Source organism: Mauremys mutica, chromosome 8 (assembly GCF_020497125.1).
Source record: "Mauremys mutica isolate MM-2020 ecotype Southern chromosome 8, ASM2049712v1, whole genome shotgun sequence".
NCBI lineage: Eukaryota > Metazoa > Chordata > Testudines > Geoemydidae > Mauremys > Mauremys mutica.
Window position 1 is genome coordinate 41,098,344 of NC_059079.1, and position 288,358 is coordinate 41,386,701.

Consider the following 288,358-nt stretch of genomic DNA (forward strand, 5'->3'; position numbering starts at 1 on the left):
TTTGTAGTGCTGTGTACTCCTCAGAGAGTAGGGAAGGAACAGACTTTGGCTTCTCATAACCATGGGGTATGCAGTTCTCTCTGGCTTGTCTACAGGATGTACAAGTTAGGATCTAGCGGGGCTCCTTACACCTTCCCCTGCATTGGGCACCCATGTAAGGCCTGGCATCAGACTGATTAGTGCCTTTTAGAGAAGCAAGCCTAGCCCACTCCCCAGCTGCTCAGATATCTAATAGTAATAACAATACTCAGCTTTTGTGCCTGTACTGTCCATTACATACTGCAGAAGTAAAGTATTAGAAAAGCATTTGGTGAAAAAAGGGGAAAAATAATAATTTTAAAAACCAGTTTGTCTGATCCGTATATTCCCACTGACTTCCAGACCTCTCAGGGTATGTCTACATGGCAAAAAACAAACAAACAAAAACCAGTGTGGTAGAAAGACTTGGGCTCTCATAATGGCGCTACTACACCATGGCACACAGTATAAGCCTACTGCTGGGCAGGTGCTGGACACCTTCGTGTTCTATGGCCATCATTTAACAAGAAGATACTTTTTGTTTGTAGAGTAGTTGAATTAAATATGCATGCCAGTCATTAACTAATCAATAAACTTACTGCAATGAAAACTAGCTAGCCTACCCATATGGGATCCAATCCTGCAGTCTCAATTCCATCAGCAGCATCTCCGCACTTTACAGGAATGGGCCCTTGTAGGTAGTCAGTCATTTTTTGTGAGAAGAATTGTAATGCTCAATAACATTCTTGTTTGCTTTGCCTTTTTAAAATAATATGAAATGAATCTTTCTAGGCAATAATAACGGAATTGCTGTCAGTAGAACACTCTGTTCTAAGAGATACTAGCACAATATGATGGTATGTCTGTCTGTACAGAAATTCAGTCTTCATTAGAACTATTTATTAAAACTCAATGTTGTTCTGCTGAAGATCACCAACTCATTTGAGCAGGCTTAAGGATATCCAAAATATACACATGCCATTTATTCGTTACAAAACATCTACAAACAAAAATCATCTTTTGTTTATACCTTTCATGAATCTGACCTTACAACACTAACAGAGGAGTTACATTCCCCTCATTCGTCTTAATGGGCTGTTAACTACTATGTTTCATTATGATGACCATCATAAATACTACCACTGTTAGAAAAAGAAAAGCAGCCAAAAACAAATATACAGCTAGAGTCATTAAAACTAAATTACTGCATTGTGGGTTGCTGGGTCTAGTGTCTCTCTTGATCATTGTTTAGGATCAAACCAAAAAATGCACACATCAAACTGTGTCCTTGTTAGGTGTGTGAATGCCTGTGAAGTGGGAGAGGTGGCATGTCTAGCCAGGAGGACAAGGCACTACACATCAGCTCTAATCCACAGTACCTAACACAATGGGGCTCTGACTCTGAATGGGCGGTTTCATACTACAGATAAAGAGCCATTAGAGCAGATGAAAACACAGGATGAACTAATCACAAAAAAAGTTAAACTTTGGCCCCCTTTTTTTGTTCTGGTTTCCTATTTTTGAACCAGGTCTAAGAATATTTTCTGGCCAGGAGAGTTGTTGTGCATACTGCAAATATGCCAAGTGCATGGACTGAACCCACTACTCTCCATTTCATGTCATGATGTCATCAGTCACCTAACACATGCTTCCACTTCAACTGCTTAAATATTCCTCTTATGATGCCTTTGTCTTCCTCACTTGTGCTTATCAATTAGGGACAGACTTCAGACCTCTTGCTTCTATCAGTGAGCAGATAGAGGAGTCTCACTTATGTGAGGAGTCCCATTGAAATCTAAGACCCTTATTTTGTTAGCAAAAACACTTTACTAGTATTATTGTTGACATCCTTCTCCCTGTCTCTTCTCACTCCCAAACACACAAAGCCTGTATTGTATATCCCAAAGTACTTTGCCAAGCAGTGCTAGCATGAATAATTGTATTCAACCAGCATGTGTACAATCCTTTGCAGAAAAGTGAATGTAATGGGCTACAAATAATGGCGAAAAGGAAAAGCAATTCAGAATTAGGTGGGGAATGGGGGAAGAAGTTTGCAAGTAAATATTCACCCAGCTGTACTCTTACCTTAATAAACCTATTCTTTGTACTATCGTTTCTAATATGTAGAAATAGCCAACAGTTTTTCTTGAAAGTCAAGCTGAGGTCGACCAGCGAAAAATATTAAAAACCTTTCTTTCCAAATGTCTGAAAATAAAGCAAGTCAATGAGGTTTAGTCATAATCAGAAACAGCCATTCTAAAAATAGCATAAAGTTCTGAAGAAGAAAAAAGTTAGGAAAATAGTGTATTGTGATCCTTTAATTAATATTGGGTTAAATCTGGGATGTAAGAAATCGCAATTTCCATTCATTATATCAAGCCTGGGTTTTAGGTCACAGATTGGTACAGTCCAGCAAAAAGACTTCAAAGGCAAAAATAAAATGTCTAGGGCAAGTTTCCATTAAAAAAAATCAATGTTAGCGCTGAGAGATCTACTGCCCTTCAGGACTGGAGAACACATTCTTTGAGGTATGATTTTAAATTTTTCATCACCGTGTAAAGTACTCGACATATGCTGTATAGTCCTTTATTATAGGTAAAGTTGGAAGAATCATTTATAGTTGAGGTTGCCTGACATGTTCTATAAGATCCTGTTTTCAGTTGCTTGTGATTTGTGCAACTTTAATTGTCTGGAAAGAATATTTTCATGGTTGGCATTTATCTCAGGCTAAATTATTTTGGAAAGTTTCAGCAAAACTGCCAAGATCCATTTCTCAGAACAAGATTTTGGAAAAAAATATTTTATTTTGTCCATGTTAAAGCCTTATAACTATTTTGCTGAGAAGCTTTGGCCCTGAAAGTTGGCAAGGTGGCCACCCTGTTGACAGAGTTATGCTGTGCCTGTAAAAAAAAACTATACAAATTTGGCCAAATTATAAGTCTTTGAAAAATCTCAGTTCATACACATGCAGAAGAAACTTCTTAGAGTTTGGCAACTATACTCTTCAAAGATTCCATCTGCACTGAGCATGCTCCATCCCAGGGCTGCAAGGTCTATGTAGACCTTTCCCTGAAATTGCTGGTCCCTGCCAATGTGGTGCCAGTCACCAGAATGGAGAGCAAAGATGACTGTCTCTGCTGTGCTTTCAGCAATCCCTTTGCTTGTGCCTAGGGAGAAAAGAGAAGAAAGCACCCTGGGCTTGGCTACACTTACGGTTTGCAGCGCTGGTAGTTTGCAGCGCTGGTCATCCAGCTGTGTAGGAGCAGCGCTGGTGTGTGGCCACATTTGCAACATTTGCAGCGCTGTTGGGAGTGCTGCATTATGGGCAGCTATCCCAGCATTCAAGTGGCAACAACGTGCTTTTCAAAAGAGGGGGGTGGAGGGTGGTGTACTGTGACAGGGAGCAGGGAAGAGAGAGAGAGTGGATTTTTGGAGCCAACACTGTGTGTTAGTTTCCTGGATTGAAAAATCACAAAATGTTCGCGAGCCCTTAGTCTTAACTCTTAATTGCAAACAGCCTGTCTCCAACATGGACTCCCCGCTGTTTCACTCACTCCCTGTGGTGTACTGTGACAGGGAGCGGGGAAGAGAGAGAGAGTGGATTTTTGGAGCCAACAGTTTAGCTTCCTGGATTGAAAAATCACAAAATGTTCGCGAACCCTTAGTCTTAATTGCAAACAGCCTGCCTCCAACGCTGTTTCTCTGTCAAGCAAACATTCACTCCCTGCCTCTCATTTGATCGTTCACAGCCAGGTACAGATAGCTCCTGTTTGCTTTGATCAGTGTTTGTTTTTTAGATAAGCAGTTCAACGGAGCTCCGATCGGAGTTCACAACAAAACAAAGAGCGGCTGCATAACAAAACAAAGAGAGTAATTTAGTTAAAAGCTTTCTGGGATATCTCCTTATTCCCTGGAGGCCAATAAAAGCGCTGGTGTGTGTCCACACTTGATGAACAGCACTGGATCACCAGCGCTGCAATCACTACACCCCTGGCCAGGTGTACAGCCAGCGCTGCAGCCAGGGAGTTGCAGCGCTGGATGTGCCTTGCAGGTGTGAACGGTTACTAATTGCAGCGCTGGAAAGCCTCTACCAGCGCTGCAACTTGCAAGTGTAGCCAAGCCCCCTGACACAAATGAAGAGAGGACAAGAGCCCTATCTCCAGGAGGCAGAGGGGGTAGACTAAGACAAAAGATCCAGAGGCTGGTGGCTGAATGTGGGGCAGTAACTGGAGGGGCACTGGGAGCCAGTGGGAGGAGTGGGACTGAGATTGGACAAGGAACCAGAGTGAGATTGGGAGGAGAAGACTGGGACCGGCTAGGCAAGAAGGCTGGAACTGGGAGCCAGTGGGGATGCAGGAGGTTGGAAGGGGAAGTGATTGGCTGGTCAACTGAATGTGGAAAATATGATGTGTGACCATGCATTTAAAGACTATATAATAATGCATACGGAGAAGCAGGCCAAGTTAAGGTTCCATAAGAAACCTTAATTTTGGCATTCCATAACATCTGAGAACTGAACTTTACACAACCGTGATGTTCTTTCAACATACTTCTGTGTGTAATTCTATACAGCTACACAGACACATTCTTTCCCCTCTGATCTCTTTCTAAGATGATTTCTAAAGGTCAGATTTTCAAGTGCGTGGCACACACATTTGGGACCAGATTTTCCAGAAAGCTCACCTCTCCTTTAGGCATCTAAATGAAGTGGCCAGATTTTCAGACGGGCTCAGCACCCTGAAGCTCCCATTGTTTTCATGAAGAATTGGTTGGCCTAAATGGACACTTCAATACGGGTGTCAAGCAGCTTCTGAATATGCTCACTAATCTACCAACCCCCCTTCTAATGGATTTTACTGGGCATTTGTAGTTGAGCTTCATGATCTGCTCAGGTACAGTAACACAGATAATCTCAAAACATTTCCTTCTTCCTATTCCTGCTTTGCTTTTCACCCGTCTTGGAAAATAAAATGCAACTAAAAGCAAGTGGGTTACCAATATTCTTGTGAAATAGTTATCTGTACAAGTATTTATGGCACACTTGCTTTCCACAACTATTCTTGTGAATAAAAACTATCACCCATATATCTTGCAAATATGGTGGGGAAAACGAGATCTATGAATACCAGTGAAATAAATTGATGCATTTTATTCACAAGAATATCCACAATATTGTCCCCCTAGCTCTATCAGATTCCATGATTCTTTAGTGCTGCCAGTTGTTGGATGGATACAGTTGTATGGTGTCTCAAAAGACCTTAAATTTTCCCATCACACTTCTTCATACAGGTTTCAGCCACTTCCTTTAGTTTCCCATCTCTAGGGATATTTCTAAACTCTACCCACAACCTTGAAAATGAAGCAGAAACTGCCCTCATTAAAAGAGCTTTTTTACAGTGGGTTTTGATAATATTTCTGTTAGTCTAAAGAAAATTACATCAAATGATGAACTGATATCCAATTTGAATCCAAAATTGCACATCTCTCCTCATTTGGCTTGGTACATAAACTAAACAAACACTGACAGTTTCTAGTAGGAGAGAAAATTCAAACGTACTATTTGTTTATGCATGGAAAAGGCAACATGTAAAGTCTTTACCCTGTTCGTGCCCTTGTCGTCAAGGTATCACTATCTCACAATTAAGCATGCCATATATACAGCATATCCAACATGATCATCACCCTTCAGCTTAAGCCACTTTGCTGTCGCATTAAGAATGGAAATTATTCTCTGGGCTGATATACAGCCCTAGATCCTTCAAATTCCACTTGTCCTGTTAGATGAGAACAAAAATTCAATGTTTTTGATGGAATTTACCCCGCAGGGCAAGCAGTTCAGGGGCCCAGTTCATCAAGGTACTTAAGCATTTGTCTAACAATGAAGCCAATGGGAGCACTCTCATGTGTTTAAATATCTGGCTGAATTTGGGTCCTGAAGCGCTGCCACTTAAAAGCCCTGGAACACAATTCAGAGCTACCATTTGTATTTGCTCTGGGCAAACACTTGTTTTCAAAAGATTATTTTGCCACTTTAAAAGGCCTCTGTGAGCACTGTCCCTATCAGACCGGCTTTAAAATGGGAGAACATTTTCAATGTTTCAAAAACAGCTGCAGACTTATAGATATACAGTCCCTCAGACAAGCCCATTTCAGCTTCACAGAGAAATAAACCATTTGTTTGAAAATGGGGTGATAAAGAGGGAAAAAAAGATGCTTCTGCTGATCCACAGCAATCACACATGGCCCTGATCCTGTAATTCATTGTTCCTGGGCAGAACCCCAATATTGTGAGCTTGCCCATACACAGTGAATTGCAGAATTGAGGCCTTAGACTGGAAGCTTGTTCTGGCAGGGACCATCTTTTCATTAAGTGTATGCATCATGGCTTGCATAAAGGGTTCCGAACCCTGACGTTGAGCCAATTTTTGGAAAATACATTTAGTCTTTAATGTTGTCCTATGTGCTAAAGTGACACTAACTAAGAATGAGTTTGTTATTTTGAATATATTTTGAAACCTAAGAACTCAAGTGCCAGATTGTGCTCTATTATCAGCTTATACCAAAACAAAACCTGTTAAAAATAATTCAGAGGATTTTGTGCTACAAGGAGTTTCAATAAAACAACCATCCAAATAACTATCCTGGAAGGAAATGGCAAAAAGAAAAAAACCCCAAGGAATAAACAATACACTTACATAAAAGAAGGCACAGAGTCAGATCCTTTAAGCCCAAACGTTTAATTGAATTACACGCTGGTCACAATAAAGATCAGAGCTCTCTCAGAGTGAAGTTCTAGCCGTCATGCACTTTAAATAAAGGCAGTGGGAAATGCCTGTGTCTCAGTGTATCCAGAGCTAGATGGCTTTCACAGAGCTTTGGGAAACTTTTCAACAGTGATTTTTATAATTGTTTTTCCATTAAAACTCAGTCTCTCATCTCAGTTACTGTATCGTTCCCTTCAGGTGTTTCTCTAGACACAATATGTGAGAGATGACTGCAGATCACAGGGAGTAGCTTTCTTAGCAAAAGTCATGCTCATTTCAAGACACACGAATGACACTTTGGGGTATTGAATTTTCTAAGCAAATTTATTTTTTAAATTGTCCAATAATATATTTCTGCTAATAACATGCCCTCCTTTAAGTCTTTGACTGGCATCAAAAGAAAAAAATATGGATTTTGCATTATTTGTTCCTTTGCAAATTGAGGATCGTATAAATTTTTTATATTTAAAGCACAAGATTTAGTTTTCCCTCACTGTAGCAAAGTAAAATAATCCGCTGGAATTAAACATTGATCCTTTATCATTCTGCACATGTGATACACTGTCAACTATCATGTTTATATAATAGGGTGAAGAACACCAAATGATTTTGAAATCAGTTTAAAAAAAGAAATATTCTGCAAACAAAATATATTTATTTAGTGAAAAAAGGAAGAAAAAAGAAAGAAATGGATTTCCACAATGAGGCAAATTAAACAAGCAGCACTTAGAAAAAATACAGAAATCCTACTAACAACTAAAGGTTGTGTGCTTACTTCTGGACCCTACTTTTCTCTTTGAAAGGGTACCCCAGTGAGTTGCAATAGCTGAAAGGCAGCAGTAACCTTTGCAGGAAGCTTTATGTGCCTATTTATTCTGCTATTCAATAAAAAAAAAACACCCATTAGTTACTAGCATTTGCCACTTCACATGGTGTATGCGCTAGTGATGAGATACAGAAGAACCTGTAAAAGGAGCCTGTGCAGCTATGCTACATGTAGAATGTTTGATCTTACTGATATTTAACGTTGTTTTTGTGTGCTATTTTGCTATGGGCAAATTAATTGCTCCATAAATTATCCAACCCAAGTCAAAGGTGAGGGTGCATTACAGCAAGTTAGGACGTGACTGTGCTAATCACTACCCCACATGAGCAGCCCTTTCTCTTGTGTCTAATCTCACTGAAGTCACTGGGAGTAGCCAAGTGAGTAAGGATTACTCCTGTGAATAGCAGCTTTCCTAATGCAGATCTTTCACTTTCTCCAGTTAAAGGGGCAACAAAGGTAACATTTTTGAAGATCAGCATTAGGGTCTTTATCTTGCAACCACTGAAGACAATAGCAAAACTCCCAGGGTAAAATCCTGGCCCCACTGAAGTCAATGGAAGTTTTCCATTGAACTTCAATGGAGCCAGGATTTCACCCTCGTTGTTTTTAATACGAAGGAGATAAGACCCCTGTCTTTTACTGTATGGCAGCCTTTTCGATTTCACAACTGCTATCCCTCAACCCAGACATGTTTCACTCTGGGAAATAGCTAATGCCAGAAGATTTAATACAATCCAGATTAGGGCCGTATCCAGCCAATCTTCATCCTGAGAAATATTTAATTCTAGAAGCTTTAATACATCATCTCTAACATGTTCTATCCAGAAAAAAAATCATGCAGGCAGACTATGTAGTCTGTTGAACAAATGACCTATTCCTGGATAACAGCAGCCTGTGTTGTGGGAGCAGGAAATTCTGGGCTCTACATCTGCTGTCACCATGAAGGCAGTGGCCATGTTGTTCAACATAATGACACCCATGAAGTTCTGCATGGTTATGGATTCATTACAATATCACAAAAGACAAGAGAAGGACAAGAAGTTTTATCAATGCAAAGTTGCTCTTTACAATATATTCTGTCCAATATGTGTGTTGGTAAGACTCAACTTACGTGTGTGTGTGGGGGGGGAGGGTACGGTTAAATACTTTTAAAGGTATTTAAGGTACATATTGTATTCATTACTGTACATATAGTAGAGGAGATATTTACAAAGGGCTATGAGATGGAGCAACTAATTTGGTGAGGTGCACTCCATAGGACTAGAAGTGTTCTTACAACATTTTACATTGAGAAACATACAATGATTTCCAATTACAGTAGTTTCCAATCCAGACACGGTCTCACTTTCCCAGTACGATTTCATTCAGAATTGTGGCCATTAAGCTAAAAATCAGTCTGAGTGCTGAGCTGTTGACATGCTAGATGTTAGGCAGGGGGTCTCTCTGCCCATAGTCACTCAAAGCAGTTTGAATTCTCTGGAAAGGCCAAATACAGTAAAGGAAGTGTGATGTACAGCAGAAATTCATACTAAGTGATTCACACTCCAGCCAATAAACCCTCTAAACTTGCTTGAAGTTGCTCACACACTATTGGAATATCATCTGCTGAGTTCACAATGAAGAGCAATTCAAAATTCCATTTTTGAACATCAGAATATTTACACTGCAGCAAAAGGAGCTGTAGAAACCCTAAGGGAATGACAGGAATTAGATAACGGCACCATAATCTCATTCTGAGCAGCTTCCCAAAGCCTGTGCAGTTTAGCTGAGTTGTACTTCTGATGAGGAGAGGGTCCATATGTAGATAATATAACTTCTGAATATGTAGCTTTCAAGAAACCTCTCTCTGAAATGTCATTTCTGGAATATATGTTATAACCTGAAGACTGTGTGTTTCAAAAGAACTGTTCTGTGTGCTTTAAGAATAGCTCAGTTTAGAATAGATAGGCAGAAAGTCAAGTAAAAAGTAACTTTGACAAATACTAAAGAAAACACACAGTTTATTGGAAGAGAGTGAGAAAAGAGGAGGACAAATCCTGGAACGCCAGGTGATATTTTTAATCTCAGTTTTGACAAAGAAATGTAGTTCTTTGCTTTAAATGTGCTACAACATATGTGTTTTACTCATTAGCATAAGTGAAGGTTACATATGTAACTATTTGCCCACTGGGGGAATTCTGTATTATGGTAATGCAAGAAAACCTTATTTTGTATAGCATTTTCCATACAAGCATATTTCTTTTCCACTTTCCCTATTTAAGGGTCCAATGATGCTGCTGTTGAAATCCAGTGGACTTTTCCAATGACTTTAATGAGATCAGGCCCTTAGATACTAAGTAAAAACAGAGGGTGAAAGAAATAAAGAAGTATAAACTATGGATAAGACCTGTATAAGATTTTCAAAGGGATGGTTAGTTGACGAGGCAGAAAAATACAAGGAGAATACAGGAAGAAAAAGTTCTTCCAAAGGCAGGATACTGTGCAGACATGCAGAAGACGACACTACAGAGAGGAGGACCCCAATTAGAAAGAAAACTACATCCTCTTAATTTACAGAGAAATCACACACTGAGAGCCTGATTCACCAAAGATAGACAGACAGATCAATCTGGCCAGCTTTCATGCTATAAATGAACCCTGACCTCACAAATACATTTACATGGGGTTAGAAGAATCTGCATAGCAAGGGTTGCCTTTTTAATTGCACAAAACCAAACACCTTGCCCCTCCCCCTGCCTCGCTCTTTCCCTGAGGCTCCACACCCACTCACTCCTGCCCCCCTCCCTTCATCGCTCACTCTCCCCCACCCTCACTTATTTTCACTGGGCTGAGGCAGGGGGTTGGGAGGAGATGAGGGCTCTGGCTGGGGGTGCAGGCTTTGGGGTGGGGCCCGAAATGAGGGGTTCAGGGTGCGGGAAGGGGTTCTGGACTGGGGCAGGGGGTTGGGGTGCGGGAGGGTGTGACGGCTCCAGCTGGGGGTATGGGTTCTGGGGTGGGGCTGGGGCTGAGGGGTTTGGAATGCAGGAGAGGGTTCTGACCTGCGGCAGGGGTTGGGGTGCAGGGTCTTGGAGGGAGTTAGGGTGTGGGAGGGTGTTCTGACATGGGGCAGGAAGTTTGGGGTCTGGAAGGCAAGAGGGGGTTCCGACCTGAGGCAGGGGGTTCAGAGTGCGGGCTCCGGCCAGGTGGCACTTATCCAGGGGCGGCTCTAGGCATTTTGCTGCCCCAAGCATGGCAGGCAGGCTGCCTTCAGCGGCTTGCCTGCGGGAGGTCCCCGGTCCCGCGGATTTAGCGGCAGCCTGCAGGAGGTCCGCCGAAGCTATGGGACCAGCGGACCCTCCGCAGGCATGCCGCCGAAGGCAACCTGCCTGCCACCCTCGTGGCAACCGGCACAGCGCCCCCCGTGGCTTGCCGTCCCAGGCACGCGCTTAGCGTGCTGGTGCCTGGAGCCGCTCCTACGTTTATCTCAGGTGGCTCCCAGTTGGCAGCGCAGCAGGGCTAGGGCAGGCTCTCTGCCTGCCCTGGCTCTGCGTTGCTCCCAGAAGCGGCCACCATGCTAGGCGGAGGTGCGGCCAGGCCTCTCTGCACACTGCATGCATCTGCAGGCACCACCCCTGCAGCTCCCATTGTCCGGAGTTTCTGACCAATGGGAGCTCTGGAGATTATGCTGAGGACGGGGAAAGTACACAGAGCCCCTCTGATCAACCCTGTGCCTAGGGGCTGGATATGCCAGCCGTTTCCTGGGAGCCACACAGAGCCAGGGCAAGCAGGGAGCCTCCCTTAGCTCTGTTGCACCGCTGACTAGACTTTTAATGACCGATGCTGACTGGAGCCGCCAGGGTCCCTTTGAAAACCGGATACCTGGCAACCCTATGCATAGCTTGGACATCAGAAGCAATGTGGTATTACTGAACATAGTACCAAATGCTTAATATTTTTAGGTGACCATTTGTTTCCTATCCAAAGAGAAAAAGGAAATTTTATTAGCCTAAAACAAATAATGACAGAACAGCTTCAGTGCATATTGGTTCATAATGATTTCAGTTATTTAAATTTTTCTTTTCAAGACAGAGTCATTGTAAGCCTTGGACAATAAATAGAGCACATCTAAGTATAATTTTTTCTACATACCGTAACGGTAATTTGAGTTTTAGTACCCAGTATTTGATTATGTTCTATTACCCTCATTATTTCTCATTTTAAAATTTCTTTATTGAATTTTCTTCTGTTTTCTAAAGGCTCCAAAGCCTGAAGAACTTCTCTTTCAGGGAAGAAAAAGAAAGAAAATCTTACTAACTGGGTGGGTTTCCCCCCCAGCTCTTGCTTTCATGAACTTTTAATCCTCAGAAAAGTATGTGTGTGTTCCTTTAACATGGTAGCAGATTCAATGCTTTACTTTATATTGTCTTAGGAAGATGCCACGTCCTTCTCAATTATATAGTCCCAGTATGAAACATTTGCTTTAACGATCCCCAAGAGCAAGATTTCTCATTTGGCTAATTTTTGTCTCTGAAATCACTTTCTTTTATTATCTGAGGCTTTTCTTTTAATATCTTGTAGTATATATCTGCATTTAGAGTTGAAAGGACTAGATGAGTCTCTTTACTTTTCATCTAGCCCATTCCCTCAACAAGAAAAGCTTGCTGGTTCTTTCCTCTCTTTCCTCCCCCCCCCCCACTCACCTTCCCCACTCCTTTACCACTCCTTTCCCCACTTCCCCACTCCTTTACCATTTCTCATTTCTTGTTCTTTGAAATACATGCGTTTAAGACTTTTTAAGAGTCCACTAGCAGTATGAAAATCAGGCTATAACTTAAATGTTAAGTAAGCATAATAAGACCACTCTGAGGTTTCTAATAAAAAGAAAAGACAAGAGAAACTTATTTTTTAATATTTGAGTCAGAAAAACTTACCAGTTACTTTAATACAGTACTAAAATGGATTCATTCAAAAACAGATTATTCAGTTCTTTAATTACTATGAAAATTTGGAAACAAGGACTCTTTAAAAATGTTTAGATGAAATTGTACTGTGTGAAATAATAGAATAACTCCCTTGCCAAATCAAAGGACTTTTGAAATGAGTTTAAAGTACTATCTGCATCTTTAGGCATTTAAACCCCTTTAAAAATTGGCCTCTGGCATCTAAGTCATTTTTGAAAATGAGACTTCAGAAAACACACCATTCAAGATCCATGAGTTCTACACATAACTATCACAACATGTGGTGTATCTCATCCATTGCAATAAACACCCCCAATAACAACTGTGTGAGTGAGAAACAAGACATTCACTGTGCTCTCAAATGAACTCACATAGAAAAATGATAAAAGACAAAAACACCATATGATCCATGGGTGAACACATCTCACAAAACAATCAATCTGTATCTTTGTCCGTCTTAGTCCTCATCCTCAAGGGAAACTTGCACATCACCTTCAAAAGACAAGCTTGGGAGTTTAAATTCATAACTTTGTTAGACACTAAAAATCATGGACGTAATAAAGTCACTGGATTTACGGTTCATTAAAACAATCTATAACCCACTAGCCCTCCTCCTTTGTCCTATGACTGCCAAGATATTAACTGTCCACTTTGCCTTGAATGGTCTCTTACAGCATCTTAACACCTTATGCTAAACAATCTGTTCCACTTTGTATTTAACTGTGACACTCCTGACTACCTTTCCCAGCCATGAAGAAGAGCTCTCTTTAAACTCGAAAACTTGTCTTTTTCAGCGACATAGCTGGTCCAATAAAAGATATTACCTCACCCACCTTGTCTCCCTTATACTGTCACATAATGCACTGAGAGTAAGATATTCCATTTGAAGAGGGAATGCCAAGGTTATTTCTCTTGTAGTGTCAGAGACTGAAACAGAGGATTAAAGCCACAGATTACCTCATCATCTTAACGTACCTTAGCTAAAGTAATTTAGAAGGTGAATTTTTGAAGGCATTTGCTAAATATTTCATGTGTTTATTTTGATTTATATAAAAATAAAAGAACCTATCCCAAACACTAGGCTCCATGTTAATTAAAAGAAAATCAGTCAATTCATGTCACAAAAGTAACTCCAGAAGATAACACAGTCCCCACAAAGCGCTCCTTGAATAAATCAGTACTTGGAAAAAATATTCCAACATATGCTCTCAAAACCTACCACCCCAATAAAAAGTTGTCCACCAACTCTCCCCAAAGACCCTGAACAAATGGGTAGGATTTGCAATGTACCCTGAAGAACAACAATTACAGGCATGCCACATGGTAGCAAGATCAACCTTGGAGAGGTGGATGAGCCCCACCCCCCGAACATTGAAATCAATGGAGCTGCCCATGCAGATGACCTTGCTGGATTGGTTTCCTATACTGCAAAGCAGAGTAACAAATTGTGGACAAACATCTTCAGATGAGTTGACCCAGTTCCTCTGATTACTTCCCCAAAACTACCATCATAACCTTAGTCTTACTTGGATTGAGCCAAAGTCAGCTCACTTTCATCCCCATTTGCGAGATGATATAGAGAAGCTTGCTCTGCTGTCACTTACGCTGTACCTGTTCTTTACACAACTAGACATATCAATATGTCTTGTCAGTTACCTTTTGTGAACATTCCATTCCTTGAACTATAGTTTCAGCAAGGTCCACAAGACCAGAGATCTTTTCAAACATTTTTTGATGTGGCAATTTTTTTTACTCAATTCTCCCAGCTTTGCCTTTTAGTTTTCTCATAGCTTGGAACATTAAGTTTTGTAAAAAAGCACAAAGTCCCAGGTTAGTTAATTACTCTTGGAAAGATTTTTTGTATGCATCGTCATATTTACACATCAAAAATACAATCTACTTTGCTAAAAGAACTCTCATAAATTGCATTTTGCAACATTGCAGCCAGTAGAATTAATTAACTCATTTTAAATTCCTCAGAGCCTTTTCTTTCACACCTTTTTGAAGAAAGTTATGCTTTTTAGTTTCTTGTCTTCCACAGGGATGAGGATAATGCCTCAGCGTCTAAGAATAATTTTATTAAGTATAAATTAGCAATAGGTGTTGAACAATTAATTGAATATTTATGATGATGTAGAAAGAGCATTTTAGGGCATTTACATTGCAAATATTTGAAAAAAGAAGTTAAAATATAAATGATGCCATCTAATTAGACAGGTTGTGTTAATTCAGCCAAGCAGTCTGGGAATCCTCTTTCAAGGTACCTTGATCAGGTTAATTGGGCACTGAAGAACTTGCCAGAACTTGTTGGTAAAAACAGGTTTTTTAACTTTAAAAAAAGGCTTATCACTGTTACAGAAGTTAAACAGCAATTATTACAATTTAAAAGACGCTGCTGGGGACTGAAAACTTTGAAAGCACTTTGCTTCACCAAACCACTAGTTTCTCTCATAAATATGAATGTGTTTTTTGTCTGTTTGTTAATTAGTTAATGGATAGCCTATCTATTTTGTGTTTACGACAAGCATTTGAAATTCATATTCCAAACAACAAATATATTGTTACCAGTCTGGCTTTTGTTGTTATGTAATATTAAGGTGCACCAAAAAGGGATATCTCAAGGCTTGTCTACATTAGAAATAGTAGTATTAATTTAACTAACTCAGTCTAGCTAAACTGATGCAAACTCTTAGTGTAGAGGTACGTACAGTGGTTTAAATCGTTGCTTAAATTATTTGAGCCTCCATGGGTATGTTACAGTATTAAGTGACATCCACTTAAGAGAAGGTTAAATGAGTTTAAATGAATCTACAGTGTGGGTCTGTACCAATTTAACAAGACTGATTTAATTAAATGGTGTAACTTTTTATTGTAGACCAGGCATCAGCGAGTAAAAGGCAGGAATGCACTACAATAAACGAAGCATAACCAGACATGGTACATAGCTCCCTAAACATAATTGGTTCCAAATGTCTGAACTGCATAATCACAAACAGTTATTTCTCAACTTGGATCTTGATCCTGAAATGTGCACCTCTCCACACTTTTGTTGCTTTTTACAGTACGTAAATTCCTGTATTGTGACTGGTTGGTATTGCTGGTCATAGTACTGGAATTTGCATAATCACTGTGTGGTTATTTCTCAGTAATCATATATTGTTAATATGCAAATCTCTCTACTGCATGCAGCTCAACTCAGAGTAGATCATGTACTTGAAATTTTCAAGTAACACGGGTGCTGCCTCAGTTCTTCACTAACAGCTGAAGTAAAAACTTCAAAATGTATATATAAAACGCTTGAGAACAGACACTGCAACTTCCTGTGTTTAAGAGCAATGCTTAGCACAATGTGTGCATTGCTGACAGAGAAATCATATAATTAATCACGATAAAATGGGGTGGTGCGACTGTCAATGCGGAATTATAAAAATAACGTTTAATAGCCCTCATGACTAATTTTCCTTTTTTTCAGGCCCAATCGTTCTTTCATTTCAATCAATGAGATATTTGCCAAAACTTCACTGGGAGCCATTCCTTCACATTCCCACAGGCTATCAGAATGTTGTCCCCACAGTAACTGACATATATTTGTGTATATATTGGGAGGATCCTGGCCTCTCCCTCTGGCTAGCTGCTCCTGTATTATAGGTGGAGCTGGTAGCACTGTCTACTTCTAATGTGCCTGACAATTCTCATTAGAAGAAGTTTTCAATGGCATAAAACTTTGCCAAACTAATGGTTTGGGTGAAATTTTCCGTGCTGGGTGTCTGCCTCAAACTGAGGGGTATTTTGGAAAATGTCAGGCAAAGTGGTTCAGACATTTTTAAGAACAAGGCTAGGGAAAATATAGATGTTTTTAATGTTAAAAAAATGCTGGTGACCTATCTTTGGAAATCAACCCAATGCTCTGGAACAGCAACTTTAAATTTGGCAAGGGGGTAGCCTTTCTGTCTGGGATGTGCTTTTTGACATCCTCGTGAAAATTCACCCAAATTAGGTCAAATTATAGCAGTTCACACATGCTCAGTAGAGACTTGCTAGAGGTTAACAGCTAAAATCTCCAAAAATTCTACCCTCACTGAGCTTGCCCCATGACCTCACAGCTCCTGCCTGTGACCCGATTGCAAATGCACCATCCCCACAGAGCAACTGAGCATGCTCCAAGCCTTCACATCTCCTACTTGTGACTGAATAGCACATGTACCATCCTCAGAGTTGGATTAAGCATGTTCTCTCTAGTCCTGGGCTGCAGGGGCAAAGTCAGATTTTCACTGCAATGACCGCTCCCATGTACTCCGGGCTCAGCTGGTGGTGGGCACAGGTATTGGGCACACATGCTCTCAATAACCCACCTGCTGGCACCCAGTCAGGGTAGAGAAGGAAGACATCTGATTCAAATGCAGAGGGGACAGGAGCTGGACCAAAAGCATGGTGGAAGAGGGCTAGCAGGGCCGGATTTCCAATTAGGCACAGTAGGCATGTGCCTACGGGCGTCTTACCTCTCTAAAACTGTGTGCAACACAAAGGTCAGCTGTAGGTGGGGGGCAGGGGTGGGGAGGGCACTGAAGATGCTGTGCCTCTGCTTCAGTCAGTGCACAGGATGGACAGTGCTCACTGAATGAGCAACTAACCAGCAGTTTTCTTATCCTTGATTGATGTGTGGCCCTGTGCTTTTCAAACCATGCTTTGGAGAAAGAATTATTAATTTCCTCACATAGTGCTCATCACTAGAGTATCTGAATGTTTCACAAACATTAATATGTTCATGACACACTTGTGAGATAAATGTGTATTATCATGCCCATTTTACAGATGGAGAACTGAGGCTGAGAAAGATTAAGGTCAGAAGTGTCCACTAATTTTGAGTGCCCAATTTGAGATATGTAGGACCTGATTTTTCAGAGTACTTACCATTTCATAGGTTCAAAGCAGAGCGCCTACGGAGTTCATTTCCAGCTGTTGAGTGCTCTGCACTTGAAATCAAACCCTGGGTCTCCAGTTATGCATCCAGAAAGCGAGGAACACACAATTAGTGACCACTTGCAAAACATCTGGTTTAAGTGACTTGACTGGCATCACAGAGGCGACTGGGATAGAATCCAATTCTGAGATGCACCTGCCTTAGCCGCAAAACTATCTTTTCTCGTCCTGAAATTCCCCCTGCCTCGTTCACTACATACTGTCCAACTTCTTCAACAAATAAGGCAGGGGTCCCAGACAGAAAGCAGATTTTTTCATTGCACAACCGTGATTCATTCCCAGAGGAAGTCCAGCCTGGGCACTGAAAGAAGTAGGGATCCTGTAGAAAAAAACTCTATGATCATGAAACTAAAGACTGTATGATAATGCGTGCACACAAGGAAGCAAAATTAAGATTGAACAGGAAATCTTAGTTCTGGCATTTCCTAACTTCTGAGTGCTTGACTTTGCAACCTTTATAATGTAGTTTTAATATAGATTTGTGTGTGTAAAAGGGCAGATTTAGTATTGTTGAACCTGGAGTTTGCTTTTTATATTTCATTTTTTCAACTCTAAGTTGGAAGAAGCTGAATAATTATATGCAAGGGAAAATGAGTTTATTTTAGCTGACTAGTGCCACAAACTACCTATATTCTTTCTTTTGTTACTGGAAAGGAAAAACATAACATTTGCCAAAACCTAAAGACAGTCACCTAAATCCATCTCTATAACTATGCTCTTCTGCACAGAAAGTCAGATACACACTTATAAACTTTTTAAAATAATTCAAATGTTTTATTCTTTTCACAGTGTTAGCCACAGTTAAATACTGCATTAAATAATTACATGGTTTGGGCAAAAAGGAATTTGACATAATCACCAATGAATATATTAATATTCTAATTTTACAGTTTTGTTTAGGGTATATGTGGTATTACATTTGTAAATTAATTATGCAACAGTTCATTTGTTGAGTGTTAACTACCTTCACAAGCAATCAGCAAAGAAAACAGAAAAAAAAATTCACATTATCCGAAAAATTCATTTCACCACACTGTTCTTTGATCCATTTAATATGTGTTGCACATTCATTAACTCTTCATTATATTTTCATGATTATATTGTGTGTGTAGATGAAAACAAATCTGACTTCCTTCAGGCAAACATTTGCAATCTAAGAAAGTCAATTTCTATAAACACAATCAATCTTATGTATGAAATTTTAATAGCAAAAAAAAAATTCTAGAGCAACATAAATTTTAGGCTGCTTCATTGCCAATAGCCACACCATGCTAATTCAGAACACAACATAATTAAAGGCTACTGATGGACAGCATGATACCTGAAATTTCATTTTATATCATGTCACACCATGGATTATGGATAGTTTGGGCTAAATTCTTCTCCAGTGCAACATCAGGGATAAATGTCTCTCTTTCAGTCTATGAAGATATCAAAGCAGATTCTCTATGGGTGTAATTCAAGTGAATCCAACAATTATGCCAGCAGTAAATTTTGGCATAATAATTTGTAGTTTGTGGAATTTTCCCATATGATGTTGGAGTAAAATAATTGGACATGCTTGGTTTAAGTATCTTTATATTTCCAGAGATAATCAATAGTCAGAAATCACTTTAGAAAGATTTTTTTCAATGCATCTATGTATTTTTTTTTAAAAGAGGCGAAGCCAACTTGCTCTGGACTACTGAGTGATTGTTTATACAGTAACATATTTTGCAGGTTGTTTCTTCCGTTTAAAGCAGTATACTCCCATATTACAAAAATCCTCTTACTCTGAAATTTGTATCATAATATTGGCATGTGAATGCATCTGCAAATTAAGTTAAGGATATTTTTAATCTAGAGAGAGAAACCAGGATAGAGATTTTGTGTAGAGAAAGCACAGTAGCTCCAACACAAGTACAAAGCCTGTTCTTGGAGGCCAGCATAATGGAGGTATGGAAGTTGTTCCAGAGATTGTAGCTAGCTTTCCATGATAAACTTGTCTGTTGGCCACTCTCTAACTCCCTCATAAAAGGAAATTTCCTCTGAAGCTTTTCATACATATTCTCAAGCCCCAGGGAGAAATTTGTGGAAAGATGTGTACAAAGCTGGAGGTTTTTCAGAAAAGGGGATAAACTGGAGTTTGAAATAGGAGATATTTTTGTCTTTGGAAGTCATAACATCTTTTGGGGGAACATATGAGTAAAGTTTTTACTTCAATGAGACAACTCATGGAGTAAGTTTACAGATACTTTTCTGGGGCGTGGGGCTGGGCAGACAGTCTTGAAAATGAAAATCTATTGGTGGGACAGAAGGGGCCACAGATATTTCACAGATTCGCCTTTCTTTGAAAAATGAGTGGGATAAATTCTCATGCTACAAGGTAAAAACCAACCATTAAATGATAAGGGCAAACAATGTCCACCATGGGGTTTCTAGTACCTGCATCTGAAGCATCTGATAATAGCTATTGTCAGAGACATAAAACTGAAGTAACGGACCTCTGGTCGGATCTAACATACCAATTCTTATGATCCCTTTTCCTTCTCAGGGAATGTGTTTATTATCCAGAAGGAGATTGCTAACAGCACCATAGTCAGTAACCAATGCTTGCTATTCAAGGACCCTATTTAGGTCAACCTGAAATTGGCAAGGAACTCTTCATCCGTTCTCACATTTGCCAGCTCCGGGGCTCATGCTCTGGGTCGCTTACTAGAAATGAAAATAAAAGGAAAATGCAGAGTTGTTGCATGGACTATAAATGCCCCCACAATACAACAACTATTAACAGAAGCACTGTGTAAATTGCCTCAGACAGCACTGATTATGCAATCTTACTGTATTTCAATAAGTTAAAATATCATTTTCTTAAAGTATTGAGTCAAAATTATGTTTAGCAGGTGATTGACAATTAATAGCCATTATCTACCCTGAACATTGTTTTATCTAAATATAAGGATTTTGAAAATAATTGGACAAAATGCAGATTCCATAATCCGTACTATTCACCTCATTAGTGTTTAATCCTTTCCCAATCCTCTGATTTAATTGCAAATATTTGGTTCAGTGAAGCTAATATCTTTTTCATCATTATTGTTGAGTTAAAATCAACACGATGCTGCAAAAGATATAGATTACCAATAAAGGTTTATCCTTTTATAATTACTCTAAAGCTCAGAGCAGGCAAACAAAAGTCATTATTATGCAGACTAAATAAGATAACAAAGGATTTTGTAAAGCAGAACTACATGATAAATCAATTCCGATGACTTATCTTCATAAACACATTACTGCAGTTCCCAATTTTAAAGTATCTTTGGAGCAACATTTAGATCTTCCTGATGTTAATAATATTGCAATGGTGTAAATTTAACTGATTTTGAAAACCTTACAGTACAGTACATTTTTTCTACCTTCTCCAAAGCCATTGTTTTCATAGACACTAAGCCAAAATTAAAATTTTAACTTCTGAACCCATGACACATTTTGATTGCTATTTATGACCTTAATAAAACCTGTAATAGTCTTAGACATACATTATTTAATACTTTCACTTTTTAATCTGATTTGTGCTAGTCTGAACAAGTCAAATCACAGAATTAACTCAGCTGGTCAACTAATCCATTAGAAAAGCTACTATGATTAGGTGAACTACACTGGGAATAAGAGATTGCTCTAGTAGTAAAATTAATCACCTACAGATAATAATCTTTTCAAAATGTTATAACTATTTAACTAGATAACTCCATTCTAATAAGATTTTAAATGAATACAAAGTAAAGAAGATTTTATTCAATGTTATGTCATGCCGTTGTATCTATCCCATGCACTTCAGGCACGAAAATGAAGACACATTAATACGTGGGATAGAATAACATTAATTTCCACATGATGCTTAAAGGTGTTACAATATCACCTCATGGCCCCCAATTTCATCTGAAGCTAGAGATGTTTTTCTACATTCAGCACCCTCTGTGATGTAGGTGATCAAAAACAAAACATAACTTCTGACCAGAAATACTTTTGAAACATGGTCCCAAAACCTCAGTGCTTTATCATTAAAACCTGCAGGTTCCAAAACTCTACAGGCAGGTGGTAATATGACCTTTGCTAATTTTTACCAATTTTTTGAAGGAAAAGTTCTTGATTTGCGTGTTTTGCAAGTTTGTTTCTGTCATTGCTTTCCTACTGCTTTTTCAAATATTGAGACAGCAGCCAACATTAAAGCAGCCAACATTAAAGCAACAGCAGTTTGTCCCACTAACTTAGTTTTAGATAAACTTGTCAAGTGCATATGGCCCACTAACACTTCTTTCATGCTAGTATTTCTGTGGCTGTGTTTACTTTACTCTGTGTTAAGACCTGGCTGCACAGTAGTAATATGACGCAAGCAACTGCATCTTTATTCTCATGTGAAGCTCAACATCCAGAATACTCTTTCAACCTCTTGCCAACCCATAGCACAATAAAAGTCTGAGCTCTGAGAACTAACTGGAAATCTGAGTGTGTTCCCTGATTTATTTTAATCTTGCCTGAACATCCGTACTAAATTAAGGAATTTCCACTTAATCACTGGTGAAGTTAGCAAGTTCTACTAATATTTTCATAGCACAGAAGGAAGTGAAAAGTAACATCCAAAATAAAACACATTTTATCTAGAGATGAAGAAAATAATAATTCTATTTTTAACATCAACATTATTATTGTACATTTTAACACTTAGAGAAAACGACATGACAGAAAAAGTGAAAAGAAACCACAGTGATGTCTTCAGAATTGTGTGTCAAGGTATATATTCTTTAAGAGGATAGTTACCATCTTTTGGAACATATTAAGTTATGATCCAGCACAGTGGAAACATAGGCCTTAATTCTCTTGATGTGCTTGGACAGAATGGCAATGTGTGGGTGTAGGGAGCCAGTTACAGCACCCATATTCAAGGTTACCCAGCCTCAGGGCAAGCTAGGAAAACAGAGGAGGAACACTAATTTAGGCCACTGGCATCAGTCTCCTCAGAACCGAAGCCAGATGGAGATTGGTGCAACAGAGCTCTAGTCTGTTATGCAACTTTCCTCTCCCTATCCCACCCACATCCCCAGATGGGTGCTCTCCTTCCCTTTACCCTGAGGTTTGTGGGATCAGCTGGCACAGGAGGCAGTGGAACCACTTCTCCCAGCTTCCACACAAGGCCAATTCCCTACCAGCAATCTCTGGCCACTTTTGTATAGCTTACTTAGTGAACATTGGCCATAGCATACTGGAGAATCTGGCCCATTGTTTTCTGAGTCATGCAAGGTCTTCTAGAAGACTGTGCATGCTGGCTTCTTGGTAGGTATCCTCTCCCTGGTAAAGAATGGCCTGCTGCAAAAGTCCCAACATTAAGAAATTCCAAAACTATTCCTGATTCCAATAACATCCATGAAATTCCTGTGACCTGTGGAGCATCTAGGGGAAAATATTGCATGAAAGTTTACTCTATACTGCCAGTTACCGAACCTTTGGGGCTTTGGACTTTGCTTTAACTTGGCCTGTAAACTATATCTTTGGGAGTGAAAATGGTGAGATATAACAGCTACCAATCACTGCTTCCCAGGGATCCACTCCCTTCAAATTTACCGGATCCCTGGTGCATGGTACAGGAGTAAGCTCATGGGTGTACACAGAGCCAACAGATTGCCTTTTGTGGTCTGGCAATCAGGAAAAAGGTTATCAATCAATTTAGAATAATATAGCAGCTAAATAGTCACTTCAGGCCTTACAAGGTAAGAGAGGGGGGAAGTGGTATATTCCAGCAATCGTCCTTATAACTATCAGGTGTGACTCATATCATGGCAGAAAGTGGTTTGGGAAGGAGGACCGGCAGCACAGAGCTTTTTGCCCTTTCTTTGGGACAGAGATGGTGGTAATAACCAGGAGAGAGTTGCCTCAGGCAAATATTTTGCCGATAACACTGAAAAGCTAGCTGCTTAGTTGGGAAAGCTAATTTTGGGATTTGACTGTATTTTCATCATGATTATAATGATAATAGTAACACCTAGCTATTGTTAGGTTTAATAAATACATTCATAGGCACTTTAAAAACAAACTGCAAACATATGTCCAGAACCAATTATTATGAATGCACCTGGTCTCCTATATGTTGCACCTGGAGCTTCCCCCCCCACACCCTTCCCAAACTTCAAGCTGGTCAGGAATTTTTCAAAACATTTTTTTTCCTGAAAATGCCTGTTCATCCAAATACAATTTTTTGCAGGAATGTATCAGTTTCAAAGAACTTATCATCAAGAAATTTTCTCAGGTCCAGAATGGATGGAGTGCAAGTTATGCAAGTGTCCAAAAGAACCTACCAGTTAGGACACTCATCTCGGGATATGGGAGACCCAAGTTCAAGTCCCTGATCTGCCTAATTTAGAGCAGTGACTTGAAGCCAACTCTCCTACTCTGTATCCTAACCACCAGGCTACTAGTTATTCTGAGGTGGGCCTTGCTCAGTCTGCCAGTTGGAGCTTGTTCCACTTTGTATAAATGCGTAAACAGAGCAGGCACTTGAATCTGGGTCTCCCATGTCCTAGGTGAGTGCCATAATCACTAGCCTACAAAGTCACTTGCTCTTATGCCCAATGAGTATTTAATTATTTATAAAGCATGAAACAACGCAACAGGAAAGACTGAAAAAAGCAACCAACTGACTTTATAGCCAAGTATTTAGGGCAAGGATTTGTGATGTGAGGCACATGGGTTCAAGTCAGGCAGAGGAAGGACATTTAAATCTAGTAAAAGCAGCAAAGAGTTCCGTGGCACCTTATAGACTAACAGATGTATTGGAGCATGAGCTTTCGTGGGTGAATACACACTTTGTCGGATGCATGTAGTAGAAAAGTTTAAATCTAGGTCTCCCATATACCAAATGAGTACGCTAACCACTGGACCATTGGTTATTCCAGGGTACTCTTCAAGTATTTGAGAGGTTTGTTTTGTCCCAAGGCAGAACAGAAATTTATTTTGAAATCTCAAAAATGTGTGTGATGGGAAATTATTTTCTGTCCAGCTGTTTCCAAAATCCAGAATGAAAAAAGGTACTCCCCTCTCATTTGATGATTGATGTGTTCAGGTGGTTTCCCGCTCCCTGCACACACACTTTGTTCATGAAAGGAAAGGATTCCTTTGCTTCTTCCAGTCCTGTATATTTAAGCTACAGTAGAGTAGATTTCCAAAAGAGCTCAGGCTAAATGAATTTGCCAGATTATTGGAAGTGTGCTGCACCCAGCATTTTACATTGTTCATAGGGAAGTAAAGTAACACAGAGAATAAGAGAAACCGTATAGCAAGAAATGAGAAAAGCATTTGTTTTGATTTTCATTGTCATTAGGAGCTGTTCGGTGCTCAGCACCCATTTTGTTTAAGTGCCTAAATGGGAGTTCTTTTGAAATCCATCCTGTGATCTCCTTGCTACTTCTACCTGACTGTCCTCTAGAATAAAACTACTTGCAGCAGAAAGTCTACCACTTTCAGACTTTTCCCTCCAACTAAAAGATATCTATTCAAGAGGGGGAGAATCTGATCCATAAAAAATCTAGATTCCAGCCCTCAAAGTGTTCTCTTTTCCTTTTCATCCCAGTGATACCACATTTTTTTGATACTGAAGTCTGGACTATATTTTATGTAGAAGAGATTTTATATTGGTTGGAGAAAGTTTCTAATATAGATTAATCAAACCATTAATGCTTCTTTTGAAACAGACTTTTGATTACTTTTTATGTGACAGCGGATGGCCAATAATTTGTTTAATTAAAATAGGAAAGAGCCTTGAGTTTATGTTACAATATCTAATTATTGCTGATTAAAGTGACATCTTGATACCTTGCATCTGTTTGTTTGACAAGACAACATGAATTATGAAGTACTGGGCTTTTGGGCATGATGCAGACATCAATATTTGTAACTTTCAAATAAGTCTCAAGAGCTTTAATACTCTTCTGCTAAGGTCAAAGTAACTGGCACTGTTTTGTAAGTACAATGTAAATACATGGCTGTGTTTTCATTAGAAGTCCTTTAGTAAGTGTTATTTTCTAGAGATGGTTAGAAAGCCTATTTTTCCTGGTGAATAATTTCATAGGAAAAAAACCTGTTTTGAAATGTTTAATTGAAAATGTTCAGGTTTTAAAAAAAAATGAAAAAAAAAATCATTTCATTTTGTTTTGAAATGAATTTTTAAAATGAAAAAAAGTTTTGTTTCAAATTATTGAAATGAATATTTTTATTTCATTTAGACTTGTGACAACATAGGATATGTTTATCAAATTATTTCCATTTTTGTATCCGTTTTCATTTTCTGTGCTGATTACCTATGTAATCAATTCTGCATTGAAAAATAATGTCAATCTATTATGCTGCATTGCAGACAGGTGCTTGTCCCAGGAAAGCGCTTGACACCTAGCTGAATGACCATGACTGAGAAGCCATCATCTTTGATAGTCTCTTGACCAATGGCCCAACCCCATGGATCAATGAAATCTCTTCACAGAAGCCTGATTGGAGGACAGGGCTGTAATTTTTCAAACTGAAGAGGACACATGGCAAAGACTGTATTTTAAAAGACTGTATTTTAAAAGGCGTGCTTCTTTGTAGAGCCGTGGGCAGGTACCCACTGCCACATACAAGAAGAACTGGTTGGAGAACTAGCCTGAAATGCTGGCAAGACCTTTAGACACAGAGAAGAAGCCAAACAGACTAGAGGGAGGTGAACTTATGTGACACTTCTCATAACTGGACACTCACATAACTTTCATTATTTGCAAAGATCTGTAACTCTCTTTTTAAGAGTAAAGTGTCTGTGGTTAAGAAATTCCTTTGCTAAACCTGTATTCCTTGCCTGCTTGTCATGATGTTCCCAGGGAGATTTAAACTAGAAGGCCAGATTCACCACAGCCTAGGTGGAACTCTGAGGGAGGATATGTAAGCAACTAGGAGGCTCAGAAGGTTGGAGATACTGATTCCAGGGACCAGGGGCAGTAGGACAGTAGAGTCCCATGCCCCTAAGAAGGGCTGAGACAAGGGGTCTGATCCTGGGAGTATCCATTAGAGTGTGCAGCTGGTTTAGAATCATGTAGGATACAGCAGTTGGGTCCACTCACAATAGACTGGCATCCACCCAGAAGAGGACTGGGCCAAGTTGTGACAGGACTTAATGTAATTTTGTTTTTGGTTTCTGGAGCAGGGCACCCGGCCCTGAATATGCCTGGTGCTTGAGCACTGCAAATGTATATAATCTGCCGCCTATGGCACTGCTGCCCCTTGGCAGTACCCCGACAGATCTGGGTCTCCCCTCCCCGGGGAACCTCCAACCCCCTATCTCCACCTTGCCTCAGTGGCTACTGCCAGTCACCATCTAGCCCCAGTTCACTGGGGCAGACTGCAGTCTGTAAAGGCCACTCATCATTGGCAAGGAGGGTTTGGATCTGCTGCCTCTGCCTACCCTGGGTTGCACCTCTGCAACCCCAGTACCCTTCTCAGCTTTTAACAAGGCCTGCAGCCCAGGGAGTTTCCAGGCTGGAACTCCCCAGCTCCTTTGGCCTTCCCCCAGCCCTGCTCCACTCTAGGTATCCTATTCTAAGCTCCCCATCAGCCAGGCCCATCTCCTTCCACAGCTAGAGAGAGACTTCTTGAGCTCCTGGTTCACAGCCTCTTATAGGGGCCAGCTGGCCCTGACTGGGGCATGGCCCCAGTTGTTACTGCCTTCCCCAATCAGCCTAGGAATTGGTTCCCCAGGGCTGCTTTAAGCCCTTTCAGGGCTGGAGCGGGTGACCACCCCACTACAGGTGTCATGACTGGATCCATGACTAAAGAACCATGCTGCTGAAATGGGATTCAGGACTTCAGAGACTGGAACACCATATTGAGCACTGATCCTGAAGGCCTGACTACTTTGAATTCCAAATGGCACGCAGTATAAATGCAAGCACAGTCAAGCATGGCCTAGCTTTTTATCTTAATTTGAAAATTACCAAACGTGGTATTTCCCCCCTGACATTTAATACAATGAATAAAAAGACCTATATTCTGTTCCAAATGCAAATCAAATATGCAGAACAAAGCATGAATCTATTGTTTCTTCCTTGTAGGTTTTGCAGTCCTGAATGCCCCTAAAATCAAACACTCTTCCTTCCTCCACATCCTACCCCATCCTTTTGGGGGGAAAAAAAACTCCTGGGGGGAATAGTTAGTTTTCATACCACCCTTTGCATCATCTGCCAGCCAGAGCTCTCCAGAGCCTCTAGAAGTTCCTTGACAGTGATAAATGATGGGGAAAATACCAATAAAAACACCAAACAAAACTCCGTGCAACCTTTTCCCTCCCCAACTAGCTCCACAACTGCCTTTACCCAGCGAGTAGATGCTCTCCCTACCTTATACAGTGCTCTTGAATGACAGGCTAAATGCCCTACCCCCATGGGTTCCTACAAGGGATTGCTGAAAGAGCCTCTCTACACCATTCCTTTCTTAGCTGGAGGCCCCTCACTGCTTTGGGTTAATCTAGGGGTAGTTGGGAAGACAATTTTGGTCCTTTCCAAAGCTGTATGTTAGCTTTAGAAAGACAGCAGGTTGGGTACACTCACCAACTGTGTTATCACATGAAGGTCAGATAGGCAACCTTTCCTCTTCAGTCAACTCTTTTTCCATTGTGGGGCAACAGGACCCAGAAATGCCTCAATGGGCCCAGTCACTCCTGGCCCTGTCAAACGTGGCATGCAAAAACTTTCCAACATAGTGTCAAGAGTACTGGACAACTAATATTCATATTGTTAGTCTCTGAATAGAACTTAGACTCCTAAGTCATTTGGAGGAGTTGGAAAATGTTACTCTGTATATTATTTTTCACTCTCAGTTGAAGCAAAACATTATTTTGTATTTACATTGGTGTAGTTGGAAACAGAATTTCCCCAACTTATTGATAAAACTATATCACAGAGGCCAGCTGGGGAAAAATACTATAGCCAAGTATTTATTAAGTACTGACAAAGACCATGGATCTGTATAAACAAATAAGAATAGAAAATTTCTTGTTCATTGGTAGATGAAAAGGTCTCTCTGTGATTCCTTACAAATGTCCAATCAGAGATAAACTGATTCAGACACACATTATGCACTGGGTACTCTTACAAGTTAGAGATGGTTCAGAAATCTGAGAGATTATTGAAGAGAGGCTACGCTTTCAGCCCTCATGCTATTTTGACAGGATACAGAGAAGTGAATGTAATAACTTTTCCCCTACCTCAGCAAGAGTAGCCCAGGCTTAGCAAAGGAGATTCTTACAAATCAATTTCCATTTGTGTAACTGATGGAAAGGGTCCGTGAATGTCAGCTAACTGTATAAAGAACAGGAGTACTTGTGGCACTTTAGAGACTAACACATTTATTTGAGCATAAGCTTTCGTGGGCTACAGCCCACTTCATCGGATGCATGCAGTGGAAAACACAGTAGAAAGATATATATATACACACACACAGAGAACATGAAACAGCAGGAGAGAAAAAAATGTTTTGTAGTGGTAATCAAAATGGTCCATTTGCAGCAGTTGACAAGAGGTGTGAGGAAGGGGGGGGAAATAAACATGGGGAAATAGTTTTACTTTGTGTAATGACCCATCCACTCCCAGTCTTTATTCAAGCCTAATTTAATGGTGTCCATTTTGCAAATTAATTCCAATTCAGCAGTCTCTCGTTGGAGTCTGTTTTTGAAGTTTTTTTGTTGTAATATTGCGACTTTTAGGTCTGTAATCAAGTGACCACGGAGACTGAAGTGTTCTCCAACTGGTTTTTGAATGTTATAATTCTTGACATGTGATTTGTGTCCATTTATTCTTTTACGTAGAGACTGTCCGGTTTGTACAACGTGCCAGTAGAGGATTGGGTACAGTAGGTGGGAGGCTTCCAACTGTGACCATACTTAGTATAATTATAAAAACAATATTGGCTTCTAAAAAGAGAGGAGTGGGTTGTTTTGGGGAGGGGAAAAGATAGCAGTCATAAACATGGATAGTCACTTGATTTTTCCCTTGGTAGCCAGACAGAAGATAATCATACTAGGGGAAGTAGAAGATGTGAGCAGAAATATTCTTTACTGAAGGAGCTGTTTTTGTAATATTTATTCTACATGATTTGTTCTCCGCGTATTTAACTATTAAATAGAGGAAGGCCTCTTTCCCTACTGCAGAGATAGCTGCCATGTTGTTTTTATATGCAGTCTGCTATAAAAGGGAAACTGTTCACCTGATTCTTCACTGCGTTGTACCTTGTGCAGTCATTTACATCTGTGCAAAAGTGGGTGCAAAACACTACCAGATCAGGGCCCTGATGTTAATGGCACAGCGTGAGTGCTCAGCGTGGAGGAGCACCAGCTAGAGAGTCCAGTATAAACTTAAAACAAGAGGGAGAGCTTTAAAATAGATAATGGTGATACTAAGGTCATAAAAGGCCACTCTGGTCACCCAGACTGATCCACCTGTTTTTCAGTCTATTTTGCTGTTTGTTCTTACTGTAAAGAACTTAACAAGACCCAACCTAAAAACTTTCATTTCATTCGCTTCAAACTACAATCTACAGAGACGGTGAATAATTTCTTTCCTTCATATATGTTTTACCTTGAAGGTATTTAGTGATTTTTTTTTCCTGGTAAAACGTATCCTGTTCTCAATCTTCTTGTCTATACAACTGTAGCTCCCTCAGTCTCATTTCACCCATGTTATCCTCTAATTCTGAATGATTATTGTTAACAGTCTTTGTATTTTCACAGGTTTTCCTACATCTTTCCTAAAGCATGAAGACTAGAACTGCACCCACTTTTAGAGGAAAAGTCATAACAAAAATATTTTGCAGACTAGAAGAATTTTCACCATAATTGTACCTGTATATAGTATACCCCCAAATGTATTTGCTCTTTCTGCAATAAGCATCACATTGGAAGATGAGAGGAGTTCTTCCACTAATAGCAAATTCTTACATTTACTATTTCCCAGGTAGTTGTCTCCCAATTTGTGTCTATGCTGTTCATTTGGTTTCCTCAGGTATGTGACTTTACATTTAGTCTGATGCAATATGTATGCTCTGGGATGCCATAATTTCTCTAAGTCATTTTGTAGTTTGAATCCATTGTTCTGTGTCTTTGTCACCCAGCCCAGATTTGTTATTCAGAAATCTGAAAATAGTTGAATTTATGCCTTGATCTATATTTCCAGTAGAAACAGTAAGTACTACAGGACTTCATTCATTGGGTACAGTCATTAAGATCACTGTGATACCTCCCTTGAAATTGCTCACTATTAAGTCCTATAATTAATACCATGTTTTCTATTAATCATCTTCTAGTCTCTAATGTAGTTGGTACTTATCCTGCTTCAAGCTAATGGATATTACATAAAAAAATACCTCACTGAAATCAATGTACACCATAACCAGTGTATTCCTTCTTTCTACTAAACCAGTAATTACACTGAAGTAGGCTATTAGATTTGTTTGGCCTCACCTATTTTTAAATAAAACTTCCTTGACTGTCCGTTAATAAATTGGTTCCGACAAGGAGTTTGGTGAGGTAATCCTACCTTAAGCGTCAAAATTCCAAAACATTAAAGCAACTGTCATGAGTTCCACAAGGAATAAGGAGAGTCCAAAATAAACCTTAGCTTAAAATAACTAATAATAAAGTTTATTCATATTGTATGACTGGAAGCTGTAGTCATTCCAACTCAAAAGAGGAAAAGAGACAGTGAATTTTCACTTTTTAAGGACCAGCACAATAATCATGCCTACTAATGGAGGAAATTAGACATAGCCAGGAAATTTACATGTGCAGCTAGACTCATAGATGAATGTCTAAGAATAGTATGAAAAAGTTCTAAGATTACACGTTAGCCATCTTCCTGGACTATGTCTCTAAATTATATGGGTAAAATGATAGAAATGAAAGGCTGGTTGCAGCAAATCATGACTGATGAGCAAAATGATTTTTACAGTTCATAAAGAGGACTCAAAGGAAGACTAGATGCTTTTTAATATACTGTACAAATAAATAGTCTAAGAGTAAGAAATACAGTAGATATGGATACAACAATCATTCAAAAGACACCTGGGTTTGAAACAAGCCATCAAACTATATTTTTAGTTTAAATAAATCTTTGATTTTCACAAAACCTTAACAGAAAAATAAGTTACACTTTATATGACAATTACATTCACAAAGAGTTTATAAATTATAATAAATAAGGAATACACGTAAGTATGTTAAAGGCAGAAGTAGCACATACAGATGGTTAGAATAAAATCAGTAGAAGGTGTATTAGACAATTATTAGCTACCTGTTTGCCTGATGGAATCTGTAACAGTTGGATAATCATTTACTGAAACATCTATTAATCATTTATAAATGTACACAATATAAAAGTGTGACCAAAAAAGATAACTTATAGCTTCAACATTGGACTCAAAGGCCTCTGGAGATTAGGATCCATAAAAGGCCATGGCTAAATGTAGATTCTCAGTTGTTTGTTATTTTTAAAGATGTTTGTAGGCATTTTCATAATGAAGATAGTCTTTAAAATGCAAATGCATCACTCCAGCTGAATGTTTGTCACAGTTATCTTTCTTGAAAAGAAGAACTAAAACCCACAGGTCATACTCTCCCCAAGCATAGCCAATCACTTTTAGAAACCCCTCAATACTTCTCCACCCCCAGAACATCTGGCTGAAAAATGGAGGATAACAATCCACATTGTTATTATCCTAGCTTGCTGAGCAGAAGTTCTACTTTATTCATGAAATGGAACCTTTAGGATCCATCAACATGATAGTATACAGTGTTCAGATATATAGCACTGTAGCAGTAGCACAATGAAATATTCCAGAGCACCAGGATGAAAATGAAGTGTCACTGAAAAGAGTAACCTCCACACAGCACTGAGGGTGCCATTTGACTGTTTGTTTTAGAAAGACAGTAACATGGTATTGATTTCTGGGCTACTTTAAACATTTATCGGATAAGGCAGAGTGAGTTTTCATTCCTAAAAGAAAGTTGAATACATGTGGTTCTTGGGTTAGACTGACAAATCAGTAGATCTGACACAAACACATTGGGAGAGTTATGTTGTTTTTCTTAAGTGAAAATAATACCTTTTCCTATTTTCTTTCTATTCTGATTTTTTTTAAAAACTAGCTATAGCTTTAAAAGTTAATATGATAGAATCTAATAAAACACAGATCCAAGAAGTGAAGAAACCAAATCTAAGTTCCTGTCATTTGCTGTTCATGTTGAAGACTGTACAAAATTGCTTCCTTAGGATTTCTATTCATGTGACAAACAACTGTACTGTCACTTCTGGTGCCATAGTACATAATACTGAATACATTCCAAAGCAGACAGTAGCTGATCATATATTCTGCAACAGCATCTGACATGGAAAGAAGACACAATAAGAAGATTCTTATTCTCAAGTCACCAACAGTCTCTGATAGAGTGTCTACCATATTCTGATTTATTTTCTAAAGCATAATGTGACTATAATCTAACATTAAAAGAATATGTGACTGAGACTGGAGGGGCAGTTTCCCCTTTAAATTCAGATGTCCCAAACATCAAATATAAGACGACATTAGAACATTGTGTCAAAACCTTTTCACCAGATGAATGCACCTATCTACTAAGGCTGAAACCAGTGCTAAGTGTGTGGCTGACATGTTGAGTGAGGACAATCAGGGAATAACAGATTGGGGATATAGTGTTTTAGCAGGTTGTTCATGATTAACAACTTTTCAATGGAACATCATTCATGAAGAGGTGAAAATATGTCAGTGTAAAATGTTAATGGAATAAAAATCATGGATCTTCTCCCTCCCCCCCACCAAGCATTTTAAAGCACTTCACAAATCCTAATTAAGGCTCATAAACCCCTATTGAGAAAATAATCAGCATTTCTCCCTTTTAAAAATAGGGGAACAAGCACAGAGAGCTCAAGTGACTTGCTCAAGATTACATACTGAGTTTGGTATAGCCAGGAATAGAATCCAGACCTCCTGACTTTCAGTCCCTGGGTTTTATAACCATAGTAAGCAATGGTTCTTTTTAGATGGAACCACCTCTACAATAAGATTCCCTAAGTGTGCTTTTAAAGGTCAAATAGTTCGCTACCTGTTTAGTGAGATTATGGAATCCAAACACATTGTCAACACTTAATAAATACATTATTATTATGGGACAGATTTTGATATCACTATTAACACTGAGTGGTATTTTAATCTCCAAATCTCCTTAATCTGCACCATATCGCAACATTTAGCAAATCATTCCCCAAGGATTCTAGTCCAACACTATGATCATGCTTGCCAAATGCTAAGAGGCTAGAAATGTGAACCTCTTTCAGTTATAGTGCTGATTGAAAACTTACAAAAAGATTGGCAAAGTAACAGGCACTAAAAGACTGTCCTTCCACAGAAGAACAATAAAGAACAATATGAATCGCTGGCCCAAAGCAGCTGCTTTTAGATTGAGATAAAAATGTCTACTCTATATGGGATAAATTCTAGGCTTGTGCAATACTACATCCACAGAGTGGAACAGCTATCTAATTGCTGCTGAATGACTGCCAAGAGTCATTTATTATCTCGGACAATGCTGGGACACCTAGTCTGAACAGTTACCTGTCTAAAGCAGGGAAGCAAAACAATATATTTGGATGGCTGCAATTCAGAGGAATGTTAGAAATTCAGTGGGCGGCGGAAGCGGTGTGGAGGTGTGTGTGGGTGAGCATGCACACAGTTGCCTGGTTATTTTTTAAGCCCTGGCTCCTAGAGACAAGTAATTAGGTCAGAAGGCAAAGAAAAATAACCATTTTTTCTAATCCCCTGAAGTTTTAAACACTTTAGACTGGCAGTACTGGAAGCGTACATTTGTACATGGCAATATCTTGGGACACACAAAAAGGAAGACTAGAAAGGATGGTGGTTTTAAACTTTCTATGCTGCATCCATTTTAACAGAACTATGGATTTAGATTTGTAGAACCTTAACAATTTGCTCTGAATTATTGCAGTGAACAAGATTGCATGGATAGTGCACCTGCCCCTACAAAGTGATGCAACAAGCAGAGCAGAGTGGTAAGAAACAATTCTTTAACACTGTGTCACCTGTATTAGTGCTCAGACTCTGCTGGTTATTTCCATGCCTCACCAAGGAGCCATCTCAGGCTTACAGCCCAAGTCTCTAATTGTGCACCCATATATTTCCCTTCTGAAACCCAAACTTGTTTCCCTTGTCCTGCCCATTACACTACACCATCTCTCCTCCCTTCCTGGAGCATGCCCTTGGCAAGAGCAAGCAGAGAGACAACCAATGGTGAGTTTGGTATTTGACAGGAGTACAGGATTGAAGTATCCGCTAAGAGTAGCCATAATGCAAAACCATCCCTTAATTTACTGGTACACTGTAAGTCAGTGGGCTAACTCATCAGCCTGTGCAGCTTAGACTCCAGGCTCATTTTCTTCAGGGCTTCAGTTTTATTCCTTCAAAATAACACACATTCAATATATCAGACACATCCTTTCCCCTTGACCCAGGGTCTTTTGCAGGAGCTATCTACTCTCTATAGCAGTGGCTTTCAAACTTTTTAGGCTATGTATCACTTTCCAAATAATGCAATCTACCACATATCCCCCATCTGAGATAGGCAGAGGTGATTCATGGTGGGGGTGGGGGGAAGCACACAGAGTAGCCTCGCCTCAGATTTCTGCCTTCCATTTAGCAACAGCTTCTAGAGGTTTTCAAACTGTGCGGTGCGCTCCCCCTAGGAAGGTGTGAAGGAACATTCTGGAGGAGTGAATGGCGACTCCAGGTGGCTCGGGCCAGCCCCATACCTTGGGTCTCGGGGAGGGAGTGCCACCTCCATCCCTTGAGTCACCTCAGTGGGCCACCCAGTCTGTCTGAGTTGCGGGGGGAGGCACAACCAAAAATTGTAACTCAAAGGAGGCTCAACTCATTTGAGTTACAATTTTTGTTTCCTCCCCCTTCCTCCCCAAACCCAGACAAGCTGGGTGGCCTGAGCCATCCGGTGTCACCAGTCACCACCCCCACCCCGAAAAGTTCCTCCATACTAAATAAAACCTCTGTACTAATTAAGATGTGTTGTTCACAGTTACAGGATTTTTCCTCACATACCCTTTGGGGTATGTGTACCCCAGTTTGAAAACCTATAGGTATTGCTCTATAGGGTTATGTTCCACTGGCTATCTCCCTGGAATGCCTCTCTGCACACTTCTTTTTGGTAGCCTACTTCCTACCAGATTACACTAAGCAGGCCATCTGCCTGAGTCGTATATAAAGAGAGCGTGAGAGGCTATAAACTGGTAGTTAGGCTACTGGCCTGGGTTGCTAGAGATCCTTGGGCTTGCACACCTCATGTGAGTACCTAACCATGGGGCTATACAGTCACACTCTTTCTGGCCCAATTAATATTTAATTATTTGAACAAATAAGTAGAACAGCTCCAACAGCAGAGACTGAGAGAAATCTACCTCTGAATATCCAATAGCCTGGTGACTAGGGCACTCACCTGGGATATAGGAGATGCAGGTTCCATCCCTGTTCTGCATCAGGCAGAGGAAGGACATGAAGCCTCCCCCATCACAGGTGAATGCCCTAACCATCAAGCTCTTCTAGGGTCAGGGGTGGCTCTAGCCATTTCGCTGCCCCAAGCATGGTGGCACGCCGGGGGGGGGGGCGCTCTGCCGGTCTGCGGTCCCGCGGCTCCGGTGGACCTCCTGCAGATGTGCCTGCGGATGCTCCACCGAAGCCGCGGGACCAGCGGACCCTCCTGTGGGAGGTCCACCTGAGCCGCCTGCCGCCCTCCCGGCGACCGGCAGAGCGCCCCCCGCGTCATGCCGCTCCAAGCACGCGCTTGGCGTGCTGGGGCCTGGAGCCGCCCCTGTCTAGGGTGTCTCTCTTTTTTGTGAAAAATTTCAAAAGCTCTAAGTTTTGTCCTAGCGTGGAACAGGAGACATTTTGAAATTGAATGTTTGGAGAACAGGAAGACTGTTTCCTTCCTAGATCCAGTAGACAGTCCATACAATCTCTTGTAACAAAGAATCATTTAACACCTGTTCCTACTGTAGAGTACATGCCTTCAGTTGCTATGCTTGCTTTCTTTTTCACTGTACCTGCGCCCTGGCCAGAATGGAGATAATAATATAACAGACTATTTGCCAGTTAGTCTATTTACAAGTCTGTTTTAAAGTACTGTAACTTTGGCAGCATCTTGCTCAGTAGATCTGCTCCCTGGGACAAATTAAAAGGCCCAGTTCCCAGCCCAAGTAAGAAGGCTGAGCATCTCCCCAGAAGAAGAAAGAGACCTTCTCCAAGAGCCTGTGGGGTGATTGAGCTGAAATAGCGTCTATGAGCTACAATCAAGTAGCACATCACAGAACCAGTGCATCTCCATTGTGGGGAAAAGGACACTGCAGAAATGCAAAAGGCATTTAAAGCTCCCTCAAGCAGTTAGCTGATGATTCTCACAGTACATGGGAATCTTTTACAATGTCTTTATGGCACTTGCTCTGCACACCCCAGACTACGGAGGGTTTTGTGCCAGAGGCAGAAGGGAGCAGGAATTCAGCACATAGAGTCTAGCAGCAGCCAATCCTCTGCCAGTGAAGCAGTCCCTATGGAACTGTTCCAGCCAGCACAACTTATGCTACACTAAATTACACTCAGGGTTGTTTCATGTCACAGTGGCCTAAGAATCGGTGAAATGGTAAGGTGTCTAAAAGCCTTTTCTCCACCTGACCCCTCAGCTGTGCCAAGCATGTTCTCAGCCTTATGTCTTGTATTACATAGCAATATCATTGAACACATCTCTCTCTTCAACACACTTGAGAAATGAATACAATAATGTCATCTTGCAAAAAATTCAGATCCACATCAGATTTTGAGAACTCTCAAATTTTCCTTTACTCAGATCCAGTGCTTCAGTTGGGCCCATTCCCATTTATAGGTGGTGTCAGCATCGTGACTCAGGGGTCAAAAATCAAGAAGATGCTTGAAGACCTACTGCTTTATCATCCAAAGAAAGAAACTATTTTTCACTAAATACTTTACTAATTCCTGTGAAGATACGCAGTCTGTAGAGTCCATTTTCTTTTTTAAAGTAGCAATTCATCTCCCCAAAACTTAAGAAGACAGAAGAAATATATGCTTTGCCCCACAGCAGGTTTAATTCTATATATTTAAGCATAGTTTGCTGATTCACAATACTAGTTGAGCTAGAACAAATATTGCATTTTAAAACTTTATGGAACTAATTTATAGTGTAGGGCAGGCACAGACGATCTCATGGCAGCAAAATTTTATGTTTCCATTTCAGCAATACTGCCTAACACAATAATATCAGGCCAGCAAATCTTAAATATAAGTTAAGCTAACATGATCCATTGCCTTATAAAGCAAGAGCACCCTGTGGAGTCATACTGAATATGCCAAGTGATTTTTCAAAATTTAATCATCCTAAATGTCAGATAAAGGTGCTTTTGCTGTCATTCTTTAAAGCCAAGGAAAATCCTGAGTGTGCCTGCAAGTTACACAGCAAGACTGTTCCCAGATAGCTATATTAAAATATCAGTCTGCTGTTTGCTAAATATAAAGAAGGAAATACTGAAATGTTTTATTGCAAAACAAACTATTGCATATTTTTTTCTATAAAGATCACCAGTGCTCATATCAAGATAAATTTTGCTGTTACCTTTTAAGATCAACTTAACTTCTGATGCAGCTTCTACTATAAATATTGTGCATTGACAGCATTGACATTACAAGTACATTTCTGTGCTTCAAATCAAACTTTTGTTCATTTTAACTGCTGATTTGGTCAAAAAAAGATGGGCAGATCTTGCATCCACCTGCACTCTCGAGTAACCTTACTCATGTGAGTAGTATCTATTCCATTAATAAGACTACTCACATAAGTCAGGCAGCTTAAGTGTGTAAGAGCTTGCAGGATCGAGCGCAAGGTGACTGGGTAGGAAAACATGCCTTTAATTAGATTTGGGAAGGTGAAATGAATCATTTGGAAAAGCAAATTATCTGCAGACAATTTAAAATATTTGCCTCTTATAAATACCAGATTTGTTTTACTTATTTCAGACTGAGAGTGAATGTCATTATCTGAAACTGAATTAAATAAATAAGTAAGTAACCACCAGCTCCATAACTACTAGGTCTAAAGACGTGGCAAAAATCACAATGGATGAGAACAGGTTTTAAATACATCTGAGAAAATGGAAAGTACCAAGAAAGAAATGCTACTGACAGTAACGGGACTAGATGAAGAGCTTGTTTGGAATGTGTGGCACTATGTATGTGAGCTATGGATAAATGGTTAAAATCTAGATCCTATTTAGGACCATTCTTTCATATGTACACAAGTATGTGGTTCTAGAGAGACAAGGCTAGGAAGATAAATAGCAAACATGCTCCACTAATGTTACATATAAAACACTTTCACATTTCCTCTTCACACCCAACTATTCAACCAAAATTTTTGAAGAGGACACATGTTCTAGGAAAAAGAAACCTGTAAGACCAAAGTTAGTTTGCATCATAACAAAAACATTGTGTAGCAAAATTACTATTAAAATTTGCAGTCTGACATGGAAACATACCAGTTCAAAGAAGAAATGCTCATATTCAGACTATAAAACTATACATAAAAGACCCTTAAGGTTAGAATGGAAAATAAATTCATAGTTAAGATTGACGTATACTGTGTAGCATGTGTTATCTGACACTCAGGAACAGTGGAATGCAATAAAAAACCCAGTTACGGTGGCCTCCAACTGTGTCTATGGAATGGAGGGCCCTTGGAATGCTTAGCATCCAGCACTGTCAAAATGTGATTCTAAGAGGTACTGTGTCACCACAGGAAAGAGGTACTCCTAGAAATTGTTATAACTAGCACATCAGCATTTCCTTGAAGAACATTTCTGTATTCTGGGAATAACAAGAAATCAAGGGCCCAATTCTAATCTCACTTACCAGCAGTAATTCCATTGAAATTGATGGTCCTATACCAGTGTAGAACTGGTATAAATTGAGAATCAGTCCCATTGAGTCTGATCCAAAGCCCACTTAAGTCAGGGGAAAGACTCCCACTGACTTCAATGGACACTGAATCAGGAAAGAAGATATCATTTGCCCTCTAAATCTTGTCACATCTGTTTAATTTTATCCTATCCTTTGTGAACTCTGCAGCTCAGCCCACATAAACAGAAGCAAAATGGGTTAATAACTCGGAGTACTGCCTCATTCTTCAGTGTCTCCTGACAATACACACTATTTTCTATAAGCATAATGCAGTCCAACTTTCTGGGAATAAGGTTTTATAGCAAATGGCTGGCTAGTTAAATCTTGTATTAATTATTATTATTTTCCTTAAATGACATAAATGGTGCTCATGACAAGGTCTAAAGCAGGGTTATAAATGTAAGAAGAATAACATTTTCTGTCAATGAAACTCAACCACAAGACAAGAGGCCTCCAGTGAGCAACTAATGGAACCACTGCCATAATTCACAATCACTATAGTGATGCCTTCAATAGCTACAAATAAGACATAAAAAGCAGCTTTGGAAACTTTATGTTCTATACTGTAGACAATAATCTTTTACTTGTCATAAAAAGATTCCCAGCTGTCAAATGAAGAGCAACAGGTTTGACCATTTATTCATATTTACTATTTCACACCACTTCAGCGAAGTAATGAGTGGAGTTTTTTAAGCACTCCAGCCAATACATTACCATGTCAACGGCCCTAGGTTTTCACTTAACCAACAGATGAGAGGAACAACTTTCCCCAGAGCAAAGAGAACATAGTCATTGAAATGCACAGTATCTGCTACTGAATATATTTTAGATACTTAATCTGTTTAATCAAATAGCTTGAATAATGTGGTAGGCACGTAACAGAGAGCATCTACAAATGGCTATCCTCTTTGTTAACTGCTGTGCTGCATGTACTCTTTAAGATGCTGATTCAACATTTCTTTGGTTGGAAAATTATATGTACCAAGATGGAAAGTGAAACTCTACAGAATTCCTTAGCACCTAAGCATGTTACTTGTCTTTAGGGGATACCCAACAGGCAAGGGAAATTATACTGAGCTCCTGCCAAAAGAACACACTGTCCCTATAGGACTTTCCTTGCTTTCTAAAAGCATTAATGTACCTATGAGGCCAAATCTTGGTTCCTCATTCTTCCTCTTTTACACTACCCTAGCTGGCTTCATTGGAGTGGGGAGAGTGGGGGTCACCAAGTTGTTATGCTGGCACAGTGTCATCCTTCTACATCCCAGTCTTGGCATAGGGCACTTATTGGCATAAAGAAGAGTGGCCAGAGCACAGCAATGCTCCAGTGATCTCAATTGGTGGAATAGTGCCCTGAAGGCCATTACCAGCCACAGTACCCGAGAGCAGCCCAAGGCTGATGGATGTTGTACCAGAGGCCAAACTAGGCCTTGGGGAGACACAGAATTTGAGTGGGGGCATACGGTTAATTAGCTTTTGGGCACAAGGAGTGTCTCTACTTAAGTCTGTGGGACAGTGTCTAGCACACAATGGCTGCTACCAGAATACAAATGAAGAAAAATATTGAAAAAGTTTTCTACCTTCATGATCCTGAAGGATTTGATTAAAATGGGAAAGTTCCTGGCAAGGATAACTTGAATGCAGAATTGTTCAAGGTAAATCCTAAATTAGCAGCATCTATCCTGGCCCCTCTATTTACATCAGTCTGGAAAGGGAAAAAAGTGCCAGATGACTGGACCAATGGGGTTATAGTGAAGATACCAAAGAAAGGAACTCTCAGTGATTGTAATAACTACTGTGGTATCACTTTTATCTGTGCCAAGCAAAGGATTGTGTAAGATCATAGTCCAGTGTATATCAGAGGCAGTTGATAGTGTTCTCAGAAAAGAGCAAGCTGGTTTTGGAAAGGACATGGATGCATGCACAAACCAGATCTTCACTCAGTGCTAGACACTGTCCCCCAGTGCTAGACACCATCTGTTGTACGCTGCATTACCCAGCCTATGGTGCATTCTGTGGGCATATGGAATTCCTTTCCATAGAATCAACGTAATCAAAAACTTCTATTTCATCTTTACATGCAGTGTTGATCACAGTGAGCTCAGGTTTGAAGGCAAAACAGGAGTATGTCAGTGGTGTGTCATGTCTGCAATCCTCTTCAACATTGCCATTGACTGGGTAAAGCAGCGTACAACAGAAAACATACCAAGAGGCATTAAATGGACACTCTTCTCATCTCTTGAAGACCTGGACTTTCCAGATGCTGCTGCTCTCCTATCACATACCCAACACCATATACCAGAAAAAACAACTTGACTCAATGCATTCAACAGCAAATTGGACTGAAAATCAACCGCAATGACATAGATATCATGACCTTTAATATTGCCTCACCATCACAGTATGGCTAGAAGATTATGTTCTCATCAATGTAGAAATATTCACATATTTGGGCAGCACAATCAGCTGGGATGGTGGAACAAGCCAGGACATCTGGAACAAACTCAACAAAGCCGTGATCACCTTCAGGAGATTAAATACAGTCTGGAAATCATCAAAATACAACACCAAAATCAAACTCAAGATTTATCAGAGCTGCATACTTTCAACACTACTTTATAGTACAGAATGCTGGGGAATGAGAGAGTATGACATATCCAAACTGTCTTCATTCCATACAACCTGCTTCAGAAAAACCTTCTGTATTTTTTGGCCCTTGAACAATCTCAAACCAAAGTCTATTGACACTGCAGCCAAGAGGATCTGAGCACCATCATTGCCAGGAGGTGCTGGAGATGGATCGGTCATGGAATGTTTCAGATGGAAACTGATTCTATCAACAGAGTAGCAATAAGATGGACACCTGAAGGCAAGTGAAAATGAGGCTGCCCGCAAGCAACATGGCGAAGAGCTGTGGAAGTCAAGCTGAAAAACCTGGGGCACAGCTGGGGAACCACTGAAAGACTTGCCAGAAACAGACAGGAGTGGAGGAGCTTTGTCACTGCCCTAAATACCAGAGGCATAATAGGAACATGATGATGATGATGATCCTGAAGAACAGCTAATTCAGGAAAGTAATAAAGAACAACAGTAGCAAAAGGATTTTTTCTTATCAGTTTTCTTGTATAATCACTAGAATGTTCCAAAACATGCAGCAAACTCACTTTGGGCAATACCCACCTCTCACACATACACTGTCCCCTGTATACCACAATCTACATATACACTGTCACTACAGCAACATTTGGAAAATTATTTGTTTCTTTGAAATCCTACTAGTAAAAGTTGATGGCTTGCTGATGTTAACAATAGCAAATTAGAAATGGAGCTTGGGACTATTCTTTGCTGCATTTTGTTTAGCTAATATATAAAAGACTATTCCTGGTTCTAAATTTTGAAGATCAGCAAGGTTTTTCTGGTGATTCAGAGACTGGTTCATCTGAGTGGGAATATAAAAGTCCATAGAACAACTTCAAACAATCGACACTCAGAGGCTGTCAGTTGTAAGAATAAGCATTATATTCTGTAAAGGGAAAGAAAATGGTTTATGGTTGACTGATTTTTCTACTAAATCTGCAAATTACTTGTCACATTATCCTTTTTAGAATTATATCCTTAATTTTCATTACTGCAATTGCAATTCACGTGAGCACTCTTTAGGATTGGATCTAATGTGGATGTAGTTGTCCTTGTCAGTTTTGTTAATATTTCTTCTTATAGCCATCAATTATATTTTCTTTCCACCTAAGTTCTTCCCACAATATCTCATGTAGATAGGAGAGACCAGAAACTTAAAATCAGTGTAATACATTTATATTGCACAATCATGTATGAAAACATCTCAGTTCTTGTGACTTATTTAAATATCAAGTATCACAATTATAATCAGTGGTAAGGAACACTGTCTTTCTTGTGTTGCCAGCCAAACATGGTGCCCATTTTACTTAGATAAGGGCAAAGCCACTGTGATTCATGCATTTGTGACCTCCAAGTCTGACTATTGCAACATACTGTATTTAGGGATGAAAACACTAGTCTTGAAAAAATGCCATTTACTTCATAATGCAGCAGCCTGTCTACTTGTCTCATCCCTGAAGTCCACACACTACCTCGGCTCCCAACTGAACACAGATACAAATTCAAGTGTTTGTTCCTAATGTGGGCCCCAGAGCAGCCATAACCAATATGAGTTTACATATAAACATAACAATAAAAAAGCAAGAGCAAAGAACAAATGGTGATACAGCAGGATGTCGGTACATTTGAATTGAGGCATTGGAGATTAAAAGAATGCAAGTTATATCAAAACAAATACTTCAACTATAAGCTCCTCTGGGGAGGGGCTGTCTTTTAGTTTGTACAGTACATAGCATGATCTTATCCTGATCTATGGTTGGATCCCGCAATACAAATAAATAAATAGATAATACAATATAATTCAAAGAGTCAAAAGTACATGTAAGTGGGAGCAATGTCATGTGGCCAGCAAGTGCTAAGGTGGACACTCAATGCACAAAAGGCTGAAGAGGTGAAAGAAGAATGTATCTGAGGAAATAGGAGAGTCAGGTGGTCCATCCATTGTTTTGGGCATTACGGTATATCTGGGAAATCGGGGGCACAGTGAGATGCTCATAAACCATTTTTTGTGACTGTGGCATGGAAGGTACTATTGCAGACAATGACCCTTTTTCTTGAAGCAAGTAGGTTCACTGCTAGCCAACAGGAGAAGATACATTACCAGCACTGATACCTCCTCTGCTTCTTGAGTTCGGAGATCTGCTGTAAAGGAAGTGAATTTACTGCAGTTCTGAGATGGCTTTTTAAAAATATTTAGTTGTGACACATTGTTTCCCACTGCAAGTATGGGAAAGGTTGTGTGCAGCCACCAACAGTTAGTTTCAATGCATTTTTGTGCCCATTGTTTCCCTCTGTATGCTTTTTTGCACTAAAGGACCTTTCTTGTTCTATGACCTATCAATTCTTTAACAGAAATATTCCTACCAAAGGAGGATATAAAAAAAGTGGATGATTTGATAGGACCCTCTGTTTCTTAGTTTGTTTTGGTTTTAAAGCATTTTATACTCAACATTTGCATCTGCACAAATGATTATTTTTAATTATTATATTTATAACCCAAATAGGAGACTGCATCAGAGGAGAAGAGTCTGCAACATGCACCTTACGCATTTTAATTAAAAACTTTACTTTTAAAAATGTTTTAAATACAGCACACAGATTAGACTAATACTAGCAGCACCAGTATTCATTTAGAAATGGTTTCTTTTTACTTTCATTATATTGAAATAGTTGCTTATCTGTTCAGTACAGAGACATGCTTACCAAGGCAATTTCCTTTCATCATGTTATGTACCAAAATTCATCCATCCCGGACTGGAATACTAAGTTATTCAAAAGGGCTGAGCACCCCCAGCTCTCCTTAACTTCATTAGTTGTTTTGGATGTTCATTACCTCTGTAAACAAAATCACTTACTTAGGTACCCAACTATGGATTTAGGTGCCTAAACTTTAAGTTGCCAGGTTTTTAAGAAGACTGGCTAGAACAACATCCAACATTTCAGAACACAGAAACACAACCATTCACTGGGTTCTTGCACATAATTCATTTATGTGTACAAACACCAATACAAATCACTTTTTCATAAATATAAAAAAAAGATTTGACATGATTGATGTCTTGTAGAATATAACTGGCTCATTAGCCTGAATTATAGCAGCCTGGTTACATTATAAAGAACAAATAAAAGAACAGATAAACTTTGGGCACACATTATTTTAACAGATATTAAGCAGAATACTACAATTATTAAGCAGAAGGCAATTATTCCTTTGGCAGAACTGACATACACTGAATAGCACAATAAGGGCATTAAAACAGAAATAATAATGAAAAACATACAATCTGATGGAGAGACATAGAACACAAGAGCGGGTCAGAGGAATCTGTCTGAGAAATGAGCATCTAAAAATGATTAAATGGAAGAGAAAAATAATAGACACAGTATTACTAGTGAAATGGATGCACAATAAAGACCAGCTCTGATAGACCATAGGTTGTTATTTTATCACTTATCATAGGACCATCCTGAACAGATGGCTTTGCAGTTAAATTTGCACTGAAGATCACAGGCAATAAGAGATGAGATAGCCTTTCCATAATTAAGGTTGCAACAGAGTTTCCACTATAAGCCCAATTTTGGATCTTCCGCTAAAAATCCACAAACAAATATTTGGAATTGATTAAATAGGTCCAGAGTGGAGGTAGAATGTAGAAAAGATAACCAACTTAAACATGTCTGAGCTACCACTTATGAAATGGAAGAATGCCAGCAGGCATGATTTTATATATAACAAAACAAAAGTAGGAAGCAACTAATGTAATATCAACCCATGAAATATTTTCATTACAGTGGTTGACTGCAATAAAAAAATACATGAGTCAGGCAAATGTCTGGCTCATGTTACTAGATCAGATCATTTACAAAACAAGGTGGGGTAATTGTCAGCAAAGATGTCTTCATTAAAAAAATATGCAGAAATGTTGTTTTTCTCCCTTCAGTATTTCAATGTAAATGTAGCCAATTTTGTTCACTTTTGTCATAAAGCGCAGTGTGGGTTGTTGGAAATCATGCACGACAGAGCATTTCAGTAAGAAGCTCCATGAACCAAAAATTCTGAAATTCGCCCATCTCTGCAGTCCCTCTCCTCAAAAAATATAGCTGATCCTAGCAAAACAGAAATCATGCAGTCACACGTAGCACCTCCTGGACAAGCTGAAAAGCAGTAAGAAACTTACTGGAAAAAGAGCTCCCATCCACCTCCAAAAGATGTGGCTACTTTTTGTAATGCACCTCCCCTAGCAGTCAAGCTGTAATAGCAATGGCTGCCTTTTGCTCTTTTTCCCCTCCCCAACATGCCTTGGTAGTTGCCTCTTAGCTGTGCAGGGAAAGGAAGTTGGTACTGAGCAGGTGCCTGGCTGGCTTCTCCAAAGGAACCTTTGGGCCTTCTCAGGCTCTGCTTCATGAATCTTCTGGTCAGTTGTGCCCCAAATTGTAGCAGGAAGGCACAGACAACCCAAAGAAGGGAAAGCAAGGACTTGAAGAGGAGGAAAGAAAGGAGACGGTGGGGGGGGGGGGGGGTGGAAGAGAGTAGAGAGATCTGCAATGGGAGTTGAAGAAGAAAGACATGTGCACTGACATTTATATCTTCTGATTCTCTCTGTGGGAATGGAAGACTCAAAATGCAGTTGCAATGACATCTTTACTTTTTGGACTTACAGGAAGCACTGAGTGTGCTTAACGCACACGTCTGCTACAGTGCCAAGGTCTGTTCTATGCAGAAACACAGATAATAAGTAGTGGGCAGCCAGAAGAGTGGCAGGTGTATACCCTGTGGGTTTGTACATAAAGCAGTAGGGGCTGCATGAAATGGATCCAGGCCAGCCGTAGCAGTTTAGGGCTAGAAATTCTGTTTCTTATGCCTGTGTGCATTTATTTGAGCACAAAGCCCATTTTCTCAGGCTCTGACCTCTGCTCAATGAATTGGCCCTAAGATTCCAAATGTAAGCAGGGTATGAATGAATAGTTAGCTGGGAGTGGGGGAGATTTCAGGAGCAAACTGTATTTACATTAACATACCTACTCTGGCTAGGTATCCAGCAGATAGAGCAGTGTTACTCAAAGTGATCAACTTTGGCTGGTGTTGGGTTATAAAATCACTTTAGTACTGAATGCAGGGGTAGTGAAATGTTGTTAACAATATTGTTGTCTTTACTGTATGAATAAAAGTGAGAACTACTGTGCTTAACTTGTCCCAAAGGAGGGGGTCACCCTCAGCTGAAAGGACCTCGTTAAGCCAGGGGCTTGAATGCCAGACCCCTGTGAAAGTAAGAGGGGTGGGGACAGGTGTCCCAGCCAGAAGGACTGGACTCCCCCTAAGTGTCCCCAGTCTGGTTTAACCTGTTCCTTCCCACTGTTCAAACATAGAGCTAAATAGGCTCCATTAGGAGCCATTTGTTATTTTAAGTGCTCAAAACAAGTGACAATCACTTGTGGTGGGACAGCATTTCTTCCCAGTCTAAGAGCTGAAAATCACTGAGAGCAGGGTGAAACCTCAAAAGACTGACCTGCAGAGGTCACAGCAGAGAGGCAGAAGGTGACTGACAAATGGAATGAGCGGTTGGCAGGGTGGCCAGAGGAGAGGAACCGTGGATGGTGGGGTGGCCAGCAGAGAGGAACCTCAGCTACCGGGGTGGCCAGGTAGAGTAAGTGCTCAGATGATGGAGCAAGCAAGGTGCCTTCTTCCCCAAGTGGGAGGTGAACTCACAGAGATTGACTTCTGAATCCTGGGTCCTCACTCACCAGGGACAACCACTGTGAATGAGGTATGGTGAGGAAGCAGAGAGGGGCACAGAAAAGGAACATTTGGTTGTAGAACTCAAGGACATGAGGCAGAAAGCACTGCCCCATGCACTCTGGGGTGGCTGTCCTACTCACAGTTTTATGGTTATGAATCCTACTTGTGGCATTTTCCCTAATTAATGTCTGGTGACTTCCCTCCTTTCATTAAAAGCTTCTTTTCTACACTCAGACTCTGTGCTTGTGAGTGGGGAAGTATTGCCTCTCAGAGGCACCCAGGGTGGTGTGTAATTTTCCCAGGTTACTGGATGGGGGCTTGAGCAGGGTCAGTGTTATATTGTTGGAAAGGAACCCTTAGATATTGAACCCGGCCCTGGTTGCTGCTGGCTCCATGTAGCAGAAGGGTTACACACACACACAAAAAAAAAAAAACAAAAGCAGGCAGCATTCAAATAATGGCAAAAGCAGCAGCCGCCAGCAAGCGATATAGAAACAACAATGGCAGCAAATTCAAAACAGCTACCATAGGTATTGCATCTTATCTATTTCTCCCTATAACATCTGAAGCGAGAACATTTGACCCTTAAGGCTTCTGAACAGAAATTTTCCAGCTGACGCATCATCTCTTTCACCTATTAGTTTGTGACTTATGCAGCTGCATTGCAAGAATCACACATCACTCACATAAAGGTTAACGATATAGTTGCTACATATTTAGAATGAGTGCATCAATGATCAGCTTTGCTGATTCTGAGTCAGCTTCAATCTCTCTGCCACTGCAGGTTCAATGAAGTTAAGCCAAACATGAGCAGTGATGCACCAGGTGCTGCTGTCACTGCTTCAAAAGAAAGGGGTTTTTAATAGAGAAATTTAAGGTGGCTTAAATTCAGTAATGTTGGTTAAGTCCTATTTTTATTTATTTATTTACATACACACATACATACACACACACAAACATATTGTTTATGTGTTATATATAGAGCTTAACCTAACGTTACCGATTTTAGACTTATTATTAATATACATCAGTGATAATAAAATACATAAAAAAGTGACAAGAAATGTTCACAACAGAACCTAGGAACCGTGCACACAGCTTACCAGGTTTGGGGTTCTATTATAAACTCAGAGCTCAGCCCAGACTGATGAAAGTTCTTTAAGCCTTTCAGAGAAGCAGGGGCCCAACTCATGTTCAAACCATAAGGAATGGTAGTTTACTAGCAATTCCTAGTAGTTTAGAGCAATTTCAACCTTGGAAGAAATTTGGTTTCAACTCAGATGAAATTCAACAGAGTTTCATTGTGAGATTTTTGGTTTGCTCAAATCCAAATCTCAAAGCAAAAACTTAGGGGCTCCAGATCCATACAAATCAGAACTGAATATTGTATTTGCAAAGACTCCTTTGGAGCAAAATCCATGGAATTTCGCACAGCTCTGCTCAAAAGGTAAGCCACAGTTATTGCTCTGTAACAATACATCAATAATGAAACAATGTTCCACCATACAGTGACACTGAGACAAAACCACAGACTTTCATCTACTTAAAAAACTAAACAGATGGCTCTGAGCCAGAGTAACAAGAGTCATAAGGGTAAGTTGAAAACTGCTGTACTAAAGTCTTTTAGTCCTTATTCCTCGTGTTAAAGTAATGATTTAACTCTGATAAAGCAGCCACTGATTTGGATATGACCATCAGTTTGTTTTATGATATTTTCATAGTCAAAGGTTTAAAATAGAAGGTTTGTAATCAAGTCCAAAACCCAGCCCAGGGACTGCCAGGAGAGGGTTAATACTGTCTCTCTCTCCATAACAAAGACCACAGCTTCATTCATTCCCTTAATGACTGTCTAGGTGGTAGGGCTGGAGAAGGTGGGCTACTAGGGTTGACACTGATGGCCTAAAGTAAAAATTCCATTATACACTATAGGAGTTATGGACTCCAGTGAGCTGGAGCTACAAGCGAGGAGGACAATGCAAATTGGAAAAGCTTTGGGAAATGATAAACTCAAACTTTGACTCAAAGATGTTATTTTCTAGTTACATTCATTTAGAAGGACGCTTTTTTTGGACCTCTTAATTTAAAATCCTGAATGGAAAAACCATCCGTTTTCCCATTGTAGAAATAAGAAAAATGAAAACTCCCTCTCAAGCACACCAAATGTGATAGTTAACTAATACGCTGGTATCAATTACCCCACTGCAAAATCAAAATCTAGCATTTGTAGCCCATTCTTAATTTCACTGGAATTCAGGCCTGGAACTGAGAATGAAGAATATGGGTCAGAATTAGGAGGCAGGAAACCTTTTTCCCCACACTGAATATATATTTGGCAAAAGATACAGATTTAGCAACACCACAACATTTTGTGAATTCGTGTTGATTTTGCCAAATTATTTGTTTTGAAAAAGAAATCTGCAAAAAAACCATTTTGTTTTGACATTTTCAAAATGAAATGTTTTGGGTTTTTTGTTTTGAATCAACTTGTCATTTCAAAATTTCCTTTGATTTTCTTAAAAAACATAAAAATGATCAAAATCTAAATGAAAACTTTTGATTTTTGTCAAAAACAATGTTTCAATCAACCCACAACTTGTTTTCCTTTTTGATTCACTGAAAATTTTGAAAATTTTAGTTTTTGGTCCAAACTATAACAATTTTTTTCTTCAACTTTTCAAAGTTGCCAATGAACGAAAACATGGGTTATTCACCCAAGTCTAACCAGGATGATCCATGTGTTCCCTCCACCACAGGTGCATCATTAAATATTAGGAATATCCTTAATAAGATTGTTGAAAACTAACAGTTAGTTTGTAAAGCAAGACTATCATGTTTGGAAACACTTACTATAACCTGTCTCAGTCATAAATGATTTGCAGTGAAAATCTCAATTCTTGTGCACACTTCACACCAATCTGAAAGAAATATGTGATCTACTTTCTATTTAAAAATATCTATCAGCATACTCCTTCTGGAGAAAGTCTTATTGGCTGTTCTAGTTCCTGAAAAATGTACTATTACCCTTACATATTGTATATAGCTTTTAATACCAAAATCAAATTATTTCCATGCATTAGCCATAAAAGTATTATTTTTTAGGAATAATAAATAATAAGTGAACAGACTAAATCTGATAAGCTATTTTAAGATTTTTAAAGGTCTGTTAAATACCCCTCCAGCTCTCTGACCTCCAAACATCACCTTTCCTGATAATTGTCTGGGGTGGTGTTGCAGGTCTTGAAATTTCTTCTGGTCTCAGACATCAAACCTTTCAAGCTCTGAAGCTTTGCTGCAGATAGAAATGTTGGGGGGATAGATGAGGAGAAGGATATTGGATGCCACACATTTTTCAGCACCCCTAATTTGAGGAAGCTTTGAAGTTTGAAACAGAGCAGACAGAAACAGGCCAGAAAACAGGGTCTGATAAATAACCAAAGGTTGAGGTTTTGCTGATCGCTAAAACAAACAGATTTGCTTAAACAAGGGATAAAAACTTAATTGCTAGAAGTCTCATTTTTCCCTAGCTCATCAAAGGATCTACTCCTATAACAAGTCAATCAGCTTCTTTGATTGATGCAATTCATAGCCTAAACCCAGAGAGAATTAGAGCAAGTAGAATCACTCCATCAAGGCAAGGTGATAACATTTTCAACTATTTCATCAAGAAACTTCACATGTCCAAAGGCACTCCAGCTTACGAACCATTTAGGATTTGTAGCTACTTTAACCTTCTGCGTGTTTTCACTTACAGCTTAATCAGAGCAATGAAGTCCATGATGCCAGGATCTAGATTCACCTGGGAAAATTTCCTACAATATTTTGACAAGTGCTTTATATAACTAACATACTACCGTAGCATAAAGGAAGTTAAAAAGTCTGTACTATGGTAACCTCTGCAAGTGCAAGATAAAAAAGTTTCTTAAACTAAGCAAAAAATCCTCCTGTCTTTTTTCCCCGCTACAGACAGTGAAAGAACCCAGTCAAACAATTATCTTAATATAAAATATATTTTCCCTAAGAAATAGTACAAAGTTCACTTCATGGAAAATTTACAAAAATATTATTTTATGTAGAATATATTCTATAAGCACTAGACATTGTTTTCTAGTATTAGTGTTTATGCTGTACATCTTATAATAAAAACAAAAGAAAGTACATTTTTTCTTTATAGTTCATTGTGGATTCTTTCTATTTATTCTCCTACTGAATTTATAATCTGTAATCCCCAAAACTAAAAATAATATTCCAGAAGTAGTCTCACCAAAGCTGTTTACAGACCATGTTTCTTCCTTGCCTAATGAGTTGAAGGTTAGGCGAATTCAGTAAAAAAGTCACACTGACCTTTTTCATTACCACATTGCACTGCGAACTCTTTCAGCATTACTGCTGTACAGGCTCATCCGTTCTATTAAATGTCTGTTTCAGATTTTTTCCCCCACAGGATATTTTGTTTGCAATTCAAGTGTGATTTTATTATGGTTTCTATACATCCCAGATCATCTCCTACATGATAAAAAACTTTCTGTCTTGGGGAATTGGAAACTCCACAAGGTCCACCTTACTGAAGACCTGATCCAAAGCTACTGAAGTTAATGAGATTCCTTCCATTGACTTTGGATCAAGCCTTGAATTTCCTTTATGTTCTCTGAGTGAGGTTTTGCCCAGTTCAGGATGGATAGTTTTGGGGTGTACTTACATGGGGATAAAAGGCCTACAGTATGGCTGCAGCTGGCCCAGGTCAGCTGACTTGAGCTCCCAGGGCTTGGACTCGGGGGCTAAAAAATTTTTGTAGACATTTGGGTTTATACTGGAGCCCAAGCTCTGGGACCATCCACCCTCAGAGTCCCAGAGCTCAGGCTCCAGTCCGAGCCCAAACATCTACACAGCAATTCTCAGCCCTGCAGCTCCAGCCCCATAAGCCTGAGTCAACTGACCCTGGCCAGCTGTGGGGTTCTTATCCCTCTGTAGACATACCCTTTGGCGCCCAGGCTCTGCAAAATCCCCTGGGATGTAATAGAGACCTGGGCCATTTGTGTAGACCCTTAGCAGCTACACTCCCTCTAGGTTCCACTAAACCTTTATTGTGCTCCTCAGGGATGGAGGGGATAATTTGGGTTTATATTTCTACCCTCTCTAGGTCTAATTATTTCTTTTTGCTCATGTGTTCCTAACTCCTCCCAATTTATTATCTTAAGTTCAATTCCATGCTATTTAATACAGCTGGTGGAAATTTTTCAAATTTTGTGTCATCAAAAAGTGACCATTTTTCAAAATTTCAGACATTTTTGTATTTTCTGTAATTTGTCATTTATCAAAAAACAGTTCTTTTTCAGAAAACAATTTACCAAAAATATCTATAAAAAAGTCTTAAAAATGTATTTTCAATTTGTGATCAGTTCTGTTGTTTACTCCTTCTTCCAGATCATTAACAGAGATATTAGATAATATGGGCAGAGATTAAAGAGCAATCAAAGACTGGATGGGCATAGCCTCTCAGTTCTAGAGAAGGAGCCTTAAGCCCAGAGTTGCAAGATGTTTTGGCAGGACTGGGGGGAGAGAGAGAGCCCACTGTATTGTGCTTGTCCACACTGCACTTTTTCTAAGGATAAGTAAAGGAACTCAGCCTCCAGGACTGTGTCCAACAGTTTTTGCTACTGTAAGCTGAATGATTTTTTTTTAGATGTTGTTTACAGGCAGTAATTTTTCTGAGAAATTAAAATACATAAAATATCCCTAATGAGCAGAATTTGTTCTAAATTAGATGCTTTTTGAAGTTTTCCATACTGAGTCACTGGATCTTTATGGTGAGATGGAAATTATTATTTTAGGGTCAATTCAAAATATAAATTGTGGATTTAAACCAAAATAGTCAAACACTGTGCATACTATCCCAAGTACAATAGCAGATGTAGTGTCTTCACTACCTTCTTCAAATTGGATAACAAATCATTAGCAAAGACATTTTAAAAGCCTACACCTATTATTATTAGCATGACCACATTCCTAATTGCCTACACCCAGTGTTTAATTTTTCTTTCTTGACATCATAATTTATCAATTAGGAATTGGCACAGTTGAAATCTACAAAAGCAACAGGCATTGATGGGTTCGACGCCAAACTACTGAACACAGAGCAGAACCAACTGTGTCAACCTTTAGCACACATAATAAATCTTTCTAAGGACAAGCTGATTTTCTTCTCCATGGAAAATTGCCAAGGTGATTCCCCTCTATAATGAAAGTGATGAATCAGACACAAGTAACTATTTACCTGTGTATGTCATGTTTCTTCTATCCAAAATTATTGAAAAGGCAGTACACAAGCAGATGTACAACTATATTATGATTTGAAATTTAATAGATGTTTAACAGTCTGGATTTCACCCAAGAGAGTGTACCTTCATAACATTATTGCAATTTACCATCCAAGTATGTATTAATATAGATAAGTGACATCTGTGTGGGATTGTGTTTCTAGGATCTTAAGAGTGCCTTAAATACTTTCAATCACTCCATCCTCTGCATTTAATTACATGCATTCAGAATATATAATAATACTATTCAGTGCTTCTGCTGTTTCCTGGAATCAGACTCCAAAGAACTTTTTGAAAATATACTACAGGAGATGTGTTCATATGAAATTATATGATTCTATGATACATAGAAAAGAGGCCTTTAACCATGTCTTTGTTGTGCCTTATGAATGATCGGCCAAAATGTGCTCAACTCAAAGGATACAGTACTCAAGCAAGTCAACTGTGTCTTAAACAAAATGAATCTTCAAAGAAAATGGCTAGCTTTACCAAAAAAGAATTAGTTGCATTGCAATGCAGTAAATCAATAATGTTTAATTCCCATCTTACCAAAAACTCAACAGTCACATTTCTATTACTGTCCTGATTTAGGAAATGTGCTTTAAATAATATTTCATCTAGAGATGACCAAGACCAAGTCATCATTTCAAGGCCGGAAGGAAACACTGTGATCATTAGCCTAACTGCCTATATAACACAGGTCATACAACTTCCCCAAAATAATTCCCCCTAGAGCATATCTTTTATAAAAACATCCAATCTTGATTTAAAAATCCTTTAGTGGTGGAGAATCCATTTGACCCATATCTTCTTGGGTACACTGAACTGAGAGAGCAACTGAAAAATCATTTGACCTAAAGCAATAACACCTTGTACTGTGATTCTGTCAAATCTCAGAACCTAAGCAGGGTTTCACCTCATCACCACTTGAACGTGTGACCTGTAAGGCATACGTACTGCCCTGGTGATTCAGATTGTGGCTCTCTTCACGCTCAATCAATGCTAAATATGTGCCCCATTATGATGAAAAGCCCTTTGCGGCTGACATGTTGATTTCTGAAGAGACATAAATCCAAATGTGCTGACCGCTTGTGATAAATAATAAAGCTATTTTTTTAAGAGTGTGAATGCTTACCACAGATTCTTGGCCGAGTTCCAATTTAGCCAATTCTACATAGCTATGTACCCTTTGAGTTTCAAATAGACAGCCTCCTTTAGTTCCTGTCAAACTGTTGTGTAGTGTTGTACACTAATAAAGAGCCCACATCCAGGGCTGCTCTCTAAGTTTCAGAAAAGTATATACTGTAGGAAAATGATCAAACCTTATTCACATTAATGAAGATTGTACATTTACATTACCCTAAAATCTACCCAAGGGATGTCTGTTATTCACATAGCTAGGAATTATTATTTAGCATTACATAGATTCATATGGAGCCCATCATAGTTGTATCTGCAAGTGGGAAGGATGTTATGGATCTAGTCATTAAGAAATGTAATATCCTTCTTGAATGTACACCAACATTCAGTAACATATTCATTTCCACAGCCACTCACTATGTTTAAGCAAATGATCTGGGCATAGTTTGCAGTAATATTATCTGGCCTGTTAAGCAGATGTAATATTAAGCACTGCATGAGGCTGCCAAATTGGCAATTTAGAGGAGTAAATCTCGTCATGGAAATTAATTCTCTGGAAGTCTATTAATTTGTGTTAAATGCCAGTGTGAATTTATTATGTCATAGTACAAAAATACAAATAATGCAGAATTGTCTGGGTACATGTAACATTTTCTTCACTGACATCCCTACCAACTCCCTCTGTGGAATAGATACATAAATGTACACAATTTTTATATCATCCTTGTACCCTCTTGCTAGTTTTGCCATAGCAACTAAGCTAACTCTTCCTTACTTGGCATCATTAGCTTGATGATTTGGCTGTTGTGGAAAAAAACAACAAGTATTTTAAAGAGTCTCTGATTCATCTCCAAATGGAAATCTGCAGAGAATACTTTTTTGGCCTGGGGTTAGGGTAAGCAACGCTGTCATGGATCTGCATATATCCCCTATTACTTATTACAATACAGGACTGGCCTCACTCCAAATGTTCTACACTTGAGACCTCTGGAGGGCTTTTTGCATTTCCGCTAGCAGCAGTATTTGATCTGCCCAGGCAAGAGATAAGGGAGAGAGTTTGCACTATCATCAGGATGAATCTCTTGGGCACACATTGGAGCAAATACTGCCCCTGACAGAATTTGTTGTAGAAACATTGTGGTTTCACTGAACAAGAGGGAGGCCAGATGCAGGGGATTGGGAATGGGATCTGTGCACAGCTAGTGGACCTGATTCTTTTTTCACCCTTCTAGGAAGTCATGTGCTTTGAACATGGCATCTATTATAGCCTCAGGACTGCAGAACCAGAGCTGCTATACAGCTGCTCTGCAGGGTGGGTGGAGAATTTCTTCACAGCAAAGCAATGCATATTATCCTGACACTGGGGATGCCCACTGCTGCTCAGGATTTGGCCTTAGAGACTTACAGTGAATCCAGTCTCTTAAATGGACACGGATTGAGCCCCATTTACCAGATTTACCAGATCTAGCTCGGAACAGGATACCAAGTCATCTGACCTTACTGAGGACTTGGAATCCTTTCCAAAAACAACAGGGACTTGGCTTGTAAAATTCATTTAAGAATACTAAATAAATAAATCCTTTGTAAGTATCTGTTTTATTTTTATGTGGGTAGCAAATAAGAAACCTCAGCATGTGGAAGGCAATTTTGGAATGCCTCCTTGCTCTGAGAAAAAGTAGAAAAGAGATTGTTATAAAAAAAATATAAGAAATGGAAAGAGTTAATGAGGGCTAATAAATTGCCACACAATATTAATATTCTATGGGAATGTTTGCTGTAGATCATACCAGTCCAGTTGAAGCCAGATGAAGAAGAGAATCCATTCATGCCTTTCAACAAATGTTAATGAGAAACTATAGAGACAAGATGTGTGAGGTAATATCTTTTATTGGACCAACTTCTGCTGGTGAGAGAAACAAGCTTTTGAGCTTACACAGGACTGAAGAAGAGCTCTGTGTAAGCTCAAAATTGTCTCGCTCTCACCAGTAGGGTGACCAGATGTCCTGATTTTATAGGGACAGTCCTGATTTTGGGATCTTTTTCTTATATAGGCTCCTATTACCCCCCACCCCCATCCCGATTTTTCACACTTGCTGTCTGGTCACCCTACTCACCAGCAGAAACTGGTCCAATAAAAGATATTCCCTCATCACCTTGTCTCTCTAATATCCTGGGGCAGACACAGCTACAACACTACAGCATACAGTGAGAAACCATAGCCTGTAGAGCGAGTTGAATAGTAAAACAGCAGAGTCACAAATACGTTTGTAAATAAAAGTCATGATGCACAGGATCATATTAGTTATTTTCAACTATTTTAATGACCATTGGTACTCATGGACATTTCTGCAAAAGCTAAGTTTTTTAGACTTTATCAGAACTATTTATGCATTCCAAAAACTGTACCAGAAGCTTGTTCTTCATTATTTTTCTGTTTAAAAAAATATCAGTCAGGGAGAAGAAGCAATAGATTATTATTTAGGTGACCAGATACAAAACAGGAACAAAGAATAGTCAAAATAAACAATTTGAAAACAATCCATAAGCTAAAAAATATGAGTTGAGAGTAATACTTGCAGCTCTGCAATACATTTGCAGATAAGAGGAATTATTTGCTAATCAAAAAAAGGCTAAATTTGTAATAAATATTATTTGAAATGAATGGCTCAACCAGTTCTGTAAAAGTGACAAGATCACACCACTTTAAAGAACAATACACTTTAGCATGAAGTCACTGTGGAATATACAGACACACTCTAAGTGCCTCATGGTAAAACAAGAGGTTAATTCAAAACAAATGTCAGAAGAACATCACTCTCAGTCTCTAGGAAAGCCCCTTCTAATGCACACAGATATCCATAGGACTGGGAGCCAAACCTCTTCTCTCACACTAACTAGGAATAGCCAGCTGTGTTACCTGAGAGATAATCTTGAGGCAGCCCTCTCCTGGTTCTCAGAAGTTGTCAGGTGCGCAGCTTGTCTGGCTAGTCCTATTCCTTCAAGGACGACCCCATCTCAGGTCCACTTCCGGACTCCTGTTGCTGCAGTTGACCTATGAGAACATTAAAGAACAATGAACTACACCAGTCTCCCTTGGATCAGTCTTCCTTATTGTTTTTCCACGTGGAAGACTCCAACCTCTACTAGTCCTTCCAAAGGTACGGTGGCTAATATGATCAACACCCCATTCTCCCTGTGTTTGGATAACACCCCAAATATTTAGCCCAGGTCAATACATATGAAAATGGTCTTTTTTTTTTTAAAGCAAACATTTTTTATTCAAAACCAACACTGTTGCTACTGAAAAATAGCAGCCTATTGAGTGTCCTCCACATGCAAATTAACTAACAGTTGATAGAAGAAAGCAGCAGCTTTTATAACTTGGTCCCATTGCTAAATGGTATGACATCACATAGTAACATCTAAAAGAACGGTCTGCAGGTAAGAGATTATTGGAAGTCCCCATTTTTTTTTTAGAAAGACACTTGGATCCAGGGGCAGCTCCAGCACCAGTGCAGCAAGCGCGGGCCTGGGGCGGCAAGCTGCGGGGAGCGGACCTATGGCAGAAACACCGCCGAAACACCGCCAAAGGCCACCTGACTGCTGTGCTTGGGGAGGCAAAAAACATAGAGCCGCCCCTGCCTGGATCATACTTGGTTGTGGCCTTATTAAAGCAAGATTTCTCTGACCTCAATGGACAGATTCCCATCTCCTTCACAAAGCAGGCAGTCCTCACAGCAATTAGATATAATCCTCTATTTAGCCTCTTGAGTGACAGAGAGAAGTTTAAAGTATTTGCATTCATATAAGATTGTCTCAGTACCTCTGACACCCAGCCACAAAAAAAAAAAAAAAAAAAGAGTTTGGGTGACCCAAGCGTAAAGAAGACTGACCCTAACCCTAACCCTAAGCATAATTAAAAACAAGTATATAATGACCCATTTTAGAGGGAACTGTCATAGATACACACGAGGCCGAGCATTAAGCAAGCCATGAATCTGGACTATCACTGTCACACAGACTACTTAGTTCTACTGATTTTGAGGAGATTTGGAGTGAAATCCAGGCTCCATCAAATTCACTGGCAAAATTTCCCATCAACTTCAGTGGAGCCAGGATTTTACCTTTGGGTTTTAGGATCTCTTGTAGCATGAAGTGATAGGCTTGAGGGTGAGAATCAGTAAAGCTTTCCTGATAGGATTACATGACAATTTGGTACATTCAGCTACAATAGCTAGTGCTAAAGCTAAATTAAGTTAGCTATGAGATAAGTGAGGGGTGCAAATTCATGGGGAAAACATATTAGGAAGTAAGATGGGGGTTAGAATCCAGAGTGATTAACTATTCAGCAAATTATTTTAATTAGAAAGCTGGTCTCTTGCATAAGTGAGCAAATAATATAGACACCAGAATTATTATGGTTAAAGCATCATAAGAGCAGATTATTGGTACTGACACCCACATCTGAGCCCTATTGTTAGAAAAACCTGCCTACTTTAGAGATTCCCAGACTACCTTACAATTGTTTTAATGATAAAAAGAGAAGTTTCCAGGGTAAACCCTGATTATTTGAATTATTGATTATCTGGAATTCTGAGATATCTCCTGTATCTAAAATTTGGAGAGAAACTAATTGAGTTTCTCTCTCAATTTTAGGAGTGGCAGCACCAGCAGAAGAAAGAGAAGAAGGTAATGCTGCTTTTTCCTTGCCTTTAGCTCACTCTCCTGGGTTTACCAACCGATAGGTTTTGGTGATTCTGGCTGTCATTCCCCCCATTCCCCAATATGATAAACTTGCACTAGATAGCACTCCCTAAAGAACTCCATTCCAGTACTTTCAACAACCTATGTCCACATGCAGCCATTTTAAACATCTAATATGACAGGAATTGTATGTGGATCAAAGCTATTTCCCCGAGAACAGTTATTCTTTGTGGACTCAGTAGAGGAGGAGACTGACGGGTTATAAAAGGATGATTAAAGAGAAACATCAGATTAATTAAATAGTGAAACTTTGTATTTTACTGAAAGAGGTTGTGAACTCTGATAACATCAATAACATTAAGTGCAGATTTAAAACTACTCAATAATAGTTATTCTGGGTTTAGAGAACAGTATTTGGGGAGAGAAGCTGCATAACAAACAATAAGATTATACAATGTAAACAAATAGCTTTTCCATTTCTGCCATCACTGAAATAATGCCACCCAATACCAGTATTTAAGCTATAAAAGGGAAAAAAGAAAAAGCAGCACTGGTAGCACAAAAGCCCATAAACTGTGAGTTAATTCTCCATGGATACTCAAATATGGATCTTGGTCTAAGTTAAGGATCACCTCTCCTTTTCCATCCCCATTTCATATTGGTTGGTCTTTCTCTTTCTGCCTCATCTTTGCATGGTAGTTTACAGTCAACTTCTACGGTTAGCTCCTGAAAGGCATGTGTCTTGTCCGAGAGAGAGAGTGAACATGAGTGAACATGATTCAAACAATGAATTTTACCTCGCCACACTCTGCAAAAAGTCAGACTCAACAGCCATACTTGCACTCAGAGCCCAGAATGGTGCAAATCAGTTCACAGGGATGATACAGTGTGTGCATTCCCCTTGTATGCTGGGGAGCTTCCTGAGGTACAGTCTTACACTACCCCAAGCTTTGTGTTGGGAAACTCCCTACCAGCTCCAATACAGGTAAGTGCCTACAAGGCACAATCTGTTTAGTAACGACAGGCTCCAATGTAGTTAGCATTGACTTACAGTGTTCCTGGATGGTTTATACACAAGTGATGTATTATCATCTCTGAGGGCTATATAGAATGGGCAGGATAGCTTACACACAGCATTTACTGTTGGCTCACAGATTGCTGTAGTTGGGCAGTCTTGGTAGTAATGCCTTCTGACAAGTTTGTTTTATCTTGGTACTTAAAGCAGAGGCACTACAGAGTCATAAATGTCTTATTCCCTGTACTTGAGAAAAATATTGATTTTTATTTTAATCCCTAGATCATGCCCAGATACTACTACTATGATGGGCACATTATAAATTATTAATAATTAATATTAAATAATAAAAATAATAGATTATCCCCTTCCAGTCCAGCTCCAATTGCCATCATATTCACATGGTAACATTATACTTCATTACTTGATTTTCCAAAAACGTGGTTAAAATTAAATACTTTTTTTTTTTACCTTGATAGTTTTCAATAGAAGTAAGCTGGGAGGCATTAATTTCCTTCCTTGTCCTTTCATATCAATGATCAATCAGTAACATCCATACTATCCTCCAGGGTAACAGGTAAATCTAGGATTAACTTTTTAAGATTGGTAACTATTCACACTATGCTGACCGGATAGAATCAATCTTCAAACCTGCTGCCACCACGTTGCAACCTCGCTCTCCTAGATGCAGGATTTTCTGCTAGAACACACATATCCTTTGTTAGTAAAGATAAAAGTCTACAAAGAACAATGTCCCTTAAATCTGAATATTTGGAAAAGAATGACAAAACAAGACTAATCAGCTAAGTGTAGAGTGTTCCAGATCAACATATTTTACCTTTGAGTGCTCCAGGTCTTGTAGTTAACACAGATATTGGAATTCCAGTGAAAATCTCAACTCTGACTTTTCTATAAGCAAATCAGGATCCAACAAACCCATGTTCTTCTAATTCCTACCACCTTAAGAATTTCCTCAATCCCCTTTATTCTCACTGTGTGTGTCTAGAATTATCCAATTCCTTAATATTAGCTTTAAAATCTGGATGCTTTATACCTTCTCTATATAAATAAGGGCAAACCCAGCTGCCTATTCTAACTGGCTGTTGAACGCTCTTCTTTCAAGTCCTTACCCAGTTCATGCTATTTTTATGTTGCTTTCAGCCTCAAATTGCACAGAAAGTGCTCTCACATTAAGTTATGCCTAAACTTCCCTATATACAAAATTTTAAGCAGAGAAAACCTGCAACAGCGTGTGTGGAAGTTCTAACATATCAGTTAGCTTTATATCACCAATATAGAAAATATTTAGCATCCATTCATCATTACAAAAGTTACATTTCCTCTATCTCAAAGCAAAATGATTCTGCAGCACCATCTAGTGAGATGACATCACTATCTGCCATGTTATTTTCATTCTCCAGTTACCACTGATTACTATTTCTAGATGTGGCAAGACCTGGAGAAATGTTGAGATCTCAAGATTTTGATTTAGAGTTTAAAAAAGAGCAATTTAATGAGAAGTTGTGTTTGCCAGGGAGGCATAAAGGAAATGCCTCAGATTACACCACACTTTAGGTCATTGTAGCTTGCGCTGCCCTGAAGTAGCTCAAGGGTCTGGTATGCAGGTGGAATAAGGCTATGGTTCTACTTCTTTCACTTAAGCCTGGTGTGTTCCTGGGGGGCAACTTGAAGAAACAGTCCCAGTACTCTATTGAGTGAGGGGACCTCCAACTGTGACATTCTCCTGCAAGATGCCCATCTTAGTACCAATGGTGATCTGAAGGCGATCTCTGGCACATATCCCATGATGTAGGAGAGGACAACTCTGGATCTTGAGGAGTTCCAAAGGTTCTCTGGTGACAACTGAGGAGTCAACCCCAAAGGGGCAAACAGTCAAACTCACCTGAAGCCCAGTATGGGGGCAGCATCAGTGCAGAAGAGGAATGGAGGATCAGCACTGGCAGTACCAAATGGAAGAGACTCCCATCTTGTACCAGGAGAGACCCTGGTACCAAGGCTAAGGGCAGTACTGAGCTCGATGAACGGTTCTGCCACCAAGACAATCACAGTGCCAAAGGACACACCAGTGTCAAACAGGCCGTCGGTGCTGTGCCCAGTGTCTGCCTCAACTCCACAGTCTGAGGTTTGGGTGTTGTGAACTGTGGTGCTGATAAGTCCAGTAGCTCTGCAACGCACCAGAAAGCACCAAGGGAACAATGGAGGATGAGATGGTAGAAGTTTGCGGCACCAGCAAACTCTTGAACCAGTGGAGAGTATGGGACTGAGAGGCAAGACCGGTCTGATGTCACCTGGAATACCCCCAGTATGTGGACACAGTCAGTGCTAGTGCCAACATCATTGCTACGAGACTCGACGTACACCCCATGACCAGAACCAAAGTCGAAGGTACAGTCTCTTGCTGCTCCCAGAACAGTACCAGGGAGCGTTTAAACAGATCTGCTCCACCGCATGTGCTCCTTCAGCCATAAGTCGCTCTCCACCGGAGTCCAATTTGTGAATGACTTGCAGATAGAGCACTGCTCTTTAGCATGTTCTTCACTGAGGCACAAGCACCTCATGTGGGAATCACTGTTGGGGGTGTCCCCCCCGCAATGACGGACAATGCTTGAACCCTGATGAGGGCATCACACAAGGCATCCAACTACTCTAATACTGAACTAACACTAAAAACTTAATCTAAGTTACCACTAACTACTATATACATGAAAATTTTCTCAGAAACTGAGATCAAAAGACCAAGAAACCACCCAGAGCTCCAACTCTAGCCACTGGTGGTGAGAAGGAAATGAAGGGGTTCGGGCAGCACTGCCCTACTATGGCCAGGGGAAGGGCTAAATTGCAGGGCACAAGCACCTCCTGCATGGGTACTGCTAGGCAAAGTTCTCTGGCTCCAGAATATTGGCCACACATGCACCTAAGGAGAGTACATGGCTGGACCTACTCGAAGAACAAAAATTCTTTTATAAATTTGTCTTTCATCAAAACATGAATATTTTGTTTGTTTTATTACTGAAAACTAAGAAACATTTGGGTGTTCTGTTTTCTGATGAAAACTGAAAAAATTATGAAGAAACATTGACAATGAAAAAAATGCTTTTGTCCAATTTTTTTTTGCCGGGGAGGGGGGGAATGCCCTACTCAACTCCAGTAACAAGTTTACACCCATCTTGTCATCACAGATAGTCTGGACAAAGACTTTATTTTAACTGGAAATAAAATTATCACTCAGGCAAAACTCCCATTTTAGTTCACAGCAGATTTACATGTGTACAGATGGCAGAAACAAGCCCCAAAATATTCCATTAATTTAGATGAGCAGAGGATTTTATTGAAGTAAAGTAGATACTGCACAACCAAGGAAAATAATGTGAAATATTTTACTATTCCTAATACACTGACAGTTATTCCAATAGAAATAACACAAGCATATTTTATACCCCACTCTAAATAGAGAGAGTTAGTTTTGTGTTTATGTCCCAAAAAGAAAGAAATATAGGATTATAAAAAGAAAATTATAAAGACGTGTTGCTAGTTGACAAAAAATGTTTGCATATATTCTTTAAATTCTATATGTCAGCACACTGGTAGCAAGCTGTTATAGTTTGTGGGGGGGAATCAACTTTTCCTTGCTATGTAAACTAATTTTAGATAGATAACCATATATCATACTCCTCTGTCTCTGAAAGAAACCTGATTATCAAATCACCAGCTGAACCAAAGCTCATAATGGTTTGCTTTCCTTCAAATACTGCTAAAGATCTGAAAATGTATGGAAGCTACTTGACAAACTGGCTCCTTGTAATTCAGATAGTGGGAAATGTGGTGTTTGGAAGTGACCCTTTGATGATGCAGGTATTTTATTATCTGCTCTGACATATCTGCTTCTAAAATGAAATTGGCATTTCTTTAATAGCTTTGTAATTTTTTTTCTAAAGGGGACATTAAATACTTGTGAAAGAGCTGGGCTAGTAGCTGTTGATATTCCTTGAGCCATGCACATTGCAATCTAGAACTGTGCAGATTAGCTTCCCCGCATATTTCCAACATAACTTGTTCCTAGCCTGCCATACAACTACATTTCCAGTGTTCTGCCCTTTTCTTTCTGTCTTTTTTTTTGACTCATAAACAGAGTTTGATGAAATAATAGTAAGAGAAAAGATTTCAGTGAAAATTGCCTCTTTTTCTGAGTTCATCAGATGGCTACAAAAAGCAAGCAATTTCAGCAAAGATTTTGAATGAAATTTTATTTTAAAACTGATAATAATTGAAATGTGACACCTGTTTGTGTTACTTTTCTTCAAATTTTAAGCTTGTTTGGAGGGTTATGATTAGACACAAAGATGTAACAATTTTGACCAGTTCTATCCTTGAATTCCAGATGATCTGAGTTGTGCCAGGTTATGTGCTGGTTGTTGTCTCTTTAAATGGTTGTTGAGCCAGAATGTTCTACATGAACAGAAAGTGGAAAAATATGCAAGTATGCCAATTTTCATCCTCTTTCCATCACAGGAAAGGAATGACACAAAGCAAAACTACATGTTCAATGAGGACAAAAAAAAATATAGCTTCCTGAAAATTTGCCCTGGGGAAAAATGCCTTCTTGTCCCCTAACTTTTGGTGAGAAATTCAACCTTTTGCATTTGAGCAATAATCACCATAATGTTAAAGATCTCTCTGATCCTCCACTAACTATTCATATGCAAGTAACTGCAATTAAAGATAGTAAAGTGGATTCTCTAGGTACCTCCAGGGCATAGAATACCAAACTCTGCCACTTGAGATGAAATTCCTTTGTGAAGCATACTTTGGTCTGACAAGTCAAATAATCTTCCTCTGCTAGGCTGTGGCTACACTTAGCACTTCAAAGCGCTGCCTGGGCAGCGCTGCCGCGGCAGCGCTTTGAAGCACTAAGTGTAGTCAAAGCGCCAGCGCTGGGAGAGAGCTCTTCCAGTGCTGTCCGTACTCCACCTCCCTGTGGGGAATAACGGACAGCGCTGGGAGCGCGCCAGCACTGTGGCTTTGACCACACTGGTGCTTTGCAGCGCCGCAATTTGCAGCGCTGGAGAAGGTGTGTTTTCACACCCTGCTGCAGCGCTGCAAATTTGTAAGTGTAGCCAAGCCCCTAGTGACCTTTGAGTGAGCTTCAGGAGAGGGCTAATTCAGTCCTCTTTCTCCACAACACATCATAAAGAGAGCAATTAATCTAATTTAAATGGAGTCATTTCCTATGGAACATACTAACACAAATATTACTATGAGTTGTCATTTTTAGAAACACTTCTTTTGGGGTTTGATCTTAGTCCCATTGACTACAATGGGAGCAGGACCTAGACCTTCAATTGCAATATTTCCACATGTACTGGAAAAAACAATTTGTTAGCATCCCTGTAAATAGTAGCAGCACCCAGAAAGACTAGAATCTTCCGCATCTACCCGTAAACAAACAAACACAATGTTAGAAAGCATTCTACAACTTGTGCATTGAAGGAAAAGGCTTGCCACTGCAATGCTGATGTTTGGTATGTTACCTACATTTTTCTCCCCTTAACAAATGAGGATAGATATGATTCATAGCGTAGTAGAAAAATCCATGCCCCAATATGCCTCAAAGGTTGCCAAACAGAGTAGCAAGTGCTTGATCTACAAGCGCACTCTCAGGGTATGCCTACACTGGCAGAGTTACAGCTCCGACAGTTACAGTGCTGCTCAGAGAGCACTGAAGGGAAACCACTGTTGTGTGTTCACACTGTCAGCTGCCTGCACAATAGCATGTTCACACTTGCGGCGGTATTCGGAGAGGTGCACTCTGGGCAGCTATCCCACAGAGCATCTCTTCCTCTTCTGCCGCTAAGAGTGGGAAGACAGAGGGGGTCGCGGGGCATCCTGAGTCTTATCCCAATGTCCCATGATGCATTGCTCTGCATCCCAGCAATCCCTGTGCTTCTGTTCACATTTGGCACCAGCATTCAACGATTTGTGTACTGTGCGCTCTGCCTCTTCGGTCTGCAGGAATCCCAAACTGGATCCCAAACTGTTGACCAGTATGCTGCTCACTTTGACCAACACGTCATGAGTGGCAGTGGAGTTATTCCTTAAACTGCAAAGGCAAGAGGTGTGTGACAATGATCTTACCGCGCATACTAGCTATGACACGAGATTGCTTGTGCATTCACAGAGGTGCTGACCACAGTGGAACACTGCTTTTGGGCTCAGGAAACAAGCACTGAGTGGTGGAATCACATCATCATGCACTTCTGGGGTGATGTGCAGTGGCTGCAGAACTTTCACATGAGCCACTGAAGTATCCACAGTGGCCTTCACAGTGGAGGTGGGATCACCAACGAGTATCACCTCCAGCTCTTTGTAGAACTGGCAGCTCGTGAGCACAGTACCAGAGCAGCGGTTTGCCAAATGCTGATGAGCTCCAGCAGCTTGGCATTGCTCCAAGCTGGGGATCGCCTGGTGCATGGAGCAGGCATGGCCACCTGGAAAGATGTGCTGAGACCACTACACGCATCACAGAGAAAACAGGAAGGGTACTTTCAAAATTCCAAAGGCATTTACGGGGTGAGGATCACAGTTGGTCACCAGAGGGCAGGGTAGTAGAGTTCAAACCGATGACCAGAGAGGCAAGAACAGGCATTGTGGGACACCTTGCAGAGGCCAATTGCAGTGCTGTAATCAACCAGGGTGTCTACAATGGCACCGCAGTATTGTACCTTCGGCACAGAAAACTGTATGCTTCTCATTGGAGTGTTGTTGTTTTTACAGCACTGCAACTGTGCAGTTTCTGCACACTAAGTGGCTTGGCAGTGTGTACACCTCAGGAGTTACACTGCAGAAAGCTGCTTTACCGCACAGAAATTTGCCAATATAGACAGGTCCTGAGACAGCACAAGGGTCATTGCTATATACAAGTCACAAAGGAAGAAGGTCCTGGCTACGTCTCAAGCTACATTGAGGACTCTTAAAACTCTCAGACTTGAGTACATGAAGAAAAGTGCTTTCTGCGTCTTTCATTACAGTAAACAGGGGGTATCGCCCACTGTAGATAAAGTTTAGTTCTAGGTACCGTACCACCACCCTTCTTCAGTTTCTTCTAACTTTATCAGTCAAAATTCTCTTTAAGCTGAAACATTCCACTGTTGCCCTAAGCATAAAAGGCAACATTTTTGTGGGGAAACTTTGAGAAAATTGGTTCAGACATTTTTTAGCTAAATGCTTCTTCAAGTTGCATTTGGAAATGTGTTTGGATGGCCGCAAAAATGATTAATGCTATTATAGATAGCTTCACTTATCTCATCACTAAGATTTAAAAATCTGGCTTACCGTCAAGAAAATCTTGATATGTAGTTTTAATGAACACATGACAGCAGCTTTGCATGTGTATATTTGAATTTTTTTCTCAAATTTTTAAAATGTATTTTAAGGCTGCCTTTGTTGAGGATGGATGAGCTGAGAAGTCCCCCGTTAAGGAGGCTCAAAACTTTGGTCCAAGAAATTTATAATATGATCAAGTTGATGCATGCATGTTCTCTGAGGCCACGGGCAGGGCTGTCCCTACCCATATGCAAAGTATGCAGCTGCATAGGGCACCAGAAAATTTGGGGCACCAAATTTCCTGGTGCCCTGCACAACTGCGTGCTGCTCCAGCCCCAGCTCCTCCTCTTCCCACCCCTGCTCCGCCCCAGCCCTGCCCCCACTCCCCTGAGGAGTGCAGCAGGGCCAGGCCTGCACTCACCAGAGGCGGGAAGTGCAGCAACCCGGCCCCAGCCATGCCACCGGTAAGTGCTGGGGAGAGGTTCCTACCTGCCCCCAAGCCAAACCTGCCCCCCCCCCATGGAGACCTGGGGCAAGCCCCCCCCCCTACGGGCAGGCTAGGGATGCCCTGGGCATGGGTGGCAATATTTGATCATAAATAGTATCAGTCCAATCAGAAAAAGCTCAGTTGTGTGTGTGCAAAAAACAGTAAAAAAAAAAAAACCAACCCAACCTTCACTACATCCAAGCAGCATGAATTTTTTTAAATCTATAGATATAAGCAGTAAGATTCCTGAGTAAGGCTCACTGAGCAAACATAGTCAAATCTCTGCAGGTTCACCACCATTTTATGGTACTCCGAATCTTTACTCATGTTGAGTAGCTTCACTGACTTCACTTAAATTGACTTCCACTAAATGCTTAAAATCTGCCTAACTAATAGGTCTCAAATGTAATTGTAAACAGGGAAATATCATTGGGTGGGTGTGTTTCTAGTGTGGTCCGACAATGATCAATTCTTGGCCCTACACAATTTATCAGTAGTGATTTTGTTTTCTTTCAACTCATTGATAAAAATGTTAAAGTTTGCAGATGATACAAAGTGATCTCAGTTGCTGGATGCAAGCATAGTATGTGTTTCAATGTGGCCAACTGTAAAGTCATGCATCTAAGAACACAGCACGTAAGCCATAGTTACAGGATGGGAGACTATCCTGGTACACAAGAACTCTGATAAGGACTTGTGTGGCAAATCAACTGAACTACCAGTGCAATACTGTGGCTAAAACGGTTAATGTGATCATTGGATGTATAAACAGGGGACTATTGAGTAACTGGAGCAACCACTACTGGAATACAGTGTCCAGGCCTGGCGTCCACCATTCAAAAATGGTATTGATACAACTGGAGAGGGTTCAGGGAAGAGCAACGGGAGTGATTAAATGATTGGAAAACATTTCTTATGGTGAGGAACTCAAGTAGTTCAATCTATTTAGCTTATCAAAGAGAAAGCTAATCAGTGACTTGATCACAGCTACATGGGCAACAGAAATTTTATAATAGAAGGCTCTCCAATGTGGCAGAGAAAGGAGTAAAATCCACTGACAAGAAGTTGAAACTAGACAAATCCAGACTAGAAATAAGACACCAGCTTTTTATACAGTGAGGGTGATTAAACAATGGAACAATTTACCGAGGGGTGTGGTGGATTCCCCTTCACTGGAAATCTTTAAATCAGGATCGGATGGTTTTTCCCCTAAATATTTGTAGTCCAAATAGGTATTAAATTGGGAAAGTCCTATGGTTATACAAGTCAGAACACATGATCACAATGGTCCCTTCTGGCCTTAAAATACAAAAATCTGACCTATCTTAAATAAAACATGATTTCTAGGATTGCCATCCAACACCTGCCTGTCGGTATGACTGACACTGCACTAAATTCACAATCCTAGTGACTAAGTTTAAGGTTTTCAAAGCAGTCTGAAGCACTGAAGCAGTTTTTCAAGCACTAGATAAACTCCTTACTTTTCTGCACAACTATAGCCTTAGAGATATCATAAATGCAAAACTGATTCCCACTGAGCAGCTTATATGTAAAGAAACCATTCTGATAAATAAATATAAACATAATATATTTGTGTAGCATACTTTCTTCCCTGTAATTGTATTATGTAGTCCTTTTTATGACTTATCTTTAGGGCACACACATGTTAAAGATGATTAGTTTTTGCAAACATTACCATATCTATTGTACTCAAACGTGTAGATCTTTTTTTTCCATTCTCCTTTTTAAAACATCTAAATCTACTGGTCTGTATACTCCAGACTGATATGGAAGCACCTCATGAGAAAATCTGACCAGTATTATAAATCTGTGCTGCCTCCAGTCCATAAAAACTCCCAAGAATAAATCCACCTTAGAGCAGTACCTTGAGATATTGCCTGTTCTTAAAGTCTTTCCTGTGTTCATTCGTAACAGTAATTTGTTGCCTTTTTTAAACATCACCTAATTATATAGGATTAAATCTGGCCACGTGCCACGCTAGCACATCGAGTAGAAGGGGTTGGTGAAGGAGGGAAGGATGGAGAGGTGAGGGTGGGGAGCTGTAAATGCAGGATCTGGAATATTGCATAGGAATACAGGGCTTCTCTTTTGAGTTAGAGGAAAGTAGGTGTTAGAATCTTACATAAAAATGCAGACGAATCACTTCTGATTTATTCTGGCAGATGGATTTTGTTAGTTCCAACCAGGATATAAAGAGAGTTAAGAGTCCCCCTGAGGCAGACAAAAGAGGTCCTCTAGGAAGTCCTAGCAACAGGCAAACTTAGGGAGAAAGAATAAGTGAAGTTTTTGTTTTAATATTGTTCCTTGAGTTACCAATAGGGCACTACTCTAAGAAGATGGCACCTTTGCGCTATATACTGCATGTATTATTCCAGCTTTCCATTTGTACAAGCACAAGGACAGTTATCTCCATAGCATTCTATGTCATTTGAAAGATTCCTGGCTAATATGCTGACCCATACACCACAGAGCCAAATAGCATGATCTTTGGGGTGGGGGGTGAAACTTTATTGTTTGCTAGGTAGCATTGCTTCTTACAGAGGTGCATAGCACTGACTTTAGAAGCAATGTGCTTGTTCTCCAAGGAAGTACAAACTCCAGCCATCAAGCACCCTTTAGTAGAGGATGCCTCTACCAATGTCCCTTCACTGTAGTAACTGTGACAGGCTGTAGTCCTTAGGAACAAATACTGTCTGATAGAGAGGGAATTATCATCAGAAACTGTTCACAGGAAGTCCAATTGTATCAGCCATTTAGCAGACTTTTCCTTTTGTAGGCATTAAAACCCAAAACATCAGTCATAAAAACAGTACCTACTTTAAGAGTATGAATTTAAATACAGACTCACATCTCAAATACGGGCCCACGGGGGGTTGCCCTTAAAAATTCACACACAGCCAAGAAGCCCAAACAAAACCCACATTTGCCTATACGATTATCTGATTTGCACACACAATTTGACAGTTTGGATGTACAAATGCAAGTCTCTGTAAGTGCAATAGGTGCACTTGCTTTTTCCCGGATGCATCCGTTACATTTAACATTTGGTTTAACATCTGTGCAATTGAACTATTTCTTTTAATTCCAGGACATTCCATCTACTGGTGTCTTTCGTGATTACATTTCTGCTAAGGCAAAGAAAATTCACCATGGCAAAAATCAATCCCTTCATATTTCTTCCCCTTGCCATTGCCTTTGGCTAATCCAGTGTCTCCCTATCCCCACAGGTTCACGGTCTGGATATAAACTTCAATTGCTCTCTTTCCTATTCTCCCCACATTGCTGCTGTCACTGAATAAAATAATAATTATAACATGTTCTTTAGCACCCTGATTCACCTCCATAAACTGACTTTTTTCTCCCTTTATGAAATGAGAACTTAACTAGGGAAAAGTTGAGTCATAGGAAAGAACAATGCATTGCCGCTAACACAGTGGGATATGCTCTTTGTGATTACTTGGTTCTGTTACTTTAATCCTATTTTCCAAAAGTCAACACCCTCTGACAGCTGTTTGCTGGCCCATGTGAAATGTGTTGCTAGTCTCAGTTGAGTTTCTAGTGGACACACATCCACATCACAAAACATCATTACGACTGGCATCCTTGTTAACAGTTTCAGCAGAGATGGAAGGGATAAAATGGGTCTGATGTTTCCTTTAGGTGAAGGCTGAAGCATATTGGCACAGCAGTGTGGGGACCATTGTACTGCAAATTTCCATGCCATACATGCTTTTTGAATAAACAGGGGGCTTCTGTCTCTATGGCAGTCTATCAGAGGACTTTCAGCAGCATTTACATGTACTTCAAATGATAAACCATAGCTCATTGTGTTGCCGTGTGCTATTCACATTTTACAAACAAACATTCCATTCCTGATCAGCACCCTCTCTTACAAATGAACTCATCTTAATGCAGGCTGCACTGCAGACCTACTTGGAAATATACAGGATTGGGAAAATAATTGCTGTTTAAATGACATTCTATTCCTGCAATTGAAATAAATGACAACAATAAAATGTCAATTAAACACTGATTACATGGAGATTATAGGAGGTGTTGTATAATTGACTTATGGAATGATCAGAAATTGAGAGTCATGGTGGCAACATGAAACAAGTTTTAAAAAAGAGCGATCTACCACCATAATATGTGTGATCTAAAACATTTCACAAGGAAAAAATAGGGGTGATTGGAAAAAGAACAGGTTAGTCGTATAAAAATTCAGCCACTAAAAGTCAGCTAGAGAATCAGGTTCCTCCACAAGTATAAGTACCACTGGGTACATCCAAGCCTCCAAGTTGAGATGCTTCTCTTTTCTCTTCATTAAACCCCTTTATTTGCAGTAACCACTCATGCTCAGAGGCCTAAACGGGAATTTGGTGGCAATGGGGGGACTTACTCTCTGTTTCTTCATGGACTATTTTTTTAAAGTGGAATTAGAATTATTCAACTGCTGATTGTGCTTTATTATTATTAATTTAAACATACTATTTATTTAGTCTGTAAAACCTCCAAGAAGAAGCCAGGTCAGAGGAGAAAGTGGAACAGTCAGCAAAGAAAGGTGTTAAACAATAGGAGGAGGTATAAGGGAAAATGGAGTAAGGTGGAGGTATAATGGAGGATATGACAGAGAAAGGTTGTGTAAGAAAACAGATTTAGGGGTGGGACTCGGGTTAGAGACCCCCTCTGGGTTTTGGCTCCCTCACACGGGGCAATGGGGCTCAGGCAGGCTTACGCTTTGGTCCCTCCTCCTAGGGTCGTGTAGTAATTTTTGTTGTCAGAAGGGGCCATAGGGTCTCAGTGCAATGAAGTTTGAGAACATCTGTTCCAGACTGCTGCTAGCTTAAAGACTGCCTTGCTTTCATTTGACTGGACCACGTTGCTGGGTTCAAGGCAAATGTCTGACCTGATTCATCTAAAACCCAGGAAGACAATACTACAAGGTAGACTGAGCAAAGGTTAGACACTTGGAAAAGAGAAGGGAAGGTCAAGAAGCCTTTGTCCTTCAGACTAACATGTTAAACTATTAAATCAGTTCCAAGTTATAGATTTGATTGACTTGGCTGAATTTTTTTAGTTGGGGTGTGTAACCAAGTGAAGAGTCACCTACTTAGATTCCCTCTCAGGATTTATACGGATTGATTATGTGTCTGATTATATTATATTACTGCTATTTGTTTTGATTTTCTTTGTATTGTTTTATGTTAGTTTAGGTTTAATGATATATTTTCTTGATTTTATAGTTTTAATAAAATTTATAATAATTGATGCCAAGTAACACTTCTTTTAATTAGTAATAGATTCTCAGTGGTTCTTGCTTATAAGTGAATCAGTTGGTTGATCTAGGAGCCTACTGGGCTCCTATAGAAATTAAATCTTTGGTTTTCACAAGGTAATAGACAGACGCAAGCTGCCATGCAGTGATCCCTGAGGAAGAGAGTTACAGTTGGGTAGAAAAACCCAGCTGAAAGTTTTCCTTTCTTTTCGGGGAATGTCAGAGAAAGCAGGCCAGGCCAGGCCTTGTGTCTTCTCCAGTGGCTCAAAGAATAAAGAAAAAGGAAGTACCTCAGGGAGAAGGGGCTGTGAACAGATTAAGGCTGGGTGGAAGACTCTGTTTATTTCAAAATGTTATGTTAAGAAATCCAGACCACAAGGAGGATTGTTATTAGGTTTTCACAACTCTTTTTGAGTTTATTGAGAAACCAGGAGGGGAAACTGAGACAGGGCACTGGAGAGCCACACCTGGCCACAAAAGGGCACATGGGAGGCAGCCAACCCTGTTACAATTACTCTAGGATTTCCCTACAATGGGCATATCCTTATGAAGCTGGTTAAACCAACTTTAAGACTGCTTTGCATCAGTGGATCTAGCCCTATATGACAAAGAACAAAAGTACTAGCATCCCAAAGTGTCTGAAACAAATTTTTTTTCTGTATTTCTATATTAGACAAACAGTATAGAGCAGTGGTTCTCAAATTAGGGCCGCCTCTTGTTCAGAGAAAGCCACTGGTGGCCTGGACCGGTTTGTTTACCGGCTGCGTCCACAGGTTCGGCCGATCGTGGCTCCCACTGGCCATGGTTCACCGCTCCAGGCCAATGGGGGCTGCAGGAAGCGGCGTGGGCCAACGTGCTGGCTGCCCTTCTTGCAGCCCCCGTTGGCCTGGAGTGGTGAACTGTGGTCAGTGGGAGCCCCAATTGGCCAAACCTGCGGACGCAGCAGGTAAACAAACCGGCCCAGCCCGCCAGGGGCTTTTCCTGAACAAGCGGCAGCCCTAGTTTGAGAACCACTGGTATAGAGAACATATGTTCTCCAAGTAGCATATAGCATTCATAAGCCAGAGAATATATTGTTGGGGTGAACTATTTTATGATCAACTTCTTTCTTTTTTGTTATAGGCAGTTGACTTTTTGGTACATAAAATTTGGTTCTACTGTACAATTAAAATATTCTTTGATAACTGAGCCATAGTCTGCCTTGGATGTATTCATGAAATTCCCATGACCCGAAAGAGTGTCTCATGTGAACTAAGTGCAGTATGGTCTTATGGTTAAAAACCAAACTCAGGGGATCTGAATCCTGTTCCTGCCTCTGCCACATGCTTCCTGTGTGACTTTGGGCAACTTATGGGTAATCACTCTGTGCTCCATTTCTCCATCTGTAAAATGAATATAATATGGTCCTGCCTCACAAGACTAGTTCACAGGAGTCTTGTGATAAAGTCATTAATAAAACAAGGTGTTAAGATGCTGCAGTAATGACTGCCATAAAAAGAATATAAACAAAAATTGAAGTCAGTGGGCATTTTGCCAGTGAATTAAGTGATGCAGGAGAGGGCTCTAAATGGCTTTAAAAATGTAAAATATTCTCTTTCCTTTACTGAGGCTGAACTTTACGAATGCTGTAGTTAGCAGGATAACAGCAGATACATCGACTGTAAATTATTTTCTAAGTTAGGAATGTTAGTTTATAAGAATGAGGAACCACTTATTGTGAAACAGAAGGACAGAAATCCTTTTCATAGCATAATTAAATTCTTATTGAAATTCACAGCCTATGAAATCCAGCATTGCTATGGGGGAAACCCTTCCAAATTAGATATTTTATTGCAGAGGCTTCTCTCTCCCCCACCTCCCCTTGTCCTGGTGAAATACTGAAAATAAAATTAATTGAATACTGTAAATCTAGTGTCAGTCTGTGAGGGAAAAATAGGATGGTGTTGGGAATGCTCATCTGAAATTAACAAGTATAAACAGGTCTAGCATATTAAAAATTGCTCTAAGCTCTTGTGACCATTAAAATTCAGGAGATGTTAAGTTACAACTTTTCAGAATAGTCTTTCCACAAGTTTATTTATCCTTATTCCTAAAGATGAGGTTTTCTCATACAGACAGCATATGGGTAAACTCATAACCCCCCCCACCCCCCGCCATTAGGTCCATCATCTTTGTAGTTCATTATCATCTTATTGACTCAAGAGACACTGTAGTCCTTGGTATCCTGCTGTTAATTGATTTTTCTCGTTAAACTGACCTAACACTTGGTAAAGCACCCCTACCCTTTCATGTATTTATACCTGCTCCTGTATTTTTTACTTCATACATTTGATGAAGTGGGTTCTAGCCCACGAAAGCTTATGCCCAAATAAATCTGTTAGTCTCTAAGGTGCCACAAGGACGCCTCAGTTTTTTTGCTGATACAGACTAACATGGCTACCACTGAAATCTGTACTGTCTTGCACATTTTTCATTCTAACACTTATTTAAAAGCTATTAATCTGATTATTAATTTACTTGGTGACTCCTAACTAGGACAGAAACAATATTTTTTTTAACAAAATCAGTCTCTTCAAGAAGAGCCTTGATAAGAAGGAAGTGATCCAGCAGAGAGGAAGGATGATCTTGTGGTTACGGCACTAGTCTGGGACTTCAGATCACTGGACTCAATTCCCAGCTCTGCAATAGACCTCCTGTGTGAGTTGGGGCAAACTATTTAATCTGTCTAGCTCCAGTTCTGGAAAGCTCTAAAGCACATGTTCAAATTTAGGCATGTATTTAAGTGCTGCTCCTGAATAGGGACCTTTTCTTGAATCAGGGCTTCTATCCTTCAATTTTCCATCTATAAAATGAAAACAGTAATACATTCGTTCTTCAACCCTTTGACTATTTTGTTAATTTAGGGCAGATTATCTCATTGGAGCCAGTGAAACTATTCATGAAGCAAGCTATAGTCGAATGTGAATAAGGGTGGCACAATCTTACCCAGACATTGTAAGCATCTCATGGCAAGAATTGTCTTTTACTAGATGCATATTCAGAGCCAAACACAGTGGGGCTTTGCTCTCAGCTGGGCCGTGAGGCATTACATGAATGTCAACAATTGTGAATACTATTTTAAACACTTTTTTGAGAAGTACTGGACACAGCTTTTCAGATACAGACTCAAATAGTTAGTGAGAGCTGCTGTCAATAGTACAAAATACTTTTCATACTCTACTGTGCTATAGACTTCAGATACATGGCCCTGACCACAGCTTTGTCTGCTTCCCTTCTGAAGGTATCTTCATTCTGACCTTTATTCTCTTGTGGTCAAATTCTTAATCTTATGCAACCTGATATAGCAAGGGCTCAGTTCAGCACAGCTCTTAAGTATGTACTTACATCCATTCCTATTCAGCAAACTACTTAAGTATGAGCTTAAATGCTATTGAAGTCTATGCAACAAAAGCATATGCTTATATGCTTAAATGCTTTGCTGAATTGCGGCCTAACCAGAACATTGGATGGGAAATTAACATGAGTGAAGGAGGGGCAGAATTCTTCAGCACAGAGAGAGGGTGTGGAGCACCTATACAGACAGTTTGTGACCACTACAGCCTATACACCAGTTTGTGGTTAATTGAGCCATTCGATTCAATGGCAATGTCCCTACACTCCAGCACCTTATGTGCTTAAATGGGATATGAATGATCACCTGTGGATCCCCTGGGTAGGCCCAGACACCAACCCCTCCCCCATGTAGAGGGCATATGGTGGCTTGCTGCATTTTGGGTCTTCCAAAGCCCCTTCACAGCCAGAAGGATTTCCCTTTCTAATATACCCATTTGTCTTCATTACTTCATTACTAGTACCACTACTAGTCAGAACCTAAATCAAACAAAAACAGGTAGTCCTTGTTTGCAAGAATAAAGAGATCATCTGTTGTCTGTTAGTCTATAAGGTGCCACAGGATTCTTTGCTGCTTCTACAGAACCAGACTAACACGGCTACCCCTCTGATACTTGAGATCATCTTGCCATTACAAATGAAAACAGGGATTAAAAAGGACTGGTACTGGCAAAGGTTTACCATTGTTGTCTTAAGAGTGAATCATGTGGCAACATGGAGGGAGTATCTTGGCTACCAAATGGCAGGAGTATTCTAGTAGCTATGTAGACTGTGTCAACATAGGCTGATTGGACTCCAGTGGCTTCACAATGTATTTTCCTGGCATGGTGGCGGCCATCATGCTTACACAAATTGCACATTTTCATTTGAGAAAAAATGACACTTCATGTATGTCCAATACACATTTTCCCAGAAGTGGAAGGAAAAGTTGCAACGGTGATTACTAGGGATTGTGACAAGGACAAAAAGAAAGAGGTAAACTCAAGGACAAAGAGAAAGAAACAGAGTGAATGATCTGTTTTGTAGAAATATCCTTGAACTGCATTTTAGAAAACCGAAAAACTAGATAGACAGAATTTGTTGTTTACAGATTGCTTTACAAATTCTAAATGGCAATGGGTAAATGAGCTATCAACTCATTTGACATTGCTGAGGTTAAACCAAATGCCATTTCTCAGAACATTGTAAACAATAGTGTCTCTTATGTTTTACTGTTGATCTTTAGCTTAATGTTGCTGTCTTAGAGAAAAATACTTTTAACCTGCAGTAAAACAAGATGGGGGAGAAGAGTAGCTAAGGGAGGGGGGAAATCAATAAATTATTAATACACTGATTTCCATATTTTCCAGGTGGGATATAAAATGTAGATATTTGTTTTTTATTATCAATGTTTAATTTAAGCATTAACTATAATTTTAAGATCTTAGAAAATCTAGGTTAATTGGAAACAAATACCCAGTGTGAAATGTCATTATTCACTTTTTTATGTTCAACTTGCTAAAAATTTTGTTAAAAATGTAATTTTTTCTACTATAATCTTACACATTTCTTAAATTATTTCCCTGTGGAGCCTTGAAATTAAGATACTGATAGATTAGATTGAATAACTCCACAAGCTTCCAACTCCTGTCTTTTGGTATATATATATTTCTTGTTGACATAGCTTCCTAATGTTTTTAATATTTATAGGAAGCTCCACAATAGCAACCTTTCCACATAAATATTTTGATCACTATGGAAAAAAAAGAAGACTGTACTTGTTTTTCATGTTCATAATTATTATATCAGTTGACTTACTTTTCAAGTACCTACTTATCAAGGCCAGATTTTTAATTAAAGTGCTCATTAGGAGACAGCTGAAGTGCAAAACCATGGATTTTATCCTTGCATATCATCATACAATTCCTTTAGCACATTACATCTCTGAGCCTTACCTGTATCTACAAGACTGCATGACAACAGTCTAAGAGTGTCCAGCTACTAAAGTGGAGAGGAATTTTTTAATGAACCATTTTTCCATCAGAAAATGCAGATTCGTTGAAACAAACAAAAAAACACTGTTCATAAGAATGCACTGGGTTTGATGAAAAACATTTCTCAAATGAGTTTCTGTTCAAAACCAGCGAGACAGACGCTGGAATATCCTGGTGGTGAGGGAACCCACCTGGATTCAAGTCTCTGCTTTGCTTGATTTAGAGCCACCTACCCATTGGGTTATTGGCTATTCTGGAGTGGGCTATGGAAGATTGGTCTCTTCCCCTGCATCTAATTTTAATCTGGAAGGTCTCTATTTCATCCCAATGCAAAACAGGAAAAAATTATAAACTTTCAGAAATATTCATGGGATGGGAAAACCATTTCCAACCCAGGTCTACCAGTTACTTTCAATCACAATCAGAGATTAAGATTTTCTCAAGTGACTGGTGATTTGTAAGTCTCTCAATTTTTAAGTCTCTCAAACTGGAGATGATACATGGCCTGATTTTCAGAAAGTGCTGAATGCCCATCTTCTGGAAATAAGGCCCCTTTATGGTGTCTCAATTTGGGGGTTTATGATACTAACCCAGGGCAGGTGGCTAAGACTTATTACAAATATCCCCTATTCATCTCTAATTAAAGAAGAAAATAGGTAGCTAAATGAAAACCAACAATCCAGGATCTGATCTCATTTACACTGAAGTAAATGCAAAGTAACTTCTCTGATGTCTTTGTAACTTACCTCAGAATCTGGCCTATTGTGATATACAAATAACCTTTTTTGCCAGTCTGCCTGAATGTAAGCATATCTACCAGAGTGTTGAATATAATTACTCACAACAGGGATCCTTTTATCAGATGATTTTACCTTTGCTTATTCAGTATACTGAGGTGTATTTCTTTGTAACCTAAACCTTAAATATACAGATAATGGACATAAATGATATGTTCCTGCCTCCCCTCTGAAGTTGGAGGCTAAAATCCCATTGGATTCAGATGGATCATAAGCAAAATGCATTCCCTCTATTTCCAGCATGCATTAACTAACCTATTAATGAACCGTTCCTATGGCAGCATTCCTTGGCTATAATATTTAACTTTTGTTATTATTAAAAAGCACTTGATTGACTGTCCTGGAGACTGAAGTCCTCTGTTTATCTACACAGCAGCTATAGCACACGTGGGAGCACTGTTTGCCCACAATTCCCCATCAACCTTTAAAGGAGGACTGGGTAACTAGTGGCCCAGAGGCCACATCCAGTCTACCAGATAATTTTATTTGGCCCACCTCAGGGCAAGCAGTCCAGCAACGCTGGGGCCAGGAAAGCATTAGGCCATTATGGGAGGAGAGTCCCACCCATGTGCAAACACACATTTCACATAACATTGTGGTGACAGCCAATGGACTGGAGCAGGGAGCTAGGCACAGCCTCATGGAACAGGAGCAGCCACTGTAGGGTGAGCATGGGACAGACCCACCCAACAACCTGCCCCCACATCAGAATCCTAGCCGAACAAAGGGTATTAGTGGATTTCATGGATCTCTACTTGCTTAAAGTTGCCCATTCCTGCCTTAAAGAATTCCCGTGGCCCCTATATGCTAATAAATTCAGGGCCAGGTTACAGAATGACAGCCTTGGCTGAATGACTGAATAACTTTCAAACTATTCCTAAGTCATTTGATGACAGATGGTTCTAGAACTGCTACAAAGAAGATGACAAGAGCCTGGGTTTGTGAGAGAAAAAAACCTTCTAGAAGAGACAGAGAAATATTTCATAAAAATGGAACAAAGCGAACAGAGGCCACATGAGCAGGGAACTCTGAACTGCAGAGTAAACCTAAGTTTGTAAGTGAGACCTTTTACTAGAAAATCCCCTCTCATCCTGAATAACTTTCAAACTATTTTCCTTAAAACCACTGCAGTGAACAGGCGATGTCACAGCTGAAGATTATATTCAGGAAACTGCTGGTTTCTACATCCCTTAATTATGATCTACTATGTTTGACTGTTTGCTTTCCTCTGAGGAGGAATAAGGAAAAGGAAGTTTACCGGAGGTGGTGCTACAGGCAGTCATCAGGGAGAAAAGTCTTTGTTTTATCTTTTCTGATTTTTTAAAAGGGAAATTAAATTTACAACTGACACTTGTTAAACAGGTCCTGCCAGGTGTCCCAGTAGCTAAGAACAGAACTATACACAAAAGGACGGAAGGGATAGAACTCACTACATGATTGAAGCAGTTTCCCTTGACGATATTGTGGATGTAGTTTTGGAGGGCAGAGAAAAAGGAAATCAGGGGACTAGATGAGACCATAATCACAGGAGCAAAAAGATGGTTATAATGCAGAGTTCAGGAGCCCAGTAGCAAGCTAAATCCTGCTCTTTTCAAGTCTGTGAGAGCTTTTATTTTTCCTTTAAGAAACATTTTAATTCTTCAGTATCATTTAAAGAACCTTCACTCTAAACAATGCTATGTTTTCTTTTGAGACATTTCTGTATCTCCAGGGTGGGGAGAAGAAATATTCTCCCTTCTCTCCAAGTCCACAGGACTCCTCCACAAAACCTCTTTGCATCATCAGTACGTGTAGGGAGAAGGGGAGGGAACATGAATGAATGAGGAGCAGAGATAGCGAACAGTCACTGGACACAGCATGATTCCCTCATTTCCAAGCAGGAACCTGCAAAGGAATTATTGCAGGTCCATTTGTGTTAACTACCCTCCAGGTCTCAACCGCTTTGCAGGATCCATTGCTAGGAAGAAAAAGCATGATGCCATCAGAGAATGTGGACCTGGGGAGATCTTCATAGTGGTCAGCCCTTATCAAAGACAGAAACATATCCATAGGGATGGGGCCTGGTCTCCTCCTCTGTCGTGTAGGGCTTCCAGATCTACCCCTGTATATCCACCAGGCTTTTCCAATGGAGGAAAGTAAACTGAGGAAACTAGTTTCATGGAGGGATGGATTAAAGCATAGACACCATAGCTCTGTTCCTAGGGTCCCAGACCCTGATACCATGCAATCAGCATTTCAGCTTTCATTGTAACAAAAATAGCTTCTAGCCTTCATCAAAAACTTGAAAATGTGACCCAAGTGTAATCAATCCAGGGACTTCTGCCTCAGCCTGCAGATAGCCAGAGACAATAGTGGGAGATTCCCCATGCGCCAGTGTGTTGGGATTCCCTGAGTTCCTCTTCCAATTGATTTCCCAAAACTCAGTTCAATTCCAGAATTTGTCATTCAGGTACCTTCATTTGGCACTCAGCAACATGCTGAAAAGGCTCATATGCGGGGGGTGGAAGCAGGGTAATCACAAATCCAAAATTACACAGCAAAAAACTTTTCCTCATATACATCTTTCCTAACATCCGCATTCCTAATTATGCACTGCATCACATGCTTCATGACTGGCTTGGTTACATTTCAATCCCTATACAGCATGCTCTGTCCATGTACTATTAATGTAAAATCTGATCTTTATATTCCAGGTTTATCTTGTCCATTGTCCCTAGTACCAGGGTGTTTCTGCTTATCCTAGTTGACTACTCCCTGCCCTTATTTACAACTTTCATTCACCTTGCCAATCACACCCACTGAGAAATGAGGTCTTACTTATGTCAAGATACTCGTGTCATGTTAGACCTAAATAGTAGTGCCAATTTCCATAGGCTAATGGAGCCAGAGGGGGTAGCTATGGCCTGACCACTTTCAAGCAATGGTCCTGTATTAATTCAGTATGGCTGCTGCCAAAGCGGTCTGGAACATCACTCCGGACCCATGGTCACAATGCTACTGACATCTGACCGAGTCACTCCTCTCCCTGATGGAGGGACAGCCAGGCCAAATTTCAGTGAGGGGTATAGCAACCTGATGCATAGGGTGATAATGCCACTGAAATTTGGTCCAGCTGCCCCTCTATCCAGAGAGAAGAGCAGCCTGGCCAAATGGCATTGTGACCTGGCGCATGTGGAATCTGTTCCACTATGGCAGCGCACAGGAGAGTATGCCAAGAGGTGGACTCCTGGGGGCACCAGCTCACGTACTACGTGGGTATGAGAGAGGGGAGACTTAGGGTTCCTAAGGGAGGAATGGTAATCAGGGACCAGAACAGATTCTCTGTTGGGGTGGGGGACAGGGACTGGAATTCCCCCCACACCAAATATCTGAATTGGCACCTAAAAGGAGTGAGACCTCCAAGGCCCCAAACCCACTCCAGAAGAGGATTATCTGTGGCAGGAAGAAAATGCAGTTTGCCTAGCCCACCCAGTTACCAAGGTAAGATACTCAGATACTTCAGTAGCTGGGGGTGTAAGTGTGAAGAGGGAGCTCCCACTGCCATGCATGGGGAAAAGACTGCCTCATGCTGTTGCCTCATGACTGCCACTTCAAGCGGGGCTACCATGTGAGGGTGTAGCCTGAGACAGCCCCTGATGTGTTGTGCCTAAGGCCCTAGACTGTGTGTTTATCTCTTACCCTCCTATAAGATTTTCCTTAGTAGGGAGCATTTAATCTTATATTGTTTAATTATAGTAAGAGTTATTTTAATGTATTGTTGCATAGTATATTTTATAATTGCTGTGCAATGAAATTTTATTTTGATGCAAAATGCTTAGGGAAACTGAAAATGTTTAATTGAGTGTGAAACCGATCATATGCACTAATGTGTTTTAGGGCAAGTTTAGTATGATGATTATTCTGATTTGAAATGAACTGAAGTAGAAAAGAGCAGTGGAAGTCTCTCAAGATTAAGGTGACCAAATTGCAAGTATGAAAAATCAGGACGGGGTTGGGGGGGTAAGAAAAAGCCCCAAATATTGGGACCGTCCCTATAAAATTGGGACATCCAGTCACCCTACTCAAGATTCATCCAGAAACTTGTGCTGACCACTAAATCATAGAATCATAGAATCTCAGGGTTGGAAGGGACCTCAGGAGGTCATCTAGTCCAACCCCCTGCTCAAAGCAGGACCAAACCCAACTAAATCATCCCAGCCAGGGCTTTGTCAAGCCTGACCTTAAAAACCTCTAAGGAAGGAGATTCCACCACCTCCCTAGGTAACCCATTCCAGTGCTTCACCACCCTAATAGTGACAAAGTTTTTCCTAATATCCAACCTAAAGTTAAAGACACATTTGCTTATATTGAAGGGAACCATTTGTTAAAAGACTTTGTGGGGGCAAGAGGAAATATTTGACTAGATTATTAGTTAAGACTGTAGATGGGCAGAAACTGCATCAGATGCAAACCCCTCTGAACATGAATGTAAATACTGGGGTTAATCTTTATAAATGGATAAACTGGAACCCCACATAATCTGATCTGAATCTGGATCCAAATTCAGAATGACCCTGCTTGTAATCTCATACTAGTGTGAAGAATAAATTCCATTGTAATTAATAACATTATACCAATATAAACCAGAGTGAGCAAGCAGAGAATCAGGCTCTCTGTATGTACACAGCAGAGGAACAGGGAATCAGGAAACAAAATATGGTAAAAAATAAGAATTCGGATCCTATTTCCATTAAAGTTAATAGAAAGACTCCAATTCATTTTAATGGAAATTGTATCATTGCCTACAAAGCATTATTTGGAGAGAGCTTTCTTTTAAGCGTCTTGTATCTTCTGTTTATAGTTTTCTGAGAACCAAATTGTCCAGGTCCAACCATACATCTGGGGCGGGGGAAGAGTGATATCAGACATTGGACCATATGAATCATTGGGGCAGCTTTTTGACCACATGGTAGATCACCCTGATAGTAAATGACTTAGTTTGCTACCTAAATTTAAGCATAAAAAACTATCTGGCACTTAAAAAAGTTTCAGTCAATTAAATTATATGTCTTAACCATAACCAAGAGTGCTCACTTAATCACCAATGGCCTATTCAACCGTTAGTATGTTAAGACTGCCAAAAAGAATGTCTACTTCAGCAGTGTATTTTATGAGAACTACATTTGTTCTCTAGGAGCCATTAACATAACGGAGCCAGAACATGAATGCTACTCCAGCAGCTATACATAAATGAAATGGCATCTTCCATGCAGCTGCATGGAGGTCACCAGTCTGTAGAGCAAAACAGCATCCCCCACAAAGCTTGACCTCGCATGCACATTGTGTGTGAAGTCATGCTGGTGGGGGTGGGATACCAGTACTTCAACAAATCAGGGCTACATGACTGCTAGGAACTGGACTGACACAAAAGTTATCTTCCCCAGGTCACAACACCACCTTTCTTTGCTTTCAAATGTTGTAAAGTCCCGTTAATATTCGCTCAGTCAATTCTCCAATTGGATATCGCTCACCATCAAATTCTTGCAAGAAGCTTTATACCTTCTTTTAGGTGCCAAGTTTTCACAACTCCAACTGACTTGCAAACTTTTCTCTCAGGTTATTTACAAAGCAGCTTTCTTCTGAGTTGAGGAAGACCATTTTAGGCTGGCATACCTGATTTCTTTTACAGTTCTGCTAAAATCCTTAATTCTTTTTACACACTATTTGTCATTCAAAAAGCAACATAAGCAAATCTGAGATTACAGATGAATTTAGCAGATTTACTGGAATCTGCTATGCTTAGCAGATAAAACAGTATATAACAGATGACATTCAGTCACAACATCAGGCCAATTGAGATTCATTTACTTATATTAATATATGTGTGTGTGTGTAGTACACAGTACTAACCATATTAATATAAGTAAATGAATCTCAATTGACCAGATGTTGTGACTGAATGTCATCTGAAAAACTCCAAAGTTGAACTGGTCAGTTGTATATCTAATAGTCTAAAAATCAGGACAAGATACAGTCTAGCACAAAAATCCACCTCTTTCTGAAAATTTTAGTTCTGCTCTGAGGTGTCTCATATGGGGTACCACAGATTACTCTTTCATCCCTCTTATTCCATGGACACATGAAGCTGGTAGGAGAGTTACTGAGGCAACATATTGCTTTCAGTATGCTGATGATATTCGGCATTACATCTTCATTTTGTCTAGCCTGAAGAATATGGTTTAGTATCTTCCCCCACTTTCTGTGCAAGATAGGAGCATGCATGGGAATGAGTTGGTTGAGACTCTATCCAAATAAAAGACTGGTTATCATGTTGTTTTGTCTGTATCCACCTATTGTCAATTGTCCTGTACTTAGATTATATGATCCTTTGGCCAAAAATGGTATTTTTGTGTTGTGTTTGTACAGCATCTAGCACAACGGGGTCCTGGTCCATGACTAGGGCTCCTTGACACTATGATAATACAAATAATAAAAGATAATATAGCTTTGAAGATATAGAAATATTTGATAATTTCCCCCGTGTGTGATTTAGTGTGGGAGAAGATGTAGTATTTTTGGCATTTGTTGTTAACATGATCTGGATGCTGAAATATCCTCATCAGATAGTGATTTAGTTTCTAAGCAGTCCCTTGCAAGAACAGGAGAGATTTCTATGTTGTGATTTTCCAGCCCCCTGCTGTTGATGTTCACATCTGTCATGCAAACAGTAAGAAAACCTCTGCTGTTTTCTGATCATTTTGATTAGTGAGTACTTGAAGAAATTTGAGCAGCAGATTGAACAGTCATTGCTAAACTTGATAACAATGGACCTAAAAACATTTTTTGATACATCATATTGCATCCTATGAGATAACATGGTCACAAAACTATGCCAAATACGTCATCTCCTAAACATTAGGACCTACTGCCCTTTGATATAGTTGACCCTTCCTACTGTGTGTAAAAAAAGGCATGTGGTAATGTTTCGATTCTTTGGGGGCAGTCAATTATTGCCCTATAATTATAGGCATATAGAGTTTATTTTGTGATTTTTGTAAATGTGTGCAGTACATGCCATGTAGTAATTTGAATACATCAGCAAATATAAACATATTAATTTGAGTACATCAGTAAATACAAACATATTTTCCTGGACTATGTTGTCCATCTACAGAAACCCAAAGAAGTGAAAGGAAAACAGAATAAAATTGCAAAAAAAGGGGAGCATTTGATGTGTTTCTTCAGCACAAGTTAGTAAAGATTTTACTAAAAGACTTGCACAGAAATTTCAAATTGACCTAAAATTGTAATATTTGGGAAATAATTAAAAAGTAAAATACAGACATTTTAGTTATGCTTTAGGGACCTGACTGTTAGGCCAGTTAAGTCAATGGGAATCTTTTCACTGACTTCCAGGGGCCTTGAAACAGCCGCAAACTCCAAATCCTACAGATATATACACATGCTTATCTCTACTGATGTGAGTAGCCCTGTGTATTTTGGTGGGACTACTCATATAATTAAAGTATAGGCACATTTGTAAGTATTTGCAGAATCAAGGCCTTAGTGTAATTCTCAAAACAGCCTTACCTAGGAGTCATTGCCAACACCTCTGTAAGTTTTCATCATAGTGATTAGTGCACACCAATTTCCAAAGATAAGGCCTTCCAAACTACGGAGTAACATGTGATCACTTATTATATGAAGTTTAATTGCTTGCCACCCATCACATACAAGCCTGACTCTCCTCTTACACTAGTGTAAATCAGGAATAAATCCATTGAAGTCAATAGTTTTAAATCACTGTAAAACAAGATGTAACTGGGATCAGGATCAAACTCGTAGACTGTAAGGTTTAGCATAGAAAACAAATTTATTTTGGATCTCTCTTTCACTTTCCTCTATGATACTACAATGAAAAAAGTCTCAGATCAATTCAGCATCTAGCTGTTATTGTACAAAAAAAGGAGAAATGCATCAATGCATCAAAAAAAGGAGAAATGCATCAATTTTTAAAGCTTAATTAAAAGATGCTGCACCAAAGAAGTATTCAGTAAAAAAAATCTCATCTCTCATAAATTCCATTGATTTTCATATAGATCTGATGACTTCTGTGGAATTGAAAATATTTGCATTATATTTCAGGTTTTTGGGTTTCCTAGAATGAATATGTTAAAACATTTTATGCCAGTCTAGGATTGAACTATAGAGTACAATGAAATAGAAAAATATCAGGTTGTGTATTCATGGTAACACCGTGCAGTACCTACAACCAATATCCTGGAACTTCCACACATGCACAGCCAGAGCACCCATTATCTTCCAAGTACAGTACTGCCATATTGGCAGGAAGCAGCATTTGTATCACCACTCTGTATTAACCTGAATATAGCAATTTTCAAATGTTAAAATTCAAGTTATAAATAATGCTAAACAACAGCTTGCTTTGGAATGAGTTTGGATTTAAAAGATATATATCTTTTCAAATTATGGATTGATTAAAAAGGTTTCATCTTGGGTGATGCTGATTTATTCGCCTTGATTATTAAAACATTGATAATGATATCTTCATTGGAAAAAAATGTATTATAATAGTTTAGTCTCCTCTGGACTTCAATATTTTGGTCTAGTTTCAGTAGTTAGGTTTAGTCTGCGGTTCCTGGGTGGTGGTGGTGGTCTAGAGGTAAGACTAGATGATCTGGTGGTCCCTTCTGGCCTTAAACTCCATGACCTTAAAATATTAGCAGTACAAATGTTTGTGTATGTGTAGAAACAGTAATCGAAGAGAGTGGAATTGTTTACACATTGAGTAAGGGAGAATTTTACAGCACTGTGTGAACATCATTAGTTTGTAATTTTGGCCTGCTCTCGACTGTTGCCCTCAAACATGGTGCTGAAATACGTTGAACAATAAAAAAGGCATGCTAATATACTGCTGAGTTTTAACAGCAAAGGAGGAAGCCTGCACATTAAAACTACACTTCAGAATCTACAGTTTAATTTTGAGATCCATCAGTCAAGCTAAATACTGTAGAATGACAAGCAGTAAGTTTCCAGAGGTTGACTTTCCAAGGATGATCGCCACTTGTTACGGAAGAGGAGGGAAACAACTAGAAAAAAGGAAATTAAAATGATCTCTCAGAATTCCAGATCAATGGCTGTTAAAGGCAGAGAGCCAGTTACATTTTGGGAGAGTAGTTCCTAAACACCAAATTGCTTACTAGCTTCAAATAGAAAAGAAACACACAAAGGAGAATATGAGGACTTAGAAGAAAAAATAACACTGAATTACAGTGTGTTGCTTTAGTTAATGCATGCATGGAGGGGGAGTTTGTATAGTTAGGTAATTGTCTTAAATTGGTTTTCCATTCATATATGGCATTACTCACATTATGGCATTAACAGATTTACTGTGGTTACAGTACACATACACTTTAACTCTAGATTAAACTCAACTACCTTCAGTTCACAGCAGCATATTGAATTGTTATTCATTTGCCCTCTCTCGATGTATTATTAAAAGAAATAGAGCCACAAAGCAGTACTTTATTTTCAGCATTAGAGTGTTAGAACATCACTCAAGAGGTTAAACATAAAGCTCTACAGGTCTGGTTTTTGGGTCCGGAAAGACCACACTCATGGGACAAATTCCTGCGGATACTGAAGGAAAAATTCAGCTTTCATTTTTAATGAATCAGTAAAGCCAGATTCTCAGTCAGTATGCATCAGTGAAGCTCCATTAAAGCCAAGAGAGTTATTTTGATTTACATCAGTTGAGATTAGGACCTCATGTTTCTAGCCCATCTCTTTTTAAAAGATATGAATAGACTCCAGAAGGAACCATCATGATCATCTAATCTGAAGTCCTGCACACAGCCACAGAATCTCACCCACCTACTCCTTTAATAGACCCCTAACCTCTGGCTGCTACTGAAGTTCTCAAATCATGATTTAAAGACTCCAGGTTATAGAGAATCCACCATTTACACTGGTTTAAACCTGAAAGTGACTTGTGCACCATGCTGCAGAGGAAGACTATAAAACCCCAGGGTCTCTGCTAATCTGACCCACGAAAAACCAATTCCAAATATGGTAATTAATTAGACCCTGAGCATGTGGGCAAGACCTAGCAGCTAGACAGCTGGACAAGAATTCTCTGAAGTAACTCTGAGCCTTCCCCATCTAGTGTCCCATTAATGACTGTTGGAGATATTTGCTGGTAGCAGCTGCAGACTGGCTACACTGTAGGCAGTCGAATCATCCTAGGCCCTCCGTTAACTTATCAAGCTCAGTCCTGAAGCCAGTTAGTTTTTTTGCCACTACTGCTCCCCATGGAAGACTATACAAGAAATTCACTCTTCTGATCATTAGAAACCTTAGTCTAATTTCAAGCCTAAACTTGTTGTTGGCCAGTTTATGTCCATTTTTCTTGCGTCCACATTGACGCTTAACGTAAATAACTCCTCTCCCTCCCTGGTATTTATCCTTCTGATGTATTTATAGAGAGCAATCATATATAGCTCGTTGAGTATCCTCTCATAAGGTAGGTTTTCCACTCCACAGAGATAAAAGGGACAAAAAGCTGGACTCGGCTTCTGTAGCAGGAAGACACATGTGTTTGTAGGACTTAAAAATCTCTCCAGTGGGTAAACCTTTAGCTAAAATGGGCCAAATGACTTTGGGCTACACTCCAAAGAACTACCACAGAAACCCTCCCCAAAATTCTTAGGCCAGCACTGGGCTAGTGGCATGATAACGATGGACAGGGGCTGATTACTTTAGGAGCGGGAGGAGAACAAAACTCTCTTTGCAGGTCCATTGAAAATGGTAAGACCAGCTCAGATACTGTTCCATGAACTCAGAACTAAGAGTCAATGATCCTGGAGTCCTCCCTGTAGATATTGTTCATTATGGACACAGTCCTACAGTCAAATCAAGCAAAACTACCATGAAAGTTTTGCTTGAGCAAGCACTGCAGGATCAGGCCCATAATGTAAGAATTTCTTTTACCTCAATTCAGATGCTGGATACATATTATTACATGCTGTAAAGCATATTCTGAGTATGAATGTTTTGGGATGTTACAGTTGACACTAAAACTAGACATATCGGTAAACCCCCCTTTTTTCTAATGTTACAAATTGAAATGTTCAAAGAAAAAAATCCCTAATTAGATCATTTTGAAAAAGCTAGATTTATTAGGATGTTCTATGAAATTATGACATGACTATTTATTATAACTAGGGGAGCAGCAAAGAATCCTGTGGCACCTTATAGACTAACAGACGTTTTGGAGCATGAGCTTTTGTGGGTGAATACCCACTTCGTCGGATGCATGTAGTGGAAATTTCCAGGGGCAGGTATATATATGCAAGCAAGAAGCAAGCTAGAGATAACGAGGTTAGTTCAATCAGGGAGGATGAGGCCCTGTTCTAGCAGTTGAGGTGTGAAAACCAAGGGAGGAGAAACTGGTTTTGTAGTTGGCAAGCCATTCACAGTCTTTGTTTAATCCTGAGCTGATGGTGTCAAATTTGCAGATGAACTGAAGCTCAGCAGTTTCTCTTTGAAACTGGGGAGATTTACTTTAATTACCTGGGTGGAATGCCAGTATCTCCAGTCATGGTGAGACTGAATGTGCCACCACCAAAATAGGTATTATGTAGCCAGTGACTGTTTACTAATAGGAAAACTCAGTGCACAAACAGGAATTATGTGCACTTGTTAAAATGCTTTATTTTGAGATGACTTGCTCCACTATGTAATCACTCCTCATCTGATCAGCAGCACTGATACATACACATTGTGGGGAATACAAAGAAAAAAGATCTTTGTACGTTTAAAGGAAGAAAAGCAAAGAGAAGTGCTCAGTAATCTACAGGAAAAATGTAAGATCTTTTTCTCTTTTATTCTTAGATATAAAAATCTGCAGTTGAAGAAGGCTCGGAGAAGGAAGTTGGGAGGAAGCATAATTGTGCCAAGGAGGAAAAGGAACAGCAGATGGTACAAAATATAGTAAGAAGAGTAGCACTAACAAAGCCCCCTGTCACCCATCATAGAGAACCAATTCCTTCCTTTCTCAAAGGATGAACATAAGCAGGAATAGACGCTGCTGCTAAAATGCCTGAATAATAACTGTAATTGGCACTTCTATAGCGACTTCCATCAGAGAATCTCAAAACACTTTACAAGCACTCTTCATTTCCACTTTGGTATAATCAGGCCAGGTGCTGAGTGTCTCCTGCAATGGAATTTGAGGGTGTTCAGCACAATGAAAGAAGCACTTAACAACTTGCATAATCAAGTCCTTTGGACTTATAACACCACTGTGAGATAAACAGACACATTTTAGAGCAATAAATGCAGATTAAAAGCCTAGGTGGACAGTCAGATGTAAGTAAAAGTTGGGGGCATATGCTGAAATAACACATATATGATATGGTTTTCTTTGAATACTCTCATTTTATATTGCCACTGCTTCTTGATCTACACTAGGTGAAGTCCATTGCCTTGAGTCTCATTTTAGGAGTGCAAAGTATTGGCTGACGGGGACCTTTCACAGCTTGTCATGTGGTTTAATGTGAGCTCACAGCTAGAACTGGTCAACATTTTTCCATCAAGAAGATTTTGATGGAAAACAGCTAGGTTGAAAACTAAAACTTCAAAGGAAAATGTCCATTTTGACTTTATTTTTCATAGAAAAAAACAAAAACATTGCAGTTTTGGATTTTTGATACCACATCTGGAAAAAAAAGAAATATTTAGATAAAATATTTTTGGAAGGGGGAAGGAGTTGAGAAAAATTCTCAAGCAGTTCTAGATGAGGCATCTGGATTTTCATGTATAATCTAGACCCGTCTGGATTCAGTCTGAAGTTGTACATCAGCAATGTGGCTATTTTAATGAGCTCTAATTTCTGTTGTGTGGCTGGCAAGTCACTTAAAACTGCACCCATCTGTGTTTCTGTATTTTCTTACATGAGTTCTCTGTACAGTAAATGCATAATTTGCTATATATCTCTGTGCTTTCTTTATGGATTACCTAAGTAATACTGCAAATACTGAGCTCCCTAAGGGTATGTCTACACTACAAGAGTAGTTTGATTTAACTTAGGTTGAATTTGTGGATTCGACCTTATGAAGTCGAATTTGTGTATCCACACTAAGGACACTAATTTGACTTTGTGAGTCCACACTAATGGGGCAAGCGTCGACATTGGAAGCGATGCATTCTGGGCAGCTATCCCACAGTTCCCGCAGTCCCCGCTTCCCATTGGAATGCTGGGTAGAGCCCCCAATGCCTGCTGGGGGAAAAATGTGTCGAGGGTGGTTTTGGGTAACTGTCGTCATTCAACCGTCACTCCCGCCCTCCCTCCCTGAAAGCGCCGGCGGGAAATCTGTTTGCGCACCTTTCTGGTCAGTGACAGCGCGGACGCCACAGCACTGCGAGCATGGAGCCCGCTGCGATCATCGCTGCACTTATGGCCGTTGTCAACTCCTCGCACCTTATCGTCCACCTCTTCCACAGTCAGCTGCTGAGAAATCGGGCGAGGAGCTCCGGCAGCGCGGTGAGGACATGAAGTGTCAGAGTGGCACAGACCTCTCGCAAAGCACGGGACCCCGCGCCGCGGACATCATGGTGGCAATGGGTCACGTTCATGCTATGGGACGGCGATTCTGGGCCCGGGAAACAAGCACGGACTGGTGGGACCGCATAGTGCTGCAGGTCTGGGATGAATATCAGTGGCTGCGAAACTTCAGGATGCGTAAGGGCACTTTCCTTGAACTGTGTGACTTGCTGTCCCCTGCCCTGAAGCGCCAGGACACCCGGATGCGAGCAGCCCTGAGTGTGCAGAAGCGAGTGGCCATAGCCCTCTGGAAACTTGCAACGCCAGACAGCTACCGGTCAGTAGCGAACCACTTTGGCGTGGGAAAATCTACCGTGGAGGTTGCTGTGATGCAAGTAGCCCACGCAATCGTTGACCTACTGCTGTCAAAAGTAGTGACCCTGGGAAACGTCCAGGTCGTCATAGATGGCTTCGCCGCGATGGGATTCCCAAACTGCGGTGGGGCTATAGATGGGACTCACATCCCTATCCTGGGACCGGACCACCAGGCCAGCCAGTATATTAACAGAAAGGGCTACTTTTCAATGGTGCTGCAAGCACTGGTGGACCATAGGGGACGTTTTACCAACATCTACGTCGGGTGGCCGGGCAAGGTTCATGACGCGCGTGTTTTCAGGAACTCTTGTCTGTTTAGACGCCTGCAGGAAAGTAGTTTCTTCCCGGACCACAAAATAGCTGTTGGGGATGTGGAGATGCCTACAGTGATCCTCGGGGACCCAGCCTACCTGCTAATGCCCTGGCTCATGAAGCCCTATACAGGCGCCCTGGACAGTGACAAAGAACTCTTCAACTACCGGCTGAGCAAGTGCAGAATGGTGGTGGAGTGTGCTTTCGGACGTCTCAAGGGGAGATGGAGGAGCTTACTGACTCACTCGGATCTCAGCGAAACCAATATCCCCATTGTTATTGCAGCTTGCTGTGTGCTCCACAATCTCTGTGAGAGCAAGGGGGAGACCTTTATGGCGGGATGGGAGGTTGAGGCAAATCGCCTGGCTGCTGATTACGCTCAGCCAGACAGCCGTGCGATTAGAAGAGCCCAGCGGGAAGCGCTGTGCATCCGGGAGGCTTTGAAAGCTAGGTTCCTCAGAGAGCAGGGTAACCTATGACTGTCCAGTCTCTTTACAGAGAAGCTGAACCTGCCCCTGTTTCAGTTACTATTGACTTTTTTCAGCGGGTTACATACCCCGTTCACCAGGTTTCCCCCTTTCCAACAGACGTTTAAAAATAAAGTTATTGGAACATTTTTAATTAACAAAGTTTTCTTTATTAACGAATTCGCGTTAAAGGGTTCAAACAGGGGCGCAGACTGTGGTGGGTACGGTGTGCAGTGATGTACAGACCGCTTCTACACTCGAGGAATGACAGGCTCCTGCTCCTACAGCGGTCTCTGGGGGGAGGACGGTTACAGGAGGGTGTGCAGGAAGGGGTGGGTTTGCAGGAAGGGGTGAGGGGTGTGTGGGAAGGGTGAGTAGGTGTGGGGGGATGATGGCTCTGGCTGGGGCTCAGGGCATCGGAGAGGTTCATGGCTAGGGTGGAAGGGCATGGTAAGGGCAGCCTGCCTTGCCATTTGTGGATGCCAGGCGCTCGGACCCTGGGGCAGCATACACCTCCCAGACTGACCTGGGGCAGCAGACACCTCCCAGAGTGACCCGGGTGCCTAGTGACTGCACTCTGTGTGTGACCTGCTGTTGATCCTGCCCCCATGTCTATACCCTGGTAATGGTGGCTGTCCTATGCAATTAACAAACCCCTATCTCCCCTTCACAAAAAATCTTCTGCAAAGAAACATGACGGAAACAGTAATGAACAGCAAACTATTTTTAATACTCAACTACACAGTTGGGGGATGAAACTGGGATTTTGGATTGGGTGAGCCAGGAAGGGAAGCCATTCTCATACTTTAGGGAATGAGAGCTCTGCTGGGGTGGAGTGACAGTTTTCACGGCCCCTAGCGCCCCTCCTTCTTGTGATTTTGGGTGAGGGGGGGACAGGACTTTGTGGCGGGGGAGGGCGGTTGCAGATACAGTTCAGGGGGGCTCTCTGCTCCTGCCTGCGGTCCTGCAGAACATCCACAAGGCGCCGGAGCGTATCTGTTTGCTCCCTCATTAGTCCAAGCAGCGTTTGAGTCGCCTGCTGGTCTTCCTGCCGCCACCTGTCCTCCCGTTCGCTGTGTGAGCGCTGCTGCTGAGAGAGGGTCTCCCTCCACTGGCTCTGCTGGGCCGCCTCGGCTCTGGAGCAGGCCATCAGTTCAGCGAACATCTCGTCCCAAGTCTTTTTCTTTCGCCGCCTAATCTGCGCCAGCCTCTGTGAGGGGGATGCCGGGGCAGTTCGGGAAACAGCCGCAGCTGTGTGATGGGAAAAAGGAAGTGATTTCCTTGCAAAGATACATGTTTGCGAACACTGAACACAGTCTAGTCTGTTTCTGTGAACAAGACCATACACGGCACCTATCTCATGTGCTCTCAGGACAAGTTCGAATTTTCGGCATTCGCTTTCATTGCCTGGGGTCTTGCACTGGAGATCAGACAAGCGGGGCAGGACAGCAGAATCCGTGTAGCAGCCAGGCCTGGTAAGCCGTAAACTTTAGGCTGCTTAACAGTTAATGGATAGCAGTGCCCTCCTGCTGCAGGCAATCTGGAAAGCATAAAGTCTGACCCTGTTCCAGCCCCTCGCGGCTGTCCCCGGGAAAGATCCCTGTATGCTTTCCCTCTGCAGCCTCCACCACGTGGCTGTTAAACGATGGTCATTGTTATGCAAAGGAAAAGTCAAGCATTCCCAATAGTAACATTACACTAATTCCCCTAATTAGATGCAGCAGTCGCTGAGCGAGATCACCCTGAGGCGGGTCACTAAGAGAGACAGAGAGCGCATGCTGCGTGAATCCCTGCACAGACCAGGGCCCTATGCTGCCATGCTCGTCGAGGCAATGCTCCCACTGTACCTGAGGATAGCCTGGCGCGGAAGAGTGTGCTTCCACGGAGCACCCAATAAGGCACCTCTCCCCAGGAACCTCCTGCGGAGGCTTTTCCAGTACCTCTACGAGAGCTTCGTGGAACTCTCCCAAGAGGATTTCTGTTCTATCCCTATATGTATTGACCTTCTTTTCATATAGTTTTTATTCCTGTTTTTAAAAAAATAAATGTTTACATGTTTATAGCACTTACCGACTGATCCTTCCTCTGATTCAGAGTCTGGGTTAACGGCCGGGGAGGGTTGGCAGGGGATCTCTGTGAGGCTGATGAAAGGAGGCATCAGCTGTCGGGGAAAGCAGTATTGTAAGCGCTGTCGCCTGCCTCATCCTCCACAAACCCTTCCTCATCTTCCCCATCCGCGAACATCGCCGAGAAACTGCCCCTCGACACTATCCCATCCTCAGAGTCCATGGTCACTGGTGGGGCAGTGGTGGCAGACCCACTGAGATTGGCATGCAGTGCCTCGTAGAAGTGGTATGTCTGGGGCTGGGCTCCGGAGCGTCCGTTTGCCGCTTTGATTTTTTGGTAGCCTTGTCTCAGGTCCTTGATTTTCACGCGGCACTGCGTTGCATCCCGGCTGTATCCTCTGAGTGCCATGGCTTTGGAGACCTTCTCGTAGGTCTTTGCATTCCGTTTTTTGGAGCGCAGCTCCGAAAGCACAGACTCATCGCCCCACACAGCGATCAGATCCAAGACTTCCCGGTCAGTCCATGCTGGGGCCCTCTTTCTACTCTGAGATTGCATGGACCCCTCTGCTGGAGAGCTCTGCATCGTTGCCGGTGCTGCTGAGCTCGCCCCAATGTCCAACCAGGAATTGAGATTCAAAATGGCCAGACAGGAAAAGGAATTCAAATTTTCCCGGGGCTTTTCCTGTATGGCTGATCAGAACATCTGAGCTCGGACTGCTGTCCAGAGCGTCAACACAGTGGTGCACTGTGGGATAGCTCCCGGAGCTACTAAGGTCGATTTCCGTCCACACATAGGCTAACTCGACATAGCCATGTCGAATTTAGCGCTACTCCCCTCGTCGGGGTGGAGTACCGAATTCGAATTAAAGAGACCTGTATGTCGAACTAAATAGCTTCGTTGTGTGGATGGGTGCAGGGTTAATTCGATTTAACGCTGCTAAATTCGACATAACCTCCTAGTGTAGACCAGGCCTAAGGCAACTGACAAACCACTGCATGAACAGGATCATCTAGTTCACGTTCCTGTCTCTGTCAAAGTCCATGTAGGATGCCAAACTGTGGCTGACTCAGGCAGCGATGCACATACAAAAAGGTAGAAGGGCACAAGAAGCAAGCTCTCCCTCCTAGAGACAGGCACAACCATAGTCTGCCCATGCACTCTCTTACTAGTGTCCCTATGGGACACAGTCAACCCAGGAAGGGTAGAAATGATCCCGTGCTCCCTTAGCCCCCTCTGCACTGGCCAGAAGAGCAATTCAAGCCCATTGCTTCTTGTCCTTTCTTCAGAGGTTCCTCCTCCTTGTAATAACCTTTTATGTTCTCCAAAACTGTTATGTCCCCTCTCAGTCTTTTCTTCTCCAGACTAAACAAACCCAATTTTTTCAATCTTCTCTCACAGGTCTTTCTAGACCTTTAATCCTTTTCGTGGCTCTTCTCTGGACTTTCTCCAATTTGTCCACATATTTCGTGGCTCCCAGAACTGGACACAATGCTCCAACTGAGGACTAATCAGCACCTAGAAGTCCTATGCAGTGAACTGTTGGTAAGGCATTTGGCTTTACAGATAAAGGGAGACAAAAATAGTTAATTTAAAAAAAAAATCTTATAAACATTCCTAGTTCTTCTGTAATGTAGCTGGCATATGCAGGAAACATGATGGTATGTATAGGCTACTCATGAGTAATGTAAGTATGCCAAACCCATGCTGATTAAAACCTTCATTGAATTCCATTTTACATAAATATAAAAGCATAAGATAGGCAGCAGCCAAGAGCCACAGAAAATCAACCATTGGTGGAAACAAAATTACCATGGTCCTCAGGCGGTGGGGAGGAATAAGTGTGATTACACCTCACTAATGGCAAGAGAGAGAGGATGTCATGTGGCATTAACATTTTAAGTGCTGTGAACATGTGTGCTCTTTCTTATTCCTCACCCCTGTTTGAAGGCTACATGTTTGTGTTTCCACTGATGTCCTCTCCTGATCTTTGACTGCCACCTGTCATTTGCTTCTGTATTTAAAAGTGTTATATAATATAAACATATGATGAAGAGGAGGTGAATGCCTGTCTTGTCTCACCCTCATAGAAGTTATTTCTGGTTTGGGGCACACTGCTGTCTCTCTTCCTCCCAAAATCCTGGCAAATGATTCATCAACAAGTTCTGACATTTTCCATTGCAATTCTGGATATGAAAATGTTAGTTTCACAACCAGAAAATGGAAAAGAATAAATGAAAAATGTTGCCCAGATATAGGATTTGATTTGGCTCTCACTCACAGGAAAATCATGAGTAAATCCACTGCGATCAGTAGTTACACTGTTGTAAAACTGGTGTAGTAAATTAAATCAGGTCCATCCCTGAGACTCATTGCCTAGTAAAAGGGAGATGGGAGCAATGGTGGCCAGGCCAGCCCCAGGTCCTTTACTGCAGTGTAGACATACCCTAAGTGTCCCTACTCCTCCTTGCCCAGATTGCTCAATTATGAATAGAAAGGACAGATCACCTTTAGATCTGTTTGACATGTCTGCTAAAACAGCCATCAAGGGTTAGTGCCAAGTGGAACATGGACATTTTCTCACTACGGAGCAGACTGAAGCCATTAGGCCGCTGAAAAGTCATCTCATACAAATGTCTTTTGTTCTCTGCCAGCCTGGGCAACATTCAAAGTAGTCACCTAGAGGTCAAAGTTCTATCCCATTACCAATTCCAAGAACAAAAACGTCCCATTTGTGATGAGCTAATTTAATTAGTTGTCCATTGAGCTGAGGTGCATCATTTGCATTTAGCAACATTAATTCAAGACTTCTCAAAGTGAATTTGTAATACACTTATTTGATAAGTAAAATATTTGCCTATAGATGCACCTATGTTTGAGAAACAAAGAGAACACAAGAGCCTCTCAGAAGGGGGGAGGAGAAGACACAAAAATATTGTCTTCTGAGAAGGGAATAAAGAAATCAGGCTTATTTTCGCATCATAAGCATGACAGAAATTGCCAGTGCAAAGTGAGCCCTTGGCCTCGTGTTCAGGAGTGCTGCGTATCTGCAGCACATATTTACTTCAGTGGGAGCTGAGGATAGTCAGCACTTCTAAACATCAACCTAGGATCTGTGTCCATAGGGTATGTAATGCCATGACCACAGAGCCCAATTCTCTTTCCACATACACTGATGTTAATCAGAGTTAACTCCATTGCATTAAATGTGGTTACACACTGTAAAATTAGTGTGACAAGCAAACAGACCCAATGAATTATCTAGGAAGTTATATGCAATTGTACTTATAATTGTGAAGGTTTTTTTTTTGTTTGTTTGTTTGTTTTTTATAAAGGAAATCCACCTGAAGGGACCGTTTAAAAAGGCCTCTTGATTCAACAGATATGGTATGCGCATTTTGACCGAATTTACCCCTGTATTCACACCCTACACACTATTGTAATAATATCTAAACAGAATATGCTTCTGTGGTCTCATTTGAAAATGTATAGCTTGATGGTCAATATTATCTTGGTGAAATGTATGTAGCAATACTATATGTAAAGTCATGAATTCCCCCTGTATGATGTTGGTAGCATATCTTCTAACCCACAGAGCCCTGGTTAGGAAGGAATGGTTAAACAGGTCTATCTTTAACAAAGGATTGCATGTTTGCCTCAATTTACATATAAGTAGTAAACAGGGTCCTTGAGACAGCAAGCTAGAGACAAGGCAAATCTGAATTTCAGCATATACTGGGAAGAGGAAAGAACATGGGCCCACCTTCACTACTGTTTGAATAAACCTTGCTTTGAGGGGTAGTCCTCAGAAGAATCCACTTCAAAGCGGGACTGGGCTATAAAAGTGAGGGGCAAAAACAGCCCAGGAGTTCTCTACCTCTTGTTCTTTCACCTAAGACAACAAAGGTGCAGAACCTGACTTGAGAATTTGGTCAATTATGTTGCTGGGGACATGTGGTAAGGATTTTACCTTGAACCAACTCTTGTCACCATTTCTGACTTTAATTCCTTTTGTACTCACTTAAAATCTTTTTGTAGTTACATAAACTTGTTTTAATCTTTAATCAAAACTAATCCAGTGTTGTATTTAAACTGAATTGTTTGGTCATTAAAATTAAGGTAGCAAATTATTGTATATTGACACCTTACAGGGGTGATGGACCTCTAATATCGAAACTGTCCAGGAGAGGACTGGACAGTGCAGAGCACGTAATTGGGGGGAAAATCTGGGACTGGGAGTTTGTTGGGGTCACCCTGCAAATAGGGAACAAGGTTGGTGGAAGCCAAATTGTTGACTGGAGTGTTGCTGCCACCGACACTCAGGCTGTGAACTGCATACTGTTTGGCTGTTTCTGAGGGACCTAGGTTGGGAACTACAGCAGCAAATCATTGTGAGGCACCCAAGGTTGCAGGGCAGGTAGTGACACAACCCTTCACTAGTCTGGATTGCACTTCAGAATGTGATATGCACCTTTCATGAAACGTGTGCCTACACATGATGACCATTTTAAATGGAGCAGAAATAATTCATAACTAGAGCTACCTGAAAAACAAAAAAAAAATTGAACATAAAATAAACTTTATTTCATATCATGTCTATCAGCATGGCATCCAGTCACCAGGGTTTTCCTGATTTTGTGTTTCAATACAAACTTGCAACTCTGATTTGTTCACTAAAATTTGTGAGCCTTTTGGTAAGCCAGGCCCAGCGCCTCACAAACTTGAGCCTATGAATGGTTTTGCAGCAAAATCATGGGATTTTCAGTTTTGCGTGGTTTTAACATGAAGCCAGGTAAAACGCAGCTGAAAACTGAGTTTTGCTTTACGGCTGTTTGTTCAAAGTGAAACAGAGAGGAGGAGGATGTGAACCGAGATGGGTTTAAATCAGAGACCATGTCTGCACAAACCCTTGAAGTGTTAACGTTCCAAGTTTTCCTCAGCTCAATTAAGCTCCTCTTTTAAAAAGTTCTTTTTCCTTTTGTTCCAGCCATTGTAATTCAAGCCACAAACTTTAGTGAAACTTCAACTCAGTTTAAGTTAAAATAAAACAAATCCCCTCAGTTCTTAACTTTCAAATTCCAGTGTCTGCATTCAGACTCCGCCAGCAATAAGATCAAGAACTTGCTTTCTCCTGGCAGACTTACACAGAAAAGGGGAGGAGGTGGCGAGGCATTTGGAATGTGGGAAGGGGCTGTGGGTTGAGGCAGGGGGTTGGGGTGTAGGAGGGGTTGAGGGCTCCAGACAGGAGTGCAGGATCTGGGGTGGGGCCAGGGATGAGGGGTTTGAGGTCCTGAATGGGGCTTCAGGTTGGAGGGGAGGGGGCTCAGGGCTGGGGCAGGGGTTGAGGCACGGGCCTACCTCAGGCAGCTCCTGGTCAGCAGCGCAGTGGGGCTAAAGCAGGCTCCCTGCCCATCCTGACACCACGCTGCGCCCCAGAAACAGCCAACACGTCCAGCTCCCTGTGCGGAGGGGAGGGGCAGGAGGCTCCATGTGCTGCTCTCGCCTGCAGGCATCACCCGCCCAGCTCCCATTGGCTGTGGTTGCTGGCCAATGGGAGTGTGGAGCCAGTGCTCAGAGCGGGGGCAGCTCGTTGAGCTATGTGCCTCCTCCCCCACACCTAGGAGCCGGACCTGTTGGCCACTTCCAGGGTGCAGCTTGGTGCCAGGACAGGTAGGGACTAGCCTGCCTTAGCCCCGCTGCACTGCCGACTGGACTTTTAGTCAGATGGATGCACAAGAGGGGAGAAGAAAGATCACATGGGCAATCATAAAAGTGACATTCCCTAACATTTTGTGTGTGCGTGTGCACACACACACTTAAAAACAGTCTTATACATTGGATGTATCCTGCAAGGTTTCTGTTTTCAGAAGCTGAAGTCAGAAAAACAGACTTTGGCAAGAATTATTCCATGTTTAAAGTAACGGGCTCATTTTTAATCAAGCTGACTTCTCAAGAATTCATGAAATGCTTATCAAAATTTGATTATGTGCTTCATGAATCTCTGAGTTTAATCCTTTTTTTAAAAAATGGGAGGCAATAAATACTGACTCTCTTTGATGAAGCTGGTGCAGTGTAAATGGATTATACGGATGTTATAGAATAGTGGCCTACAGGCAGTACGTGAATGCTGAACTGAAGGCTGAGCATTGTCTTTCCAAACAGGACACATTTATCCTCTGACAGCCTGTTGTGTGAATTTAGGGGCCTGCAGGTGTGCTGCTGTAGTGCTACAGTGAAGACACTACCTACACCAATGGGAGAGCTTCTCCTATAAGTGTAGGTACTCCAACTCCCTGGGAGGTGGTAGCTATGTTGATGGGAGAAACTAGGCCTCCGACAGAAAAAGAACTAGATAATTTCATGGAGGACAGATCCATCCATGGCAGTTGGCCAGAATGGGCAGAGATGGTGTCCCTAGCCTCTGTTTGCCAGAAGCTGGGAATTGGCAACAGGAGATGGATCACTGGATGATTACCTGTTCTGTTCATTCCCTCTGGGGCACCTGGAATTTGCCACTGTCGGAAGACAAGATAGTGGGCTAGATTGACCTTTGGTCTGACCCAGTATGGCCACTCTTATGTTCTTATGACATAGCACTGTCTACACTGGGAGTTAGGTCAGTATAATTGCGTTGAACAGTGGTGTGGATTTTCCACACTCCAGAGCAACATAATTATACCAACATATGTTGCTAGTGTAGACAAAGCATAGGTCTGGTAAGAGATGCCACATTTGCCAGTCCTAAAGACTGAAATGCCAGAAAAGCTTATTCATGCTAAAGCAGGCGAATCAGTCTGGAGGAAATAAGTACAGAATATTTAAAGCCATGATTTGGCAAAGAAAAAGCCTCCAGGGATGAAAGGTGGGGCAGCCACAATGCCTAATTAATTCTTGGCTTCTCTGCTAAAGGGAATGGTGGAAGACCAGCTTTGAGAATACTATGTTGAAGGGACATTATCAGAATTTTTAAAATGTGGGGAAAACAGCTATTCTATTCTATTCAAGTTCACAGTAGTATCCGAGCACCTTCCAGGACTGCATTAAATATAGTGACTAACATCTGTCATACATCCTTTCTACCACCCTTAACCCTCCCATCCCTTCAAAAAATATTCTATTGATGGAGTTGGGCTGAATTCAGTGAGAGTTTTGCCTGAGTTAAGGGGTTAGGATTTGATTCACCATGGGCTGGCTCCCTTAAAATTCAGCCATAATCACCATGCTCTGTCATTATAATCAATATCAATAGAATAAACTTTTAATAATTATCAAAATATTTGGTTCCGAGTGGTCACATAAAAGAGCTTCAAGGAGTTATCACCATAAGGTTTGCTCGTCTGTTGCAAGAAAATATCAACTCCTATTTCCTGTTGTGGAGGAATTTAGCAATGCAATAAACTAACTTGTGTTTAGCATATCCTGTGGCAACAGGCAAGGTCACATCCATATGTGCAGTGGTCACTTCCAAATCCACAGTATAACTTGCTCATGTGTAAGAATAAACATTGGAAATATTTCCATGTTGCTACTGAAAACAGATTGTCTACTAAACCCGGGTTCTCAGACTTCTGCACAGCATGGACCATATCTCAAAAGAGAGATTGTATCACACGCAACATCTCCTTCCATTCACAACTGCACGAAACACCTCCCCATCCCATTCACACCCAATAAAATCCCTGTGGCAACTAAAACAGTTGCTTACATGGAAAAGCATTTCATGCATTTATCCTACAATGTAGTTTAGCAGCGAAAAATGAGGAGTCTGTCACTATGTGATCTATCCACTCTCTATAGACCAGTGCCTCTCAACTTCTCCAGACTATAGTATCCCTTTCAGGAGTCTGATGTGTTTTGCGTACCCCCGAGTTACAACTCACTTAAAAACTACTTGCTTACACAATCAGATATAAACATACAAAAGTATCACAGCACATTACAGAAAAATTGCTTACTTTCTCAATTTTACCATATAATTATAAAATAAATCAATTTAAATATAAATACTGTACTTACATTTCAGTGTATAGTATCTAGAGCAGTATAAACAAATAATTGTTTGTATGAAATTTTAGTTTGTACTGACTTCACTAGTGCTTTTTATGTAGCCTGTTGTAAAAGACTAGGCAAATACCTAGATGAGCTGATGTACACCCAGAAGGTATACGTACCCCTGGTTGAAAACGACTGCTATAGACTACCAACTAGAGTTTCAAGGAAAGCCAATGGCCCACAAAAAAACCAACAGAGAACATCTGTACTGAAGTATTCATTTAGGCTCTAAAGTCTAACACAATTACACTTAACAGAGCATTGCCTATGTTACTGATTGCTTTTTGAAGCATGTACAATGTACAGTAACTGAGGCCACATCAAGAATCTTGTGGAATTCTACAGATGAATTTAATATGTAGGACAGAATGAATACTCCACACCATGTTGAACTTTGCTTTTCTTCTTCTTCAAATGAAGTCCACTGTTTATAAACAAGATCTAAATCCCTCCTGGGGTTAATCCAATAACCACAAAATACAAACCCAAAGGAGAGAGCACCTTCAAAGCTGATATTTGTTCAAAACCTGCAGCTGTTGCCATGGAAATCATATTCTTTTGATCCATAAATATAGATAAAATAGCAGGAACATCTGAACCAGGACCAGTCAATGTGGATTGGAAAATAAAATGGAAGTAACAATGGTGGAGGGAAAAGGATTCTGAAACTTCCCAATACATGCAATTTAACCCCATCTCTTTGCTTTTCCCCTATTAAAACCCATGTTTAATACAATTTACTTGCTGCTGTTCAGAACGGAATATACTAGAGTGAAAAGCAGCCTAAAAAACTCCACAGAGACCAGAAATCAAACAGTAAGTATGTTGTATATTCCACAAAATAATCCTACATTAAGAAAGTGTTAATATTTTACAATAAATTGAAAAATCATTGAGACTCCAATTCAGCAAGACACTTAAGAATTATGCCTAAATAAAAGTTTGTGAATAGTTCCTGTGAAGTCATTGGCAATGATGAAGTCAATGGGACTACTCGACTGCTAAGTACCTTACTGAATTGGGGCCTAAATAACAGTTATGGCTGTCTCTTAACTGTGCCTCTTTTGGATGTATGCATCACAGCACAGTCATTTATACATGGTTACATACCATTTCTATGATGTAGAATATTTTTTTCTACAAGTTTAGAGTCTTCTAATATTTGTTCTCTTTTTCATCCTAAGAAAAGGCCAAGGGTGGTGTCCAGAACATGCATGCAAACTGGGGAAATGTCTGGGAAGTAATCAAAATCCTGTGTGAATACTTGATTTACCAAGCATACACCAAGAATATGTAGTTGTCTGATACACTAGAAGCTTGACTTGGTACCAACATGACTGGCATTCTATGAGCACTTAAAATAGGCAGATCAGATGTGAAAATGGCAACATCTCAAAGCATTCTTACAGAACTGGATCCCATAGACTTTCAAAGTTTACTTCTCAAATTATCCTATTTATGCCAAATCACAAGAATGCCACCCATGAATGCAAACTCATTTTAATATTAATCAAACTGCAGGACAAGGAATGTATTTTAGCAGAAGCAAAAACCTTGAAAAACATCTTTTAGATGACTCAACGTTTTCTTTTTCTTTGTCCAAGCCACAGTAGTCAAACACTAGGGGTATGTCTACACTGCAATGTAAGCCCAGGGTTAGTAGAACTCGAGTTAGCAGATCCTGGGATTAATGCAGGGATTGAGCATCTACATTCATTTATAATCCCAGGTTAGGAATTGTTGAGCCCTGGGTCCTAATCTGGGGCTTCAGTGTCTACACTGCATTATGCGGGCTGGACCCCAATCACCCATAGCCCATATTTCCTAGTGCCCTTCCAAAAATGTGGCCTCTCTAGCCATTTGTTCATGGTGAAGTGGGAAAACTTGACTGTCTACCTAACTTGACCATCCAGAGGACGGAAAGTCAGCCTATGGGACTGTGGAATTATTTCTGACAGACTCCCAGAACATGAGTCCAGTGGGCTGCTTCTACATTGCAGAGCAATAGAGCTTGAACCTTTGTCCTAGCTTGACTCAGACCCTCCATCCCTGTGGACCATGGGACCCTGGGTCAGCGTGATTTGAGTGTAGAGGGAAGGGGGGTTAGGCCTGAGCACGAGTTCAAACCCTGGGATTATATTGCAGTGTATACATGCCCTAGAGCAAGGGTAGGCAACCTATGGCACACGTGCTGAAGGCGGCACATGAGCTGATTTTCAGTGGCACTCATGCTGCCCGGGTCCTGGTCACCAGTCCGGGGGGCTCCACATTTTAATTTAATTTTAAATGAAGCTTCTTAAACATTCTAAAAACGTTATTTACTGTACATACAACAATAGTTTAGTTCTATATTATAGACTTATCGAAAGAGGCCTTCTAAAAATGTTAAAATGTATTACTGGCACACAAAACCTTAAATTAGAGTGAATAAATGAAGACTCGGCACACCACTTCTAAAAGGTTGCTGATCCCTGCCCTACAGTACCAATTCAAAAAGCTTTCAATAAGACAGACTTTACAGCAGCTGTCTGTTTCCCCAACAAAGTTCCTAATATTACATGGGATGCATCAGTGGTCACTCTCAGAATATAGGACATCCCTTCAGTTGCATGAAGTTCCAGAATGGCATGGGCCCACCCTCACCAATGTGACTCAAATGAAGTGTGTGTGCAAGGTTACACTGTCAGGAGCAGAGCAGCACCCTTCCTGCATCTATAGGGTTGCCAGGCAACCAGTTTTCGAACGCCCAGTCAAAAAGGGACCCTGGCGGCTGCAGTCAGCACTGGTGACCGGGCCGTTAAAATTCCAATCAGCAGCACAGCGAGGTTAAGGCAGGCTTCCTGTCTGCCCTGATTCTGCGTGACTCCCAGAAGTGGCTGCCATGTCCAGCTCCTAGGTGCAGGAGTGGCCGGGGGGCTCCATGCGTTGCCCTTATCCCGAGTGCCAGCTCCACAGCTCCCATTGGCCAGGAGCCATGGCCAATGGGTGCTGAAGGGGCAATGCTGCAGGCGTGGGCAGCACACAGAGCATTCTAGTCCCTCCACCTAGGAGCCGGACATGGCGGCTGCTTCTGGGAGCCGCACAGAGCCAAGGAGGCAGGGAGCCTGCTTTAGCCCTGCTGTGCTGCCGACCGGGAGCTGCCTGAGGTAAGCAACGCCTGGCTGGAGCCCACACCCCAACCCACTGCCCCAGCCCTGAGCCCGCTCTCACACTCCAAACCCTTCAGTCCCAGCCTAGAGACTCCTCCTGCACCCCAAACCCCTCCTCCCCAGCGCCACCCCAGAGTCTGCCCCCCAGATGGAGCTCTCAACCTCTCCTGCACCCCAACCCCTTGCCCTGAACCCCTCATTTCTGGCCCCACCCCGGAGCCCACATCCGCAGCCAGAGCCCTCACCACCTCCTACACCCTAACCCCTGCTCCAGCCCAGTTAAAGTGAGTGAGGGTGGGGAAAAGCGAGCGATGGAGGGAAGAGAGATGGAGCAAGTGGGGGATGGAGCCTCGGAGAAGGGGGCATGGTAGGGGTATTATGTTTTGTGCGATTAGAAACTTGGCAACCCTAATGATGATAGAGGACAAAACCACATCCAGTTCTATATTAGTATGGGCCAGGGACAAACCTTACAAAAATAGGACGTCCAGTTTAAAAACAAATTAATGGTCTTCCTAACATTATGTGATGACTGAGAATACTTGGTCTGGGACAAGGATTCAGTCACTTAGCATACAATAAACTGAAACAGTCTTCAAGCAATTGACCCTGGGTGTGGGCTCACAGAGCCTAAAAGATTTACATAATTACCACAAGCATCCTCAAAGAAGAAATGTATAAGCCTGGTAAGAGATAAGTGCTTTCAGTAACTCAAGTTCTGATTTCTTATTACTAATTTGTTAGCTGTGCTATTTTCAAACCTTTTAATGAATGTGATGAAGCTTTGAGCTAATCCAGCATGGTGATTTTACAGTAATGTTCCTTTATTATGAAAAACACTGTTTTTTGGGGGGGGGAGGGGAAGGCTAGTTAATGCACAATAGCGCCTATAATTTCTCCTAAACCTGAGCCTAGCATGTTTAAACTTTCTAACCACTATCCCCTCAAATAGAATACAGATGTGTTAAAGATTTAATACCATTATTTAATATTTAATAATTATATTACAATAGGGCATGGTTGCCCCTATTGGGATCAATACTCCACTGCGCTAGGCACTATGACATCCTTACAAAGACATAGTCCCTGTTGTGAAGCACTTAGAGTCAAGGATGGCAGGGGAAAGAGGGATACAATCAAATGCATTCAACATTAATGCACTTGCATATATTTTCTGACTTCTTTTCAAAATCAGATAGATAAACTAGCAACTAACCTCCCCCTGCCTCTCAAGTCATCAAAAACTGACTAGTTTCCTTATAGGCATCACAAAATCATTGGGTCTTGAGGAGCAATTTGAAAGAGACAGTTGGTGCAGTCGTACAAATCAGTTAATGGAAAGGGTTCCATGTACTGGGTAGCACAGAAAGAGGTATGAACATTTTGAGAAGCTGACAAAGGCTGTCATTGCTGGCGTAGCAGAGGAAGCAGGGGTGATATGGTGACAGACTACGGCAGACAATAGGGAGTCACAAGCTGAATTTTGTACCTATACCGAACAGCAATACTGCTGATGGATGGCTGAACCTAGATATATAAATTTATTATTTTTATGACATATCTGAACTGTTATACATTATACATTAAATCATTTGTACTAGTGGTTTTGGAGCAAACATTTTCCAAAGCGTTGCTTAGTTAACATGCTTAGATGTTTATTATGCTAAAAGTGTATTGGAGGTCAGTCAGAGATTAAAGGGTCATCTTAGAAATGTTATGAGAGTATCACTGAAACAAATGGCCATGCATGCAAGACTGTAATGATGCAATCAGATGGGACCTATACAAGTTAGGGGCTAAGATGAAGCAGCTCCACAATAGTTGTAAGGTGACCTAAGAATTTCATGTGGTTTAGACAAAAATCGAGTTTTCCTATAAATACAAAGTACTTCTTGGAATGACAGAGCTTGTCTGGTATTTTGAATTCACATCCCTGATTGTTGCATAGACCTATATCCCTGGCCTAACAAGCTTGTTTAAAGAAACAGTTTTGGGTCTCCATCCTGCAAACATACACAATGGGGATTACTTGTGTGCAAGTGTTTACACGATTGGGGCCTTATACCCCACCTCATCCAGCGCCACTCTGGCTTCACATCTGATGGGTTCAACAAGGAGAAGTGCAGAGCCCTGCAGTTAGGAAGGAAGAATCCCATACACCGCTACAGGCTGGGGACTGACTGGCAGGGGCAGCTCTAGCTTTTTTGCCGCCCCAAGCACGGCAGGCAGGCTGCCTTTGCGGCTTGCCTGTGGGAGGTCCCCAGTCCCGCAGATTCGACGGCATGCCTGCAGGAGGTCCACCGGTCCCGCAGCTTCGGCGTACCCACCACCGAATTGCCGCTGAATCCGTGGGACCGACGGACCTCCCGCAGGCAAGCCGCCAAAGGCAGCCTGACTTCTGCCCTCGCAGGGACCGGCAGGGCGCCCCCCACGGCTTGCCGCCCCAGGCACGCGCTTGGAGCACTAGTGCCTGGAGCCGCCGCTGCTGACTGGCTAAGCAGCAGTTCTGCAGAAAAGGACCTGGGGATTACAGTGGACGAGAAGCTGGATATGAGTCAGCAGTATACCCTGGTTGCCAAGAAGGCCAAAAGCATATTGGGCTGTATTAGTAGGAGCATTGCCAGCAGATCGAGGGAAGTGATTATTCCTCTCTATTTGACACTGGTGAGGCTACACCTGTGGTATTGCATCCAGTTTTGGTCCCCCCACTACAGAAGGAATGTGGACAAATTGGAGAGAGTCCAGCAGAGGGCAACAAAAATGATTAGGGGGCTGGGCACATGACTTACGAGGAGAGGATGAGGGAACTGGGGTTATTTAGTCTTCAGAAGAGAAGAGCGAGGGGGGATTTGATAGCAGTCTTCCAACTACCTGAAGACAGGTTCCAAAGAGGATGGAGCAAGGCTGTTCTGTTCTCAGTGGTGGCAGATGACAGAACAAGAAGCAATGATCTCAAGTTGCAGTGGGGGAGGTCTAGGTTGGATATTAGGAAAAATTAGTTCACTAGGAGGGTGGTAAAGCACTGGAATGAGTTACCTTGGGAGGTGGTGAAATCTCCATCCTTAGAGGTTTTTAAATCCTGGCTTGACAAAGCCCTGGCTGGGATGATTTAGTTGGTGTTGGTCCTGCTTTGAGCAGGGGGTTGGACTAGATGACCTTCTGAGGTCTCTTGCAACCCTAATATTCTATGATTCTATGACTGTAATGTCAAAACTTATACTGACAGATTTTCAGGGCTTTAACTGTCTTTTATTTGACTGTAAAGTGCTATGAACAAATATGATGCCGGACAAATGATCAATAAACTACTTGGTACATCAATGAATGTTCATGCATGTTGGCTTTTCATATTCTTGACATTTGTTGTCAAAGAGAAAATATTAAAAATAAAATATTTTAAAAAGAATTGTGCCTTAGCGGCCTTTGATGCATATATTATCTCCCTGCTACACATCCTTGACAAGTGATTTTTTGTTTTTGTTTTTAATAAAGTGTTTGAATAAGCTATATTTTTGTGCAGCTGAGGAAATCCAGATTATTTCCAGTTTATTAGTATTGTGTGAATATTTTGTAAACAGACTTCTGCCTTTTCTCTCTAATGAAAATTAAGGCCAAATGCAGCCTAGAGTAAGCAGGCCACGCTACTATGATGGTGTAAATTAAAGGTGGTGTAAATTAAAATGGGTGCAGATGGCAAGATAGCATAAGGGCTTGTTTTACACAGACACTTAATTCATGGGAATCTGGGGTGTAAATCTATCCTGCATTAGCCTGGTGCACACTAAGTATCTGCCTGGACCCTGCTGCTTTGTATTAACAGCTCCCTAGTGAGCTCTGATCTACTGCACTTCAAAAGAGGAGTAGCTCCAAAGTGTACTAGGGAATTGTTAGCATGCAGCAGCAGGATCCACACAGATACTTAGTGTGCGGCAGGCTAATGCAGGGTAGATTTGCACCCAAGATTACCACAAATTAAATGTTCATGTAGACATGCCCTAACTTATACTTATTTGTAAGTTACATGCCAAAGGAATACACAAGATTCTCACAGGAAAATAAACTAGGAGGAAGTTGCAAAATAAAGCAGGGCCTCCCCTAGCACTTTAGCTTATGCTTACAGCATTTCCAACATTCCCATGGCCAAATTCAGTCCCAGGAACAAGGAGGAGAAATGCCCATTGACTCCAATGGAAGCTGCAAGTGCTTTTGCCAAGGTCTGACTTTGGTCCACAGAAAATACCAAATCAGAGTAAATTAGACTTCTGCACATCCCTGGGCCTGATTCTCCTTTCTTTTACACCTGTGTAAATTGGGGTGATGACGACAACTATTTCATGATGGTATGCTGTTGTCTCAAGCTCCTTGTCATTCCTTTCAATGCTCCCCATTACATCTGTTCCCTTCTATTGTTGAAAACAGCACTGCCGTCCTTGTCTCCCAGGCCTGCAAATATGGGATCATCTTTGACTCCTTCCTCTCTTCTGCCCACATGCAGACAATCACTACTAAATCTTGCTGCTGCTTCCTTCATAACATCTAAAATCCAACACCTTCCTTTCCATTCCCATGGCCAAATCATCTGTTCACCCATAACAATTACTGCAATATCCTCCTCTCAGGTTTTTTGACAGCAACCTACGCCTCTCCTTCAGCTAGTCCAAAGTGCTGCTGCCAAGAACATCTTTCTTGTCATTTGACTTCACCATGTAATCCCCTCTGAAAGGCTAAACTGAATCTAACCTCAAATTCAATTTCTTTGATCCTGGTTTCAGAGTCCTTCATTACTCAGACCTGATCTATGTCTCAGATCTCCTCCGCTTTTGCATTCTGCCACCCCTTCTGCTCTGCCAATAACATCATCATTTGTAACCCTCTCACACAAATGTGTCTGTGCTGACCTCATGGAATGGTCTCCCGAAGCCTATTTGCCAAGCCTCCACTTGTTATATTCACTGCACACACACCAGGGGATGGTCCAACCTCTTTCTTTATTCTGTGGAGTATACTTAAGAATAATAATCAGTCAGGACAAAGTCCATGTACCCTGAATCGTACACAGAAAGCGGGGTTGTATTTGGCTGTGAACTCAGGTGTTTGATCCCACTTCATTAAGGGCCTGATCCTATTCCCACTGAAGTTAATGGAAATTTTTCCACTGATTTCAGTGGGACTAAAACTAGTCCCCAGGAGAGAAGGGTTGGCAGTGGTGCAGAGGCAGAAGAAGATAGCCTGGCTCCCAATCAGGATCCCTTCCCATGACTGTTAAATGCATACCCTACTGATTGCTGTTAGCTAGGCAAAGCCAAAACATACTGATTCCAACCTTTCCATTGCTGGCAGAAACAGCAGCAACATCCGCCATTGTGCTTTGTTTTGCAAACAGTAGGCCAATGTCTTCCCAGTTCTGGGGTTTCTTTTATTTATGAATTCATGGCTTATAGTAACTTGGAGTGTTTAAACTCACGTCAGGCCAAATTCTGCCTTGATTAGCACTCCACGATACTTCAGAGATTTCAATGCTAAGTTTCCTCCCTGCAGCTGAGACTCTCATAATGGAATAATTATATCCCTTCCCCCATTAAGTAATCCTTGCCCTACTTCTAGGACTGTGAAAGGAACAACATAAAAAAAATATGCTAGCCCAGCCCCAGCACAGCAAAACTGTGAATAAGAGCACAGTGTAATCCCGCATCCCCACTGCAGAATAACTTGGCAAACAAGCCTCTATACAGGAAAAATACATATAATACTAATGGGTTTGGAACCTAAAAAGATTCAATATATATTCTGACTAGAGTTCCTATCAGATGGAATGCTCCCTCTATTTGATAGTTACACTCACTCACCAGATTTAAAAAAGAAACCATCATATAAAATGACAGTTGGATACAATCATAAGGACCTAATAGCTATTTTTTCCTCCAATGTGTAAGTGCATCCAAACTGAAATTGGCAATATATACATTTTTAGACAAAAACATTTTGAAACAGACTAACCCTGAAGAACTGAATGATAAATCTGACTAGTGTGGCACTGACACAAGAATAAATTATAAAAACAGCAAAAAATTATATTGAAATATATAAAACAATGATCCAGTAGGGCCCTATATTACAATAAAATCATAACAAAAGGGAATCTATTTATAGTGAACACAGTTATAGTGAACCTTCAATGAAATAGAATGGAAGTCTGATGTTTCCTCATTGTTATTGTAATATGTACATCTTTTATAACAACCCTCCTCTTATATAGTGAAATTTCTCTGTAGGAAAAAAAATGACCATTGCCACTGGGCCTGATCCAATGCTCATAGCAGTCAACAGAACAACTTTGATGATGGGCTCCAGTGGAACAAAACATAGAAGAGGTTTCCACTGTCTATGGGATACCAAGAAGTTTGCAATTATTAACTTTCCATAATTTAATCCTCAAATTGGCATTATTTGTTACTTCACGTACATGTCAGACTATTATTTCAGCCATTTGTGATAAACACATGAAAAGAGTCCCACTATTTGATTTTGATTCAAGTTAGGAATTTTTCGGCTTACTTACTGGTCCCAACAGAGGGGGAGTAGCTACATACACTACTGGCACCTTCACAAATGAGCAAAAGTAATCTCAATAAACAAAGAAACATAAAACATAAAAGTAGGCATGATTTAATTAAAAGCTGCGATCCTTTTAGCAAATTGTATTGTTTTAAGTTCCTCGTGCTTCATCAACCATTTTCCTTTCTTTACGATGCCTAGTTACAAAATCTTTGCAAATCACTTTGCATTATATTGGTTTAAAAAACTGAGAACCCTAAAAAATCTTAAGTAGGTCACTTACACCATTCCCCAAGTTTTATAGTTTATAAAATAAAAACTTTATCACACCAACTGTTATAAAATAAGTTACAAGCGTATATGGATGTTTGAAAGGTTTGTTTACTTTTCATAACATTCTGGAGGACCAGTTAAAATAAGAGATTTAAATTTGTTAAGTAAATCTCTGTTTTGATTGAGCTTCATTAAATGATTTATCATATTAGTCATAAACATTCAGAGCATACACTATAATGGCTCCTTGGGAGCTATAGTGGGATATGCTGAGAATGCATATTAGGAATAATACAGGGAGGAAAAAAACATTATCTTACATGTTCTTAACCAGACAGAGGTGCTTCTCTTTTCATGTCCCTCACTCTTTTTAAAATTGTTTCACAAAACCACAAAGCAACCATATCACAAAACACTATGTTAAAATAGCAGGTAGTGTCTGATCTGACCTACAACATCCAACAGCAAAGAAGTTCAGTCTGTTGAAACAAAGACTTTCCTTACTCCCTGTCTGTTATTCCTTGGTACTGACAGAGCCTCCAGTCTTGGGATGATAATACGTGCAATCCACAATAGACAACAGAATGAGTCAAGGAAAGAGCTTCCCTGCCTGAACTCTGTATTCCTTTGTGCTTTTTGGTCAGGTCTGGAATGGGTTCAGTGTTCTGGAAAACTCTACTTAAGTTCAGGAAACATTTTCCTTGAGTACTTTAAAATATATTCTGCCTGACCTGAGTAAGGGTGATACAAGTGGATTGGCCTGTATTCTGTGTGCCATTTTTCCCATTAGAATTGCTCTCCCCTCATTTTGTGTCACAATCTATTTTATTTTCACGCTGTCAATTCTCTGCTATTTCTCTTGCCTTATTTTTCCAGTATATTTTTTTCATGTTTTTAAAGTCTCTCCTAAATGGAATATGAACCTTCTGCCTCAAATGTTATCAGGAGTTTGTCCGTTTAAAACAAAATAAACACAAAATCCTCTTCTTCCACAAATATTATAGCAAACCGGCAAGAGCTGAAAGTAACAGTAACTTCTAAGCAGCTAACTGAGAAAAGGAGTTCCAAGTGTTGATTCCTCAGTTTGTTTTGCTCTCTATGCACCCTGCTGGTGGCTCAGGGTGGATGGATTCTAGCAGCAAGGATCTCTTTTTGCACAGGGAAGCCCCATGCTGGCATAAAGCTTCTGTTCCAACCATGCCAACATACAGCTTGGGGGAAGGAAGAGTAGTGGAGCAGAGCATGGTGAAGCAGAGCTCTATCATTTCTCTCCTCCACTGGCATAAGTTAGAGCAGGCCCCCAGGAAGAGAGAACTGTAAGTGGAGAACTGAGTCTTGAATTCACCAGAACCTAATTTCAAAGATTACACTTATTTTATCCATTAAGGAAACATAATCACACCACGTTGCCTACAAGAAGAGTCCAGTCAAGACTCACCAACACAGCTTAAACTTCAAAGACTGAATACTTGCAAGGAATCTACAGAGAAAAACTACTCTCAGAAATTATTCAATAACTTAACACATTCATTTGAGAGAACATTAAGCTCTTCACAGAAAATTTATGAATGGGAAAAGAGGTGAAATTCATCATATAAGTTATTGAGCAAATAATTTTTAGCAGATAAGCCCTCATAAGTGTCATAGTTGGGATTCAAACCTCAACAAGTCACAACCTATTAATATAAATGGAAACACTTTCATGTCTTTTGAATGTCTGAAAGTGTAATCTTGTATATCCTTAGGGTACCTGAACCACTGAACTTTCACACTTTTAAGAATAAGACACTGTTAGACAGCAAAGAGGTGCAGAAGCACTGTCATTTATACACAGTGGGTGAAACCCACACCATCCACAAAGCCTGAGTTATTTGCAGTCTATAAGCATGGAGAGGTGAAATTTTGTCCCTTCTACCTGGGATTAATGCACAAAGCTACTCTTTCCCAGCGCAGAATCTCTATTCCAACACCTATCGGCTAGAAATGTCATTACAGTCCCTCCAATCCAGGGCAGAGGGTGTTGTGTTCAGATGGACCACCCCCCTTGCCATGTTCCATCCTACTCTATAATGAGCTGGTTCAAGAATTGGTTCCTTAACTCCTGGGAGACACCTGAGCAGCACTACTGCACAGGGGATGAACCCACAATTCCCTTACACAACCACTACCAAACCCTCTGCATCACAGAAGAATTTCACAGATTTACAGTTTAAAGATCCAGATCATAGCCCATTATTTTGGTAAATACTGATAATAGCCATCTTTGAAATAACAGACTTGGATCCATTATGCTTCCTGTACTTGGAAGTATGGAGTGTTGTGGAGGCAGCATGAGTTCCAGGGGTGAGAAAATGCCCCCCTGGGGTTACCACCTGGCTGGCATTTGACTGGCCTGGCTGGTTTTATGGATTTTCCAGTTGCCAGAAAAATAATTTAATCTGCCAGGTTTTCTTATGTGGGTCTAAAGATTTGCATTATTATCACAGTGCACTGGGATATCTAATGTTAAAAGTTTCTGTGTTCAGTGAGAGATGCTATGGTGTTCCCGTTTCTGCAGTTAAAGCAAAAACAGATCAAAACTGTTGAATATACAGCAACTGTCTGCCCACCAACATGCAAGTGTACCACGCATGTATGAGAGAGAGGGTTTGAGTCACGCAAGAGTGAGAAGACGTGCTAGGTTATCAATCTTATCTCTGGGTGTTCGCTCTCTAGAAGCTATAAGTCGCTGTTGAATGGGAGGTATTGAGAAGTTGCCTTGTGGTTGGGATTTCAGTCAGCTTGCCTTGTGGTGGGAGGTACTGGTTTTTTGCATTTCAAAAGTGGTAACCCTACCTCCACTTCATCTAGCTAATTACAAATGTTGATAGTCTGAAAAGAAGTTCTGTGTAATGCTCTGTAACCGTGTCTTTTCCTGGGCCGCCCCCCTGCTGGGTCTGCGCTCCCTTAAGAAAGCACTGTGAGGCTTTTTTTCACTGCAGCACCCATGGCTTTTATTTACAAACAGTTACCACCACCAGCGATACTATGTACAAACTTACAAGGCTTTTTGTCTCCTCTTTACAGGGGGTCTCCCTTCAGCCTGGAGACTACCCCTTCCCTGGCCATTCCCCCCCTTTGCACTGGCTGCTAGCCAGCCTTTATAGCTCTTCAACCAGCAGACCCCCAGGTGCAGCCAGTTCCAAAGGCCAGGCACCAGCCTTTTCCCCAGCCCCAATCTAGTTCTCCTGATTGGGGCTGGCTGAGCAGGGGCTAATTAGGTGCTTTTGCATCAGCACCCTGCTACAACCTCCCCCCTTAAGCTGGTGCCAGGCCTGGCCTCCCTCGGCCTCGCCTTCCACGGCCAGGGATTTTATTCTGAGGCTGGGCACCCTGCCCAGCTGAGGGGTCCCCTGAAACAACCCCATGGGGCTTTTGCACTCCCCACCCACAAAAGACACATTGGGTAGGGGGTGAGGCACCCCACAGGTCCACGCGTACCCAGAGGTCCTCACACCACTCACACGGCTGGGCCGGCCGCACCAGAGGCTCCCCTTTCCTTTCCAGAGGAGGTGATGGCTCAGAGCCCACTGCCCTGAGTCGGCCCCCTGTCTCTGGTCTAGGCCCTTCATCCCTTTGTTGCTGGGCCTCCCCCTGCTGAACGCCTTCTACCTCCCCGAGGGCTCCCTCCCCCAGGTGGTCCTGCCCCGGGAGCTCCCTGGGCTCCTCAGTCATTCCCTCTTGTTTACTTTCCTGGCTCTGTTGTCTAGGCTGTTCTCCTTCTCCCCCCGGAGGTTGTAGGGCCTTCTCTGGCTCCCGATCCGCCTCCACCGGGGCCTTGCTCTCCCCTTCCAGGGTTCTTTTTCCCCTCATTCTTGGTTGCTTCCCCCCGGCCGCCTTTCCCCTCAGGGGAAAGCGCCAGTCCTGCCCTAGGACCACGGGATAAGCTAGCCCTTCAATTACCCCCACCCGCTTCCAGGTAAACGGCCCGTCTACTTCAAGAGGTACCTGGGCCACGGGACAACATTTCCTATCCCCGTGGATGCAGTCCACCCACATCCGTCCCCCAGGGATAAGCCAGTGCGGCTTCACCACACGCCGCTGTACAAAGGAGCGGGCGGAGGCCGTGTCCACCAGACCCCTATGGGGCCTTTTGCCTACCCTCACCGGGATGGTGGCTAACCCACGCCTCCTTTCCCACGCCCCAGTCCTAGTCCATCTGCAAAAGTCCGCCGCTCCACACTCCATCACCGGGCAGTCCCAACTTTTGTGTCCCAGCTGACCACACTGCCAACACACGAACTGCCCCGGGCGGCTAGGGGTCCCCTTGGGCTCCTCCCGTCGCCTGTCCGGCGGCTTCACCCCACTGTGCTCACGGGGTTTCCTGCCCCCCTCTGGGTCTCGCAGGACTCGATGCTCCCTTACTGGGAAGTCAGCCTCTGCATATTCCTCAGTCCTTTGCACGGCCACTTCCAGAGTGGCCGGCTGGTGCCACCGCACCCAAACCCGCACGCTGTCAGGGAGGCCCTGTAGAAACTGTTCTAGGATCACTTGGTCCATTATCTGGCCCACCGTGTGGGCGTCGGGCCTCAACCACCGGGTTGCCCAGTCCATTAGCTTTTGCGCAAAGGCCCGGGGCCGCACACGCCCTGTCCATCGGGCTGCCCGAAGCTTCTGGCGGTATTTCTCGGCTGACAACCCGAGGCGATCTAAGATTGCTGCCATCACCGCATCGTAATCCCTGGCTTGGGTCTCTGTCAGGGCCATATACGCGGCCTGTGCCTCCCCGGTGAGATAAGGGCCGAGCCGTAGGGCCCAGGTGGTACGATCCCAACCGGCTCCCAGGGCCACCCGCTCAAAGGTGCCCAAAAAGGCATCAGGGTCATCGGCGGGGGCCATCTTACAAAGGCTGAGGCCTGGAGTCCGGGCACCATCCCCCACCACAGCAGGACTCACCAATTTCTGCAGGAGCTGTTGCTATACCATTGACTGCTCCTTGATAAAGTCCTGGAGGGCTTTCTGCTGCTCAGTCTGCCAGATGAGGAGAGCCTGTCGCTCCACCTGGTGGGACTCCTGGAAAGACTGTAGCGTCTTCTGCATTTCTGTTTGCTGCTCGGCAAGCCATTGCAGGGTGCTCTCCACGCCCAGGCTGCCACACTGCGTCTATGGCTCGGTTCCCAGACAAGCCCCCACGTGTAACCGGGTCTTTTCCTGGGCCGCCCCCCTGCTGGGTCTGCGCTCCCTTAAGAAAGCACTGTGAGGCTTTTTTTTCACTGCAGCACCCATGGCTTTTATTTACAAACAGTTCCCACCTCCAGCGATACTATGTACAAACTTCAGGGGCGGCTCTAGGCACCAGCAAAACAAGCTGGTGCCTAGGGCGGCAAAATGTAGGGGGCGTCCCCTGCCGCCGGGGAGGGCGGGAGGCTGGGCCGGCGGACCTGCCGCAGTCATGCCTGCGGGAGGTCCACCAGAGCCCCGGGACGAGTGGACTGCCGCAGGCATGACTGCGGAGGGGGAGCTCGTCCCGCGGCTCGGCTGGACCTCCCGCAGGCATGACTGCGGCAGGTCCCCCCGAGCCCGGGACGAGCGGACCTGCCGCAGGCATGACTGCGGCGGGTCCCCTCTTCCCGCGGCTCCGGTTGAGCTCCCGCAGGCATGCCTGCGGCAGGTCAACTGGAGCCGCGGGACCACGGCACCCGCCGCAGTCATGCCTGCGGCAGGTCCGCTCGTCCCGGGCTCCGGTTGACCTGCCGCAGGCATGCCTGCGGGAGCTTAACCGGAGCCGCGGGAAGAGGGGACCCGCCGCAGGACCGGGGAAGGGCGGCGCAGCGCACCGCGCTGCTTGGGGCAGCCTGATTTCTAGAGCCGCCCCTGACAAACTTACAAGGCTTTTTGTCTCCTCTTTACAGGGGGTCTCCCTTCAGCCTGGAGACTACCCCTTCCCTAGCCATTCTCCCCCTTTGCACTGGCTGCTAGCCAGCCTTTATAGCTCTTCAACCAGCAGGCCCCCAGGTGCAGCCAGTTCCAAAGGCCAGGCACCAGCCTTTTCCCCAGCCCCAATCTAGTTCTCCTGATTGGGGCTGGCTGAGCAGGGGCTAATTAGGTGCTTTTGCACCAGCACCCTGCTACATGCTCCTTACACAGAAGGGCAATAGTGGCCATATGAGGGGTCCTTTGAAGAGAGTGCTGTAGTGACTATAGCTATAAAAGTGTGATGTCTTATTTTCTCTATGTGCAGAGTTCAGCACATTGTGTACTCACTTCATGGAGACTTCTCTCTTACTCTGCTGTATTTTATACCAACAGCATCCACTTGCTCATGTAAGTAGAAACATAGTGGTGTAAAGAAGAAATTGGAATGGAATCTCCAAGGCTTGAAGAACATCATCTCTGTACCCCAGCATAAAAACAGGCAAACACATTTATTTCAAAGTTCATACAACAAAATCATCCCCAAAAGAAACCTGGTATGTCAGGATTCTGCCCTCATTGAATCTTAACAGAGGACATTTAAACTCCATAAATCTGAGATTTATATTTTGTACTACCGATACACCCTTACATAGCAGCAATAACAAGCACTGCTGTTTATTCATGACAAGAAGAGACATAACAATTATGATCTAAAAATAAAACTAGTTACTGCTGTCACTGAAGAAAAATTATTTGCACATATTATGTTGTATAGTGCAATTCAGTATAAACCAACTTTGAAATTCCTAGTCATTATTTTGCTATGGTTTCTCTGGTACAAAAGTTGGCCAGCCCTGATGTAAACCAGAGATCATATATTCATTCTGGGTTGAATAGTCCCCTAATTACCCTATTTGCATTTTCTTGTAAATAAACCATGAAACCCTTGCTCAGTTGACTGGGGCATTAATCTCCCAATAATTTGGCCCAAAACCATATCTTTAGTATTTGAAAAGAACACAGAAATTCTCCTGCAGGCCCTTAGGTTAGTTTAATATTTTTCCCCAAATACATGCAATGTTTGTGAAGTGTAGGAGATTTGACATGTTGTGAAACAATTGCTCTAGTAGTACCTTTGACTTTTTTTTCTTTACTTCAAACATTGTTCATTCAACTGAACATTCATTCTCCTGGACTTTTAGTTCCTGGTAAATTCAGAAGAAATTTTATTTGATGAAGCAACAGGTCCTCAACAAACCCTCTGCAACTATGAAAACACACACAAATGTTTTGACTGATTAAATGAATATGGGACATTTCAGGTGTTCCGGTTATTCAGAAGTTCCTGGGATACTAGGCCATCATATGAAAATCCAGAACTGTCCCCAGAAAACTAATTCATATAATCAAATTAGTCATAGGAAGGTAATAATGTTTCTTTCACTACTGAATCATTGCATTCATACAAGCATCCTAGAGGTGAAAGACTCCTTAGCCAATTAACAATTTCTTAAGGCCAAGGGGAACATGCAGTTGGAGACTTATTTTCAGAAAGTGCTGTGTGCCCACCTTCTGAAAATCTGGCCCCTATTAAGGGTCAAGATAGGCACCCAAAAATCACTAGTCACTTTTCAAATTGTTTAAAGCCATCCAGTCACTGGTTTTTAACATTTCTACAGCTGTACTGAAATACCCAAATTGTGTTCAAATACAGATTAGTGCCTGCCTTAAAAGTAACTTATTTTGAATTTTCATGGCAGTAAATTATAACATGGGTGCTGAAGCAATCAAGTAATTTTTCAGAAATTAAAATTTCATAAGGACAGCTAACATTCAATCAGAGAGAATCTGATGTGATGATCTGTATTTATCCTGGTTGGAAATGTAATTAGCTGAATCAAAACTAATAATCATGGCCATTCATAAATTGCATTTAGATATTTAAGCCAATTTTGTTTCATATCTTCCAAAATAACTACTTTAATTCCCTCAAGTTCTTCATTTCACATGGTTCAGACACAATCCCCATAGGTTACAAATTTTGCATAATAAAACCATTACAGCTAAAAAAACTTGGCCAAAGTAATGTGGCTTCAATTAGTTACAAATGGTAAGTATAGTAAATCAATGTTTAAATTAGGCAGGTATTTTGCTGCAAGACATTATACTACCTGTCTTGTGAGAAGGGAACAAAGCAAACTAATTTGTCTCTTGCCACATTTTTGCCATTTCTAAGGGCACTGCCTGCTTAGACATTATTGATCTTTATAACACAAACTTTTGTTCCAGAGCTGAGCATTTTTGGAAATCACTTAAGTGCTGAAAAATGGACTTAGAGAGCTTAATTTTAAGCTTTTGAAAATCTTGGCCCATAAATTTAAAAGGGACATTAAAGGATAAAAAGTTACAGGTTTGTCTGTTCTTTCTGAGGAAATTTTAGGCCCTGATTCTGCAAATACCTGTGCCTGCACTCGCACGAAGGCAGTTACAATGGATCAAGATGATCCCTCACTCTCACAGATCTTGGGAGACAGGCCTGTCCTCACTTACAGACAGCACCCCCCAACCTGAAGCAAATACTCACCAGCAACCACACACCATACAACAAAAACACTAACCCAGGAACCTATCCTTGCAACAAACCCCGCTGCCAACTCTGTCCACATATCTATTCGAGTGACACCATCATAAGAACATAACATAAGAACATAAGAATGGCCCTACCGGGTCAGACCAAAGGTCCATCTAGCCCAGTATCTGTCTACCGACAGTGGCCAATGCCAGGTGCCCCAGAGGGAGTGAACCTAACAGGCAATGATCAAGTGATCCTCTCTCCTGCCATCCATAGGACCTAATCACATCAGTTAGGGGCTTGTTCATCTGCACATCTACCAATGTGATATGCCATCATGTGCCAGAAATGCCCCTCTGCCATGTACATTGGCCAAACCGGACAGTCTCTATGCAAAGGCATAAACGGACACAAATCTGACATCAGGAATCATAACATTCAAAAAGCAGTAGGAGAACACTTCAAACTCTCTAACCACTCAGTGACAGACGTTAAGGTGGCAATTTTGCAACAGAAAAGCTTCAAAAACAGACTCCAATGAGAAGCTGCTGAACTTGAATTAATATGCAAACTAGATACCATTAACTTAGGTTTGAACAGAGACTGGGAATGGCTCGATCATTACACTAATTGAATCTATTTCTCCATGTTAAAGTATCCTCACATCCTCATGTCAAATGTCTGAAATGGGCCATCTTGATTACCACTTCTAAAGTTTTTCTCCCCTGCTGATAATAGCTTCTCTTAATTAATTAGCCTCTTCCAGTTGGTATGGGTACTTCCACCTTTTCATGTTCTCTGTATGTATAAATATATTCTTACCGTATGTTCCATTCTATGCATCCGATGAAGTGGGCTGTAGCCCACAAAAGCTTATGCTCAAATAAATTTGTTAATCTCTAACGTGCCATAAGTACTCCTGTTCTTTTTGCTGATACAGACTAACACGGATTCTACTCTGAAACCAGATATTAAAATGAATCACCTCTGACTAGTTGAAAATATGTTGACTATTCCCTTCAGTTTTATAGCGAATACTAATTGGGAACTTTGAACAGAATGTTATTGTATAATGTTGATAGTTTTTCATTTTGTGGGTTTGTTGATGATTTTGAATGAAAAAACCCTATCTTATGGAATTTTATTAATATTTTTTATTCTTTCTTCCTTCAAATCTTGTCTTCCAAATTATGGCCCCAATTCTGCAAACATTTATATATGTTTTTAGCCCATTCATATGGATTTTAGGGTTTGGGTACTAAGGTAATTGGAATTTATGTATTTTTTATTATTTTTGTGATGTCCCAGCTAATGGTGAATTGTGTTGAAAAAACCACTATTAATTAACAGCCCATGGTGATATTTTCTGAATTTGACTGTGGATGTATGGATGGACCTAAATTTGTAAGACAACTATTTTAGTTATTTTTTCAAAACTTAAATACACTTTTAAAAATGAAAAGCAGGCACTTAAAGATATTCTGTCTTTTGCATAACAGTTTAGCAGGTAAAAGTACAGATCCCTTCTGTGCAATTAAATTAGGATCACTAACCCATTGGGTTCAAAATAACTTTTTATTGAAAAAAAATGTTGAGTCATTCTTACTTCCAGCCATGAACAAAAAAGAGCTTGTGCCTACTAGTGTGGCTGGGGATAAATTTGCATCCAAACAATTTAATGGACTGAAGGCCAAATATTTACTAGTATATATGAGGGCAGGATAACATGAGACACTGAAATAGACTTGGGAACAGAGATGACTTATATTTGAGAGAAAAATGAGGGAAGCGTAAATTCTTGCAAACTAAACATCTCAGAGCCAAAGCAACAAATTTTCTCCATCCATCAGTTCAGTTTCCCAGCATCGCTGCAGGAATGCACTAACGATCAGACCAGCAGAAGACAGCCCATGGTATTTTAGCTTCTGTCAAACAAGTCCTAGAAAACCTAACAAGACATAAGGGATTCCAAACATCCACAGACCTGTTTCTCAATAGGAGAAGATTAATGACATGTAGTGAGAATGAAGACACTGCACTACCTGGCAACAGGAAAGAAAGCACTCATGAGTGACAGGATAGTAATTCATTGTAAAGAGGCAAGATATTTCTGGGATCTTTGAGAGAGGTTTCTCTTACCTTCTGAGATCAATGAAAGCAGCAATCATAGCTGCCGTTATGAAAATGAGGGATGTTAAAGTAAAATGGGTGCATGCACAAGTAAAGACAGTTGAAATATAAATACTAGGAAGTTACTTGGAAGCTGTGGTCTTCCTTCAGAGGGCCAAATCCTTCTAACCCTTCTCCTCCGAGGAATCCCACTGAAGGTATCCAGTGCAGGTTGGAACTTTGAGTTATACCAGTGGCTCCCAAACTTGTTCTGCTGCTTGTGCGGGGAAATCCCCTGGTAGGCCGGGCCAGTTTGTGTACATGCCGCGTCCGCAGGTTCGACCGATAGTGGCTCCCAGTGGCCATGGTTCGCTGCTCCAGGCCAATGGGAGCTGTTGGAAGCAGCAGCCAGTACGTCCATCGGCCCTCGCCGCTTCCAGCAGCTCCCATTCCCAACCGCGACCACTGGGAGCTACGATTGGCCGAACCTGGGGATGCGGCAGGTACACAGACCGGCCCAGCCCGTCAGGGGCTTTCCCCACACAAGCGGCAGAACAAGTTTGGGAACCATTGAGTTACACAATTATACAAGTAAAAGAAATCCAACTAATCTTTACTTTCCAATAATCATGCTTTAAAATGAAAGGGAGTTAAAAATATACATCTATAAAAATAACCTAAAATATTATTTGATTATTGATTCTTATTCTTATTAATATTTTATTGTGAATAAGCCTTGCATTCAGTCAAAATTTCATACTGTAAACCAAACAAGTCACATTTCTAAAAGATGGTGTAACGACTTTATAATGTTGAGAACAGAGAATTTTTGATTTACTTCAACCACCAGATAGATGGAAGTTGCTAGGCCACAATTATTTTACCCCAACAAACATAGCTAACAAACCAATTAGCCACTTGATCAGGATAAATAGGAGCTAACCCTGCAAACATTTACTAAATAGGGTACACAAAGCACTGTGTTCAGCAGTAAATAATATCTATTAGCTTTCACACATTCTTTAAATAAAAATAGAGAAAAATAACCAGCAAATAGGATTAGGGGGGACCCCAAATATTCAGAATATTTTAAAAGGGCCAGATTGTGAAGTCCCTAGTCAGTATTCAATCAGTCTTTACTAACTGACATTTCTGAGAGATCCTTTTAGGATTTGGTCAAAATACATCTTATTAAAAGTACACTTACTGCAATGACATTATCTAGCTAAAAATACTACAGCGATAAAAAACAAGTAACCAAAACACCCACTCCAAAACAACTCCTTGAGAAACAGATTTAGTTATTTCTCTAAAAATAAAACCTTTTAACCCACAGGTGGTGTTTTGGGGTTTTTTTTTTAACCTCTTGCCAGGAAAGTAAACAGCCAGACCCAAAATATACAGCAGCTTTACAAAGTCATAGAAACCTTTCCATCCTAACCTCTTATCAGAGGCTCTTCAATATTCATTTTAGTTTAAATCACTTTAAGAGCCACTTAAACAGTTTAGGCTTGTCCAAGCTCTTTAACCTTGGTCAAAATAAACAGCTTAAAAACAGTCAAGGTGAAACCCTTGTCAAGCAATATTGTTTTGCTAGTGGCTAACTGTAGACTATATTTGAATAGTTTTGCTAGAGACTAATTTTAGAGACTACGTGGTAAACTCCACGCCAGCTTGTGTTCAGTTACCATTCACCCCTAAGTTACTTGCAAAACAAATTTAGTTAAACCCATTTTGACTAAACCTTCACTTGTTTGCATTATTTTTATAATTAATGTCAATCTCACTCTATTTCTCTACTTCCACCATCTGGTCTTTATGGGTTTGCACTCCCTTTATTTTTTAAGCTTGGTAAGTCCTGTAATGTAGCCGGTTACTTCCTGCACTTTTGGCTGCCGTGAGAGGGATTGTTACGGTGTGACAGGCTGCCTATTATTTTGATTCCTTTTTTTGGAGGTCACACCCTTCATGAAGAATTAGTGCCCCATTATGCCATCGAATGGAGGATTACTGTGTAGGGAAACTTCCAACACCATTTACCCCTGTACACGGTGTACCTAATCCAGCGCTTGAACTCTGCATGCAAAAAACAATGTCCTTGGGAGCATGTAATCATGTTTCCTTCCAGTGGTAGCCCCAGCTTGCTGTTTACTCCAGCTTGCCAACCCAGCCAGGTTCTGTGGTCTGGCTGAACAATACTTGGTGCAGAACACAAGATCCTGTATGAGAAAGGTGGTTTAAAGCCATTTTACATTCCCTTGAGCCTGGTCTCTAGGGCAAGTTACAGCTGAAAACTATTCCACATTACCTGGCTACCCAAGGGTGGCGAAGCATACGGACACTACTTCTTACCAAGGACACCTGCAGCACTAGGGACTGGGATGGTGTAGCATATCAACTGCTAAGGCAGCTCTACACCACCCAGAATCCCCTTACACAAAAGGAATGCTCAGCTGGCTGGATCAGCTGGCTGTCTAGCTACCTCATACCATTGCAAAGGCACAAAGCCCCCATTCCATAGCATGTCTGAGAATCTGGCCCTGTGTGTTTTCGCATAGGTTATGGATTTTCAGACGCATATACAGAGGAAATTCTAATCTCTTTTTAACTGCCACCTCTTGGGAAGTGCAGCCAGTCAAAGCTCTTGGCATATTCTCTCTCAAGTACAGCAAGATGCTAGAAAGAGAGGAGTGGAGCCACTCACACCTAATCAATATGCTTTCTCTTCCAATTCTGTCCCTGGCAGAACGGACTAAGACAGGAGCGTCAAAGTGCCAGCCATGGGAGAGAGGGGTAGGACCATTTAAAAGCCTTTGTTTTTGTAAGAGCGCTTGAAACTGCATCAACTCGTTCACTTTAAGTGAGGAGCAAATTTCCATAGTGATCTTGGAGTTAAGCATTTACCACAGGCAGGGATTTGGAGCAATCAAATTTTTGAATTGCTCCTCTCCGGCTCCGCTCCAGCTCCAGGCATAAAACCTACTAGTCCATGCTCCAGCTCCAGGCTTTGCTCCAAAGCCCTGACCACAGGGTCAGCAACCTTTGACACACGGCTCACCAAAGTAAGCCCCCTGGCTGGCCGGGCTGGTTTGTTTACCTGCTGCGTCCACAGGTTCGGCCGATCTCAGCACCCACTGGCCTCAGTTCACCGCTCCAGGCCAATGGAGGTGGTGGGAAGTCTCAGCCAGCACATCCCTTGGCCCGCGCCGCTTCCCGCAGCCCCCATTGGCCTGGAGCGGCGAACCGCGGCCAGTAGGAGCCGCGATCGGCCGAACCTGCGTATGCAGCAGGTAAACAAATCAGTCCAGCCCGCCAGGGGGCTTACCCTGGCGAGCCACGTGCCAAAGGTTGTCGATCCCTGATTTACCACACAGTCTATTCTAAACGATACATAACCAGTCCCATTGTCAATCAATGTGATTAACATAGGTACTTCATATGAACCACATTCAAAATCAGATCAGCACATCAGTCTGATTACCTATAATGGAGTTGTGCACATACAGAAACAGCACCTCCAATACTTTACTTTGAATATGTTATCCTATTGCACACCTTTACACAGCAATTAATTATTATTATAAAGGTATGCACTCTGGATGAAGATGTATATTAGAGAACAATTTCTCGCATGTAATTAACTCAGAATTGTAGAGGCAATAAATGTTGTGACTTAATTAAATTTGTAAGGAATGTGTAAGTATTTAATTAGCATTTGACAAGAGTGCTTTAGAAAGGAAGTTATAACCTTCCAAAATATCAATTAGTAATTTTTAAGCAATAAATTGTTATTTTATGATCTTGCTATACTGCCTTTGCTAAATGCCATTTAGAAGATTGCCATCTTTACAGCCAAGTCTTCAGACTGCAAAGCATTAGATTTTCCATTGTGAAGTTGTACAACATTACCCATAAATATGGAGGGGGGGTGTTTGTTCACAAAAGACAGGCTAAAGGTTTGGAAGTTTCATTTGGATGATCATTGAAAGGTCACATGATTCCCTAAACCCATAAACTTACAAGTGTTCCCTGCCTCTCAGCATCCTAACATCCTTTTCCTCCCTTTTCCATTCAGGTCTTGTAACACCACCTCTTCCACCCAGCAATATTACCTCCCCTCCCCCTGCTCTGACTGAATCCTCCTTCCTTCTAGACCAGTGATTCTCAACCTGTGGCCCTGTAGGGATATTAAAGAAGGTTTATATTAGACATGGTTTATATGAAAAATGACTTATTGTTAATTGATGCCTCATAACTAAAGGTTTATGTTAAAAGTAAATTTGTGATTCTAACCTGCAAGCCACCAGCTGTGTCTGTGTGAAGCCTGCTCAAAGAAATACTTTGTATAAAACTTGTTAAGCATTAATTAACTCTAAGTAAGCCAAAACAGTAGCTGTTATAGTGTATAAATAGAGACCCCCACCCTCTGTAAGTTTTCATCTCACTTTATCTTTGATTGTTAAAAGACAGGGAGTCTCACATAAATTGGTAACACCCCAAAAAGTAAAGAGACAGTGAAATAGATGTGATTAAGATAGAGAATGTATGTGACTGAATGGTTAGGGAGTTACCAGTCTGAAGAATTCAGTGTTGGCTGAAGAAGGTGTCAAGTGGGATCAACCAGATGACCCACCACACCTCAAAGGAAGGAAAAACAAGCATCTGACAGAATGGAGCCAGCCATCTGCTGATTGATTTAGCAACAGCAGAATGAGGCAACTCCTATGAACTAACATAGGGAAAAATCCCTATAAAACTGGACTCTAAAGACTGAGGACTTTGAGTCTATGGTTCTGATACCAACCTCCAGGAGCATCAGATGCATCTGACACAGACTCGGCTCCATCCTCATGATCAAGATACCTGGCCAGTAACTTGGCATGAGCAACATCTAGGCTGGTAACTATAACATCTATACAGAACCTGAATGAATGATTGTGTGGATGAATATGTGTGTGTGTGTGTGTATAAGGAATAAGTAGTAATGGAAACAAGTAGGAAAACATTGTCTTTTGTTTTGTTATGGTATTTACAATAAATGTGGCATCTTTGCCTTATCCCTCTTAATAAGATCCTGCTGGTGTTTTTTTATTATATTGGTACAACAGCCCAATCAGCACACAACTGCAGCCCATGTAACATCCTCAGGGCCATACAGGTAGTGTATATATATGCAGAGGTGAGCTGGAGCCACTTCCCACTGGTTCGCGGGAACCGGTTGTTAAATTTAGAAGCCCTTTTCGAACCAGTTATCCCGCGAGGGACAACTGGTTCAAAAAGGGCTTTTAAATTTAACAAAAGCTCCAGCAGCTCCCTGCTCTTCCCCCGGCCCCAGCTCACCTCACTCCGACTCTGCCTCCTCCCCTGAATGCTACTCCAGCTTCTCCTCCCCCTCCCCGGCTTCCTGCGAATCAGCTGTTTGCGCGGGAAGCCTAGGGGAGGGCTGAGAAGGAAGCAGCGGCTTCCTGCAGGTGAGCTGGGGCAGGGAGGCGGGCGCGCGAGGCGGGCTCCAGGCACCGCATGGCTCTGCCCTGGCCCCCGACCCCGACTCCGTCCCCGGCCATCGCGTGTCCAGTCCGGCTCCGACCCCGACCCCGGCCATCGCATGTCCAGCCCGGCCCCAACCCCAACCTAGGCTGGCCGGGCTGTGCAGCTCCGTCCCGGCCCCTGGGCCCAGCCCCGACCTCGGCCAGCCAGGCGGCACAGCTCCGGCCCAGCCCCGGTCCTGGCCAGCTGGGCACCCCGGCTCTGGCCCTGGCCCCAGCCGAGCACCCGGGCTCCAACCCCAGCCCCGGCCGAGTGGCCCAGCCTGGCCCCGGCTGAGTGGCCCCGGCCTGGCCCCCACCTCCAGGCAGCGCGGTAAGGGGGAAGGGAGCAGGGAGGGGGTGTTGGATAGAGGGCAGGGGAGTTGGGGGGGTGGATTAGTGTTGGGGCGGTCAGAGGGCAGGGAACAGGGGAATTGAATGGGGGCAAGGGTCCCGGGGGAGCAGTCAGGAAGGAGCAGGGGTTGATGAGGCAGTGGGAGGCAGTCAGGGGCAGGGGTTCCTGGGGCAGTTGGGGACAGAGAGAAGGGGTGGTTGGATGGGGCAGGGGTCCCGGGGGGGCATCAGGAATGAGAGGAGGGGCTGGAAGGGGCAGCAGGGGGCAGTCAGGGGACAGGGAAGAGGGGTGGATGGGTCAGGAGTCCTGGGGGGGCTGTCAAGGAACGTGGGGGGTTGGATGGGGCAGGAGTCCTGGGAGGGTGGGAGGGGCACGACCCCCTCGTGGGGTGAGGAGGAGGAAACCGGTTCTTAATATTTTGGCAGCTCATCACTGTATATATGTATTGTGTGGAAGCAGCCCACATAACACAGACAGCTGCATATGCAGCCCATAATGATAAATTGGTTGAGAACCACTGTTCTAAGCCAGTGGCTCTCAACCAGGAATGCGTGTGCCCCTGGGAGTATGCAGCGGTCTTCCGGGGGTACATCAACTCATCTAGATATTTGCCTAGTTTTACAAGAGGCTACATAAAAAGCACTAGTGAAATCAGTACAAACTAACATTTCATACAATGACTTGTTTATACTGCTCTATATACTATACACTGAAATTTAAGTACAATATTTATATTCCAATGATTTATTTTGTAATTATATGGTAAAGATGAGAGAGTAAGCAATTTTTCAGTAATAATGTGCTGTGACACTTGTATTTTTTATGTCTGCTTTTGTAAGCAAGTAGTTTAAGTGAGGTGAAACTTGGGGGTACACAAGACAAATCAGACTCCTGAAAGGGGTTCCATAGTCTGAAAAGTTTAAGAGCCACTATTCTATGCCACTGAAACATCCTCTGTGTGTTTCTTGACAGCTACATTGTCATTCTCCTACCATTACAACACTGAAAGTCTCCCTCTACTCTTCAGTGTCTCTGCTGGAGGGAAAGACTTGTGAAAGGTTCCATGTGCTCCAGTGGCAGCTTGAAAGACCACCCTACCCCCAACCACCACCACCACAACACACACACAGGATCCTGTTTCCTCTGTGGATACAATTCCTCCACTACCCCTATAATTTAAATTCTTGCAGCAAGGAAACTCCCTGCCTCATTTGAATCCAGCTCTGAGAATGGAAGGACACCAGGGCCCTGCTCCTCTCCACCCACCCCCAAGTGGACTGGAGGGTGCTAATTAAATGAAAGTTTTAAAGTTACAGATATATTGAAACCACTTGTTGCTCTTTTGATTGCTGATGCTATTGGAGTGCTGCTAACTCTGCCCTTATTGAGAATCACATACAGAGAAGCAGAGAAAAGTTGTGCCTGGCAAGGATGTGGTGGAAGTTCCAAGAACTTGGATTAAATTCTAACCACAATTTTAGTCACTTTCTAAGGGTGTGTCTACACTAGAGTATAAAAGGAGTTAACTGATTGCCAGTTAGGTCAAGTTAGCTAAAATATTTGCATGTTAGCCTGTATGCTATATAAATGTTTGTGATTTGATCTAGAGCAAACCACAAACATTTCTGCCCTAAAATAACTATTTGTGGAGTGTCCAGACTGAGCTGTGCAAATGTATTTATTTAAAAATGTAAGGTAAATCCTAATAGGAAAAATACCTGTGTAACTAAACAATAACTGCTCTCTCTGTGTTCCTATTAACAAGGCTTCTCCTTTCAGAATCTGTTCCAACCAATTCTTTGTGAATTTCACCAGGAACTGCTCAACAGTCTATAAATCTAGTAACAAACAACTGACTCATGCATGCTACCTCCTATGCCTCCCCCATCTGCTTTGTCTATTGTTAGGTTTACACAGTAAGTAATACGTTAACCTTTAAGCTAAATTTTCCAGATGAAACATGGTGGCAACTTGGAAAAATAAATGCTTCTTTGGACTTGAGAATTTAAAGCCTTGCACAGTGAACACTGTCATGGGATGTCAGTTTGTTGGCCCAGTAATTGCTTTGGCAATGCTCCCCTGAAAGAAGCAAAACGATAAATATGTTGTGAAGACATCTAACTTGATAAACACTTTTGAGTTCACTTCTGCTGATCACTGACAATATGACCCTTGTAATTCACCTACACACTACTTACAAGAAATATGCTAATTGCACCAGCTTAAAAAAAGGTAGCTAATGGGAGGCAATATTTAGTTACAACGCCAAATCCAGTATAATAAGGACATTAAATCTTAACACACCAAAGGAGGCCCAGAGTAAGTCTGCAGTTGCTAAAATGCATTTACCATTTTTGTTATCTGACCTGACTGGTTTTTTTTTATGTACCTCCATCAACAGTGTTGTTGAGAAACTGTTTGTTTTTGCCTATGGGTGGACTGTGAAAACTATCAAGAACATCATCTCCTCATTAACAAAGTCACAAATTTCATTCTTTCTTCATCGAGTCAGAGACACTGTCTTGCACAACGTGAGAGAAAAGGTGGTGTCATTTACGCATTCACAGAATGTCACTTCAGAAAAAGCTGGTGATTCTTTGACTGAAAAATAGAAACTAAGCTGGAACACTGAGCATGGGATAACGTCACTACATTGTCTCATTAACTTCCAACTGAGCAATTTTGTTCCTACTGCAGACCTGGTTAGCAGCATATTAATTATAAGGAAACGGAGTGGGAAAGTCTCTTCTAACTTGCTGATATGCCTGCATCAGGGGAAATATTCCCTATACACTCCTCTCTGCCAGTCTACTTCCCAGAGTCCCCCAACAATCACATCACTAATTGATGGGCGAAGCCAGTGGTTTACCACAGAAAAGAGAAGTAGACAAAAACATGGAAACCTAGTCATGGTTTCAGCAATATCCTGCAGTGGGGTAAGTTCCACATGTTAATTATAGGTTTCAGAGTGGTAGCCGTGTTAGTCTGTATCAGCAAAAACAAGGAGTCCTTGTGGCACCTTAGAGACTAACAAATTTCTCTGGGTAAAAGCTTATGCCCAAATAAATTTGTTAGTTTCTAAGGTGCCACAAGGACTCCTAGTTGTTTTTATGTTAATTGTAGTATTTCCTTTAATTTGTTTTAAATATGTTGCAGTTTTAATTTCAGTGTCTTTTTGGTCTTGCAGTATGGGAAATAGTACAGGAGGAGAACTCGAATGGCCTTATCTCTAAACTATATATATTTTTATATATCTGCCATATCTTGTCTACTCTTACGTCTCTCTTTTCCAACTAGATCTGATCTCTTCTTGCACAGATCTCTTCCTTACTACCCTCATCCTCCATAGTGCTTCTGATCACATTATTCTCTGGATCTTTTCTGTGCCTACTATGTCTTGTACAGCTTCCCAAGAACCACATTTCTCTGACCTTGTCCAGCTGTGCTCAGTGCAAGTGCCCCTGGACGGAGAGCATTTTAAGACATCTTTGCATTTCCCCAATTCTAGGGCTGCCAGATGCTAGCCTGGTACCCAGTGCAACCCCAGTGCTCTGTCTTGTACCAAAGGACTCCATGTGCTGTTTAGGTAACTGGAGATCAGCCAGACACTGTGGTACCCAGCCACATACCCTTTTCCTCATACACATCCATTGTGCTGCGGGAAGTCAAGTGGCATGGGAATCGTTATAGTGGCTATACGTCTCCCAAGGATTTGGGAAACAAGGGAAATATTTACGTGGCCGGATCTACTGGCTAATGAGATGCTTTAAGCCACCAGTACCAAAAAGGAAGCCAGAGCATTGGAGAACAAGGGCCTAAACATTCATTTCTACTAGCTTGTTTTAAGATCTCCCTGTACTGTGATTCCTTATAGAGACAGTACGATCCAGCCATGTGCTAGACACCTAATCAGAATAAAATGTAAGTATATATTCACTGTAGAGTTAACTCAGGCTCTCTCCTGGGTATTTCCCAACCCCCTGCCCATCCACACACAAAAACCTCTGACCCAAGTTTGGTAGCACTTTCATGCCGAGCTAGCGGGCCTGTGGTAGGCTAAAACTTGAGTGAGGCTATCATTCAGGCTGGCAACTCATCCATTTTGATAGTCCTCCAAACTTCCGCAATGTGTATCCGGAATACAGACAAGTTCTCCCACAATTCACTGGGAAAAGAATCAGTGACTCAGCTTATTGCAGCACAAAGAACCATGGGATATGCCCCAAGAAATTCTAGTGACACACTCAGGTGACTGCAGCACCGGTGACTACACAGTAATTTGTGTATGAGTCGGTAGCATGGTGGCTCACACCCAGGCTAGGCTAACCCTAGGAGTGCTCAGACCCAGATGTCAATCATCCAAGGTAACTCTGCAGTGAACGCATACCCCAAATGTGTCCGAGTGATTCTAACTGCAAAGCACAATCAGAACAATGTTCCCCATGTGGCTCTTACGTTGCATTAAAATTCAAGCTCTTTGACTATGTGCTTTCCTCCAGCTACTTCTATCCCAGCTGCTTAACACAGGTTCTACTGGACTTATGTTGAACACTGTAGCAGGTTCAGAATTCTGCATGTGTTTTGCAGCTAAAGCTAGAATTCCTTGGGTTTCACCAGCCTTAGCGGTGATCCAGTTTCCACAGATAAGAGGTCACTGGTATTACTGTTTGCTGGCCTGGTCGTGATTCATGTTCTACTTACTAAATTTGTGAATGATGGGGTTAAAAAAATGTTGAGAAGAGGAATTCAGACTCAATAAGTACTGAAAACACTTTTAAAATGAGTAAAACAAAGCCCTATTTTCAGCAGAATTGCTTGGAAACTAAGAGAAAATTAACTGTAGCCGTGACCTCAGCATCTCATGTCAAGAATAACAACACTTATGAAGAAGTCTAGTAAAAGACAAGGAGTACAGGGTAAACATTGATTTTATGTTTTCACTTTAAGCAAGAAGTTTTAAAATGTTGAAGGTTTCACCATTTAGAGAATTCAGGGACATTGCCAGCAGCTGCCAAGTGATTTGGAGAAGCTGGAGAATTAGCCACAATCTTGTTGTTTTTTTTAATTGCAAAGTGATTTTTCTTTGTTAAGAAAATTTCAAAAACCGTTATCTAGAAGTACAGTGAGAATTCAGGAAGCCAGGAGATTCCTCTGTTGCCAATAAAAATCAGAACCAGTGACTGGCCATGGAGAGACATCCCTTCTTGTTGCGGTTTGTCAATGAGGAAACAAACCTTTGAACCAGCTGTAAACCACTTATTCACATCAGTGAACTGTTACTCACACATGAAGCACCATTGGCTTCTGTGGGACAAGGAGTGTGAATAATTGTTGCTCAGTGAGAGTAATAGGTTCAGAATCTGGCATGTCAAATCTTTACCGTCTACCACTTGTCTTTTACCTCTATTATTTGGCATATAGAGATTGGAAGATAACACTGAGTAAACAGTACTAGCCTATGCCTGTTGGTGAGTGTATTATATTTTTGTACATAGTTATATGGTATAGAATGATGGTAACCACTCATAATAGCTTACTATTTTAGACAATTTTTGGCAATATTCTTCATATAGTGTGTTCAATTTATCCTATTAGACTAAGTCTATAACATTCTAATATGGGGTTACGCAAGTGCTGCATTTCTCTCTCATCTGTGTCAAAATAAATAGATTTTTATTCCCTAGCTAAAGGATGTCTATAGCTGATCAGCCTTTCACAGTGACCGAATATAGGGGCCCTCCTGACGCTGACAATTTAGAGAATATGAACTACTACATGCCTCCTAGGAAGTGCCAACTTCTTGGCTTGTCATTTGATGAGAAGCCCCAGAAGTGGTGACAGAAAAGCAAGCTGAATTCAACATCTTGCAATTGTCAATAGTAGTGGCAATGGGGTAGGAGGGAATCTTCCCATCATAGCTAAAGATCGACCTGCTCTAAATCTAGAGAGCCAAATCCTGCCCTTATTATGCCAGTTTCAATCCAAATAATCTCAGCTGAAACCAATGGAGTTACTCCAGCATCACACTAGTCCAAAAGAGCACAAAATCTTTTCCACAGTATTTTAATACTCTATAATGCCATTTTTCCAAGAAGAGATTGTATGAATGTGAACACTGAGGACCAAACACCGCACTTAACCTGCATGCCAACAGGGACAACGTGCATGACTATGAAAGTGTACGTTGATGACATGGCATTCAAAGAATCTATGCTTTACAAACAAACAGCCAAATTGAACCATGGTTTATATTAGGTTAAATGCCACAGAAATCACACCAGGGTTGAAAATAACCCAAAGCAAAGGTTTCCTATGGTATCAATATAGGGTGCCATACTTTTTAAGCTGCACAAAAATGTAGAAAAGGGTTGCCAACCCTCAAGGATTGTCCTGGAGTCTCCAGGAATTAAAGATTAATGTTTAATTAAATATTATGTCATGTGATTAAACCTCCAGGAATATGTCCAATCAAAATTGGCAACCCTACAATAGAATGATAATAGTAATAAACCCTACAGTGGTAGAAAAGATCCAAAAACCTTTATTAGATTTAATAACTTATGAGTATTGGAAAACGGAGACGTACAGGAAAAATAGTGTCACTTTAACTGATTGTTGAGATTTTTTTTTATTGATATTTAAAAATATATAGGCTGTAGTTTTATTAGTATTTGGTCAGTTGTCATCTGCTGGAGTGAAGTCTTACAGGCAACACTAAACCATACCACTCTGACCTTTTCAAAATTTGAAAATTTTAGTTGCTGGCCATTCCTCCCTCCTGCCTGTAGCCTTAATATTCTGTGAACAAAAGAAAAATGGAATGGTCACCTATTCAAAACAAATATGTTGTAAAGGTCAAAGTAGTAAAAGAGAGTGGGGCTGTCCTTTGCAAACAACACAGGGCATCATGATTATGTGGTATTACTAAGATGACAGAGAACATAATGGAAATAGAAAATGGCAGAACTTTAATCCATTTTCAAACTGATGAGTTTAGAAAGTACTAATTTAGGTCCAAATTCAGCAACAGGCTTAGGCATGTGCCTAACTGTCAGGAAGGGAGTACCTCAACTGAAGTTAATGAAATATTCATGTGCTTACAGTTAGGCACATGTCTAAGTACCTTACTGAATCAGGGTCTAAATAATTATCGTAATAGTACCTTATTGAAATTCTTAGGCTGGTATTTTCCTATCCTCCATTGTTCCTGTTGGTGGTGGTAGCATATCTGGTGTACAACATCAAAAAAACAACAATTTCCCCTAACATATTCACTTGGAAAGCCCCAGAATAACAGCAGAAATGTAGATATAAAAATAAATATGATCTGTTTCTTTCCTTCAGAACTAAGATTTTCCCACCAAATTAGAAACAAAGCTATAATTCATAAGCAGTCTCAAAATAACCAAAGTAAAATAAGAACTTATCTATCAGCAGTAATTCATTCATCTCTAATTATAAAGAACTATACTGCCCACAACAACAAGAAATTTAAAGAGAAAAAAGATTGAACGGGACATCAGCTAATCTTCCCCTGTAAAGGGAAAATAGATATGTGTGAATAAAGTTACTTTTCTAAATTAAAAATATGGACAGTGGCAGGACAGAGACCTGTCAAGTATGGATACGCCATTCTACAATTCTTTGAAAACATTATCAAAGATATGTCAAATACTCAGCTAGGTCAAATGGATCCTGGAAGATTTTGTCTCTGTATGGTCTACCTCTTAGACACAACTTCCCTTTGTTTCACTAATGTTCATTTTTCTGGATAAGCATTTAATGATGTCTCTTTACTATGCAGAAAGGCTATTTAGGATTGTCAATTATTTTTATGTAGGCATACAACAAAAATGTAACTTTAAGCTTAAAAATTAGATCATGAGGAACTTAAAAAAAATTATCCATGTCTCTCAAAGTTTTTCAAACAAAGGAATAACTCAGTTATAATCAATGGGAAAAAATCTTCAATAAGCACTATAATTTGCTCTGGGTTCATAAAACCCCTTCCTCTGTCTGAACTCATTCTCAGAGGGAATAAATTGAATCTAAGAATAGTGTCTATTGGGAGCTTTTAGGGTTGCTTTGCATTCTTCATAGAGTTGGGAGAATACTTATATCACAAGTGAAACCCACTCAACTTGAGATTTGACATCGCCACATATCTCAGTCAACCCCAATGCAAAAATTTATCAAACCTTGGCTGAAGCTGAGCAAACTGCTGGAAAACTGATGAATCTTTGTCCCCACTAACAACCTTCTCCCCGTTGTTACAGGTGTATCTTCTCACCTGAAGATACATCTATGGTTGTGGAAATATTCAGGAGGATAATAATCAAATACTGTAAACAGACCGACTCATGGCTTCATTCATCTCAAATTATCTAAGTTAAGAAAGGATTGGCTGTAGTTCTTTTGGTGGATGAGGTAGGTGGGATGAGGAGTGTTGTGAAACTCCTCCCTTAGAGTTTTAGGCCTTGCTAAATCTCCTCTGTAGTTTCATTTGGTTATATCATACTTTACTTTCTAGTGTAAACGATTCTGAAGTGTTCCTGGCACTAATAAATGTGTACTGCATTCCACCACAGAGGTGGACAGTAACATACAAAGTGATTATATATTGTGTGTGCATGCTCACACACAAGGAAAGCACCTGGGAATTTGGTTTTTCCAGATAAAAAGCTGTGTATACTAGTAGTATACAGTAGGTACTATTACCATACAGTAATGAATTTGTGAGGCTTCCCTAAAAGTGTCCCTGAAGTGGTGTGTTTTTGCTGGAGTCCGAGTCTCTGGTGAACAACATGTTATAACTCTAATAAAAGGTCATTTATTTGTTCTATTTGGCTCAGACAGCATCCACCTAGAAACCAAATGTATTATACTCAGGTGTACATAATAGAAAAAAATATACTGCGGATTAACAATCCTGGGGGAAATGTACTATCAAAACTAAATTTTAATGTCAAGTAACATTTGATTAGAACACTTAGAAAAAGGATTGCCCTTGTTTCTATGTAAGAGTGAAGAAACCTCAGTGCATACTATATATTGTTACATGGCCTTAATTTCCATATATAAATTCAGAGGTATGAATTGTTGTTTAGAGCTTTGCTCTTAGCTCTCATACTTTTCATTAGTCGTTTGAGAAATTTGAGGCACTAATGGGGGATGAACAGCCTAACCTGATCCATACTCTAAAGTGAAAAAAATAATATGAAAAGATCATATAATTTAAACAAATCAGGATGCCTGGAGCTCATATGGGATTATGACTGTGCTCTCCCCAAAGCAACTCTCATTAAAGGAATATATACACCATATGTAGAGAGTCACACAGCTAATCAACACTTCGTTTTTTGCTCCTTAGTTTTCAAATGATGAGTTTGGTATACAAAGCTTAGCTTCACAACCTGGTTTCTTTGGCTTACTAGAACATGAAGTGAACAAGAGTGTTCAACTGCCAAAAAAAACCAACAACCCAATGCACTAAGAACCAAATTCTACCCACCATATCCAGAATTTGGCCTCCTACACTCCGTTTTTCTGTTTGTACACCCGGCAAAGGGGATTTTAGAATGTTGTGAAATTACAGCACAATGCCCTGCATGCACTGGGTGGAGTTTTGTATATATAGATAGTATAAAGAGTGCCAATCTACTGACACATAAGAACATGTAACATTGTAAATCTGTAGGACCAATAAAAATATCGCTGGTGTGCACTAAAAATGGCTTCAGGATTACACAGGTCTTAACTTTGACTTTATGACTGAAGGCTGAGATTTTCATAGTTGCCCAGGGAGTTAGATACTCAATACTCATTAGTTTCTAATTAACATTGAAAACCCCACCTAAAATTGTTGTTATACGTAGCGTGAAAGAACCATGTAAAATTGACCTCCTATTTAGAAACCTATTTGTATTTAAAAACAATTTTCCCATTATGTTTTTAGGCTATCTCAAAAGGGGCCAAAATTGCAGGACAAAAACCAACTTTGCAGGCTCTTATAAACAAAGCTGCACTTTGCCCCAGAAGTAATGAATTCCAAGTTATTGGGGTTTTTTTTAAAGGCATGATATGGTATTTAGGGCTTTTTCTGTATGTGTGGGTGAGTGCAGGATTCCTGAAATAAAACTAGGAACTATTTTAACTGGAAAATAGCAAAGTAAGATCATTAATGTGGTCATCAGGAACTTACCGTATATACTTCTTCATTAGCCCGTTCGTTTATAAGCCAACCCCCCAAAATGGATAGGTAAAAATAGCAAAAACTATATGACCCTTTCATAAGCCGACCCTATATTTCAGGGGTTGGAAAACTTTGGCGCCCAGCCTGTCGGTAAGCCGCTGGCAGATCAGGACATTTTGTTCACTTGGAGCATCTGCAGGCATGGAGCCCCTCAGCTCCTTGTGGCTGCAGTTCACCGTTCCCAGCCAATGGGAACTGCGGGAAGTGGCATGCCACTTCCCACGCCACTTCCCGCAGCATTGGCTGGGAATGGCAAACCGCGGTCAAAAGGAGCTGAGGGGCTCCATGCCTGCAGATGCTCCAGGTAAACAAAACTAGAATGTATTAGATCAGGGATCAGCAACCTTTGGCATATGGCCTGCCAGGGTAAGCACCCTAGCAGGCCAGGCTGGTTTGTTTACCCGCCGCGTCCACAGGTTCAGCGAATTGCAGCTCTCACTGGCCGTGGTTCACCGCTCCAGGCCAATGGGGGCGGCGGGAAGTGGCATGGGCTGAGGGATGTGCTGGCCGCTGCTTCCTGCCGCCCCTATTGGCCTGAAGCAGCGAACCGCAGCCAGTTGGAGCCACAATCGGCCGAACCTGTGGACACTGCAGGTAAACAAACCAGCCCGGCCCGCCAGGGTGCTTACCCTGGCAGGCTGCGTGCTAAACGTTGAATATCTAATACAGAGATTTGCAATTCAATTATTCCATAGAGTTTAAAATCATCAGATTTTGGTGTAGACCATTTATAAGCCGACCCCTGCTCTTCGATGCGTCACTTTTTTACCAAAAATATTTGATTTATGAATGAGTATATATAGTAATTCATTCTATGTGAAGGCAGAGATCTGAGCAGTCAGAAATGAAAGAAGAGCAGAGCCATGAGGTCCCATCAAATGCAGTGGTTCCAGCATGAATACCCATGAAAATACATATTGGACATATTCTCTGCCCACGAATAGTCTTGCAAACAAAAATTCACTTCCAAAAATTTCCTTGGGAACAAATATAAAGAGGTCAAAAGCAAATTGATTGTGTTTGAATGAATGTCCACAACTTTTTTGCAGCATTAACAACGAATGTGCAAGCTGAATACTAATCTACCTAGGTAGTAGCCGAGGGGGGTTTCATCCCTGAGCTGGTGATGAGCCTTACATAGACACCAGGAGAGCAGTGCATTGTCTGATTGATGCTGGTACCTGAGCCCTAGTTGCTCACCAGCTGTCTCAACAGCTTCATTGAGATTATTATGGAGGAGAGTAGCAAACCTCATGGGTGAGAGTTTAGGAGTCAAAGGAACCATTAACCATAGTCACCTTTTGGGTTTGGTCTAAGAAGGACCTGAGCAATTTCATGATGTTCCTATTCACCCTGCAATTTTGTCAGAGGTGTGATAGGAGTATTTGGTGATGAACGGTATCAGAAAAAGTTGCGAAATTTGGTAAAAGAAATGGGTCTGTCTATCTATACCAATGGTGAGCAACCTGCGGCCCCTCAGGGTAATCCACTGGCAGGCCACCAGACAGTTTGTTTACATTTGCACGGCCACCTGCAGCTCCCAGTGGCCACGATTTGCCGTTCCTGGCCAATGGGAGCTGCGGGAAGCGGTGTGGGCCACAGGGACGTGCTGGCTGCAACTTCGCACAGCTCCTGCTGGCTGGGAACAGCAAACCACGGCCACTAGGAGCTGCAGGCAGTCATCCAAATGTAAACAAACTGCCTGGTGGCCCAGCAGCGGATTACCCTGATGGGTCGCAAGTTGCCCACCACTGGTCTACACTGAGAACTTCTACGCTAACAGACACTTTTAGAAGAATGAGGGGAACGTGTTCATGCCAGTTTGTTTTTCATATGTATTATACTCAAAGCTTTGCTGGAAACTTCTTTTACCATTGCTGATACCTATCCTCTCTCACCCATGTGGACGTACATAAGCTTTCACATGCTATTTACAATAGGGTTGATGGCTTGCACTGAAGCAACTTTGCAGTGATGATGATCAAAGAAGAATCTCTTTTAAATACCTTAATCCTTATATTTATATAATGTTTCCATATATAAGTATCTTGAAATGTTCATTTACTCTGTGAACTTGAAATGTTTTATATTTATTCTGAACTGATGTCAGTTTTAAAATATTATTTGTCTAAAATACTGAAGTTTAGATATGAGCCTGAAACCAAGCCAGTGATCTATAGATCTCCAAGCTTTGGTGATCTATAGATCTCCAAGCTTTGGTGAGGTTTAGATCCAGACCCAGACTGTGTGACTGAAGCCCATCTCTATTTAATTTAATTATATAACTTCATTCAAAATCCATTGTCAGTAATGGAAAAGCTTCCAGGAATAATTCAGGCAGGCATTATCTAGTTCAGCAATTTCTAAAGTGTGGGGCAGGTTCAAAAGCTAGGCAGGAAGGCCCAGACAAATATCTCAATTTTTCTCCAGAGACTTAGCTCTCCTTTTTAAAAAATAGTAAATCCCTAGCAGCTCTGGTGGAAAACAACACAGTCAAAATGTGACGCAACCAAACTGAACCACTCAGGGCTGCTGGAACAATTTGTATAGTGGGGGTGCTGAGAGCCATTGAACCAAACTATAAACCCTGTATACGATGGAAACCACTTCAAGCCAGGGGGTGCAGTAGCATTCCCCAGACTCCTAGTTCCAACACCTATGGAACCACTGCCAACGAATGGAAACCTTTCTGAGGACTGGATAAAGTATCTTTCTCTTCATGCACCTCTAAACTTCTTGCTTCCATCTGCAATGAAAGTAAATGAGGCAGACTAGCAGTTATATTTCCAGTCCATAGACACAGTCCAATTGAATCAATGTGAATTTTGCCATTTACTTCTTTAGGTACAGGAGCACATCCTAATACTGTGAATAAGCAACCTGATTTTTTGAAGCTTATCTAAACTGAGCCCATAAACCTTTTAAGGTTAGCTCACTAACAGGCTGTCCAAACTAAAAATAAAAGAAGATCCTGGCATATGTAAAGAATGGGCAATTACAATTTATTTCTCCTACAGCTTCACTGAAAATTGTGCTGCCCAAGTACTTTCTGCATTTTACAATGCACAGGAGATCGACCTTCAGAAAGTAAGGGTCATCAGTTTATATTTGCAAATCAACACACAGCATTAGGTCCCAATTTTCAGAGCAATACACTCCACTTGAGTGCATGGATCCACATGCCTACTGTAAATTGTAGGACTGGGGCCTTATTTTCAATTTTCCTATCATCACGATTTACTGAAAGTTCTTTAAATTCTGTCCTGTACTTTTAAAAATGATTGAAAACATTACTTACAGTTAAACATACAGTACTTCAGTATTCAGAGAAAGTGTGTGTGTAGGGGGGTTGCTTTGTTTTTCATGTGTACATTAGAGTTATATTTATTTCATCATAGGCTGCATGAAGTCCTTAAAACAGACTTTGATTAAGAACCTCAAGTGGCACTTCTTTATTATTATCCTTAGTATTTGCCACCCGGCCTTTGATCCTTTTGTATTCCAGTAATCCCAAATCTTTAAATCCTTAGAAAATTCAAAAGTTAAAAAAAAGATTTAGCTTTACAGAAATTCTAACACCCTTCCCCCATAAACCTATACTTTCATGATTAGAGATGAAAGAAAAACGTCTATTTTTAAAAGGAATAAAAAAGATGATTATTAAAGATCAGAGTATGACTCAATGATGAAAAAGAAATTATTCCATAACTGTGTTTCACAATAATGTTTGAAAAAGATAATTTAGAATAATTGCTCTGACAATTGTCTAATTGTATTGTGATCTGATGTTTTAAAGTAATTTTAAAATATATCACATTTTGACTTTTAGGCAGGATAAGATGCAATAGATATGAACTGCAATTTATAAAAACATTTCTATTCTAATAATGAAATTAACACAAATTACTGGTTGCTGTACTGACAAACATGTGTACAAAGAGCTCATATGTGAACAATCTAGCATCCTCTACAGCATTCAGAACAGTTTTAACAAATGTCAGTAAATTAACAATTTTTAGAAATCTTTTCTTTAACTCCAGAATGCTAAAGAAGTGCAAGTTTCCAACATTGCTCTGCTAGTGAGTCTTCAGCCTAATCTTCAGGGACTAGTATTCAATCACCATGCACTTTCAATCCTTGGCTTCTCTTCTGAAACTGCCAACTTTGATGATGGCAAAAATACATTGTTAGGAATTTGGATATAAAGAAATCACCTTGGAATAAGAAGTCCTTTAATTGGTCATGCAGCTTTTAAAGGGATGAAGGCCACAAAATTAAGGTGTGATTTAAAGGATTGTATTTGTACTCATCTTTGCAGGTAGCCTAAACTTAACACAAAACAAAACAGTTGCTCTGCATTCAGCTATTTGAGAGGATAGGACATAGGAAAGTTAATTGCTGAGAAAGATCTAGCAATTAATATGTGAGCTGAACCAAGCAATGTCATGTTCTGTAGTAGTGGACTAATTCCCTTTCACCAGTGTTGTTCAGGATTATCTGCAAAGGATTTTCTGTGCCCCCCACACACCTTTTTTTTCTTTGCTTATTTATGATGTATTAAAAGGGAGGGATTGGTATTTTTTGTGTATTTTTCAGCAGAGGCTTTGCCTACAGTGAAGATTTCAACCAACAGTGGCCAATCTGGCGCAGCTTTACCTTAGCCACTTTGAACTCCTCTCCCACCCCACTAGTGTAGGCAGAACTGCAATACACCTGATTTGCACCACACCTGCTTGAAACTGGAGAAGGTGCCCTGGTGCAGATCACAACTTTTAGAGCCTTTCTGCATCTACATAGACAACAGATTTTTATTCTGACCTGTTCTTGGATTAATATACAAAATTAAATACAACACTCCAGAAGTATTTACAATAGTCTTGCTAGTAATTTAGGGAGAGATTTTCAAAGGCACGAAGGTCAGGCAGGTGTCCCAATCCCATTAAAAATCAGTAGGAGTTTGTCATCTAACTGTTTTTTTTGTCTCTGAAAATCTCCTCCTTAGTACTGAAACACACTGGTGTCTGCAGCTCTGTAAACTAACAGTCCATTGGAGAATCCATGTGGACCCACCTGCTTTTTGTCATATTAGTATTAAAAAACAAGCAAACACGCACCACCCCAGAATTTGGTATTTGAGATAAATATTTTACAAGAGATCCTGAAAAACTGCTCTGAGGCCTCACTGTGACAAATTTAGTAAAAAAGATTGTAAAAATAATAGAAAGTCACTGGCAAAATGACAATGGAGCTATCAGCATGGAGGCGATAATTCAGCCACTGACTAAAATTGAAATGGGTCAGGAAAGAATAAAGAATAAGGGCAACGAATAAGCCTGATTCATATCTGGATAAAACAAAGTATCACTTAGCACAGCTGGAAATAGACTTTGATGTAAGAATACAGAAAGTGCAAGGAGAGGTTGAAGCTCTGAAAGTTACCCTGAAGTTAGCAGTAATGGAGGGTGAAATGAGAGCTAGCTACATGGGTTTCTACCCTTTGTAATCAGGAACTATTGGTTGGCTGTCTCTTCAAAAAGTCATCCTTCCTAAGACAGGGAATGATGATAAAGGTTCCTGGGATAAAATTTTTGCTTGTAAATTATAGAACATTAAAATCCTTTCAAAAAAAGAAAATAAAATCTGAAAGATCAAACAAAACAAGTAATGTAACTATACAATAGCACTTTTTTAAAAAGGAAAAAAGGTAACTTGTAACATAGTAGGCCAATGCTCAAACTACTGAGATATCCCTCCCCACTATTGTCTTAGGCCCATCAGATTGTGTGCCTAGCATAGGTGCTCAAAGGGGGAACATAGGCAGGGGAATTTCTCCTCCCTCCAATCTCGCTCACAGTTCCTCTAGGCAATATTGAGCCACAATCTGGCCGTTAGTAGAGGTGCTTAGTCTTCAAAGCTGCCCAGGAGGGAGGGAGCAAGTATTCCGCCCATAACCATGCATACAGGACCCTTCACAGCCTCCCGCAGGTATGTGGTGTTAAGGAAGATCTGTGCACAATTTCTTCCTGGGGCTGCTCCTTATTCAGGGCTATTTATAAAAGCACACTCTATCTCCGAGTTACTGATGCCTTACTTGAAGGTGATATTCAGGTACATTAAGCAGAGCTAACCAGCCACCCTACCAGAGCTTGGAACAAAAAACCATGCAGTTAGCAAAGAGATAGAACAAGTATAACCAAACACAGATAGGCAACTCCAGATGAAGTCAATGGAAGCAGTGGGTGCTCAGCACCTCTGAAAATCAGGCCAGGTCACCCACAATTAGTAGGCCACATCCACAATCAAACATCAAATTTATGCCAGAGCCAAGAACAGAACCAGACTCTTTCCTTTGTCTTAACTACAAGACCATACTTTCTCTCTCCAGAGGCAAGACCTTGATGTTTCTAACTTGTCTGAAAAAGATGAAGGGAGGCTACCTCATGGTCAAGCAGGGGGCACATATGAATTTATGTCCCACATCACCATCATGTGTCTGATATAGTAGCATGGGTATTTGTCTCATTAACTACAGTGAAAATATATGGGGACAGATCCTTGATCCAGGCTAAATCTGGCTTTAAAGTTGCCATAGTTGGCGTAAAGCCTTTGGGGGCACAGTGGATATTTCAAGGATGAGCAGGGCCATATTCAGAGTGTGCTGGTTGTGGGAAGGAATAAATATTAGCTGGCATTCTTTGTGGGACCAGTCTAGTCAGTATAATTTAAAACAGCCCTTCGTTTGCCCTAAAGAATGCTGAGGAAATTTTTCCCCTTGTACCAGCTGCAAGAGCCGGCAACAGAAAGGTATCCTAGAGCCCCTTTTCCTAATGCTCAGTGCAGCTGAAGATCTAACTTAGGCATGCAGGTGTATGGCACTCATATGATTTGGAGGGCAGGGACACAAAGGAAGAGTATACTCCATGCTGACCTCCCAGGTCCAGTTCCCATCTGTGATAAGGTCCATTGAAGAGGAAAAGGGGTGTGGGGACCCCATCCTCTTAGAAAGGTTTCTTTTATTCACTGGATATCAACAAAGCAAAAGAATTCTACCTCAGGAGACCTCCCTCTGTTGATGGGCTGGCTACAAATATAACCACAGAGTGAGCTATGTTCTTAACTTCCAGAACAGCACAATTAGACTCCCCTCACCCCTGGGAAATAGAGAATAGTGCCCTAGCAGCCTCCTGCCCCTAAAAACTGACTTTTTTAGAGGGCCCTTTATTAGCAAAAGACATGCAGCTGCTCCAAAGCTATGCTTCCTAGACTCCTCAGAGTTGAGAAGGGAATAATCTTGTGTCCTAGCACAGCAATTAGCCTCTGTTCCCATTGTACCTTTCATTTTGGACATCTACACTATGCAAGCCATTTTATTTGAAATGACATATTTTTGAACTAACCAGTGAGTTTGACATGTATCTCACAACAAATCATGAAGGAAAACCAAGGGGTGCATTTCACAGACATTCAGAACTAACTTTTCTCAACTCCTAGTATTTATGAAACTTTTGAAATCACCTTTTCAAAAATGCAAGCTACAGCCCTGACTATAAATTAATTATTTTTCACACGATGCATAAGAGTACAAGGGATATGATTCTCCTCTCACTTCCATCTACTTTACACCAGTGTAGTTGATTTCAGTGGAGCTTCTCCTGATTTATCACAGCATGAAATCATAATCAGGCCCAAGTTGTACAAAAAAAGGTGTCTTGGAGGGTAAAAAACATATGGGTTTCAACCTACATCTCTATGTCCTTTTTTCCAAATGTTTATACATCTGCCATTTTTCCCTCTACAACTTTGATTTACCCTAGGGATCCACCCCACTTTTTCTGCTTTCTCACTATGACAAGGAAAGAATGCAGAAACCCAAGAGATGGGCCCATTAAAGGCTTAATTTAATAAAATATGTTAATTGTATGAAAACCCCTATAGAGTTATATGTAACAGCTCAAGGGGAAAATAGGCAAGGAGAACCCAACTGCAGAATTTGCTTCTTCCAATTGTGTCACTCTCAGAGAGAAAAGACTTGGATATTTTTACCTTATGGTGATACTTTTGGCCAAGTTTTCTCTGGAACTAGGAGGAACAGCAGAGATTACAACTAACTGTTGGACTCCATTTTGAATGAGACAGGAGGCTACTATTTATATCTTTATCTAGCACCATCTAATGTTAGAAATGCAGTATTTCAAGGGAGGCTATCCACTGAAACTACATGGAGACCTGGCAGTTGCTGAGAGGTTAGAAATAATGAGGGATAGAGCCAAGGTCTCCAGCTCTAGGCACTTGCTGTGTAGCCTGGAATTTGACCTCAGTTCAACAGCCTTGCTCCAGATGTAGGAGTTTATTACAGTTTAGGAATCATCTTCAGTAGGTGCTGAGGGTGGAATTCATGGGGGAACTTATATGTGTACCTGCCACTTTAGGCACTACTGTTATTTACAAAACCTCTGTTCAGCTCCGCCTAACCCTGTCAGTACATACATTTCCACTGCTAAAGTGCCCAAGGTTCTCAGTTGTGGTGGCTGGGCACGCTCAATGCTGCCTAAGTCCTGACAGTGCCCAGCAGCTAGAGCTCTAACCCATGTCTAGGGCCCAGTGGGATTCACAAATAATGAATTTCCCTGTATAGTTTACTTTCAAGGCCCAACGTGGTACATGTACTCAGAACACATCTAAACTCTCACAAACTGGCCGGGGAGGAACTTGTATCCTTCTTCTAACATTTAATGCTGTGGTCAGTGCTCTAACCCAGAACATAGAAGATCTAGGTTCAATTCCCCACTCTTTCTGATACAGAGCAGGGGAACTGAATCCTGGGTCTTCCATTAATGTGCCTTAACCACTGACCTAATAAGTCACTCTCTCACACTTTTTCTCTGGCCCATTACATATTTTATTATTTATACAGATTAGAACAGCTTCAACAGAAGAGCCTACTCCAATAATTCTCCATAGCTCTGTGGCTAAGATACCATCCTGGGGTATAAGAGACTGAAGTTCAACTCCCTGTACCCCAGCAAGGGGGAATCAAACTCAGGTCTTCTGCATGCTGGGCAAAGGTGAGAAGTCAGGATTTAGGTCTGTTTAGACTTCAGCTCACAGTTGCTAATCTTCTTGCTCTTAGAGGATTTTATGAATGGGTGACTATTTCACATGACTTGTTACAGGAACTTTGTAAAAGCAATTAATGTATTGTTGCTCCTTCTTTGATCCGAGTCAAATTTCAGGGCCCTGGCGATGTAGATAGAAATTGGTGATAGTCAGGTATTTCTCTGATGCAGTTTTGTTTATTTACAAAGCATGTACCCTGTGTCTCTGACAGCAGAAGGAATCAAATAGCACAAAAGGCTTCTTTTGCTCACAGCACCAAGAACACTCTTTTCAACCTTTACACCAACCCAAAAACCTCTCTCCAAGTTTATTCCAGGTTCAGACACCATGCAGTAAGCTGATCCTTGAGGCTGTCCATTTCCCCCCTCTGGTTTTCTGTGTTCTGCCCTCTCTCTTTCTCACACACACACATACACACTCATCCCTACTAAAAAATATTCAACAAAATCTCCTGGGTGTCTGTTCACCTATTCTCTTTCTCTAAGGTTGGGACCTATCCGTACAGTTATGTTGACTGAAGAGTGAGTTCATACCTCTCAATGAGGTCTTAACTCAACCCATAACAAGGTTTCACTCAGCTCATAACAGCATTGTAATGGACCAGCTGGTGGCTCATTACTCTGGGAACCGTTCCACCACTCTGGTTGAGTTAAAGGGAAAGGATTTACCCAGAATTGTCCATTTCAACATGCGCTAGCACAGAGCTCCATAATCTCGAGAGTGCAGGAGAGCAAGGAATATCCTGACATCAGAGGGGTCCTGGCTCTAGAGTCAATCTGGGGCTATGCAAGAGCAGGTCAAGTCCCCGGCAGCAGCAGCCCAGAATCTGGCTATGGAGGGAAGGCTAAGTAGCAATCAGTTTGAAAGCTAAGACTGAGATCTGGCAAAGATGAACCCTGCTGCTGGTAGGGGACAGCAGTAACCACAGCAGGAGAGAACAGGTCTACAGTCATGAAGATGGTGTGGAGCAGCTTCAATGAGACATGGTTTTTCCTTATATCCTGCCTCTAGGGGCTGCATTAGGAAGTTTTGTTTTGATCACCCTGCTCATTATGTTTTTAAGTATTGTTCCTAAAGTATTTACACTATTTAGTTTCTGGCAGCCCCAGTAAAGGAATTCTCTGTTACTTGTTGCTTGTGAGTATTTATGGGAACCTACTGAGGGCTATTGTCTGTAGAGCCTAATGCTTGGAGTGCCTAGTGCCTTCTCCAAGCTTGTGGTATGCAGAACACTACCAGACATCAGAGGGACCAGTGTGCTGGAACACTCACACCACCACCTTGCACTGGGGTCAGAGACAGAATGTTTATGGGAATGTAAAATCCCTAGTATTTTATACTTTACAAAAATGGCTATTGTCTGCACTTACTGTGTTCACTGTTTCCATGAGTCCACAACATAGGACTCCTGCTCTACGCCCATAATGTGACAATCACTTCAGCCCTTTCACCCTCTCCATCATCCTCAAATCCTCATGTTACCATCTCCATCCTTCCAGTAGAACAGCATTGCATGATCACATACTATTTTTTTCCACAGGATCTCTGCCTCCTTCAGTGCACAGGATGGGCCTGCTTTGGGGATGGAGCAGGGTTGTGTAGTGAAGGAGGCTGTTGCCTGTAGAAACTAATCAGCCCTAATACCTGCCTCTCTCATTTTCCTAGAGTGAGTCTTGCCAAAAGGGTGCTCCCTGCTACCCCTCAACCTTGGCCTGGCAGACCTTATCATTGGGCCTCTGCCCTATGAGCCTCCCTAGACCACTCCCATGCACCATCTGAACCAGCTGCGAGATATGTAGCTGGTCTCTCTCCAAACTGCACCCAGGAAACAGCTGTACATGCTCATGCGCCCCACCCTTAATTTCTTCACCATCATGTCCTGTCCTGACACCAAGTGGCAGGCCTTCTTACACCCAAAGAGGGTGAGGGACCCCAGTGGGCCAGTCCATATTCCATCGTGGTCCCATGGCCCACAGGGAGATTAGTTGGTGGCTCCTTCGCAGAGCCATGAGCACATGTACCTGGCACAGTTCACAATCTCCCCTGACATCTGCTCTTTTTGTGAAGAGAGGGAGATCCTGGTGCACATTTACATGAAGTGTGCCAGGCTTCTGCCCCTCTTTTGGCTCCTCCAGAACTCTTCCTTAAGTTCTGGCTGCACTTTTCCCCCACCTCCTGATTTATCCCACCAAGTTGTGCAATCTCCTTGTCAACTTCCTCCAGGCACTGGACAAGGTGGCTGTCCAGCATACTAGGAGGGGAAAGTTAGTGTGTGTGTGTGTGGTGGGGGGGGGGATGCGTGCTCTGCGATTGTGGGGCCTATTTCCACTCTTCCCTCAAGTCACGTCTCGTGGATATGATAGAGGTCTATAAAATCATGACTGGTGTGGAGAAGGTAAATAAGGAAGTGTTATTTACTCTTTCTCATAACACAAGAACTAGGAGCCACCAAATGAAGTTAATAGGCAGCAGATTTAAAACAAACAAAAGGAAGTATTTTTTCACACAATGCAGTCAACCTGTGGAATTGTTTGCCAGAAGATGTTGTGAAGGGCAAGACTATAACAGAGTTCAAAAAAGAATTAGATCATAACAGGGTTCATGACCTGTCCCTCTTCCTGGGGCCTACTTGCCCTCTGCAATAAGGCTCGGAAAGGCCTCAGGATTGTGCAACACCCGTGTATTTACTTATTGTTGTCCCACCACCAGTGTCCATCTATATATAAGCTTTACAAGTTTGGTTACCTCCCTTACAGGCAGAGTCAGCCTTCAGCTAGGAGGCCTCTAACCCCCTTCCCTGACTGACTTCTCCCATGCTTTCCCCTTCCTTCTAGCTCCCCTCAGCCTTTTTAACCCTTGACTTGACAGGCCAGTAGGGGTTGCCAATCCTCAGGCTGGCATCAGGCCTTTTCCATCAGCCCCAATCTGCTTTCCTTGATTGGAGCTGACTGGGCAGGGGCTAATTAGGTGCTTCTGCACCAGCACCCTGCTACATAGATAAATTAATGGAGGATAGGTCCATCAATGGCTATTAGCTAGGATGGGCAGGGATGGTGTCCCGAGCCTCTGTTTACCAGGAGCTGGGAATGGGCAACAGGTGATGGATCACTTGATGATTACCTGTTCTATTCATTCCCTCTGGGGCACCTGGCATTGGCAACTGTCAGAAGACAGGATGCTGGGCTAGATGGACCTTTGGTCTGACCCAGTATGGCCATTCTTATGTTGTCTGGGCAGAGTTCCTCTGGGCTGTGTCCACTAGCTCCCTGGACACCTTTGAAGAGCAGTGGGTGCTCTCTGAGGTTCTCTGCTCGGTGTCCCCTTCTGGATCCCTGATTTTGAACCCGTGACACCCACTTCCATCCCTGTTTTTTTCATTAGTTGTCCCTGCAATTATTTGGTGCCTGGGTCTGGTGGCTCCTCTCCGTAGTTTGGGGGAAGGGGCTTTTAAATATAGCCAGGCCCACACTTGCCCATCCCCAGTGCTTCAATAGGTGACTTTACCATCAAACCATCATTTATCTTCCCTAGCTCCTTGGCTACATACCTTCTGATTTCTGCAGCAAACGAGGGCCCTTATTCCAGTCTCCTCCCACCCACCCAGATTCTCATCCAATCTCAGTCTTCACACACACTGGCTTCCACACTCTCAGTATTTCAGCCTCCAACTCCTTGTCCCAGTCTACTTCCTCCTTCCTTCCACCACTTTTCTCCAGATCCAGCTTTTGTCTTCTTGCCTGTCTGCATTGCAGTCAGACCGTTCTTCCTCCATACTACCTCGGTGCTAGCATGGGGAGCACTGAGGTCTGGTGCCACAGTATCCCCTGACAGTTGAGAAAAGCAATTGAAGGGAAAATCCTGCTCAACTTCTGCATCCCAGGTTTGGACCATGCTCTGTGCAGATGGATTTTTTGATAAATTAGCAGCCAAACTGTAAGAAGTCTCCAATGAACATTTGCAAACTGAGATTTTTCAAAAGTTTATAATTTAGCCAGACTTTAATATGGTTGGCAAAAGGCACTTCTCTGTCATCTGGGTAACCTCCGCCCCTAACAAATTTCAAGCCCTCCAAAGCCTAGAGGCACTAGAGTTATAATAATAAATGGAGATATACCTATCTCATAGAACTTGACGGGACCCTGAAAGGTCATTGACTCCACCCCCCTGCCTTCACTAGCAGGACCAAGTACTGATTTTGCCCTAGATCCCTAAATGTCCCCCTCCAGGATTAAGCTCACAACCCTGTGTGTCACAAGGCAATGCTCAAACCACTGAGCTATCCCTCTCTCAGTAAAATGATTGTAAGAAATTGTTTGTTTTTTAAACATGGGCAAAACAACATATTTTCCCAAACTTGTTCTCGGAAACATCTGAACTATTTTTAGTTGAAACTTTTCAAATCAATCAGCCTAAGCCAGACATCCGCCATGGACATTTTTTGCCCAAATGATTAAAGCAGGGCAGAGTTCTCAGCAATTGAAAATGTTGTCTTATAATTGGAAGAGTTGAGTAACCGTAACTCTACTTGGCACTATGAATTCCACCTAAAATATACACACCTGGCACACGAGGGGTGCAATACTAAAACAATAATTCTATGCAAAATGTCTAGGATTAGTTAGTGATCTCAGGGCTGCCCAGAGGATTCAGGGGGCCTGGGGCAAAGCAATTTCGGGGGCCCCTTCCATAAAAAAAAGTTGCAATACTATAGAATACTGTATTCTCATGGGGGCCCCTGCAGGGCCTGGGGCAAATTGCCCCACTTGCCCCCCCGTCTGGGCAGCCCTGAGTGAGCTACCCTTGCACATGTGCTTAGGGACATCCAGCGTGGTGCAACTCTACAATGCCCCATATGCAAGGCTCTGTGAAAGTTGCAATCTGTAGTTTCTCCTATTTCTCTCAATACATTTTGCAGAGAAATTTTATAAATGGGGAGATTTTAACGGCTATACTCTTGCAAATCTGTAGTGAGTCGTGTTGTTTGGTGTATTTCCTAAAGCCCCAAGCTCCTGAATAGATGAGACTGCATGAGACTCTCATGTTAAAAAAAAAAGTAGCCCACGTTTGCAGACAAAAAGTTGAAACTGTGGCAAGTACAACGTAAAGTGAGGAAAGTCTCAGAAACCAGAAAGCAAACCACCCCCATCTCTCCCCCCCAAAATCATTACTTTTATAAAATCTCGTGGTTTTTAAGCCAATTGTGATATTTTGTGACATGACACCTGATTTTTAATGTTTACAGTTGTCAATACTGCATTTGTAATGGGAAGTGCCTAGTTCCCCTTGTCTCCCACAGAGAATCAAATTCTCAAAGGTATGTAGATGCCTAACTCCCACTGAAATTGGTCTTGTTCTAATTTTGCAAGGTGCATATGTAATTTTTTTAAATCAATATTAACTCTTTTTACAGTATATCATGTTATGTGCTAACATTGTGTGATAACCTAGGGACAGACTGCATTGAGGATGGAATGAAAAATTTCTGCCAACACTTCTGCATATGAGTAACTTTACTTATGGGATTAATTCCATTGACATCATTGGGATTGCTCATGGGAGTAAGTGTTGGATGACAATTAAGAACTATTGATCTGATCCTGCCATCTGGGATTAAAATCAACCTATTAATGTTATTTCACCATAATTCTTTGTATTGATAGAGAGAATAATGGCTCAAAGCCAAGCGAGATAAAAACTGCCATTGTTAGCATCTCTACAGAACGGAGCTTGATGGAGAAACTGGGGAATTGCCTTGGCAATACAAAGCATTGGAAGTTCTTTACTTTTGTGTTTTTGTACAGACCTACTTGATAACATATATAAAGAGTCATGTTCATAGGCATAGCCTGCTGCAAACACAGACCCAGGTCTGAACCACATCCTCCAAAAGCTTCAGGCTTAACTGAAAACAGCTTAAGAAGTATTCCTGTCTCCAGCACTCAGATACCTAACTCTCAATGGGGTCCAATCCCCAAATAAATCCATTTTACCCTGTATAAGCTTTATAAATAAGAGATACGAATTCTTTGTATTGATAGAGAGAATAATGGCTCTATTTTACCCTGTATAAGCTTTATACAGGGTAAACTCATAAATTGTTTGCCCTCTATAGCACTGATAGAGAGATATGCACAGCTGTTTGCCTCCCTCCCCCCCACACCAGGTATTAATACATACTCTGGGTTAATAAATAAGTGATTTTATTAAATACAAAAAGTAGGATTTAAGTGGTTCCAAGTAATAACAGACAGAACAAAGTGAATTACAAAGCAAAATAAAATAAAATATGCAAGTCTATGCCTAACACAGTAAGAAACTAAATGCAGGTAAATCTCACCCTCAGAGATGTTCCAATAAGCCTCTTTTACAGACTAGATTTCTTCCTACTCTGGGTCCAGCAATCACTCACACACCTGTAGCTACTGTCCTTTGTTCCAGTTTCTTTCAGGCATCTCCTTTCGTGTCAGCTGAAGACAAAATGGAGGGGTTTCCAGGGGCTTAAATAGACTTTCTTTTGTGCATGGAAACCCCTTCCCCTCTCCTATGCAGAATCCAGCTCCAAGATGGAGTTTTGGAGTCACATGGGCAAGTCACATGTCCATGCATGACTCAGTTCCTTACAGGACATGCCACACTCCCAGGAAAGCTCAGATGTGGATTGGCATCTCTCAAAGTTCATTGTTAGCTTAAGTGTTTCTTGACTGGGCACTTACTGAGAATAGTCTTTTCTCAGGAAGCTGACCAACTGCTTCTCTGAGGCTACTTAAAATCAAACAAGTACATAGCCAATATTCATAACTTTGAATAAAAAATATACATGCATACAAATAGGATGAATATATCCAGTAGATCATAACCTTTGCAGAGATATGTTACATGGCATATCTAGCATAAAACATATTCCAGTTATGTCATATTTACACTCATAAGCATATTTCTATAAAGCATTATGGGGTGCAACGTCACAGGGGCCTCATCCAGAGCCTATTGAAATCAGTCAGCAGAAGTCACTCATGAAATAAACAAGTGCACATGGAAAGAGAAAGCTAAGTTTTCATGCTCAAATACTCACAGAAAACACATTTAAAATATCCATTCCAGGAGGATTTCTACTAGAATACTGATTGGAAGACTTACATTCCTCCGATCAGGGAATACAAACAATACCATGTGAAATATATATGAACAGAAAACAGCCATGCTCGACAATAACATATCCTAGAGCTGTGGCCACCCTTCCAAGAGCAAGAGGGGAAAACAAACAAACAAGGAGTCATAGGCTATTCCTTCTCCCACTGGATTATGCGACTCCGGAACCTGATGTTGTGGGGAAATGCACCATACATCCAGTATACTGCATCCAGAAGGAGGGGGAGAAGGGAGGAGACCAGTGATAGCTAAACCAACTATTAGTAGGATTATCCGACAGGTGTTTGTTCTTACCCAGCTGAGTGTTATTTAGTCTTGACTCAGTGAGCTTGAAATGCTTTAGATACACCTCAGGGAGTCAAGCTTCCTGCTGTTCAAATGACAGTGACTCAGTAAATGGGTTCCTTATATATGTGCCAGCATACGCTGCTTCTGCCTGCATGATTACACCTTAACCCTGACAAAAACCAGACGAGTTCCCATTAGGCAGAGAAAGATTGCCTGCAGTTCATATGCCTGAGTGCCTATATAACTATGCAGGCTCCATCATGAAAATATGACCTGTATCAGTCCCTTTTATTACAGACATGTTAGGCACAAAATGCTCTTTTATGTTGCTTTGCAGTTAATGGAAGAGATGAACAATCCAAGTACTTAAAAACACTTGAAGCTAATTGGGTTACCCCATCCAGCTAATAGCCAAAAAATTTTAAGTTGAAAATAACTATTGAATGTTATCTCAGAAGCATTCAGTGCCACAGCCAAAGCATGATGAGGAGCAGAAGAAAATCACAGAAATCGTGTTTATATAGTGATTTATTTTAAGAGATGCGCTGAAGCTTTGAGGGGAGTCTGAATTTCCCCATGTTTGAAGATGTCCACATTCAGTGTTCTTGTTCAGTCTGCATAGCGGTAGGCCCAAACGATGAAATATGGATCCAGGTCCATCCTTTCTCAAAGTTCTGGTAGGCTTGAAGACCGTATTCTGGCTTGAATCCATCTCTAATTGCCATTAATCAGTTATCCCATTGTAAAGTACTTGTCACACATTTCAAAGTGATGTTGCAAGAAAAACAGTGCTGTTAATAGTAAAGGTGTCACCATACAGAACATATGCAGTTTAAGTCCCAAAAAGCTCCCCTTCACTTCTATGAGAGGGTGTGGGAGCACAGGCCTGTGATCTAGGTTGTAGGGTTTCTGTGGGATAGAGGCCCCAAGGGTCCTGCAGGGGTGGGCCAAGCTGAGAAGAGGAGAGAGCTCAACCACACTCTGCATCACATCATTTCTCTTCATACACATTCCAAGCCCATGGGCAGCACAGGCCAAAGCTGAGAGAGACAGCATTCACTTGAATAGGCTCTCCCCCCTTGCTTGCTGGGGGAAATAATAATAATGCTGATGTTGCTAACAGGGTAGAAACTATGAGACAAGTGATATATAGTGCAGGCTTGACTGTAAGTGTAGCCTAAGAGAAGTATATAGAGGTAGCATTACTGGGCTTGATTTTGAAAAGCCTAGTCGTTCAAACTGTCCTATTGACTTCAGTGGTTCTATTTGCACAAGGATTACACACATGGGTAAAAGTTTTCAGGACTGGGGTCACAATGTGGAGCTGTATCACTTCTAAAAGTAGTGTCAATTTTTGTTTCATTTCTGATATAATAGACACTATGAAGTTGTATTAGCACCACAAATGATCATGTAACAAGAAAATGTTCTACACATACATTAGAAGCAAGGGGAAGACCAAGTACAGGGTAGGTATGTTATACAATGGGGGTTGGGATGGGGGAAACAATAACAAAATGTGTGGAGATGGCAGAAGTACTAACTAACCTTTTTCTTTCATTTTTCACCAAAAAGTTTAGTAGTGATTGGGCATCCAACATAGTGACCTCCAGTGAAAATGAGGTAGGATCTGATACTAAAATAGGAAAAGAACACATTAAAAATTATTTAGACAAGTGAGATGTCTTCAAGTCACCACAGCCTGATGAAATAATCCTAGAACACTCAAGGAGCTGACTGAGGAGATATCTGAGCCATTAACGATTATCTTTGAAAAGTCATGGAATATGGGAGTGTCAAGGCTGATTCCGCACTCTGGCACTTTGAATGCAGAAGGTGGGGGCCCACAAGGATTTTAAAAATTAATACTGGCCACTCCAGGCTTGTTTTAAACCCCCAAGGTAACAGCTTTTCTCTGACCTTGGCGTGGTAAACGCTGCCACCACCCAAATGAAAAACTGCCTCTTACAACTCCTGGAAAAACTCACTTGGGAAGTTTTCCCTGAGGCCCTTTGGCTTTTCCACCCCTCCCTCGGGGAAGCCAAGAAAGAAAACAAACAAAAGGGAAACCCAGCTGTTACCACCAGCTAATTGAAAAACATATGCACAGACCTTTTAAGACAAAAAACCAATCAGGTTCTTAAAAAAGATAAATGTTATTGAAAACAAAAAGAAAGAAAATACACTTGGAACTTAAGCTTTTGCTAGATTTTAAAAGAGCAATTCCAAAAATTAAGCACCCAAAATAGCTTTCTTGGGGGGTTCAGCTTAAAGGTTACATGCAAATAAAAGCATTTGGGGTTAGCACAGAGGAGTCCACAAACCTTACAGAAAATAACAGAAATAAACCTAATCACATCTATTTAAACATTCCCTGTCCCAATGAATATTTCTAGGTATGGACGATGAATTTTCACACCTGGTCCAAACTTTACACAGTATTCCAGCTGCCCATCTCTTCAGCCCAGAGAGAACAGAAAGACAAAGGGAAAGCTTTTTCCCCCCATTTAAAAAAGTTCTAGCCTTCCTATTGGCTCTTTTGGTGCCCACTCCCTTTTCTTTACCTGGGGGACTTTTTAACCCTTTACAGGTAAAGCAAGCAACCACCAAGAGGGACTTTATAGCTAACTGGGTCCATAAAAGGGAGCTCTGCCCCCACTTCATTTATCACAGGGAGAGATTCCAGAAGACTGGAAAAGGCCAATCTATAAAAAGGAGAATAAGCAAAATCTGGAGAATTATGGACCAGTCAGCTTAACTTCAGTACCCAGAAAGATAATGAAGCAAATAATTAAGCAATGAGTTTGCAAACACCTGGAATATAATAAGGTGATAAGTAATAGTAAGCATAGATTTGTCAAGAACAAATCATGTCAAACTAACTAATACCTTTCTTTAACCAGCCTCGTGGATGGCGGGGAAGCAGTAGATGAGATAGATCTTGACTTTAGTAAGGCTTTTGATACTGTCTCACATGACCTTCTCATAAACAAACTAAGGAAATACAGCCTAGACAGAGCTATTATGAAGTGAGTGCATAACTGGTTGGAAAACTGTTCCAGACACTGCTTATCTGTGGTTCACAGTCAAGCTGGAAGGGCATATTGAGTGGGATCCGTAAGGATCAGTTCTGAGTCTGGTTCTGTTCAATATCTTCATCAGTGATTTAGATAATGGCATGATAGTACACTTATAAAGTTTGTGGACGATACCAAGCTGGGAGGAGTTGCAAGTGCTTTGGAGGATAGGATTAAAATTCAAAATGATCTGGACAAACTGGAGAAATGGTCTGAAGTAAATAGGATGAAATTCAGTAAGGATAAATGCAAAGTACTCCACTTAGGAAGGAACAATCAGTTGCACATACAAAATGGGAAATGACTGCCTAGGAAGTACTGCGGAAAGGGCTCTGGGGGTCATAGTGGATCACAAGCTAAATGAGTCAGCAGTGTTACACTGCTGCAAACAAAAGCAAACATCATTCTGCGATGTATTAACAGGAGTGTTGTAAGCAAGACACGAGAAGTAATTCTTCCTCACTAGTCTGTGCTGAAATAGCCTCAACTGGAGTATTGATGCCAGTTCTATGTGACACATTTCAGGAAAGACGTAAACAAATTGGAGAAAGCCCAGAGAAGAGCAACAAGAATGATTATGGGTCTACAAAATGTGACCTATGAGGGAAGACTGAAAAAATTAGGTTTGTTTAGTCTGGAGAAGAGAAGACTGAGAGGGGACATAAGTTTTCAAGTACATAAAAAGTTGTTACCAGGAAGGGGGATTTTTTTTTCTCTTAACCTCTAAGGATAAGACAAGAAGCAATGGGCTTAAATTGTAGCAAGGGAGATTTAGGTTGGACGTTAGGAAAAACTTTCTGTCAGGGTAGGTAAGCACTGGAATGAATTGCCTAGGGAGATTGTGGAATCTCCACCATTAGATGTTTTCAAGACCAAGTTAGACAATCACCAGTCAAGGATGGTCTATATAATACTTAGCCCTGCCTTGAGTGGAGGGGACTGGACTAGAACACCTCTTGAGGTCTCTTTCAGTCCTATGATTCTATGTCAATGAGAAAGTTTGGAAGATAATTTCTCAGCCTGAGGGTGAGCCACAGTGCACACAAAATACACAAAATCAAAGGTCAACCATGGGCGGTGTTGGCCATCCTAGTCACTTGAGTTGAATCCAACAGTCAAAATCTGTAGTGAATTGAAAAAACAATAATAATAAAAAAAACAGAGAGAACAGAGAACAACTTAAACAGCCTATTGTAGACACGTGGAAGCTTTTTCCCACAAATGCAAAGACTTCAGTCTGTACAAAAGTTAGTGGTCAGTATAAAGGGCCATATTCTCAAAAGTGACATCCATCTGCCAAATTCTGTATATGCCTGTTTGCACGAACAAAACCAAATTTACACATGTAACTCAAGTAATTGATTAGTACATGCAGAATTTGCACACACAACAGTTGTTAGCAATTTTGGAGGCCACATTTGAAAATCTGCTTCCCACAGAACTGAATAGAATTATGGAAAAGAAATCCCAGTATTTTTTGTTTGTCTTTTTGTTTGTTTGTTTTATTTGTCAATGTGTTTGTACATGGTAAACTTTTGTGGATGACTGGCCGGCCCAACTGCTTTTCTAAACCATTAATAACTTGATTTGTAGGCCTAATTCTGATCTCACATTAATTTTATCCCAGTATAGCAACAAGCCAGATTCTCAGCTGGAGCAAGTGTAGCTCCACTGAAATTGATGGATCTAAGCTGATTTACACCAGCTGAAGATCCATGCCCAGCTTTCCACAAAGGCATTTAGGCTCCTAAACCCCAGACATAGGCACTTAAGTCCTAGTTTTAGGCTTTACTGTGATTCACAAAACCCCCGCTCGGCTGCCACCTAACTCTGTAGGCACCTACATTTACATATCTCATCCGGAAGGCATGCTCAGAGGCTGTCTACTGGTTCAGGTCCAGTTCAAGATCTGCTGCTGCCACTGTCACCACCGACCTTATAACTCTTAGTCCAGTGGTTAGAGGACTCACCTGGGATGTGGGAGACTAGGTTCAATTCTTCTCCTCCTCTTCATGGGGAGAAAGGATTTGAAGAGAGATTTATGACTGCTCAGGAGTGCTCTAACCATTGAGCTATGTGATATTCTGGTGTGGGACTCCCTCAAATTCTACTGTTGAAGCTGTTCCATTTTGGATATATAATTAAATACTCATCGGAGTAGGGAGATTGGACTCTGGCTGTCCCACCCCCCCCCAGATGGGTGCCCTAATCACCAGGCTACAGAATCACTCTCTCCTCTCCACCCCCTTTCTTTGGCCCAATGACTCTCCCACATTCCAGATGAGTGCTTCAACCACGGAGCTAAAAGTTATAAGGTGAGCATTCCCCTCCTGTTTTGTGAAGTGAAGCAAGTGCCTAACTCATTCTTATAAGAAATTACTTAGGCACCTAACCCACTTGACCCCAGGAGAGGGGTTCCTGATTGTGGATCACTAGCAGAGATAGACTATCCAGAGATAGACTAGCAGGATGACCTCCCAGGGTGTATTCCCTGGATAATTATTCCCTGACTTCATGTTGACTTTACATCCTCATGTGGACTTTGCATGTAAATAGGGCTTCCATTGTGTTGGCTTACAATGCTTAATTTACATGTGAACCGAGGAAGACAGGTGAATAGATATCCTTTGGCAGAAACCTGTTTGTCAACCGTGCCTTGGACACAGACTTTAAAACGTATTTTCAGTATATATATATACACACACAACACCTTAAATATCATCTGTACACATTTCCTAAGTCCTTTTGTGGATCCAGGCCATTCACTGACTTCAATGGCTGTTTTTCTAATTTACACTGGTGGAAGTAAGATCAGAATGAGGCACAGTGCTAGAGTGACCAGAAGCCCCATTATTAAACGGACAGTCTCATATTTAAGCCCTCCTGCAGGTGTCCTGACTTTTTCTTAAAAATGGGCAAATTGTCCCATATTTTCTGTCTCCTCTGCATCAGTACTGGTGGGTCCTGCTGCTGGCCAGATCCCTGCTTGCCAGCCACCTGCCCACCAGCGGTGAGTGCCGAGGTCCAGTGGCTGACAATGGGGGTGGGGGTGTAAGGCTGGTGGCAGGACGAAGATGCAGTGCGTGGGGCCAGCCATTCCCCCTGCTGGTCCATCAGCACAGCCCCTGCTGCATGCCAGCTCTTGGCCAGCAGGGCCCTGGGCCCAGTCCCGTTTCCGGCCAGCACTGGCTGTGTGCTGCGAGCTGCAGTGACTGGTGAGTGCGGGCAGACACCAGGTGGCAGTCTGTTACGTGTTGCCTCGGCTGCCCATTCATCAGCCCTCTACAAGCTCCCCCTTGCAGTGTCCTCTCCCTGCTTTGCCCACCCCTCAGCCCCGCTGCTCCTCCATATCCCTCCTGGTGGGACATGTCCCGCTCCCAGCATTGTGCGGAAAACCAACCCCTGGTCGGAGCACTCAGCTCACCAACAGCCTGCCCGGCAGGCTCCTTCCTTCCTCCACTGCCTCTGGCTAGGCTGGCACCCCAGGAAAGCTCAAGACCCTTTGGCTTGGGGTGCTGGCCATGAGGAGCCAAGCCCTGCATGTGCCAAAGCCCTGCACAGTGCTGGCATGGGGAAGCCTCTCTGCCCCTCACCTAAGCTCTGGAGTGGCAGGGAGAAGCAATTTCCAGCCTGTTCATACCCCGAACCTGCAGGCACCACAGCAGCCCCCGGGGCAGGAACTTAGCATCCTCTTCAGACCCCCGGGTCATGTCCCCAGGGAGTGCAGGGCTGCTCTATTCCCCTAGGTACCCTCCCCTGCTGAGCCACCTTTCTGGCCAAGTTTGGTGAAGTCCCTGCAGTCAGGTTCCCTGGGCCCTTGTGCACAATGCATCCTTAGGTCTTAACCCCTTCCTGCCCATGCTGTAGCAGGAGGGACAGGAAATGGGACTGGGCATGGGGCCCTGCTGGCCAAGAGCTGGAAGTATTTCTTCACACAACACACAGTCAACCTGCTGAACCCCTTGCCAGAGGATGTTGTGAAGGCCAAGACCATAACAGGGTTCAAAAAATAACTAGATAATTTAATGGAGGACAGGTCCATCAATGGCTATTAGCCAGGATGGGCAGGAACGGTGTCCCTAGCCTCTGTTTGCCAGAAGCTGGGAATAAGCAACAGGGGATGGATCACTTGATGATTACCTGTTCTGTTCATTCCCTCTGGGTTACCTGGCACTGGCCGCTGTCAGAAGACAGGATACTGGGCTAGATGGACCTTTGCTCTGACCCAATAGGGCCATTCTTACGTTCTTATGGTTTTGTTGATGGCCAGCAACATCCTGGAGGTGTTAGCTGCCTTTTGACACTATGTAGACAGGAAGGGACAAGCTGCTTCAGCCACATGGTGCGGGTGAGGGGAAGAGAAGAGATGAGCTCTGCAAAGACACTGCCCAGTTCATCCCTTCCCCACCTCCTCCTCCCCTGTGGCTGGAAACAGCGCCCGTTCTTTCCCTGCCACACAGTGCCGAAAAGCTGCTGCTAGCCATGTTCTGGTGCGAACCCTGGCAGAAATCTGGGGTGGGTTGTGAGGGGGCATGTGACCCTGCGTGCCCCCATAGGGTTGCCCACTGTTTAATCGCACAAACCCAAACACCATTGTCCCACCCCTTTCCCAAGGCCATACCCCTGCCCCACACCTTTGTCGAAGCCCCACCCCCCTCCCTCCATCACTTGCTATGCCCCACCCTCACTCACTTTCACCAGCCTGGGGCAGGGGGTTGGGGTGTGGGAGATGGTGCGGGGTGTGAGCTCAAGGAGGGAGTTTGGGTGCGGGAGGGGGTGAGGGATTGGGCTCTGGGAGGGAATTTGAGTGTGGGCTCTGGGATGGGGGAGGGGGTTGGGTGCAGGGGTGGGCAGCAGGCTCTGGGAGGGAGTTTGGGTGTGGGGTGCAGGCTCTGGACTGGGGCAAGGGGTTGGATTGCAGGAGAGGCGGGGGGGGCAGCTCCCAAAAGCAACCAGCACATCCCTCTAGCAGTGGTTCCTAGGCAGGGGGCCATGTGTCTCCGCTCACTGCCCCTGCCCTCAGGCACCGCCCTCACAGCTCCCAGGCCAGTGGGAGCTGCAGAGTTGGCGCACATTGCTGAAGCCCCTGCGGGGGAGGACGGGGGGTCTCTGTGTGCTGCCCCTGCCTGCAGGCTCCTCTCTCGCAGCTCCCATTGACCACAGTTCCCAGCCAATGGGAGCTGTAGAGTCGGCTCTTGATGTGGGGGCAGCACACAGAAACCCCCTGCCCCATCCCACAAGCCGCAGGTACGTGATGGCCACTTCTGGGAGTGGCACAGGGCCAGTGTAGGCAGGGAGCCTGCCTTAGCCCTGCTGTGCTGCCGGACTTTTAGTATCTAAAATCTCCTGGTTTGGCGTCAGTAGCCTCAGGGAGACAGGGTCTGATTCCAGGAGACTCCCAGTGAAACCGTGAGGGTTGGCAACCCTATGCCCCCCACACACATATTGTCTCAGGAAGACCTGGTGCCAGGTACCAGGAGAGGGAGATCCGTCCCAGGGGCCTAGCCAGGCATGGAGGGCAGAAAGCTCTGGGTACAGAGGGTCAGGTCGGTAGGTCACCCCTCCCCCCCATGTGAGAGAGGTGTACGGGAGTGTGTGTGTGTCACCTCTCCCCGTGTGTGTGTGAGAGAATAGGTGTGTGTATGTGTGTGTGTCACTCCACCCCATGTGAACCCTAGAGCCTTAAAGATAAGGTAAATAAAAATCCCACTAAGTAATATTTCTTTTTAACAGGGGTTCAGTCAACTTGATGATAATTTGAATGTTTGTACTGCACAGTTCTGATTGATTGCTGTTGAACTCACTTGAATACAAGTAATTTTACTAGGTATCCCATATTCAGCATAGGGAAATATCGTCACCTTACCCAGTATGATTTAAGACCTGACAATCGCTACAAGTAAATAACATTGAGAGAAAACAAAGTACAAACTATTCAGCAAAACCAACAATTCTTAATTTTAGACCACTATCTATAAACTGCAGAGGGGCAAATAACTATTTGAGAAACAACCATTCTGATGTGGTTGAAAGAAATTCTGGGTCCAATTCCCCTCTCATTTATACCAGTGTAAATTAGGAGTATCCTGAAGTTAATGGAGTTATACTGGTGTGATGATGAGACAATCAGGCTATCTTTGCCCAAAATTATCTATGGTATACAGGTCATGATATGGTACAATAGGAACCTAGATACACACTCTTACAAAACTTGTAAAAAAAACCAAAAAACAGCCTGTTCCATGTCGCTTGTGTGTCTTAATTTCCAAATATCAATTGATCTATATCTCTAAATTATGCTAGTCTGTATGTAAAGTATTATTACAACCTTGGATTGCCTAACATAGTCCAATTGATTAGGAGAGAGCAATGTGATCTATAATAGTTTTGCACTATTGACCTCCTAGCTGGTCAATCGTTTTTATGTAAAAAATTATTGGCTGGCTAACCACTGACTGAGATAGAGTAGTGTGGTCTTTGACATAAAATACAGACGCCTCAGCAATGGAAAAAACTGATGCTGCAAGCATGTTTACATAAAAGACATTTGAACCATCACACAATCTTCCTTTTCCCTCTCCTTTGCATCTTAAGTTTTTAAGACATACTAGAAACCCAAAATTAAGAACAATGCAAAAATATTCACAATCATGGGCATAAGGAGTGATGTCCCAATATATTTCGAGTGACTTCATCATTATACACTGAATGAAAGTAAAACAAAACTATTGAGAGTCAGAATACTTTCATGTAGGGTTATCTAGGATGGGTATTGCTAATTCCATTTTTGGTTAGAAATGCTAGTTTAGTAAAATCCAAGTGCAGACTGAATGGCAGCTGCCACCAGTGTTTCAAGCATTGCATCACTGAACCCTGCAGGGTGTCAGCAATGGCAGCTTTCTTGAAATTGATCTCAGAAACGTTTCTTTTGGTCAATAATCTTCAAAGGGCAGGGGTGCAATAAAGGAATTTCCTTTAGCCTTTCATTTCCAGGAAGGAAGAAAAGGCATTTCTCCCATTGAGTGGTCATGGATTCCATTAGGGAACACAAAAATACGCTGCCTGGTAGGGCCAGGGGAATCCACAAGATTCTATCAGTGTTATAAATTGGCTACGCTTTTGCAATATTTAACAGTCCTTTTTGATATCTACAGTTTCCAAAAGCTGCAATTGCTTCTCTGAAGGACAGGGAGGACTAACTCCATGGAAAATTCTAGTGGTGCAGTATAGAATAGACTGGCATCTGTAGGGGCACTGACAAAGGGGGCAAGAACAATGAATCCTGCAGAGTAGATAATATATTAGTTGTATAAATAGCCTCAGACTGATTATTCTTTCAACTACACCAGTTTCATACCAGCATAAATGGTGTCTTCAGTGAGTAACTAGAGATTTACATCAGTGAAAAAAAGAATCAGGCTTAGTGTGTTTAAAAATGAACACAAAAATTGACAATGAAACAAATTTCTTCTGTCCCCAAGATAATCCCCAGCTCAAACTCATATTGAGCATTACCTTTTATGCCTCATACTTAAAATTAGGCATATACAGTCTATGGATTAGGTACCTTGTCTTTCTATATGTTCCTCTAAAGAGCCCAGCACTCTTTTGAGCAATGTACAGACACATCAATAGGATCCATGTGTACATGGAAGTCGTCTACTTTCCAGCATGGTGGTGATGGTGCTTTTAAATTCTAATTGCAGGCAGAGAAATTACAATTTGTGCTGATATCTTGGATCTCAAATAGCAGTTACTTTTCCTCATAGGCCACAATTTGATCTGCTTATTATCCACTGAAATGCAGGTGCTGCAGAGGGAGCAGCAATAGGTTCTGGCATAGAATGTATCATTTTTGTTGCTGTTATTATCTTGGATCATCTCCAAGCAAGAAACCTAAGAAAATCTAAATACCCCTCAGCAATGGGTGTCTAATAAATAGGTATGCAGTTCAGTTACTTGACAGTGGTGAGCAGAAGAAACAGTTCTATTATTCTTTGTTCTTTAGTCAATATAGCCTCTTATTCCCACCCAACAGACAACCCAATTGATAGGAATATTAATTACTATAATTAATAATTTAAAATATCCATATCCCCTTCCATCTGAGGATCTCAAAGCACTTTATGACATTCAGGAATTAAGTCTTACAATATTTTTATGAGAGAAAACATGTAGATTTATTTTAGACTATTCTGGGAGGGAAGCCTATCAAACAGTTTTTAGGTATAAAAAAATGTTGTTTAATATGTTCAGTTAGGTATTTTAATAATGTATTTTTGAAGTAATGTTAAGTAAATCACTGGCTTCAATAGAATTTAATATGGAGTATATAAACTATGACCCTTGGACTCCATCTTTGTAAGCAAACTTGTTTACAATTTAGACACTGGAGTCCTCTGGCTCAAACCAGACTGAAGCAGCTTTTCCCGCCTTACAGATTAGATAAGATCTTGCTCAGAGCCTGCACAGGGCTGTCCATTCAAGCAGCAGCGCGTGCATGGTCTGGTCTTCCTAACGCTCCAGAGCTAGAGAGTAGAGTACCATCTATCCCACAGCGAGGTTGAGGAAGGAGAGGCCTGTCATCACTATCCCTGCCATGTGAACTGAATCCATCTTACCTGTGGAGGGTCCTGCTTTCCTGGTGTCCATCATCCCAGAGGATCTCCCTGCCTGTGACGAAGTCCAACAGTCATCGGGACTCCCCAGTAGTCCTCCTGAAAGGCTCTAAATCAGTCGGAGAGTAGAAGGACCTGGGCTTCGCATCTGTACGCTGTGTCTATTGTGCTTAAATTGTAGGAAAGGTTTCTGTATTAGGATTTCTTTATTGGCTTCTGAATACCAAGGGAGGTTTTGTGGGTCTGAGCTTCAAAGCCAGTCACTGAATCACTGTATGTTTATGTTTCTTTCCCCCCATTTTTCCTAGTTTTCTGTACCTTTACCCTTAATACACTTACCTTTGTTTGCACCATAGCACCTAGTCTTTTCTTCATTTTTATTATATCACACAGGGAGGGAGGGACACCCTCATTGTAAGCTAAATCCACTGGTGACAGATACGGAAGGGAGCGGAGTCTGTTCTTCTGGGAAAAGGGGCTTTCCTTTTATCTCCCCCTACCATTTCTAAAGTTTTCCTTTCTGAAGCGTTGCCTTATTCCCCTTGAGGCAACACACTATACAACTAAAACTATCCTCATCTTGATTGAATGTCCATTTGCATTTATCAAAATGTTCTTTCATTTTAAAAATGTCCTCCCTTGCGGAAGTAATCATCTTCTCGTCAGGGAACTTTCACTTCTACCAGACATTGATGACTGGTCATATGAGAGTTCCTCTATCATATAGGGACTCTCAATTAACATAAAGGATGTAGCCTGTACCTATGGACAGCTGTCTTCCCCTGAAGTGGGGCAAGGAGGAAGAGTGTTGCAGTCATGCTGGAGGCAGGGCAGTATGCAGCATTACCTGTGCTACACCAATTCATAAGTGGCACATAATCCCATAGAGACCAAAGCTAAATAGTGTAAATCAGAGAAGCCCCATAGTTATTGTAATTTACACCAGTGGGCCAAGGTAAATGTACCATGAGAATCAAGGAGCTTTTGCTCCCTCACAGTATCCCATCTCTCCTACACAAAGAACATGTTGGCAAAGGAGAGAATATAGCTCAAAATGTTTGGTGGGAGGGCTCTGGTTGGCAACTATACTCAATTAAAGTAAATTTCACAAAAAATCATCGTGTTTCAAGGGATAACATTTTTCCCATGTGTGACATTTCTTTAACCCTCCTGAAGTAATAATTTCAGCCTATGAAGCATGGATGTAACAAAGATCAGAATTTGGCTCTATTATTAAAGACGAAACAATGCATTGTTCTTCCAGAGATCAAAGTAGAAATTACTCAAAAAATGTTAAAAGTTAGGATTCAATAGCTCCTGGAATAAGTGTCATGTATACTGGTTAGCTATGCCACACATTAAAAAATGCCACCCAAATAGGGACAGCCGTGCCTTGGGTAATACGTTATATTGTAAAATTTAAAGGATTCAAGAAAGGAACTTTGATTTCAGACCTATGTATACCTTTGTCTGTCTAGCTAAGATTTCAAATATGTATGTTATGCAGCAGAAATTAGAAATCTTATTAGCATTCAGAATCCATAACATATATACTTGAGTGTATTCCCTGTGAAATATATAAGGAAAGTTTATCTTCATAGCAAAGAAGCAATTGAAGTTCAGTTTTATTGAGAGAAATTACATTTATTTTGTTATCCATTGGGAATGTTATAATTCTATAACTGATAGAGGAATACTTTAAACTATACTTTTCATCGAAAAAAAAAAGGCACTGGGACTCAGATTGCTAGCATACTTTTTATTTTTTTTGCAAGAACTCACAATAACTCTGCAGCTTTTCTTTTAGAATTGTTAATTCTATAAAAAAATTAACCTCTAAATCAACTTCAGGTCTCAAATTTTGTTAAGCAGGAAATGTTACAGATTGCATTAGTTCTATTTGGGCAGGTCTCCTAGAGTTTTGTGGTGTATTTGAACCATGTATAGTAAATAAGATTTGTAACTGAATGAATCAATCAGTGAGTCCCCAACACCATTATAGGGGTGCACTCAAAAAGGACTTAATGGGGTCTAAAGCACAGCTAATTCTGCAACCATAATTTACTATTTTACTGTCATTATTATTTGCATTTCTATGGTGTCTGTCATCACTGTGATATTAAGTGCCATTCCATACATAAGTACACCTCTGAGCCCTCTGGAGATAGAATCAGTTCTCCTCTTCTCCACATAGTTGGAGCAAGGTGGTTTATTCCAGGAGTATCATACTGGATACATTGCCACAGCATGGCTGTTAAAAATATCTGCCTAAAGATCTGAGCCAAGGCACACTTAAGTCTTCTTTCTTGTGCATATTCATAAGAATACAGTTCTTAATTACACAAACACGTGTTTTTTTTTTCAACAGGATCTTCCTTTTCAGTGCACTGTATGGATGATGATCAAGACTGAAGCAGATAGTCAATATTTCTTTTTACCCTCATCATCTAGTATGTGGTCCCATACCTTATTTAGTACACATCATCCAAACCTGGAATTTGGATTCCAGTGCGAGTTCTAGAAATACCATAAAGACTAAATAGCATAGAGGAAGACATCCAATAGGCCAACACTGTGCTTTTGAAAACCCCACCCCAGAGAACCAGTGTGTATATCCATGAGCAGAAATTTGCCTGATGTGTTTGAGTCAGTTCAGATAAATACTTTGTACAAAGAGAAGTAAAACTGATTATTCACAGATAAAAATTAGCAGATATATTTCACAGCTCTGTCTGGTGAAATGATGCTCTTATAACTAACAAAGCATTAAAGAGTTGAAGTAGGTATTCCCTAGATAGAGAATATGATTTTTGTTCATGAAAACTCTGCCTAATGAGTTACACCTAATGGAGCTGACTTCTGTAAAAGTTTCTTTTGTTAAGAAAACCCTGAAACTGAATGTTTTGTTGAAGTGACTGGACTAAGCCTGCTGAGAATTTCATAGCCCATATTATTAAGATACAGATTCCCAGCATCACATTTAATTCTGAACTTTAAGGTACATGCAATTAAAACAGAAACCATATAGAAAAGTTTGAGGCATGAAATAACCAAAAAAGTAGACAACTTCATTACAGCAAGGACAAAGTCATCAGCCACAGGAAATAATGTAGGAAGTCAAGTCAAATTGAGCCAATGGTATGTAATGTGTTCAGTAAACACAGCTAAAGAAAAAAGCTTTTGTAATCAGCAGAGTCACTAAAGTGCAGCAATAGTGGTAGAGAACAGAGATACAATGCAGTCTGAAATTCAGGAAAAGAGAGGAAATTGGAAAGCAAACATTGAGAGTTGATGAAACAAGAGATCATGTTGAATAGGAAATGGCATCAGACAGACCTTTGGAAAAAAAAATGATGGCTAAAATATAGACCTGCAAAAGGACAACTGATAACTTATCACCGAGCTAATTTGTTGTAAAGAAATGGTCAGCAGAGGTAATAACCAACTCAAGTGCATTCTCTTAAATTGCAATGGCCTCAATTGGTGTCACCGGAGACGAGCTGGCACTTTAAACTGGGGGGCAGGGTTTGAAAGCAGAGGCAGGGAAGAGAGACAATGAGGACCTAGAGGAATGATATTTATTAGTTCTGTAATTAGTGGTGAAAAACAACAGGGAGTAGCAGTTTCATTCTCCTTGAGAATTTTTTTCAATTATAGCAAGTCAGTCTTCACAAAAGAAGATGGGCAGTACAAAATCAAAAAAGGATGGTGTATCTTTGGCTTTGATTTAGACAGTGTTATTGACTCACTAGATATAGCCTGAGATGTAGAGTTACACAAGCAAGAGAAAAAAGCAAAGCATCTGTTACATGAAACAACAATATGTCCTCAGGTTTCAAAGACCCACAATGCACTCAGTGTAACTAGAAATAAATGTATAACAAGATTTATTGCACATACTCAGAGCTGAAACACTGTGTGGGCAATACTGATTTTTTTTAAATCATAGAATCATAGAACTTAAGATCAGAAGGGACCATTATGATCATCTAGTCTGACCTCCTGCAAGATGCAGGCCACAAAAGCTGACCCACCCACTCCTGAAATAATTCTCTCCCTTGACTCAGCTGTTGAAGTCCCCAAATCCTGATTTAAAGACTTCAAGTAGCAGATAATCCTCCAGCAAGTGACCCCTGCCCCATGCTGCGGAGGAAGGCGAAAAACCTCCAGGGCCACTGCCAATCTACCCTGGAGGAAAATTCCTTCTTGACCCCAAATATGGCGATCAGCTGAACCCCGAGCATGCGGGCAAGACTCTCCAGCCAGACACTCAGGAAAAAGACTTTCAATATCCCAACATTGACTCTCGGTACTGATTACCAGTGGTCGCACGTTATTGACCTATTGACTAAATCACGTTATCCTATCAAACCATTCCCTCCATAAACTTATCAAGCTTAAATACTCTAGTATCCATTTGCCAGGTCTCTTTCCTCCTTCCCACACCCCAACAACTTAATAATTTCAAGTTGAACAATTCAGGAATATTTAAGAACGAACCCCACAAAAGTAACTGTGGACTACATCTTCCAAAAGGAATGTGTCCTCTTAACTGATACGAAATAGAGTGTGTTTGTGTGTGTGTTAGTTAATGTACTATGTTAAAGCACACTAGGGGACTTCTAGTGAGCACTAGCAAGGGCTATATGGGCCTGTACATGACACATTGGTGCACATTAGAAATCACATCCCCATAGCGAACATTGCCAATTCATGTAGACAAGTTCTAAGATGGTACACATTCAATGTGAGTAAGGGTGGCAAATCTGTCACATCATAATTTATACTCTGGAGGATCTCAAAGCATTTTGCAAACTGTATTCATAAACCACAGTACCCACCAATGAAATACAGATTCTGAGGTGGAGCATGGCAGCTCTTTAACATTTTACAGAAACATTACATAACAGTCAAATAAAGGGAATGATGAAGAATAATAGGTCCCAGTTCTGTAATACCTTAGTCATGTGGAGCATTATCTTCATAGTATGGACATTTTTTGTTTATTCATTTGTTTGTTCTGGGAGGGAGGAAGGAAGGAAGGAACTTCCACTACAGACGTGTTCAGTTTTGAAATCTGTAACTTTTATTCCAGTCATGTTAAAATTTAAAGATGACAATGACTGATTTTAATGTTATGCCACTGTGTAGGTTTTACTTTTATAAAACTTTTTAGCCACTGAAACTTTTCCTAGACTTATTTGAACTACTCTTCACAATGGGCAGAACTCTCACTTGAGGCTCTTCCCGTCATAGGTGGTTCTCCTCCTCATTTTTGAATAGATTACAAAAATATCTAAATTTTACTGGTATCTGCTGTATAAATGACTTTATCAAAAATTAAATGTGTCCATGATCATGATTTTTTGTGTGCTCATGAAAGACATCAGATTTAAGTTTCCAGTAGTGTCAGTCTTCATACTTTATGCCTCTAGAAGTGTTGCATAAGAATTTTTAAAGGAACAAAATGTACCTTGGTAGAATTCAGACCCTGAGTATGACACCAAGAACTTTTGAAATGCATAACCAAAAGAACTGAAATATGATGTTCAACAGGAACATAGTCTTAGAGTGATTCATTGAAAAGATTTCTTCTATCATGGAAGTATTCATGGAACTAATTTCTGCTGATGATTGTGACAACTGCAGAGGAGACCATATTACATATCATTAAAATAAGAGGACATGCAAGAAATAAATACAAGGAATATAAATTCAGGGTCTTGCTAGACAATTAGGGCCCCAAATTCTGATCACAATTACATGCGTTCAATCACATAGACTTCAGTAGGGTTGCATGAGTGCAACTGAGGGCAGAAATGTACCCATTGGTAATAACAACAAACAAAAGAGGGAGATGATTTATTTCTCTACCTACAGAAGCCACTACTAATTTCCAAGCAGACTGTGTTCTGGTCTGAGAAATGTGAACAGGCAGTTATAATAGAACTGCTTGTCTCCTGAAAAGACAGAGACAAAGAAGAAAATGAGCTGGAGGCAGAAATGTAAAAGCTTTTGTAACAGAAACACACTGATGTAGGATGCAAAATATTGTGCCTGCAAGCAGAACTACATTAAGAAATTACCACCATTTTACCAGCCCCATTTTTGACAATCAGTGCACTAAATTGTATGCATGAAAACAATGTAAATGTATGCACACGCACACACATTTGTGGATGTGCAAACCAGAGACTGCACACTTGCAATATATTTTGCATGTGCACCAGTTAAACATGAAAAAATCTGTGCGCAATTTAGCATGTGTGCTTTTGTAAATTTCTTTCTTGGTATCTAGAGTCAGTTAAAAGAATGGTAGTTCCTATGATGACTATAACAGTTAATTAACCTTTTGCTTAGCGGGATAAAGCAGACATAACATAGGAGCATATATTTTTCCCCTTCCTGATATCATAGAGGCTTTTATCAAAAATGAAACCTAAAAAACATGAAATATGTGAAATGTTCTAAACATTTTAAATGCAAGACAATTTATGTATTTGGTCACAATACTGCAAGACTTAAAGAAAGAACCATCATTTTCTCCCTAAATGTAGTATGTTTATCATGCCCAGCCACTCCCTCAAGTCAGCTCACTAAAAAGTGAAAAATATGAAAATGCAAATAAGTAGGAGGTGTAGTATAATAGAATATTAAGGAAAACACTTGCCTTTTTCTTTAAGTTCAGAAGATATCATTTCATGTGACGTTGCAGACTTAAACTCTCTCATTACTGTGTTAAAGCAGACAGAAACTAAAGTTGTGTTTAAAAGTGTTTTTTCTCTCCAAAACCTCTTGGAAGCGTTTGACTCTTGGAAACTTTTAAACGAGAGTCCTCTCTCCCATTTTCTGGCCCTTTGTTTTGCTTTTTGCAGAATCTGTTTCCTTCATCCATCTCCTCCCAGCACATCATTATCTTCCTGTTGCTCACTCACTCTTTCCAGAAACAACTTCATCTTTCTGTAAGTCAGGATGGTAACTTTTAACCTTTGTCAATTGTGCCCAGCATTTTTATATTAGATACAAGTACCTTATTTATATATTTGCTTGTGAATCTAGTGCTTGTGATAAATCAACCCCCGAGCCCTCTCCCATCGACTCCTGTACTCCAGTGCCGCGAGAGGCACAGGCAGAGTTGAAGGCGGAGTGGCAGCAGTCGACTCACCGCGGTGAAGACACCACGGTAAATGGATTTAATTACCTCGACGTCAGCTACGTTATTCACTTAGATCAATCCCCACCCACCCACCCTGGGTGTAGACCAGGGCTATCTTTTGTAGTGAATAAATTTGTTTTACTGTTTATTTTTATCAGTCAGTTTGCCTGAAGTGTGTGGTAAACCTGCTCAGGTATCTCCACTTTCCACTGAAGTGGTGAACCAATTAATAAATTTGCATTGCTCTTCTTGAGCAGTGCAAGACAGTATATTCCTGAGGTACAAAGCTGGGAGCTGCGGGGATTTGCCTGGTGCCTTTCTGTGTGTGACTCCTGAGTGGCTCTGGGAGCATTCATGCAATCTAGCTGGGTGTGGGGCTCCACATGTGGGTGTGCTGAATGATCACAGTGCCTGTAGGGGTTTGCTGCTTGTCACTAGCAAAGCACTGAGAGAGAGCTCAGGCTGGAGCAGGGCTGGTGCAAGAATGTTTCGTGCCCTAGGCGAAACTTCCACCTTGCGCCCTCCCCCCCCCCACCCTGAGGCACCTCCCCCATGGCAGCTCCCCTCTCCGGCCTGGGGAGCCATATGGCAGCTCCCCGCCCCAGCTCATCGCTGCTCTGCCTCCACCCCGAGCTGATTGGCGCCACAAGCCTGGGAGGTGGGAGAAGTGAAGCAGCAAAGGCATGCTTGGGGCAGAGGCGGAGCAGGGGTGAGCTGGGGCAGGGAGTTCCCCTGCATGCCGCCCCCCCCCTTACTTGCTGCAGGCGGCCCTCCCTGCGCTCCCCTGCTCCAGCTCCCTCCACCTAAATGCCGGCGGCGACAGGGGCGGCTGAAGATCCGGCCACCGCAGTCGCCACCAAAGAAAATGCCGCCCCCAAATCCTAGTGCCCTAGGCGACCACCTAGGTTGCCTAATAGCTTGCACTGGCCCTGGGCTGGAGATATAAAGGGGGACAGCAGTCCCGCAGTCCCAGGCTGCACCCTGGAGATCTCATCACAGTGGTGTATTTGGCAGGATGAAATACACAGCTTGTTGTACTGAGCAAGATTTGCACTTCATTCTGTTTATACCTGGGGCTGTAAATGGTATACACATCTTTCTCCTCAACACCAGTCTAGTGCCCCATTAGTGTTTGTTTCCAAACATTGAAATATATATGACACAAATAAAAAATACCTAACTATAATGTAGTAAAGTATCAGGCAACAGGGCAGCAGTATTTTATGCCATGGCGCACACATGACAGTGAGGTGAGGGACATTTCACACACATGATTTTCAGATGTGGTAAATCACTTAGCTGTGGCACAGCCTCTATATCATACCAGTTAAAATATCTCATCTATCTACTATATCTACATGACATGATTCTCACTTCAGAGAAAAGCATATCACCAAATGCAGCAACCTTTGGCAACATTTTGGAGAAGCAATTTCCATTCCAGTATATTTGCTCACTCAAATGAAAGCCAGTCTCGAGCAGAGAACCAGCATAAGGCCAACACACAAAGTGGACTTGTGCTGGCCCTCTGCACAGGGGACAAGTTTCAGCCACACACTGTGGTTTTATAAAATATTTAAAAGGAAATTGTTTACCATTTTGTTTACCGGAAGTATGAGATGATGTTTTACAAGATCTTGTTGAATTTTTTCCTTATTGAAATTTCAAAAGATTAGATGCGCCAGCCCCAATGTGGATCTAAGGAAAATGTGCAGTTTTCCTTTATACATAAGACCGGGTTTTTAAAAGAGCTCTGGCCCAGATTTTCAAGTGCAGAGCACCCACAGTTGGAGGTGTGGATACAAATGAGCTCAGCTCCTATTTAGGCACCTGAACAAGGGCAACATTTTTTAAGCAGTTCCAGATCCAACATGCTGAGCTCTTGTGAAAATCTACCCCACAGGGGGCTCAATAGCCAATGGGAATCCTCATAATTCCAAAGGACTGCAGTCGAACCTGGATTTGGCCAAGAGGATGTCAAACAGATTTGTAGAACACGATAGTTAGAACTGGTTGAGAAATGGAATATCACCTTTTCAGGAAATGTCAAATCACTTTCATTCAGAACCAAATGTAGACATTTTCTACAAAAAATGTCATCCAATCATTGAAAGGGAAATGCTCATTGTTTTTATTTGAAACAAATCAAATGTCAATATTTCAAATATATTAAAAATTTCAACCCAGAGGAGGAAATATAAGAGTAGCTGTTTTGAATTTACTTATCAGTGGGCAGGAGAAGGGAAAGGTAAGTTGTCCATAGGCTCCAAGCACATGCCACTTTCCAAACACCATCAACATAATTCCCATGGACAGTGAAGGGTTGAAGACTGGTGGGAGGAGGTGGGGAGAAGATGATGAGGATGAGGGGAGAGGAGGAGGTAGGGTGGTAGAGCCTACCAGCACTATAAGGAACACCACTAGCAAGTGGTCAGATTCACTACATGTGAAGGCTGCCCAGAATCCTAATTGAATGAAAACGCAGCCAGCAGGGTGCAAATTGCAATAGTCAGTGAGACAATCACTGACCCAAATCCATTCCCTCTTTCCAAAAAGACTTGTGTGGAGAGGGTACAGTTCAATAGCCTTATAGGAAACCCCACAAGCAGATGGTCAGTCAATCAGTGTATCCCAGCCCAGTCCCATGACCTGTCAAAGACAGAGCAGCAGTTCACCCCTTTTGGGTCAGTTGAGCCAATTATACTCAGTATTCAACAATAAGATACCATATGATAAAATGCAGTAACCAATCACTAGTTACAGAATGGCAAATCAATCTTTTTGAAATTTTGGAGTAGAAAAATTGAAATACATTTTGTAAAATTAAATCAGCTTTTTTCAGTTCAGAATTTCTTTGAAAAATTAATTTTAGAACCAAACACTGTTTCTCAACCTTTTTTTTCTTTGAAAATTTTTGACCAGCACGAACCACATTATTTTCTCTATACTTGTGTTTGAAGTACTCCCTATCCTCATGATGCATTATACCAGAAATACTGCAGCAATTTCAACTTTACAGTAGTTAATGGTGGCCATTGTAGGCTGAATATCTGAATAAAAGGGTCCCTGCTAGTTGCTATTGTTTGCTTCTGAAGTCTGAGATAAGTTTGTATCTACACAAATTATACAAAATCAACATGGCCCATATTAAATGGATTAAAAACTGGCTAACTGATAGGTCTCAAAATGTAATTGTAAATGGGGAATCATTATCCAGCAAATGTATTTTTAGTGAAGTCCTGCAGGGATCAGATATTGGCCCTACACTATTTAACATTTTTGTCTATGATATGGACAAAAACATAAAATCATTATTGATAAAGTTTGCAGATGAAACAAAGATTGGAGGAGTGGTAAACAATGACAAGTACAAGTCTCTGATAAAGAGCAATCTGGATCATTTGGTAAACTGGGCTCTGGCAAACAATATGCATTTAAATATGACCAAATGTAAGGTCATACATATAGGAACAAAGAATGTAGGCCTTACAGCATAGCATGGTGGTGGTCTCCAACCTGGGAAGCAGTGACTCTGAAAAAACTTGGTGGTCATGGCAGATAACCAGCTCAACATGACCTCCCAATGTAACACTGTGGTCAAAAAGACTAGTCTCATCCTTGTATAAAGAGCAGACTGTCAAGTAAGAATAAGGAGGATATATCACCTGTGTATTTAACACTTTGTGTCACCACTATTGGAATACTGTGTCTATCCTGGTGTTCACAATTCAAGAAGGATATTGAAAAATTGGAGAGGTTCTGAGAAGACCCACAAGAATAAATAAAGGATTTGAAAACATGCCTTATAGTGATTGATCTCCTTAAGTCTATCTATTTAGCTTATCAAAGAGAAGCTTACAGAGTGACTGTAAGGGGAACACAGGGAACCGTAATGTGATACTAGAGGCAGTGATTAATTTGTGCCAGGGCGAGCCCTGGCACCTCTAGGCTTGGCAATTCATAGACCCAGCACCTTTGCACTTGCTTCATCAGTTATGAATGTAAAAAAAAATTACTGGAGCCCCGGCACCGCTTTCATTACTAATTAAGCACTGATTAGAAGGCTCTTCAGTCTAAAAGTCAAACGCATAACAAGATCCAATGGCTGGAATTGGAAGCAAGACAAATTCAGACCCAAAATAAGACATACATTTTTAAGCCTGAACGTAACTAGCCATTTGAACAAGTTACCAAGAATTATGGTGGATTCTCCATTATTGCAAATCGTCAGATGAAGACTGGATGTTTTTGTGTTCCCATTGCCACAGGAACTGAAACATCCAAGCCCCTAAAAGTTTGCCTCAATAAGTAGCATCTAGGAACTGCAGGACTTGCAGCATGGTGTAGGATGGAAAGCTCCTATTCTTACCTAGTGACAACAACATAGTCTAGTTTGAGGAAAAGGAGAAGGAATCACCCACCCCTTCCAAATTTTCAAGGCTCCTACCACTTTTCTGAATGGTCTGTATACCCTATAACAGGGATTCTAAACCTTTTTCTTTGAGTCCCTCCCCCCACCCCCAAACATGCTATAAAAATCCACAGCCCATCTGTGCCACAAAAACTGGTTTTCTGAATATAAAAGCCATGGCCAGCATTAGGGGGTAGCAAGGACAACTGTCTGGGGCTCCATGCTACAGGGTCCCCCATGAAGCTACATTGCTCAGGCTTCGGCTTCAGCTCTAGGCGGTGGGGCATCGGCTTTCTGCCCTGAGCTGCAGCAAGTCTAATGCTTGCCCTGTTTGGTGCCCCCTGCCCCCCCAATACCTACTCACGGCCCCCCAGGGGACCCCAGACCCCTGGTTGAGAACCACTGCCCTATAACAACCACCCAGGCTTCTCTGACCTATCTAAAATGACAAATTGCTAATTCCTGATTCCCTAACATATGCGCGTGTGCACACACACACAGTTGCCTGTCACTAACACCAGCCTTGCAGCAATATCTTGGGGAGGGGGGGATTCAAAATGAGTAAGGAAAGAATTTGAATAACTACCCATTTCCCCACATTAAACTTTCCAAACCTGACCAAACAGGCAGGGGAGAAGGATAAGTCACCTGTGGTTCTGAGGGCTCTTTTCCACCCATCACCTTGCTGTTACTCCAGCTGCCACTCTGAGGGAGAAGTGTGTCTAGCACAGGAAGGAATCCTGGAGCTCAGGCAGTGGAAGGCTAAAGGGCTGTAAGGCCTCTGTACATCTTCTCCCATGGCTATTGCTGGCCTAAGAGAGGTCAAGTAAGGAGGCTTGGAATCCAAGGAAATGGGAAACTGAAGTTTTAAAGGGCTCTTTACTCACTGCCTCTTTGTTGTTGCTCCTGCATTTGGCCTAGGGGAGCTGCCTGAGAGAACCTAACAAAAAGAGAACCAGGCCTTTAGATGTGTCTCTGTTCCCTTTATCCAATCTCCTTTGCAATTGTGTGATAGGTGGCATAATAAAGGGATGACACACAGGAGTGCCAGTAAAAGACTGAACTTTATTGCCTAGCCCCAGTCACATGACATAGATCAGGGTAACAGAGGGGTTAATATGCCCATTACATGGCAAACATCAGTAGTAAACACTAACTGCAGTGGCATTATTAGGCGGCATTATTAAGCTTATGTATGTTAAAGTCACCATCACTAACACATACACCCTTTATTAGATGTTTGTTTAATACAGAAGGACTAAAAATATTGTGTTAATAGCACAAAACATTTTGTTTCAATTCATTCTGAGGTCAGAAACAACAGTGAACATATAGGCTTGTTAACACTTAACATTCCTTACTGACTGATGAGGCTAGATCCTCAGCTGTTGTGAATCAGCATAGCTCCATTGTGAAGCCACACTGATTCACAGCAGCTGAGAATCTGGCTCCTGGTGTTTACTGTGAGAATCTTCTGAAAAAATTGAATCCCCCTGAGTGATGGGATCCTGAAGAGAAGACATTTTACTGTATCTCTCTTAAAACGTACACTACCATGGTAAGAAAACTTTTGCATCTAGTTAAATAAGCTAAGCAAAGGTGAATTTATTGACAGCATGTCAAAGTTATAAAAAAAATCATTTTTGAATGTCAAATGGTCTTTCATTTCTCCACCTTGAGATTCCTGTCTCTATTCTTTCTCTATATTTCATGTCTACTTGTTCTTTCAACCCCCTTGGAGTGCAGCCAGGCTCTACAGCCTACAGTATGAATATGCCTGCTATAGTCCTGTTTGATCTTCTTCCCTTGATGTGTCAGTTTCTTTGTGGCCTGCCTACTTGTCAAACCATTTTTATTCTTCAAAACTTTTTATGAATTTTTAAATAAGCGGTGCAGATCTCAGGACATTTGATGAATTTTTGAAGAGCTAATCATACTAAGATATCACAAACACTGCTGTTTATGTATTTAATATACTAGGGATAAACATTTATTTACAAATTTCTTCAGTTAAACCAGCCAGCCTGCAACAAAATATATTATAGGTAAGAAGGAGATTGTATGCCTCTTTTTTGCATTAATAGGATAAGTTTGCTGTTAAAGATGTAGAAAACAGCAAGAAGCAATTAAAAAAGAGTCAACAAATGTAGCATACACAACTAGAATAGGGGAATACAGAATGTTAGGAATGTATAAGTAATGCAAAAAGGAAAACAGATAGCAACACTTATCTTCATAAAAACAAAAAAGGAATGCATCTTTTAAACATAATGGATTAAATTATAAAATGTTTTTACTATTATGTACAAAATTGGAGGGTTCTGATTGGCCCCCATTGATATCGTATCCTTCTCTAAGGTAATGGGACCAGTCACTAATGGATGGATCAATGGACAAATGAACGGATAATATCCATTTGCTAATAGCAATAAAATATGCTTGTCAATGCATTTTAGAAGATTATTACACTTCTCAGGTCATTAAAGTCAGTTGTCCTTCAACTTTGTCCCTCATACTACCAGAGGCATGAACTAATCATCAAGAAATGCAATGCTTCTTGTGTCCTATGGCTTAAATAATTCACTTCATGCATTTTAGGACGTTACAACGAAAATATACTAATCTCTAGGAAGGAACACATTAAAAACTGTGTGCTCAGCAGATTATAAATTATGTTGTTGCACTTGAAAAGCTATAGACAAGGCCATCCCAAGACAAAAACATATCAGCTATAAAGTTAGACAAAAATAATTCATCTTTCCCAAGCCCAATGAAGGTCAGATAAAAGAGTACTTGACTGAAGTGTACAAAAGGCATAGCTAAGGTCAACTGAAGTTAATGTTGTCAGTTCTATGACAGTACTAGACAACAGGGCGTAAGTGAACATGTAAGAAAAACACATACATAACAAATACCAGAAAGCTGTTGATCATACAGAGAATTACACCATTCCGTTCAAGGTCATTAAGGCACAAACTTTGGTTAATCAGAAAGTAATTAGAAGGTATCATGAAGGAAAGAAGTATTGCCATATGCAAGAAATGAGCTTAACCATGCCAAATGACTTATTTTTTGCTTTCCCCTTGTCCTCAAATAAACTTAGTTCACTTGTGATTTATACAACTTGGATTCTAAATTACTGTAGCGTGACATTTACTAATTGTGTATAGTTCTCTAAAACTGATATTCAACAAGGAAACTCTCAATTTAAGAATCTATCGGCGGAGTTTTCATGTAAACAGTCTATTTATTTTTGCAGTCTGGTCTCGACAATACTTCCAGACCCATTTGCAGAAGACACAGTGTGAAAAATTACCTTATTTTTCAAAGAACTTTACTTTTCAATAAGACATTACTCAGTGCATTTTATTCAATCTGCATTTTCTATTTGCAACATAAAAACCTTGTCCCTGGTACATCTGTATGACAACATCTCTGTTTCTGAGTTCTCATAAGACAGCTACTGCAAGTTAGGGTATTATGCTGAAAATAGGTTTTACTTTTGCCTCAACAAATGAGTTCCTGGAAATGAATTAATAGTGTGGTCACTTGAAGACAAGTGCTTACGACAGGAACTTATTTCTACAAACTCAATATGGGCTGAGATAGAAATATACAAATTGGTAGGTACACTATTTCGAACACAATAATGGATCTTTCCTGGCACCTGTATGCCTTTCCTTGATGTAAAGCCTAGATACATAGAAATTCCCATACCAAATCAGATCGATGAGCCATCTAGTCTAGTATCATGTCACAGAAAGTGTTCTCAACCAGCTGTTTCAGAACAAGGTGCAAATGGAGATGAGGTAGTTATTTACATAAATATTAATAACAGTAAGTTCAATTGTCATAAATCACAACTTGAGCAGACAACTCAAAGCACAAGACATGCAATTCATATCATAGAAGAAACATGAGTAAACAACCCAGAGGTTCAGATTATTCATTAAAGTATTATTTATTTATTAAGTGTTGACAGTGCACTTGGCACTGTATTAGACAAAGTTAAAGACAAAGTCAGGTCCCAGACAAGAGTTTATGGAAGAAAAAGAAGAAGAAAAGCTCTCTGAGTTGTTGATAGACTACTATCTTAGGCCTCTGAAGTACCATCCTTTGGCTACTATAGAAGTTTGACTTTCCAGGTTACTTCCCTGAAAGGAGTTAGCTATAACACCCCCTGGAGCAGTCTTCAGTCTTAACTAGTTTTATTTTACCACACAACTTAGCCATGCTTGTTGTTCATGTATTTTTGTCTATATTCCATGACAATAGGGTCAACAGTAAGATTATCTTATCTATCTCTCTGCCTCTCATTCACCCATATCACCGTAGTATCTAGGTGCCATATACACAGTTAAGGGTCACAGTACCTTTAAGGCAGCTCAAATGAATTTTCCTGACCATAGTACCTATGGAAAAGCCAACATATTGCAATGGAGAATTCTTTTCCCTATACAGTGGCTACTGTGACAAAGCAACTCTTTTAAGCAACCTTCTATATTAAGCCACCTTCTCAGCTAAGATATTGGTAGTTGTCTTAGAAGAGTATGGTGATAAGTCATTATGCTATTTTATTATGGGGGCAAGACCTAATTAAAGGGATGAGTCTGGCACTGGGTTTGAAAAGTGTCAAGGTTTAGACTCAAGCTCATCTTGAACTCTGGTAATAGGATCCTTTAAAAAAAGAGTATGATTGCCCCCTGCACCTTTGTGAGATATACACCTTTTTGTACAAATATATTTATGCATCTTCCACAATAGGTTACTTTCATGGTGGAAAGGGATGACTGAACTAAACTAAGGCCCCCATGATCCTTTGCAGCCAGGTCAAAGATGAAATGGAAAAACACTAAGTTTTAGTTACATACATTGCTAAATGCTGTAGGGTAGTTATCATATAAAGAATGGACTTTATCAAGGTTTGTGAGAGCTGACTCTTGTAAACAGATATTTTGGGAAAACAGCTCTCCCAAACAGAATTAGTAATAAGGAATATCAATTGATTTATTACTAAACTACCAGAAAATAGATACATTTATCTCTCACAAGCAAAATATTAATCAAAGCATGGAAGATGTAATAGCTATAAATGTGACTAGAAATGAGATGTTATATAACCAAACTAAGAAAATAGCTACTAGTGAATAAGTATAACACATTATATTTAGAATGATTTTTACTATTGTCAAGCTGTTTAACCAAGGGGTGATGTGAAGTGTTGTAATTTCAGTGCTAGATAAGAGACATTCTTGAGGGACAGGACAAGACAAACATTTTATTAATAGCGAGCTAATGCGCTCAGTACTAAGCTATAGCTGGTACAGGATGTTTCTAAACTTATACTAACTTTAAGGTGAAACTGAGACACGAATCTGGTTACAATCTCTGTTTTGCTTACTGCGGGGTCTGTGATAACCTAGCAAAAGAATCTTTGAAAAATATGTTTAAGAAGATTGCTAAGAATTATGTTAGGTTTGAAGTAATACAAATAAATAGTGAAAATCTATCTGTTGTAAACAACCCTAGTATATATAGAAGTAGAGAGAATCTCAGATTTAGACATTGTTGACCAGCTGCACTGCTGCCTCCCAGACCAGTTGGTAACATATTGGCCTTCCTTTCTGCATTATGCCATATTAATCTTTGACTAATAATCTTTGGTGAATAAAACTGATTAAGTTTAGCTATTTGATATCTCTTGTTATTAAATTAAATCAGACCCGGAAGTTATTTCCCTGCTATGATTCTATTGACATGGATTATTTATTTCTACAGTAGAAAATAACTGTAGTATTGATCAAAGGGGACTCAATCAACAGATTTTCATTATGTATCTGTAACTCATAATCAACAGTAAAGCAGCTGTCAAGCAGCTTTCAAGCAGCTGATGACAGCACAATACAGCTGTGTATCACTATTACTCAAACAGCTGGATTGAAAAATCCTGAACCAGGTGAATTATATTTTCCCACATCATGTTCTTCTAATACATTTGTTTTTCTTTCACAAACTGGCATGCCACAATATATTATTTTATTAATATTTATTATTTACATTACCACAGCAGCTAGGAGCCCCAATTATGGACTAGGACCCTGTTGTGCTAGGAGCTGTACAAATATGTATCCCCTATTCCCAGCAATTATGGAGAATGATATTCTAAAAGAAACGTCCCTCCCCTGCTGAACTGCTGGAGAAAGACAGAGGAGATTGTCCTTTTTCCTCTCCCCTTGTTAGAGAGTAAGCCAAAGGAAGAGCCACATTCTACTGGCACCTAATCCAGTCAAAGAGAAACTGGATAAGGGAAGCTGGGAGAAAAAAAAAACCTGAATTGGGTCCATCTACAAAGAAAAAGAAAGTCTGGATAAGGATGATCATGGAGAGGGAACGGTTGGGTTAGTGATTGGAGGTTCTGAATGTAACTGGAATGTTAATGTCTTTGTGACTTGAGTGATGATGTAAAATGATTAGAGGTGTGGGGAACCATTTAAATTTGGCAGGATAAGAAGAGAAGAGAACAGAGGTTAAAATTGTTGAGTGGATTAGTAAATGAGATTGGGGGGAGATAAAGAAGGATGAAAAATTAAACAGTGAGGCAGGAGATCCATGAGGATGAGGGAAGGAGGAAAAAAAAGTTTTCCAGTGAGTGATATAGAGACCATTACAGCAGTCTACACAGTTTCCAGACGCTCACAGCTGTTTCTCTAGATTAATACATTGGTTACTACATTATATCATGTTCTGTAGTCCCCCAAGCTCTTCCAGCCAATAGAAACATAGTAAATCCTATGGTCTCCAGTCCATCCACTGCTCCATTATGTGATAATTAAGCATTTAGGGCCAGATTGTGATGTACTATTCAAGATGAGTAAGTGTATCATACTAGTTTAACCCTTAATTATTAAAGTAACACATTGTGTACAGCATATCTCTAATGTACGTTATCAGACTAAGCAATAGACCTGTCCTGTAATGGTTAAAGGATGTCCCTGTATACTATAGTTCTGTTGTTAAAGTTAGTTTAAAACTGCCTCTGGGTGTGCTTGCCTTACACTGACCACCTCAAGAAAATCTAAGACACTACATCTAACATAAGGAATATAGGGGCCAACTTTCCCTGGCGCCGGTGGGTGCTCATGCCCCCCCACCCCTGGCCCCGCCCCGACTCCACCCTTTCCCTGCCCCACCCCCATTCCGACCCCTTCCCCAAAGTCCTCGCCCCAACTCCACCCCCTCCCTGCCCCATTGGACCCCTTCCCAAAATCCCCGCCCTGGCCTCGCCTCCTCCCCTGAGCGTGCCGCATTCCCCCTCCTCTCCCCTCCCTCCCAGTGCTTGCTGGGCAAAACAGCTGTTTTGTGGCGCAAACGCTGGGAGCTAGGGGGGGAAAGCGAGCGTGCGATGCGCTCAAGGGGAGGAGGCGGCGGCGGCGAGCTGGGGTGGGGGGTCGGCTGGGGTGGGGGGCTGCCACGGAGTCGGTGCCTATGGAAGGAATGATTATTGGGAATGAGAAGAAAAGACTGAAAGAACATAAGGGGAAAGTGAAAGAACACAACCCAAGAAATAAAGAGGAAAGGGAAATAAGGGAAGAGTGAAAAACTGAGAAAAGATAAGAGGATAGGTTGTCAAGGATGCAAAACAGAAGGAAAGAATAAAGTATAGCAAAGGGTGAAAAGTGGGATGAAAAAAGAAGAATACAAACAAGGGAGACATAGTAGATTAATTATTTTAAAATATAAATTTAAAAGAAAATTGATTGCTTTAGGACTTTGTTATAAAATTTCTGCATTTATATCATTTTTTCATATATGTACACACATGCACATGTGCGCACACACACAAAGTTACCCCTTTCAGCCAGAGCAGGTAGTTAAAATTAAGGGTGTTGAGAGTTGTTCCAGTTAGGAGGAGACACTGGTGACAGAGTCAAGTATTTTCTCTGATACATTCTTGTTTATTTACAAAGAATTAATAAAGTCCTGTTTCCTTAAATGCAGGAGGAACAAAACATGAGATAGTTTCTTTACTTACAGCCCCAACCCTTTTTAGCCAGCACCAGACCTAGAAGACTCCTCTCTATACTTCTCTCAGGGTCACCTAACATGCTTATCCTGGCTATGTGTGCACCTGTCTCTGTCTCCTTTTGGTCTTCATCTTCTCTTTACACACACACACACACACCCACCCACCCACCCACCCACACACTTCCCAGCCCACCCACCCACACTCCCTGCCTTCACAGGTTAAACAAGTTTCTGGAGACATCATATACCCCGTGTTTGGAGACTGCTATTATTTCAGTCACTTCTTCACATTCATCCTGAATTAAGGGAGGCAGTTGTGTCCTAACCCCTAACAAGAAGATTAACCCAACCCACAACAATAAGATAAATGGGAGGGGAGCAGGGGACAGCCTAATAGGAGTGCAAAGAGGTTGATATTTGAATTTGTTTTCAGATTGTATGTGCAAATGCAGGTGAGAATCAGAATACAAATCCAGCATATGCATATTGTTTCTTCTACACCTCCAATCTTCCTTTTGTTTTCTTTTTCCCAGCCATTCACAGTGGAAAGCAAAACTATATATGTATAAGCATATATATGTATACGTATGTGGGTGTGTATATGTATGTGTATACACACACCATGCACATAAGTTAAACCTTATGTAACCTTATGTGTTGTGTTATGTATTGTGGCATATCAAAACAACTCACTATCAATAAACTGCACAACATATTTTAAAATTACTACAACATTATGGCCTTTCAGAGCTGACTACTGACCATCTTTCTAAAAATAAAAATGTAACTATTGTATGCTATCTGTGTGTAAGAAACATTTTCATGTGTCTCCACAACTTTTTTTAAAACATTGTTACATTATCCTTAAAGTCAATTTGCAATCTGTTAGCCACAAATACCATATTTGGATCTGGTCAGGGATGTAATGAGTCTTCAATCTGTATAGAGTTGCCCAAGAGTGCTACCATTTCTCTCATCTCTGTGTGTGTGTGTGTGTGTGTGTGTGTGTGTGTGTGTGTGTGTGTGTGTGTGTGTGTGTGTGTGTGTGTGTGAGAGAGAGAGAGAGAGAGAGGAATAAGAAAATCGTATTGTGATGTTATTTTTTTCCCCCACAATTCATTTTACGAGTCCAAAATACATACAAAAATCAATTCCTGAATCTTTTCAAATTAACAAAACCTTATTACAAGCATATTCAAAAATCACAATATCTCTACTCCAATTTACCACAAGTAATGTACATAAACATTAATAAAAGAATCTCCCCAGAGTACATACAACTTCTTCAGTCTGTGTATTTCAGTTGAGTTTCAGATTAAATAAATTGCCCTAAATTCTGTATGTTCCAGCTGAGAGTATATTCTGTACTAATCACCAAGATGATCCTTGGGATGTTGATTTTGTTCAAAATGCATTTTTCATCCTAATGCATACAAATACAAAGGCCAAGATCCTGAGGACAGAGTATATAAAACTCCTATGTTGTTTAACAGTCATTAAAATATATTGAAATCTTATCTCAGATGTATTAAACACATAAAAGGGGGATCCATGGAGTATGATTCAGAAACTCCTTATGGTCCTTCTTCAGGACTGGGATTCATCTTCTCGTCTATTGGAAGGTAAAGAGAGGCTGTTGAATCAACAGTTGGCAACAGATACTTTGAAACTGGCCACATTTTATAGTCTCTCATCTCCACATGAGATCTTTTTTGCCCCTGAACATGTGGATGGGGAATAAACTAAAAATCTAAACAGCAAGTAGTGGCAGTAAAGCAATGGTGACTGAAGTAGCCCTCTTTCCTCTGCTGCGTATTTAACAGTCCCTCCTCTGTGCTGCTGCTCCACCAATTCCCTCTAGATCTCTTATTAGAGAACAAAGGAGGAACCAGGGGGCTTGGGAGGATGCTGACTGGCTGGAAGGTGCAGAGAATATTTCTGCCACCAGCCATATGCATTTTGCCATCTGTCTAAGAAAGCTAGAGGCTCATTCACTGGCGGATGCTGGGGAACAGACTAATAGAAAGCTCCCTCGCTCTCTGCTTCACCACAGTTTCTGCACAGAGCCTTCCCCAATTGCCCTTCCTGCAGTACACATCTCATTGCATTTAACAAACTAGCAATTCTATTCCAGTAGTCAGCTCAGAAATACTAAGTGCATTTTTTTTAAAAAGTGTACATTTAAAATACATTTCAGCATGTGTTCTTGGTGGAGTGTGGCTCTTAGTTTCCTAACTTTTCAACTATTAATATAAGGTGAGGTGCAAATGTCATTATTCAGTGATTTTTTCCTAATGTTTTAGTTTATTTCCATATTTCCCACTTACTTGAAAGATGCTGCACTATTTTGGGTTAATATATCGCAAATGTATTTATTTATTATAAATACATTCTTGTAACTTATTTCATATTCTTAGACTACACTGCATGCAGACCCAGGTTAGAAAAGACTATAGACAGAATTTCACCATAAGCCTCTGCATGTGAATATATTTCCCCATGGTCACAATGCTAGGACAGGACTTTACAGAGGTACATCATGTCATGGAGACCTTCCAGGCATGTGCTCAATGTAGCTACAAAGTGTTTTGGAGAGAAAGAGAGAGAGAGATCTTGGGGCCAATTGGTGCTCTAAACTACACATGTGTAAATCCAGAGGAATCTCTTAATTTCAAATAATCAGCTTGTACTAAGAAGAGGTGCTCCAAATCTGAGTAATCTAACTACCTTTCATCTGAAGTTTGATAGAGACTATCTTAATTTTTTTTGACAAGCACGTCTAAGCAAAATAAACCTACCCCCCCCAAAATCAAGAATTTAAAGCATCTCAGCACAAATAAAATATTAAAACTAGTAACTAAATGAAACAATTCTTTATGCCATCTACCTGCACAACACCCCAATAGAAATCTTTGTGGATTGGAAAGGCGTGCATATGTTACCTGACTCATATTGCCCCATTTGAAGTTTGCCTGTTTGTTTTTCCAGAATACTGTCCGTGAACTGGTCATGGGGTTTTTTTTTTTAGATTTTTTTTTTGCTACATGTATTTGCAACTGTCCAACAAAAAGTGCATGCAAACAAACTTTTTCCTATGTCTCTTCTGTTCTGGTCACGTTAGTATTTGTATCACATTACTAAATCACATAGATAATCCAATGTAAGAATAGAAACAGCACTAAGGTTTATAAACAGGTATGCTTTTTTCCTTGTTTGCAAATGTTCTATGAACATTCATATTTATTTGAGAAATCTCTTGTCTGAATGAGGAAGGGTTTTCAAGATGGTAGGGCACATGCATGTCCTTACCAAACCTTGCTTATATTCACCACACACTTTTGCTTTCAGCTAAATTTATGGTTGATAAAAAGTCATTCATGCAACAGTTTTCCAGAAAGAAAACAAAAAGCCATAGTGACCAACAACAGCAAAGTTATTCAGCAGGATTTATTTTAAACACTGTCCATAACTACATTTTAACCATGTTCATTCAGGCCTGCTGCACGCAGGAGTGATCATGGTACCAACTTTCCAACGATTTGCCAAAAATGTGGAGCTCAATCTTCTAATTCACCATCAGCAGTCATTTATACTTTAGCTATAGTTTAACATTTAACTTGCAACCAACAAATTCTTATTTACTATAGGATATACTATTTCAAATTATTTAAAGAACTAGTTTTTGTTTACAAAATATGAATCAACATTCTGTTTAACTTACTGTGATTGGCTTTGGGGTAAAAACCAAACAACCAGCCAACCAACCTTTCCCACAATAAGTAAAGTAAGGAATTAGATTTTTTTTTGATACAATCACAGTATCACTGTTGCATGGGATGGCCTCAAGCTGTAGCATTCCATAACTAATCTCCAAACCTGCTGACAAAAGCTGTTCAATATGCTTTACTACTTACTGTATGGTTTCATAATGAAGAAAACTGTAGAATTCAATGAAGTGAGCAATCTTTCTGGAAGGAAGATACTGTGTATTTAACAAATCTATTTAAGGCCTTTAAGAATTCACATTTTGAAATGTTAAGGCTATTACATATTTAACCTTTCATACACATGCATAAATGAGAATGTATGTGTGACTGTACCGTATTTTGAAATGACCATGAAAAATACATCTCTCTTCAGTTAGTCTGCAACACTGCACTAAAGACTTGAAGTGAAGTGTGGCCAGCATATAGCTCTTATGGTTGATGAGATCTAGATGCTTGAGCTCTTTGTCATGAGGTGTAGATCTTGACCAATGCTGCTTGTTCCCTTTGTTATCTATATTATCCATCAGGGATTTAAGGGTGGGATTAGAAAAATGGTATCGAGAGCCCAGGGTTAGAACACAGAATTGTTAAATCAGCCCTCTGACATACAGTTGCAGTGTAAGCAGGAGTCTGCCAAGTGTGACAAACTGGTGATAGGAGGGCATCATTGATGGGCAGTGCTAGTTTGCTCTGATGCGTGTTGTGGACGATGTCCACTAGAGAACGTTGGGCTCCTGTATCACCTCCAGGGGAATCTAAGGTCTTGGATATTCTCTTCAGCCAATCCTGAAAAAACTTTAAATCAATCTGTGACAGATGGTGGACAAGGTCTGACAGCTTCAACCAGAGACAACAAAGATTTTTTGGAAAAATAAATGATTTCCCATCAGCTCTTAGAAGTCCCCTTGAGAATGTGTGGGGGAGAGCGGTACTTCCTGGGGAAGTGCTTACCTTGATAGGGCCATTTACAAAAAAAGGCACTATATAAACCACTAATAGGGAAAATATCTTGAAGAAAAACTACGCAAGTTAGGTATGCATAGATTCCCTCCTCTTCAAGTGGTCTTACTCCTCTGTACTAAAAAACACAAGACAGCAGCTTGTCACAAACTTTAATTATAAGAGCCTTTAATTTGTCTAAAATACCAGGCACAATTATTTTTCTATTAAAATCAGTGGCAAGTCTCCCCTTGACAGACATGGGAGAATGATCAGATCCATACTCAAACTATTCAAGTAAGGAAGAAACATGCTTGTATGACTCCTGAAGTATAATTCAAAATTAATAATTATTCTTAAATTATTATTTATCATATCCTACTTATTTATTTTTTCTGTGCTGTTATATAAAAACCTTAGGCAATTTATGAAAATTCCTCTCAACTGCATCCCATGGAATTACTTTTGTTTTCTTCTCTTTCTGAATGTGTTTGTATTATCATAATCATGTAATTTTAATTCAAGCTATGTAAAAATCCTGCCAAATACATCAGCATCTGAAAGAAGCAAATAAACTAGACCAAGCTCATAAAAATGGACCTGAAAACTTTCCCAAAATTCAAACAAACTTAAATTGAACCTTTTTTGAAGTTGAAAAAGTTGCAATCATTCAAAAATTCAAATAAGACAAACTTGTCCCATATTTTTGATACTTTAGAAATGTGTCCATTGTGCTAATTGTAATTGCCCATAAGTTTTGGAATGGGTCATTTTGCTTGGCAGAACCAGCCCAGTAATGGATAATCTTGATCTGGATAATGTTTTGGGGTGAGCTGAAATGTTCTAGTTATTTTCTCCCACTAGGCAGACTCTTTCCAAGGCATAAAGGACAAAAGCTTCCACATCTCTATTATGTTGTATAAAATTAGTTAGATGTCAGCCTCTTCAAGCAGACTTGTAGGCCCTGATGCTCAGTCTGGCCAACCTGCTCTCACTGTGGGATTCAAGGAGAGAGGAGCAAGAATGGTTGGGGGTTGCAAGTGGGGTTGGCAAAGTGCTGGCTGCAACGGCTCTGTGTCACTTAGGGATTCCTGGATGCAGGGAAATTAAGACAATAACGGCTTTACCACCTCCTTGCACTGCTGGAGCAACATAAAGGAGCAGTATCAAGGCTTAATTGCACAAAACCAAGCACCCTTGCCCCACCCCTTCCCCAAGGCACCACCCTGCTCACTCCATCCCCCCTTCTGTCTCTTGCTCTCCTCGACCTTCACTCACTCATTTGCACTGAGCTGGGGATGGCCCTTTTCGACCGGGTGTTCCAGTTGAAAACCGGACACCTAGCAACCCTATGAGGAACTGGACCTGTAAGGCAGAAGCTATCCCAAAGTAAGAGAAATAGATAAAAGCTCAAGATTTCCAGGGTCTTGTATCTGGTTACTGAGACCTAAAATTCTGAAATGTCAATTACAATGATTTAGCACATGCCTTGAAAAGTCCATTCACAACAGTAAGGAGCTTTTCCAATTGAGAGTCACCCATTTCTTCAGCATCTAAGTTTTCATTTAGAGAAAAAACTTCAAGGTGAAATCTTGCCTTCAGTAAAGTCAGAGGCAAAATTCCATTGACTTCATAGAGGCAATATTTTATTCTATTTTTACCCCTTATGGTTACAAAGATAACCCACTCAATGTAAAGAGAATGCAAACCAATGAAGTGCTTTCTTCCCAGGCCTGCAGACAGACAATTCCAGTTTCTCTAGTGTTGGCCAGAGTTTCTTCAAGCTGCAACAAAGTCATAAAGTCAAATGTGATCAGTCTGATTTGGTCAGTTTTAACACTGTTGTTCAGAACTCCTGGGGAAGCAATGAAACTAACAGACAATTCCTCTTCTCCCAGCAGGTGCTCATGCTGCTCCACTTACTGGTGGTGGGAAGGATGGAGACCCTCAAACTCCCAGTCAGACACCAGCCCCTCCTATTGCTCCTGCTTCAGATTCTCCCCCATAACTAGTCCCTATTTATCAGCAGAGGAAGGAGGAGGAGTTCTGGGGGGAACTCCAAGTCCAGGAGAAGGAGAGGAAAGAAACTATCTTTCTGCTCTGTAAGAGATGACAGGGAGCTATGCTCCCATACACTTCTCCTTTATTTAGACTCTGTTCAGGGCCTCTAGCTTGCTAGGTTGATAATAAGGCTCAGGCCTCTGCAAGCTCACTGGTTCAGCACCGCTAGCTTACTAAGGGTATGTCTACACATCAACTAGACATTCACAGATGGCCTGTGCCAGCTGACTCAGGCTCTTGGGCTGCAGCCCTGTTTCACTAATGCATAGACTTCTGGTCTTAGGCTAGAATATGGGCTCTTGAACCTTCCCACCTTGCAGGGTCCTAGATCCCAGGCTCCAGCCAAGTCCAGAAGTCTACACAGCAATAAAAAAGCCCCACAGCCCAAACCCCGCAAGCCTGAGTTTGCTGTCAGCGGCCAGCCACAGATTTTTTTTTGCTGTGAAGACAATAACTTAGGGTATGTAAAAAAAAAAAAAAAAAAAGATTACAAAGCCATATCTCTAGCTTGCTGGTCTGATGCCCACAGAGGCCTGCACCTTGACAACTACCTTATCATCGCTAGAATCCTGGGCTGATGACAAAGCAAAGAGTCATTGGCTGAAGAGTTAGTTTGATGGGTCTGTTATCCAGGGTTTTCAGAACCCAAAGTTGTTTCTCTCTGTGTGCTGTCACATATAAATAAATGGGGACACAGCTCTTCTGTCTGATAAATTATTGATATAAACCAGAGTGCTTTTACCCAAAACTACTATATGCTATAGCAGTATGTTCAGAGCACCTAAACATTTATAGTTACCCAAAGTCTGAGATGATTTTGAGTGATCAGCAGCCAGGCTTCTGGGGACCCTTCTTCCGTCCAGCTGCTGGGGAGTTTAGGTGTCAATTCCTTACCCAAGGAAAAGTTCCCTCGCACTGCTCCAAAGTACACTTTCTAACTATCTCTTTATAGATTTTCTCTGGACAAAGCACATAACTCGTAATAGCTCCTAATAGGCTAACAATTTTCCTAGCAACAGCCAACAATAATTCATTATTCTCCTTATCTGCAAAGCAGCTTCATCAAAGAAACATATGAACACAAACAACCAGAATCAAGGTCAATTTTCTACAGTCTCTCCTGCTCCTTCCATTCTCATGAAGCGTTCTTTTCACTTTTTCTATCCCAGTTAGTAAAACTGAAGCTTGCAATTGTTTTAGTCTGCCTAAGCATGGCCAGATATGTCTCCTGACTCTGTGGTGTCCTCACTTCCAGTTTATTGGGGGTGGGGTAGGGGGGTTAAGTGCACAAGATGGCTGCAGATTAGGTCAAATCCAGTTCTCTCACAATAGGTCTATGCCAAGGCTCTGGCCTCTGTGAGAGCTGCTGGTTCAGTTGCTATAGCTTAATAGGATGATACTGGATACCTCTGTGAGGTATTCATTAACTGTAGTATGTGGGACCTATGTCAAGGCAAAGGCTTCTGTGAGAGCTATTGGCTCTACACTCTTGAATTTGCTGAACTGAGTCCGAAGTATAGGTCTCGGTAAACAACTCTGGCTTCTGACCTTTTGTCAAGGTACAGGCCTGTATGAGGTCATTAGCTCAGCATCTGTACCTTTCTGGGCTGATGTCCTGGTCAGAGGCCTCTGATGTCATTAGCTCAGTAACTTTAGCATGTTGGGCTCATGTTGTGGTTGCTGGATCAGTAGGTCTCGATATATGGGCCCCGAAAGAGAGGATGGGAACTGGGAGTTGCTGCAGGGAAAGAAATGTAGAGGGATCAAGTAAAAAGAGAAAGAATAGTGAGAGAGCCAAAGAAAGGAAGTTAAGGAAGGAAGAGAAATAAAGGATTGCAGTTCTAAATGTGAGTCTGTTTTATTTCTGATTGATACTGAATGTGACAATAACATAATGAACAAGTAAAATAATACTGCCAAGATTAGTCACTATGTAAAGGCCACATTCCACTGTTGATATTTGTTCTAACTTCCAGTTGATACCCGTGTGGGTTCTTTTGGGGATGATGATTAGTATGTAGTCCTAAATTTATACCTCATCTCACAGAACCAAAATGGAAAGAATTTTACAAACCACCACCAATGTCTCAAAGCAAAAATGACTAAATAGCTTAAACTGAGTTTGTAGCAGAATCGGAGCATTGTACAAATGTTTACATAAGTAGTACTGCATCTATGACGTGTGTCAGTGTCTGACCTCCAATCAAACAGTAGGATAAAAAACAGTGGGAATGTATATCCAAATAATCCACATTATTTTATTAGCAATGGCTAATAAAATAACAGTGGTAGAAGAACAGATTATCCTATGAAAGATCATGTTTATTCAGTGTGTGGTGTATAAAATTGTGTGGAAGTGACACCATGTTGTACTTGTCAGAAATGATTCACAGAGCATAGATAAAGCATTACGGTTAGACATCAGACCTGGAATTGAAAGAAATATTCCTCACTAAAGATCAGGTGGGAAATAAAGTTAAATACCCTGTAAAATGGCCCTTACTTATTTATTCTGGGCTATATTATAACTTTACAACCTGCCTTAAGTAAGGGGGCATGCACAGATGCACCATGCGTGGAACTGACCAGAGAATGAATTGTTAACCAGTCACAATTTCTCACCTGTTCCTGCCTCCGTTGAGGGGGAAGAATAAATTACTTCAATTCCTTTTCAATGCAGCAGCTTAATCTGTGACTACACCTAGCAAGCTACTCTTTTTGGTGAGTCCCAAAATTCCACCCTTCTCTGCCCACTTGCTTATATTGGGAATATTGAGCGAGTAACCTCTGCTTGACTGACTGTGTCTGGAGTTACAATTTGAGCATGGAAGTAAGCGGGCTGTGGGGGGAAGTGGGGTTTTGGTGAGTTTGGACACTGTTTAAATTAAACAAAATGATCCCACCCTCCATTAAAATAAGCCATTTCCCAACTACCGCCAATGTTCAAACTCAGCATCCCTCCTCTGAACTGCCACTCAGCAGTGTATCAGACCACTCAGCAGTGCTCTTTGACATTAGTTCTTTTTTTCCATAGGGAAGTATTTTAGCCCAAAGGACTAGAGTTAATTCTGATATTACTAGAGGATTTTTGTGAAGTACTTTAGTATACAGACAGATTTTTTTCTGAAAATATTCTATTTGATTTGACTAAAGCCTGTTGTTCTTTGTCTATGTAACATAGAAAAGGAATCCAGCTCACAGGGTCCATTTCTCTCCTTTTGTTTCTTTCTTTTCTCCATGGGCCATATAGGCCTCTTTTTTCTTTCTGTTCCAGAACTCAGGTCCTTCACTCTTCTTCCATTTATCATGGGTAAATTTCAAACCAGCAAAGTTTGAGTTGGCTTAAAATTTATTCAAACATTCTCCTATCCCTAAGGGAAATAGCATTCAGAAAGAATATTACTGTACTAAGGAGAAAAGTTCAGTCATTTTCATGCAGAAGGCAAACTGCATGGTACAGCAAAAACCAGAACAACAAAAAACCCTTTTTAAATGTTCTCATCTAATCGCATCAGTAGTCTAAGCAGATATGGGCATCTGAACGCAATAGGAATTAAAACTATATTCTATCATTGACTCGTTCCCCAACTAAATGGAGACCATAATAAAGGAATGGATGATTCAAGATAGTCAGCATAATCATATAACACACATGATGAGAAGGATGAAAATTATATTTCCCCCCATCACATTTAGTACATGTAATCAAAAATATTTTAAATTACACTATATCATTAATGTTTATGATTATTATAACTTCTAAACTCATGTAGCTCTTTGAGGATAAAGACGGAGTTCCAGTGAGGGAATGCACTAAACTTTTCAACTCTAGAGAATATGGATACAAAGCACAGGTAATATGATCATGTGTTTGATTAAGCTCCAGTTCTGCAATAACTTACGTATGTGCTTAACATAAGTAATGTGAGTAGTCCCATTAATTGTAATGTGAGTTGTTGGTTACAGCACTTTTGAAAATCAGCCCATTTATATAGGTGCTTAAGTATGGACTTAGGTGCCTAAAGTTAGGACCCTATTTTTAATATCTTGGCTTTACTACGTAATGATTAGAATCATTCTCAGACATTAAACGTTATTTTTATAGTGTAAATTTTCTTTATCTATGCCATAAAACCGCATAAAGCTGCCATAATTGCAGAATTTTCTGAAGAAGGGCACAGATTGTCTGTATCATGCCTAGCTCAGTCACTTTATAAGCACTAACATTTAATCAGAGATTAGAGGGGGGAAGTATGCAGCACAAAGACAATAAGCTTTCCTCTTTTTCTATAGAGATCATCAGTAACAAAGAGATGGAATATATTAAAGTAACAGCTGAAACATTTCTAAGCTTTGTTATGAAAAACTCCATGTTGTGGGTAAATGTTGTCTACCTTTGCGCTCTGCCTTGCTGCAATATACTCCAAGGGCCATATTCTTATCTCAGTTACACTGATACCACTGGAATAGCTCTAGTGATGTTAGCAGAATTAGGTTTTAAATCAGTATAAGTGAGGGCAGAATCTGAAATATAACATATATGATACAGGATATATAAAATGCATGTAAACATGCTAAAAGACCATTATTGTAAAGTGAAGAGACGCACTAAAGAATAAGAAATTCAATGATTAAGATTGCCTGTGCAATGTCATGTCCCTTTGTGCATATGCATTATGATGCAGTCTTAAATTAAATTAACTAAGGGCCTCCACTAAGAAGTCTGCTATGCATGCCACTTTTTGATGGGTTTATGATGTGGATTTTGATGAAATTAACCAATTCAATAACCTACTTTGATTTTTTTTTAAATGTACTAGAATATTCTAAAATAATGCCTGCAACTGGTGAGAAAATGTTGTTGTTATATGGTACCACCAAAGTCTGCCCCATGGCGAAAGCAGATGCAATTTTATTGAATTCAATAGAGTTGTTCCAGGTCTGTATTTGGCTTTCAATCTTATGGAAAATTATAGCATAAGGGTTTTGGATACTTATCTGAACAAAAGTATGTACTCCACCACTTTGATACATATTTTGCCATTGTTGAACTTACACCAAGGCACTATTTGCAGTGTTGAGTCTGGTTTACTGTGTGCTTTTCTTATGCATTTTTCCAATGGTAAAACTGCTTTCTTCTTAGTATTGGGGCTCACATTCCTCTCTGCCCCCCAATGTATTTTGAGGTAGAAAAATTATGTAAGGGCAGTGAATCAGATGATTAGGTCACTTTGCAAGTCACAACTGCTCAGGGAAAATTTGTAAAGAGTAAAATTCTCTGTAGTATAGACAAGGAATCCAAAACAAAGTAAATGCAAATATTAGACCTGGGCAAAAATTTACTTTTCACTAGAAAACTAATGCATATGCCAAGATTCTGCCAAAATAAACACTCAAATGGTTGCCCCCATTTTTTATATAATGCAATAATTGTACTTGTCTTCTCCTTTATAGCTAGAAGCCATCTTCACGGTAACCTTACAGTGGTCCATTTTTTCCTTTTAGTTTCCATTACTTTAGTTTTTTTATACTATACATATGGTCTCTCACTGAAATTTGCTTTATTTTCTGAAATATCTGTGGTTCCCAGGTGTGGAGAAAACCAGTCTACCTACTGCATCTGCTTCATTTGCTGTCTAATATTATTTATTCAAGTTTCATTTGTTCATCTTAAATCAAACTAAGCAGCTTGTGGGGGAGGGATAGCTCAGTGGTTTGAGCATTGGCCTGCTAAACCCAGGGTTGTGAGTTCAATCCTTGAGGGGGCCACTTAGGGATCTGGGACAAAAATTGGTCCTGCTAGTGAAGGCAGGGGGCTGGACTCGATGACCTTTCAAGGTCCCTTCCAGTTCTAGGAGATTGGTATATCTCCAATTATTACCTTTTTATTATTACCTAGCTTGTCAACTTCTTAAAGGGAGGGGGGAATCATTGTCTGAAATCAGTAGAAAACTGGCTTTTAGGAGATGTGACATCACACACAAAAAATGACCAAAAAAACCCAACAAAACACATTTTGAGCAAGTTTTTCAGGTGGCATAAATCAATGTAGCTCCACTGACTTCCATTGAAGTTGATGTACCCCAGCTAAGAATCTGGATCCCTGTATGAAATTTCACCAGAAAAAAAATGCTTCACTTTCTCACTGCTCTAAAACACCCTCATTTCTTTCGTTATTATATTAAAAAATTCTAACACAAACTGTAGCCTATAACAGTGAAATGATGTTTCCTCCTATGATGGCTTTAATAGACTAGTTTCTGAGTAGTCAACTGCTAGTTGTCTGTTTATTCACTTTACATGATGGAAAAAAACATAAGCAATATTGCCAAGGAAATTCATATGCCCTTCAATTTATTTTTTTTAAAGTAAGATCACAACATTAAGGATTAAGGGAGATTGTTTTGGAAGTTCAAGTCGTTGGGTTTAAAAAAATACCTTTAGATTTTTGTTTTCTGTATTGTGTATTTTTTCCTTTGGATCCTGTGGGGGTAGGGTGCAGTTAGGGTGACCAGACAGCAAATGTGAAAAATTGGAACAGGGAGTGGGGGGTCATAGAAGCCTATATAAGAATAAGACCCAAAAATCAGAATTGTCCCTATAAAACCCAGCTTCTGGGCTGTCTTTGTCTCCCACCTCCAGCAGCCATCCAAGGTGGCTCGTGGAGCAAACAAAAGAAAAGTCCTCTCTCCTCTTCCTTCCCTTATGGGAGAGGGGAGTCCATCGGAAAATAAAGAGAAGTAAGAGTGACCTGGAATTCAGGCAGTCTTCCTGTGTCAGACCTTTGGGCTTAGTCTAAATGGGGCATATTGCTTTGAGGCTGGACCTTGCAGCTTTGGGAGTGGTGAGACTTTGTTACAGTCTCCCTATCCAGGGGCAGCAAGTTATATGGGCCTGTGGTGCCCATGCACCAGGAATATTCAGGGCCCAGGGTCCTGGCTCCACCAATGTTCAGGACCGGGTCTCTCCCCCAGCCCTGCATGCTGCCCCCTTGCGCCTCCCCTGAAGTGTCTCCTGGCCCTGTCTGCTGCCCATGGGAAATTTAAAAGGGGCCCGGGGGCTCCCGGCTGCCCCCACCAGCAGCACAGTAGGGCTAAAGCAACTTCCTGCCCGGCCTTACTCCATGCCACTCCTGGGAAGTGTCCGGAACAGCCCTACGTCCCAGCGGTCTCCACGCCTTGCCCCCGCCCTGAGCGCCAATTCCGCAGCTCTCATTGGCCGGGAACTGTGGCCAATGGGAGCTGTGGGGGTGGTGCCTGTGGGTAGTGGCACGTGGAGACCCCTTTTCCCCTCCCCCCATCCCACAACTAGGAGCCTCTCCTGGAGGGATGTGCAGGTCGCTTTCAGGAGCCGCTCAAGGTAAGCACCGCACCCCTCACTCCAAACCCCTACCCCAGCCCAAAGCCCGCATCCAAACTCCCTCCTGCACCCCAACACCCTGCCCCAGCCCAGAGCCCATACCCAGCAGCCAAACTCCCTCCTAGACCCTGCACACCTCCCGCACCCAAACTCCCTCCCTGAGCCCAAATCCCTTCCTGCATCCAAACTGCCTCCCAGAGCCTGTACCCTTCACCCTCTAATGCACCCCAACCCCCTGCCCCAGCCTAGGGCCTGCACCCCAAACTCCCTCCCACACCCAAACTCCCTCCCAGAGCCTTAGTCATGTGCTGTGGGTGGGTGGGTGTGTGACTTGGACCCGTTCCAGGAACCACCAAAAATTATACAAAACTGCCGCCCTATCCCTCTCAGCAAGCCTGTCTCAGCTGTCTGAGACACAGCAGTTCTTTGTGTTCATTGCCCCTTCCTGTGGGTGATATGCAGCAAACAAGCTCCACGCTTAGCACACAATTATCTAAGGTACAATTGGTGGTTTCCCTGCTAAGTCCTAAAGCCAGTGCAGGTAGGTGCCTGCACTGAGGTATGTGGGTACCTCTGGGCAGGCATGTAGCAGGGGTGTAGGTGCAGTCATGCATGGATGGGGGTTGCAGACAGGGAATGGATCCTGGGGAAAGGAGTGACTGTTAGAAGATATCATGGGGAAGGAGGGAGAGAAGTAGTGAGGTGGGGATAGTGTGACACTCCAGATTCTTCTTGGGGACCATCCAAAAATAATTATACCTCTGATGTCCACAGTTATTGTTCCACATTTGTTTATTTTAGCATAGGAACATTATTTTATAATCCTCTCTCTCTAAAATAAACAGTTCACAAATATGTTTATCTTACCTAAAGTCTTACCATTCCTGACTTCTTTAAACACCCCAAGAGGAGTCCCTGTGTCTCGGTGTGGTTCCTCCAAACACCTACCACCTCTCTCTTGAGACAGGGCCCTTTTTTAACTCTGTAGTTGTTCTTTTGTTCATGTGTATTCTCAGGCTTATGCCTTTTTTAGCCTTCACTGGTGCTGCACAAGTTTAATATGGTTGGACAAATATAAAAATTTGACAGCAAAAGCTTTGTTACAGTTTGGACCTACAGTAGAACCTCAGAGTCACGAACACCAGAGTTACAAACTGACCAGTCAACCACACACCTCATTTGGAACCAGAAGTACACAATCAGGCAATAGCAGAGACCAAAAAGCAGATAAAATACTGTATTAAACAAACTACTAAAAAATAAAGGTAAAGCAGCATTTTTCTTCTGAACAGTAAAGTTTCAAAGCTGTATTAAGTCAATGGTCAGTTGTAAACTTTTGAGAGAACAGCCATAACATTTTGTTCAGAGTTACAAACATTTCAGAGTTACCAACAGCCTCCATTCCTGAGGTGTTTGTAACTCTGAGGTTCTACTGTATCACTAATTTTAAACAGGACACTTAAGAGTAGCAACATTAAGAATACATTTGATCTCTTGTGGAAATGCATGTGCCCCAATATAGCAGAAGTAGTGATGACCAAACCGGTAGAGAAATATACTTGTTTAAAAAAACCAACCAACCCCCCTGCTCCTGTTCCCAAATCTCTCTTAATTTGGTTTTCAGTGAATGGATTGGTATGAGCATATAATTAATTGTATTTGAACATTCAGAAACTTGGTGGCAATACCTTTTTAGATCTCTTGTAAAAAATAATGACTTGCATGGCACATCTAAGTACCGGGGTAAATAAAAAAATACCCTACAGGATAACAGTTTTTGGGGGATCTGGAAAATTTGTTAGTTTGGGCTATCTTGCACAACCAACCTTCCCCAGGCCTCCAGCATTATAACAGAATTCATGCTAACTGAATTTCAAGCAGAATGCAGCAAGAAGGACGTTAAAAATAGAGTCCTAAATAGGAGAGGAAATTGTTGATATTGCACTACACTAGATGAACGGTTATAATGTTGAAATAAATCTTATTCTAGAAAGCAACGAGGGGGCTTTAGAAGGGATCTGACAGCAAAACAGAGGATGCAGAAAAAGAGGGTCTGGTGATCTTAAAAAAAAGCATTTGTGAAAGATATCAATATATTAAGCAGCTAGAGATATTGGTGAATTGTGCCTTAAGAAGTTTTTTTTTTTAAAAAAAAAAGCACTATTAAGTAGGTTAGAATGTCATGCAAGACAAGGTGTGTTAGAAGGGCAGGGGGAAAATGATGCTTAGAGTAAGGTTATGATCAGAAAAATTATGTAAAATAGCATTTTCTTACTCAACAGATCTATTCCTCTACATATCCAGTCATGCCGGTATATACTTATTTCATTGACTAACACATATACAATATTTATAATGTCTCACTCCTGGTAGCTCCAGGAATGTGATCTGGATTTGATTCTGACTCACAGATCATCCAAATAATTAATCAGATAAGGGTAGGTCTACACTTACCATGACGAGTAGAGAATAGAAACCCACATTCAAAGAGTGGGTAGTAGCAATGTAAAGGACAGGCAGAGTATTTACAATTGGACTTGTGAAATGCATCCAAAGTATTTAGTATTTAGATTGCTCACAGTTCCAAAAATTGTAGAAGTGACTAAAGATGAGTAGAGGTGACTGGAACAAAATGTGAGGAGGCTTCATGCTTAGGAATTCTGCTCTTCCAATATAATTCAAAGGCCAACAAGAACGGAACTGTGATATGAAAGAGCAGTAGAAACTCTCTTGAATAATCAACGTAATTATAATGGGTCATTGAAGTGAAGGGAGGGCTCGGAACTCAGAGTTCAGATTATCTCCTGATGACAGTAGAGAACCAAGAGGTATTATTTCTGTGACAATCTACCTAGCTGGATAGTCAGAAACCACACTACTAGATAAACTAAGATGTCAGACTAATCCTTGTACGTGAAGTGAAATCTATAAATACTAACTTTTGGTTTTAGAAAGACAAGGTAGAGAAGGTAATATCTTTTATTAGACCAACTTCTATTGGTGAGAGAGATAAGCTTTTGAGCCACACACAGAGCAAAGTGGAATAGATTGTTTAGCATAAGCATTTAGCTGTGATTCTTGGAATACCTTTCCCAGACCTGAAGAGCTCTCTCTGGCTGTGTGGCTATTTCATTGCTGTTTAGACTTGTGGGCTCTAGGACCCTTCAAGCCCAGGCTCTAGAACACCTGCGAGCCTGGAAGTCTACCCAGCAATGGAACAGGCCACAGTCCATGAGCCAGAGTTCCTTCTCACCAACAGAAGATATTATCTCCCCCAACCTTATCTGTCTAATATTCTGGGACCGACACAGCTACAGCTACACTGCATATAACTTTTGATTTTGACATTTCTAAAGGTGTTTATTGTTATTTATTGGTATTAAAGTAGCCCCTAGTGACCCCAAACAAGACTGAGGCCTATTGCTGTAGTCACTGTATACACACATACACACACACACACAGAGTAAAAAAATGTTCCCTCCCCTGAAGAATTTACAGCCCAAACGGACAAGAGAGCAAAGGGTGGAAGAAAAAGGGGCAGGGGGGTTGATTTTTTAAAATCTCTAATTTTTGTAGGAAGAAATGAGGCACAAAGAGATTTAAATGATCAATCTAGTGTCATACAGGAAATCTGTAGCAAAATCAGGGATTGAATGCAGATTCCCAATTCCAGTCCAGGGTCTCCATCACAAACTCATCCTTCCTTTCTAAAATCAGATATTTTCTTGTATTTTCACCAACATCATCTCATCCACAGATTATTTTCATAAATGTGGTAGGAATCAAGAACAGAATTGAGATACGATGGTCTGCAATTTTCTTAGTCCTTCATTGATTTAGTATTTTCCTAGTTGTTGATGGTGGATGTTGTCATTTTTTGACTTGGGTTTTTTCTGCTAAACAAAAACACCCCCCCCCCCCGCCGCCTTATCTAGAAGAACTTTACTTATGGTTTGTTTACTTTGAATTCTGTAACCTATAGTTTCTATAGACAGCAGAATTTCTCTGGACAATAAAGATCTAGATACCTAAAGTACTAAACATTTCTGTTCCAGTGTTTTTAGCAACTTCTCATAACTGCTATTCTGAAATGTAACTCCCTATTTCAATGTGTACCAGTTTATTACTTCTCCCCACACCCTGTATGAAGAATACATCCTCTCTTCAAAGTCTAAAATATTGTAATACCAACAGCCTAATTCTCCAATGGAGCTCTGCCCATGTGAAGTCCATCCCAGGACAGGAGGGCTTTAGTTTGAAAGTTTTCTTTTTAGAATTCAGTCTTGTTTTAAGTTTTTTTTTTTTGTTTCCAGGCTTTTGCATTAACTTTTGCTGTTTTTTGCTTATAAACTATTCTCACTTTATATTCCGGAACAGTCTCTGTTAAATTCAGCCAAATTAAATACATGCCCACAAGCAATATAGGGCAATGTCAGAGTGTTTATAAATGTGTGTACATAATTATTATTATTAAGAAGGGAGAAAATGTGCCTTTGCTTTCTTCTAATTTTCAACATTTTTAAAAATTACAAACTTAATTACAAAACATTTTCAGACATGCCAAAAGTTTCTTCCGTTATCTAGACATAGAAGCCAGTGATTGGGTCCACGTCAGTTTCTCTATTACCAATCTGTTTCCTCTTCTCTTTCAGTGAAATATTCTGGTAGTGTAATTAAAAAAAAAATGCATTTGCAACATTGTCTCTTTGTGCTTCAGTAAAGTTTAGAGCTCAGGTTCTCTTAGATGCTCTCCCCCGCTCCCATTCTAAACTCTGTCTCACTCTCATGGAGCTTGAGATGACTAGCGGTTTTAGCTCTTGCCCCTCTGTAGTCTCTGGGAGCAGGAGAAGGAATCAAAGTTAACACAGAAACAGTCATCAATCACTTTCCTGAAGTACTGTTCTAACCTGATCTTCCTTTCCAATCCCATTACACACCCAGGAATGAGAAAGTCACTGTCACTGCCACCATTAGTTACCATGGATTGCTGTTCAGGCTACAAGGCAGCACAGGCTCTCTTTGCTTTGCTTTCTTTGGTTATGCCACCTACATTGCTCAGGTGACCTGCAGATGCTCAGGAGCATGTCTTCTAGTGAACCTAAAGTGATCCACAGGGTCATCTATTTGTCCCAAGAACATTCACTGAACCCTAATATTTACAATGTAAAGTGTAAGGTTGTAGTCACACAGTTGCTACTGGAGGCACTGGGAATTACTGTCAAAGCAACTGAAATTTCATAGACTAAAGAAGTTTGCAAGCAATGATGTCAAGCAGATATGATTGTACATGTGAACACAACAGCATTCAAGAGTCATACTTCTCCAAAAAGTCCACTGGTCATCAAGAGCTCACCTTACTTTTCCTGAGGCAAACATACACACTACAACAACAAAGATGAGCCTGATTAGTCACGCATGATTCAGTTCATCCAGTATTTGAGCAACTGAGTGGAAAGCTTGGGCCCTGAGCAGCTACTAGATGACAGAATCAACACAAAAATGGCATAACAGTTCTGGAAAAGCAAAGGGGTACTTTGTGATTCACTGCCTATCCTTCTTATGGGATTAGGCCAAATCCCTAAAAATCTGACAATGTTTGGGAGCATTTTAAATCACCAGAAATGAAATTATGTTTTGTAGCAATACCCAGTTTAGTTTTTACCCATCAGTGGTCCCTGTGCCCTAGCTATACCCAGGGCCAGTGCAACCATTTAGGTGACCTAGGCAGTCGCCTAGGGTGCTAGGATTTGGATTTCTTCAGCAGCGACCACGGCGGCTGGATCTTCGGCCGCCCTGGTTGCCACCAGCATTTAGGCGGAGGGAGCTGGGGCAGGGGAGCGCGGGGAGGGCCGCCTGCAGCAAGTAAGGGGTGGGGGGTGGCACGCAGGGGAACTCCTCACCCCAGCTCACCCCTGGCCCTCCTCCTCCCTGAGCACGCCGTGGCTGCTTCACTTCTCCCGCCTCCCAGGCTTGCGGCACCAATCAGCTTAGGCGCCGCAAGCCTGGGAGGTGGGAGAAGTGAAGCAGCAATGGCGTGCTCGGGGTGGAGGAGGAGCAGGGGTGAGCTGGGATGGGGGGTGCCTCAGGGCGGAAGGTGGGGGGTGGGAAGCTACTGCAGGGGGGACACCTCAGGGTGGAGGGGGGGCAGCCATGGGGGGGGGCGCCTCAGGGCAGGGGCTCAGGGATGGGGGAGGGCGCAAGGTGGAAGTTTCGCCTAGGGCGCGAAACATCCTTGCACCGGCCCTGGCTATACCAGATCACTGAAACAGCTTTACTGGTGAAAAATTAATTTTAGAGTGCTGCCAATGAACATATTCGTTAATTAGCTAACTAATTAATTGCACTGTACTTAAAGACTAATATTGGGAACAAGCTTATGAAAGATTATAAAAATGATCACTGAAATTCCCCAAAGCATGAATTTCCAGAGTTTCTGCAGTTTTGACTGGTATTCTTTTTTCTTGAAGTGCCAATAAATTAGAGGAAAATTTTATTTCATATTAATTTGTATGACAAAGCAGCACATACAAAGCCCATCAATTACACTGATAGAAGTAATTAGGCTTTCGGTGTCCATGAATTAACAATGCATCATATTCTCGGTAATAAGTGGCATGCATGATTATCACTGATTGTATCCATCTGCTACATTTTTAATGAATGTCACAGTATGTATGCAAATCTTAATTGACAATAAAAACATGTAAATTTATTAGTTGTTTTCAAGTTTATTAGTTAAACTTGTTATGCTATGTTAATATTCCTAAAGCATGCTAATGCAGATTTCTTAACATATTGAATACAGTCACCATAATATTCTCAGGTAGGAGAACCTGGGGATGCCGAATAAGATACTGGTACTTTATAATTCAGCAACTGCAAAATATGGACTTTAATAGCTGCTTGCTATCTGTGTATTTGTGACTGAGAGCACACCTGTATTCACACTCTACATGCTATCGCAATAATCTTTATGCAAAATATACCATATGAGGTATCATTTAAAAATTAACACTGCACTGATCAATAGTCTTGTGTAATGTATGTACAAAATGCATATCAAGAGTTATGAACATAACTTCAGTTTATGACTACAATGTGTTTACCAAAAAACTAACTGGGGAGTGGGTAAACCAGTTTCTCAAAGACAAAGAACAAGCCGATGCCTCAAGCCAGGTGTCAAAGTTGATTGGCAATCACTTGGTAAAGAAGAACCACTTGACGTCACAGGTGGCCAGGAACAGAGCAATCTGCATTTCAGCAAACAACTTGATACCTCTTTCACCAAGAGACCCCATCCTCACAGCTGGAATGAACTTGAACTGAAAGGTAGATAAGGAACTGGTTAAAAAGGAGACTACAATGAGTCATACTGAAACTGTCAGGCTGGAGGGAGGTTACTTGTGGAGTTTCTTTGGGATTTGTCTTGAGACCCGTCTTAAACATTTTTATTACTGACCTTGGCACAAAAAGAGAGAGTGTGCTAATAAAAACTGCAGATGATGCAAAATTGGGAGGTATTGCCAATATGGGGGAAGACCAGAACGTCATATAAGAAGATCTGGATGATCTTGAAAACTGAAGTAATAGAATTGGGGTGAAATTTAATAGTGAAAAGTGCAAGGTTAGGAACTAACAACAAGAATTTTTATTAGCTGGGAATGTATCATTTGGAAGCAACAGAAGAAGAGAAACACCTGGGTATATTGGTTGATCAAAGGACAACTATGAGCTGCCAATGTGATGTGGCCCTGAAAAAGGCTAATGCAGTCCTAGGATGTATCAGGCAAGGTATTGCCAGTAAAGAAAAGGAAGTGGTAGTACTATTAGATAAGGCACTGGTAAGACCTCATTTATAATACTGTGTGCAATTCTGGTCTCCCATGTTAAGAAAGATGAATTCAAACTGGAGCAGGTGCAGAGAAGGGCTACTAGGATGATCCGAGGAATAGAAAACCTATCTTGTGAAAGGAAATTCGAAGAGCTCGGTTTGTTTAGCCTAACTAAAAGAAGGCTGAGGAGAGATGTGATTGCTCTCCGTAAATACATCAGAGGGATAAATACCTGTGAGGGTGAGGAGTTAAGTGCCAATGTGGACACATGAACAAAAGGATATAAACAGGACATCAAGTAGTTTAGGTTTGAAATTAGATGAAGGTTTCCAACCATCAGTGGAATGAAGTTCTGGAATAGCCTCCCAAGGCAAGTAGTGGGGGCAAAAATACTAAGTGGTTTCAAAGACTGAGCTTGATAATTTTATGGAGGGAATGGTATGATGATATAGTCACAAATGGGCCACATGCCATTGTAGGCTGCTAATAGCAAATATCTCCAATGGCCAGAGATGGGACACTAGATAGTGAGGGCTCTGAGTTACTACAGTGAGCTCTTTCCTGGGTGTTTGGCTGTTGGGTCTTAAACCCTGAGCGTATGGCTAACAGATCACCATATTTGGGGTTGGAAAGCTTTCCCCCAAGTCAGATAGGCAGAGAACTTGGGAGGTTTTTGCTTTCCTCTGCAGCATGGGGCACAGATCACTTGCAGGTTTAAACTAGTGTAAATTCTGGCTTCTCAGTAATTTGAAGTCTTTAAATCATTATTTGAGGACTCCAGTAACTCAGCCAGAGGTTGTGGGTCTATTACAGGAGTGGGTGGGTGAGGTTCTGTGGCTGGCAATGTGCAGGAGGTCAGACTACATGATCATGATGGTCCTTTCAGCCTTAAAGTCTATGAGCCTAACTTTATCTAGGAGTAGCCCCCATTAAAAATGCATTTTGAAGGGGCAAAAACAGCTTAAGCTCTCTCTCTTTGTTTCTCTTTTAGCCATTTTGACTTTAATACCTTATACTTGCACTCACTTAAAATCTCCGTAGTTAAATAAACTTGTCTAATTTTTTAAGCTAATCCAGTGTTGTGTTTAAACTGAATTCCTTGCTAACTTTATTTAAAGTAGCAGGCTTTGAATATTGACCCCTTACAGGGCAATGCACCCCTAATATTTCAGCTTCCCAGGAGAAGGCTGGATAGTGCAGAACATGTTTTGGGGAAGATTCAAGATTAAGTGAGGGGTGTTGGGGCCACCCTGCAAGTAGTAACCAAGTCTGGTGGCAACCACAGTGTGACTGGACTGTTGCTGACAGGCTGCTGGGCCAAGGCTGTAGCTATATAGACAGACATTCATGTTGTGACCTTCATATTTGTGAGTGGCCCAGGTTGGGAGCCAGAACAACTAAGTATTGACAACCTCTCACTGGTCTGGACTGCATCCCAGAATATGACAGTATTATAGTAAATTACCACCCATATTAAAAGAGAGCCTTTCCTTATTGTAGGTAGGAGGTTTTACATTATATTTGGGGCTATGGAAGCAGTCATGTCTTCTCAGAGAAGTTGCTAGACCACTGTCCTATTAAGTAGTCCAGGCTCAACCAGCTGTAGGTTACTTCATTTTCTCTTCTGTGTACAACCATGGAATAGAGGTTGGGCACTACAGTTTTGTAGAAGCGGATTTTAGCATTGACAACAAGCTATTTTGGATGTCAGAATACGAGTTGAGGGTACACAGAACTTTGCTGAAGAACTGTGTCCTTAACTATTAATGCAACCTTTTGTACATTTAATGGTCTATGCCAGTTTAGTGTAGTGTAAAATAATTTTGGGTTCATTTTGTCTATTGCTTCCCTGACCCTCTCCTTCATTAATGTTTGTATTAAAAGTAGGTGATCTTCCTAGATTTTAAGAAGTGTATCATTATCAGAGTCTGACCTCCTGCATAACACAGGGTATCAGATTACACCCAGTGATTCCTGCATTTATCCCAGTAATGTGACTGGATCAGAAAATAACTTTTAGAAAGAGATCCACTGTTAAAAGCTTTCAGAGGTTCTCTCTAGGAGACCACTGCCACTCTTATTAGGCTGACTATTGATAAGACTTCTGCACTGATCTTCAGAGTGCACAGTATGTACTATGTGAAATCATCCTGGCTTTTGCATGTTGTTTTGAGAATGATGTGTTTTAGGGTATCACAGTAACGAGTCCATCGATAGTAACAGGAAAGTCCAAAAATCAGTCATTTTTGGACTTATCTCCAGTGAATCAGGAAGTGCTAGGAACATTTCATATGGAAGAGGAGGAAATAATATTTGAAAGACTTGTTAAGACTTATTCTTGTGTTGTATGAATTTAGTTAGGTCTGTTGTCACAACCAGCATACAAAATTAAATCAATATTCATGTTAGCTTTGCAGTTCACCTATATAGGAATGACAAAAAATATGAGGGTCTCTCCAGGTTAAAAAATATTCTAGTACCAATAAGAATAGCATTTAATTATTTCACATACTTACAAATGCTCAAACCAGGGATGTGTGTAAGACTACTGTAGCACATTATATTTTTAATATAGCACAACACATCTGAAAAAACAAGGATTTTTTTATTGGTTATTTAAAAAGTTTGGTATCCATTATGTCCATGAAAGCTCACATTTACCATTTCAGCAATTTAGGGTATTGAATATACTAGGAAATACTAGACTAAAGATCAAGTGTTCTCCAAATCATTAAAAGTTAATGCACAGAAACAAACTGTTATTACCTAGAAAATGCTGAGGTAATCATTTAATCAATACAATAAATCAATACAGTACTTTTGAGCAAGAACTGTAGAATCAGTACAATGGCATCGAAAATGTGAGAGTGATTCACTTGCTATTACAGAAATGGCATTAGTGAAGTGTCATTCATAATATAGGTTTAGTTTTTAAGCTTAAAAACATTTATATTTAAAAATAAATGAGAAGGGACATATAAGTAAAAATCTGTTGCTTGGGGAAGTAAAAAACTAACATTAAAAATCTTATTCTTTGCCCTGTGCACATACACATGGACTGACATCCCTTTAATAATTTTACATTCTCTCTGATGTTTTCATAGCCATCTTTCACTCTCTTGCCTGTTGGCACTTAAAACACCTTGGGCAATAAACAACTTTCCAACATTTGTCATCTAGAAAAACGCATTGCACTCAAACACCAGAGGACCAGAGGCCACAACCACATGAAAGTCACACTCCATTTAACATCTATTACACTACTCTTACCTCTTTTTTTCCCTTTACTACCTTTTCCCCCCCTGAAGCAGGCATGACAGCCTCCACTGAAGGTTCACCCACCCTTAAGGAAAGTATATGTAGACTCCTTTTCTGTGTCACTCTGGAAATAAATATGGGAAACAGCAAGCCTTTAAAATGCTGGAATTTAATTAATGCCACATCCTTTCCCCTATTTCAATGGACTTAGAACATTCATCCTGTATTACAGGTCATAGTTCTTCTTTTCCACTGATAGCAGTGATTAAACAAAGACAGTTTCCTTGGTTTCCCCCGCCCTCCACTTCTTCCATGTCAAAGAAATGAGTTGATAAATAGGCTACAGTGCTTAGAACAGACCTGCCTATTATTGGATATATTTTTCCGCAGTATGTCCTGGAAAAAAAACCAACAAAGGAACTAGCGGTGTCTTCAGATTTTCTATATCACCCATCACAGTTGTATTTAAATGTTTTATATTGTGTGGTTCCTGATAGGACTTCATGGAATTATATCCCTCGATTAAAATATTTCCTTGGGATGCACATCTGGGTGTGGGGTGGGGAAGTAGTCCCTTTCTTCTCCCCTTGCCCTCCATCTCCCTGAGCATGGTGGGAATTGCTAATAAAAAAGGGAGTATTGTTTCCCCTTTTTGACCTGAATGGCTAGTCACAGTTTGGGGCCCTGGGGATGTTCCAGTTGGAAGAAGAAATTGGTGGAGTCTGATATTCTCTTTGATGCAATCTTGTTTATTTACAAGGAATATTCAAGTCCTGTGTCACTGAATGCAGGAGGAACCAAGAACAAAAGGAACAGTTCCTTAGCTTATAGCTCCAAGGCTCTTCAGTCAACAGGCCCAAGAGCTCTCTCTAGCTTTTCCCAGGGTCGTAGCCTACTCGGCTTTCTTGCTTTTTGCCTCTGCTTCTGTGTGGTTCTGTTCTTAGTTTGTGTGTTCTGCCTTCACCCTCCCCCACCTCCCACCCAATGCTCAGCTAAGGACCTCCACACACTCAGTCCAAACTCCTGGGAATGTTCACAACCCATTGTCATAGAAGGGAGGCTTCTGATTAACTCATCCTGACAGTTCTGTTAACTGAAGGATTTGTTCACACGCAGTCTTAAAGACATTGGTGACTGATGCAGTCACCAGTACCTCACCACAATGGTATTTTAAAATCTCTCTCTAGATAGACTCCAGGCCAGTTATCTCATCTGGAAATTTGTTCCACAGCTAAACCCCTCCCTTGACTACAAATATCTTGGCTCTCACACTTTGTGTCCTGGGCTTTTTAAGCTGCACCATCATAGTTACACAACTGTCTTGGCACATCATGGATGTAGACACAGTTTCTGATCTAGGTGGGCTCTCAAAGGTCAGGATGAAGCTGCTGAAGTATGCATTTGCTTACCAGGTATGATCCATCTCCAGACCTAGATAGATACAGGCCCCAATCCGGCAAACAAATGCATTCGTGCTAAAGGCATGGATTGCACAAGGATATTGATAGGAGAGAGCGTCCTAACCCCAGCAAGTTAAGATGTTTATAATAGAACTGTTTGCTGCTACAGCAGCAAACCGTTAAGTGTAGCCTGGGCTTTGCATAAAGTTACATCTGGCCTACTCCCATTGCACATAGCCATGTAGGGCAATGGTTCTCAAACTTTTGTACTGATGACCCCTTTCACATATAAAGCCTCTGAGTGTGACCCCCCCTTATAAATGAAAAACACTTTTTAATATATGTAACACCATTATAAATTCTGGAGGCAAAGCGGGATTTGAGGTGGATGCTGACAGCTCGCAACCCTCCATGTAATAACCCCGACCCCCAGTTTGAGAACCCCTGATGTAGAGCATATCTAACCTTGTATTAAATACACACTTTAAAAAAAGTTAACTTTTTATAGCTTAAAATTTTGTAAATAAAGCTTCATTTTAACTATTTCTGAAAAGCCACACTATCTCACTTTCCTGATTGGGACGTGTTTTGACAGTTAGGAATTGATTGTACAGTCCTGGGCATATAGTTTTACGACAAAATGAAATGTAATCCAGAACTGGTTACATAGCCGCTGATTATTTTGAAACACACCTGAAATATGTACTCTACCCTCTAAAGTAAAGGTAAATGAAAACGTGCACAAGGCTACTAGTGTTTCTTTCAATAAACACAAATATTACTATTATTAAAAAACTAAGGTTTCAGTCAATTTCCTGTGGCATAATCTATAAAGTAGAGAATAGCAAAATGAATGCAGGACTTAAATAAATATTATCTCGACCAATCTCACTGTTTTCAGCTTATTGAAAGTGTATATCCCTAGCATTAGGCACCTTTACAATCATTAAAAAAGATTCCACTAAAAAACACCTACATGATAACTGCCCAGAATTATCAATAAATCATAGCAACACTTGCCCACATCACCACAAATCATTTTCAGAAAAATCTGTGCTCCAAAGGAAATTTCTCTCCACTTTCTTTACGAGCTTAAAAATTCTGAAAAAAAAATCAAAATATAAAACAGCATAAATAGCTAGAAGTAACAGTTAAATTATCAAAGAAAATAACTTTTCCCTGGATAGATGATAGGTTCATTTTTGGGTAAAGAATAATGGAAATACTTTTATGTAAAACACATGTTCTTTAAGTAAACACAAATCATGAGGTAGGAGGCCAATGAAAGATTTATCCATATTTAATCAGAGCTTAGAAGAAAACTTTAGAATTTCCCAGAAAAGATTTTAGCAGAGATATAAACAAATCTCAAATTAATCTCTTCTTTGTTCCTAATCTCTTTCCTTGTTATAGATTATGAAAGCTTGATCTCCTATCAGATATTAAATTTCATCTATATGTAACAGCTTGTTGGAGGGGGGCTGTTTAACCAGCAAAGAAAAGAACACAATAGAGGAAAAATTTTAGTGCACTCTGAGTTTGAGATTTGCTCTCTTAGTCCATTACCAAATAGCCACTGGAGTTCTGACAAAAGAGGAATTGACACAAAAATATCACAGTTGGAGAACGGTACCCCAATGAATAGTCCTAGCTCTCAGTGTGATCCACTGAAGCCTCATCATTCTCCTGGGTTACTTCAAGAGCTGCACTCAAAATATACCAGGTTCATTAACCTAGTGATTGAAAGAATTGTTTTCCACTCACAGGCCTGATTTAAGACAGGCAGCAGCTGTATGTACAGAGTCTACATAATTAACCCTTCTTAGTTATAATTCATCAGATTGGGGTAGGCCTGGTTTGCAATTCCAAGATGAATGTGCTGCAATTTAGGGATAAACAAAATGAGAAGAGGGATAATTCCACCAGCCCATGTGCCCTATGGACTCCAGAAATGCCTGCTTTAAATGTGTCTTCCCTAGCATCAGCTTCCACAAACTGTTTTACATTTAGATCTTTGCTTTTTCTCCCACCACCTTTAACTCTGTAATTTGTGCTCCTCTTGTTTAGTGAATTCCTGTTCATTAAGGGGGAAAAAACAATCTTCTCCCTCTCTATGCTACAGTGAATCTGAGTAGCCATCTTGGAGTCCTGGTGCAAAAAGCTTCTGCCAGGTACCAGAAGAAGGAATCCTCCCCTCACTAGCTGCAAAGAACTAAAGAGAGCTGCTCTGTGACTTCTCCTTATTCCTGAGGCTATATCAGGGGTGGGCAAACTACAGCCCGCAGGCCAGATCTGGCCCCTCAGAGTTTTGGATCTGGCCCGTAGGATTGCCCCCCATGAGTAAGCAGCACTGGGCTGGAACCTGAACCCTGCCTGCACCGTGCCCCCCAACTCCCTGCCTGCACCTCGCATGCCTCCTGCACCCCAACTCCCTGCCCTGAGCCCCCTCGTACATCCCGCACCCCTCTTGCACCCCAACTCCCTTCCCTGAGCCCTCTCATACACCCTGCACCCCTCCTCTGCCCCAATCCCTTGTCCTGAGCCCCTTCCTGCACACTACACCCCCTCCCCCACCTCGCACTCCCTCCTGCACCCCAACCCCCTGCCCCTGCCCTGCATACAATTTCCCCACCCAGATGTGGCCCTAGGCCCAAAACGTTTGCCCATCCCTGGGCTACATAGATAGGAAAAATGGGCAGCGTATCCTTGTTGTGGTGACTGTACCAATTTCCTTAACTCCTCTCTAGGCTTGCCCTGTTCTGTCTATCAGCCACTAGCATATAGGGAGCCCACAAAAAATCTCTCCCCCACCCCCATACAGTGGAACCATGCTAGTGCTGAAATCAAGGCTTCCTATATCTGCAGAAATTGTGAGCACACATTAACACATATATCCCTAGCATAAAGTAAGCTGCTTCCAGTTAAAAAGATTTCTTTCAAATTAGTTGTCTGTGTTTAGCTGTACAGATAAATACTGGAAATTAAGAAGACAGCCTGACCAAATAAGTAAAATGGAAAGGGGAAAAGCCATTTTAGCCATTCATCTACATTGCCTCTGGAAAGCCTCCACATACATTTACATTTTCTGATATAATGTTCTCTCTTTATCAACATGCACAATACCCATTCCACATACCAACTCTGCTATGGTGTTACTCTTTTCTTTGTACTTTAAAAAGACCTTGCTATGAATGGTCTGGAGGGCATGAGGGGAATCTCAATACATGGTGAACTCCACTGGCCATCACCTACAGTCCTCAGCTTAAACCTCTCCAACGCATCATCAGTGATCTACAACCCATTCTGGACAATGTTCCCTCGCTTTCACAGACCCTGGGAGGCAGGCCAGTCCTCGCCCACAGACAACCCACCAACCTTAAGCATATTCTCACCAGCAACCACACACTACACCATAACAACTCTAACTCAGGAACCAATCCATGCAACAAACCTCGATGCCAACTCTGCCCACATATCTACACCAGCAACACCATCACAGGAACTAACCAGATCAGCGACCACATCACCGGTTCATTCACCTGCACATTCACCAATGTTATATATGCCATCATGTGCCAGCAATGCCCCTCTGCTATGTACATTGTCCAAACTGGACAGTCACTACATAAAAAGATCAATGGATACAAGTCAGATATCAGGAATGGCAATCTACAAAAACCTGTAGGAGAACACTTCAACCTCCCTGGCCACACAATAGCAGATGTAAAGGTAGCCATCTTACAGCAAAAAAACTTCAGGACCAGACTCCAAAGAGAAACTGCTGAGCTTCAGTTCATTTCCAAATTTGACACCACTAGCTCAGGATTAAACAAAGACTGTGAATGGCTAGCCAACTACAAAAGCAGTTTCTCCTTCCTTGGTGTTCACACTTCAGCTGCTAGCAGAGGACCTCACCCTCCCTAATTGAACTAACCTTGTTATCTCCAGACTGATTCTTGCCTGCATATTTATACCTGCCTCTGGAAATTTCCATTACATGCATCTGATGAAGTGGGGATTTACCCACGAAAGCTTATGCTCCAATACATCTGTTAGTTTTAAAGGTGCCACAGGACTCTCTGTTGCTTGGTACTGTGAAGTAGTTTCAGGTGTCACTGTCAGAGATCCTTGATATTTTGCATAGTTAAGAATCACCAGGTCCTAGGCAAGAAGATACAATTGGAGAGAAAGAATCAATTGACATTTATAGATGTTCTCTCCATTTTACAGGGAGGGGAAAATGGAGGTAAAGTGATTAAAACTGCCTAGAGGGAGTCAGTTCAGACCCAGGATTAGAACATAGAGCTGCTTTGCTTTTAGTCATTAAGTCATTCTACTACACCATCTCTCTCCTCAGCCGCCTCTTTTAGTTTTGCAGAGGTTGTTGAATGATTGCATCGCTGCATCGTTTCTTCACACTGCAGAAGAACACATCATGCATAGACATGGAGGAGCTGTGCAGTCTTTATCATTGCAATGGTCTCTGAAGCAGCTTAGACTCCTCCTCCTCCCACCCCCATTTGTGGACACCTTTGTTATAACACCACAAAAATAAATTCAAAGGATTTGTTTTGTGTTCTGGGATTTGTCTCTTTAACATAAAGATTGTGTGACTGCTGCTTTATGATTCAGCATTTGTTTATTTGAAAACAATGTTATTAAAATTTAACACAATGAAATAGCGTGAGCAATTCATACAAATGAGATGAATTCATACAACACCAAGGATGTAAGGGATGGAGATAAAGTATGGTACAAAAGCCACAGTTGGTGTTAGAAATCAGAGCAACTCCAGTTTATACCAGCTGATAATTTGGCTCATGATTTTGTTTCTCCTCTCTCACAAAAGGGTATTAAGGAACTAAACAGCTGAGATCAGCCTTAGTTGAGTGTGTCATAAAACTGCTTGACACCTCCCCCATCAGTGTTGCAGCTTCCAGATTCGAAACTGTACTTGTGGCAAATGGAATTTTAGATGACATTTAGGATTCAGTTTTGGGTCAGACACTGGCTAAGAAACAAAAAACAAGGAATATGATAGACTGAGTTGAAACTGCCAAATGGAAGGTAGTGACCATGGGAAGGAATAATTTGAACTAATTATATGTGTTGCGGGTTCCAAATTAACTTCAATGACTCAGAGAAGAGGCTTGAATGTTACTATGGACAGTTTATTGAAAACATGCTCAGCTTGCAATGGTAATAAAAACATACAACCAAAATATGCCACTTTGTTTTCTCTCTTTATCATCATCTGATCATTGTAGCCTCTTTCATAATAGAGTGACAAGAACTTAAAGGCAAGATATTCAATACAAAGAAAAGGAAATAATTTTACCTACCACATAATTAACCTGCAGAACTCATTGCTTCAAAGTATCACAGAAGCCAAGGGCTTAGTAAGATTCAAAGCAATATCAGATAAGAACATTCTTATTTGCATAAGACAGTATAAGGGATATAAACCCACATGCTTCAGGGTACGAGACAACCATTAACTTCATAGAAACAGTTTCCTGCATGGGCACACTACTCCATAATATGCATTCCAGGCATTCTTGACTCTTTCTGAAGTACCTGGTATTAGCCACTAATGGAATAAGGATGCTAATTTAGAGGGACCACTGGTTGATCCAGTATGACAATTCCTATGATCTTGATTTCTCACTTATTTTGCATGTTCCTTGACTTCTCAGAGGTGATTTTGGTACATCAGGAATCCTGTCTTCAAGTGGGTAAAGTTTCTCAGTGCCAATGAGAGGTGGAAGGAGCAAAACTTATTTAGGATATTGCTCCTCAGCAAAAGGGATTTTCTTTAGGTCTACTATAGAGTGCTAAGCACAATATCAATGTTAAACATAGAATACAAACATTACAGCTGTGAAATATATTTTCACAATGGGCCTCTGAAGGCAAAAAATGTCACAAAGGAGAAACTGTATAACATTTACAATTGTCTACTGACCATACTTATTATCTGGGTTCATAGTTAATGTCTCCATCCTCTTTGTAGCCATGAATGCTCTGGTTGTCTAAAACTAATGGGTCAGATCCTCAGTTGTTATAAACTGGGATGGCTCCATTGAGCAGGTTTACATAAACAGATAATCTAACCCAGTAGGTTTACAACTTCTAATGAGATGTGCTATAGCACCACAAGAACTCCACATGGACTCCTCCTGAGGGTCGAAATGACAGTCCGGACCTATACATAGAATGCTTCTGCTGACATGCACAGGCAGAAATTGTGGAAAAACAACATCGCTTGCCTCATAATCTAAGTCGTGCAGAACGCAATGCCATCCACAGCCTCAGAAACCACCCTGACATTATAATCAAAGAGGCTGATAAAGGAGGTGCTGTTGTCATCATGAACAGGTCTGACTACCAAAAGGAGGCCGCCAGACAACTCTCCAATACCAAATTCTACAGGCCATTTCCCTCAGATCCCACTGAGGAATACACTAAGAAACTGCACCATCTACTCAGGACACTCCCTACACTAACACCAAAACAAATCAACATACCCTTAGAGCCCCGACCAGGGTTATTCTATCTACCACCCAAGATCCACAAACCCGGAAATCCTGGATGCCCCATCATCTCGGGCACTGGCACCCTCACTGAAGGACTATCTGGATATGTGGACTCTCTGCTCAGACCCTATGCCACCAGCACTCCCGGCTATCTCCGTGACACTACTGATTTCATGAGAAAACTACAATGCATTGGTGACCTTCCAGAAAACATCATCCTAGCCACCATGGATGTAGAGACTCTCTACACAAACATCCCACACACAGATGGAATACAAGCTGTCAGGAACAGTATCCCTGATGATGCCACAGCACAACTGGTTGCTGAGCTCTGTGCCTTTATCCTCACACACAGCTATTTCAAATTTGATGACAATATATACCTCCAGATCAGTGGCACCACTATGAGCACCCGCATGGCCCCACAATATGCCAACATTTTTATGGCTGACTTGGAACAACACTTCCTCAGCTCTCGTCCACTCACGCCCCTTCTCTACCTATGCTACATTGATGACATCTTCATCATCTGGATCCATGGGAAGGAGACTCTGGAAAAATCACCAAGATTTCAACAGCTTCCACCCCACCATCAACCTCAGCCTGGACCAATCTACATGAGAGGTCCACTTCCTAGACACCATGGTGCAAATAAGTGATGGCCATGTTAACACCACCCTATACCGAAAACCTACCGACCGCTATGCCTACCTTCATGCCTCCAGCTTCTATCCTGGGCACACCACACTATCCATTGTCTACAGCCAAGCACTGAGGTACAACCGCATCTGCTCCAACCCTTCAGACAGAGACCAACGCCTACAAAATCTTCACCAATCATTCTCAAAACTACAATACCCGCACGAGGAAATAAGGAAACAGATCAACAGAGCCAGACGTGTACCCAGAAGCCTCCTACGGCAAGACAAACCCAAGAAAGAAACCAACAGGACTCCACTGGCCATCACATACAGTCCCCAGCTAAAACCCCTCCAACGCATCATCAGGGATCTACAACCGATCCTGGACAATGATCCCTCACTTTCACAGGCCTTGGGTGGCAGGCCAGTCCTCGCTCACAGACAACCTGCCAACCTGAAACATATTCTCACCAGTAACTGCACACTGCACCATAGTAACTCTAATTCAGGAACCAATCCATGCAACAAACCTCGATGCCAACTCTGCCCACATATCTACACCAGCAACACCATCACAGGAACTAACCAGATCAGCCACACCATCACTGGTTCATTCACCTGCATGTCCACCAGTGTAATATACACCATCATATGCCAGCAATGCCCCTCTGCTATGTACATCGGCCAAACTGGACAGTCTCTACGGAAAAGGATAAATGGACACAAATCAGATATTAGGAATGGCAATATACAAAAACCTGTAGGAGAACATTTCAACCTCCCTGGACAGACAATAGCAGATTTAAAGGTAGCCATCCTGCAGCCAAAAAACTTCAGGACCAGACCTCAAAGAGAAACTGCTGAGCTTCAGTTCATCTGCAAATTTGACACCATCAGCTCAGGAAACTACAAAAGCAGTTTCTTCTCTCTTGGTTTTCACACCTCAACTGCTAGAAGAGGGCCTCATCTTCCCTGATTGAACTAACCTTGTTATCTCTAGCCTGCTTCTTGCCTGCATATATATACCTGCCCCTGGAAATTTCCACTACATGCATCCGACAAAGTGTGTATTCACCCACGAAAGCTCATGCTCCTATACGTCTGTTAGTCTATAAGGTGCCACAGGACTCTTTGCTGCTTTTATAGCACCAGAGTAGATGTTTTTCATTTACTACAGTCCTAAGTAACCTTGTTATTCTTTATCAGACCTGGTTTAATATAATTTAAGTAACTTATTGAATTCCACATCCAAAAAAAAAATTTGTCAAAAGTAGTTTTAGAATTTGCCTACCTCTATAACATGGGTGAATAATTTGACTATTCCCAATTACAGTATCAACACCATGAAATACGTTGAACCATCTGGAGGTTTTCATTATTTTTGTCCAGCAGAGGCCTTTCCAGTCCCCTCTGACATTGTTGAATGGATTTTCTATCTCCTGATCCAAAAATACCAGATTCGCAGTATTATTAGAACTGGAATCCCCTATAACTTCTAATTATTGGCTCCACTCTACTTAGCTATTGTGCGCCATTGGGGTGAGGGAGAAGGTCTTGCTCTCTTTAGACCATGTTTCAATTATATTTTTCCCAAGGGCAAAGTCAGGTCACTCAGAACCATTGATGTATTTTCTGTTCACAGAATGCAACCCGGGTCTTTCCATCACACAGAATGTTCATACTGGAAAAAATGAGCACTTCTTAAAGTCCCAGTTTGTTCAGTGGGCATCAATCAAGCCCTCAGAAGGATTTCTTCCATGGAATAGTTATGTCCTATTGACTTCAATGGAGCAGGACTCTGTCCCAAACACTCTATTTGACTTCAACATAAAGAAGCCAAAGGGAACCAATATTTCATCTTTCTATTAATCTTTTCTTTAGTAAGGTATGCTCTGATATTTCTATTCTCTATTACACCTAAACTTCCTGCTCCTGACCTCTCAAGCCCTTCAATCTGCCTCACTATTGAAAGGGAACTAAATTGGGTAGCATTTTACTCTCATGCCTTTAGATATTTTAATTCCATCTAAAATTGGAGACCCCATCTTGATTTTATATAAACATACATACACAGAAATAGTAAGGGACTGATGTGCCCTAAACACTATATGGTGGTTGTGTACCAGTATTCCGAGTATGGGAAATCCTAGTGCAAAAGAGTCCATGAGACTGCTCACCAAGATGGAAGGTCAGGCAAATGCTTCCTCTTACTCTTCCAAGCAACCCTACATGCTTCCTGATCAAATCACTAACTCCTTCTCCCAGCCTGAATATGGTAACTTCATGTATTATAAGTTGAGCTGGAGGAAGGTTGCTGAGAAAACTATGTCCTCCTTCCTTTTAGCACCCTTTGGTCAGTGTGGAGATTGAATTTCTTGGTGCCTATGCAATCTGTTTTCAGATGACACATTGTTTTAGGAACTGTCAGGTGGGCTATCCCCACCAGGGGCGGCTCCAGGCCCCAGCATGCCAAGCCCATGCTTGGGGCGGCATGCCGCGGGGGGCGCTCTGCCGGTCGCCGGGAGGGCGGCAGGCAGCTCCGGTGGACCTCCTGCAGGCGTGCCTGCGGAGGGTCCACTGGTCCCGCAGCTCCGGTGGACCTCCTGCAGCCGTGCCTGCGGAGGGTCCACTAGTCCTGCAGCTCCGGTGGACCTCCCGCAGCCGTGCCTACGGAGGGTCCGCTGGTCCCGCGGCTTCGGTGGAGCCGCGGGACCAGCAGACCCTCCGCAGGCACGCCTGCGGGAGGTCCACCGGAGCCACGGGACCAGCGGACCGCGGGACCAGCGGACCCTCCACAGGCACAGCTGCGGGAGGTCCACCGGAGACACAGGGCCGGCGACCGGCAGAGCGCCATCCGTGGCATGCCGCCGTGCTTGGGGCGGCGAAATGTCTAGAGCCGCCCCTGATCCCCACCATAAAGTATTAGGAATAAATCCAACAACAAAGGCTGAGGAGCAGCAATGCTGGAACTGGGGTCATTTCAGCTCAAGACTTCCTTTGTGTTGAGTAAACATCTATTGTATGTGCACTACATCGTGTGACCAGTACTTCATGTGAATTCTTAAAAATGTTTTGAACATGGTAGCTTATTCTTTCAGTCCAGTATTTGAATCAAGTCACCACCGAAACATCAGCACTCACGCTTTGTAGAGATCTTGAAGACTACATAAAATTCATTAAGGAAATTTAAAATATACAGTTCATGTCTGATTGCCTGTTCCATGCTAGTAAAAGGCAACAAATCAAAAAATTCTTTATTCTTTGTAAATATAACTTCAGAGCCTCTCTAACCCTTGTAAGAAAGTGGCAAATAAGTATTCTCACGTCTGGAATTTGAGCAAAGGACAAAAAAGTTAATTGGCTGAAATAGAGTTTATCTTAGAAATTAACACCATTTTAACTTGTCAAACTAATCCGCTTTATTGAAAATAAATTTTACTGAGAAAGTTCTCATTCAAATTTATATTTGAGAAACCAGTTTCCAAAGATCGGAGTTTTTGTTACAAAGTTCAAAGACATTCTAAATCAATTGCCTTATAATCTCAGATCACCTGGAAGCCAACATTCCAAATTTCCACATTAAAATTCTCAACATACTGCCTTTTATATATAAAAGAACAGGCTTACATACAAGAATGTACTGTACTCAGCCTAAGAAACTATTAAGAACCACACTTGATTCTAACATAGTGTTTAGAAATTCTAAAAATGCAGTTCTTATAAGCACCCCACTTTGAGTTTGTCTCACCTGTCCTGACAAAATTCTCTTTGAAATTTTGGCCTACATTTTCCCCACTTACTACACAGGGCTCATATTAAATGAAGGTATTTTAAAAATGAAAGCAATTTATTTTTAATAAATTCTAGTCTTATTACATCCACCAATTATTTTGCAATTCTTGTGAATCAGCATTCAGACTGTTTTATTACTCGTGCAATTCTCACAAAGACCATTTTTGAAGGCAATAAATCCAGAAGGGTATGTAACAGTACTAAATTGCTGGGACTGCCAAAATAGTGATAGAGAATTCTCCCCGTATATTTAATATCAATCTTTTAACTGACCACCAAATAAGAATGTACTTTCATGCAACCAGATGATTTTCTTAATAATAAGAATAAACAAACAACAGCAGCAGCAATAAAAACAACAGTAATATTGTCATCTGCAGATAATATAACAGCTCCAAATTATTAAGTGTTCTGGGACAGATTCATATTGTTTGAACTGCTGCATCTGTTGCCATATTCTCAACTTTCTATATATACTTTTTTTTTTAAAGAATTTGCCCAGATAATAACAAAAGTCTCCTTTTTCATCAATGTGTACAATTGAACTGACTACTAATATAAACGGAAAGAAGAAGCTAAATAGACCTCTACTACTTTCCTTTAATGAATATATCCTATTGTTGTGATCCATTTGCACTGTGGGTGGGTGGAATGATGGAGCAGTCATTGCTCCCCTCATTCTTTGTTCTGCAGAGTTCCAGCCCTGGCATAGATTAGAACATACTACGTGGGACCAGAAGCAAGGGTGGCACAGGAACCAGCTATTCCAACTTCGTGCCAGCTCAGAGCTACCCTTACCAGGGAATTTTCAGCCAGCTAGATACATCTATCTAGTAATCACCCATTGATGGATTGCAAGAGAGAATCTGGCCTTGAATGTTTTGAGAAGATTCACCTTAATAAGACAAAAATGTTATGTTTCTAAATTACTAGAGATATTTCTAGAATTTAGGCTTGGACCTAGACACTGTAAAGTTTGTACTGGGGAGTGTGGTGGGTTATTTGACTCACCACTAGGATGGTGCCTCCTCCTGGTCACTCTGGGGAGTAGCTCATGAGATCAATGCCCCTTCCTGTGGTTGCACATCACCTCTCTCTCTGGATCTGCAAGCCCCTTTCTTGCTCCATGGGCTGCTGCCGCCTCTTCATGACTCAGGCCTCTGGCTAGGTCACTATTGTGGTTTCCCCTTTCAGGGCGGAGAGGTGGGGGAGTGTCTTCTCCAAAACAGGCTCAGGCAGTCTTCCTATGCATTGCATCACCAGCGCCATTTGACCCATGCTGGTTGGGGGACTCCGACCCATCCTCTACTCCAGGTTCCAGCCCAGGCACCCTACAACATGCAGCCAAGATCTGATCAGTCTCCAACCTTGCTGCTTACTCCCTGGGCTGCTTCCTACTCCAGTACTCCCCCCACCCCCTTTGGGGCTTGCCAGCCTTTCTACTCCCTCCTCCCAGGGAGCAACCAGGGGCTACTTATTTCTATAGGCCCCAAACACACCTCCCTTCTCCCAGAGTGGCTGCAGACTCCCTCCCTGCAGCCCTTCAGTTGCCAATATCCTGTCTTTATAAATCCCAGCCCAACTCATTCCTCCTCAGCTGGGCTCCCTCAGTCAGTCCAGGAATTACTTAGCCACCTGATTCTTCTTAGCTGTGGCCTGTTGGGTTAATTAGCTCCATTCTTAGTTTTCATTAACCTTTTCAGGGCAAGTGCGGGGATGAACACCCCATCACTTGGACAAAGATTGCTACTCAATCTGGATCCAATCTAATTCCATTATTATTTATTTTACCACAGCACATTCTCTACAAATTGGTCAAACAAAACACCATGTATAAATCTGCACTGAAACCACTTTTAGCTCTGAGTAACTCAAAAGAGAATTTTATGGTTCAGGCTCATTTGTAGAAAATGTATTTTCTTCCAAATGTCTCATTTCTTATTTCCTGTAGACAACTGAAGATATATATAGGTTACCTGGACTTCAAGTAATCCAGTGAAACTAGATAGGTGACCCTAGATACCATAAAGGGATATTAGTAGTATTAAACCTCTACAAAGTGATATTGAATAATTGGAGACAGTTAACCAAATCAAATATCACATTCCAAAGTATAGAAAAAGGAATTGGAGTAGGTTTATATGTGTATCTGTGAAAGATATAAGATTAGCAGCCCTGGAGAATGAAGTGCTCTGCTATTCCACAATATACAACTTGTGTAACAGTAGTGCAAGCTGCCTGTTACTGTCTCATTTCCTTGGCCTATCTAATGAGATATATCTCAAGGGTGCTAAGTAGGTGCCAACAACGATGGCTGTTTTAGAAGTAAGATCACATCTGATGTCAAGTTGTTAACTAAGACCTGCAGAGACCACTGTATTTCACATAGATCACCAAAGAATTATCAGGTTGCAATAACAGCACTACTAACACAGCAGCAAGCTACATGTGAAAAACTACTCATCCAACTGCCATTTTCTTCTACCACCCAGTCACTTGTCATGCACTTCTCTTATTCCAAAGGTAATTTTTTTATATGCAACAAGAAACATTCAACAAGTATCCTGTGTCTAGCAAATATTTCCTGTTGTACTGCAGTTCAACAACCAAGCATAAATCATGAGAAATATAGACATAATTTAGTAATACTCAAAGATACTGGCATTGTACCTCCATCTTCATTACAAGAAACTGTACTACAATAAACTAGTCAAAGATGTTTTTCATATTCTTTCTAATGTAGATACATGTTTTCTTTCCAAGTTTGTAGAAACAACAAGACAGAATAGATTTCCAAGGCCACAGGGCAAAATCATGGCTTCATTGAAGTCAATGGCAAAAAATCATTAACTTGTAAGGAGCAAGGATTTCCCTTCATAGTTTCAAGAGGTTGCATAATTGTATGGCAGGGTTGACCTCTGCAGCACCCCCTTGTGGCCCACCATGGCAGTATTCATGATTCTCAGTTCCCCTCAACCCACGGAAACTCTCCTAGGCAATAGTCACCCATGTCACTACCCAGCAACGCGCTGATAAACTTAGCTCTTGTCTACTCAGCGTGGCAATGCACACTATAGGGGTGTGATTTCTCAAGCAAGCTTACGTGTTGAGCATTAATTGGTCTGTGTAGGACCTGCTGATATGCACTAAAGATTCCCTACTGTGCTTTATTGTAGTGTTTCATTAAGGTGCACTTGGGAACCTTCTGTATAGACCCTGCTGGTGCACACTGACCAATTAGTTAGTGTGCATTACTCCACTGCTTAGACAATTCCTTGGACAACACTCCCAAGTGCAACAAACAAAAGGGCCTTCTCCCTCTCCTGGGCTCAGCTCTCGCTTATTTCCTGTGCTTTTACGGGCAATGACTCTCAGGGCTTTCCCCCTCTGAGAGTCTTTTCCCCCAAGTTGGTTCTCAACAGGCTGGATCCTTATTTGGAATCTACCTCCAGGCCACCCACCTGGAGTCTGGCTCTCTCCTGGGCCTGTCACAGGAGCCTCCATCTCTCTTTTCACACTTTCCCTTTTGGGCCAGTTACAGGGGCTGATCAACTGGCATCTGATCTGCAGCCTTCCTCTATCCCCTTCCCAGTCATCTGCCTGGGAATTACCCTTCTGCAGGACCTACCAGTGCAGCTATCCATCCTTCCACAGTTCCCTTTCCCAGATGAGCTTTCGCAGTTCTGGGTAGGTATCTCATTACCCTCTCAATGGGGTCTAATAATTAGAATGTCCATCTAATTCCTAGCCAATCAGGACCAAGGGGGTGGAAGGGGAAGTAACTGATCTGTCACAGGCCATGCTCTGTCCAATTCTTCTTAAAGGTCCAGCCAACCTCTGACAACTTTTTAAACACATAAGTGTTGTTATGAGTGGACACAGTCATTAGGTTTTTGCTGGAAGAAGTCCACTGGCCAAAATCATGCATGTCTCCAGAGCAAGAGCCAGGAGCTGTAGTGATAGTGGTGTATTTCTGGAAATGATGGCTTATACATCGTAATCAGATGTTTTGTCAACAGATCTACTGCATACTGCTGGCAACATTAGCAGAATAATCAAAACCCATATGTTCAAGGTACCCATATTTTTGCAGGTAGCAGGGCAGTGTTTATCATTAAAATAGGAGGAAAAATCTTTTAAAAAAATAAAGAGCATCTAATATGAAAGAATAGGTTTTATATAAGAGACTTAGATAAAAAAATTTACACTGAACAATACTTCAGTTTAGCTACTTTTGAGGCTTGAATTGACAGCTTGATTTAACCAAAGCCATAATAAAACTCTAGATACTGTGTTCCAGGCTGGCACACAATCTGTACCTGTATCTGAAAATGGGATTTAAACATGAGTTTTATAATCCATAATCAAATCTCCCCATTATTCAATCAGGCTGTCACATAAAACAAAAAACATACAACAAAAAGATCAGTGTAATGGTAATTGTATTGCCATTAAAGGCAATACAATTATGGGAGCTTTATTGATAGAAAATACAATTTCAAAGGGATGAACTATCTTTCCATTTGTGTGTGCTTCCATTTGGGGCACTATTTTAAAAGATAAATATTGATTCAAACGCAAAATAAAAGATTAAACTTAATTGTGCTAAAAAGTTTCTATTAGTGTCAGTTCCTTGCCTGGTATAAATTCATTCATAAAGTCAATGAAGCTCTAGTGATCCATACCAGTTCAGGATCTAGTCCAAAATCCTTAGAAGTACAACTTTCACATTCTTTTGCTTGAACAGTAAATCTATAGCTTTTTATATTGTCTAACATATTCCCTTACCAGCATCAACTGTTTTATCACCATAAGCTGGAAAAGCCTTATTTAACCTCCACTGAAGAATAAATGGCAACAAATCCTCAAACCCTAATCCCATCAGCATTAGTGTCATCTTGATGTTAGAATTGGGTCTCTAAAATACAGCAAAATAATAATAAACTACTATATCTTATTTAATACATCTGTGTTTAAAGTCAGAGGCAACACACTTCTCTCTCATGCCTAGAATATTAGTGTTTAACAAATGTGTATGTTTAACCCATTATTTGTTGTGTTAAGCTTGCAGAGTAATACTTTTCTTGATGATGGAAGACAGAAGCAGAAATGCCTCCTTTGGGTTTTGTTTAAGATGTTTGTTTGGAGATTACATGACTGAATCAATCAATACACAGAATAATTTATATCAGTAATGTTTAGTAGAATATTGCAGTTGTTTATGCTTTCTCTGCATGTTAAAATGGAAATTATAACACTTTTCACATAAAAACTACATAGAAACTGAAACTTTCATATCAAGAGTGTGATCTAAGAAAAACATTTATGAAATGCATTGAGAAGACAACTTGTCACTTCAAAAACAATAGACTAAAGTAAACCACTTCACTGGCCTGATTCTAAACAGGTTTAAATTGAGTTCAATGGAGTTATACTATTTTACACCAGTCAAGAATCTGGCCCCAAAACTTTTAGGCATTAGTGCTAGTCTATTAAGGCTTTGAACCTACATATCTGCAAATTTGAAATGGGAAGATTCTTCTACACTTGTCCTATATAGGGAAAAAATGTAAAATGTTTTTGATAAGACTAACTGTACTTTATTCAGACATCAGTTTGATATAATTTTAATCTATGTATTTAGGGTTTTACTTTGCCACCCGTCACCTTACTATGTATCTGAGCATTTTCCACATAAAATTAAAGCAATAGCAAAGTGGCTAGTGGACTATATGGAGTCTCTGGTACTTCTCATTTTGTGGGATCAAGACTCTGCTCAGGATAGGGGTTGTGTTTGTTTGTTTGCCTGGTTTTTCATGAGCAGTGGTAGGGGGTTGGGATTTGAAGGGCAGATATCTGTGTGGTGAGTTACTTTACTGAAACTTTTCTAAAAAGAGAGGTTCACATACTGTTGTGCCAATGTTTTGGGTCTGCACACAGATAGACTCTTTTTGATTACAACTCTGTATCTGTGGAATGCAAACTTGTGCAAGTGCGGAGGAAAAACTAAAAAAATACCAGGCAATTGTGTGTGTAAGGTTGGCAGAAATTACTGTCTCCAATGTATTAGTTCACTTGGAAAGAAAGTTAGCACATTTGAACTGCTTTGTCTACTGGAATTGGAAATCTGGAGAAGGAGGCAGGCAACTGGAGATAGTAGCGCCCAGAGCTTAAAAAAAATCCCACCAGTGGGAGTTAGTAACTAAATACCTTTGGAGATCTGGATCTAGATCTGAATCTGTACTGCACCTTCTGCAGGCACAACACAGAAGATACAGGTGAGAAGAAGGGGACAAGGGTGATTTTACACCACCTTTATGCTTTCTGGATTCTCTCCTACTCTGGGACTCAAAATGATTCCTGGCTGCTATAAATTATGGCAGCCCATGTCAAGCTGCCTATGGGCTGCAGCCCAGTCCAGAAGCTTGATAGTGCCATGTATTTCTGGTCCACCCCTTCTTACCCCCAGGCCAACCCCCTCAGTCAAGCCTTCCAATTATGTCTGCCTAATGCTGTCTCTGCAGCAGAGTAATACTTCCCTGGACAGCTGTGGTCATTACATGTCTGGAGTGATGTACAGGATCTGCAGCTGGGAACAGAATCTGTCCCACAAGTTGGAAGTCTAAGAATAGAATGAAGGAAAAAGATTGGATTAAAAGACAGGAGGAAAAATACAAAGGAAAATCATAGCAAAAGCAGGGGAAGGGAAGAAAACAAATAAAGTGGATTACATTATAAATCATGTGAGACATACAAAGTGGGTGATGTGATATCTTTTATAAAAACAACTTCTGTTGGTGAAAGACAAGCTTTTAAGCTCAACAGAGCTCTTCTCCATTTCTAAAGAAGAGTTCTGTGGAGCTTGAAAGCATGCCTCTTTTTCACAGAAGATGGGCCAGTAACAGATATTACCTCATCACCTTGTCTCTCTCATATCCTGGGACAAACACAGCTACAACAACACTGTAAATAATGTCATTTTTCTATTTGTGAACAGACTGGCTTTCATTAATCTTATTTGCTATCCATAATTTAGCAAACAGTTCACATGAACTTCAAACTACAGGTTGTTCACAAACTTGTCATGCCGATTAGTTGCTGTTCATGGTGTGTGATTTGTATCGCGAATCATATGGTATTGATTTAACTCCCTGACAGGATCACAGAAAAGTTTTAAAGAGGGGAATAAGGGTATGTCTACACTACCAGAGTAGTTCGATTTTACTTAACTCGAATTTGTGGAACCGACCTTACAAAGTCGAACGTGTGTATCCACACTAAGGACAGTAATTCGACTTTGTGAGTCCACACTAACAGGGCAAGCGTCGACATTGGAAGCGGTGCACTGTGGGTAGCTATCCCACAGTTCCCGCAGTCCCCGCTGCCCATTGGAATTCTGGGTCGAGCCCCCAATGCCTGCTGGGGGAAAAAATGTGTCGAGGGTGGTTTTGGGTAACTGTCATCATTCAACCGTCACTCCCGCCCTCCCTCCCTGAAAGCGCCGGCGGGAAATCTGTTCGCGCACTTTTCTGGTCAGTGATAGCGCGGACGCCACAGCACTGCGAGCATGGAGCCCGCTACGATCATCACTGCAGTTATGGCCGTTGTCAACTCCTCGCACGTTATCGTCCACCTTTTTCACAGGCAGATGCTGAGAAATCGGGCAAGGAGGCTCCAGCAGCGCAGTGAGGACATGAAGTGTGAGAGTGGCACAGACCTCTCACAAAGCACGGGACCCCGCGCCGTGGAGATCATGGTGGCAATGGGTCATGTTCATGCTGTGGAACAGCGATTCTGGGCCCGGGAAACAAGCACGGACTGGTGGGACCGCATAGTGCTGCAGGTCTGGGATGAATCACAGTGGCTGCGAAACTTTCGCATGCGTAAGGGCACTTTCCTTGAATTGTGTGACTTGCTGTCCCCTGCCCTGAAGCGCAAGGACACCCGGATGTGAGCAGCCCTGACTGTGCAGAAGCGAGTGGCCATAGCCCTCTGGAAACTTGCAACGCCAGACAGCTACCAGTCAGTAGCGAACCACTTTGGCGTGGGCAAATCTACCGTAGGGGTTGCTGTGATGCAAGTTGCCAACGCAATCGTTGAGCTACTGCTCTCAAAGGTAGTGACCCTGGGAAACGTTCAGGTCATCATAGATGGCTTCGCTGCGATGGGATTCCCAAACTGTGGTGGGGCTATAGATGGAACTCACATCCCTATCCTGGGACCGGACCACCAGGCCAGCCAGTATATTAACCGAAAGGGCTACTTTTCAATGGTGCTGCAAGCACTGGTGGACCATAGGGGACGTTTTACCAACATCAACATTGGATGGCCAGGCAAGGTTCATGACGTGCGTGTTTTCAGGAACTCTGGTCTGTTTAGACGCCTACAGGAAGGTACTTTCTTCCCAGACCACAAAATAACTGTTGGGGCTGTGGAGATGCCTACAGTGATCCTCGGGGACCCAGCCTACCCGCTAATGCCCTGGCTCATGAAGCCCTATACAGGCACCCTGGACAGTGACAAAGAACTCTTCAACTACCGGCTGAGCAAGTGCAGAATGGTGGTGGAGTATGCTTTCGGACATCTGAAGGGGAGATGGAGGAGCTTACTGACTCACTCAGATCTCAGCGAAACCAATATCCCCATTGTTATTGCAGCTTGCTGTGTGCTCCACAATCTCTGTGAGAGCAAGGGGGAGACCTTTATGGCAGGATGGGAGGTTGAGGCAAATCGCCTGGCTGCTGATTACGCTCAGCCAGACACCCGTGCGATTAGAAGAGCCCAGCGGGAAGCGCTGTGCATCCGGGAGGCTTTGAAAGCTAGGTTCCTCAGTGAGCAGGGTAACCTGTGACTATTAAGTTTGTTTACAGAGAAGCTGAACCTGCCCCCGTTTCTTTACCCAGTTAATGTTGACTATCCTCTGCAGTTACATACCCCGTTCACCCAGTTCCCCCCCTTCCAACACACGTTTAAAAATAAAATACATGGAACTTTGTTAATTAACACCGTTTTCTTCAGTGCTGATTTCACGGTAAAGGGTTAAAACTGGGACGCAGACTGTGGTGGGTAGGGTGTGTAGTGCTGCAAAGACCGCTTCTAAACTCGAGGAATGACAAGCTCCTGCTCCTAGAGCGGTGCGCGGTGGCGAACTGGTTGTTTCAACGGAGCCTGCCACCCCTCCTTCTCGGGACTCTGTGTGTGGGGGCTATGTGACTTTGAAGCGGGGGAGGACGGTTACAGATCAGCTGCTGCGTGGCTCTGTGATCCAAGATAAGGACCGCTGCATAAGATCTCTAACCACCCTCCCCGCCACAAAGTCACACAGCACCCCCAAAACAGAACATGAAAACAACCTCCCAGACTGACCAGGGTGCCTAGAGACTGCACTGTGTGTGTGACCTGCTGCTGAACCTGCCCCTGTGTCTGTACCCTGGTAAAGGTGACTGACCTGTCCAATTACCAACCCCCTTCCCCCCTTGAAACAGTCTCCTCTAAAAGAACATGGCAGAAACAGTAATTAACAGAAAAGTCTTTTTTATTATCACCTAGACAGTTAGGGGATGAAACTGGGATGGGGGATTGGGTGAGGCAGGAAGGAAAGGACTTCTCCAAATTTAGGGAATGAGAGCTTTTTGTTAATTGAGCACTCTGCAGGGGTGGAGTGAAAGTTTTCACGGCCCCTGGCGCCCCTCCTTCTTGTTATTTTGGGTGAGGGGGGTATGGGACTTTGTGGTGGGGGAGGGCGGTTACAGATACACTGCAGTGGGGCTCTGTCCTCCTGCCTGCGGTCCTGCAGAACATCCACAAGGTGCCGGAGCATGTCCGTTTGCTCCCTCATTAGTCCAAGCAGCGTTTGAGTCACCTGCTGGTCCTCCTGCCACCACCTGTCCTCCCGTTCACTGTGTGAGCGCTGGTACTGAGACATGTTCTCCCTCCACTGGGTCTGCTGTGCCGCCTCGGCTCGGGAGCAGCCCATAAGTTCTGAGAACATCTCGTCCCGTGTCTTTTTCTTTTGCCGCCTAATCTGCACCAGCCTCTGTGAGGGGGATGCCGGGGCAGGCTGGGAAACAGTCGCAGCTGTGTGATGGGAAAAAGGGAGTGAATTCCTCACAAAGATACATTTTTGCGAACAATGAACATAGTCTAGTCTGTCTCTGTGAACAAGACCATGCACAGCACCTATCTCATGAGCACTCAGGACAAGTTCAAATTTTCGGCCTTCGCATTCATTGCCTGGGGTCTTGCACTGGAGATCAGACAAGCGGGGCAGGACAGCAGAATTCGTGGAGCAGGCACACATGGTAAGCCGTAGACTTTTAGCTGCTTAAACCTTAATGTATAGCAGTGCCCTCCTTTCACGCTCAAAGCAATGGTCATAGCGTTTGCAAGTTCCTGCTGCCGGCAATCCGGAAAGCATGAACTCTGCCCCTGTTCCACCCCCTCGCGGCTGTTCCCGGGAAAGATCCCTGTATACTGCCCCTCTACCGCCTCCACCACGTGGCTGTAAACCGACGCTTATTGTAATGTAAAGGAACAGTCAAGCATTCCCAATACTAACATTCCCAATACTAACATTCCCTAATTCAAAGCAGGACGCCCTGAGCGAGATCACCCTGAGGAGGATCATTGACAGAGATAGAGACCGCATGCTGCGTGAAAGCCAGCACAAACCAGGGGCCTATGCCGCCATGCTCGTCGAGGCAATGCTCCCAGAGTACCTGCTGATAGCCTGGTGCAGAAAAGTGTCCTACCACGGAGGACCCAATAAAGTTGCTCTCCCCAGGAACCTCCTGTGGAGGCTTTTCGATTACCTCCAAGAGAGCTTCGTGGAGATCTCCCAAGAGGATTTCTGTTCTATCCCCATATATATTGACCTTCTTTTCACATAGTTAATATTCCTGCTCTGTTAAAAATAAATGTTTACATGTTTAAAGCACGTACCGACTGATCCTTCCCCGATTAAGGGTCCGAGTTAACAGCTGGGGAGGGTTGGTAGGGGATCTCAGTGCGGGTGATGAAGAGATCCTGGCTGTCGGGGAAATCAGCGTTGTAAGCGCTGTCGACTGCCTCGTCCTCCTCATCTGCTTCCTCATCTTCCCCGTCCGCGAACATCTCCGAGGAACCGGCCGTCGACACTATCCCATCGTCAGAGTCCACGGTCAGTGGTGGGGTAGTGGTGGCGGCCACACCTAGAATGGAATGCAGTGCCTCGTAGAAACAGCATGTCTGGGGCTGGGATCCGGAGCGTCCGTTTGCCGCTTTGATCTTTTGGTAGCCTTGTCTCAGGTCCTTGATTTTCACGCGGCACTGCATTGTATCCCGGCTGTATCCTCTGTCTGTCATGGCTTTGGAGACCTTCTCGTAGGTCTTTGCATTCCGTTTTTTGGAGCGCAGCTCTGAAAGCACAGACTCATCGCCCCACACAGCGATCAGATCCAAGACTTCCCGGTCAGTCCATGCTGGGGCCCTCTTTCTAGTCTGAGATTGCATGGACACCTCTGCTGGAGAGCTCTGCATCGCTGCCAGTGCTGCTGAGCTCGCCACGATGTCCAAACAGGAAATGAGATTCAAACTGGCCAGACAGGAAAAGGAATTCAAATTTTCCCGGGGCATTTCCTGTGTGGCTGGTCAGAGCATCCGAGCTCGGACTGCTGTCCAGAGCGTCAACAGAGTGGTGCACTGTGGGATAGCTCCCGGAGCCATTAACATCGAATTCCATCCATACCTAGCCTAATTCGACATGGCCATGCCAAATTTAACGCTACTCCCCTCGTCGGGGAGGAGTACAGAAATCGAACTAAAGAGACCTGTATGTCGAACTAAATAGCTTCGTTGTGTGGACGGGTGCAGGGTTAATTCGATTTAACGCTGCTAAATTCGACATAACCTCCTAGTGTAGACCAGGCCTAAGAAATATAGCTAAGACATCCTTGCTATCAAACAATTATCTTGTTCACATGTGAGAATTCGATTGTATATATTAAAAAAAGGTCATCCCCCAAGTATTTGTACAAACAAATACCCACTCGTATGAATACTTGAGCACAGGGAGTAACAACGGGCATAACCAAATCAAACAGCTGTTCAGAATTCAAATACATCATTTACAAACACAGGCTTCCAGTTTTCAACAAGCAGAAGTATAACCTCATTCTAGCCTCTTCCATCTCCTTGGGTTTCCTTCTGTTTAACAAATCATAAAACCAAAAGGTTGCTGCTGTAGTACCCATAAGAGCAACTAAAGTTGAAAGATGGACAAATATGTACTAAGTGTGTCTGCGGGTATTTTACAGGTTTGAAGCAAGGAATTTCAAGCTGCCATTATAGAGTAATTGAGGCTTATCCCACTATGGGAGAATCTACAGGGATAACAAGGTTGGATGTAGGCCCCCACAGCCCAATTCCTCCTCCTCTCCCCTCCCCACCGGTGTGCCAAAGGATTTCTGTTTCTCAGACATGACAGTGCCGACACAAGTTAAAGCAGACTTGGGACTGCTTTATCTTGTACTTGGGGCAAACATGGCCTCCAGATGCCCCTGGGATCATGGGAGCACTTAGGTGGTGAGCAATCACTTTTGCACTTCTACCCTTGGATCCTGTGCACAACACAACTTGGACAGACCTGAGGATCAGGGCCTTTTTCTTTTCTCCTTTTCTCTCACTGACATGCAAAGCTAGCAGGGATAGTAGCACGTCTGCCTATTTTCTAAATAATATTCACATTCCAGCATTCCACTTTTAGCAATATCTGTGCTGCTTCTTTCACTACTTCTATACAGTTGTGGTGCAAAAAGCACATCAATCACCCACTAAGGTCCTTCATAACTTCTGCTTACTTAGGAGACCTATCATCAATCAGAATTCATGAGTCAGAATGAGGGGCTCTGTGCCTGCTGACTTATACTAGTCTTTTTAGTGCCACAGACTAGGTAAGCCTGGATATTGAAAGCCAAGAGACAATGCTAAAATGAGCAGTAGTGCAATGAAGAATGGAAAGACACTGAAGCAAGTATTAAGTAACTTGAGTGATGCCAAGTCACTGATGTCTCCAGGAGGGCTATTGTTTATTTCATAAAAGCCTTTTTTTTCATTTTAGACACGAGTTGTACAGAAGCCCTAGGTAGAAGAAAAGGAATGACTTTGGACACTGAACATTTGTGAGGTTTTGAGTTTAAAAAAGATTTGAAGCTATTTGATTTGATTCCAATTGTTCATACAAAGTCACAGAATTATCAACATTAGGGTTGCAAAACTGGTTTGCATTTATTACAAACGAAAATGAAACCAAATCCAAAATTCAAACCAAACCCAATCTTCTGAGTTTAAAAAAAATAGTTTTTTTTTCCTTTTGGTTATCTTTAGCATTTTGGTGCGTCTCTGCATTTCAGGTTCTGACTAGGAAAGAAGGAAATACTATAATAAAAGTAATCAAACTATTTGCAACTCATCTCAAACTAGACTCGGAGATTAAATGCTCAGTACTTACTTACATCATGAGATCTGAAACTTCTATTTCCAGACTGTAGTGACTTGACTATGTTAAGATATAAAGCCTCTTGAGACTTTACAGGTTCTCTTATCATGAATCATAAAATGAATATAAAGTCACTCATGTTATTTGTCATTAGTATTTAGGGTCAAATATTAAAAAGTGATTTGCAAATGTTTTAATGAACAGTTTAGTGTGCTATTATTTATTATTCACAAGAATTTGGACAACTGCTGGTTATTTGTAAAAGTGATAATGAATTCCAGAAATTTCATGACACATAGTATAAATTAATATTTGTTAAGACAATAATTCCAGAAGTGTATTGTTTACTATTCATCATTTGCTATTTCTAGCCAGGCAGGGAACAAAGGTACTGGTATAGGACTGTGACAGAGTGCTAGGTATGAAACCCTGAGTCAGCACTCTGTTCACAGCATCTCCAATCAGGCATAACAGATTGGAGCTGAGGAGGCAGACCTGTGCCTAATTTGTGGGTGGGGCAGGGCAGAAAGGCTAATTAAGCCATTAGCCAGAGCTCACAAATAGGCACAGGAAGGAAGTGAAAAGTAGGGTGTGTGAGTGCTCTCCCCCTGCTTGTAAAGGTGCTAGGTATGCTGTGAAGGTGATGAGACTCAATTATAAATAAACTGCACGGGGTGATGAACCAGCACAAGGATCTCCGCGTGGCTTGCAGACCGAGACTGAAGCAGGACTGAGGAGGCCCTGTTACAAGGACAGAAATGGCTAGTCATGCATTAAGATTAGTAGAAGCGAACAGTTTCCAGACAACACATTTCAGCCAAAGTATTCAGAAAATATCTTAGTGGGTTAAAAAAATGGGTAGGGATGCATATGTGTGTGGGAATTCACCAAAAAAAAAAAAAGTAATTGAAATTTTTTTTTCATAGAAGTCTTCCAAACAGCTATAACATCAAATACTTTCACAGAAATGAAGATTGGTTCATAAATAGAACTGACCATGAAATGGTTTTTGTTCCTGACAAAACAATTTCAGTGGAAAAAATAATTTGTCAATGTCTCCTTAAAATATTGAGGATTTTTGTTCAAAACCACAAATGTTTATCACCCCAAAGTTTTCAGTTTCACTGAAAATTTAAGAATATTTTCCTGCAAAGAAGTTCTTTTTTGACGAAATAGCCAGTTTTCATAAAACACCACACTTTTTAAACAAAATTTGACCAGATCTACTCATGAAACCATGTATCAGAGGGGTAGCCGTGTTAGTCTGGATCTGTAAAAAGTGGCAAAGAGTCCTGTATTGGAGCATAAGCTTTCGTGGGTGAATACCCACTTCGTCAGACGCATGTGGCGGAAATTTCCAGAGGCAGGTATAAATATGCAGGCAAGAATCAGTCTAGACTGCATATTTATACCTGCCTCTGGAAATTTCCACCACATGCATCTGACGAAGCGGGTATTCACCCACCAAAGCTTATGCTCCAATACTTCTGTTAGTCTATAAGGTGCCACAGGACTCTTTGCCGCTTTTCATGAAACCATGTGGCCAAAAAAGGGATACATCTTCAGTGAATACTATAGACAGATAATCTGAGTAATTCTGCTAGAATTGGAGATTACATATAATCTATATCATCTGAATTTCAATCAGAAATACAAGTGGGCAGAGAAGGGTAGTATGGGGAAAATGAATAGAGGACAGAAGATTTCCATTTGCAAAAACTGGTACTTCTGGATAACCAGTTCACTAAAAGCCTGATCCAAGCCCACTATAATTAATAAAAAGATTCCCTTTGACTTAAATGGGTTTTGGATCAGAGCCTAAGATACCTGAAGTCAAATAGTTTGTTGCCACTTTTTACCATTTGTACCTTAAAGAACAGAATGGGCCTAGAATTTGTTTTAATTAAAACAAATCTGAGTTTTTCTCTGGACTGCAGAAGGAGCAGGATCAACCCAAGCTGTGGAATTCTGGCAATGATTTAAGCAGGATTTGTTTTTCAGGAATTCATAAAAGTAAGTGTCAATAATTTTTTAATAACTAGAAATGGTACAGTCCCTGCAGCTGCAGTATCTTGTACAGGAATAAATAAGCAGGCTCAGGCTGGCCTTCAGAGAAATAGCAGAAGGGCAGTGCCTGTGGGCTGGGGGTGCTGCACCCACCAAAGGAACACAATAGGAAGTGATGGCAGAGATGCCTCTTATTTGAAGGAGAAAAGATCTCCCCCATTTGCCAGAGCTCTAGAGATTACAGTGGCGAGACAAAAGCATGAATCACCATTGGGTATGCTGTCTTGCATCTTAGAAAGTGAGAATCAAAACTAATTTATCAGAAAATAAAGCCAACGAAGATCCATTATTATTTTATGATGAATACACACTACGGTGCTGAACTGTTACAGAAACCTTGCTTTTTTGATAAGAGAAAAATCTGTAAGCATCATTTAAAGTAAACTGTAAACGATTGTCCTCTCTGAACTTTGTCCCAGCTCACTCCTACAAATGTTGCACCATTCCTGCATGCAGAACTCCCAGTCACATACCAAGAGATTGCAGGTTATACAATAAAGCCCCAAAGTCCAGATCAGAGCTGAACTAAAAAAAAAAAAAAAGTTTACCAATTGTGTGTGCATTTGAACAATCCAGTAACTTCAAAACTCTGAGAGCTCAAGCCCAAACCAATTTTAGAATAGATCCTTCAAATGAACTTCAATTGTTTTGTTTTGTTTTTGTTTTAAAGGAGGAAAAGTTTTCTTCCATAAGCAGACGTTCATTTAAAGTACACTGCGGTTACAATTCACTTTGAAAAATCAGAGTTGGCAGCTGGTACATTGTTAAATGCCTCTGACCATCGGTGTGCTCCTTAAATTGCTTGACTGCCACAACTGAAACTTGTTCTTCAAGCATCTCGATTTAGTAGCCTCCAGTCAATCACCATGCTGTATTACCACCACTAAATGTCAGTTTATCTTCCAGTAGAGAAAGCACCAGTGCAGCAGACAGACAAACAGAAGAGGCAGGAGTTCTTAAAAAAGTAATATGGTATGATTTACGTTACTCTACTGGCAAAGAATCACATCACCTAAAATATGCCAAGGACTGGACAATGGCATTCCTACGATAAATGTTATACCACAATTTTGTCTGGAACCAAACTAGCACGTTGTTATTGATGCTAAGGTGGTAGAATAAATTGCTATTTGGAAAATTGTATACTGAGGTGATTGAGTCCTGTGGCTCTAGTTTGATAAGTGACAATAAAAAAAATGTTACCTTTGTATATAACAGATCTGCTCCCTGGGGCTGATCCAAAGCCCATTGATGAAGTCAATGAGAATCTTTCTATTGATTTCAGGAGGCTTTGGATGAGACCCCCTTATGAGTTTTGAGTAGCATTTACTTATCTTAGTGTCAAAAGCAAGTAGTTGCTGCACGTTACTACTACTAGCCCGGGACAGCCAACTCAGCAAAGCATGATCTGTATTCTATTCCTGCTTTCGTATCATCAATACAGTTGTTTATGCTATGTTTCAGCTAATTACACTCGTGAATCCTTATTTAAAGCAATGGAATGATAGGAAAAACTGAGGACATAATTTGAAGACTGTGGGGCTGCACAGATGAACTGGGGATATAAATTGTCCTGCAAAATTGTTTATTACTAGAGATTGTATGGAAAATAAATAATCCAGACCAAGTCTCTGATCCTAAACTGAGTCCATAGATCAGAAGTTAGAAACAAATATCTTTTTAATTGTAAATTGAATATATTAGAAATGCAATGATATTGTTGTACAGTCATTTTTCAGAGTTGAACCACACCTTTTACAGTTGGATATTCAACTTTAACTCTTGCATTTCTGGACTTTTGGGAGTCTAAATGTCGTATGAACCCTGGCCAAAAGTTTCAAATTTGGATGCCTAATGCGAGGCACTAAATCAATATTTAAATACTGTAACAAAAGTGGCCTGATTTTCACAGTTGCTGAAACCCGCAACTTCTAGTGTAATTAACAGGAACTGCTCAACAGATGCTCAGCACCTATGAAAAATCTAAACAAAAGCTTTGGATTGGTTCCTAAATAGGTATTTAGATCCCTGAATTTAGGCTCCAAATTTAAACATTTTGACCATAATTTTTTGCAGTTAATAAAAAGTACATTTGTCAACTGAGAATTCTATAGACTTCAAGTACAATTGGGATAGTGAGAAATATTGTATAAAGTGTACCTAACCCATTTACAACAGATCATTTGGACCTATAACATTTTAACAAATTGAACCAACTTTTGGACCCAGAGACTGTATTAGATGATATTAAAACAGTTTTAAAAATAAGTTCTACTCAACCTAGAGTTGGGACCTAGGCTAACCTATGGTTTACAAACTTGATTTATATGGTTTAGTCCTGTCAATACTGGCAAGCTAAGCCATATTTAAACCAAGTTACCGTATATACTCGTTCATTAGCCCATTTGTTTATAAGCTGACCCCCCCAAGATGGTTAGGTAAAAATAGCAAAAAATGTATGACCCTTTCATAAGCCGACCCTATACTTTAGGGGTTGGCAAACTTTGGCTCCTGGCCCGTAAGGGTAAACCACTAGCGGTCCTGGATGTTTTCTTTACCTGGAGTGTTCACAGGTACAGAGCCCCTCAGCTCACAGTGTCCACTGTTTGCCGCTCCCAGCCAATTGGAGCTCCTATTGGCTGGGAACGGCAAACAGCAGACACTGGGAGCTGAGGGGCTCTGTGCCTGCAGACGCTCCAAGTAAACAAAACGTCCTGACCCACCAGTGGCTTACCCCGATGGGCTGGGAGCCCAAGTTTTCCGACCCCTGTTATATTTTAAAATCTGGCATCACAAGAAACACTCAGAAGTTTTGCTAGAATTACTTTAATGTAATCTAATGGAAAAAAACTGTTGTTGTTATAATAATTGAACAAATATGTATTCACCTTCAAAATTACAGTCAAAATTATGGTTTTACTGACTTGTATTTGTCGTCTTTCGATATTTGCAGAGGACACAGACGAATTCCAGTTCTAGTGACAATGTACCCATTTTGTCGACATTCAACAACCCAATTATTGACATTTTTCTCTAGCTTAGGAAATGAAGCGCACCTCATTGGACATTTTTTCTTGCTTCTTGGCATGTCTTTTAGTGTTGTTTTATTTTTCCGCCATTCTCTTATTTGCTTCTCATTGATACAGAATTCACGAGCAGAGGCACAATTATTGTTTGTTTCTGGATATTCAACAACTTTAAGTTTGAACGCTGCGTGATAAGCAGACCTTTTTCTTTTGATTTCACCGTTGTTCATTTTAAATACTAGTATGAAAATAGATTCTTATTATTGTAGTTATAGATTTTGTAGGACTTTTTATAGGAATGTTACCTGCTTTATAACTGTCAAATTATTATTGTTCTTTGTTTATTTCAAAGCAGCCTTGTAGACTGGCATGTCTGTGGGGATAACATTGAAATAGCCTGTTATTAGAGATTCCATCGATTCTGCACGTTATATTTTCATATTGGCTTGAGAAAAGGCTGCAGTATTGACATCAATAAATGGGTCAGCAAATTTTGGCTCCCGGCCTGTCAGGGTAAGCCACTGGCAGGATGTTTTGTTTACTTAGAGTGTCTGCCGGCATGGAGCCCCTTAGCTCCCTGTAGTCGAGGTTCGCTGCTCCCATTGGCTGGGAATGGCAAACCGCAGCCACAGGGAGCTGGAGGGCTCCATGCCTGCAGATGCTCCAGGTAAACAAAATGACAGTGTATAAGATATTCAATTAAATGATTCCATAGAGTTTAAAATCACCAAATTTTGGTGTAGACTCATTTATAAGCCAACCCCTGCTCTTTGATGCGTCACTTTTTTACCAAAAATATTTGGCTTGTGAACAAGTATATACGGTAATTTGTTTTACACCACTTCAGAAAACAGGATTCCCAGTTCAGTATAGAAGGAGTCTAGCAGAGCAGCTTCCAAATAGCTGAATAGGCACTTGGCTGAGAATTGGGAAAAGAAATAAAGCAAGAGAGCAGCAGAGAAGGGAAAATATAGGGCCAGCTCCTCAGATGGTGTAAGTTGGCATAGCTTTGTTGAAGTCAATGGGGCTATGCTGAGTTATGCCAGCTAAGGATCTTGCCCATATTTTGGCATGCCACCATCCATTACCAAACCACTACAGTGGGCTGTGACAGAAGTTAATGGACAATAGGGGAAAAATAAAAATAACTTAGAATCAATCCTAGAGAACCTCAGTTTGGGCTTGTTCTTGTGAGTCTTTTCTTTTTCAAATCAGTTCACCCATTCTTAGCAAGAGCCATCAAGTCACAAGGAAACATTGCTAATGAAGTGGCTGACAAGGCTTTGGCTATGTCTCTGAACACAGTATTTACAAATCCATAATAACATTTCTTCCATCTGTTCTACTATTTCCAACGATACACTCAATTTAAAAATGAAAAAAAAAAGCTTGCACGTTTGGAACAAACAGATCTTCCAGCACATTGTTCATAAATATACACACATTATGAATTAGAACATGGTAGAAAGAGCATTTTCAAATAATGCTACTGCGGAAGGGAGGGGATGAGGAGGCGAAGGAGAGCAAGGAAGAGGGAAAAGAGTATTCCTGTTTAGATGGAAGATGATTAATAGCATACTCAAAGAGAGAATTTTACACAAATCCCTATTCATTAACGACATGAGGGGATGCTTGCGGCCACAAGGTGACCTATTAAAGTGAAGGGTTTCTACATAGATGCTGGAGTCAGTTGCTTGGAGTAGGTTGCTTGCAAGATTGGGCCCTAAAATACGAGAAGTCTCTAAAGAAAATTTATTTAGGACACATTTCAACTCCATCTATCATATCCCCCGTGCAACACAGCAAAGCTATTTAGTGTTAACAAAAGTGTTTTGTTCTACTTTATTTATTTATTTATTTACACGGGACACCATCAGTTTGAAATATGGTCAGTTTCAAAAGTGGAGTTAAATGTAGTTTCACATTCTGCACTGGAGCTTGGGTCCCTCTGGAAATTGTTGTGCCGTAGTTTTGTACTTTTTAAAAAATGTGTCAGTCTCCCTGTGATGGGGTGCCCTAAACACCGCTGTGTGGTGCCTCCTCCTGGCTGTCCTGGGGATTAGCTCTGCCAGGCCAAAGCTCCTTGCTGCAAATTCACTCCGTCACTTTCCCTCTCTGCTGCCCCTCTCTTGTTCCTAGGGCTTCAGCTTCCTCTTAGTGACCTGGTGGAAATGGATCTTAAGAGCCAAATGCTAAACTCTGCTCCCTTCATGGCCAATGGACAGCCATCCATGCACATCACAGATCCTTTGACATAAAACTTCATCTAGTGAGAGATAGAGAAATGGGTCAAATTGGCTATTCCATCCCATTCCCCAGGCAGGCAGTGAATTGTGATTACAGTTCCTGATTTGCTAAGAATTGTGCACATCCTATAATTTGTGTCACCCTCTCCCACTTCCCATTACAGCCCCTGTGTGCGCCTCGTCTACCTGTTACAGCTTGTCCTTTAGACTGTAAGCTCATTGGGCCAGGGACTATGATTTGATATATATATCCATGCAGTGTCTAGCACAAGGAGTCCTGGCCTGAGCTGGGACCAAATGTGGGACCAAAATGTGACAAAACCCAAAATGAAAGAAAGAAGGGGAAAACTGTTCATACAGTAAACTTAAAATGCCATGGGATCCATCCCTTTATTATAAATTACCCTTTCTATAGCCTCAGTTTCCTGGTTCTTTATTTCTGATGTAAACAGTCTTCCATAATGAAAGTGAGAGAACACCAAATTTCCATAGAATACACCAATAACTTTGGGACTAAAATGAGTGACAACACTCATTTAAATTTTCTGCACCACACCCCAAGCTATGTACACCTTCCCTACTCAAACCCCTTTTACTCAAGAGTTCCACAGTGGACTAGGATTTGCCCTTATACAAACAGTTACCTATTAAAACTTAAAACAAACAAACCAACATTAAAATGATAAATCAACTCTTCTTCCATATTTGCTTGTGATTTATACAAGGGAGTCACAGGCAAGAGCTTCTTTGACTATCACCCACTGTTTTACTTGCCGCCTCCTGTAATACTGATAGCTTTGTTATACATTACTGCCAAAGGCCACATGAAGGCCTAACACTTTAAAGGGCGAAATACCTTAGCAAATACAGCAGACGTTGGAATTAAATAATGTGGCACTTACACGTTTATAAGCAGTAGTGAGTCAGAGAAGCAGCACCCAAGTATGATTAAAAAAGAATACATCTGACAGCCTGTTCTACAGTCACTAGTTGAGGTTGAGTCACCATCCCCACCCAGGCATAGCATCATTTCTACTTGATGTTTGCCATTCCATAATTAGAACATGTAAAGCAACATACTCAGGATGCAGGCATTGTAAGCAGTGGGTGGGGTAGTTAGTTAACTTTCTGCTTAAAGCCATTTACTGAGCCTTTACTTTCCTGCCACAAAAGGTAAGGTACACAATCATGATCCGTGCTGCCTCCATTTAAAAGACAGCCCTATTATTATAAAAGTAAATGCCACCCACTTGCTAACATTGGAGACTAATGAACTCTGCAATTGCTGCACAGAGAAGAGGGTACAGAATTGCACTCTATTCCAGCAGCTATCCCGGAAGATTAAAAGGATTAGGTAACTCATTGTCTTCCCAGACCAAGAAGTAGTTTCTTTTGTCTTTTTTTTTTTTATTTCAGCTTGTTTTGCTGATAACTGTTATTTAAGTGGGGCTTTTGTCTGAAAGTGTAAATGGTCTATGTGGTGCCTCTATTGATTAATGCATTTGCTGATTAATCTTTCTTGAGAGGATATTTTGTCCATCCTCCATTTGAATTTTTGTAGATTTTTACTTTTTAAAATGGTTTGTACTTAGAAGTTCTTGTAAGTGGGGTCAGCTAGCTCACCCATGACAGCATCTTCAGGTTGCATTAGGCTCTGATTTTAATAGGTATATTTCAAACTGAAAACTACATATATTCATTAGTCATATTGTACCCACTAGAATTTTTTCATATCCTGCTTCTTCTTTAGAGGTAAATTAGGACCAGGCTATAAAACAAGCATGATCATTTTTATCTGGACTGCAGTCACTCCATAGAAGATGTCCCTCTAAGTAGTTCACACTGTGCGAAACACACTTCCAAATAGATATTAAATTAATAAGGTAGCTATTCAACCCATGTATAAATGAGAAAAGAATTAAATATGGCCAAACCTCACAAGGCTCATCTACACAGGCAACAGATTGTGGATGTAATCCTGGCTCTACTGAAATCAATTATCATTTTGCCATTGATTTTAATAGAGCCAGGGTATCACCCTGGATGTTTAAAGCAGCTTGAGTCAAAGCCTATAGGGAAGACTGCGTTTTAACTTGATCTGTTAACCTGAGTTAAAAAAACAAGCTGCTGTGACTCCTATTTTAACCCAAGTGAGCTAACTTGAGTTAAGAACATACTTTTTTCCTAGAGTGTACACTCTTTCTCTCTCTCTCTCTCTCTCTCTCTCTCTCTCTCTCTCTCTCTCACACACACACACACACACACACACTTTTCGGAATCTCAACTCAGGTTAGTCTATGCTTAATAGGAAAGGCTTTTGAGCAGTAGGGATAGATTATACAAAAGGAAATGTTAGATATACATGTAACTCAGACATTGAGGGGCTTATCCATTTCAGTGAGAAAGTCACCCCATTCCTTTATTTATTTATGTATTACTATCTTAAAGAGCAGGGTTTGGAATCAATTTAAAAAAAAGAATATTTTCTTTGTTATGCCCCAGACTTTTATGCTGCTCCATCAGTTTTCAGGGTCCATAGGGAACTGGAAACAGCCTCCAGGCAATGAAGCTGGTGTAACAGGGTTCACCAGGTAGAGCAGTGCTGCTGGAATGACTACACTGCTCCCACTTTCATTGCCTGGGGGAGGGCAGCCGTAAGGAGCGTGGCTGGAGCATGTTACACTGGCTATTCTTTTTTATGACATACAACCCCCTGGGGGCCATTGCCTGGCTGAATCTCAGGAGGGCCATTACTTCCATTACTACCAGCTACATTCTGCTTGGTGCAGGGAGAACATAGACAGGTGAAGGGTTAATCCATTAGTGGAAGATCTGCTTCCCCATTTTCTGCCACAGGAGACGGCATCAGAATGTGTTCAGTGGACAAGATGGATGTTTCAAAGATCTGCAAGGGGAAGAAGTGCAAATGCAACATGACAAGTGAAGATACTGATTGGCCATCAGGTTTCCTCAATCCCATACAAGGAGAGTCTAGTACACAAACCGGGGAGAAATTTAGTTTTTGATGAGCTACTAAGGACTTATCTACAGTTATTGGGGGATCGACTTGTGGCGATCGATGCATTGGTCGATTTAGCAGGTCTAGCGAAGACTCACTAAATTCACTGCAGATCCCTCGCTTGTTGACTCCTGTACTCCAGCTGAATGAGAAGCTCAAGGGGAGTCAATGGGAGAGCATCTGCTGTCAACATAGTGTAGTGTGGACCCTGCAGTAAGTTGATCTAAGTATGTCAACTTCAGCTACGTTATTCACATAGCTGAAGTTGAGTAACTTAGGTCAATCGCCCCCCAAGGCCTAAGTCTGGTTGTTTCTGCTATGTTTACACTTAACTACGCAATTAGAACAAGAAGAGAAGGCATAACCTCATAAAGTAAAGGAGTTGTGACTTAGTTTTAGACAGTAAGCTCTTTGGGTTAGTGATTCTCATTCATTATGTTTGTGAAGCACAATGGGTACACCACCCACTTCAAGCCTCTCTGCACTACCAAATTGATAAATAAATAAAAAATAGAGAGAGCCGAACTTTATTCTAATATGTTTAGTTATTTAGAAATCACTTTTGTTCATTTTATATTTCCTATAAACTACAGGTCTTGTTTCAGCTCATTATGTGTAACTTTTATTAATACATTTTTATTAGTAATTTGAGATCAGTTTTGTTTAATTAATTCTCTCCCTCCCCCACCCCCAAAACCCTATGGTTTCACTTTCTTTTCATTGAATACATGTAAACTCTATTAATGTGAATGAGAGTTTCACATGTACATCAAGGCAAGACAAAACCACTTTATGTTCAACATTTTAATTAAGCATTTGAATTGTTTTGATGTATGCTATAATGTGCTAATTAAATGGATACATAACATCTTAAAAGCTTGGAGGGTGTTAGGGGAATTTATTAGTTCTTACTAGACAATAAAATGAAAACACTAAAAAAACCCAAACCCATATGCCTATAAGATCACAAAACAGTCCAGAGGCCCCGGTAAGATTTCATATAGTTATAAAAACAGGACAATGAGGAAAGGGCAGTTTTGACTTATCTGCAGACAGCTTTTCAAATTTCAGCAGTGCAACACTTCTTGTAGATACTCTGAACTATTAGCCATCTCCCTCCCTCCATCTTACAAATAAGACTCTGTGTGTGTGTGTGTGTCTGTGTGTGTGTTTATATTTTCCAACCTACACAAGGTAACTGAGGTTGTAATATTTTGTGACAGACAGCCTTACATTTTTCTGGTTAAATATTGTATTCTGGTGGCTCTTATATACCAGAGCCCTCAGCAACAGACTGCGTGTTGGATATTGTCACAACCAAGGATAGAACATAATAGCAATGTGTGAAACTGAATGACAGTCAGATGGCAGTTGAGAAGAGAAGTTTGAGTGGGAGTTTTGTGTTTGATTTTGAGTGAGTGAACTAGGTTTTGTTTTTGTTTGGTTTTTTTAAGCATGAACTGGTTGTGATACGCATATGAGAGGTTTGTATATTTGTCTGTATGTATTGTTGTAAGTCCTAATGTCTGTATTCACTCTGCAGGGCCTGACCATAAAATTAAAGTCAGTGGGAGTTTTTCCAGTGACTAAGATGAGGGCAGGGTCAGGCCCTAACTCTGGAATGCTAAGAACTGTATGCATCTCTTTTACTTTGTTCATGTGCTGTTGTAGTTAAAGAGTTCCTCTCTGCATGGTTGCGAATGGGGAACTTTTTTTGTTTGTTTGCCTCTTGAACCAGTCTATATTTTCCAAGGCAGGAAAATTTGTTGTTGTTGTTTTTTTAACTAAGCCCTTTGTGGATCTAAATTGAGAGCAGAGATCTTTGCTCACTTCCTTCTGCCTGACAGCAGGCCCAGGCAGCTGAGTGTTGGGCAAACCAACTTTCCCACATCTGCCCCAGTCTGCTAACTCTTCTCTTTACCTTGACCCTGTGGGAAAAAGAAGGGGATACCATTAATATTTGCTCCCTAATATGTGGGGGAGGAAAAAGAAGAGCTATTATAGACTCAGAGAATAAGGAGCTGCTAAGGAGCACACACTTCGCCGTGTGGATGTGATATATCTTGACTTTAGCAAAGCTTTTGATACAGTCTCCCACATATTCTTGCAAGCAAGTTAAAAAACTATGGATTGGCTGAATGGACAATAAGGTGGATAGAAAACTGGCTAGATTGTCAGGCTCAACGGGTAGTGATCAACGGCTCGATGTCTAGTTGGCAGCCGGTATAAAGCAGAGTGCCCCAGGGGTCAGTCCTGGGGACGGTTTTGTTCAACATCTTTATTAATTATCTGGATGATGGAATGGATAGTACCCTCAGCAAGTTTGTGGATGACACTAAGCGGGAGGGAGAGGTAGACACGCTGGAGGGTAGGGATAGGGTCCAGAGTGACCTAGACAAATTGGAGGATTGGGCCAAAAGAAATCTGATGAGGTTCAAAAAGGACAAGTGCAAAGCCCTGCACTTAAGATGGAAGAATCCCATGCACCACTACAGGCTGGGGACTGACTGGCTAAGCAGCAGTTCTGCAGAAAAGGACCTAAGGGTTACAGTGGACGAGAAGCTAGATATGAGTCAGCAGTGTGCCCTTGTTGTCAAGAAGGCTAATGGCATTTTGGGCTGCATTAGTAGGAGCTGTCATAACTATAAAGGGAAGGGTAACAACCCTCCTGTATACAATACTATAAAATCACTCCTGGCCAGAGGCACCAAAATCCTTTTACCTGTAAAGGGTTAAGAAGCTCAGGTAACCTGGCTGATACCTGACCCAAAGGACCAATAAGGGGACAAGATACTTTCAAATCTTGGGGGTTGTGGGGGGGAAGGCTTTTGTTTGTGCTCTTTGTTTTGGTGGTGTTGCTCTTGGGACTAAGAGGGACCGGACATCAATCCATGTTCTCCAAATCTTTCTGAACAAGTCTCTCATATTTCAAACTTGTAAGCAACAGCCAGGCAAGGCGTATTAGTTTATCTTTGTTTTCTCAACTTGTGAATTTTACCTTTGCTAGAGGGAGGTATCCCTGGTTTGTTGTAACTTTGAAACTAAGGCTAGAGGGGGCTCTTTAAATCTGATTACCCTGTAAAGTTATTTTCCATCCTGATTTTACAGAGATGATTTTTACATTTTCTTTTTAATAAAATCCTTTTAAGAACCTGACTGATTTTTCCATTGTCCAAAGACCCAGGGGTTTGTGTCTTTGATCACTTTGTAACCAATTGGTTTGGATATTACGCTCAAGCCTCCCCAGGAAAGGGGGTGTAAGGGCTTGGGGGGATATTTTGGGGGAAGAGGAACTCCAAGTGGTCCTTTCCCTGTTTCTTGTTAAATCACTTGGTGGTGGCAGCGTACCAGGTTTTAACCTAAGCTGGTAGAAATAAGCTTAGGGGGCTTTCATGCGAGTCCCCACATCTGTACACTAGAGTTCAGAGTGGGGAAGGAACCCTGACAGGAGCATTGCCAGCAGATTGAAGGAAGTGATTATTCCCCTCTATTTGGCACTGGTGAGGCCACACCTGGAGTATTGTGTCCAGTTTTGGGCCCCCCACTACAGAAAGGATGTGGATAAATTGGAGAGAGTTTAGCGGAGGACAACAGAAATGATCAGGGAGCTGGGTACATGACTTACAAGAAGAGGCTGAGGTAACTGGACTTGTTTAGTCTGCAGAAGAGTGAGTGGGGGATTTGATATCAGCCTTCAACTACCTGAAGAGGGGTTCCAAAGAGGATGGAGCTAGGCTGTTCTCAGTGGTGGCAGATGACAGAACAAGGAGCAATGGTCTTAAGTTGAAGTGGGGGAGGTCTAGGTCGGATATTAGGAAAAAACATTTCTCTAGGAGGGTGGTGAAGCACTGGAATGGGTTACCTAGAGAGGTGGTGGAATCTCCATCCTTAGGGTTTTTTAAGGCCTGGCTTGACAAAGCCCTGGCTGAGATGATTTAGTTGGTGTTGAAAAACAAGAGGCCACTGAAGGCACCCAGATCAGTGACAGTGTGGGAGAAAGGAGCTATGAAAGAACAGCATCTCCAGCAGTGGCAAAGGTGAGAGATTCACTGAGAAATCTCTCCAAATCCAATTGGCCAATCATGCCTTTTAATTTAAGTCAGCAACAACAAGCAGGAAAAATAAAGAAGAAAATATTTAACAGAACGAGAACTACACGCTACATGTTTACAAGCTACAGCCAGCCCCACTCCATTCTTAGGGTTAGCTTCCAGACAATCAGATGCACCAGCTTTCCACGGACAAGGGTTTTGAGCTCTGCCACTCTAAATTGCTGTTCCATATTATAAAAGGTGAAGTAATCACACAGTCATGACAGTTATTAAAGCTCCATGCGCTAAAACTGCATGGGACATCCCTTTCCCTACAGGGTGAGTGGAAAGCAAAAAGCTCCCTCTCCCCAACACATACATACCCTTTCCAGAAGCAAGGACAGCCAGGAGAAGATACTGGAGGATGAAGGTGGTGTGCCTTCTGAAGTTTAATTGCAGGTGCCATAGTGCCATTATGCTGACTGCATGTCAGTTGCCAAGGAAACTAGTAGCATACATATTCTAGAAGCTTTCCTAGAAGGAAAGAAATATAATTTAAAGTAGTCTCAACGTAACCTGTGCTAGGAGAGAAAGCAAAGTTTCATGTCTTCTGTTGAACAGACTGAAGGGTGTCATGCTTAGATAAAAGGCTCCCAGGGAAAGAATAGCAGGTCAAGCTCAGGGTCTGACTGTTTTATTGTCGCCATTTCTCAAAGACAAATTGGGAATAAAGAAAACCTATTTCCTGCCTTTAGATAAAGCCTTGGTATTCTTTTATATTTCAATCTAATTTTAGCTTGACATTTCCTGTATATACTTAACTTTTAGTAATTTATATAATTTATTTGGCTGCTGTTATTCTTTCCTGCCTGGTTCAGTTCTCCTTTCCTGTACTTACATATTTAAATGTAGAGCTGCTATTCAAGCTCCATATAAAATTTATATTTCTCTAGGAAGCATCTCAGATTTAGAAGATGGTAATAGAGGGACAAGGTATTATATACAGCCATGGCATCACATGTTGTGGCACTTTCAGTTCCCAGAGGCTAAGCGGAGTGGAGTGAGGTCAGAATTTGAAGGGAAGGCTTTTTTTTTTTTCAACCTTGGAAAAGTTGTTTGTGATTACTTTTGAATCTTTAGTAAATCAGGCTTTAGTGTTGTGCTCAAGAGAGGGGTTGTGCTGCTATAGAAGATGTCAAATAAAGGTCTTGATCATTTGTTGTCTTTGAAGATTTGCACAGCACTTTGTGTAAGAGTATACATGTTAACAGCAGTGCCCTAGCCACATTCCAACTGAGTAATTAAATTCTGCCCTTAAATTAAATTCCCTTGCAGTGTCACTATTGAATAAGGATTTCACTTTTCCCCTTAAACTGCTGTATAGTGTTGCTGTGAATTATTAAACATTTTCTGCATTCCATCCCTGAGATGGCTTTATTCATGAGTGGTTAAAGTTATAGCGATTATTTATAGTTTAAATTAGTTAAGCACTTTGGAATAATTTGAATGAGAGGTGTTATATAATGTACAAGATTTTCGTTATTGTTACTATAGTACTGGTTATCAGAAATGTAGTCCCTCTTGGTATTGGAGTTCAAGTTCCTTTTTAGTCTGTACACATACACACACACACACTTTATTATTTGATTAATCATTTCAGCCACTGTCCATGCAGTTAGCAGTTCCAAGAATCAAAATTTCTGATCTAGCATTGTGTCAAAAAACAATGAAGTTTTAAAGCTTGACCAAGTATTGACACACTAAAGCCTTCACTCTGGAGACTACTAAATGGATGAAATAAACAAACATTAAAAAAATAGCTTTAAAGTTGCCAATAAACCAAGTTGCAAGTATAAAACAGATGCATAAATACATCTTCATTAATCAAGCTCTTCTTTATGTTTTTAACATTACAAAAAAGGAGCAAAATAGATTTATCATTTACAATTTTATCTGCACCCACCAGTCATAGAAAAAGTGAATCAACAGAGTACAAAGATATAAGGCTAACTTTTGGGCCTGAGAGTTCCCCACATTATAATCAAATGCACTGCTGGCAAATCTCTGGTGTGCGCAAGTGAGAGAAAAATGCAATTGTGGTGCCTGTTTCATGGTCTGAATTTTCAGAAGTGACTGGTAGGTCTGGTCAAAAAAATTGTTAAAGCAATTTTTCAACAGAAAACTGGCTTTTCAAACTTTTTTTTTAAAAAAAGCAAAAAGTGCCTGCTTACAACAGATCACTTCAAATTTTTCATTAAAAAAGCAAAAACCTGAAAAATGAAGTTTTTAGTTTTTAGCCAAGAACCGTAGTATTTCAGCCCAAAACTGAAAATAGAATATCCCTATTTGGAAATGCTTCCATGGTGTCTCATGGGAGTTGTACTTCATTTGTCTCATGTCTCTATTCTCCGCTGTGGGCTGGACTCTCCAGCCAGATTCCATCTCTCATGGGATGTAGACAAGGCCATGGGACTCCCATGATGCACTGCCTAACACTCCAAGAGGGGATACAATGGTGCATCATGGAAGATGTAGTCTGTCCAAGAAATGTGGCCTTTTGAGGAGAATGGGAATATAAGGTACCCAAACTACAACTCCCATGAGGCAGTCCAGTGGTATTTACAAATAAAATATTGTTGTCTTTGATTTTTTGCTGAAATGTCAACATTTTACATAGGGGAAAAATAATGTTTTCTGACCAACTGCAGTGAGTTGTGGTTTTGGGTGCCTCAATTTATGGGGTTCAACTGGAGACACCCTAAAAAGGGTAAGTTTCAGAAGGCCGATGTTCAGCACCTCTGTAAATCAGCCCCTATAGGTTGTCTTAAATTGGACACCACCAAAAATTGCACCCAAAATCACTAGTCACGTTTTGAAAATTCAGACTTATGAGATTGATCCTATTTTCACGGAAAGCCCCTTTCCTTCAGTGATGCAGAATCAGGCCTTATATCTTTAACATATTTTCTTGAAGATTTACTTATTAAATGAGCACTACAGTATTCATTGTCTTCTTACTCTCAGCTATACAAAATATCAAACACAGGACTAATCTTTAAAAAAATTCAGAATACAAGACAAAAATATATTTCCTACAAAATGTGCTAGGGTTGGTATGATCAGCTATTGTGCAGGGTATAACTGGATAGTAACTCTGTCCTTTCCAACAGTAGCTGCTTAGAAACTCATACACAATCAATATTTCAAATGAAAATCTAACACCATTTTGAAAATACATTTATTGCATTGGTTTGGTATCACTTTGTGTAAATTACAAATTTTGAATCAATTTGCTGGACAAATGGCAAACTTCCTTTATTAAAATAAGAGATACTGAAGAACTGTATTTATGAGCACTTCTTATATAATACAAGATTTTGAAGGCTGGAAGGAGGATCATGGACTCTTGCTCATCTTCTTGAAACATTATTTTGCTGCTGAAAACAACCAGTTTATTTTCACAGAATTAAAACAGACTCTACAGTACTGAATGCCTTTGCCAGAATGGACAGCTTTTCCAATCTCCAAGGCACATGCGTCTTCAGGCAAATAGACCCACCACAAGTATACAGAGCACCATCAGAAGATTTCACTCTTAATCCCTGTATTTTAAAACAATAGCACTGTCGCCTACCATTCTAAACCCAGCCCCTCAGAAAGAATGGAGGACCGCAATAAACAGAGCTCCTGCTCTTCCTCCTCAAGCAAGGAAGTCTCAGGGACCCTTAAATACTCCTAGGATTAAGGAGAATAAATCAATAGGGCCAGATTCTGTTGCTGTTGAAGTAAAGTCCCATTCTTTTCAATAGGAGCAGGAATAGTCCTTCAATGGTAGTTTGGACATGCACATTCCCAAAGAACATTGCCACTTCTTCTTCCTTGACCCACCAAAACTCAAGAATAAAAGGATTTCCTACTTTAGCACAAGCCTCTATTTATTCCAAGCAAAGAATCTTTGGGAAACTAAAGAAACACAAGCACACAAAAAGAAAAGAAACCAACAAGATAGCTGGCTAGACTAGAAACGATATATCCCTCCAGTTCTAGCTGTGTGCTTCCTTCTTTAATTTCAATTTGAACTTCAAGGACAGGGTGGGCAGAGATATGACTGATCTTTGAGTCTCTACCAATTCAGTTTAATTAAAGGAGAATGAGTTTTGTTACTGTGCTTGTAGTGTTCAGAAAAGTTTCAAGTCAGTATTCTATACTAACAACTACCTGATTTTCCACACAGCTCTGAAAATGCACTTCAATCCAGACATATCTCTCTTCCAGTCTCTGTCATCTTCACTTGAATAGACTATCAGATATGGCATATTTGGTTTGCTTAGGTGGATAAAGGAAAGCAAGGGTGAGATCACTTGGTTCTTTTTCCACTTTATGAATAGGATTTGAATTCAACGCTTGGAAGTGAAAAAACAGTGGACTAACCATCCAGATAGCCACTGTATTCATGAATACTCAGCAACCATTAGAATTGTGCAATACCGCATTTTGCATACCTCAATAGCCAGCAATGTACTTCTTACGTATTTAATTCTAATGAGATTTTTTTAAGTTAACAGTGTAAATCAATTCAATCATCAGTTTAAATCTGTTGTTTCCTGACAGAATATAAAGGATGATAAAATACACCCAATTCCCATTTAAAAATGTTAAACTAGTCAAATTGTAGTGACAACATTTCTTTGATGTAACATTAATGTGCAGTGCTAAGATCTTTCAGATTAACTAACATGAAAGTTTGGATTTCCTCATAAGCTTTTTAAGAAATTAAAAAGGAGAAACCTAAGTATGCATAATGCTATAGGATTCAAAGAGATTGCTTTTTCTAGATCAGTACTTATGAGTAATCCAAACTAGACATGTTGCATCTTGAAACTGCATCTGTAATTTGATTTTTGTATATAAAATTTCCACTTCATATGTATTATTTATTCTATACCTTCACTCTCACCAAAGAGCCTTTAACTTCTCCATTGTTAACCTGCAAGAAGCAGTAAAAGAATAAAAGCCATGTCACCTCAAAATGTTCAGTTAGGTCTTGATTTTAAAAACATGCACATGCTTAATTTTACGCATAATGGGTAGTCCAGTAGACTTCAGTGGAGCTACTCACATGAATAAAGTTAGGAATGTTCACAAGTATTTGCAGGTTTGGGGCCTAAGGTTTCATTTTTCAGATATTCATAGCTTTGCAGCTATGGCCATAGAAACTTTATAGAGGTTTAGCTACCATATAACTAATACTGATTATGGACAAAATAATATTTTTGTTCCAAGACCTTAGTTGGATCTCTGATCATGTCCTCTAGATCTGTCATGAAACATGTAGACAATTCTCCTTTTTTCACGTATATGGGGTGACCCATTGAACTGCAAGGCTCCATTGAAGCCTGAACATTCAGAGATTTCAGTTGGATGTAGGTCCCTAGATGCTTATGAAAATCCCACTAGCACCCAGATTTTGAAGTTATTTAGGAGTTGCTGTGCTCAGTGATGCAAGGAGCCAAGTGACTTAGGAGCTGAAGCCACATTTTCAAATTGATTTAGGCCCTTAGGAACCGAAATCTAATTAAAGAAATAGGGACTCATGGTCCTATGTAGACCTGAACAAAAATTATCAGATACATTGTTTATTCACAGAAAAATGCAGTTTCAGTTGATTTGAAAATATTCATGAATTTGACATAAATTTGCTAAATAATTTCATCCAGAAATTTTGTTTTTCAGCCTAGATTAACAAAATAGCAGCAACAAGCAGTGTTCATCAGGCCAGTGGTTAGGGACTTCAGCTAGAAGGCAAGAGACCAAGTGAAAATTCCTGTTTTACCCCACTCTCAGGTGAGTGCCCTAACCACCCTGCTATAGGCTATTCTGGAGTGGGTCTGTCTCCAGCTCTCTTGCTGATGCTGTTCCACTGTAAATAAAATATTTAAATAGTAATTGGGCCAGAGAGAGGGAGAATTACTCTATAGCCAGAATTTGACATGTTCAACTCCTGCCCTTCCCCCACCCCCCGCCGCCGTCTATCTGCGGTAAAGTTACCAACACAAGGGCTGCTACATCCCAAGCTTATCATTCCTCTAGACTATGTCACCTCACAAGTGCTACTCTCATAGTATAAAAAATATATTTGAGAGTGATACCATATGATTATTTTTTCCCATAGCACCAAATGTAACCTACCCTTTGTGCATCATGCATTAAAAATACTTGTCATTTTATTCAAATTAGCACATCATCATTCAGATCAGATCAATTTAAGCACTCCATCTGTCACTAAAAATTTAGGGGTATATTCTCATCATGATATGTGGGGAGTTATGCATGCAAATTCCTGAACATCAAAATGACTTTATACCCATAAGAATATTAAAATATTAAGAATTACAACTGAAGCAGCAAATCTCATGTCTCTAACTTTCCACACAGACCTCTCAGCCTTTTAGCTCAAAACTTCATTGTAGGAGGAAGGAAGTTACATTTAATGGGGCAACACTAAGAAAGACATTGGGGAAAAAAAAGGATGCTTTTACAATAGAAAACAATGTCTGTCATTCCCACTTGTAAAACTCACCATAAATTACTTACTGAACAATGCAGAAATAAATGTACCAGCATGTACCAAAATCCAGTCTGAGAGCTCAGGCACCAACGTAAGTATGTAACAGCTAAAAACTAGATCCATTCTTGCAATGGGCTTTCAAATAAATCTAAGCATAGTGAAATCAGTTGGAGTGAGGCACCTAAATACCTTTAGAAATGTTCCTAAGCCTTTGGAAAAATGAATAAAAATGACAAAATATTCCACTCGTGAAATAAATAAAATAAATATCTTTGAAGCTGGTTTTCCATTTATCAACATGGGTGAACATATTGTACTCCTCCTGTGCACAGAGGCCACATCATTTATTAGTGAGCAGTAAGATTCCTGTAATTGATTGGAAAATAATCACACAACACTTATGTTTTCCACTCAAAGACATCTATTCTCTAACTGCATATATATAAAAAATTCAATAGCACCACACCAATATACTGAACAAGAAATTTATTTATTTTGTTTAAATACTTTAGAGACCAGTTATGAATATTTGGGCTCGAACCTGCTTTCATTGAAATCAGTTGAAATTGGATCAAAACTATCTGAGGTAAGCCAAGGCAGGTAGTGATTGTCAAAAAAGGTACCTTATTGTGCTGCTTTTGAAGTTGGCTATGTTTGGTTGAGATATGGGATGTTTAATGAAAAATTGGTACATTGCTCGATATCCTGTTTTTACTTTTAGTAGAAGCTCCGTGTAATGGAGATACACCAAGAAGCTGCAGCTTTTATATCTGAGAAAGCAGGGGGAATGCTGACTCAAGACCTGAGGGGTTCTGGGAAATGACATTTAGAAGTCAAGTTGACATTTTGTTCATACTGAGCCTGTTTTTTAATTGATTACATTAAATAACAAGTTTTAGGGTTTTGTTTTTAATGATGAAGGAAATTTTAACTCTTCTACGTCTGGGATTATGGGCAATTTCCTCCCATAAAATGGGCTAAACTGAACAGCCAGAGAGCTCAGGGCATATGCAGAAGTCTGAATTTTGCTGTGAGCTCTGGGAAGTAGATATTTAATGCTCATTTGGGTTGAAGTCAATATATTTGAAAGGGTTAAGAGATATCTTATTGTTTTTAATTTTTCTAATTTCAATTTAAAATAAAGAGAAACGTACTTATACACCATCACTTGTTCTTCAGTCATGTATCTTAACCTCTCACAGCAGCATTTTTGAATTTTCAACTCTGCCGGTTAAGATTCATCATGTTATGGAAAGAGCATGGCATTGCTTCAGGTTCCTAACGGCCTAAGTATATTACATATGTGTTCCAAAAATCCAGTGAAAGCACTTGGAGCTCATTTGCTCCATGCAGGAGTTTTCTGTCTTTAAGCCAGCCAGAAAAAAAAAAAGATAGTGTTTCTCTTATTTTTCCCTGTATTTGACAGGAGCCAACAAAGCAGTTTTGGTTGCAGAAATCAGACTGCTGCTGCCCAGAACAATAAGTCTGATTTTCCAAATTTTAGCATCAGAGTCCGATGCCCTTCTTTAGGTTGAATAGTATCTTACTCCTGTAATATACTGGACAATCTTTATGAAATTAAATTTTATTGAATTATGTTAAACATTATGGAATTAGGTTAATATCTTTGGGGTACATTGTCCTGAAAATGCAATTGTTTGTGTGTTACTGTATGTAACTTTTCTAGGGACCTGACTAATGTAAATTTTAGGAATGTCAAAGGACTTTGGGGGACAATGAATGTAAAGTGAATTTCCTAGGAAATACCTGAGGACAAGAGGAAACCAAATGACCCATTTTGAATCCACCCTCTTGAAGCTATGCTCTAGGGAGGAAAGCTTGTTATCTGCTAATTACCTGCTTCTGGAAACTCCAGCTCAAAGACCCCTGAATCGTATAAAGGGTAGACTAAACATGCTGAGTGTATTTGTTCTGAGCTGAAGCTCTGATGAACTTGTGACCACAAAGGAAACCCCACAGATGGGGTGTTGAAGGATTCTCCTGCCAGAGTCCATGTTAGGGTTGGGAGATTCTCTGGTAAGCTTATTAGCATGGGTCTAGGTCCTTTTATTGTTTTTAATATTTCCTCTCTGGACTGCTTTTTACCTTAAGAATAAAATAGTCTTGCATAGAAAGAACTTTGTGATCACTTATATCTATTGACACTCACTTTGTTATTGGGCTCTGAAGAGAAAGCAAGAACGTATGTTTGGGCAGCCCGCTTCTGCTGGGAATAACAGTGTAGGCAGGGAACTATGCAGCCTGGAAATACTCCAGACAGAAGAGAGTGAGACATAGGTCTCCACCCAAGATAGGCAACGGCTGGGGAGCTGAAGCCTGAGAGTAGGTGCCCTTGCTATGCCACTGAGGGGAAATACAGATGCAGTTGCCCTGACCTGTGACAGTCCCAATGAGATCAGACCACTGGCATTATATGTACCAGAGCCATCGGTGTCAACTCTGATGTGTGGAAGTTGGACAAGGGAGAAAGAATTAGTACTACAGCAACAGCATCCACAGTGCACAGGTATAAACATTTCCAAAAATCAGTCATGTGATACAAGAGTGGTTGCTTAGCTTTTGTCCGGTGGGTTTATGTCCCTTTATGATTGAGAAGTCGGTAGAGTACATTTGTCTGTGTACCTCATTTTGCATGTCATAACAATAATCCTTCATGCACAGTTATTGGTAAGTAAAGGAATAAAAACAAAGGGACAAATTCTGCTCTCCTTTATAGAATGAAACTCCCATATGTCCATATGTTTTAATTGCTTTGTGTGAAAAATTGAGAGATGTATTATTTACCCCTTTGGTAGTGTGGGGTGAGTAATTATATATAGTAGTATAGACTTGGAAAACAGCAGAAACAAAAGTTCCAGTCTGTGAGATAAATATAAATATATATATTTTGAAAGGTGTGAATTATTAAGCCTCAATTGAGCAACCAGAATTGGGTCATTGTTTTTACTTTCTACAGGTAGACCTGAAATTAGAGAATCTGATTTCAAAATTGTAAAGACTATGTTTCTTAGTACACAAAAGGAAAGTGTCTAAAGTGTAGATTTTATTATTTCCAGTTACAGTAGCACTGAGAATTACGTTTTTGGCATTTAAGGAAGACAGAGAAAAGGATTTTGGAAGAGGGATGAAAGCTAACCAAGCACATCAAAGACTGTATGACCTATGATTAAAAGAATCTTTAAAACTAGCAGACAAATGTGACTGGTTAGGGTAATCAGAGATCAAACTTTTCTTACACCTGAACTTTCATACAGACTTTTCCACAGTGCGGCAGTGTCATCTTAAAGTCTTATGTTTCAAGCCCTGAGCTCTGTATTGTAAAAGCCTAGAAAAAGGTATAATGATGAACAGTCTTGCACAAGAATGAAAGAAGTATATTCTACAGCCTTTACAAAATCCTTGTGCTAGCACTCTATCACTAAAATCTAGAGAATGTTTAAATGCTAGTTGACATATACCAGCAGCAGGATGAAAGGTGTCAACTCAGTCAGGAATCCAGATAGCACATCTGCAATGGGCATTAATAAAATACAATACAATGAAAATATAATACCATTGTTACATAGTTCTTAAGCTGTGGGCATGCTGGGACTGCTGACTGCTTAGTGTACCAAATACGAACACTTAACTCTTACCTTGTCCTCTCCACATCTACTTATTTTTCTTCATCTTTCATCATACATTTAGACTGAAAGCTCTGAGGGACAAGGAAGTTTTTTTTTGTTAAATATGTGTGTGCAGGGTCTAACACAGTGGGATTCTAGTTTATAATGGGATCCTTTGGTTCTACTTCAATACAAACATTATTGTTTACAATTTTAGGCCCCAATCCTGCAATACGTATGCTTAACTTAATGTACGAGTGGTCCCATTAACTTCAGTAGGACTAGTCATGGTGCTTTAAAACAAGCAACAGCTTAAATCTTTTCAGGACTGAAGCCTTAGTTCTGTTTCTTTAATTTGAAGATGTTGGCTAATCGTGACTTAACTTTCAGTGGCGTGGAAGGGTTCAGATAGAATGCTTTTATATTTAATAGACCTTTTCAGATACTAATTAGGGACAACTTAGACCTCTTCTCTGCTTAGGGATTGTCCATCACCTGATTAATGAATAAAAGAATTGGGAAAATTTTAAACAAATATTTCCAAGAAACATATTTAAACCGTTTCCCAAACTGTGTATACAGATATTCCTTGGTGTATTAGATATTCAGATTCAGTACAGAATGTGTGTGACTGGTCATCTGAGTCGCATATAATGGCTTCTCTTTCCTGACTGAATGTCCTAATCTTTATAAACAGAAGCAGTGTCCATGACAAAGTCATTGGGAAGCTGGATGTCCTAGGAAGAAAGTGTGGAGCGGTTTAGGGGGAAAACATGGGAAATAAATAAGGCCTAGCACAGTTTAGAACATCTGAAATATTTTCATGTTCTCATCAGCACAGGAAAGAGCACTATATTTGGCTGCAGGCATGGACCTGAGATTGTAAAATAATCAGGTTCTTTCCTGAGGAAAGCAACCCTATAGGATCAAATTCCCCATTGGTGTAAATTGACAGCACTCCATTGAATTAAAAAACATTTGGCTCACCAGTTATATTTATTGGTTGCCTAGCAGAATTTACATTCAATTTTCTCTGGGCACATTCACACCAACTAATTTTGTACCATATCAATCCTTGTCTAGTTCATTTACTTGCCTGCATATCAGACCTCTGGCCAGGAGGTTTTGTGAACCTGCTGTGTATTCTCTTATCCCATAAACAGCAGCAAATATAGATGCCATACATGGACAGAATTCACTCATTTCCATTTCATGTTACATTGCCATTTACCAGTGCTCCATGATCGTTAATGATGTGTATGTATAAAGGAAGCATTTCCATTACCTCTGTTAATCTTGTTGTGTTTAACTATGGCCTGGGGTCTAAAGAGTGATAGAAGTGATCATAAGGGTATTCCATATGGCTGATTTAGATGATTGTTCCAATGGCAGTTGAGGAAGTGGAATATTTAAATACAACTCTAAAGATATTAGCCAATTTAGAAAGGGTAAATTCTTCCTGAAGCAATTGTTTCATCAAGGAAGATAAAATGTTACAAGGCTCATCACCCGTCACTCCTTGATGTAAACTCAGCACTCAGAAATTACACTTTTAGAGATTATTTTCAATAATTTCCACTTCAATGTACTATAGTATTATTTTTGACAATTAGTCCCATCAGAGCTTTGGCGTTTTCTCCCTAGGCTTGTAACCCTACTATGTTTTCCACAAGACTTTTTAACAATTCCTTCCTTCAGTCAATTCTGTTTTCTTTTGTCCCCAGTGAGGATTATAAGAATCAAGCTTAGTTTTGAGAGCCTTGATGGCAGAAACAAATCAACCAAGAGAAATGTAGCAATGCAGAATAGGATAGTACAAACTTGGTAGTACTGCTGATAAGGATCTGAGGTTTATAGTGGATTACACATTGAATATGAGTCAATAATGCTAAAACTGCTAATATTTTTGGGAACATTAACAGGAGTGTCAAATGGAAGACACAAGAAGTAACTGTCCAGCTCTACTTGGCACTGGTGAGGCCTCAGTGGGAGTACTGTGTGCAACTTTAGGAAAGATGTGGAGAAATTGGAGAGAATCCATAAGAGAGCAATACAAATGAAATAAGGTTTAGAAAGCCTGACCTATGAGGAAAGATTTTAAAAACTGGACATGTTTAGTTTTTAGAAAAGAAGACGGAGGGGGAACGTAATAACAGTTTTCAAATATGTCAAAGGCTGTTATAAAAGAGGACTGTGATAAATTGTTCGCCAGGTCCACTGAAGATAGGACAAGGCTTGATTTGCAGCAAAGGAGACTTAGGATAGATATTAGGAAAAAGCTTTCTAAGTGTAAGGGTAGTTATGCTCTAGACAGGGGCGGCTCTAGGCATTTTGCCACCCCACGCATGGCAGGCAGGCTGCCTTCAGCGGCTTGCCTACAGAGGGTCCGCCAAAGCTGCGGGACCAGCGGACCCTCCGCAGGCAAGCCGCCAAAGGCAGCCTGCCTGCTGCCCTCCCGGCGACTGGCAGAGCGCCCCCCAGTGGCTTGACGCCCCAAGCACGCGCTTGGCGTGCTGATGCCTGGAGCCACCCCTGGCTCTAGAATAGGTTTCCAAGGGATGCTGGGGGATCTCCATCACTGGGGATTTTTCAGAACATGTTAGATAAATACCAGCCAGGAATGGTTTAGATTTACTTGGTCCTGCTTCAGCACAGGGGGCTGGACTTGGTGACCTCTCGAGGTCCCTTCCAGCCCCATATTTCTATGATTCTAAACACATAGGCAGAGCCATTTTCAGCCATGGTTTAACTCCATTATATTGTGGGTTTCCCCTTCCCCACCGCCCCCCACTGTGGTCAGTGGGTTTTTTCATAGTGTCAGTGGGTTTTGCGCCTCTCTCTAATCCTGGTTCCCCCCCCCCCAGTTATTCCTAGATAGAAGGTAAACCTAGAAAGGTTTGAGTCAAATGATTTAACTCACTTTGGTAAATTCGCTTGAAAACTGGGCCAGACAAATCTGACCCACTTTAGTCACTACTGTTTATCCATTATCTGCAGAGTGGGCCGGTGTAAGAGCAAACAATATTTGCTCATCAAACTGCCATCTCAAAGTAGTTTTCTCCCTCAGATAATCAGTGTTGTGTTTATGTTTTAGAAGATAATCTACTGAGCATTTTAATGAAAACATATATATAAAACTAACTGTCATTAATTATGAGAGGGGGACCAAATAAGAGCTTTCTGATCAAAATATTTCCTACCTCCTATCCCCCACTCAAGATTCTTTAAGCCTCTCTCTGGCCGCTGAGTAGCAAACTTCATCCTTGTATTTCCTCATCCTCAACCAAGCTAATCTTCCTTACAGCCAGAAGTGATGGATCCAGCTCCCTTTATAACTGTTGTTCCTGACTACGCTCAAAAGATCACAAAGCATTACTAAAGAACACTTCCCCAGCCCCCTCCCTCCTGCTGTCTACATACCAGCTCTGCAGAGATACCAGCTTCCTGGGAATGAGGGAGCTAAACTCAAATCCTTGAACTAAAACTTCAGAATCAAAATTCTAAACTCAGATCGCTGTGTGGTGGAGCACTGAGATATTTCAGGCTTACTAGACCACCTTATGAACTGGTTATTTCTCTGTACATGAAAGGTGGTGATGGCAGAACTTAATACATTATCTTGGATTTCAGATTCTTTTCTTTAACAGTAATCTTTCCAGATACTAATCAACAGAGCTGGAATTCATCAGGGAAATTCATCTCTGGTCTGCATATCCCCAATGACAATAGCCCTCAAGGATTTTATTCGGTTTCCATAGGCCCATGGTTTGCCATTAAACAAACAAAAAAAGATACAAGTTAAAGCTGTGTTCCAGTTAGACATCAAAGAATTCAGAGTCATTAAATTATTTTAGACCACACAGAGATCATATGAAGTTACTTCTGAAGAGAATGTCATACTAAATCCCCTAAAATATATTGACTTTGCCAGCCTTAGCCCACATGGTAGCTCTTCCATTTGGTAACCAAACTGTTTCATGTAGAGATTAACCCAGGGATCCTACACTTGAAAGAGAATGCTGTAGGATTTAATTCATATTCTAGCCTCGGCATTCTATTGGGACAGGCTAAGTAGTCCATACTAATAACAAGGTGATGAAATCTGCATTGTGAATGTAAATGATGAAAGATGGCTCTGTTTAGGTACTTCAGATGCAATAAGAAAAATTAAAGTAGTGATATGTTATCCTATATGCTCATAAAAATCTTGGGAAATGGATAAAAGGATAAATTATTAGCTGGATGGTTACATACATAAAGTTGGCTGTTAAATATACAACCTCTGGGACACTATTTGAAATACAAGTATTGTTCTCTGTGCAAGAAGTGCCAGCTTCTGATGATCAGCAAAGATAATTTTTTAAAAAATTATGTATTTAGCAATAAAATTTATAGATTAGAAATACATATTTATGATCCTCCAGAAAAGGCTGTGAAAGGGTCCATTTTTCCTTTTAAACATATTTAAAACTGTGCAAAGATAACTTAGATAAGGTTTTTGCTAGGTTATTGTAATACAGGCTTTTAAAATACCTCCTACTTTTAATCTAAATGCAGTTGATGAAATTAAAAAAAATATTTATTAAAATCTATCATTGAAACCGCAAAATTCAGTTAAAACATGTATCTAATTTCTGAATGTCAGAAGCAGTTTCAGGACATTACTACCCCCAGTCAAAGCCCTGTTGGTTTTACAAAGAAGTGTGAGTGTTTTTATTCAAGCTATCTTTAGATTAGATGTCTAAGTATGAACTCATGTACTGGAAGGGAAATATTTGGGGCAGATAATTATACTGTATTTTCAGAAACTTAAAATGAAATGTTTAAAATAGCAACAGATGTATGTCTACAGTAGCTTATGTGACATGTTTAGACCCCAATCAGAGATTTACAAAGGGGTTTAGCTTTACACTGGGTGAGCCATCCCATTGAAATAAAAGGGTCTACTCCTACTGCATAAAGTTAAGCATATAAGTCTTTGTAATATTGGGGCCTCATGAACAAAAACAAAATATGGAACTTAATTCCTCATAAAACTGGTTCCAACTGCTATTAATTAGTTACCATTTTTGTCCTCGTTAGGATCTTTTCCACTCTGAGACTAGTCAGGAACTGTTCGGAATTGGTATCAATTGTTAAGTGCAATTAAGGTATGAAACTAACATTGGCAGGGCAGTGTGGGAAATCCCTCTGAATCTCATTTCAAAAGGGATTAAGGCACCTAGGAGCCAAAATCCATTGACAGTACCTTTACAAATCTGAGCCCAAGAGACTTTTGACTTTTGAAAATAGGACTTAAGAGTCTAAGTAAGTAAGGCACTTTTAAAGGGGTACCTGTAACCACTATTTCCACCCTCAGTTCATGGGAAGGTCAGAAAAATGCATGCATATGTTTTGCTGGTTGCAAGGATGCCACTTGAAAGCTTAACCCTAAATGACTAATCAAAGTATTTGAACAGAATTCAACAAAAAAGGGGAAATTACCAGACTTTTCTAATACAAAACAGGGTCTTACTTGCATCCAGGACCTCTTGTCAATGGACACTGAAAAGAATCCATCCATGTCAGAATATACTGGATGTATCCATCTGAGGTTCTATGAAATATGGGTTTTAATTAGAGATGGACCTGAACCAGCATCTCAACAATCCTGAAGTTTGAGGGAGTTCAGATCCAACCCAAACATTATGCCCAGATGCTATACATACACAATGGGATGACCAAAATTCTGGGATTCTGTGATGAGGTGCCTATAAAGGGTTAATAGGACACTTGGGAGGCTGCACAGGAGGCAGCCAATCAGAGGGGCTTGGGCTGGTCCATATAAGAAGGGCTGCAAAGCAGAGCAGGGGCAGTCATTCCCTGGAGCTCGGAGAGGGAGGAGGACTGGCTACCTTGCAGGCGGAGGGTAGCAAGCACCTGGGACTTAACAGTGCTGCAGGCACAGACCCAGGGAGCTAAAGGCAGCTCCTAGTGGGCTGCAGGGATCTGCAGGCTGAGGCCCTGAGGCAAGGGCAAGGAGAAGGTGCTGGGGCAATGGGGAAATGGCCCACGGAAGTAGACTGCAGGGCTGGAGGGAACGTAGCACATAGCTGCCATCTACAGGGTCCCTAGGCCAGGACCTGGTGTAGTGGGTGTGCCGGGTCCCCCTGTTGCCCCCAATTGCTATAGAAGAAGTGGCTGGACAGTGGACTGCTGTTCCCCCAGAAGGGGGGGAGAACAAAGTGTGACACATCTGGAGGGCTGTGTCCTGAAGAGGATGCTGTGCTTGTTGTGACAACACGCTTCCTTGAACAGATGTGATGGTGGCAAGACATCACCAGATGAGGGCACACTGGTGAACTAAGCTAATTCCCAGGACAGCCAGCAGGAGGCACCACAGCAGTGAGTTGAGCCCCATCACAGATGCAAAAATATCCCAAACTTTGAGGGAGCTCAGATCCATTTCTGTACAATGTGGCTGGTATCCATCTTCAGTTTTAATAAAATATTTGTAAATCATCCTAAGTCTTCAAAAGGTGTAACTGTCTTTTAGTATAGTGAATTGGTCACAGGGATCATGTATTCCATTATTTATGTTTCCCATAAATGTTCCTGACTTCCTGCGTACAGTCTCCCCAGGGGGATACAATCAACCTGTTATGGAAATGTTAATCAACCTATTATAGAATTTAATAAAAATGATATTTTTTCTATAGGTTTTTAGAATATAATGAACAATTTTATCGCTGCTATAGAATTTCCATGGATGATTTAAAAAATGCTATAGAAATAATCTCATTCTCTCAAGTTCTATATGCTGGCAGAGTTGTTAATATGGACCTCTATTACATTCCTATGGAAACCAATTGATTTCAATCCTATTAAATTCTTTCCCATAAAGGACAGAAATAATCTTCAAGAAAATGAGCTGCTTGAAATCCACCTCAGCTTTCACCCCTCCCCTCTCATGTAGCCTTCCTACAGTTTTGGTTGAATTTTATTTCAAATTCTTCAGATTGAACCTGAACATTAAATTCAAAGTAAAACTCAGAGGATGAGAACTCATGTGAACTGAAACCAGAAAAAAATTGTTTGCCAAACCACTGATTTTCACACAACTCTGAACAAGGGCATGCAGGTTGTCCAATGGTCCATATAGTTGTCTTTATGTGAGCGGATATCCTTTGACAGTCTGGAATAACAGTACAAAGTGGATGAAACAGCTTTCTATAAATAACTTCAGTTTAGACATTTCCTTTTCACCAGGTCAGACTAGCAAAGACTGTACCAATCCAGCTCTGAAACTGAAAGCTACTACAAAAAAATGTTCAGAGAGAGCATTTAAAGCAAACAACAGAAAGGAGAACTACCCGGTGCCAGAGAATATGAAGAATTGGGGCAAGGAATGACCACACAAAACAGGAATCATAATTCCATGAATCAAATAAAATAGCATCTCTGAAATGATGCTAGGTGCTACATGTATGGCAAGATTGTACTTTACACTGGGAAAAAAAATCAGATGTTACATTAATCTAGTTCAATAAAATGAACCCAGAACAATGAAGTCACTATAGAAACTGTGGAGACTGAACTAACCAAAATCACATCTCTTGGGAACTGTTTCAGGATCAGCCTGCCTTAACACCAAAAATCTCTGTGATTGTGACAGAATATACCCCTAATTCACACCCTAAGTACTATAGTAATAATCTTTGTACAAAGTATGCCTTGTGAGGTATCATCTAAAAATTCATAATTTCTGGTTGTTATAGTCCTGATAAAATATGTATAGCAACATTGTATGTGAAGTTATAAGATACCCCAGTATGGTGTTCTTAACACATGTTCCAAACAGAAGTTGGCAACAGGGCTGTCCTGAACAAAGGGATGGGTGCTCTGCTTAATTTGAATGTAAGCAGTAAACAGAGTCAACAAACAGGAAGGAAAATAAAGGAATCTCAAACAGGTAAGGAAAGAAACAGCAAGCAGTTCCCTTCCACACAGATTGCCTGTTGCCTTGCTCCTAGCTGGAAATACTTCTCAAAGGGGGTTCAGGACTAGAAAAAGAAGCGATAGACACCCAAGGCACCTCCCTTCTCTCTCCCTTCCCACCACATTCACTGCACCAGAAGCAACAAAAGACGCCTCAGCTGGACTCTGGGAGAAGGGGTCCTGACCTATAGGGTTTAGTTGGTAAGACTGCTGAAAGCAAGTGGTGAGAAATCTTGCTTTAATCTGATATAGTTTGTTAAATTAGGTAAATGTCTTATCTCCATTTTTCTTGTAGCCATTTTTTATTTTAATGCCTCATTACACTTAAAATCTCTTTGAAGTTAATAAACTTGTTTTATTGTTTTATTGCTTTATTGAAGTGTCTGGGAAACGCCATTTGGGGTAACAAGTTGTTTGCATATTATTCTTTTAAAGAAACAATGAACTTAATGTAACTTGTATTGCCCAGAAGAGGGCTGGGCCATACAGGACATACATTTCTAGGGGAAAATCTAAGATTGGGGGTGTGTTAGGGTCACCCTGCAGAAGTAACTAAGGCTCATGAGAGCCAGAGCATAACCCGAGTGTGACTGGCAGGTTGCAGCTGCACACAGACACTCAGGGTGCGGCTTGTTGGCTGAAAGGCTGTTTGTGAGTGGGCCAGGTGGGAGCTACTTCAGCAAGACATTCTAAGGCACCCAAGAGTAGAGAGCAGGGCAGGGGCGGCTCTTTGTTTTTTGCCGTCCCAAGCACAGCAGTTAGGCAGCCTTTAGTGGCATTTCTGCGGGAGGTCCGCCAGTCTTGTGGATTCAGTGGTGGCTCTGCGGATGATCTACCAGTTCCGCGCCTTCGGCGTACCCGCTGCCAAATTGCCGCCGAAGCCGCGGGACCGGCGGCCCTCCTGCAGAAATGCCACCGAAGGCTGCCTGATTCCCACCCTCACGGCGACCAGCAGGCCACCCACTGTGTCTTGCCGCCCCAGGCACACGCTTGCTGCGCTGGTGCCTGGAGCTGCCCCTGGAGCAGGGGTGACACAGTTGCTTGTTAGCCTGGATTATACCCTGGTAGGTCACAGTGATAAAACAAATGTCTCAATCACAGTCCAAGGACAGTGCCTCACAGCTTGGACTAAAGGGGAGTGAACTGCAGTGTGCAACAAAATGCTATGCTGTAACTCCCCTATTCAGATAATGTTGGCCCAAATTTAAAGTTCCTGAGTTTGCATTGAACTCAGGACCTTTTAAGTTCATGCCTGCAGCATCCTCATGTGGGAGTTGCAGCATAGCACACTGGTGCACATTTTGTTGTGTAGTCCAAACTATGAGGCAGTGTAGACATGCTCTAAGATAATCATAGAAATGTAGGACTGTAGGAGAGCTCCAGTTCCCTGCACTAAGGCAGGACTAAGTGTTATCTAAACCATCCCTGACAGGTGTTTGTCTAACCTGTCCGTAAAAGCCACCAATCCCACAACCTACCTAGGTAATTTATGCCAGTGTTTAACTACCCTGACAGGAAGTTTTTTCCTAATGTCCAACCTAAACTGCCCTTGTTGCAATTTAAGCCCATTGCTTCTTGTTCTGTTTTCACTGGATAAGAACAACAATTTATCACCCTCCTCTTTATAACAACCTTTTACATACTTGAAGACGGTTATCATGTCCCCTCTCAGGCTTCTCTTCTCCAGACTGAACAAACCACTTTTTTTTCCAATTTTTCTTCATAGGTCATGTTTTCTCAACCTTTAATCAGTTCTGTTTATCTCCTCTGGACTTTCCCCAATTTGTCCACATCTTTTCTGAAGTGTGGTGCCTAGAACTGGACACAATATTCTAGTCAAGGCCTTATCAGCGCAGAGTAGAGAGGAAAAATGACTTCTCATGTCTTGCTTGTAAAACTCCTGTTAATACACCCCAGAATGCTGGGGGGGGGGTGTTTTGTTTTTTTGCAATGATGTAACATTGTTGACTCATATTCAATTTGTGATCCACTATAACCTCCAGATCCAATTCTGCAATCCTCCTTCCTAGGTATTTCCCATTTTATATTTGTGAAATTGATTATTCTTTCCTAAATGGAGTACTTTACATTTGTCCTTGTTGAATTTCATCCTATTGATTTCAGACCATTTCTCCCAATCACGTTGACTTCTAATCCTGTCCTGTGCCTGCAACTCCCCCCTCTCCAAGCATAGCATCATCCGCAGACTTTATAAGTGTATTTTCTATGCCATTAACCAAATTATTTATGAAGATATTGGCTAGAACCAGACCCAGGACAGACCTCTGTGGAACCGCACTTTATCTGTCCTTCCAGCTTGACTGTGAAACATTGATAACTAGTCTCTGAGTATGGTTTTCCAACAGTTGTGCATGCACCTTATAGTAAGTCCATCTAGGCTATATTTCCCTAGTTTGCTTATGAGATAATTATATGAGACTGTATCAAAAGCTTTAATAAGTCAAGATATGTTGTCAAAGAAGGATATTAGGTTGGTTTGACATGATTTGTTCTTGACAAATCCTCATTGACTATTACTCATCACTTCACCTTCTACATGCTTACATTATCCGTTATCTTTCTGGGTACCAAAGTTAACCTGACTGGTCTATCATTCCCTCAGTTGTCCTTATTACCCTTTTTATAGCTAGGTACTGTATTTCCCCCTTTCCAGTCCACTTGTGTGGTACTATATATTGTTTTTAAAATCAATGTACAAACATTGACTGATTAAACCTAACAACACCCCTCTGAAGTGTATAAATATCAACTCGCTTTTTAATATCTGTTACAGACAGAGCATGCTTATCAGGGTGTATGGGGCTTAATTGATATTTGCAAAGCTCTGAGTTCCTCTGATGAAAGATGCTACAGCAAGGGAAAGCATTATTATTAATTATTATTAATTAGTTTGCAGTGGCATCCATTGTACTATATGTATGACTTGTTGAACCCATGCTTCAATTGTTCTATTGTGCTTTTTTCACAAGTGTTCTTTACAAGCTGCATTGTAATGATTGAAAATGAAAGTGAGACAATAAAACAGAGGGTGAATAAGTCTGCTAACAAGTTACAGTCACAAGTCTGAAACCTGCATTTTATCTGCCTCTCAGTAAAATGTGGTTACCATAGCAACCACTACATCCTATTGTACCAAATACTTATTCTGGAATCAAGATGGCTGTATCTTCCAACACTGAGTGTTTGCTTTCTCTGTCTTGTAACACTATAAGAAAAACATGTCTCCTTTTGGGATTCACTCACTTATCACCCTTTTTACCCTCTTTCCACAACCTCAAATGCTCCTGTTGCAGTGATCCTTCCCTGGCCAAACAGGACTAGATGCAGCAACTTCTACAGCCTAGCAGCACAACTCCAAGCCTCAATCAGAGAATTTCCAAAAGTGACAGGAAGAGCTCCATCCCCCCAGGACTGGGGATCAGGAGACCTGGGCTGTACTCCCATTTTGACTCATATGACCTAGAGTAAGCTGCTTATCCTCATTGCCCACTTTTGAGACAAGGGATATGAGGCATATTTGATAGAGCACTGCCTTTCAGCCAGAATGCCTCACTGACCTAGTTGACAGAGTTTTATCTATCTAACTTGTTTGGGTTCACACATTTTTCCCCTTCCTCTCTCCCCATCCTGCTATCTTTTAATAATATAAATGGGAATTAAAATACATAAGTATTCATACAATTCCCCCACACTTCCATACTTTTCCTTCCAGAACATAAGCACTTCAAGGGAAGGATTCTTCCTCCCTGTTCATCTGTACAGCACTGAGCCCATTCTCAGTGCTACTGAAATATAAAGAATCAGTTGTTGTTATTAAAAGTTTGAGCAATTACTACTTTAATAACAATTTTCAGAATAATTTGCTTCTCTGATATCCCAGGGGAACATACAAGGGCTTTGTGACATATTTGTTACTATCTGTCTGCTTTTGCACAAGTCAGAGGGCCAGATTCTCAGCTAGTGTAAATCAGTACAGCTCCACTGAAGTCCCAGTTTACACCCACTGAGTTCTGGCCTGCAGAGTTTTAAACTATATGTACATTAGTGTCAAGGGAAAGTTTTCAATTGCAATGCACTGGGGATGATCAAAAGCTAAATTCCCCTGCAAAAAAAAAAGAATTTGTAATACATTTCAGGAAACTTTCAATGATTTCTTCCCTGTGCAGAGAAATCTTAAGAAAAATAGACTCCTAGGGGAAATATGCACTTTTCAGGGGTCAACACTATAGCTTCTCCTCTGTCATTCATTTCCTTCTATCAATCACTACTCTTGACAATCAGTCCTTTCTACAACACAGTTATCTGTTAAAGATTAAACTTGTCTTCCTCAGACTGATATGTTTAGGGTTTGCTTGTCTTATTTATGCAGGGAACAAACTAGATCTTTTCTCATTGAAAAGGCCACATCACGCAGTTCTTACTCAGTCCTTCTCCAGATTATACTTTCCTTGAGGTCTAGGTGAGTGTTGCCTGAATTGGCATGGTAGGATTTGGTCCTCAGAGAGCACGTTAAACCCCAGGGATTATGATCATGAAAATTGGGAACAATATTTTGAGAGGAAAAGTTAAGGGGTAATTTAAGCAATGAATATGTATTTTTGAGTAATATTTTTCACTAGCCAGTCCAGTGCTTTGATTACTAATCAAACATTTTCTCTTTTTATAAATCTCAGCTGATAAAGAAAGCAACTAACTGGGTTAACTTTAAGAAGAGGTAGGGAGAAACAGGACTACTGAGAAGTGAAATAAGGCTTGGATTTTCAAAGGGGCTTAAGATTGTTAGGTGTCCATTTCCTAGTGACTCTTAATGGGAATTTGTTGCCTAACTCACTTGAGCTCCCTTGAGAATTTTTTCCTGGGTGCTGGCTGGTGAGTCTTGCCCACATGCTCAGGGTTATGGATCGCCATATTTGGGGTCGGGAAGGAATTTTCCTCCAGGGAAGATTGGCAAAGGCCCTGGAGGTTTTTCACCTTCTTCTGCAGCATGGGCCCTGGGTCACTTGAGGTCTTTAAACCACTATTTAAAGACTTCAATAACTCATACATAGGTTAGGGGGTTGTTACAGGAGTGGGTGGGTGAGATTCTGTGGCCTGCGTTGTGCAGGAGGTCAGACTAGATGACCATAATGGTCCCTTCTGAGTTTAAGTCTATGAATCTATGAAAATCTCAGCCTAGTGGTCTGATTCAACAGATGCCAGCTATTGATGCCATTGACTTCAGCAGGTACTGAAACAGGCTCTGCAATATTTCTCAGTTATACCACTTACAGATGTTTTATGACTTGTAATAATTGCAATCATTTAGTAGTTTCATAAATCTTTAACACAAAGTCCCCAAAGAAGTCACTACGTTAAATATATTACTGGATTAAACTTTTCTATTTTCAAGAAACTGCTTTGAAGAGTGGTATTCAAAATACAGTTATGCTATCAAATCTGCTGTATAGAATAATGCATAATGATATTTTATAGCTTTATCTTTTCAAAATGGCTGTTTCATTAGAATCTTTATTCTTTCCAAATTAGGAAAAGGAGAAAGGGGGTGTTTTATTTGACAATTTGCCCTTGTCTACGTTAACCTTTTTTCCCTAAAATTCCCTACCACTATTCCTAAAAGCTCTACCAGCACAGAAACAATTAGAAACTTTACTAAACAAGTTGCTGGAGCCCACTGCTGTATTTAAGTATCTTCAGAGCGAAGCAGAGTTATACCACATGGTGGTAAAAACACTAATAGTTGCTGGTGTCTTGTTTACAGTTTTAGGTGAAAAAGGCTACTGTGGTTACTGACTTGGATGAGTATATTTCACTCAGGAACTGGAAACAAACATATCCTCAAGTATCATCTCTTTTGATCATTCTCCAGATACTTTTTCTTGTCATCTAATTATCTACTTCTCATCTGATGTAGCTCCACCTAATGGATATTAAAGGCATCATCTGTCCTTCCCCTGTAGCTTCACTCTCTGCAGGTACATTCATTTTTGGAAATGAATATGATGTAAGATTGGATCCAATGTTTGTTTCAAACATAAAAGATGCTCAGAGAACCAAATTTGAGCCAACTGGCTAAGCGTGAATGATCATGTCACCCTTCAGTGGCCTACATCAAGTATAAACACTTGCTGCGTATTTACAACTGGTGGGGTTATGGCTTTGGCTCAAGTGATACAGGCTTGTGCTCTTTGGCCCTGATCCATCAAAGGATTTGAGCACATGCCTGAAGTTAATTAAGCATGTGAATTGTCCCATTTACTTCAGTGAGCTTTAATCTTAAGAATGTGCTTAAGTGCTCTGTTAGATCTTCAAACTAATCCAGAGTTCTGTACCCACTGACAATAGTGGGATTTGAACATGTGTGTGGCCCTGATTCACAACAACAAAACACACTTTGTCCCATTGTGACCTGTTTCAGTTTACCACAACAGTGATTTTTTCCTACTGTAGTCAAATACTGACATTATTTAAAGTATTCAGAGAATATACACATGGCTCTAGTATAAACATTTCACTCTACCCCACTGACCTGTCTTGTTAAATGTGTTGAAACAATTTGAATCTCAGTTTAGTAATAGAACCAAATGAAAAGGAAAACAAAATAACATCTGTTAATTATGCCAAAAGCTAAGCCCTTCCTCAATTATTTTACTTTGCAAATGGACAGCTACATCAGTTTCATATTAAAGCATTCAGCAATCCTAAATCACTTTCACTGCTGTATGAATTTCGTTACTTATCTATATTATATAAAATATCGTCTGACTTAGCCAAATTAAATTCACTCTCTCTGCCTTTGTTTAGCAGGATTCAAGTAATTAAAATGCATATTTTGGTTTTTTTCTTCTTTTAATATCTCTAATGAGCTTTTCATGTAACTGAATAACATCTTTCCAAATATTCTGTAGAAAAAAAACTTCATGGAAATTATCACATTCTCTGAACTAGGACTTGTGTTGACAGATTTACTTTTATTTCATTGGGTCTCTAAACACATTATTTCTTTAAAGATGCTAAGCATAATGTTTCATAGGCCATTTACCTTTATAGTTATGGACATTTTAGGAGTATTGCAGTATTAAAGCCATCAGATCCTAAGCTTTATGCCTTGTAAGTCCAAACAGAGAAAGAAAGAGATAGAGACTGTGTGTGTGTGTACATCTATCTGTATGTATGTTATATATGGCATACAATAAGGTGTGATGTGGTAGAACGAGTTCAATGGCATGAGTTTGGGATGGCCTTGTTATTCATGAGAGACGAAGCCCACAGCTGAGTTATTCACATCATGCAATACAAGTTTTATATCAAACATATCAAATATGTACTTTGTGTTTGCCATGCATTTTATAGAAAAATTATTTTAGAAAAGTTTTGGACAGATTTTAAAAATGTGATTGGTACTATTTATTTTAACATCCCTTTGCCTATGAAATCAGACTCCTCTAGTTACCATGAGTCTGATTCTAGAGGTCTCAGAGAATGAGAAGAAATTTAAATAATAAGATTAGGTATGTCTAAAACATATCCAAAATAGCTATAGAATATATAGCTATGTCAGCTGGTATAAATTGTCTCAGCAACATTGACTTTAACAGAGCTGTTCTGATTTATACCACCTGAGCATCTAACACACAATGTTTCAATTTTAAGACTAGATATGTACAACCTACCAGAACTAGCAGGGGGATTCCATTGGACAGCTAGACACCTCCAATTGCAAGATGTTGAACATTAAATCAGTTTCCGACACAGCACTGAATATTACCCATTCTTACACCTCGGCACTGTAAATTTGAGGAGGAAAGTCCACAACTGGGGAGCAAACAAGGAAATATTTCTCTGGCCCATGGTTGTTGATGTTTTAAACTGTGGCTGTTTGAAGCTATTCAGAAGCTTAGAATGCTGGAAGTAGACCCAGGGCAGATGGAATAGTGGCCAGAGCATAAGTGGAGCAGTCAAAGGTGCATGATAAACAAACCTTGTACCATGTGTCTATCATTTAGTACATGAAATGTGCCACAACATATGTGCAGCGTGTAGATTTCACATACTATATCTACCTCTTTATATATTATAGCACCTTTTCTCCAAAGTCTCTCCTAAGCAGAATGCAAAAAGAAGGCAGAAAGAAAAAAAATGAAATGCAACAATAAGCTGAAAAGAGAACAAAGGGTAGAAAAACAAACGACTCATTCATAAAGCCTCTGTCACAGAAAGGAGCAGAGCAAGCAAGCAAGATAGAAGAACATATGAGGGGAAAAGAAGTACAATGTATAAGCCAGAGCTAGTGCGCTCACTTTTGCCAGCACAGCTTTTTGGTGGGTCTGAGATCCTTCATGAGGAACATAGACTTCCCTTTGATTAGAAAACATGGGCAGATTCTCAGCTAGTGTAAACTGTTATAACTCAGTGGAAGTCAATTGAGATATGACAATCTACACCTGTTCAGTATCTGCCCCTGGAGTTTAAATGACAGGAAAATAAAGGTCTGTGACAAGCAATTTTTGAAAACATCAGTAATAGTAATGGTAGAGGTCAGTGCTGGGGATTTAAATGTTCTAACCTAGCTCATGAACCATGTGGGAATCAATACAGTTCCACACGATGAATTTTTTTTCAGTTTCCATTTTTTAAATCTTCAGAAATTACACACAAGACTCTACACTAAAAGACAACATTAGGTTACAAAGTCAAACACTTTAAAATGAAGAAATGCAGAATTAAGGCTCCACCAGCCAGGCTCCTGCAAACTTATAGAATGCACACTTGTGCATATTCATTAAGGAATCGTCCCTGGCTGGGATGATTTAGTTGGGGATTGGTCCTGCTTTGAGCAGGGGGTGGACTAGATGACATCCCTTTCAATCCTGATATTCTATGATTCTATGATATATGATCACTAACTACGTTTCTCCCCACACAGCACCTGCCTGGACTTTAAAACAAGCAAAAACAAAGCTTACTTGATTAAACAGACTAGTGCTGCAAATTCTTTTATTCAGAATAAACCGACCTACAATCTGATAAGCAGTCACTGTATAATGCAGGAGAAGTAAACCATTTAAATTTCTCATACTCAGACATACAGAGAAACCAAGCATGGATGAAAAAGGGCTCACTTCACTTATATTGGTACAACACATAGTGAGTTTGTTAAATGCAGAAATTGAGAGATCAAAGTTTTCCCCTGATTCAGAAGAGACCAGATAATGAAAATAGACACTGACACCTTTTACCTACAGAGCAACACAGTTTACTTCTCCAAACCCTGCAAGCTATTGTTATTATCAAACCAATTCAATACATTACAGAAAGAGCAGTGCAGTAGGTATGTGATTTATTTTTAAAAGTTTGGATTTGGATGCATAAGTGGCTTTAAACTATTGCTCATTGTAGAGTTCAGATATGCATCTGAACTTCCCCATACTCAGCTGTTTCAATTGGGGCTTTGGTTCAAGCTGAGCTCTAGCACAATCTAAATATAACTCTTATCTAGTGGTATCCTGAAATAACTTCTTATAATTATATCATGTGTCTTCTTTATTTCGTACCTAAGGAGTAAACCCTACTCTCCTCAAAATGTCACTAAAAGCAGTTACACAGCACTGGGAAGGCAGAGTTTATGATCTAGTACAGAGGCTACAAAAGCCTCTGTGGGTTCAGGATCTGTGCTCCACTGGGCCTTCCTACATCTTAGCCTGTATAGAGGTTTTGGTTGTAGGGCAGGGCAACCATATGGGTGACCATTGGACATTATCCCTTAATTGGGGGGCATATCAGATGTATGATTAGGCATGACAGGATATGATTTTTTATATAATTTCAATAGATAATATAAATGTTTATTGTTAAGCTTTTTATTCTTATTTAAATTTTCACAGTTGTGCAAAATTATGGGGGCTGACATAATTTTCAATGACAATAGATGATGAGATGCAAAGAGTTAAAGCACTAAAACATAAATTGTCAACATCACAAACTCTAGGTTCCCAAGCAGCATTTTTCTTACTTTGCCTATCTGTAAATTTCAATCATCATTGATGGAAATATTTTTCCATCGGTTTGTGTGAGTATGATGAAATTGACATTTACAGATAACTAAATCTTTCCAAGCCTACCTATGATCTATTGCAGTTCTGAGATTGCAGAAGTACAGTAGAAGGTTCTGGCCTCCACCATCCTCCTCATGTACTGCACTAGGGAGAGGAAATGCCCCTTAGGGTGTACAGTTTGGTATAATAACTATATTAGCTGAATATAAAGAAAAAGGGCAGCAAGGAGTAATTTGTAATGATAAGGTGTAGTGTAAGCTATATATGGAGGATTCAATTCAATAGTGAGTTGAGCCACTTCACCAGTTTGCAGCATGGTCGTTTAACACAATGTAGACTTGCAATGATCTCCTGTTCTTCTGTTTGGGATTCAGCTCAGGATCAGAAAATGCAGACATTCAGTTAGACGTTATTACAACAGCATTAGCCTTTTTGGTTCCCTAAAAATGTAGGAGAGGAAGATTAAAAATATAAAACCATTTTCTGACCTTGCTGGATCCAGATTGCTGGATTTGCAAACCACCCCAGTGGGTTGTAGCTCAGTGAGATATCCCACATCTAATCTACTCTGGTCTTGTCAGCACTTGTTGTTTTGTCATTGCTGCTACAAAAAGAGTCACAGAAGCATTTGCTAGCCCTGCATACTTAAGGCTGTGTCCATTTTCATTAAACACAATGGGCTTGATGTCCATGCTAGAATGGGGGTCCACATTGCATCCCTCAATGATAGAGGGATATTTACTCTGGGGAAATACAGATGATGCTCCCCTCCTCAACTCAGAGGTGTCACCAGGGTAGGGCAGCTTTAACATGCAGCCAGTCAGGATAACATAGGATATTCCTTGTTGAATCTGCTGCTGCTATGTTGGAATCAATGCTTCTTCTGGCTGTCTCTAATCTCCTGTATCCTTGCTCTAAAAGGGTGTGGCTATTGGAGCCAATATTGGTTTATCTACCATTTCCACTTCTGTTCCTTTCTCCTCCCATTCCCCAGACTCTGTGTCAGCAAAATGGAAAATCAATACTAAATCCTACAAAAAGTAGAAACAGGACCAAAAAGTGCTGTTATAAAGAGGACTGGGATCACTTTGTCTCCATGTCCACTGAAGGTAGGAGAAGTAGTACTGCACTTTATCTGCAGCAAGGGAGATTAGGTTTGATATTAGGAAAAAATTTCTAACTATAAGGATAGTTAGGCACTGGAATAACTTTCCAAGGAGGTTATGGAATCCCCACCATTACAGACTTTTAAAAACAGGTTAGACAAACACCTGTCAGGGATGGCCTAGATTTACTTGGTCCTGTCTCAGCACAGGAGGCTGAACCTGCTGACCTCTCGAGGTCCCTTCCAGCCCTGCTTTTCTACGATTCATGAAGATGCACCAACCTTGCAGGTGAGGGCCGTGGGGTCCTATGTGAGAGCTCCCCAAATCTAGTCTCCCCACACCACCACCAGCATCCAGTGGAACCACACCAGATGCATCTGCCTTGGAGAAGTGGGCAGGATTGGTTCCTAAATATTTACCTGATTTGACCCTAACAGCTAGAAATAATCTGCATTTGCAGCACTCCTTAAATATAGACTTATATACAGTTCATTTTAAAATCGCCACATTGTGTCAGCTGCCATACACTTTAGAATATCTTTATTATTTTCTTTCTCAAAAGGTTTTATAAAAACCTGTATTTTAGAACGGTAACACAAATGTAACACAAATCAGATTTAAATTTGTGACTCTTTAGGAATCAGTGTAGCTAGAATTTCATACTAATCAGACCACTGTCCGATCTAAAGGGTGTAACAGCAATTCCTTGGCCCATCAGTGCTACTGGGTCGTGAACCTAAAAGAGTCAGTCAGAGGACTCAGAAGTTTAAATACTTATCCAAACTCTACCTGAACCTCTGAAGATTACAAACCTGCTTTGTAGCTCACAGGTGAGATTTTCAGTAATGGCTCAACTTTGCTTCCACTGAGGTCTATGGGAGATGTAGCACTGACTTCTGTTGCCCCTCTGCTGAGAGGCACCGGATGTTTGAGCCTTGCAGGTCAGTTGCCCACTGGAGGAGAAAATTAATGATTTGTTCATTAGTCATTTGTTTATTTACACTATATTGAATACAGATAGTCACAAACTACATTCAAGCAGTCCCTTTTCAGGAATCTCATGCAGGATTCTTATATGTCTGGTTCTGAGGGTGTAACTCTGCCCCAGGAATTGACTCCATTTAGAGAAATTAAGGCAGAGCGCAAACTCTCCTGCTACTTGCAATCGCTCCTGCAAGAAGAAACACCATAGAATTAATAATATAGCATTTCTACAAAGAACGAATGGTGCTTGCACACTAAGAAAAAGAACTTTTAAGGGCACGTGGCACAACTCCATCTGGTGACTTCTGCCATCACAAATTAATGGTTGCAGAGCACTTTTGAAAAGTCCTACTTCACTTGTCAATAGAACTACTAAGACAGTCTATCTCATGTTTCTTTGTCTGCTATTGGTCTGGTTCTGGAGAAAGAGGAAGTGCAGTGGTTCATGAGAATAAAAACAATAATGGGAGAAAAAATAGCTATCCAAAGATTTCTGAACCTCAAAGAATTCAGTTAAAATGTTGAATGCTAGTGGAGGTTCTTGTACCAAATTCTTTGCTCATCTTAACCTTTACAAAATACCACGGCCAGGATCTGTGCAACTAAATGGCAAAGCACCTACAATCTCTTCTTTAGTAGGCAGAGGCCAGTGCTATTCAAGTAGTTGGCAGCAAAGGCCAAGATGGTGACATTGTTTAAGGTGGCCTTAGGATACAACAGTTCAAAATATATCCGATTTACCTTTCACTGCTGGGATCCTATGGAGCACCTCTCAGTGAAGGAATGTGCCCTTTCCTGGAAGAATCCTCAAGAGACCTTTGCCTGCCCTCCCTCCAATTAATCCCCTCACCCCTGCTATCCTCCCAGAGTCCTGCAGGTAGACCTGGTGCAGGGAGGTGAAATGTAGCATTCCAACAAAATGATAACAGGGAAAACAAAAGCCTGGGATCTGCGAGAGGGAAGGATCCTGCCATGTCATTTGAAAGGTAAGATGTTCCAGCAGGTAGGGCACCAGATGAGGACTCAAGAGAACTGTGTTCTATTCCTTGGTTAGCCACTGACTGTTTGTTTGACCCTAAGTAAGTCACTTCACTTCTGTTTCCTCTTCAACCCTTCATATGTCTTGTCTGTTTAGACTTCAAGGGACCAGGGATGTCTATTACTACATCTGTACAGAACCTATTTTCTCCTAGTTTCAGGCTTCGAGTCTCACCTGAAACTCCTCAACATTTTGGAAAGATTACCTGAACCTTAGTGAATCTTCTGTATAAATCTTGAGTTTTAATTTTATAATTAAACTTGCTTCATTTTGAACAACAACGTTACAAACATTTTCCATAGCTCTATAAGTAGGGATCAACAACTATTAAATGCAATAAATGGAATGCTTGTTAACATGCCCTGCTATGTATGGAGGTTTTCTGGAGAGGTGCTGAGTAAATAAATAGCCAGAAAATCAATAATTTAACATCATAATTCTTTCCAAACTTTTAAGCCACAAAACATTAATATTTTACTACCTACTCTAGCATAATTTTTCTGTTATTTTCCAGCTCTTCTACTCAGAGGTAATAAGCAAATACCCACTTCTCTTGGTTAATCAGATCTCTTACTATTTGTGAACATTGAGAATGATTGTTCTGTCCCTGAATGCATCCACTAACCTACAGAGAAGGGTAAATATTTAGTGCAGTGTATGGGGATTTAGCTGTGTGATTCCCATTAACATGAATAAATGTAAATATTTACAGTATATTTTCCCCAGAATGTTTATACATTCAGTGCAATGAAAGAGGGTGGAAAAAAAGGCAGAAAAGTCCTCCTCCTACATGAATATCTTTTAATATCTAATACAAATAAATGCCCAATATGCAAGGTGCTTAGCCTGCCAGTATCCTAAAGTGATTTATAATAAAATCAGCTAGAAAGCACTTCTCAGACAAACTGAAGGGAGGAATATGAACAACATTGCAAATATTTGAGAGATGTTACAAACAGGAAGGGTAGGAGATTTTTTCTTCCATGTAAATCACGCCAGTGCACATGACCAGCACAGGGCTATATTGCTCTAAAATCCCATGTATGCCTTTTTTTGTTGGCTTAATATGATACTAGGTGCTCTAGAAAAATAAAAGACAGATACAAGTTAGATGTATAGCTAAAATGTAGGACAATAGTTCTTGGTTTTTTTCTGTGAGTTTGTTTTAATGATAGACACTAAACACTCTACATTAAGTCGAAAATGGTACATGTAGGTACAAATGGGGAGGAATCCTAATATATAGATATTAGTATATACTAGTATATGCTTTATTGGAACTCCATATATATGTAACTTCGTACATAGGATTACATTCAATTTGCATTTTTAGGTATTTTCAATATAATTCAATTAGAGATAGGCAGGTGATATTAAGTTTGAATTCAGCTCTGGGCACACAAATATATGCACAATGTTTTCAATATATAATGTGCTATATAAATGCTATGTATTAGTCTTTCCTCTAGAAATCCCCCATCTCACCACAGGATTATTATAGGAAGGTTTCTCTGACCTCTCAGGAATTGTTCTTGGCAATGCAAATCCTAATGTTTACAAAATATATGAGGGAATGAGATTCTGTGTGTTTGATTACGCACATGCACACTCTGGAGATGATGTCCTTATTATTATAGGTTATATAGACCGAATAATGTTAACAGAGGGCCAGAGCCTCGTTTTCAGTCAACCTGCACAGAGAACAAAGAGGAGAGGGTAGGGATTGCCAACGTGACTTAAAACT

General features: G+C 41.0%; 2 long non-coding RNA genes across 2 annotated transcripts; both read right to left on the bottom strand.

Annotated features, from left to right (window-relative positions):
* Positions 1-18,427: 18,427 nt before the first annotated feature.
* Positions 18,428-150,103, bottom strand: LOC123376355. Its single transcript, XR_006581758.1, has 3 exons — positions 149,996-150,103; positions 58,369-58,503; positions 18,428-20,222 (listed from the first exon to the last, which is right to left on the bottom strand). It is a non-coding gene; the product is annotated as an uncharacterized LOC123376355 (long non-coding RNA).
* Positions 150,104-193,677: 43,574 nt separating this feature from the next.
* Positions 193,678-197,470, bottom strand: LOC123376456. The gene is made up of 3 exons (XR_006581793.1): positions 197,360-197,470; positions 196,209-196,283; positions 193,678-194,071 (listed from the first exon to the last, which is right to left on the bottom strand). It is a non-coding gene; the product is annotated as an uncharacterized LOC123376456 (long non-coding RNA).
* Between the last annotated feature and the right edge of the window lie 90,888 nt (positions 197,471-288,358).